General features: G+C 41.1%; 1 long non-coding RNA gene across 2 annotated transcripts; it reads left to right on the top strand.

Annotated features, from left to right (window-relative positions):
* Nucleotides 1-45,421: 45,421 nt before the first annotated feature.
* On the top strand, nt 45,422-244,184 carry LOC129326670 (uncharacterized). 2 transcript variants are annotated; one of them, XR_008596719.1, is made up of 3 exons: nt 45,422-45,527; nt 137,033-137,119; nt 244,125-244,184. It is a non-coding gene; the product is annotated as an uncharacterized LOC129326670 (long non-coding RNA). The 2 variants fall into 2 exon arrangements; XR_008596720.1 differs by lacking the exon at nt 244,125-244,184 and adding an exon at nt 139,926-140,042.
* Nucleotides 244,185-288,358: the final 44,174 nt, after the last annotated feature.

The following is a 288,358-nucleotide window of genomic DNA, read 5'->3' as shown; positions in this document are numbered from 1 at the left end:
GAAATTTATCTAAAGAGGACACTTCAGTCCTCTTGAATCTCTAAACTAAAAACGAGATCATATATTTAAAAATAATTGTGATATGTTACTACAAACACCTGTGGAATAAAGTAATGATTCTAGTCAAATACAAGTTTCAAGATAGCAATTTTAAATTTGTTTTCATTAGAATTATTTGCATGCTACTGATCTGTGTTACTGAATATGTTTTGGGTTGTGATTGCATCGGCTGTCTTTAAAATTCTGAACTTCTTATTGTATGTTTTTGGTTGCTTTAACGACCGGAAAAGTGGAGTATAACAATTTTTAATAAATTACTCAAGACAGAGAAAATTTCTAGTCAAGCACATTTTAACCAAATACTGATTTCATTTTCTATGTACACTAGAAAACCAAAAATTTCAGCCAGCCTTGCAATTGAAAAATAATTTTTGACCTCTTAGCAAATAAAAAATAATTTTTGACATCTCTTATATTGATAAAGTAGAACTCTGAAAGTATGATTGGTTTACAAAGCCAGAATTTAAATATTTATTGTTTATAATGTGCCCACAGAAGAAGCAGTTTCAAATACCCTTAAAAAAAGTAGAAAAATGATTACAGAGTTTGCTTTCACAGTGTTTAAATTCCAAACAGAAAAAAATTACATTTAGACTGTAGCCCTTGAATTATGGACATAGCTTGATTTGGTTTCAGGTCTTGGTTTTAATTTGGACTCCTGTAATCTGAAGGCAGGGGCTTACGAAAGATCTTGGATTTTAAGTTACTAGTTGCCAAGAGCTCAAGTCTACAACAGAATTATGCAATGTATTATGGGAATAATACCTTATGTACACAGTATTATATAATGATGTGTAAGATTTATGTTCCAAAGACTTACAGTCTAGAATAGTATTGAGAAATAAAGTGGACAGTACAGGGGAAGTTAGGAAAGCATGATTGTGGCCATCCAAGTTAGTTGGACAGTTGCCAAGGACTCGGGAGGACATCCTACTATGCATCAGCAGTGAATTATGGCATGCTGTCTTGTTCTCTGTTCGCCCCTTTTAGGAAGCATGCCGCCATCATATGCGAAGACTGGAAAGGCAAGAGGCAGGTAACAGTGGTGACTTACATGTTCTCTCAGTCAAGTGAGGAGTGGTGACTACTAGGGGTGTGTGCTTTGCGTTCCCGGTTCGGAAAAAAAACCCGATTTGTAAAGATTTGGTATTTCCGAATCAGGGCCAGTATGATGGCCCTGATTTGGAAATACCGAATCAAAGCTTCCTGAAGCAATTCGTATTCCTTCAGGAAGCTTTGGGGCCTTTAAAGGGTTCCCCTCCTCCCACCACCACCCCACTTACCTGTCAGCTGAAGCGGCGGTGTAGGCGCTGGCGTTCACTGCCACCTGCCAGATGCTGCAGAAGCTGAAGAAGCGGTGCGGGCAACACAGGCACTAGCGTTCGCTGCTTCCTGCTGGCCACCTCAGGATCCACAGTGGCGGCATGGGCAGCACAGGCACTGGTGTTTACCCGAAGCGGGAAATCCGAATATTTCCCCGCTGCACTCCCCTAGTGACTACTAGGAGCAACAGCCAGCAACTGAAAGGAAGCAAGCAAGTGAATGGCTGCTACTGCTGCGACTGCTGGTTTGCCCTGCCAGATAAGCAAGAAGAAATGCTGATTTGGAGCAGCAGCTATCATTTGCTTGCTCAGCCAGGCTTCTGCAAATGAATGACAAAGCTGGAAACATGCTATCTGTTGCATCAACACAGTGTGCCAGATCTTGATGCTGCATCGGTGGGGGGGGGTTGTGGATGGGGGGGGGGAGAGGGGAATATTACTGTGAGAATCTTCCCTCACCAGTTTGGTTGTCTGCCTTCAGTAAGTGAGCTTGCTACTCTCCCAGTGTGAGACTGCACAGAAGCCAATGGGAGGTGAAAACAGGGTGGCATTTACATGTAACTTATTCATCTAGTGGTCTTCTGTGCAGTCACGCTCCCTCCTGTCCTGCTGTGAACTCTCTGGAACCTTAGTTTCTGAAGGGTCTCTGGTGGCAGCATGGGAATAATGGAGGGAATAGCGCCCCTATGGAAATGTTCTCCATGGCTGGCCTACACATGCACAGTTCTCCTCCCCAATCTTGTGTGTCTGCACAGAAGACCACTTGATGAACAACACATATAAGTGCAACTCTGTTTTCCTTCTGCCCAGGAAGTGACAGCATGGCCCAGTTGCCTCTCCCTTTGCTTCCTCCTCTGCCCTCACAGGAACCTTTCCTGTCTATCCCCGCCCAGACTCCCTGAATGGCCCTTCTCCCAGCCTATCTGATGGGAAGGCTGGGTAGACTCTGCAGTCTCCTGGTTCCTCCAACTACATCTCAGCCCATAGTGGTATATTTGCTTTTCCCTCTACTTGGCTTTCCCTTGCTTCTTCTGAGGCTTCTCTGTCAGCTCCTTCAGCACCCTGGAGCCTGTGATAGCCCTGCCTGAGCTTCCAAAGACCTCCCATAGGCCTGGCTGAGATTGAACCACTTATGCTACTGCCTGGAGGAAGATGAGCCAGCTGTGTGGCTGCGGATTGTTGCCAGGGCTGAGCATGGGTGTCAGCTGCCACTGCTCTGATGAAGGCAGCCTGGTTCTGTGTGGAGGCATCTGTAACCAAGGTGCGAGTGGAGGAGGTGGTTCAGGGCCTCAGATTGCCGCGTGTTGCCACAATGCTGGGGTGGAGACAGAAAGGACAGTGTTGCCAGACAGTTACTCTAGAAGTATATGATTAAATACTAGTAAACAAATTCTGTTAGGATAATGCTCATAGAAAGAAGCGAGGTAAGAAGCACTGTTGTTTGTTGATGGAATTTAGTACACTGAACAGGGGTGTTAATTCACATGGGAGATTATTTCAGAGAATATCTATATAGTCTGGAATGACAATTTTGTTCTTAGCAACCACTTCTTAGAGGAATGTGCTAGATAAGCGAGCCTTTCTCTTCCACACAATGATTCCATTGTTAATATGCTGCACTGTTTTTCCACGCCTCTTTCCTGAATAGGTGCCTCACTTATTTGAAGAAGTTTTATAGGTTAAAGTACTGCACATGTAGCACTGTATGTTGCTGTTAAAATTCCAGTATTAGGTTGGAAGGAAAGCTTATCTAGGAGTTGTACTCCTAGGTGCAGTTTGTAAAGAGAGACAGCAACTCTCACTAAGCATAATTAAATCTAATATTGACTATAAACTGTTACTTACCCTTAACTTCTTTGCACAAAATGTAAGAAAAGCCAACAGACAGACACACTAATTGCAGTCTCCTTTACATTAAAGGTATGATCAGGAAGGTCTGTATTCATAAATAAAACATACTGTGGGATGAGAGGCTGAGAAATATGTAAATATAATGCAGGAAAAAAAGACCAACGGTAAAAAAAAAAAGTAAAGTGGTGCTAGTGGAAGCAAAATGGCACTCTGGCTAATTACCATGAAAAGCATGATAAATCATGGACATGTATCCTTGACTTCTGACTGATAGAACCTGCTGAGTGCAGTCTCTCATGCATAGCTGCCTCTCCACCTAATTTAAACCAGCATCGCTATCATTGGAGAAAATGGAGCAGGGTGGGGGAAAGCACAAAAATATCCTTAGGGGTTTTTTATGTTATACCTCTGTCTTCCAGAAATACATAATGATCAGTATTCTGGCTTGTTTTTCTGTACATTCATAGAGAATAAAGTGTTGGTGCTCTTAAGTAGGCAGCAAGCAAAAGGGCCTGAAGGTATATATTAGTCCTGCCCAAGCTAAAATGGGGGGTGGATTTCGCCAAACAACTTTCAGTGATTTTTCAAACTCTGTTGTGAAAGGTAGAAATTTAGTGGGTGGATGTACAGAAGATATGTACAGTTGTGGTAAGTTCATCTCAGAAAGGACATTTTCCAGAACCAGAGAAGATATTTAACCATTCTCTCCACTTCCCTGAATAGTGAGAAATTTCAGGGGCTTGCCCAGGTTTTCTTTCTCTTAAAGGAAAGAGCACTGGAGACATATAGCATTTTTGTAGTTTTGGCTTCAGTTATAAATATATAAAGAGCACAGTGGGTTGGCAAACAGCCAAGGCTAGCATGATGGACCCCCCCTTCACTCCCCTGCACTGAGGCAGATTTTCCCGCCAAAATCCAAGGTTGCTTGCTATGGCTGAGTGGCCGAAGTAGCATGTCTCTGTTTTTGGCTTTTCATCCGAGCCCAGAAACTACATAGGGGAAATGTAGGAGTCCTCTGCAGAGCTCCTGCTGGACCCCAGCTCTCTCTCTCACACACACACTCATAGAGGAATGGGAAAAAAGCAGAATGAACTCAAAGCTGCTAAGCCTTTGCAGAGTTCCTGCCAGGCCCCTGCACTTTCTCTCACTCACAGAGGAATGGGGGGGGGAAAGCAGAATGAACTCAAGACAGCTAAGCCTTCTCTGCAGAGACCGCAGGGCCGAAGGAGGAAGAAATCACGTGGGCAGATTCTAGAGCTGCCAGAATGGCATTCCGAAGCGTTCCCCCTCAGAAAAAGCCCTGGCCTCGACTAAAGCATATTGATCGGGAGGAGAGGGGAGGGAGCCTGGTTTTTGTTTAAGTTCCCAACTTAAGTAGGGTTCTCCAGACCAAGGGAAAATTTTTCACTCCCCTTTTTCCACAGACTGTTTTGATCCATGTTTCTGGAACTCCTTTTGTAAAGGAGCTCATTTTGATGTTGTTTTTTAGTTTTTTAGTTTGTGGGGGGATGGAGGGGAAATTTTATGGTTAAGGGCAACAGTGCTATAGTCATGATGGAAGTACATGGTACCATAGATGTTGGAAATTATAAAAGGTGGCTTTTTTATCACCAGCTTATCACAAAGGTCCTGTGGTGGATTATGACCACTATGATGGCAAATAGTGGTCTATGAATCATTGATTTTTCATCTAAAAGGATCTGAGGCACTATCCTATACAACTCATACAATGCGGATCTGGACTTTCTGGGTAATAAAGTCAAGATACTGAAGGACGTCCCATTTTTAGTTCGGAAAAGAAGATTTAAGTATAAAAAGCTCGCAGCTCTTCTGAGGGAACGTGGAATAAAGTACAAATGGCTATTTCCGGAAGGTATCTGGTTCAGTTTTAAAGATCAAGCTTACAAGATAACATCAGAAGATCAACTAAGGGATTTTGAGGACAAAAATCAAGAATTTCAGCAAGACACCAAGCAAGAAGAAAAGGCGAAGTCTGAAGGGGGGGAGGGAACGAGCACTGCGGCTGCAGTTGCTCAGAGAGAATTGCGAGAATTTCTTCTTGATATGTCTAACCTGTGTATGTTTGCTGATGGGGAGATTTTGGTTGGAGGGGATCTCAACTACATAGCTGACTTAAATTTAGACAGATCACATCTAAGCAAAAAAACCCAAAGACAAACAAGGTACAGTTCTCGAATTTTTTTACAGCAGTATTAGCTAGTTGCCTACATAAAATCATAACCCTTTATATCCATCCAGACCAAATGGGTTTCATGCCACATAGGAATGTAACTGACAACATGAGGAAAACTCTTAATATAATTAAATACTGCAAATTTAGTCAACTGGAAGTGTTATACTATCATTAGATGCTGAAAAAATGTTTGACAAATTGGAAACAAAATATCTAATTCAATTCTTGTCCTATATGGGGTTTGGACATTCCTTTCTCCAAACTATTCTGCTTCTTTATGCACACCCCAAAGTTCAAATTAAAATTAATGAGGTGAGGTCAGAAGATTTTAAGCTCTTTAGAGGCACTAGGCATGGCTGCCCACTCTCTCCATTGCTATTCACCTTACCTATTGATTCCTTAGCAGAAATTATTAGACAAAATGTGGATATTAAGGGTGTCATCATCAAAGACCATGAATATAACATATCCATTTTTGCAGACGATATGGTCCTGTATGTCACCCAATCTGCAACATCACTTAAAGCCCATCAAAAAGCTATATTGGTCTTCAGTCAAATATCGTCTTAAAATAAGTAAGACAAAATCAATTCTATCCTTTCCAACTATACTCAAATACTTTTAAACGCATAACATCAAATTATGAATATAAATGTGTACACAAACTTTGGAACTACCTAGGTATTAAAATACCTCTTAATATAACCAGTTTGAAAGAATGTAACTGTAATGCTTTACAGCAAAAAACAACTGAAAATATTAGAAATTGGTCTAAGCTCTGTTTGTCTTAGGCAGAAACAATAAACCTAGTGAAATCCATGATCCTTCATCCTTTTTTATTTAATTTTAGGATGTTCCCAATCACTCTTACTGACCAAGAACTACATAATTGGCAAAAATGCATTATTTGGGCCAACAAACGCTCTAGAATATATGACAATGAAACGCTCATCAAAGAAAGGGGTCCTTGCCATTCCAGATCTAAAATACTATGCTTTTTGCTGCAAAAATGTTGTTAGCATCTTCTTGGAAATGAGAAGCTTCCATCCGTACCAACTTGGAATAAAAAATTTTGGGACATTTTCATCATGGATAAAATTTCTGATTGTCTCAATTGAAAATTCACAGTATCAATCGGCCTTTTCTGAGCAAAGGTTATATGTGCAGCACAAAACAATCATACTCTCCTGTTTCTTTTGTTTACAGTATTTTTTAATTAATTTTTTTATAACAAACTATTAAACTATATACAATCATGAATTTGCAGTCATACAAGAAGTTAATACTAAAACCCGTTAATAAATACATACATCAAAATTAATAAACACATAACATGTCATAATAAGTAACAATTGAATGCATATTAAAGCAGTTTAGAGGGTTATATCTGAGCATGTATCTGAACAAATATAAGGAGAAAGTACTTGTAAATTCTAACATATTAAATTGACAGATTACTTATATATTTGCATATGTATGAAAGAGTTTAAGACCAGGTAAGGAACTATTATTTTCAAGGTATTCAAATAAAGGAAACCATTTCTCAATAAAGTTGCTTGCTCTTGGAAAATTTTCTACGTGGTAAATTTTATCATATAACTTTTCTGATATATAATGGTCCCAGATTTTTTTGTGCCAGTTATCAATTGAGGGTGTAGACTTAGATTTCCAAAAGGTAGCTATTGCGCTCTTTGCGGCTACTAGTAGGGTGGCTATTAGGTCTCTTCTTATTGTTGAAATTTGGTCTTGGTATTTGTCCCATTGGTCCAATAGAATAATTTCTGGCATCAGGGGGATTTCATATCCTGTTATTTTCCGAATTTCCTTTAGCACTGCTTTCCAAAATGATTCAGTATGTTTACATTTCCGCCAACAGTAGGCAATGTTCCCTTCCTCCCAACAATTTTTCCAGCAGTTAGGTGGAGATGTGGAAGAAATCTGGGAAAGTTTCTTTGGTGTTATATACCAAATTAATCTGTTAATTAATTTATAAGTTTGTATTTTGGTAACAATAGATTTTGAAGTATTAATGTTGGACAACCATATTCGATTCCATCTATCAGTGGATTTTTCAATTTGGCAATCTTGAAACCATTGGTCCTGATACTTCCACGTTTTAGTTGTTTGCGTAGATAGTATTGTATTATATGTTTTAGATAACATTCCCTTGCTATGATTTGAAGCCGAATCTGTTAGATTCTCAGATTCTGATTTGGGAGTGTCAAGTAATCTGTTCAGGTCAATATGGTCAGTTAGATTCTGTAATTGAAGGTATCTAAACCAGTGAATTTTTTGATTCATTATGCATTCTATTTCTGATTTTTCCAATAAACCTCTACGAGATATCTACTAATCTACGTAGCTCTACTCTACTCCAGAATTCATTGATGGATTTGTCTAGTCTAGTGGAGACCAGCATTGATATGTGAAGGTAGAATACCTTGATACCTTTGGTACTAGATTTTTCCTGTTCTGATCCCATATTTTCAGCAAAGAGGTTAAATAGATGTTATGTCGGATTGTTTTGGGATGGTCTTTTGGTCTATTCCAGATTACATTGCTAATTGTAAATTGTTTTAGGAGTGGTTTGAATATATTTGCCCAAATTGGAGCTTCTGGGTGGTGCAAGAGTTGTAGTAAATTAACTAGTCTTGCTGCGGTATGGTAAAGAAAAAGATCTGGGTAATTAAGACCACCATTCTTATTTTTTTGGCGGAGTATATCAAATGCTATCCTCGGTTTCTTGTTCTCCCAAAGAAATTTGTTTAGTACTCCTTGCCATTGCTGTAGTAACTTATGCGGAATATCAATTGGAATGGTTCTCAGGATATAGAGTACTTTAGGGAAAGCAAATGATTTCACTAGATGGAATCTATCGTACCATGATAGGTGCATACTGGCCCAGTCTTTAAAAATTGATTTAATTTGTTTCATTGTTTTCATATGGTTTAGATTGATAAGTGAAGATGTATTAGGTGTAATATTAACTCCTAAGTATGTAATTTGTCGCTCAGCTATTTGATATTTGTGTTCCTTAGATAATTGCTTGCATGTTTTTTTGTCTCAGTGAATTGGAAGAATATGAGATTTTGAAGTATTAATTTTTCGGCCAGCAATATTTTTGAATTTTGCTACAAGTTGTTGTAAGTGCTCGAGAGACGATTGGGTTAGTGAGATATATTAACATATCATCAGCGAACAGACTGGTCTTATATGAGTTGGATCCGATAGTGATACCATTTATACATTGATGAGCCCTAATTGCAGCTGCTAATGGTTCGATAGCAATAGCAAACAAAGTAGGTGACAAAGGGCATCCTTGCTTGGTACCTCTTTTTATCGCAAAGGCTTCCGATAAACGCCCATTCACTTTAATATTGGCTAAGGAATATGAATAGTTTGATTTAATTGTTGTGAGGAAATTATTTCCAAAACCCATATGTTGAAGTATCAATTGTAAATATGTTGGTTCGAGTGAGTCGAAGGCCTTTTCAACATCCAAGGATAGGAAAGCTGCTTTTATTTTGTTTGAATTGCTGTGAGATATGAGGTTCAATGTTTTAAAGATATTTTCTATTATATCTTGGCCAGGAATAAACCCAGATTGGTCTACATGGATATATTGTGTGATAAAGGTGTTAATTCTTTTAGTTAAGATTGTGGTGAAAATTTTATAATCATGATTCAGTAGGGAGACGGGCCTATACAAAGCAGGGTTCGTTGTGTCTTTACCTTGTTTTGGAATTACTGTAATATTAGCACTAGTCCATGATGGAGGGATGTGGCCTGTCTCCATTATTGCATTGCAGGCATCTCTGAGAGGATTTAACAACAATGTAGTGTATTTTTTGTAGAACTCGGAGGGAAAACCGTCTGGTCCAGAGGCTTTCCTATTTTTCATTTGTTTAATTGCATTCATTATTTCTTGATAAGTTATTTTGCTATCCAATAATATGCAATGTTCATTTTCTAGTTGCCTGCTCTTATTCAGTTCATTCCAAAAGTTGGAAATCTCCTGAGGGTCTGGACTTCAGGAGGTATACAATTTTTTGTAATATTCGAGAAATACTTCTGATGATTTTGAGTGTGTTACTATTTTGGTCTCTTATAAGATTTATATAGTTTGCGGACCTTTTCTTTTTAACTCTGAACGCTAATAGTCTTAATGTTTTAGGTGAGTTGAACCAGTATCTTTGTTTGGTATAGCATGTCCTTTTGAATTTTGTTAATTTTTAAAGATTCCAGCATTTTTTGTTCCACTTTTAATTTTTAATATATCTTTTTACTTCCTGTTTTCTTGTGTTGTTCCTCGAGACATTTAATATTTTTTAGTAATTCTGATTTGGGGGCATTTTTGTCTTTGTTGATTTTAGCTGATGGGTATATAGTGTGCCCACGAGCCACAACCTTTATCGTGTCCCATAAGATATGGGGTCTGACATCATTAGTTAGATTATCAACTATTATTGATTTAAGTGCTTTTTCAATTTCCTTAGAAGCATACTGTGAGGTGAGTAATGCTTTTGGTAAACACCATTGTTTCAATTCCTGCTCTGTTCTTTCCAGACTAAGAGTTATAATAATAGGTGTATGATCTGAGATTGAAAGGACATCAATATTTGACTCTATAACTTTTTCTACCAATTAATCTGAGATTAAAATATAATCTATTCTTGTGTAAACTTTAAAGCGTGGTGAGTAGTATGTGTAATCTCTTTCACTTCTATGCAAGTGTCTCCATATGTCCACAAACTGATTTTTATCAATGAGAGAGGCAAGTCTCGTCGTGTTATTTCCCCCTTTCTTACTTCTTCTCTTGTTTTTCTTATTAGGTTTAGATTTATCTAATTTATAATTTATTATATAGTTTAGGTCACTCCCAATGATCACTTCCTCTTCTTGGAATTGTGAGAGTTCTTCTAGGGTTTCCTCAATAAAACTTAGGTGATTGGAATTTGGTGTGTAAAGCGATACTATCGTGTAAGTTTTGCCCTCAATTATGCCTGTTAAGAAGATGTATCATCCTCTAGGATATTTTTTTACTTTTTTATAATGAAAAGGAATGTTTTTTGAAATTAAAATAGAGACCTCTCTAGACTCTGACGTGCCTATGGCATGAAATTGGGCTTGTATCCAATGAGCTTTCAGTTCAATTTTGTGATGTGGGCTAAAATGAGTTTCCTGTAAAGAAATGATTTGTGATTTAGGTTTGGCTAATTGAGTGAGGATACATTTGCGTTTAATCGGATTACCCAGACCTCTTACATTATAGAAGGTAAATTTGAGTGTCGTACACATATTTACCTGTAGATAAGTTGAGAAATAATTTCCTGCACTTCACCAAGCCTCTAAGAGGTTCTCAAGTTCAAATCTATATAGTAAGCTTTTAATAAGTATAATAAATATGTAATGAGGATGTCTGCCAATTTTTTTTCACTTCTAATGCTCTACTCAAATTTCTCCCCTTCCCCCCTCAAATATGCAACTATGTTGTTCTAGCCCCAACTTGTTTGTAGTTATATTATAAATGTTAGAACATAGCAATAGATCGCCCCTTTCTCCTCCTCTTCTTAATACCCAAGTGAATAAGAGATTTGCACCGCTATCTCTCCCCTTTTACTTTAATAGTACTGAATTATCCCTTTAAAGGTAAATTTATAAACAATTGTTAAACGTATACTATCCTTGCATAGAGATTGTGTTGCAACTTATTCCGTAGGCAGTTTTAAGTAGTCTCTAACCTGTACTTTGCTATACTAAAAAGCAGTATACCTAGGTAAAGTATTAACAGTGCAAAATGAATTTAATTAAACAAAGACCTATTACTTGTATTTATTTCTTTTTTTTTTTGAAAAATTTTTTATTGGGTTAGAACATTTTTATTTTTACATTACAATCAATTTTCCCCTAATTTTTCATTTCTAACCCCCTCCCTTTCCCCCCCTTTTGTTGACTTCCAACAGCTTTCCCACCCTCTGTCCCTTTTCCCTTACTTCTATTAAATTCCTCTGTCTAAAACAGATATACATTCTCCATTATATTAAGCAGTGCATCATTAACTCCTTTAATTATTATACACCCAAACTATACGTCTTTAGATAAACAATTTATCCCATTTTCCAGTTTTGAATAATTCTATATAAACCTATATATCATAAACCATAAAAATTTCCCACATTTAAATCAAACAATTTGATTTATTCTCTATATATTACTCATTTCAACTTTTTATGGTAATTCTATATAACTCCTCAGATACTCAATCAATTTAACTCTTCTATACATTCAGTTTGGTGCATATAAATCTTGTCAAAGAAAGAAAATATTGTTAGTTAGTCAATCCTCATGTTTAAACCTTATCATTAATTATTCTCTATCAGTTGACCTATACATATCTATATATATCTCAATCAATTAATCTAACTGCTTATAAATTCACATTTCTCTTCCTCCCCCGGTAAAGTCACCCCTCTCTTTTATACTTTTATTATATTTCAGTAGTTCTCAAACTGCCACAGTCTTCCTCCCACCTCCCATTTCTTCTCCAGGTATTGTTTCAGCTTCTCCCAGTCTGTGTTGAACTGCCCTGAGTCCAGATCTCTCAGTTTTCTTGTCATCTTGTCCATTTCAGCCATATACAGCAATTTGTAGATCCAATCTTCAATAGTTGGTACTTCTTGTACTTTCCATTTCTGCGCATACAAAAGTCTAGCTGCTGCAGTCATATAAAAAATCAACGTCCTATGATGGGCTGGAATTCCCTCCATTCCCAAATTTAGCAGCAGGAGTTCTGGGTTCTTATTTATTTGAAACTGTAAAATTTCACTCATTTCTCTTATTATTTCCCCCCAGAACTGCCTAGCTACCTCACACGACCACCACATATGATAGAGGGAGCCCTCATGTTTCTTACATTTCCAGCATTTATTAGAAGTATTCAAATTCCCTAGCGCAATCTTCTTTGGTGTCATGTACCAACGATAGATCATTTTGAAAATGTTCTCTTTAATATTGATACATGTCGTTGTCTTCATTGTAGTTTTCCACAAGTATTCCCATGCCTCCATTGTTATTTCTTTATTGAAATTTATAGCCCATTTCACCATCTGTGTTTTAACTATCTCATCCTCAGTATACCATTTCAGCAATACTTGGTATACCTTGGATATTCTTTTCTTGTCTTCTTTAAGAAGGGTCTGCTCTAGTTCCGAGTTCTCTGTTCGTATACCCCCTTTTGCAAAGTCTGAGTTGTATAAGTCTCTAATCTGTCTATACTGAAACCAATCATAGTTAGGTGATAGTTCCTCTTGCGTCTTTATTCTAAGTTTAGATACTTCAATCTTAGTTATTTCTTTGTACGTTAAACATTGTTGTTCATTATCCACAGCTCTCGGATCTATCACCTCATATGGAACCACCCACAGGGGGGTTCCTTCTTGTAGGTAAGTTCTATACTTCTTCCAGATTGTAAATAGACTTCTCCTTACAAAATGATGCAGGAACATCGAGTTGACCTTTACTTTGTCATGCCATAGGTATGCGTGCCATCCAAAAATTTTTTTATATCCCTCTAGGGCTAATAGTTTCTTATTCTTTAATGTCATCCACTCTTTTAGCCAAACTAGGCAGATTGCATCATGGTAAAGTCTCAGATTGGGCAGTTGCATTCCGCCTCTCTCCTTTGCATCTTGTAAAACTTTTACTTTCACTCGAGGCTTCTTGCCTGCCCAAACAAAATCTGATATTTTCCTCTGCCATTTTTCAAATTGTTTAGAGTCTCTGATGATTGGTATTGTCTGTAACAAAAACATTACTCTTGGTAACACATTCATCTTAACTGCTGCAATCCTGCCCAACCATGACAGGTTCAATCTATTCCATTTGATCAAGTCTCTCTCTATCTGAGTCCATAATTTTTCATAATTATTCTTGAACAAATCTATATTTTTTGCAGTCAGCTCAACTCCCAAGTATTTCACCTTACTAGTTACTTCACAATCCGTTGTTTCCATTAACAATTGTTGTTTCTGCTTAGTCATGTTTTTGCATAATATCTTTGACTTCTTTTTGTTAATGAAGAAACCTGCCAAATCTCCAAACTCCTTGATCTTGTCTATCACTTTTGGCATGTTCTCCAGTGGGTCTTCTACAATTAACATTATGTCGTCTGCAAATGCTCTGACCTTATATGAATAGTCCTTTATTTTTATTCCTCGTATTTCCTCATCTTGTCGAATTTGTATCATCAGAATCTCCAATACTAAAATGAACAACAATGGAGATAACGGGCAACCTTGTCTTGTTCCTTTACTAATCGTCAATTTTTTGGTCAATTCATCATTCACTACAATTGCTGCAGTCTGGTCTCTATAGATTTCCTTGATTGCTCTGACGAATCTTTCTCCCAGTTGTAGCTTTTCCATAGTGGCAAACATAAAGTCCCAGTTTAAATTGTCAAACGCTTTTTCAGCGTCTACAAAGAAGAAACCAACCTCTTTGTCACAACGCTTGTCGTAGTATTCAATAGCATTGATCACTGTCCTTAAGTTGTCTCTTATTTGTCTGTCTGGCAAAAAGCCTGCTTGTTCCTCCTCTATGACTTCCGAGAGCCACCCCTTCAATCTCTCCGCCAATATCTTCGCAAAAATTTTATAGTCATTATTGAGTAGTGATATAGGCCTATAATTTTTCACGCTAGTCAGATCTTGGCCCTCTTTTGGGATCAATGATATATTCGCTTCGCTCCAAGTGTCTGGAATTCTTTGATCCCTAAAAACTCCGTTCATCACCTCTTTTAGGAATGGTGCCAGTTCATTGGCCATTGTCTTATAAAATTTAGCCGTAAGTCCATCTGGCCCTGGCGCCTTTCCTAGATTTGCGGATTGTATTGCCATATTTATTTCCTCATCAGTTACTTCACTGTTCAGCTTATTTCTCCAAGCTTCCGAGATCTCTGGAAGTTTGGTTTTCTCCAAATATGATGCTATTGATTCTTTGTTTACTTCTTTTTTATTATACAGCTTAGCGTAAAATTTATAAAAGGCTCTGCTAATGGTAGTCTGCTCCAAATACGTTTTGTTTTCTTCACAAATTTTATTTATTATTTTCTTTTCCCTTTTCTTCTTTAATTGCCATGCCAAATATTTCCCAGGTTTATTAGCACCCTCAAAAGCTTTTTGATTCAGTCTTTTAAGGTTCCACTCCAATTCTTTGTTACTCATTGCTGTTAACTGTTCTTGAAGAATTTTGATTTCCTGATATATTTTCTTTTTCCCTGGTCTCTTTTTTAACTGTACTTCTTTGGCCTTTATTTTCTCCTCAATCTCTTGTCTTTTCTCCTCTTTCTTTTTCCTTGCTCTACCATTTAAGTCCATTAGTATGCCCCTTACAACCGCCTTGTACGCGTCCCAAACTTTACTGGTTGGTACTTCTTTATTCACGTTGTATTGTATAAAAAACTTAGTCTCTCTTCTCAGTGTTTCCATATTCTCACTTTCCTGTAACAGGTCCTCATTTATTCTCCAGGCTTTCCTTTTTCTCCTTTTTCCAAATTTCCACATAATTGGGTTGTGATCTGAGCCTACCATCGGCATTATTTCTACCTCCTTAGTCCATAGCGCTAAGTCCTTTGAGGCCCAGATCATATCAATTCTTGATAATGTAAGATGCCTTGCAGAATAAAAAGTAAACTGTTTGGTTTTAGGATATTCTCTCCTCCATACGTCTTCGAGAGTCTCTTGTTGAATCAACTCAAAAAAAAGCTTTGGCAATAGTCCTCTTTTCTTTTGTGCTTTTGTAGTCTTTTTGTCTAATTCCAAATCTGTCACTCCATTGAAATCTCCAGCAAGAATTATCTGGTCATATACAAGATCGTCTAGGTGCTTCCTTAAGTCCTCAAAGAAGCTTTCCTTTGCACCGTTAGGTGCATAAAGTCCGACTACCAACACTCTCTTTAAGTTCCAATTACATTCCACTGCTACAAATCTAGCTTCCACATCTCTCATAACAAATTTTGGCTGCAGCTCCTCTTTTATATACAACACCACTCCTCTTTTTTTCTTGTTGGAAGCCGCTACAAATTCTTTGCCCAATTTTCCAGATTTTAAATATTTTACATCCTGTTTTCTAATGTGGGTCTCCTGCAAACAAACAATATCACATTTTTGTTTTAGTAGCCAATGAAAAATATTTTTTCTCTTATTCGGTGAGTTTAGTCCATTTACATTCCAAGATAATACTTTACACTCCATATTCATGGTTTTGTTGGTAAGTCTTTTTCATTGTCCTTGATAAATCTCTCCATCTCCCGCTCAGATCTGATGCGTTTTTTTGCCCCTCCAAACTCAAAGGACACTCCTTCCGGTAACTCCCATCTGTATCTGATATTCATGTCCTTCAAAGTCTGAATTAGCACTCTATATTTTTTCCTATCCAATAACACTGATCTGGGCAGTTCCTTCATTATAATAATCGTCTTGCCATCCATCTCCAATGGATCTTGAAATTGTTTGGTCACAATCCTCTCTTTCATATTTCTAGTTGTAAACTGCACAATCACATCCCTTGGTAGTTTCCTCTGGGTTGCAATTCTCGAGTTCACACGATACGCCACATCTAGGATAGCCACAATCTCCTCCTCCTCCTTCCCCAGGTAATCAGCCAACACCTCAGTCATCTGTTCTTGCGCTGACTTCCCTTCCACTTCTGGCAGACCACGAAAACGAAGCTGCTTCTCCATGTGTTTAGTTTCTGCAACTGACATCCTCCCCTTCACCAGCCTCATCTCTGTTTGTTGCGTGTCTATTAAATTCTCCATCGCGTCTTCTACTGTTTTAACTCTCTGCTGCGTTCCTTGTAATTCACTGCTAATCGTTTCCACACCTTTTTTCACTTCTGACAGCTCCGACTTTACTGTCTGTGTAACTTCCTTGACCTCTTTAATAAGCTCCAATTTCGTGTCCTTAAGTTCTTTCATCATGTCTATAAGTTTTTTGTCCAAGTTTTCTATTGCCGATTGCCACTCTTTTTTCGACATCGTGGGGCTTGCTTTAGCTCGCTCCCACGAATCTGCTCTCTTCCTCAGCTCCGTGGCGTATAATTAAACGTTTTCCTTTTTTTTTAAATGTCCCAATCTTTGCCAAAATTAATTTTTTATATCCAAAATGTCGGGCGTCTTTTCTCTATGGTTTCTCTATGTTATTATAATCCAAGATGGCCTACTTCCTCTTCCGCTGAAGCCACGACCGTTCCACTTTCAAAGATGGCGATTCCCCACTTCCTGTCCTTTGGCAAGGGCCGCTTCCCTCCAGCCACTCTATTGTTGTTACGCACTTCCTGTCTCCCGTCTTCCCACAGCAGGTCTCGCGATGGTGTCTTTTTCCCACAGCTCCAAAACCACAGGTATTCAAAACAATAGTCCGATTTTTGTAATAACTTCTTTAAACTTAGTCTCTTTTAAAATACAACTCCTGCCGAGTCTTCACCTCCTTTTCGCTAGTCTGTTGCAGTTTAAAAGTCTACTTTCTTTCCTCTCTGTTTTTGTCAATCTGTCCCGTTTCAAGAGATAGCGATCTTTACCTTCTCTCCAGCTTTCTCGGGTTGTAATCGCTGTTTCGATCTTAAATTCTCCTCTCGACTTCCCTCCCCGATCGAAGCTTGGGTATGTAGGTCTTATGCCAGCCGAATTGGCCCCAAAATTGCCGCAGAGATTATAGCCGACCCGTCGCAAGGTGGGACCTCAAGGATCGGGGGGGAGACTCCTTGTGTAGAGCCCCCCCTCGTCCGAGATCTAACTCACCCTAGGGTCTTGAGCGTTCTTTGCCTGCTCCCCGCCTGAGAGCAGTCGGCCGCGGGTTATTTTCACCCCTCCGGCCGGTTAAAACGGCAATCCGGTCAGCTCCACAAATGGAGCTGCGTTAGACCTCCATGAATCCCAAACCGGAAGTCGCCACTTGTATTTATTTCAATTAACTATATCTGGCTTTATAGATTTGAAAAAGTAATAAAGTATCCCCCTCTTCTCTACTTCTTTATTAGTTAATTAAGAGCCTGTAGCAGTTTAACACCCCTTCTACCTTAGCAGTAATGAGATCCCAATATCTAAATTACCTAAAAATATTTAAAAAACGAATTTACTATGTAAAGTTAGGATTATTATTAACTACTAACTTATTTTACCTTTAAATATATTTGATTAATTAATATTTCCAAAATTACAATATAAATCAAGTCTAATTAGAAATACCTTGTTGCAGTTTTACTACACACAACAATAACGCTAGAAATATTATAGTGCAGATATATGAAAATATCCAAAGATATTCATTGAAATTAATAATTTATCCCCTTCCCTGTCCCTCCCTTATCCCTCAGTTAGATTAAAACTAAGCAGCTCTATTTCACCCCTTGTAATTAATCCTAATAAGTGTTTGAATTTAAAATTTATTATAAACATGTAATTAAGTGGTTGAAGTGAATTACTAAACCTATAAACAATTGTTAAACTCTTTCTTACTCTTAATATGAATGTCGTCAAAATTGTATTTACAAAATGACTATGTATAACGAAGTAAGCTAATAGCACCTGAGTACTACTGTGTTAAAACGCACAGCAGTATTGCCCCCGGCAGTAACTCGGTGTTGCTTCACTAAAACACTAGGAGCACATACAGAAAATCACATCCCCCCTTCCCCCAAACAAATCATATATGATTAGTTGAGAGTAGTGCAGTTCACAACAAAAACCTAAGTAGGGTGCACAGGGATTTTGTTTCCCTTCAAAGGTGATGGTGATAGCGATTGTGAAAGCTTTCTTTTCTGCGACTGCTTCTCAGTTTCCATGTCAGTTTCAATATTGAGGTCTTGTAGCAGTTTCCATCCCGATTTTTCATCTATCGCGGTGAGAGGTTTACCATGGTATATTACTGATATCTTTGTTAAGTTTTGCCATCTATACTTCATATTCGCCCATCGGAGAGTTTCTGTTATTGCTCTTAATGTTTTCCTTTTCTCCGGAATCTCACCCCGTAGGTCTGTATAGATTGAAACTGGTGTGCCGTCATGTTGAAAGAAGCTTTTCTTTCTTGCTTCATCCAGGATTTTTTTTTCTAGTGTGGTATCTCAATTAATATGTTTCTTGGAGAGTCTTTTAAGTTTTGTTTCCTCACCCCAACTTTATAAGCTTTAACTATGTTTGGTGCTATGCCATCTTCTAAGCCAATCTGGGACGCCAGCCATGAGGCAATATAAGCAGTTAAATCTACTTTCTGAGTAAAAACTTCCTCCACTCCTCTCAGTTTGATGTTTCTTTGCTTTGCATTTAATTCCGGTTTTAGAACTCTGTCTTGTAATGATTCGTTTATTAATTGAAGTTTTTTAACTTCATTGTAAACTGAGTTGCTTGCCTCTATTGCTTCTTCTGACTTTAAAGCCACTTTTTGAAGTTCCAGCCGTATGTCAGAAAGCTGTTCAAGAAGTGGTTTGATAGCTAGTGAGAATTGCTGTTGGATGTTGTTTTCTAGTTTTGTCAGTTTCTAGTCTAACTCTTCTGCCATTACAGGCTGTATTTTATCAAGAGACAGGCTGTGCATCTGCCATTTCAGAGGCTGAGGCAACAGAACTCTCCAGTGATTTGTTTTTATTTTGAGAGGGAAATAGCTCTTGTAGGTTTTCAACTGCTTTCAACTGCTTTTTCTTTTTGCCTGAATCAGGTTTCCCCATAATATTTGCTTGTTTTACCAATTTGTAGGACGGTGCTGAGGAGTTTTCGGGGTTGGGGAGGACAGAGACTCTTCAGTTGGTTTCCATCTTCAATGGGTCCGAAGCCATGCCCCTCTTTTGTTTACAGCATTGTTGGCTTAACTTCAAAAGTCACACTATGTATAGTAATAATGCTAGCCTTCAGACTCTGTAATAAGTTACTTCTTTCATGACAAGTTTATCTCCTTTGTATTGTAAATAGTTTAATATTTGTTATTCTGTAATGTTTGGAATAATTACAAAAATAAAAAATAATTTACACTTGAGCTTAATAAGTTTTTCTTTATGTGCATTTCCTCAAATTTGTGTTTTTAATTACACTACTTTAAAATCAAGCGCTTCAAATTTTGTATTTTCAGATGATTAGTTATAATGCTGAAAGTTTCTCCTAGATTTATATAATCTGCAGATTTGCTTAGAACAGTCAGCATTTCTTTTTCTAAGATGTTTACTAATATAGTGTTAGATCTGAGACATCCCTATGGAAGACCACATATTATGTCCAACAAAGATTACTGGCTAACTGTAGGGATGCAGGTATTCAATGATTGGTTAATTAATGATATTTTGAGTTATTATTTTTTTGGTACTATATTCCTCCAATTGTGCCAACAAATAAAGATGTATTATACTCATTTCCTCTTCTCAACCAAAACCAGTGTCTGTGTCAGAAGTGAGAGAGATAAGGAACATTGTACCTAGGAAATACTACTTTTCTTTATTTTGGACATTTGTTTTTAGTTTGTATGTTCATACATACAGCATCATCAATGTGTATGGTACTCTACAGATTACTGATTGTTCAAGAACTATATTGCCACTATTCACCAATATTATAGAAAGCATCCTGAGTGGATGATTTGAGAGAAGTTTATATTATAATCCTGATTCTTACTTTGTTTAATGCTCACTTAGTTTGCAGGTTCTTCATTTACCATGAACAAGACACATCTTGTTCCTCCTGCACATTCACTGAGCCAAAGTTCAGTTCTATTAGCATGTACAGGAAGGACCAGTTATTACCCCAGTTGCTGGATAAACACAGAGGTATAGTTGTCTGTTCTTTACACTTATGTACCAGATTAAAACATGAAATACAAATATATCATTGTTTGGCAATTAGAAGACAAACCACTCCATTTACTACTTATGTATCTAACAGTGAGATCCTAAGCAGAGTTATTCCAGTCTAAGCCCCATTGATTTCAGTAGGCTTAGACTGGTGTAACTGTGCTTAGGATTTCATTGTAAATCATATATCTATGGCTGGGTTTTATCCTGTGATAATTTAATAGAGAATATTTGTTAGTGAGGACTTGCCCAAGTCATCACCAATCAGAAAACTGATAGTGGCATACTTTATCACTTGGTGTGTGTCTGTGCATCTGTTTGTGTTTGGTTATAGCATCAGGTGTATTTGTTTATTCAGTTTTAGAAAAAAGATGCTGCCTTATTACTTTTACCTGAAACATTGTCTAAGATCAAGTATGCATATTAAATGAATAAAAGAACCCCAAATATAAGATGAGAGTTGTTTGACATTGTAGAAAGTTTGTCTAATGTGTTACATGATTTCCTGCATAAGAGGGAGAAGGAATGCTGTCATTAATTATACTGATGAAGACATTGTGTACTTTTCTTTTTAAAAGGAATTATTTAACATTCCCCAACAGGGACATGAACTCAAAACAAGGAAAATTAGTTCAATTACTCTTTAATACTAATAAACAAGTATAGTTTTCTTCTGAGGGTGGTAGCAAAATAAAAATATGTCAAAATATTAATGTTCAATGCATATAATAAATCTTTTGTTTATTATCTAATAGTTCATATGTTTCAGTATGCTGAGAGAAGAATTATTAAGAGAATCCTGCACAATAATAAAGTATGTTATACCCATAATCGTAAAATGTTTCACTTCAGTCTCTTGTGGTAAACTTTTGGTACATTTCTGAATTGTGGTATTTGAGAACAACCAGATTCATAAGAAGTAATATCCTGTGGACTCTCAGTAATATCTTTTGGACTCTATTGACTCTCTGTAGCGACAAAACTACTACAATATATAATTCTTGGCTTATCTGCCCCTTTTTTTTGGCCCTCCTAGGAACAGGGAGAAGGATGCTGAGTTAGTTGGACAATTGCTCTTCTCCAGAAGGGTTCTTGATTTTTATGTAGAGAAGGTCTTTTGAAAAGACCTCCCCACACACACTATCATCTGAAGTGGTTGAATCCAAAGTTCTGTCATCTAAGAGTACTGTCTCATTCCATGCAACAGGTCCAACTAGTTGAAATATAGGATGAGGATCTACTTTTCAGAAGTCACAAATCCCACTAGGAGTACCCAAGTTCTTTGGAACAACTTTTGGAGCCAGATCAGACCAGAAAGTATTTGGTGTGTATAATATGATTTCCAGTTTTACAGACGTTGTCAAATAAGTTTGAGATATAGAACAGCAAAAAAGCAAAGTGAGAGAATGTTACAGCTGGCTTCATATTTTCTGTTTCTCCGAGATCAGTTGTGTTTGGACAGTATTTCTTTTCTAGATTCCCAGTTGACTTCAGTACCCAATCTAGGTTTGTTATTTCCAGCAGAATGTGCTGAGATTAGAGATGGGCACGAACTGGGAAAATTCAAACCGTATGGTTCATGATTCGACATGTTTCATGAACTATGAATTTTCATGAACTTGCCCCAGTTTGTGAACTGGTTCGTTCGTTTCATGGAAACATCATTTCCAGGTCAGCAGAAGGTCTGCAGAGAGCCCACCCCCCTCCCCATTGCCTAGGAAACTGATTGATCTGTGCCAGGCTGTCTGCAGTGATGAACCAAAATTCGAACCAAACAAATTGAGCTAAAATTCATCACAATTCGTGAGAAATGAGCTCCCACAAACTGCCGGTTTGTAAACCACGAACCGGCCTGGTTCATGATGAACTTTGATTCATATTTCAGTTCGTGCCCATCTCTAGCTGAGATTGGTGCCTTAGCTGCAAGTAGAAAAGATAATTTAAGATTTCAGGATTTGAAGATGCTCAGAGTAGGAATGCAACTGTTCGCAAAACTAGGGCACAAATACATTTCTGCTGCAAGTGAGCAAACCAGAATAGGGGAATTTACTTCATTACATGAATTTATGTAATATTCTGAAAGGAGCAGTAATTAAAAACAATCAAATTTGTTTCTCGTTTTGTGTTTATATAAATGGAAAATAAAGAGGAAATTTAAATTGTCCAATATAATATCTTGGTTGGTTACCACATTTAATTAAGAAATATCAAAAATCACAAGTTTTCCTAACACTTGGTGAATTTTCATGCATGTCTTTGTGTTTCACAATGAATCAAATTATTTAAGATGTAATGTACAGGTCATATCTAAATAAAACTGTAGTTGACTGAGTGCATTATTTCAATGGGATTTGTGTCTCTGAGCAAAAAATTAATCAAGGCACCACTAAGTGCTTTAGTGAAATTTAAGTTCTTATTGAAAGTCTGCATAAAATGACATAGCTTATGACATGAATGTTTGTGACTGATTTAAACTGCTTCAGGGCTAGGCTCCTAGAAAATGCAACAAAACTAAATTGGAGAGTAAATTACTGAGAGTTCATCATCATGTCTTCTGGGCAACCCCACATGGGAACTATGCATGTACAGTTCCCAAGTGCTTCTGCACAGAAGACCACTCGATGAACAACAGTCACAGATAGGTGTGATCGTTTTCATCATCGTGTCAAGTAATCTCCAGACAACAGAAATCAGTTCCCCTGGAGAAAAATAACTGCTTTGGTGAATGCATTATGACATTATACCCCACTGATGTGCCTCCCTTCTCCAAACCTTGCCCTCCCCAGGCTCTACTTCCAGATCTCCAGGAATTTCCCAACCTGGAGCTGGCAGTCTCCTAACTATTTTAGTGCTGCAGTCAATGTGATGGGTAAAATATTTTAACTACTGTGAAGTTTGTTAGATCTGACAACCAAATTCTAATTCCAAACATGATTCTTCTCTACAATCTTGTAAATCCTGCTTGGTGTAGACATACTTAACTGCAAGGCCACAGAACTATGCTCTTTGTGGTGTTTTACAGCTGTTGTTTTGGGAAAATGCTACTTTTTAATACTGAAGTATAATTCTCAGTAACTCTGCTTTGCATAAGTATTTCCCTGTATATATATCTCGGTATGTATTAATAAATAAGAACAAACTTTGTAATGCACTCTGTTACCCATGTATTCAAATATGTAGCTAATTTTTAACTTGAAGTTTTTCTGTTACAACCCAGGAACAATAGAAGACTTCTTCTATAGTACATGCTGCTCTCGTAAAATTGTATTAACTGTTACCTAAATGAAGTAATGATTTGCAAAGAATTCTCCTTGTACATTAGCAAGGTTATAGAGTTCAGCTCTTGATAGAAAGAATTTTAATATATAATAGATGCCTCCAGTAAAAGAAATGAATGGTTATTTCAAATCAATATGTGAAATTTAGCCCTACCATCACAATTCCTAACTATGACTTTCAGGTTCTCAGTCCCCCAAACCCTTCTTGCATCAAGCTTGCCAATTCATAATAATACAGTGACAGCAGAATTCACAACTGACAGAAATTCTGTCAGTGTTGTAGAACTGGCAAAATTTTGTCCCTCAGCTTGCATATTCCTTACTTCTTTCTTCCCAAGAGTGCATGGCTTCTCCTGACTGTAGGCTTCTGTGTAGTTTTTCCTAAGCCTACTTTGTCTTTGATTTATCTTCATTTACAGGTTTCTGCCACACATTGTTTCCTACAGGGTCCAACTTTTTTAGCCATCTTGATATGCTAACCTAGCACCTCTCTCTCCTGCATAGTGCATACTTTCTTCCTCTTTGAGTAATGATTTTTCCTCGTTTCCCTTCATCTACTGTCGTTTTCCTCAAGCTATTTTTGTTTTTCAGTCTATTTTCTCATCTACACCTGGTCTTCAGCTTCTTTCCCCTTGTAGGCGGCCTCTCAGCATCCCTTCCTGGTCCTCAGCCACCAATGTGAGGTCTTAATTCCAGTCAAATGCACGGCTTTCCTTGACTTTCCCTCACAGAAACTGAACCATTTTTATATGAACCACTGATTTTGAGCCAGCTCACCTTCTCACCCAGTCATATATATTTAAAAATCTCCTTGGATGCATATTTAGCAAAGGCTACTGCCAAAATGTCGACTTTGCTCCCAATGTAGAATTGAAATCATGGCATGCTAGAAATACTCATATAAGTCCCAGGTTCTAACAATGGGCAGTTGTACAATAATTAATTAGGTGAAAGACCCAGAAACGTCTGTTGGATAAAAAGGTGGCAGCAATGTCCAGGGGCAACTTTCACCAGCTCCACCAGGGTGAGCCACCAGCAGCAGCTCTTCCTGGGTGAGCAATATCTTGCCACTGTGGTGCATGACCTAACGTCTTAATTAGATTTATTGCAATGTGCTCTAGGCAGGGTTACCCTTAAAGACTGCAAGAATGCTGTGGGCAGAGTGTTGACTGGAGTGGATACAGGAACCATATTACTCCAGTCTTGTTCTATCTACCGTTGCTCCCAGTTTGCTTCAGAGCCCAATTCAGTGTGCTGGTATTTGCCTTTAAAGCCCTGTACGGCTTGGGACCAGCATTCCTTAAGGACCACTTTCTCCTATATGAACCTACCTATCCACTCAGTTCATCTTTGGAAGCTTTGCTTTGAGTGCCCCCCACATCTGAGAGATTCATCTGCCTTCCTATGTCATCTACCAGCAGATAAAGACTTTTCTGTTTCATTTAGCTTATCCCTTTTACCCTGTTTGTGTGAGTGTGTGTTTGAATGTCTATATGTTCTTATTATATACATTTTAATTTTATTTTAATGTTTTAAAAGTTTTAATGTCTAATGTTGTCTAATGCTGGAGATCCTACTTGGATATCAAGGCAACACAAAAGTGTTCTAAATAAAATACATTTTAAATAAATAAGTTTTCCTTCTCTTTTTGCCAGTGACGCTGGTGTCAATGTTACATGTCATCTGGAGCCTTTTCAACTCTCTTCTGGCTGGTTTTAAAGGGTCCTCCTATTTGGTTAATTTGAACTATGATGTCTATCTGGAGAGCCCCTGAGTTGGTACACCTCTGCCTTGTCTGTGGTTGTTTCTTTTATGCAATTTTCACCATTTGCATTGAGGTTAGCCAGTTTATTTTATAGTAGGCAAAACATGCTCAATAGTAATTGGAAAAACATAGCAGTAGGTTCATTTTGAAAGCATCCTTCTGAAGAATCTCTATTTCAGCTAGGCATACTCTCGTGCCCCCCTTTATAATTTTTTTTTGTGGTTCTAGGGCCATAGGTGATATTTTATAAATAATAATGATAATAAGTCTGAAGATTAAATTTAAGGAATGCCGGAAGAAGTTTTGACAGGCAATTTAGTCTTTATCAAACTTTACTATGCTCTGCAATCATTAATTTGCATTTGTGACTATTCTTTTAGTATTAGACACTATAATACACTCAGAGATATAGTGACAAGAAGTTGGATGAAACAAAGAATTTTTAAAAAATCCTCTATCATATGTTTCATAAAAATGAAGTGGTATTGTCTGTGATTAAGCCACGTAGGCTCAATCTAGCTTCCATCAATGGAAAATACTTGCATCGACTTCTTGATTTGAAACAGAACAAGAACACTGTTCTTTCTATACTCTGAAACTCCATAATAATATCACACACTATCCTCACATCACACTTAGGAATATAGTAGGCAGAATAATAATTACTTTTGAAGACAATACATATAATGACTTCAGAGATTTCAGTTATAGCCACAGAGAATACAAATTCTATTAAAAGTACAATAACAACATTGTAGTCTTATTTATCTGTAGTTATCCATATCTTAAAATGAATCATATTATCTGGTTCTTTTCAACTATATTAGTTCTATTCAAGATTTTAATACTGTCTCACCCCTGTACTATCTGATTGCTTTAATCAAATAACAAGACTAGTATCCATCATGCGTAGTTCATTTTCTTCTCCTTGTCTCTTCTCTTCCAAGAAAAGGAAAATGTTAGTTTTTAAATGGTTTTTATCCTCTTGCCATATGTGTATTTATTAACAAAGTCAAGGTCCAAAGAAATGTGCTTTGTTTTTGAAGGAAAAAAATGTTGAATTTGAGGTGGCTCTCTCAGAGCCTCTTGTGATTTCATTCCGCAACCTTGTTCCAAGTTGGAAGAGCCCCGCACAACCTGTCAACCATGTGCTTCATCTTGGTGCTTCAAGCATTCAGTAAGATATCTTGGACTCAGACCACTGAATGCCTTGAAGACAGAAAGAGAGAAACAGAGTGTTCTTGAATTGGTGTCAATATCTGTAGTGTAATAAGTGAAGGACCAGTCTGATGTAGTTGCGGGAGTTTGTGTAGCTGAGCAGATGGACTCTTCAGGAAAGTTACAATGCAAGATTCTGGAATAATGAGCTAGCAAAAGGATACAAAAAGAAATAAGTATAAGATTAGGGGGTTGCAACATAATATATACCTGGAGAGCAAGTGTCTGAAAGTGGTTCATGTTTTGTTGCTTTAGTTTTATGGATAATGAGACAAAGATATTTTCACATACAGAGATTCTAATTGGTATTCTGAATCAAGGGGTTAATTCCCTGTACTAGTATGACTAATACCATAATATAAGGAATGGTAGCTCTAAATGCCCATAGCAGGAAATATCTCATTTGGTAATTCAATATATTGCTCCTGTGAGTGAAAACTTATGAACAGGAAGTGACAAGAAAGACCTTAAAAAGCCTCAGTAATTGCCATTCCATGAACATTTACATTAGATTATTGTAGCACTGTAGTGAGTGATTTTAGCTACCTTGTTGATCTTTTCCAAACAAAAGGGTTGGATTCCAACTAATTTTTCTGCTAACAGAAGGGGCACCCAGTTTGCCTCTAATGATATATGAGATACTACCACTGTACATAACACCCTTGTTCCTCTGTTTAGTTTTTCCTTTTCTGTTAAATTTGAGAGCATGGGAATGAGGCAGTAAGATAACAAAGGGAAATTGAGCAGCAGGATGGACCTGATTGTATGCCGTAGCTAGATCACACAGCTACTATTTTGGTGAGCAGTAATTCATGCTACCTATGCATATTGTGGCATGCATATCAAAACATAGTCACCTAGAAATTAGGTAGATGATAGTGAGCCATTACTTTTAAAATAGTTTTCACTTACTGAGACAATATATGATTTTTTTTTTAGTATGGAAGTCTTTCTGTAGTCATAAATGGAATAGAATGAAATTCCACCACATGAAATTAGGAGAGATTTCAAAGTGATATTTGAATTTTATTTGGAAGGCAAGGAAAATATCTCAGGAATTTCAAGGGAAGCCAGAATAATAAGCTTTTCAGAGGGATTATGTATCCAAATTCACATTATCTTTTATGGAAACACAACTAATATAGCTAGCTCCTTTTTGTGTTCATTGTGATTATTTTAACAAGGAATAAAACCAGCCTGAGAGTTAGCAGACACTTGGGAATGTGGAATGGGGACTACAGTGGAAAATGGAAATTGCTGTCCTTGTAAGAGCAGAAGTGCCTTTCCTATCATGTTATGCAGATCTGGGTCAAACTGTGGGTGCAATTAACACACCAATAAACCCTTGTGCAGTATGATCTTGGTTGCCCCTATGGAATTTATTTCTTGGGAAAAAAGGGTTTTTTAAACATCTTTTCAGTTTTAAAATATAAGCAAGTGATGCTTAGATATATTAAATCAAGATTATTTTGAATAAATTAAAATTTCCATATCTTTGGAATAGATCTTTCCAAGAAAGAATATATACTAAGGACTGCCAGCCTCCAAGTGAGGCCTGGAGATATCCCAGAAGTACAATTAATCACGTTACTGAGACGAGTTCCTCTAGAGAAAATGGATGCTTTGGAGGCTAGACTTTATGGCATTATACCCTGCTGAGTAACCTCACCCCAGACAACACTTCCAAAATCTCCAGAAATTTCCCAACCTGAAGTTGGCAATATTGTCAATACTGTGTGATTGAGCTGGGAACTTGGCAGACAGATTTTTGAACGGATGTTGAAAGGAGACAATGCATTCATTTTCTTTTCCTCTTCACATCCTTTTCAGGACTACAACATTTAGCCAGCAATCCTGTGCACAATTATTTGGAGACAAACCCAACTGAACATAGTGAGACTTACTTATGAGTAGGCATACATCAGGTTGTGTTGTTTGCTGACTGTTAGATTAATTGATTTAAAAGCTTTGAATCAATAAAAAGATGCCAACAATCAATTGTGGAGTAGATTAAAAATACTGCATTAAGGTAACAAAGAGGAAAACAATACTTGGACTATAGTTAGTAGTAGTATAGTATAATGTATTGTCGAAGGCTTTCACGGCCGGAGAACGATGGTTGTACAGCCCGGAAAACCCACAACAACCATAGTATAGTATAACTTTCTCCTATGGTTTTGTTCAGCTACAAAGCAAAACAAAACAAAACAAAGCAAAACATCACCATTGCTGCAAGAATGATTCTCCTGAATAAACTACTGTTTTACGTAATGATTTTAATATAGGTCAGTTTAATACATTTACATCGTATATTGTAATTCCTGCCACCATTCTTCTGTTATGGGTAACTGTTAGGTTTTCAGTATTTTGCTCTAAACAGTGTTTTAGTGACTAACAAATTGCCTACAGAAGTTGGATGTTCTTTCTTTATGTTGGTCTTTAAGTATCCCAGAATAATAAGTATGATTATAGGACGTAGGATACAACATCCTTGCTGAAACAAATGGTTGCTGTGGAGAGTGGAATCTATATCATATATAGCTGAGACCCTTCCACATTCTATCCTTCCCATTTTCCACGCCCAAATATCCAGGAATTTCCCAACCTGTAGCTGGTAGCCTTAGATATAGTTGCTGTGATGTGACCTTCAACATGACCAGGAGTGCTCCCACCTAGGAATATTTAAATTTCCGAATCCACTCCTGATCTTATTTTATATTTTACCATGTCTACAGTCCATTGACTCAAGGCCTATAAAATTCTTAAGCAGATGGCCTTTCTGGTCTAAGGGAGAACTCAATCTGGTCCCCCCCCCCAATTTTGTTAAGGATCTACATATGATCAAATTCCATTCTACCTGCTGCTTATAATTTCTAAATTGAAAATATTAGAAAAACAGTAAAACTTTACTGGAAAAGTTTGTCTTAGATTATTGAATGTTATAATGTTAAACATCTTCAATCAAATCTATAAACAATTAGATAAGAAAATTGAAATTTGTTCTTTTAAAATTCTGCACTAAATAAACTTTGGTGAGGAGATGATAGGTGCCAGTTGTATTTATCCCATTTTTAAATTTCATATTTCCTTGCTTCAATATCACCTTTATAATCATATATTTTCTCCTAATGGATATTCAATCAATGTAATAGACAGTTAGGAATATGTACGTTAAATAATATAAATTGCTTATAATTTTCTGAAAATCTGGATATGAATGGGCCCTCCTACCTCCAGTGTCTAATCAGCAGATTGCATGTAAGCTGTAATTTTTTTGCTCATTGTATAAGCTGTAAATTTTTGCTGTGTATTGGCCAGAGCGATACCAGGGAAATTAGGTAAGTCCAGACTAGCATTGCTGTGTGTCATATACCAGGGTTATGTTTTGCATCTATTTTCAAGGCAAATCTGGTATAATAATACAATCAAGGCTTTTGTTACGGATCTAGAGCCTAGTAGATGTTGTGCTGTCTGGATTCCACACCTTGTCTTCCATAAAAAGCGCAATGGGAGATTTTGATTTCTATATCAAAACTACTGTCTCTTCTATAGCCACATTATATATAATTTACTTGAATATATGTTATCTGCCTGTTATATCAACTAGGGCAAGCACCATGTTGTTTTAATTTCCTTTAACTGCAGTTCTGTATTATTTGAGTTTGTTAGGTTTATTAACTTGGTTAAATAAATCAGTGTCCTGATCTTGGAGGGTATTTAGGGTCATTTTACAGTTGACACTGAAAATCCATAATCTCATCCCCAAATACGTATTTTTAACAGGAAAAGCCAGCTGTGGCTATGTAATGTGGCTTTGGTATGCTGGAAGAGGTTTTGTACCTTTCTCCATGTGCCATTTATGGATTGAAAATGCCTATACAGATTGCTTTAAGTGGCAGTAATAAATATAGCTGTTTGTCTTGTGTGCATCTTTTTCTCAGTAATAGAGTTTAAAGCAAGTGGAGTGGATGGATTTTAGATTTGGAGGATGTTATGGAGGAGAGAATTAACCTCTCCCACTTTTCCCAGCAACGTGGACCTAACATATGTTCCCCTGCACTTTTCAGCCAGACTATAGTTGAATTTGGTTGCCAGCATCACATGCAGCTTGGTCCATCTGATCTTATTACACATTTATCATTTCTTGTAAAATTTGGAATAAGGGCAATTTGATGGTTAAAGATGAGAAATGGAAGGAGTTTCATTGTGTACTCTAATTAGGTTTCTCAACCAAAGTATTCCCTCCTATAAAATATCAGACTAATGGTTCATCTTGTCTAACATTTTTTCTCACAAAATGACCAACCAGTTATCCTAGAGATCCAACAAACAAATTATGTTGTTTCTTTGCACTGGTATTCTGATGGACATCAATGATTCCTTTGGTTGTTATGATTAGTACTATTGATGAACCTATTTCTGGTTAAAGAACTACTCTTAGCTGTCTTTTCTTCTAAACTGAAAACTCCCAGACTTTTTATTCTTTCATGGTAGCAAAGGGGTTCCAACTCTTTTGTCAACTTTAGGCTGATTCTGGGGTCTCCATCGTTAGTAACAGTCGGATGTGAATTTCACATTCTCTTCAAATCCCATGCTTGCTGTGCCCCATTGAGACCAGGACCACAACTCATGCCATTACAATATTGTTTTATTTTCAGTCCTTTTCTGAATAATCCCTAGCATAGTCTTTGCCTTTTGAACCACTGCTTCACACCAAGCTGACATTTTCATCAAGCTAGTGCCTACAATCCCAAGATCTCAGTCACCACCACTTCAGACTTGATCAGATATTTAAATTTAGAAATTTTTGTTCTAGCATGCATCACCTTGAACTTAGATAGATGAAACTTCCTTTACCATACCATTAAATTTGGAGAGATCTCCATTGCTCACTAGCCTCCATTGTGACAAGTGTCTGTTTATTCTTGCAGTCTGCTTCCTGTGGTTTAACCAATTTTTTATTCATAAGATTATGGAATCTTTGGTGAGAGATATCATCAAAAGTTTGGCAACTCAAATATATAATGCCTACTGAATCACCATTATCCACATGCTTGTTAATCTCAAATAACTCCAAAATGTTAATAGGGGGACTTCTATTTACATTAGCCATTGCTGATTTCTCCCCAGCTTTGTTCCTCTGTGTATTTAATAACTTTTTAAAAACTCTATTTACCCTGAACAGAGTCTAAACTAACTGGCCTGTAATTTCCTAGACCACCCCTTTTAAAAATTGTTAAATATGATGCTCCCCAGTGCTCCAATAGGGAGGCAGATTTTAGCAACAAGTTACATATTTTAGTCAGAAGATTAACAATTTCACATTTGATTTCTTTAAGAACTTTTGGTATATGACATCAAGGCCCAGAAAGTTGATTAGTTTTAATTAGTCCATTAATCCTACCATGTTGGTTAACTCAGATTTTCAGTCACCCATCCCCCAAACAGTGGCTCCAGCATAGATATCTGCCCCATATTTTCCAAGGAGAAGACAGATATAACAAATGTATTCAGTCTCTCTGGTTCCTTTAGCAATCCTTTAACTAAGTGACTAACCATCTCCCTGGTTGGTTTCCTGCTTCTGATGTTTTTAAAGAAATGTTTATGGTTTGCTTAATATTTGTAGCAATCTCCTCTTTGGTTTCTTTTTGCCCTCAGAACTTTACTCACAAAACCTTGTAATGTTAAATGCAAATTATATGCTTTTACCTTTAGCTGCTTTCTTCTCCCAGCCTACCTGGTTTAAGGAAGCAGGAGCTATAACAAAAAAGTGCTAGGTATGGAGACTACAGAGGCAGAGCTTGGATAAGGAAAGGACTTGCTTTTTTTCACACTCTCACATGCTTTTATTGATAAAGAATCAAGAAGAATATTAAAAATGTAAAAAATTGTCTTCTGCTGGGTTAATAAATTGGTGGCTGCTGGCAAGAGGAAAATAGAGGGAAGAGAAAACTAAGAATGGGTATTACTTTTGGAAAAGAAGGCATTATGTGCTTATCTCTTAGATTTGAAAAAAGTGTGTTCGGAGGCAATTGACTGCTGAATTCTAAAGGTGTGGGGAGACTTACAGCAGCTATTCTGTGCTGAGGGCAAAGCATTCTAGGTACGCTCAGAAGTACAATATAGCACTCAGCTCTGCTACTCAGCTCTGCTACTGAAATAGCCTGCTACTGAAATAGCCTGTTGGTGTGAGGTCTGGCCACAGATTGTCATTATGCAAGGAGAGCATGTCTAAAAGCTGAGAGTTCTGGAAAATACAACTTGTTTTTGTTGAGAGATGGAGGGGATTGGATTTTGGAGTCGAAGGGAACAGACTGTGTGTTCTCTTTTTGTAGCTTGCAAAAGCATTTTCCTTTATCACTTACACAGGAGGGATTGTCTCCTCTAAGCTGGTGCCTGCTGCAACTCCTGCACATGACACCTATAAACAAAGTCCCTTTCTTTGGAACTATTGCTTTATTCATATGTAAATTTATGTAGATTTAATTGATTTATTAAAACAGAAGATCTTTAATTTGGTGACAGTCTTAATCCTCTTGCTTAGTTATGGTAGTTCTCTAGTTACATTCAGGTAAGCAAATGAGTTTACACATTTCCCATCCTAAGAGCAAATGCATTTATATGGATTTTTGTGTTGGCTGTCTTGGAGTATGATTCCTACAAGAATGTAGGTGGAATGTGAGGCTAATCAACAGTAATATACAGTTTCAACAATGAGAGTGCATGGGAAATGGATGATAAAGTGGACTGTACCTAATCTTCATTTTTGTTGAGTGTAATTAACATAATTTATGTATCCTTTTCAGGGACATGATAGATAATATTGTTTAGATACTGTTACCTCAAATGTGGGAAAAGGAACTTTGCCTTGAAAAATTGTGACACATACAGAAATCAGAGGCTTTTAAAAATTAAATGAGTTTGGGCTTTTGCTTGCCTCATTGTTACTAGTCCTTCAGTATTTTTTGCTGTGATTTTAAAAAAAATCCTACGTTTGCGATAATGGAGTTCTGAAATCTGCTGCTGAACAAAAACTGGCTACCTCAAGATCCCGATAAACTGAATAAAAGTGTCCACACATATCCTGTACCATTGCCATTATGGTGTAGTGGTTAGAGTGCTGGGATAGGTTCTGGTAGACCCAGTTTTGAATTGCTGCTCTGCTGTGGAAGTGCACTGGGGCCAATCACTTCCTCTTAACCTAAGCTACCCCAGAGGGCTGTTAGGATAAAATGGGAGTAGGGAAAACAATGTTGTTATTTTGAGTCCCTGTTGGGGAGAAAAGCAGGATATAAATATCTTAATAAACAAAAACATCTTATCCTATCCCTAGTGCAAGAGTTCAGACTCAAACATTCTGCCATCAAAAACTAAGAGAATTGCTTAAGTGTTCCTCTAGAAAGATAGTAGCTTTGATGTAGCATTTTATTATTAATGAGATCCTGTTTCTACTGAGTTATGACTGTTTTCCTAGTAAAAGTGAAAACTTTACACATTTCAGCTCAAGCTATATTCTGCTAAGCCTCCCACATTTATACCCATCTTCCTGGCAGCCTTCCCAAAATATGTTTGGGTTAAGGTATTACACATTACATTTGATGAGGCTTTAGCGTTCCCTCTTGCTCACTTCAATCCTTATTTCTGTTTGCTCTTATAATTTACAGTTAATGAAAGTTCTAAGTTTACCTTTGTTTTCATTGGCTTCTATACAAGAGACCTCCAGACCTTACAGTCTTCTGTTGAAATGGAAAACAGAATTAGTAAGGCAAAACCTAACTGAATGGCTCCAGTTTTAGAATGATGTTCATCAGTTTTAGTGTGGGCTTTTGGTGAAACACTACAATTCTTCGTCTATCTACAGCATAATCTTATCTTTTAGCAGGTTCCCGTGATAAGAATGGTGACTTACATATGCCATCTAGTTGCTCCCACCGTTCAAATGCTGTCTAACCCTGGCTGTAGACTACACAATACTCAAGCACACCAGCTTTCCTGAGTTCTGTGGCACAAATTCTTTCTTCTAGCTGACATGAATGGTTCTGCTGCAGCAGTACTTATTCATGGGTTCTCAACTAGTTTTATAGCTAATATGGTGGACAGAGAATTACTAGCACCATCACAAATTCTCCCTTGCATGGGCAACTTTTCCCCTCAGATAGGCATCTGACCTGCTGGAGAGGAAACTGGATGAAAATTATGGACCTGCTTTGAGTCACCATAAGTAGGATTTTCTAACTCTTGTAGATCCCAATTTGAAGTGCAATTACAGAGTTCGAATAGAATAGAATAAAGGAATCTTCCGTGTTGACTTATTCTTGTCCTGTTGATGCCATTTGCCTCTTTCCTTGTTACTTCCTACTGCATTGGAATTGAATGGTCTAGCTGTTTTACTGCTACAAACTAACACGGCAAACTCCTTTGAAACCTCACACCAAAAGGAGATGTTTACATTTACTAGCAAAGGAATGTTTTGGTTGCATCCTCCCTCTCCCCCCCTAATTGCATCTTTGCTCTCCTCCCCTCCCCCCCTCCTATTCTATATTTGACCAGTTTCTGTACCATTCATCTGACAAAGAGAACTTGATTCTCGAAAGCTTATGCTACAATAAAATTGGTTAGTCTTAAAGGTGCTACTGGACTCTTTTTGTTTAAGCTTACAGTAAGTGTTCTTGATCCATCCTAACCTTTATGGGCCTCCTTTTGTTGCTTTCCCTTTTTACCTGGACAGTAGAAACAAAGCAAAATGATTGCTTTCCTGTTGACTTTTACTTCAGTAGTTCCCTGTTATGGAGATGGCCATGATATTTGAAAATCTCTAAACTTGCTCCTTAGAGTCCAAGGACAAGATTTACAACATATATGGTTTTGTGGCCATTGGAAACAGGCAACCATGTCACCTAGGTAAGGGCAGATATCTGCAGTCTTGTGACTGCCTTTCCAGAGTGAACACATGGTGTTCCAGCACATAGTTCCAACACATGGTGTCTGGCTAAACTGGTTCTAAATTCTTCCAGTGCACCTCTAAATTCCATGGTATGCACCATTTTAAAAGAGTCAGTAAATGTAAGCAATAATCAGACTTCAAGACTTTGTTGCAGCACTCTTGTACAGTCTGACATTAGCCGTCTTTTTTAGCTACTCCTTATTTGCCAGTATGTTTTAGGACATTGAATAAAAAATACCTTATAAGGGGGAAAGAGAGCTCAGAGCCATGATGCAAAATTCTTCTGATGGAAGTTGAGAATTTAATTTATGCATAACTGTATATTGTTTGTTTTCTGGAACAGTCCAGGGAATTTCCCTGATGTATGCAGTTATCCAGTCCCAGCACTCAGGAAGACTAGTAACAGGTGTTCCCCCCTCCCCACTGCTGGATATTCTTTACAGCAAAATATTCTTTACACTTCACTGGAGAACTAATACAGCTTTACAGTTTGGTGCCTATGGTTTTGTGGCATCTGTTCAATGCAACAGCTTCAGTAAAGCACCTTTTTAAAGCGCATTGTATGTCTTAACAGTTTGTTATAAATCAGCAGCACTTTCTTTAAAGAGCACAGCATCTAAACACGCTGCTTTCAAGCATTTAAGATGTTAATGGGTTTTGAGGACTGGAACTGATCTTGTATAGCAGCAGCTTTTAATGCTAGGATGAAATGGACTGTGTATAGCTACTTCTGATGTGTTTTCTCTTGCATGGAGGTGATCAGAAGAAGTCTCCATATTAAAAAGTTTTATAAGGAATCAATAGCTTTGGAAACAGTAGAGCTGTTAGCTAATGGCTGGCAGCAGAGTTTTGTCCCTTAAAGGCACAAGGTAGCCATCCCCCTAGCATCTCCTCTGGTTCCTTCCAGTATTTTATTTTCAGCATCTAGTGGGGCTCAAAGTCTCTTCCTTCCTCTGTCTCTTTCATTGTCCTACTTCATTGAGCATGACAAGCATGCAGAAACATATCACTCTGGTTGCAGAGAAATGGCACACACACTGATAAAATCAGTACTAGAGGGATAATATACCCTAGCATTCCTCTTCCTTTCCTTAGGAACATTTTGGGAACAAGTCTGCAAGAGGCAACTGGGCATTTGGTTGGTGTAGGGTCTATTATATTTTTCCATCTGTATCAGTGCACAGAAGCACGTGGGATCGAACTTCCCCCCACAAAAAATATGATTCCAACATTAGTTGAAGTAAAAGAATTATCAGGCTTGTTTTTTTTATTCTCTTGGTATGTTTGGAGAATGTAAGGTAGATTCTCCCAGCACATTTATTTTTTAAGCATAGCAAAATGTTGAGAGGAAGTCTAGTAGGTGCCTGATTTACAAATAAACAGGGCTTTTTTTCTGGGAAAAGAGGTAGTGGAACTCAGTGGGTTGCCAGCACAGGACCACACAATGACGTCACTTTGGGTCATCTGGAACAAGGGGGGATTGCCCTCTTAGATTGCCCTCTGCGCTGCTCCAGCAGCACGGAGGGCAATCTAAACTCCCCTCTGTCTGGAGATCAGAGGGCGGGGCCACCAGCCATGTGACCATTTTCAAGAGGTGCCGGAACTCCGTTCCACTGCGTTCCAGCTGAAAAAAAGCCCTGCAAATAAATATTTAATCCTGAATTAGTGAGTTATTGGGTAATGTCTTTTTTAGTTTATTTTTTCCCAACTGCGATGGACACTGCATTCTCAGGGTAAGGGAATACATACTTATATAATAGATAAGTTTAATATACTTCAAATCTACTTCGAATGTCATGATGCCTTTATTTCAAGGCCTTTACTTTGTCTTATCTGGACCTATAGATGGTTTCCAGCAAAGAATGTAAAGACTCACTAAAAACAGTTGCTTAATGTACATGGCTTATTTCATCTAGAAATACTATGAAAGAATATTTGGTTCGGTGGCAAAGAATGTGGGCAAACCATGTTACATTTTATCAGCTTTTAGAGCCAGCCTAGGCATGATGTTGAGGATCTGTGATGATGGTGGAGCTGCTTGTTTAGATGTAAGTCTGCCCCAATCATGCATAAAACTAGACATGGCAGTCCTGATTTTAACGATGAATCCTCCTCTCCCTCATTATTACCCCAAACAAAACCACAGGTACCCATGGCTGCTATTAGGCATGATAGAGAAAAAGTTGGGTATCTTATCTTTGCCCTTAACCAATGTTAGCAAACCCCTTTATTTAAACCTGAATCTGTCTCAACCATGGAGGATGTTAAAAGTGAAGGACTTGTGCTGAACCCCCTCTGCTCCTGCAATTTATCTCCCCTCCCAAACATTTTTTTCTGCCACTTGGTCTAGGATCCCAATTGGAGAGAAGTTTGAGTGATAAGATGCGAGAAGGGGAAGATTGAACATCCCATTGCCCATGTGCTCCTTTTCTTCTTAAAAGGAGACATCCTACCACCATCTGTATACCTGATTGAGCAGGATTGGTTTATATAAATGGTTCTGCACTGTCACATATAGTGTAAGCCTCAGTTCACTGCTTGAACGTGTTCCTTTTTCATTGCTGCACTACCTTTATACCAGCAGCTGTCATGGGAGACTTGCCCTGGCTCTCTGGCATCTGATGAGGATTCTAAACAGGATGGTTGCTAAACGTCGACTTAGAGATTAGATGCTGGCCCAGTTTACAGAAAGGATACTGAGCCAATTCATATCCAAAGTGTCTGTTCAGTTTACTACATGCAATACTCTGTTCCCCAGTCTTCAGTTTTTGCCAGCAAGCTGGTGATTTTTTTCTTTTCCAAATCTTGACCTGCCTAGCAAAGAAAGGGAGGGGGGAGGAGACATTTACAGAAATGATTCCATCATTTTCTAAGCAACTTTTGTAACAGTATTGGAAGGTTTTGTAATAGCATATTTTATTTATCAGTATTCATCAAGGATCATGTAGTATGTTACACTTTTCAAGTCTCAGAAAATCATTCCAAGGAAGAAGGCGAGTAATAACAATAATTAAAGGTGAAAGAGAAGGCAGTATGATACTATGATGGAATGCTGCAGTGGTTGATACACTGATCAAATCAATACATAGAATTGACAGGCAATCTTCAGGTTCACTGTCAAACCCTGTTTAAATGAATCAGATGCTCAAGAAGTTGTTATCTTTGTGGCACCAAGTGCCTCTGACTCTCACCCCTTTCATGAGCAATGTTAGTATGCCTGTACAGCATCCTCTTTGGCTGTTGTGCTAATACAACATATGCAGGAGAAATGGCTCCATTTTAACCAGATGTTAGACTTTGGGAGCATTACACTGGCAAGTTCTTTGTACCTGCTCAGCATCACTTTGAAATCGAGCCTCAGTGAATGTCTGTTAGACTTGCATACCACTGTTCTAACACTACGAAGATTTGTATTTTGGGCTGTTCTCCAACTCTCTACACCCATGTTTGTGTCTTCAGGATGCCAGTAACAACAACTAATCTGGTGTGTCACAATAATTCAGTTTGAAGTTAAGACCAGTGTGAGTTGTGTACATCTTACCCTTCAAATTCTCTGCCTTATAAATGAAGAGCTTCTCTCTCCCTTTTCATTTGAAGTTTTAAGGCAGAACTGCTAGTGACCCACTTTTGCTAAGCGTTCTCTTAACTAACCCCTGCATTCAATCATACATTTTTTTCCTTCTTCCACCCACTGTCTGTCTAGCCTGGTTTAAAAATTTTATATATGTACTTTTAAAAAATTGATTAGTTGGAGAGCTGCCCGTTCTTCTGTGCTGTATAATAAGGATTTTAAAAAAAAACAGCACACTGAATTCTGTATAGTATAATTAAAACTGACCCAGATTTGGACCTGAGAACACCAGGACTTAGCCAAACTTGCCATGAGCTGAGTTCTGATGGCAGATGGGAACTAATGAGGACACACTATACTCCAGAATTTCCCAGCTGCTTGGCTCCTTTTTTTGTACAAACAAGGTTTGGAGTGAAGTCCTGATCCCGAGAGTATGTTCAGCAAATGTGCTGCACCCAGCATTTTGGGAAGCAAGGCAACACTGACAGCCTGTTTCAAAGAATTTTTGAGGCCCGAGTTCTAAAGGGCTTTTTTCAATATAATCGAACATTAATGCAGACGCATTACAGATTAGCTTCCTTCCCTTTCCCCCCAACATAATAAAATAGCATCAAGCTCTGCTTTCATTTCATACTTCTCCTGGCTTCCATGCAACAGAGTAGTGCTTTAATAGGGTGGACTAATATCTGGATGTGTGGGCTCCTTAATGTATAGGTTTCTTCATCTGGTTTATCGTCCTGGGACTCTTCAGGCAGATGTAATTGAATTGGGCTGAAGCAGCTGTAGCTGGCATGTGGTCTCTCGGATTGCTAGCACCTGCTTATTTTTTTGTAACTCGCTAGAGCAAAAGAAGTGCCAAAACCAGCATTGGTCTTGGAGCGGATAGAGCACTCCACATCTTATATCCCATTCCCCTTCCAACCCAGCCACGTAATTACTGGTGCTTCTGTTAATAATTCTGGTAGTGAGTAGGGATAGGTTTATGCAGCTTCTTTTCCAAGGTTCTCTTTAACAAGTGCTTTGCCAATACTGGCTCTTCTCTTTGTAAGCAATAAGTGACAGGCTTAATACTGATCAGGTGTTCTGGACTGCTCTGCCTTCTTTTGAAAACCAGGCAAGGCAAGCCTTGTTGTATCCAATGTAAAATTACAGGCACTGAATTTATTTGCTGCTTGAACAATCTTTGCTGGCACTGTGTGTGTATAGGGGGTGTCTTGACATCTAGCAAATAGAATGTATGCTGCTGAAATGTGCTGTAGTCCTGTTTGTTGTGTGAAGGTGATTATGCTTTTACTGTGTTCATCCCACCATCTGAATGTTAATGGGTAACTTTTGAACAGTAGATGAGAACTCTCGTATCACAATGGCTGGGAGTCTAAGGAAGTAATCCTAAGCAGGTCTACTTGGAGATAAGTCCCATTTTATTCAGTGGGGCTTAGTCCAAAGAAAGTGTTTTTAGGATTGCAGCCTAAACTATGAATCTACTAGTCCCTGGTTTTAATCTCATCTGCCATAAGATCACCTAATGAACTTCAGGAAGCCAGTCTCAGGCCTCCATCTGCAATATGGCATAACAATACTCAGGGCTTTTTTTCCAGCTGGAACGCAGTGGAACGGAGTTCCGGAACCTCTTGAAAATGGTCGCATGGCTGGTGGCCCCGCCCCCTGATCTCCAGACAGAGGGGAGTTTAGATTGCCCTCCGCGCCACAGCACGGATCTCTGTCTGGAGATCAGGGGGCGGGGCCACCAGCCATGTGACCATTTTCTCTGAGGGCAACCCACTGAGTTCCACCACCTCTTTTCCCAGAAAAAAAGCCCTGACAATACTCACCTAATTTACAAAATTGTTGTAAGAATTGCAGAGTGTTGTGTGACCTTCTTGAAATACTCTGAAGCTCTTATCTCAGTGCTAACATGTTACCTTTTGTGGAATGTTTTATATAGACAGCCATTTTACCTAAAAGTGTTAGTTGTAGTTAAATTTGATAAATTAAATTCATAGAGGCTTTAGGTCAAATATTTTGGCAAGAATAAAGACAAAAATTCTGTTATTATATACTTATATGTCAAGAGTCTTAATTTGGACTTTATTTTGATGGGGTAGGTATCCTACCAGTCACCTAACAAGTGGAATATACCTTTGCCATAAGAAGCCTTCCACCAATGCAAAGGGCTTCTTCCTTTGGTGGAAGAACTTTTTATGCCAGAAGAAGGCTTCTGTGATAGATGAATGTGCAGTTGTCAATTTAGTAGAACATGATCCATTACTTCTAACGCCACCCTCTCCCCACAGCAGAATTGCTTTTTTGAGTGGCTTAGTAGATTTATCTGGTTTTCTTCACAGATAAGAGCTTTGTCCATATTATTTACCTCCAGTTACCCCTTTATACTACTTTTACACAGCCATAGTACATATGTTTGAATTTTTTTCTTAGACATTTGTTGGAGGCGCAGTAAGAGTGTTTCATTTGCTATGGATTTCAGTGGGACTTTGACTGCAGGAATTTTGTTGAGGCTGGGGGTTACTGAAGTTTTATTTTATTATGAATGGTTTTGATTCAAGATCATAGGCTGTTTTGAGCCACAACTGAAAGATGGGATATACATTTTTTTCATTTCTAATCCTTCCACTTCCTGATATCAAAAACAAACCAAAATAAAATATGCTAAAGTTCAACATGCAACTGAAATAGATATGAAACAAATAATAAAAGTAATCACAGTGCATGCTGCTTTGAACTAGAAAAAAGTTCAGACTTGAATTTTGCCTGACATCTTTGTGGTTGGAATTCTGTAGCTTAGAAACAGTTACAGAATTGGATCAGTGTGACCGTCTCCATTTTACTTTTGGTGCACAAAAAGAAGTGTGAGAGCTGGCATGGCGTCTGGGAGACGCAGGTCTAAATCTCTATTCTGCCATGAAAGCTTGCTGGGTGTCTTTGGGCCAGTCACTCTCTCCTACCTTACAGGGTTATGATGATGGAGATAAAATATGGAAGAGGAGAATGTTGTAAGCTGCTTTGGATCCCCATTGGTAAGAAAAGCAGGGTATAAATAGCTAAATAAATAAATACCAGAGATCACTTGATTCTCTCTCCCCATAGGGTCAAGCTAGGTGTGACACCACAATCATTTTAAAGCCTAATACGGGCAGTTTAAAAATGTTGTGAGGTCTGACCTAGGGATGCCATCATGCTTAGTTTGGCCCTTAGATTCCAGTACAACTATTACTGAGCTTAAGGAGAGAAAGACGTTTTAATGGTTAACATCCTTATAGGATGGAAAGGCTGGACTTAAATTCCAGAACAATAAAATCATCACCCACTTGGAAGTCAATAGAAGGGAACAGTACAACCCCTGATCATTGATATAATGTGGTAGAGGCCATTTTCTGGCAAGAGGATACCAGTTGCATTCTGAAGCCCCACAAAGTCCACACTAAGAACCAACTGAAGTTCCTTGACTGAATCGGCAATCTTGGGAGAAGGCCTCTGCCTCTATGTCCTGTTGTTGGCCCTCCAGCCTAACCGCTTGGCCACTGTTTGAGACAGGATACTGGACTAGATGGACCACTGATCTGATTCATCAGGGTTCTTAGTTTTTTATGAATGGAGGGAGAATTTGTATGGGGATATTGAAGATGTACACAGATCTCTTATTCTCTGGTCCAGTGCTTGTGTGCATATCCCAGGTGGAGTATGTGGACCTGGGAGATGGAGTGTTAACAGTTATAGCCCCAAATGTCTGATAGATTTTAAAAAATCTGAACAACTTATATCAGGATTTGCAACGGCGATAGGAAACTGTGCTGTTGTTTTAGTCAAGTTCATCCAAAATCATTTTTGCATAGCAAAACCTTGCTATCAGATGATGGCATGCACTACACCTTTTAAATGAAGATTATTTTGCATAGAAGCAAGGCTTGAACTAGTCATGTACACTAAATCAATGTTCATTTAGATGGTGCCTCCAAAAATGTCTAAAACACTAAAATGAATTTGGAAAGTTTGAGTTGTCAGGGTCTGAATCTGTGCTTTTGACATATCTAATTTGCGAAGAGCTTCCGCTATTTTCCAGATTTCTTTTCCCACTGCTGACGACATTCTCACACACATGTTCATGCACATATGAGCAATGGGCTGCTGCAGAGAATATAAAAGATACTCAGTAATAGATACAACCAGTAAATAAACACTTGCATGTCAGCCAGATAAGATTTCTTGCCCTGATACAATGATATAATGAAAAAAATCCGATTTCAGAATAAAAGAGCTTTTAGTTCCTTTGTGGAGAAGTATGTTAGATTTTTGTGCTGTTGGCCCTTCCTGTTGCTTCCCAAAAGGGGCAGCCTTGCTAGACAATTTAGTTTATTAGAATTAGGATGATGCTTCCAGGATTCAAGGCTTGGCCTGATAACCAAACAGATGGGGGATAGGGTTTTAAATGACCAGGAGCCTTCACAAGTTATACGAAAATGTGGGATATTCTGTAATCATGCTTAATCAGGAAATGTGTTATATTGAGTTTGTTCTCCCAGGAAACTTATTTAGCCTGTGCACAGAAAGGCAGTGGGTAACCGAATAATCAGGACAGTGATGGCAATGCTGTCGTTTTGGATAATGTCAATGGGTTAAGTGATGTGTAGCCAGATGTTTAATGAGTAAATCTAGGATGTTCAATATAGACCACAATCATTTTTGGAAGCTGACGGCTTTTCTTTAGCTCTCATTTTTATTTGCATGCCCTGATTTTTCCTGATTTATCATGCCTATCATTTGATTTCTCTTGGACATAAAGGGAATACCCACTACTACACTTTCTTGTAAATTATGGGGTTACAGATTTCAATCCCAAACACTGCCATTGTATTCTCTAGATCTGTTTTGTTGCATGTAAAATTTGATGAGGAAGGACTTGTTACCTAGGTGGCTTTCATCTGGTCACCTTAGGCTAGAAGAAGCTAAACCTTATGCACGATTTCTTTCTGCTGCAAGTAGTTGCTATCTGTCTTAAAGCAGTAAATACCAAAGGATGGGTTTGCAGTTCTGTGTGATCAGCTGTCAAGGGCCATTTGCCTTTCGCTTTTCATAAAATGCAAGATTTTTACAATAGTAAAACAATGTTAGGAGGGAGCTTTCCCAAGGTACCATAATAACTGAAGGAACTGCACATGTTAATTATACATCTTGACAGCTGTACATGCCCTTCTCTTAGGTTCTGTTTATTTAGTAAAACTTTTCTATCCTTCCTCCAAGGAGCTCAAGGTGGAGTACATTGTTCTCCCCTCTTCCATTTTACCATCACAAAAACCCTGTGAGGTAGATTAGGCTTAGACAGCATGACCAGCCTCAACAAGCTTCATGGCAGAGTGGGGTTTTGAGCCCATGGCGTCGATCCATCAATAGCATACCATCATGGTGGTGATTTATTGAAGGATTCGGAAATAACAATTTATAATGTATTAACGCCTGTGAATAAATTGTATATGAAACGGGAATGGAGGTTTGAAATTATGATGGCAAAACCCGTTGGCTTGTAGGTGTGTGGTCTTTCTCTGGTGCTCTTTTCTGCCTTTTTGGCTTTTCCACAGATTCTGGTTTTCCTTTGGATTCAGAGCAACTACTACTTAGTTACATATTACCACCACTTTAAAACAAAGACGAAACAATACAGTAAGCCATCCCATGTAAGACTTTGGATATTCACCGGTCTTACCTTGAGGAAGTGGGTTCTCCTTGGTCATATTAAAGGACCACCCACCCGTTGGACGTTAATTCATATTAATATATATTTTTTGTAGTCCTTTGTAAAATATTTTTATAATCGATTTATAGTTATTTATTGTTGAATAGACTATATGATTATTGATTGGTAAGGTTATTAGACTTTATTAATGTTAGTTGTAGTTTAATACATATTGCTATATATTTATTAATCACTGTTGGCACTTTTGCACTTTAAAAAATATATTTAAAATATTTTTAGAAATTTAGGGTGATTTCTCCCTATAACCTCCGGGTGAGTTATAGTTGTGGCTAGGGGTTCTTGCTTTGGCTGGAGGTGCCCTGCTGTTTAACGTGCTCAACAGGCTTCATGGCAGAGTGGGGTTTTGAGCCTTGAGTAGATACTCCATCTGCTATGCCACACTGGCTCTTGTTGTGCCATTGCCCCCTGAGTTGCTTTGAGTGCAAGCTATCAGTGACGTCGCAATAATAAAAGTCTCTGGGCACTCTTGTAACAATTACGCTAGCCTTAAACATTTGGAAGTGGAAACTTTGAACAGATCTGGGTTTTTCTCTTTTGTAGTCTTTCAAGGAAATGTTTTGTCAGTGTGCAGCTCTAAGCATCTTTCTTCCTCATCTTCTAGGGAACTAGAGAGCTTAACATCTCTGCTGCTTCCTGCTTGTACTCTGACAAGAGTTCTTCCTTGTTTTTACAAGTAGAGTTCAGCCTTGCATCCGGTCCCATCCTGTTGATTCCCATGTGGCTACATGGTAAGCTTACATTTGCTGGATGTATTTCTGTAAAGTGAGGTCCTCATAGGCTTTAGCATTCTTGCAATAATAACATTTTGCATTGAAATCAATATACTTCATGCCCATCCAAAATAGTTCAATCATTTCCCAGTTCTCATGGTAGGAAAAGGGTGGGTGTACTGAATTAGCATTGAAGTTGAGCTTCTGCATAAATTTTTATATGAATGAACTAAAATATGTGACAGAATTAAATTCATCAGATCTAATAAAAGAAATAGAGGAAAGCAAAGAAAGCTTGGACCTTAAATCCCATTAACCAGGCCAAAGAAAAAATGTGTTAAAAGGGAGCAGCACTGTATCTTTTTGCATTGTCTGTTGGAATAATCTTTTTCACCCTTTAAGTGGAGTGTTTAAAAATCCTGGTGTTTCTGAAACAAAAAGAATACACAGCCACCGAGCTAGCTGGTTTTTATACCTTCCTTTTCTGAGTATTGTCCTTCAGTACAATACAGAGCCATTTCTTTGTTCTCAGAAGCAAGCAGTTAAATTGTATGTAAATGTATGCAAATTAGATGCTGTCTAATAAAGAGAATCATTAGATGGAAAAAATATTTAGTTTGGCAAAAGAAGAGAAAAAAGGGGAAAAGAAAGCAGGTGTATTTTGGAAGAGATAAATGTACGATTGCTAAAAGTCCTCTTAACTTTGGATGAGGATTTCTAAAAAAGGCTATTTAAATTTCTTGTAGGAGGTTTATTTCTTTGTTCTCTCGTTTTCTCTGTGCATGCATGTAAGTGTATGGAAGATTATACCTACATAGCTGTGATATAAATGTGACGCTTAGGTAAAATTTAGTATAAATCTTCGGAATGCTGCATCCTGTTTTGTGTATGTATGTGTGTCAGCTTCCGCCATGAGCGCTACTATGCTGGGCACTGGCATGCCTGACCTTGATTCTGGGAAGCTGTCAGGGACAGTGCAGGTTCTTGCTCTGTGGAAGGAGTGGGGGGGGGGTATACATCACCCTCACTCCCTCTCAGTCCACTTGCAGGCCTGCTCAACCTGACACTGGCTGCCTCCCCTTTCTGCTCGTTTTTCAAAGCCTATGCCCTCCTCGCCTCCTTTGGGCTTGTTCTTCCTCCTGTTCTTTATCTCTCTCACTACTACTACTTTCAGCTTCTCACTCTCTCCAAACCACCACGTTCCTACACAACTCACCCCGCCCTGTGGGTGGCCTTCCCTTTTATCCCTTCATCTCTTCCCTGCTCCACCTGTCAGCCATGTCCCCCTCCTGCACTCTAGCCGGCCCTGGCCGACTCAGGCAGTTGCACCTGAACTTGCTCTGCTGGCTGATTGGGGCAGGTACACCTGTGCCTCCTCAGCTGGCTGCCAAGCTTTTCCTGCAGATTGCCACAGGCGGCTTCGCCTGGGATTGTTTTGTTCCTGGATTCTCCTGGACCAGGCTACTGCCTTCTAGCTGGCCTGCAGGCTGGGGTGTGGCTCTGTGCTGTTTTGGCTGCCTCTTCTTCCTGTCTGGTAAGGCTGCTGGCTGACAGCCTTTGCTTCCTGCGCCTCCTCCCTCTTATCTACTCCCCTCCTGGGAGTCCTCACTCTCCCTGCCTGGCCCCCTGCCTTCCCACCAGAGAGTGAGGCTAGCTGGCTTCCACCTGCCTCGCCTGACTCTCTGAGGCTTGGGTGCTTCTTTGCCCTCCTGTGGCAGGGATGCCTCCTTCCCCCCTTCTGTTGTTGGTTTGCTCTGATCCTGGGTGCTCGTTGGGGTGGCTGTCCCCCAGCTGCCTCCTGTCCCCTTCTCCTGGTAAGTCCAGGAGCTGAGCCTTAGATCCTGGACAATATGCTTATATACATTAATAATTATCAAATGTATGTGTTTATTATATACATGTTGTACACCCCATATATTAACACAGGTAAATCAGAAATGTTATATTCTTATACATGTAAGTACCACACAAGATTTTGCAACAATTTGGCCCATTATTTCATCTTACTAGGAATGTGAGGCTGGGTTGCTGTTGAAGTGACACAGAGCATAGGGTTGGGCACAGGGTTCCCCATTTGGATCTCCATTTGGTACTGAAATTGGCCTTGCCCCCTGTGTCAAAGTAGCAGCAGCTATGAGGGTGCTTTAGTGTTGAAGAGCAGCCATTAGTTTTCAGCATGCCAGCCAAAGGCCCACAGTTCTAACACTCAGAAATCCTTGCACCTACTAGGAGTTGTTTCAGATTTCCCTTAGCTTTTAGGGAGAGATGAAGTGACGCTCTTCTGCTTTACCCTACGGGTCTTGCACAAGATGCTATGATTACAAGGTAAACTTAAGAGGTATAAGAGAGGAGAAATATCATGTCTAAATAGCCTGCTCCTGGACTATTTTAATGATTAAAAAAATTATTATTGATTTTATGTTTTTGTGATTTTAATGTATTTTTTAATGTTGTTAGCCGCCCTGAGCCCATCTGTGGGGAGGGTGGGGTATAAATCGAATTAAATAAATAAATAAATAAATAAATAAATAAATAGATTTAGCACTTCCCTGACCTGGATAGCCCGGGTGAGCCTGATCTTGTCCAATCCCAGAAGCACGGTCAGCCTTGGTTAGCAATTGGATGGGAGACCTCCAACGAAGACCAGGGTTGCAGAGGCAGGCAGTGACAAACCACCTCTCTTAGTCTCTTGCCCTGAAATTCCGCCACGGGTCTCCATAAGTCAGCTAAGGCTGACTTATGGAGGGCACTGTCCACCACACCACCAGATATAGTACTATGAAACTCTGATCAGCATCAAACTTGCTATTTTATGATCTTTTTTCTTCTGCTGTTCATGGAGGGAACTAAATGGCACTAAATGGCAACCTAGAACTTTTGTCTGTAATACATTACTTAACTATAAAGATGGTTTCTAGAAAAGAAAATACTCAGCGCACTGTTGATTCATGTTGGCTTTATGTTCCTAGAATATTTTAAGTTAACGGTCTTCAAATGTGGGCTAACTTTACATATGTAACCTTTTTTGTTACTTTTTAAAATCTCATCAATATATATAAAGACAAGTGTCCTGACTGAGAGCCAAGCTACAAAAGACGAATTACACGAGGAGGAGCATGTGGAGTTGCAGTGGAAGGCTTTGTCAATTTCCCCTCTCTACAGAGCTAGGGAGATAGCTGCTCAGAAGGTTTGTTAATTTCTTCTTTGCCTCTAGAAGGCTCTGTCAGTTTCATTTCCCCTTCTAAGAGGTGAAGAAATAAACAAACCTGAGCAGAGATCTCCTTGGCTCTGTAGAGAGGGGAAATTGACAAAGCCTTCTGATCTCTTTTAAAACTCAGCTTCCCGGCTAACATTTCAACTCCCTTCATTTGCTCCTCCTTGTGTAATTTGTCTCTTGTAGCTTGGGTCTGACTCATCAACGACAAGCCCAGACCCCTGGACCTAGAAACATGAAGTTTGGGGAGAACATTCCTTTCATGATTTAAACACCCACAAAGAAGGGTTTTTAAGAAATTTGCCCCCTAAGGGGGTAAAAAGAGGTAAAATGTGTTTTCCCAAAGGGTTACAGTATACCTGTATGGCTGGCAGGCTGCTGCTTGCTTGTACCCCTGCCTGCTGCCAGCTTGGCCACTCTTTCCTAATTGGGCCAGCCTTTCAAGGTCATTTGCATATGCAGGCTGATTGGGGCTCACGACATTCCATACCTCAATCCCCTCCCCCGTGACAGAGGTAATTTGCATATGTGGCCTGCTTGGTCCTCACCCCCCCACACACACACATTCTAACAGTATGCAGTTACTATTGGGAATCATTGGATATTTTCTGAGGTAAAATATACCTCCCATTCTTCCCCTAAAAGTTCACTAGGGTTACCAACTCAAAAAAAACAACGACCAAACAAACCAAAAAATGTTACATATATATAACTATTACAATTGGATTTAAAGTAGTTAACTACTGTAGCGAAGCATGGGTATCAAGCTAGTCCTCTCTAAGAATTCTTGACTTCATTTTCCTCTAAGATATTCTAACTCACATGAACACATGGAGGTGCTTTATATTTAATCAAGGTCGTATTGTGTTGTCTACTCGGTCTGGTAGTGGCTCTCTAGGATTCAGGCTGAGATCTTTCATTGCCTACTATCAGATCCTTTTAACTGGAGATGCTGGGGATTGAACCTGGGACTTTCTGCATGCCCCCACCCCCACATACACATACAAAGATTACACACCTGTAATTTGTATGCAATTTAAGAAAACCTTTTGTTGATAACATTCTTGGTGAAAAAAATCTTGTCTTCCTTTCAGGTAAATAGGTATACTTTAGCCTTGCAATCTTATTGCAGAATTACTCAGTTGAAGTCCAGTGCATCAGATTGCACTAATTACTTTAAAACCTCCTCTTCATTAATAACTTCCTCATGAATTACTAAGAATGTGTAAAAATGGATAGAAGAGGGATGCTGTTGGCTGTGTAGTTTGTCTTAATCTCTTTAAAAGTTTATGCAAACTTTGGAATTCTTGGTAATTGTGGGTAATTTTGTACTGGTATAGCTAAATTTCTAAACTCGAAAGGCTTATTCAACTAAAAAATCCACTTTAGTGGTACAACTGAGTTTCATGATACTGACAGACAGTCGTTTCCTCTTGGAATCCCAGAATCCTGAAGGTAAGGATAGTCAGCTTGGCTTTACCTGTAGAGCAGAGCTATGCTGGCCAATGGCCATTATAAATGAGAGTAGGACATGCAACTATTTCATACTTCCTTTTCTTGCATATTGTTGCAATGTATTAAATAGCTCTTTGGTACTTCTGCTAGAAACTCATTCAAGATGTTACAGAGGAAGAAGCAAAAGGGTTCCCCTCCACACACTCGTTTTGGTAATGGAACTGAAAATAAAGCAAAGTCTGCTTTATTTTAAAGTAGGCTGGACTTTCCTATTTTCTCCATTTATTCAGAGTGTGAAACTGGCAACTTGATCATTCACAAGGTTAGTGAAGCTAGAAAATAGCAGGTGCTAAAACGTATGAGATTACTGGTGTATCTATTTGAGTCACTAGTCTGTATTAGTTTGCGTGAAACTATCAGTTTTAGAATTTTCCATTTTTCTGGGTGATCTCCAAATCACTGACAATATTTATAATTAGAGTTTAGATTTTTGAGATGCCTGCCTCCCAAAATAGCTTTAAAGAATAAAATATTGCCCACTAAACTAATCTCAGTACTAGCAAATTGGCTGTCTAACTAGCAGATTTTGATATTACCTAGTTATTGTTGTTGTTTCTCTCATTTCTTTTTAATTATGCAAAGTGCTAATCAGTTTGATTATGCACAGTGCTAATCAGGTTAATTATGCAAAGTGCTAATCAGTTGTTCTCTAAGCACATGGGGAGTGCAGAGGTGCTGATGGTGAATGGTTCTGCTACATGGGGGTAGTCACGGCAGTCGTTTTCTATTAAGAAAGAAGAGCGAGTGAGATGGCACAGAGAAACTTTGCCTCTTAAAATTATAAAACGAGATTAAGGGACAGTGTGGAGAAAGGTGATGTTTTCTGGTTATAACAATGTTTTCCCTCAGATTTTTTGATCATATTGAATTGACTTTGTCAGAGTTCAGTTTGATTTGATAAAAATTTGATTAAGATTAAGAACAGAGAACTCTACAAAGTGTTTCATGATTTGCCCAAAAAGTAATAGTTGTGTTCCAGCACATATTTCATAGTTTATTATTTTCACTGGATTTTAACATGCTTATACCTGTTGTATTGTTGGTTTCTTTGCAGCCAGTACACCTTTTTTTCTTACCATACTGGTGGTTCATATTTCATGGTGGAAACTGAATTCTTTGTGTACCAAAAGGTAAAATGATTTTGCCCTCTGAGTCAACTAGCTGACATTTGTGGATGTACAAGAAAATTGAGATATTGACAGAAACCAACTGACTTTAAATTCAGAAATCTGTCTAATATCACAAATTAAAATGAAGTAAGTAGTTCATATTTTAAATTTAAAATCTGCACCTGAGTTTTCTTGTGTGCTGTACACTGTACTCATGTTCTGCTTAATCATTTAGTTTCTACTTGATCATTTAGAACATTTAGTTCAATATTTTGGGTTCTGAAACAGAAGTTTTCAACCAAAGCTGTCAACATGACCGAGAGTTCTGAGGGAAGAATCTAGAGGAAAAAGCCACTATATATTAGCTTACCTGTAGAAGTGGATCAACTGGGAAGTTTTGAATCAAGCTCCACAGGTGAGCAGATGAGGTGGTAGGAATGACAGAGACATCCAAACACAGCAACAGTCTTGAGTTTTTACCCAATTTTAGTTTTAATTATAGCTTGCTGAGTAAATTGGAGTTTGAAAGTTGACAAAAACAGCAAGTTTTCAATTGCACTATGTACACAAGGGGAGGGAGGAGGGAATGTGTGAGTATAAAAACAAGCTAGGGTCATGCTTGCCATGAACAAAGTTCCATGTTTGAATAGAGCCAAAGAGGATTCTATTGTATACAGAGGCAATCAAATATAACTATTTTGAACTAAATTCAGAACTCTGTCATTGGAAGTCTCCATAACTGAATTGTGCTAACAAATCTATGTTCAGTGGGTATAAAATGAATTAACCAAACATGTTGGGCTGCTGTTGATGTGTGATTGCTGTCATGTGGCATGATACTAACATTTGTCCCAGGAGACATGGTTGTTGCCTTATCTTGAATATGTGCACACACTGTTCAGCACATATGTGAAGAATGTTACGTTTAACGGTAGAAAAGACTAAAAGTAAACATTCTGCCTGTGTTCTATACTTTGGGTTCTCTCTTGGACTTTGTTTCAGCGGGTTGTTCTGCAGTCTGAAAAATAATGAATAGCTTCTGTAATTTTGAATGTGCAGAAAGGCCTGTTTTCCTGGTGTGTTTCTGTTTAAATAAAATTCCTACCAGGGTTATATAACATTAAGTACATCGACATACAGAAAACTGCAAGATCAGACCCATCAGGCATAAATATTAATAATGACATTGATGGCACTTTGCACACACTGTTCTGAAAGATAAAGCATTAAGTCTGACATAGGAATAAGGAATTTGCTTCATTATATGAAGGATTAAATTGCAGCATTTATTCTGTAAGAAATGGTGAACCTTACCTTCTCTCTCTCTCATCTACTTAAAGGACAGAAAACAAAATTCACTCCTAATTTGTAGTGAGTTTCCCCATTGTGATCAGCACTGAGTGCTCTATTGATCACATAGGGCAATTCCTTTCAGAATAGGAATATTCTGACTGGCAATTAACTAACAATTACTAGCTGACTGAACTGAAGATATGAAGAGCCAGAGGCTCTTCAAGGTAAAGTCAAACTGGTGAGGAAACAATAGTCTTAGTTCACTGCTGTCTTTGAACTCCACATTTTGCATGTCAAAGATTCCCTTAGATTTCTGTGCAGCTGAGTTCTTTCTAAGCATTGGGTCATTGATGGATACAAGTTCAAGTTGGCAAAATTATGTCAATGAGAAGGAAAGCTGAAAAAACTGATTTTGTTTGAAACCACTGAAATATATAACCTAGCTTCAGAAGATGAGTTACAGTGCAAGCCTATCCTGAGTTAATCTACTTTCAGGTCCTTAAAATCAGTGAGTCTGTCCTGAAGTAACTCTGCATACAATTGCACTGTTGGATTATCATGAGCATTAATACAACAATACTACCTCAGCATCTCTGAATTGCATTCGTCTGTATCTAGGCTTTGTTACCAACTGGGAGGAGACATTTAGAGAACTAGCATTCACTTGGAACCAACAGCAATTTTTAGTTGCATCGTGAAATGTCCATATTTTAAGAAGCACTATGAAATCAATCTTGGAGCCCTTTCCTAAATGTATTTACTTCCACTCTGAGTCTCTCTACATGATGTCTCTTACACAAGGATGCTCAATTGAAGGGAGATGCAGTGTTAGCTGCTAAGTGTAGTTTAAAAAGACAAAGCCAAAGGCTTTGTCAATTTCACCTCTCTACAGGAAGGTAGTTTAAAAAGACAGAGCCTGCTCCTCTGAGGGTTTGTTAATTTTACCTTTGCCTTCAGGGAGGTGAAGATGAAATTAACAAACTCTGAGGAGCAATCTTTGTGGCTGTCTTTGTAAACTGCCCTCTTGTAGAGAGATGAAATTGACACAGCCTTTGGCTCTGTCTTTTTAAACTACACTTCCCAGCTAACATTGTGTCTCCCTTCACTTGTGCATCCTTGTGTAAAATGTCTCATGTAGAGAAACTCTGAGTTCATATGTTTAAGAGTTCTGCCCAGTTACATTATCAGTATATCTAGAGGAATCTCCAAATTTGCAGAAAAATATCCTTAAAAAGAAAAATTGACAGCTTAAAAAACCCTAAATCAGAAATTTTACCATTGGGCGGGGGGTGCCAAGCCACCCTTTATATATAAATACACAGTGAGACTTGCACCAGGCAGGTGAAGGAGGAGGAATGGGAGCTGCCGCCCCCTCCCAACCCACTGAAGAGAGCAGGTGCATGAGTGGCTGGGCAGAGTGGCTGGGAAGGGGCCAGCTGACATTTTGAGCAGTGAGTGATTTCCTCCTCCCCCTGGGAGGAAGCCTGGGCTTCTGTGGTCCATCTCAGGTCTGGCAGCCCCTCCCCTCATTGAAAATCGATGTAGGGGCAGTTGAATAAAGAGGGAGTTTGTGGCTGCCTGGAAGCCCAAACACTGCTAACATGCAGTGAATTCCTAGCTACTCTCCTCTTTCCAATATCAGCCAATAGTGATTGGGAATTCAGTTTGCAGCAGTAGAAAAATAATAGTTTGCAGTAGAAAAATGCAGACCAAGCTCTCGCATCGCCCTGCTCTTGCCATCCATTTCAAACAAACATGCAGATGTCATGAGTGTTTTATGCATGAAGCCAGTAAATCAGTATTCGATCCGTTCAAAATGGAGTTGGCATGGCTCTCTTGCATTCTTCACCATCAGAAGCAGCTTCGAGTTGGAGTCTGGGTGTAATTTTACACATATCGAATACCTTGTGTGAATGAATCCTTGTAGTGGCATGTTTTCCGGGGGTTTGGTTTTTTTAAATTCGTGATTGTGTAGTTTCGTTGCTATGCTACTTCCGCAGACCCTTCCTCTTGGCCCGCAGCTGTGTACTAGTGGTGGTGGGTGCAGCAGCAAATTTCTCTTGGGGAACTGTGGAAGGGAAGGGGATGGAATATTGACAGAAGAAAGCAAAGGGGAAGGGGAAAGCGGAACCTGATATCTGGGATCCATATGGAATTGGAGGAGTGAATGTAACTTTGCAGAACTGCACAACCACCAATTGCACTGCGCTCTTGAAAAAGAGATTATGAAACAGGAGTTCCACTTGCGCTGTGTTGAGCGCAGGGTGGTCTGTTGTCTTCCCTGAGGGTTGGACGTCTCAGCTGCGGTTTCTCCCGGTGGGGAATTGGTCTCAGGAACGCTTTCGTCATAGACCACTGCAGACAAGAAGAAAGGAATACCTTCTACAACATTTGAAAGTTATTTTGGGGATGTTTACACCCTCTCAGGGGAGGACTTTTGGTTTGTGCATTCTCTATAGTGCTTACTTAACAGCTGTGAACAGCAGCCTGAACTTGGATATATATATAAAGTGTTTGGCTTATTTTGTTACATTTGTGTGACTGCATAATTATTGTATGGGTCTGTAGACCTTATTACTGTGGGTTTGTTTTTTTGTGTGCATTCTGGTTACCACACAGTATTGCCCTTCCTATTTCACATTGTGGTGGATGCAGCAGCAAATTTCTCTTGGGGGACTGTGGAAGAGAAGGGGATGGAATATTGACAGAAGAAAGCAAAGGGGAAAGTGGGAAGAATCTAGAGAAACAGCTGCACTTCAGGGTTTGCCCTTTGAATGAGCTGCTGAATACGCAAATCCTTCTTCCAGGCACAAGCCCCTCTCCCCAGCCCTAACTCGAAGGCGTCCTGGGAGAGAGCAGCAGCAGCCCACCCCAGAATGGCCTTTGGGTGCCCTTGCGTGCAGCAGGCTTGTGCCTGGAAGAAGGATAGCATCTTCAGCAGCTCATTCAAAGCTCACACCCAGAGGCTCAGCTGTTTCTCCAGGGCCTTCTCACTTTCTCCTTTCCCTTCCCCTTTGCTTTCTTCTGTCATTATTCTGTCCCATCCCCCCCAGTCCCCCAAAGAACTTATCACTTTTCCTTCGCTCCTTTCCAGTATGTGTCACCACCCTTTTGTATTCCTGTTGCATAGCCTTGGTTTTTGTGCGGCATTCAAAAGCCGTCCTCCTGTGCCCCCTGACCAACATCTCCCGTGCGATCTTCTCAAAGGTGTAGATGTTCCGGTAACTCACTGCCAGAGCCTCCTGCGCCTTCTCCTCCCCCCATATATCAAGGAGATCAAGTGTCTTCCGCTCTCTCCAAGATACCCCTCTGCCTCCAGGGGCTCTAATAGCAGCCATATCCATGAACCTGTTATGAGGAGAATAACACTAAACAGCACAGTGAGGGGAAAATGCTTTTGGCGCCAAGAGGACAATTTACCTAACAGGATCGAAATCTACTTCGCAGAAATGTTACCTCATTCTTAGATTAAAAAGGCAGGGGTGAAGAGCTGCCATTGCAGAAGGAACACTAAACTTATTCCATGTTAGATGTTTTATGTTTCACGGCATTCTCAGTGCTGTAACTTGAAACACTGACTATCACTTTTCTGAGGAAAATCATGCATTACAAATGTATTACGTTTCACAGCAGCATTACCACAGTACTGCTGACTCCCCCCCACCAAAAAAACTGGGCGAAATTATATATATATCATAGCAGCGTTACTACTTCTTCGCCAAACAAAGAAGAGTGGTCATATTGTAGCAGCGTTACTGTGTTTCCGCTAATAAAAAAAATGGTTCTCATATCACAGCAGTGTTACTGTGGTATCGCTAATTTTTAAAAAATGGCGGAAAAAGTAACGGGAACTGGGGATGATAGACCAATCAGCTCCCGAGGAAAAAAGGGGGAGGGCTCAAAAGCTGGAGTATTTGATTTTGCACTGACAGATCCCAAAATGCTCACGGCATGCCATCGACTTTTTTTAAAAAATCAGGGAATGAGCGCAGGTGGAAAAACCGGTTAAAACCGGTCAGACTCCGTTTCTGCTTCCCATGACCCCCTAACACATGCAGAACTCTGGAGAACATGGGAAGCAGAACTGATTCAGACATGCTATAAAGTGACCATGCATAAAACACTGTGGAAATATGAATTAAAGCACATTATACTGGCTCAGAGTGGTAAGCTGCAGTACTGCAGTCCAAGCTCTGCTCACAACCTGAGTTCAATCTTGGCAGAAGCCGTGTTCAGGTAGCCAGATCAAGGTTGACTCAGCCTTCCATCCTTCTGAGGTCAGTAAAATAAGTACCCAGTTTCTTGAGGGTAAAGTGTAGATGACTGAGGAAGGCAATGGCAAACCAACAGACAAAAAGTCTGCCAAGAACATGTTGTGATGTGATATCCCCCCATGGGTCAGTATTGACTTGGTGCTTGCACCGTTACCTTTTTCTTAGTGATACACATGTATTCTAGTGAACTCTGTATGAACTTTACTGTACTTTTTCTAGCATGTTGTATAACTACACAAGTGCTCCTTCATCTTTGACAGCCAATTAAAAATAGTGCACAGTGTCAGATAAATGTTCTTTAAGTGTTAGAATGGACCAATGATGACCTGCTCGCTTAAGTTTTCCTGTCATCTTTACTAATTTATAGCTCTTATCTTGCAACTGGTCATTGTGTCACGTCTGGCAAGGTAGATTGTCAAACAAAGGCCATAATGGAAAAGGCCTGAGCTAAGGTCAGTGCCAGATGGGACACAACAAGAGATGGGATTGCCAGTGAATGGCTGCCTGAAGACTAGTCGGTGCACAGGGACATATAGAAGGAGATGGCCCTTCAAATATGTGGGTCCCAGGTCATAAACGGCTCTAAATGTCATAACTAGCACCATGAATTGAGCTTCAAAACAAACTGGCAACCAATGTAATCAATTCAAAATGAGCAACATATATTTCCAGCTGCTATCTCTTGACAATAGTCGGGCTGCCACATTCTGGACCAGTTGTAGTTTCTGGGTTGTTTTCAAGAGAGTGTTGCACTAATCCAACTGTGAGTTTACGGAAGAATGGAGCATTGTGGCTAGGTCAGCTAGGTCGGATAGAAGGTGCTCCTGACCACCATGCAAACCTACTTTTCAAAAAGCAAGGCAGGATCCATGAGTACCCCCAAGCTCTTAACCTGCTCTGAGAAAGCCAACTTCAGTCCATGTAGGACACGTGGATTCAATCCCTCTACAATATCAGCCTTTCCAGTCAGCATTACCTCTTCTGCTGCAGATTATACTTTTACATGTGGTTTATACCACTTAAGATAACTTTGTCAGGACACAAAGTGAGTGTTTCTTAGTCCCTCCCAACAGTAGCAATGTGGAGCAGGGGAAATACAGTAATCAGCACATAGATAGAAAGTTTATACAAGAGGTGAAGGGACAACTTGAAGCACAGCTGCCATTTTTGATATCATCCCTTTGTTTTTATTTAATTCTGTTTAACCCTTTTATAAATATGGGTTTAGGCTTGATTGAAAAGGGGAAGGAGGTCATTTTAGATGGAAAGAACAATTCTAGTGCTAGGAAACTGCACTTGTAGTTCTTTGGTGATCCAAGCAAGAATGATCAGCTTGGTTAAAGTTAGCATAAAGTAAGAAAAGTAAGCATACAAAATCTGGGCCTAATTATGGGTTTACAGATAAAAGATTTGTAATGAAATATTTGTAAGTTTCAAGCATGCATTCTGATTAAATTGTATGACTGTAGAGATGGAAAACAGAAACGAATGCTAGGTTACTGGGACTGATCTTTGTCTTCATGCCATGACGGACATTAAAAAAAACCCTCTCTAAACACATACATATCTTACTATGAGACACACATTTGGAAGAAGCCCCACTGGCAAAAACTAACAGAAAGTGATATGTTGTTTAAAAGTTGTTTTGAATGTCTCTTCTCCTGTTGATCATAAGCAACAGGGATAAATAAATACCCAGTATGTGGTATAAGTTGACTGAGCATTCATGTTCCAGCAACTGTTTATACCCTTGGTTGGCTGTGTTGCTCTTTGTTTTCTGTAAACGTCATACCTGTATATGCTTGTCATATATACATTTGCTGTTGTAGTACAGTTTTGGCTATATGACTGTGAGGAGGTTTTTTCTTAGATATAACCAGATGGGTTGTTCCCTCCTCCCCCCACTCCCAGTCTGCCTGCAAGGTTCCAATGCAGTGAATTAGTCTTTGTACTTCTTATGAAGCAGAGGGACTGCTTATTCAAGCAGGACATGCTGTGCCCTGCTTAAATTAATGCAGGTGGATATAGAAGAGGAGACACATAGGATTTGTCTGGTAGGAATCAAGCTAGTTTAGCTTTTTGTCTAATTTAAAAAACAAGTCTATTGGGATCTTGGTTTATTCACTAATGATAGGTACAAAACATGCTTCCCTTCAAGGTGAAATGACTACCGTTGTTATAGTCTTGCAGTGAAGGAGATCCCGCCTGCCACTTCGTTGGCTTTGTTCTCCGGTTTTTAACATTATTTTAACGTTCCAGTCTGTGACTATTCTAACTCCTCTTTCTCAGCTGAGCTTTTTGTCCAGAATGTCCCCATAGTCAGGACTCTGCCTCTCAACACTGTTCAGTTGGTCTGTTTAAAGACAATAAAACTCTTCACACCAGCTTCTGATCTCTCAAGTCAGTATTTATACCAATTTCTCTTTTCCTTGAGTTTCTTATGTCATTTAATTAGATTGTAAACCTTAGGGAAGGGCCTTATTTTTATTTTTTGTTTGTTTTTATTAAATATTTATACTTTCTCTGGAGACTCAAGGCAGCTTACAAATGCAAACACCAGGTTGCAGCAGAACAATCAAATCTGTGCCAATAGTCCCAAAAATGTACAACAGGGCAGACGGTCTCAAATGTGGCTCGTTTTTGTTAAATTTAATGTGTCTAGAAATAGCTAATTGTCATCCCAGGTAAATAGAACTGATATGCTGTGTGATAATTCCTTTTTTAATGCAAGGGGCAGCTTGATGATCAAGAAATAGTTTGGCATAACCTGATAAAGAATTTGCTGCTTGTTGGTCTCTTTAAAGAGTTGGTTCTGATGTTCGTGCATTATGATATTAACAGCATTGTTAGTACAATTTAGTACAGTGTGTTATATAGCTCCAAAGCATGCAGTGTGTCCTGTGAAGGAACATATTGTTTTGGATTATAAATAGATTAAAGATTGAAAGAGCACATGTTCCATCAGTGAATCTGAAGAAAGAAATTAAAAGAAATACCAAAAAGAAATACCAAGTGACCTACTCATGTTATCTTTAAATATGAAATACAGAAAAGCAAGTAAAAGGAGAGGAATTTTCTCTGAGTGTCATACTTGGTAGCGGCTGCTGTCAGGCCCAAGTGGATCTGACCAATGCAATTGTTTGAACAGAATTAATGCTAATGCCTTTAATCAGTTAAATGATATCTAATCTAATACATCCATGGATACTTGCCAATGCCATATCTCAGTGGCAGTTTGCACAAGTGCAGAGGCAATTTTTTTCAGTTGCCTACTCATCAGCACATTAAAAACATATTTTTATTTATTTTACTTACAAAATTTATACCTTGACTTTCTGTCCTCATCAAGGCACATTGAGTAATGCCAGAACACATTCTTGAGTATACCTGAGTTTTTCTAGATTATACCTGGTCATCTTCATTTTATTTCTTTCATTATCATTGGGAAAAGATGGGTTTTCTTGCACCATTTTACCCCGATTACCTTCTCCTGTACATTCAGTAATGGTTGCATTGCCCCCTCCTGTATGGAATTGGCATGTGATTTAACTGTGAAGTCATGTAATGTGGAATGTCAAGATGTTTCATATCAGACCTTTACTGAGTTTGTTCTCTAGCATGCTATGAAATGTCTGAGCTGTTAGTTTAGTTCTGTCAGCCTTTCTCAGAAGTGATCTGTTGCAGTGGCTGCATTTTGATATCATAATAAACTAGAATTGCTTTAGATTGTTTAACAACCTGTAGTTGAGTCTACTCAATCTGTGCAACAAATCTTATTTTGTGTATCCCCCCCCCTGCTTTTTGCCTTTCCTCCACCTTCTAATCAGGACCCTGTATTGTGGTCAAGTGGTTGCAAGGGACAGTACTATTAAAAAAAGTACGACTTTATAAGTCACAACAAACCACAATTATTGTAAGGTCTGGAACTTAACAAACCAGTCACAAAATCTTGGAATCCTGATTTGATGCTAGCCAACAAACACTGGCTTATTGGACTGTCTGCATTCAGAAATCACAATGATCTGGTGTTTGATCAATCCATGATTAATAGCAATATTTAAATGTAGCTGGTTTCTTGAGGTAATATTTTATGGAGGATGAACCACCTTCTTGCTTCTAACTCTGTATGTGTTTTATAAAAGTTCAGAGCAATTCAGACTGCTCCTATTTAGAGCACTCCAGTTCACACGGTGTGTCATTTTGACTTTTTTGCTTCAGATGTTAAAATAACAAAGACAGCACCGAATGCAAAAGTGATAAAGTGTTTTGAGTAGAGATGGGCACAAACCGAAATATGAACCAAAGTTCGTGATGAACTGGGCCGGTTCGTGGTTTGCAAACTGGCGGTTCGTCAGAGCCCATTTCTGATGAACCACCATGAACTTTAGGCTGGTTGATTTGGTTTGTTTTTTGGTTCGTCACTGCAGACAGCTTGACACCGATGAATCAGTTTCCTAGGCAACAGGGGATGGACTTTCTGCAGACCTTCTGCTGACCTGGAAGTGGCCTTCTGCTGGCCTGGAAGTGACAATTAGCTGACCTGGATGTGATGAACTGATTCGCAAACCGGGGCAGGTTGATGAAAGTTCGTGGTTCATGAAATGGGATGAACCACGAACCACACAGTTTGTTTTTTTCCCAGTTCGTGCCCATCTCTAGTTTTGAGTATAATACATTTGTGATCACAAATAAGGGGTCAGATATTGAATCCTTTCCCATCAAAGGGAGCTCAGTTTTCTACATAGTAGCCAGATGCATACAGTGACTTTACATCATGAGCTTAAGCCACAGCAAAAAATGTTGTCACTTTCCAGATTATCTGGCATTCATAGGTAATTTTTGATTTGAGGAATGGTCTGCGATACTATTCACATGTCTCTGTAATCAAACAACAATAGCATTGTAAATTATTTTGAATTCTTCACAAGATGAGGAAGGTTTGGTACCAGCATGAGTTATAAAAATGGGATTGTTAGAAACAAAGAACTGGAATAATTGCAAAGTAACTCAAGGACCAGTTTGAAACTCACAAGAAGATAAATAATATCTGTGCCTGAAAGTAGTACCATAAGTTCTTTGTGCAGTCTGGCATTTCAGACTCTTCTCTTGGGAAAGGATCTTCCTTGTTTGGACATCTTGCAGACTAAACGTATTAGGATATTGTGTTGTCAGTGCTGAATATTCCTAGTAGCGGCTGTGGTGGGAAGAAAATTTCCTAGCCTGTATCTTAACTTCCCTCCCCACCAGTTGTGTCACTGTTTACAGTCATATACAAACAGCTGGTTCAGCTTTTGAATTAGTTGCTCCCACCTTCCTTCTGCTTAGACAGGAGAACGATAAAACATAACTGTACTTCATTACACAAGATTTCTCTGGGGAAAATTACCTTCACTGAGAAGAGACTACAACGTATGGAGCTGGTGCTGCACTCAAGAGTTGCCTGGGAATATTTGGAGAAAATGACTTTCAAAACTACAAAGTTCCAGACTGGGGGTATCCAACAGGTAGCTTGTGAGCTACTGATAGCTTACTAGTTGATGTTGAGTCAGTCATGTGTCTCCTGGAAGGCCCAGGAAAAGATTGAGAAAAGATCTGCTCTTCCTCGTGCATGTTCTGTTTCTAGACCAGAACAAAATTTGGTAATGTGCCAGGTGGGAGGAGGATCTCTGAAGTAGCTCTTATTAAAGAGAGGGTTGGATATCCCTGTCCTAGACAATAATCTTTGAAACCCCATGATACAGCAATCTTGCAGAAGCCAAGCAGGTCTGTATCTGGAGGAAGCAGTCTGCCCAGGAGCCCTATGTAAATTCCCTCAAGTCCTATCAAAGAAAGCATGCTGATAGACTACTTAGGAAAGGAGAAAGTTTGTTTAATTGATTTTATTTAGTTATAAAATTGGTATGCCACTTTTCTTGGGGCTACCTGTTGTTATTCTGTTCAGTTCATGTATGTTTATAAATCTGGATATATATCAGATGGCCCACACTTTTTTTGACAATCAATATGCAAATGCTTATAGCCTAAAATTCTTCTCATTGGTGCTCCCTATCCCTCATGTTGTCTTATCATATAACCTGGAAAGTTTAAAACTGGCAACTTTACAGTAAGAAGCTTTAAATGAATAATGTCTGCATTTTTAAACAAAAAATAGTATAAATTTCATGTGAAATCACAATAGTCCTCTAGTGTAATTAAAGTTGTAGGATTTATGCACTCCAAATGCTACAATCTGCACTTAATAGAATTTTTCAGACAAGTATTTTGGATACCCCCCAAATAATGCCAATGTGGGTTGATGTCTATCATTCTACAGACACCACAAAGTGGCAGAAATTGCAATGCACTCTGCTATAATTTGTCTTAAAAATATGCATGACAACAGTGGTTATCTTTCCTGCATTTTCAAAGGATGAAAGCTATTACTTTGAGTTTCCTAAGTAAATAATCACACAAAATAGTAACTCTGAGTTTAGGAACATAACCCTTTATATTAAGTTTAAGTCCATATAATGTCTGGAGCCAGCTGCTAGATCTAGCTAAAGGTCTGGCCAAAGCACAAATTTGAATGGGCATTTAGATGACTGGCAATACAATCCTATGTATACCTTTCTAAAGCCATTGAAGCCAGTGGGCTTAGATGGTTAAACTCTTGCTTTGGATGGTCCTAGAGGTTTTACTCAGAGCTCATTTGGAGCCGGAATGCACAGGAACGGCGTTCAGGTAGAGCTGAAAAGAGTCATGTGGGTTTTGGCCCCGCCCACGTGATTCTTTTTTCTCTGAGAGCAAGCCGAATGGGGCTGTGCTTCAAAGGAACAGTAAGCTGCTTGGATTCATTCTGCTCTGCTCCTTTACTTTCATTTGTGATGGGGGCGGGGGAGAAAGAGAGAAAATGAGTGAATGAGTGCAAGGCGAGTGGTGCTGAGCTCCAAAGGAACGTAAGCTGCTTAGATTCATTCTGGTCTGCTCCTTTACTTTCATTTGTGACTGGGGAGGGGGGGGAGAGTGAATGAGTGCAAGGCGAGCGGTGCTGAGCTCCAAAGGAACACAAGCTGCTTGGATTCATTCTGCTCTGCTCCTTTACTTTCATTTGTGCCTGGGGGCGGGGAGAGAGAGAGAAAATGAGTGAATGATTGCAAGACGAGTGGTGCTGAGCTCTAAAGGAACACAAGCTGCTTGGATTCATTCTGCTCTTCTCCTTTACTTTCATTTGTGCCTGGGGGCGGGGGGGAGAGAGAAAATGAGTGAATGATTGCAAGACGAGTGGTGCTGAGCTCTAAAGGAACGCAAGCTGCTTGGATTCATTCTGCTCTTCTCCTTTACTTTCATTTGTGCCTGGGGGCGGGGGGGGGAGAGAGAAAATGAGTGAATGAGTGCAAGGTGAGTGGTGCTGAGCTCCAAAGGAACGCAAGCTGCTTGTATTCATTCTGCTCTGCTCCTTTACTTTCATTTGTGACTGGGGTGGGTGGGAGAGAGAGCGAGAGAGAGAAAATGAGTGAATGAGTGCAAGGCGAGCGGTGCTGAACTCCAAAGGAATGTAAGCTGCTTGGAATTCATGCTGCTTTATTTTCATTTGTGACTTGTGAGAGAGAGTGAGTGCATGGGTGCAAGCAGGGCTGGCTCTCCAGAGGAGGGTAAGCTGCTTTGAGTTCATTCTGCTTTAAGGAAATACCTGGAGATTTTTGCAGAAAGGGGCCTGAGGAGTGAATGTTGCCTTCTGACACACTACTGGTGATATCAGGGGGTGCGGCATATGCTAATGAGTTATGCTAATGAGTTCCTGCAATTCTTTTTCTGGGAAATGACCCCTGGTTTTATTTATTATTTAGGTGTGTTAGTTAAGTTCAGCAAGCTGACCAACAGCTATGGCTACTGCAGGAGCCATATCTTGTAGGAAGATTGGAAAGTTGCAAACCTGATGACAATTTCTCATTTTTAAAGCAATTTTATATAGTACTTCACTATTCATAAATTAGAATTAAATTTTTGTTTCCTTTGAGGGCAACTACCTTCTCCATTAAACAACATCCCCTTATACACACTTTCATCCTAAGTAGGCTTTAACCCTTATAACACCATTCAAGTCAGTGGGCTTAGAAAGATGTAACTGTGCTAAGGATAGCATGATAAGGCTGAGTCCAGTGTACAAATCCTTGGAAATTCATTTTGTTGAAGTATTTGGAACTAGTTCTGATTATATATGCTGGGAATTACATTTTAAGTGCCTCAGCACTGGCATGTATATGTTGGCCTTACCTACCAGGATCCCCCCTTTTGCCAAGGCTAGCAAGCATGAGCTGTAAAGTGTGGAAGGAACTGAATGAACATGTTGGGCTGCAGGGAAGCAAGATAACCAGTATTTTATGAGCACTGCTTCTGTAAAATGTTAAATAAGACAGAGCTCAGTAACCTATGCTGTGGCCAAATTCTGCTCTTTAGCTATTAGAAAACGTAAACTTCTTTTAGTGGAAAACACAATACAACTTTTTATTCCCATTACTGTTATTCTGTTTTAACTTTTATCCCTTTTATATCCTTGATCTTTTTGTAATGATAGTATTCATTTATTATTTGGAACTGTATTGCTTCACACTGCTGGCTTTTGCTGTAATAAATAGAATTGTGTGTGCTTCTGTAAAATGAGTTCACCACTCATTGGTGAATCCAACAACACTGATCAATTTTTCACATTGGGCTTGTAATAAGTAGGCTCTCTAGTATGCAAGTACATCAAATTGTGCAAAAATTGCAGTCCCGGTGCTACTGCACTTGAAGGGAAGAGAGCAGAAGTCATGTATACATTTTTTGCAGACTTTTGGCCAGTTTGCCTTCCTCTTTTTATTGAGGATGATTAGACAGATCAAGGTGCTTTTTAGAAGTACCATTTGGTGCGACAAGAGAACTTCAGCTGCCAGAGAATTCTCAAAGAAGCAGGAAGCAGAAGCCAGAAGTCAAAGTAACAGGAAGATTGTGATTCATATAGATATGTGGGGTTTTTTTTACCATCTCCATCTAGTGAGCTGATGAAGTATTCCAGTCTTCCAACCACCATTCATGCTTTAGTGTTTGTTGAGACTATTATATTATTGTAATCACTCTGTGTAGGGCTGCCTGGTAACAGGATCCAGAAGTATGACACACCTCTCGATGATTAGGAATTGCCAAAAGAATGCTATACCAGTGTTCTGTCATCTGTTCTGAATTTAATAATAAGAAGTACAACAACAACAACAACAACAACAACAACATTCAGTTTATATACTGCCCTTCAGGACAATTTAACACCACACTCAGAGCAGTTTACAAAGTGTGTTGTTATCCTCACAACAATCATCCTGTGAGGTGGGTGGGGCTGAGAGAGCTCTGGAAGAGCTGCGACTGACCCAAGGTTCTCCAGCAGGCTTCAAGTGGAGGAGTGGGGAATTAAACCTGGTTCACCAGATTAGAGTCCTGCCGCTTTTAACCACTTCACCAAACTGGCTCTCTTGTATTACCTTCTTGGTAAGTCAAGGTGCTGGTTTGCCTTATAGTCCTAAATGGGTCCAACAGAAGAACATTATCAGCCCAGCAATAGACACATGGATCAGTGAAAGGACAGACTTCTAGAATGAATCAGTGAAAGGACAGACTCTCTTATTCTTCTGAGTAAAGGGGTATATAGATCAGACCATGCTTGAATGTTTTTCAGTGGTGTTTTCTGTAGGGGTTTTAACAGCTTTATAATCCAAACTCTATCACCATTGAAAATAAAAGTCCTTTAAAATGTAAATGGAACATGTGTCTCAGAACAGGGCCCCATTATTTCCTATAGGCAATAGATCTAGCCTCAGCCTAGATCTACTTTCAAAACTTCCCAGCTGTTCTGCACATGGTCCCTTTCAAATTTAATGGGACATTAATTTCAGTAGGTGTACACCAGGCCTCGTGTGGTTGGAGGCCAGGCCTTCCTATAGAACAATAGCCCTTTGAAGTATGAACAGACTGTTTTCTGCAGAACAGCTGAGAGCCTGGCCCAGTTCATCTCTTTCCCTTCTGGAATTACTCCTGGAATTTCAGGAATATTTGTAGACATTTTGGATATCACTGAGTCAACTTGAAACAGCTAATTTCAGGTTTAATTTGAGTTTGGGCGTATCTAAATGCACACTCCTAATTTGTACCACTTGTACCTCCATTTGTTCCATTTCTTCATGGCACTTTCTCCTTATCTAAGATAAGGAGAATGTATAAATGTATTTAGCCTATTCAGTACAAGAGAACAGTCATCCATAGAATTTAATGATCTTTTTTAGAATGAACCTAGTGTATGGGAGCGAAGAGGGAGAAATGGCTGCAGTTCCTGTGTTGGCACGGGACTGCAAGGTTACATGCAAGAGAATATGCTGTGCACAAGAAAGTAATGAGTGCACTGAAATGAAAACAAAGGGATTGGAAATAGACCAGTAATCAATCTAGCCTCCTATCTTAATAAACTAGAAACTTTTTTTTCCATAGCAGATTCAGGGCAATCATCACAGCGGTACCACGACAACAAGCTTCTCCCCCTTCTATTAAATCTACATTTGGAAGGTGGATGGTGCTGACTCATAAATTAAATTGGAGCAATACATACAGTGTATATATATTTCTGTCACTTTGTCTCAAATTAAACATGAACCTTCTCCCCTGACAAGATGATAGAAAAGTTAATTGCTCGCCCTGGCTTTAAATTGGAATTTGAATTTGCAAAATGCTAAAGGTTTATGAGATCTAAATCACGAGGAGCTTAAATTACATTCCTGTGATAAAATATTAATAAATCAATTAAAACATAAGCCGAGTATAATATTACTTTTCGTTGGAACCTTGAACACAATAATTCATTAAAATGTGCAGTAGCAATCATTGTATCGTCTTAATATTAGGTTTTAGTAATTTTTAACTATGGCCAAGACAACATCGGAGGATGACAGACCATGCAGAGGGTGGTTTGGAATTATCCCAGTATAGAACCTAGCATAAAATTCCTGACCATATAGACTGAATAATGGGGTATGTTTTCATACTGTTGAATCCAGGCACTTCCCTTTGTATTGTATTTGCGAAGCAGAATTTTTTCTCCCATTACAGTACAGTCATCAACTAACTCTGGGTGCGATACAATAGGTGAATATTGCTCTCTTTAGGAGATGCCCATTGGCATCAGTGGGAACATTTCCATTGGCTTCAGTGAGCTTTGGATCAAGCTGACAGAATCCAGACATTCCATAATTGCCCACACCACACTGCAGGGAGAACTACAGTGCCCATGATGCCAGAAAGTCAGTTCAGCAGATGTCATAGTATTGGTACAGTATCATAAAGTACTCTCTCCATGGCAGTGGAGAAACTTCAGTGAGCATTATCTTTGTTTTTTAAAAATATGAAGAGTGTATTTAGTGTCTTTTTAAAATACTCTCTTCTAGCATCATTTATGCTATTACCTCTTTCACTTTTCTTTCTCATTACCATTGAAATTAATCTGGTTCTATAATTAATATAAAAACTATCACAAATGTTGTTGGGAACAAGTTCCTATCCCAGCTAAACTTTGTTTCATTGTGAAGATTAATTTCTACATAGTCTGTTGTGTCACTGTATAAAGAATGCTTGAAGGCACAGTGTGAGGCATAGCTATCTCTTGAAGGTAGTGTGCAAGCTCAGCGTGCATTTCTTTATGTGCAAACCTTATTACTCAAAGAATGTTGCTATTCTACATATTTGCACACCTTTGATGCCTGTCAAATTCAGAATGCATGTCAAGTATCAATTAGCTTGTTTGTTACACATGGGTGAAATGCACCAAAATAACAACCGGGGAAACTGGAGGTCCTTCGTTTATTCCTATAATGTGTATGTATGGTAAGGTCAGCAATGAAGTAGTGATTCTGTGAGCCTTACATATATAATAAGCAAAATACTTGTTGTTGATTCTCATCTGTGTGCTGTTTCCCTAGCTATTGACTGAGCTGCTATGTTATCATGGAATTTTTTACAAGAATTTTGTAAAAAAAAAATGCAAAAAAAGAAAAGGAAGAACTTTGAGAAACATGATGGCAGTTGTTTTTTAATGTAGCTTAAAGGCACGTGGATTAATTACCAAGAATCCTCAACTGAGTATCTGATGATCCGATACTGGATCAGGTGAAGCTTCTGTTCTACTCTAGTTAGTATGTTCAGATTAGCATGGTCTTGTCTATTCTCTGCTTTTTCTCAGAAATAATCAGAAGTATAACTGGCCTGGTATAACAGACAGAGAAGGGCTGGTTTTTGGCCACTGGTCCAATTCAGCAGACCTCTTCTTATGTTCTTAAGATTGAGGTACAGGGGAGTGAAAAACATGAATCAGAATAATTTTTTTTTGGTTCACAGCTTCATCCCTCATATTGTTCCACATGGGAATTGTCAAAATTACTATATACAGAAAAACATACAGATGAGCAAGAATTTGAGAAAAATGAGAAATTCCTGTAGAAAATTTAGGGAAGTGGAATCGTAAGAACTCACTAAAACAAAAGAAAATAACTGCCACTGAGATAAGAAAAAGAACCTGGGAAGAGGAATTCAGGTTCATTTTGGACCGAATTACAACCCACCTTTGAATGGTTGAGCTTAATTTAAAAGACTTGTTGGAGCAGCACAACAAGGTTATAGGGATGTCTTCTAACCATGACTCAAAATAAGGGAGTAGGCTGGACTAAGGTCAGATGTATTTGCACTGTGCTCTTATTGCTAATTTTTCTTGCAAACTTGTTTTGAAATGGTTAGTACTGTGTTTTTGATCAGGGTAAATATTCTCAGGGGAAAAAATGATATTTGGAGTTTCTTGGATTAACTTTTAATGCGTGTTCTCCATAGTAAATTAGCCATTTGCAGAATGGTGTTTATGGTGTCTTAATTTCTCCTCATTTTTTGTCCAGAGTTCCTTCATTGCACGCACTGAGCAGTGTTCTTTATGTAGAAAAGAAGCAGAGAGTCTCTGTGTAGCTCAGGCTCTCCTGTTCTTTATTTCCTTTTTTTTTAGTATCTGGTAGAGTTGCCAGGTCCTCTTCCCAGCGGGAGGTGGGGAACTCGGCACCTACCTTCTGCTCTGTTCCTTCACATACACGTGGGCTCCCAGGCCTGGAAGTGCTCCTGCACTCCACAGAGGGGCCAAATTGGGCCAAATTCAGGCCGGATCCGCACTTATTTAGCCCAGATTGGGCCACTGTGCAGCATGGGAACACTCCTTCACTCTTCAGCGGCCTGAATCAGCCTGGATTGGGCTTGAATTGGGCCTAAATAGGCCTAGAACAGGATACTGTGGAACGTGGGAGTGCTTCCTGGCCGAATCAGACCTGCAGGAGCATGCTGCACCACCCAAGAGCACGCCCCTGGGAGGTCCATGCTTCCTCCACTGACCAGGTATTCAGGGGTGGAGGGTGGGAGCAGGGGATCCCCCGCCCCAGAGGGGGACTGGCAACCCTGGTATCTGGTAATAACATGATCAGCTATCCCTTTTCTTTGCTGTTTTGTTCTGTGCAAACTGATGTTAGAGGTAAATTTTAGTGCTATTGATATCTTTTTTGATGTACTGTACTTCACTATTTATGTTCTATAGAGTGGATTAATCTAAAGCAGCAGTCATATAAATAATGGATTGTCCAAATTGCTTTTTTCCCTAAACTAGAGTTTCGGTGGGTATAACTGCAAGATTGTATTACTGTTTTAGTTTGTATTTCTTCTAGTCCATACCTTTGATAATGTTTTAGAAGCTAGACAGTAACTGGCTGCAAGCAGGAACAGAAAACTCAGAACTAATCTCCATGCGTTAATTAAGCTGTTTTCTCTAGAATATGAAGAAGCATTTTTGCTTGGGGCTGGGTGGGCGGGCGTTTGAACACACTAAGCTGCCTTATAATGAATTCCAACCATTGGTCTGTCAGTGTCAGTATTATCTGACCAGACTCTCCAGAGTTTCAGGCTTAGGTCTTTCACATCACCTACAACCAGATCCTTTTAACTGGAGATGCTGCAGATTGAACCAAGAGCCTTCTGATGTTCCAGCACTGAGCCTTGTCTGTGTTTGTCACTTTAGGGGCTTTCGCTGTGGAGTTAAGAATTTTCATTGGTGGACTAAGCAATTTAATACTTGGTCTACCACTGAGCCACAGCCTTTCCCTTACGTGCTTTAGAAGTAGGTAAGAAGAAAGGAGGGCTGAAAACAGCCTCTTCATGTTACTTGGTTGGGTAAGAGGGATCACTGCAGTGGAGGAAAGAGCTTCTTAATTACCCTCCTGCACCTGTATCTCATCCTGATTTCACTGGGAAGTGCGTTCATGTATTACCAGCACTTCAGGAAGTCTCCTTTCCTTTGGACAAGAGCTACTGTAAGAATTTCCCTGTCTGTTGAGGGCACAGAAGTTCTTGCAGACTATGGTAAACAGGATTTGGCTTGTATGATTCCATAATCAGGCTTACTTGCACTGAAACAGAGATTGCTCTATTGCGGTGCCAGGCTTCTAGCAATACCAACTGTTAAATAATAAACAGGCCCTGGCTCTTGGCAGCCTCTCTCTACTCTCCCCCTCCCCAAATCCTAACAATATGGAATGCCCATTTTCTGGGTTTACCTGTCTGTCTGTATTTGCAGCACCAAACTGTCTGTATGGAGGTAGAAGTGGCACAGAGGCATCAGTCTAAGTCTAATCTGCTTAGTTTATTATTCTCTCAGGACCTCGGGTGATATAGCAAACATGCAGTGCCTTGGCAGCACTAACAATGGCTGTGCTGTCATTGTAGATAATATTACAGACTTTTGCCTAATGCCTGGGATAATTGTTTTTCCTCTCCTGATTTTCCCCCTTCTTCTTGTTTGGGAATTTTCATTATGTTTGTTTTTCTTTGTCAGGTTGTTCTTTAATCAGCTCTGGGCGTTTTTTTCCTTCTGTTCTCCCTATGAATTTAAAATAATATTTTTTAAAGAGGTTTAGCTTCCTCGTTGCCTGTTGGTAAAAATTAGTTTTGCTGTCTTGTTGCATTAGAAAGCTTTATTGTGGCTTGATGTGTCATTTCTTCATTGAGGAAGCTAATGTGGTATGAATGGGCTGTGGAGGGGGAGAGGAAAGGGGATGGGGGTGTAATTGTGTTTATTTTCTCCTAGGTTTCCAAGTAGCAGGATGCCATGGAGTTTCTGTGCTTTTAGAACAAAATAAAGTAACTCAGTCTATGTGCACTTTAATTTTTATACTGGTATATTGTTAAACATGTTCAAAAAATTAAAATGCTTCTTTAAAAAAAATGTTTTTGTAACAAAAGACATCTCCAAAATACTGCCCCTATATCTATGACTATAAAGTGTAGATTTCAGTTAAAATAAAGGATTATGGAGATAGAAAAATAATTAAATCAATAAAAATAATTATTTTCATAGAAAATTTCACTGAAAATCCATACTCAAGATGTGGAGTATGTCTGTTTTGTTTTTGTTAGGATCATCCCACTGCATTGGTACCAATTTATACAATCACAACAGCATTTTAATGCTAGATGATTCCTTGAGGGTTGGTTACCAACTTCCTTAAGAAACAGCAGCCTTAACAACAAGAATTTTATAGTAGCTTTTTCTGTGTACTACAATGAGATGGACTCAGTTCATTAAAATTATACATTTTTGGATGGAAGAACTGAAGTTCACCACTTTTAGGAACTTACTATAGTGTATGCCTTATTGTGTATACCTAATCTTTGGGCCAAATATTGTAGCCTTTATAGCTTGAAAAAGGGAATAGGCTGTAGGATAAACTTCCGTTCATTCATTTGTGCCTTCATTTTACATTATTTGTAGTCGTTCATTCATTTTATATTATTTGTAGTCCACCTTTCTCACTGGAACTCAAGGAAGATTACACAGAGTAAGTCAATACAATCAACAGGATTTGTATTATAAAAATCTAGAACTAACCAGAAATCTGAAAACAATAGCAAAGCATATGTTTTAACATGACACATTAAATTACATAAGGATCCTGCTTATAGTAACGGGAAGCATGAGCTATAGGCAGTAATCCACAGTCCCTAAGCTTTCTAAACCGTTCAGTATAGTTGAACCCTATTACTTGTGTAGAAAATCCCTTGAATAATTCAGTTTTACATTAGTTTGTAGAAAGCCAGGAGTGGGAGCTTTCCTGACCTCTTCAGTCAGGCTGTTCTTTAAGGTGGGGGCAGTTGTTGATTTTGCCCATTTGCAGGGTGGCATGTGCAGACGACCCTGCTCAGATGAGCGAAGCTGTCGTGGTGGAGCGTAGGAAAAAGGAATCCCTCAGATAGGATGGACCAAGGCCATGAAAGGCTTTGTATGTGATAGTCAATACCTTAAATTGACTCTGTAACTGATGAGAATCAAATGGAGTGTCTGTAGAATGGGAATAATATGCATGCTCCATCTAGCACCTGATAATAGTCAAGCTGTGGCAATCTGTACTGACTGTAGTCTCTGAGTTTATTTTAATGGGAGACCAACATAAAGTGCATTACAGTCGTCTAGTCTCAATTTGTCCTAAGGGATTTACATAGAGATTGAAAAGCATGGGGATTATACCCTTTGGAGCCCCACAGCATAGGTCACTCACAGATGTTAACATCTTCAGTGCCATCCCCTTGAGTCCAGTCCATGAGGAACTATTTTAACTCTCAAGTCATGCACGCACTCTCCCTTTGATCCTTGAACCCTGGTTACACTGTAAATTAAAGAATTGCACCTGTCCCACTCTGCAGACCCTTTCACAGTACAACATTGGTGCAGGGCATGGTGTTTGCAGTGGATATAACAGTATGTGTGTCTGTGTTGACAATTACGTTGTGAGCTTGCCACCACCATTCACAGAAAGTATAGAGCTGTGTATGTCTTCTATGGCGTGTTTTCACTGCTGGGTTCACTGCCATGACTGTTTCCATAGATTTTCAAAGGAATCAATAGGTGTCCTATCAAAAACAGTTTTAGTATTTTACCTCAAATGCCCATTTTATGGTCTTAACATTTAAAACAAACAGGTTTAATAAGCTATTTCCTGATTTTCTGTTTTCATCTCATTCTGTACATTCCCAGAATTTAGAATTCTCAAGTTCCAGGCATTTGGTTGGTGTCCCATCTTTTCAAAGGCAGTAGAATTTAGCTAACTCACTCCTCGGTTTGTTCTTGATTTGGTGCCAGTAGATAATGCTTAAGAGGTTAGAATAGGGCAACTACAGGTATTTAAGGAGAGGCAGCACTCCCAAGAGATTAATGAAGGGCTTTTGTAGCTTCTGTTGCAGAAAATAAAAAAAACTCATTTCATGAAGCTGAAAAGTGAACTACAGAAACAGAAGACGCCCTCTTCTCTCCACAAACATTTCCTTTCTTAAAATGCATATTTTAATTTAATGGAAAGAGGCTTTTCTAACTGCTGACAAGCTCTCTGATTTGTTTTTTAGAGAGTAGGGAGTCTGTACAGATGAGTGACATTTGCCTACAACTGTAACTACGGTATAGCTTTCCTGACATTAAAAATCTTTTGTACTACTAAACAGTTTATAAAAAGTACAGATGTTATCAGAATCTAATGTTTCGACCCTGAAGACATTCACTTGGAAGTGAGTCCCATTGATTTTACTAGAATGTTCTCTTAGATTTGCTTATGATAACATTGCAAAGACCTATCTTGGCAATGAAAGAAAGCGCTGATTTTATTCTTATAACAATACTAGCTCAGATCCTGTTCCAATTGCACAATATCCTATCCTGACATAATGCATGGGAAAATAGCTTTGCTGGTTTTTGTGTGTGTGTGTGTATTTATGTAGAGTGATGGGATCAATTTTTTTAAATCACAGGAGTACTGTGTTTCATATCTCAAGAGGAATAGAATAAAATCCCAAATGTATTTTTTTTTAAAAAAATAAAAATCTTAAAAAAGGGGGGGGGGAACAAGAGAAAAAAATTAATTCTACCAATTATGAGCAAATTCTCCTCCCCTTCAGTCTCAAATTGTAATTGAGTAGCCAATTTCATTTCAGATGGAGGCTTTTGGAAGTAATGTTTTAGGGATGAAAATCATAGCTCCCCCCATGCCACAGTATGAAACTTCTACCAACTGTATGGTACTTCTACCAACTGTATTCCAAACTGCTGAAAAAGAGCCATATGTAAATTGTATTATTTAATAATTCATTGATGAAATTTATATCTTGCTTTTCAAAGAACATTTTTCAAAGCTTCATACACCCATCATAAATTTTACATAACAAATAATTACAAATACAAAACCATAAAATATGTGGAGAAACAGCAAGACAGGAGAACCAATAAAAATAATCCAGAATGAATTTTCTTGGTAATATACGTATAACCAAGAAAACAAAAGTAAGAACTACCAAAAGCTTGCTGAAACACAAAAGCCCAAACAATCAAACCAAGTTGGTTATTCCAGGGGTTCAAGTTTGCAAACCAAGAAGACACTGTTTCTGGCCTTTCAATGGGTTGATACCTCACTGGGGGCCTTTTCAGTTAACCCTAAAGGCTAATAGGTTTTATCTGCTCTCAGGTATAATTTGAACACCTGTTCTTTATATGTGTCTGTGTGAATATGCCTAACTTCACTGTAGGGTAGCCTAAAGAAAACCTTCCTTTTGCTGCAAAGAGCAACTGGCTTAGTTTAAACCCCTGGATTAAAGGAATGCAGCTACTCTGGGCAATGTTCAACCCAAGCAGCAATCAAGGAATCTTTGACAAAGTGATGAGGCTCCTTGTGTACAAGTTTGGAAGAAGTACTGAAACCTTGAGGTAGGTTTATTGAAGGACATAATTGACTCTAGCAGGCATAATAATACCAGGCATACTACAGTAACAGAATCAAATGTTATAGTAACCAATAGTATCAAACATCAAACAAGCTTCTGTAGCACAGTGGTTAAGTGTCTGGGCTCCAAGCCAGCAGTCCACTGGTTCGACTCCCACTACTGCCATGAGTTCTGCAGGTGGCCTTGGGTAAACAGACCTCTCAGCCCAGCTCTCCAGCTATATTATGTGGATAATAATACTGACTTTGTTAACTGCTCTGAGTGTGGCACTAATCTGTCCAGAAAAGCGGTGTATAAGCACACTATTATTGTATCGAAGTGAGGGCTAGGGCAGAGGAAGGAGGCACAGAGACCAAGTTGGAGGTAAAAAAGGCCACAACTTTATTGGTTATAGCTTATCAGAGCCTTGATGCTTCATGGGGCATGGATCCCTGATCGGTGGGCCTGCCTGCCTGCTGATCACCCCCTCACCCTCTCAGGACACCAGCTGAAAGGGAGCACTGTGGGATAACAGTAAGCGCGGAACACACTTTGGCATATGCCTCTGCGTGGTTCCCCTGTCACCAGGGAGTGAGCATGCCACAACAGCCTCCGAGCTGGGCTTGTTGTTATCCTGCATCGCTCCCCAGATCCCATAAGGGGATCCCCTGCTATAGGAAAACAGAGCACACAGGCCATGTTAACCTCAAATGGATCTGTGCCCCATGCCCAAACTGCCTACCAGTTGTGACAAGAGAAAAATCAAAATGAAAAATTCTCCCAGAGTAACCTTCACGGAAATGGTGGTACACCAAAAACCAGAGCATAGGGAGGGCTGGGTGGGATTGTGCGCACGTAGTGACTGGCAACGGGGCACCCAGGCAGCTGTGCACTGAGAGTATGCAGGGCATGCTTTGCCTACCCGGCCAGCCACTCCTGCTTAGCTGGTCAGGCCCTGCCCTGAGATGGGCTCCTGCCCAGTCCCACATGAGCTGACCGAAGCTTCCTGGTCTGAGCTGCAGTCAGGAGCCTTTGCTGCTTGCCTTCACCCCGTGGCCCTGCAAACTGACCTGCTGGTGAGTCGGCGAGCCATAGCTTATTCTTATTATAATTATAGAATGCCCATGTTAAGATTCCAATATTCTCACCATCAATATACAGCATCACTCAAGAGGGGAAGGCAAGATTTCTAAAAAGCTACAGCAAAAGAGTAGAGTCAGGGCTTACAGCTCCCTGATAGTATACATTACAGGGAGAGATCCAGGTCCACAGGTAGAAGATCCAAGTTTTGGACAGCCAGTAATTCAAAATTTAATTCCAGTGGGAAGAGCTGAAAGCACATAATAGATTGGATCCAAACTTAAATTTTCTGCAAATGGAAAGGAAGGTTTTATTTCCACTAGTTTCCTCTTTCTATTACAAACCCATGATTCTCCCTGTCCCCCAGGCACAGCATTTCGGGGAGATCAGTGGACAATAGTGGGAGATTGGGAGACGGGAAAGTTCTGTTCTGCTTATGGAAGTGCCTTCTATAAGCAGAAAATTTAGTCAGAATCCAGCCCAGTGTGTTCCAGGAATGGGAAAATGCCTGTAGTTGCCGTCATGGGCATAAGTGAAATCAGCAAAACCTCATAGTTTGTGGTAGATTCCTGGCCTCAGTTATAGGATTTGGGATTTGAATTGAAACATTTTCCTGGGCTTGGAAAGATGGGGATTGGGATCCAGGTGCACTATCTAGATTAGCCAATTGTGAAATGCTGGGAATCCCCAGTCCCTAGGGACATTTCCAAATATAGGATGGTGGTTAGGTCTTAAGGCAAAGTGGAGGTTTGAAAGCTGTCTTAGTTACCTCGTTATGCTGGGATTTTCAGAATAGATGCCACCTGGCCATTATTAGGTGTGAATGAAGAATATTTTAATTGAAAATGCTAATGCAAGTATAGATTAGAGTCCTTTGCATTTAAACATCTTCATTTATGGTTTGGGGCTAGGCAAAGGGAGCAGCTTTTTTCTCTCAGGTGGCCTTTGGTTCTAGTGAGCATAATGAGATTATATGGAGTGGTGCCAAGTCCTCTACCTTCTCTGCTCAGGGTAGTTGTTTCAGTGCTGGCAGTGTCATCATGACCCCCTCTGACCTGTCCAAGGAAGAGCCTGAGGAGCCAAGGCCAGGGAACCAGGAAGATCAGGGGGATCGAGAAGGGTTTGTCACTGCAGAGAAACCCGACCATGCTCCAGCAGCAGCAGATGCCACTCTGCCAGAGCCTGAAAGAGAGACCTAACCATCAGCCTCTGAGATAGGCACTAGGCTTCCACCAGGCATAGCCTTTCTTATATATATATATATAATTACTAGCCACAAAAACTACAAAAAAGGGAAAAGGGGAACAGGGGGAAAGGGAAGAAACAACATATAAAAACCACACACTACATCTACAAGTATTGCATTTCCTTCATAATACAATTATTTAAAGTTAAACTTTCTAATATGCTATTAGATTGGTAGATCTTATAAAGTACAAACTACAGTCAGGATCAGGTCTTCTCCCCCCGCCCCCTGCGTCTCGGTCGCAGCTCTCTCTGAACAGCTACAGTAGCTGCGCTCACTCCCTCCTCCCCCTCCTCCCCATCAGATCCTAAATCTTCTCCTTGCTGAAACTCTTGATGATTAAACACAAAGTCCCTCAGCTGTGCTTCCGATATTATCTTGTAGGCTTGGTCTTTATAACTGAACCAGATACCTTCCAGAAATAGCCATTTGTATTTTATTTCACGCTTCCTCAGAACAGCTGCAAATCTTTTATATTTGAATCTTCTTTTCCGAGCTAAAAATGTAACGTCCTTCAATATCTTAACCTTGTTACCCAGAAAGTCCAAGTCCACATTATATGAATTATATAAGATGGTGTCCCGAGTCTTCTTAGATGAAAAGTCAATAATAATCTCGCGAGGCAGCTGATGCTTCATTGCATATTTTGAAGATATCCGACGGACTTCCAGAATATCGCTTTTTAACTCTTCTTTAGTTGCCTTTGCGAATAACGCCAAAAGTTCCAACACCAAGTCCTTTAAGTTTTCACTCTCCTCCTCCTTCACATTCTGAAGACGCAAAACCGTCTGAGCACGATCCACTTGTAACCCTATCAATTGATTCTCCAAAAGCTTTACTTCTTTGTTTGTTGCTTTCATGAGTACTGCGTTTTCCCGAGCAGACTGCTCTGCCCCAGACGCTACGTCTTTAATGGTTTTCACCTCGTTTTCAACTGAACCAACCCTTTGACCGATTTCATTTAGCTTATCAACAAAGGGCTTCATTGCTTCAATGACCGACCGCTTAACCACCTCTTCAAGAGACTCTCCTTTCCCCTGCAAAGCAGCCGAAACAGATTTGCCCAGAGCCGGGCTTTGCTTTTTTGTCGCCATCTTAGGGGGGGAGTCCACCAACTAAGTTCCAAAACTCAATTAAGGGGAAGATATCCGAACCTTCTTAGCTTCAGCTCCCACCAATCCTTTGCATACGCTTAGAATAACAGAAGGGATTCGCTTACTTCCAGGTTTTCACATTAAATCTGCTTGTTGCCGTTCTCCATGGCCCGGCAGCACGCAATGTGCTGCGCAAGTCTGCCGGCCTCCGTAGGAGCAAACGGGCAATTTATCCCCTGCATCGACTTCAGGGGGCTCTTCCCATGGTGCTCCGGACCCTGACCCCCTCACTGGGAGTCCTGGGGGTTAACCCTCGCAGGCCAACCACCCGGTCAGGCTGCTCGGGCGCTTCCTCCCGGACGTGCGGAGAGGAGCATCCGACATGGCCGGGAAAACGAAACCGAATCACCAGGCATAGCCTTTCATGAGCCATTCCCATGCCATAAAATTGGCATTGGCAGAAGGCCATGACAGAAGCAGGAGATAAAGTGCCAAATTGGCAGTGCACTTCCCAGCCTGGATCCAGACCAGAGCTCTGAGCAGTACTTCTTTGCAGGTTCCTAAACAAAGCCCAGCACAAACTCCGGAGCCTCAATACCTGCCAGCAACTACTGAAGGTTTGGAAGGTTGCATTGCTGGATCAGTTGGTCCACTAGACACAAGCCCTATGCTCTAAGCTTCAGTCTGTGCTCCCAAGTCTAGCCAGCCAAGCCTGAGGCCTTAGTTCAGAGGAGCCTAGACCCAGCCTGCCTGCAGAGCACAGGACAGGCATTACGTGACCTTACCAAACTTCTTTCCAGTGCCATAACTGCAGTATTCAATTACTGAGGTAACATAGTATCCAGGTCCCTTTTTTACCTAAGAGAGTGTGAAACTGGCACACCAAATGTAACAGGAAATTAAAAACAAGACAGTTTCCTCCTAAGCATCAAACGGTGCAAGTGTCTCCAACAATTGAAGAAGTCCTTTGAGGAAATGTGAGCCTTCCAACAACTCAGTGTCTTCCAAAATAATCTGGTTTGTTTGGGCTAGTAATTAAAACAAATCAAAAGTCCTATAGGGAAATCACAGTACTTTGAATTCAAATAGGTACTGGATGTTCTGCAGGGCCTACAAGACGGAGATGTTCCACCAGGCCTTTGACTAGGGGCCAGCTTTTTGTCCCCCTTCTGACCATCATACCTTCTTTTTGCAGCCGCCCTTGAGTTACATCGTTGTGGTGCCAGGGTTTATGATGATCTTGCAGTAGCCAATCTGTCAGATGGCACCTAAATTTTAATATGTTAATGTGTTAATAAGGTTTTTATTGTATTTTAACAGTACATTTGTTGGAAGCCGCCCTGAACCCGTTTGTGGGAAGGGTGGGGTATAAGTTGAATAAAGATGGATGGATGGATGTTTAGGTCTGATACATAGAGCATCTCAGCCTAATCTCCATCTTCCCATCACTATTTAGACCTGTGAATACTACCCTAGATTCTACCTTATGTGGCAAGGAAGACTGGAAGGGGGAATGTATTGCAGGGGCAATTGTTTTTGAATGTGGATAGTTTCGACCCTATGCTGCTATTTATGAGTTTTTAACTAAAACAATAATTAGCTTTTCAAAACTTTGTAAGGTGTGTCAGATTGCTTCCACTGAGTTTGACAATAGAATTTAGATTGATTCTATATTATTTTTGTTGCTTGAAAATTAAACCAATTAATTTTGCAATCTGACTTTTTAAAGTTCTGAAATCCACAACACCAAGCAAAAATCAGAATTTGAATTAATTAATTTTATTACAGAGAAAACAGCTTTAAGGATGAAGGTATTTCTGTGTTAGAGAAAGAAATATCACTAATATTTTGACCTTGAATATCCACTAACATTTTATTCCATATTGTTAAAAAAGATAATGCTCAAAGGGTGTACACACAGATCATTTTAAATAGAATTTCTCCCAGTCTAATCTATGGACATTTTTGTGGAATCATCTCAAAATAAAACCGCTATAAACTGTTTCATTTAGTGGTGATTGTTGTGTCTTCAGGCTGTAGCAAACACAGCCATGAACTTCATTAATCATATCTTTGTTGCACGGTTATGCTTACAAAGACAGCTCCGTGCATTTCAGAGATGTTTTCACATCTTTCCCCATACTATGTGGTTGTGGCTTCCTTGGAGTTATTTGGAGATTCCTTACACTGGGGGAAATCCATCCTATAACCAACAAAAATCACTAGCTGATATCATTAACTGAATTAAAGGACATTTGGATTCTTACATATTATGAGGGGGATAGAGCTAAAATACTGAGTTACAACTCTACCAGCTTCCAATCTCTAACCGCCCAATTCCCTCAAAGCATTAACATTCATTTTCTCAGGAACTTGGCTGAGAAGACCAAGGTATTAACATAAAGTGAGAAAAGATTAGTGTGAATACCCCAGATCAGAATGAACGAGTTTACTTAACTAGGAAGTTAAATTTATTAACAAATCCAACGAATTTAGAATTGTAGTCAAAAAATCAAAAGACCAAAATGTTGCTTCTACATAATATAGTTGGCTGGTATTTATTTCTCTTTTGTGGTTGAGGCATACTTAGGTAATTTTAGGCCCTGAAAATAGTGGTTTTATGGAGTCCTCTTTCCATTACAAGATTCAACTGAAGTGAGAGATACTGGCAAAATTCATAGTCTCTTGGCTCAGAGTAGTAAACCCAAGCTTTTCCTCACCTCCTCCTCTTACAATCCCATGTCAATTTCTTTGCCTTACTGACAGGGAAAGATGTGGCATTGAAAGGCAATCAAGAGGAGAGAAAAATTTTGTACTGCCATCCCTCCATCCTTCTTTATTCCTCCACTGCCTCACTTCTCGAGTAGTAGAGAATTGTAGTTCCCAGAATGCTTGATACAAGTTAATGTGATGCAGTTTGGGGAACTACAATTTCCAGAACACACTGGGAAAAAGAAGGGGAAAAAAAGATGGGGATGAGCTGGTGAGGAGATCGCTGTCTCAAGCTACAGCTTGTATTTGGGTGTCCCCTCCCCTTGCTGAGCAAGATTATCTGGGTCCTTGAACTTTTGCTTTGTCTGGCCCTGATGGCTGCAGAAGATACAAAAAGGCAGCAGTTTTAATCTGGAACTGGAAACTGTTCCTTCTTGCCAGAAGGAATTGAGTGAACATAGCTTCTGCTAACTCCAGACTGAAGACCTTTAACTAAAGACTTGGCTGTGTATTTATAACAAGCTTTGTTGTGAAGCTGATGCAACCAGTTTTAGGAATGGCTCCCTGGTTTATCATATGAGGCAAGACAAGTCTGGACTTGCCCTAGGCTCTCTAAATTCAATATATATATGCAGCCTCATCCCTTAGAAATTAAGGTATTAGAATATTCACATAGATATTACAGAGGGTTGTAAGTAATTTCAGTAGCGATACTTTGCCTCCATATCCAAAATTTTTTTTTTAATTATGAGATTGTCAGAATTTTGCAATGCTTTAAGATCCATCAAATGTATCATCATTAGTTGTAAAATAATCTATTTAAATATATAGAATTTTTTTTAAGAATGCAAAAGGGAGTACCAAAATGGACTAAGTGAGATATTTTTTTTTTCAAAATACTCTGCATGATGATACATGAGGTGTACAAAAATAATTCACTACAGAACTTTAATAGATTGATTTTATCACATATCATTATACCACACCCTCTTAATCTAAATCAGTGGTATCTATAATGCTAGCTCACCGGCAATAAGGGCTGCCAGGTCCAGGTTGGGAAATTTCTGGAGATTTTGGGGTTGGATCCTGGAAAGGGTGGGTGTTGGGGAGGGGAAGAGCCTCAGTGTGGTATAATTCCATAGAGTTCACCCTTCAAACAGGGCTGGCGCCACCATTGAGGTGGTGAGGCAGGCACCATGGGCGTCAGGTGCTGGAGGGGGTGCCAGAGGGGCTGCCGGGGGCGGAGGTGTGTGCCATGGAACTGGCATGCCTGGCTCACAGCTGCTGCAGCCAGCCAGCCCCACACCGCTGCTACTGCCGCCGCCGCCACACGCCCCTGGCTGGGCACAGCAGCCGCAGGCCAGGCATGGCAGGCGTCCAGGTCGGCGTGCGGAGCGCAGGCAGCCTCCATGCACCGACCCAGCCTCCCACCAGCTAATGGGCCTGGCTTTGCTGTATGATGACATCATCACACGGTGACATCACACAGTCCGGGTGCGCGTGCGCACTGTGTGCACGTGTGTGGGGGGGCAGCCTCAGGCGCCAGAAACCCTGGTGCCGCCCCTGCCTTCAAAGCAGCCATTTTCTCCAGGGGAACTGATCTCTGTTGCCCGGAGAACAGTTGTAATTCCAGGAGATCTCCAGCTATCACCTGGAGGCTGGCAAGACTACTGGCAATTGATGCTGAATTCTAGGTAAGCCTCGGTGATAAAATATTCTTTTATTAAACTATTTATATCCCACCTGTATATAAAACAGAACTATTTAGGAGAGCATTTTTATAAAAGAATAAAGCTACAGTATAATAGAATGTTTCAGGAAGAGGGAATGGGTTTGTGGACTATACTACTAATATGTATTATCTGTTGCTGTATGTTTTTTTCTATCTCTTTTTTTTGTATATCTCCCTTATATTTCTAGTTATATAATACCATGTTTACCATGTCATGTTTAATATTTATGCCTTGTTTCAGATTTCTGCAATCCTAGTCCTGTTGCATTGTTTATTAGATGTCTCCTTGTCCAATTAATTGCTCTGATTTACATTATGTATCCTCCTTATGTCTCAATAGGAAAGGGGGACAATAAATAAAAAAATATGTTTACAGCAGCCTAAAAAACACAGTTAAAAACATCACAATTTAAAACATACAAAATCAAATTGCAACCCTTCCCTTTAAAGATACCCACATTCTATATCCCTTAAAAGCCATAGAAAATAAAATGACATTGTAACGTCTCCAGAAGGTTTCACTTCACTTTCTGTCTTTTTAGGAAGTCCATTCTACAAAGTGGAAGTGACAGTGGAGAGGCATGGGCTCTAGTTGATGTTGGGTGGGTTTCCTTAAATAGGATAACAGCCAGTAGGTGGCAGACTGAGGACTGTAGTCTGAGGAACATATGGGAGTATATGTGGGTTCCAGACAATAAAGGACTTTAAAAATCATAACCAAGCATCTTGACCTGGACTCAGAAACAACCTGTCAACAAATATAGCTATTTTTAGATAGGCAAAATACGTTCCTATAGGCTAGCACCTCACAATAAGGCTGCCACATTCTATACCAATAGTTTCTGTGTTGTCTTCAAGGGCTGGGCAACATAGAGTACATTACATCTACATCAATCCATATGTCTCTAAAGGACCACTTTCCCCATCCACATGGCTGGGCATTAGGGTCTTCCTCTGAAGCCTTTCTTGGTGCCCTTGTTTATTTAGAAGTACCTGAACTTTGGAATTTTCTTCTCTGGAAGATTTGTTTGGCACTATTATTAATGAGAGACCTTCAGAATGTCCTACCGTTAACAGACTTGCTCAGATTCTGCAAACTGGAGGACGTGGCTTCTTTTATTGAGTCAAGCCAGCTCATTTGGGGTCTTCCTCTTTTCCTACTGCCTTCCACTTTTCCTAGCATTATTGACTTTTCCAGAGAATCTTGTCTTCCCACGATGTGACCAAAGTACGATAGTTTTGTCATTTTAGCTTCTAGGGAGAATTCAGGCTTGATTTGATCTAGTACCCACTTACGTCTTTTTGGCCATCCATGGTATCCGCAAAACTCTCCTCCAGCACCACATTTAAATGAATCACAACACAACAAGAAGTTTATTATTACGGTCTGAGATCAGCATAAGCAGAACATTAAAATCATTTAAAAGTTCAAATGGAATGCAAATGAATCAGTTTTCATCCTGTCAGTTTTCTTCACCATCCAACTTTCACCATCCATACGTAGTAATGAGGAATACCATAGTTTGGATTATCTTGATCTTGGTTCTCAGAGAGACATCTTTATCTTTGAGGATCTTTCAGGTGCCAGACCAGAATCTTGTTTTCCCATACATTTTAGTAATGATGTTTATGAACTGGTAAGTACATTTTCAGTCTGTACCTGATTATTCAGTCTGTACCTGATTATTCTTATTTAAATTAGTTTTAAAATGTTGTAAATTTTTTAGTGTATTGATGTTCACCACCTTGGAGACCCTACTTTGGTGGAATGGTGGCGTACAGATGTTTTAAATAAATGAATGATTTGATGTTATTCTATTGATATTTCTAACCTGCTTTTGAGAATTTTTAAAATGGATAATAAAGCATGTTATTTTTAAAAAAATTGCTAACACGTGGTGCAATGTAAGTTCAACTACAGATTTCTGTGTTTTAAACAAAACAGTGATTTACTCATTGTTCTACCTGTTTCATATGTCAGGTGCATTTACAGGAACAGTAGCTATGAAAATTTATGGGTTTCAAACAATGTTCAGAGTTCATAAGGTTTCGTTAAAGGGGGAAAACTTAGCCTATGTCACAGTGAAAACAGCCTTCTGCAGAAAATATGTAATTAGGGATGCGAGTTGTATGATGGAAAGGGTAGAATAGTACCTGCTCTCCAGCTTCTAACCTACATGCATTCATCAGATACTCTGCATGTGTTTAAGCCATAAACAAAAATCAGAATTTTCTAGAAATGCATGGTGCTGGAACATATGGAGATGATCTACATGTGTAAGCTCTGTTTATTAGAGCTGATAAATGCATATAACTACAATGTGGTATACTACTGTGTTCGAAGGTGGTATACAGTGAAGAATGAAATCCAATTAGGGGCCAAGCTAGATGTGCAGGTTTTTAACAAGTTAAGTCGGAGTTCTCTGGACCCAAGTTCCCTGCAGCCACACAGCACCTTTGGGGAATGGCTGTTAATAAAGGAGAGCCCAAACAGCCTCAGAATGCCTCCACTTGGGGAGAAGGGGCTCCTCCCTCTACCCTCAAGTTGTTTCCCATTGTCAAAATAGCTGGGGAGGGAGGTTTTTTTCCTGTTTTTTTTCATGTGAAGTAATGCATGTGGAGCAGTAAAAACAGGGCAGAAACTTCCCGCATGCTGTTGTGACATGAGAAATGGCTTAAGGGGCGAGGGAGGAGCCCCTCCTCCCCTCCACAGAGTCATTCTGAGGCTGTTTGGGTTCACCTTTATTTTTAACAGCTATTTACTTTTTAACTGATGTATGGCTGTGGAGAATCCTGGCCCAACTCTTTAAAAACCTACATGGGAGGGGGCAGGGCGTCAGCGTGTATGCTAGACGCGTGAGTTTCAGGCTCCTGGATCTTCCCTTCCCCCGACTGAATTATTCGCTCCTTAAAGTGATCCTAACAAGCTACAACTATGGGCAAGACAGGAGCAAATTAAAATAAATCTTCAGAGCCGATTTCACAATCAGTAAAAACCTTTTTTTCGGCGGGAGAGCACAGAAACAGCGCTGCAGCTGAACCCCACTCTACAGCCAAAATGGCCTCTGTCATTGCTGAGGAAATAACTGACACAGAAACCTAGGTACAAGAAACAAACCTAAGTATTAAAATAGATCAACTGGAAGATAAAATTGCCAATAGAATGGAGAGACTTCTGAAACCTATGAAGGATCAATTGACTGCAATATCTGAGTCTCTCCAGCAAGTAACTCGCACTGCAGACTCTGCTTTAGAGCTTAACTTGTCCTTGCAAAAAGAAACACGCACTCTGCAGGCTAGCGAGAGCTGGATGAGAAATAAAATCATGGACCTGGAAAATAAATGGAAATCAAATAATTTAAAATTTCGCGGATTCTCAGAATCAGAAGAAGGCTCAACTGAGTTAATAGTCTTCCTTTCAGGATGGCTGGCTCAGGAACTACAATTGGAAGACGGTGTGGCACCAAATATTGTAGCTGCGTATAGGATGGGCTCCCTCCGCAACTTAAGAAAAAACACTAACAGAGATATTATTGTTACGTTTATGGACTCACGTACTAAAGAGAAAATCCTTCAAGAGGCTAGAAAAAGAGGCTTTTTCCTTTTTCAAGGGCAGAGAATTCAAGTTTTCCAGGACTTGTCAAGCGAAACCCTTTTGCAGAGAAGAGAGCTTAAACCCATAACCACTCAACTAAACAGCGCAAACATCAGATACAAATGGGTGGCCTCCTCTAAACTCCAAGTAGTACATCAGGGAAGAACTCTTCAAGCAACGGATCTGTTATCTGGCACATCTCTTCTTAAGGAACTGAACTTATCCTCACCGGATCTGAACAAAAGCTCTACTGTCGCACAGAAATCCTCCACTATGACGGGATGGGCCACGATACCGATGAAAACAACTGCCTGAGGGAGAAAATGCATGCAAGCAACCATCATTTCTTAGAGTTTTTCTCTAGCGTTTCTGTCTGTCAATATTGTTCTTGCCCCTAACATTTCTTCTTCTTCTCTATCTGTAGCTTCAGACCTTTCTGTATCTGTAGTCCTCATCTCTTTTCTACTTCTTCAGTCGGGGGGGGGAGGGGGGGCTAAACCTGGTACTCATTTTAGTTCCCAGTTGTATAGGATCCTCCAGAAAAGGGGAGAACCTAACCATTCTCCTTATTTGTGTTAACACAGGCAGTTTAGACCTGTGCCTCTGGAGAGATTGCTCCTTCACACGAAGGAGCAGTATTATGTTAACTGGTGTTTTGTTTTTGTTCAAGGGGGTGGGATGGGGTTATTGTATTAATGTTACAGTTCTGTTTGACAACATATATTATGCAATATTGGAGGAACCATACAGAGTAACTGAAAATAGGTTATCAAAGACTCAGAGGATGCCTTATTTCCTCATGCTCACAGAGTTTTATCTGTCCGTTATATCATTCTATTTAACACATAACTAATGACAGATAGAATCAAAATTATTACTCTAAATTGCAGAGGATTAAACAATCCTATAAAACTTAAACGTGTTACTACAGCTTTAGTGAAGCAAGGGGTAGACATACTGTTTTTGCAAGAAACCCATTATAGGAAAGAAATGCCTCAGGTATTAAAGTCTAATCGTTTCAATGTGCACTTTCAAGCCCCAGGCTCATCCAGTGCCAGGGGTGTTGCAATCTTAATCTCAAAGAATGTTAGATTCCAATGTGAAGACTCAAAAATAGATCCTAGGGGACGCTTTATTTTTGTCAAAGGGGTTCTGGAAGAAACAAAAATAACCTTGGCATCTATTTACGCTCCAAATGACAAGCAAATTGAATTTCTTCATGAAACTCTATCTAATTTAAGGTTGTATGCAGATGGTGAAATTTTGGCAGGGGGGGATTTTAACTGCATAGCAGATTCAAACCTGGATCGATCCCAAAACAACAGGGTACGTCAGAGAAACAAAGTAAATCGATCAAACCTCAATTTACTATTTGACAAATTTGAGTTTAAGGATGTGTGGCGCTCACAGCACGGCCTAGAGAAAGACTTTACCTATTTTTCTGCCCGTCATCAAATCCATACTAGAATAGATTACATATTGGCTTCCCCCAAAATTTATCATAATATAATCTCTTCCACCATAGGCAGTAAAATCTGGACGGACCATGCCTGGGTAGACTGTTTTTTGACCTTTCCGGAAAAAATAAAACAAGACACTCACTGGATACTGAACAAATCTCTTTTATTACACCCAACAATTAAAAAAGAAATTGAATTAGAACTGGAAAATTATTTCAAAGAGAATACAGAAGGTGAAGTCTCTCAAGCAATAATTTGGGAAGCCATGAAGGCTGTAGTCAGAGGTAAAATCATATCATTAGCCTCATTCTATAAAAAAGAGAAAGAGAAGACTAGATCAGAAATTATATCCAAAATCCATGCTCTTGAAAACAAACACAAAAAATACTGCAATAAGAAAGACTATAACCAATTGACTTTAGAAAGGAAAAAGCTGGAGGCACTTGAGACATCTTCCATACAAAAGAACCTACTGTTCTTAAAACAGAGGTACTGGCACAAAACCCCTAAAACGTTACACCTCCTAGCTTGGAAAGTTAAAAAGAAATCCTCTTCCAACCAAATTTCTTTAATTAAAAGAAATGGTAAATCTCACACTTCCAATAATAAGGAAATCCTAGATATATTTCGTGACTTTTATTCTACTTTATATAAATCAAAGAATCCAACACCATCTGGTATTGAGGACTTCCTAAGCTCTCTTACAACCTTGAAACAAATTACTCCAGAGCATAAAGCTTCCCTAGATCTACCGATCTCCTCTCAGGAAATCACTGAAGTCATCAAAAATCTCAAACTAAATAAAACTCCCGGCAGAGATGGCTTCCCTGCCGAATTTTATAAAAAGTTTATACACATTCTGACAGAACCCCTTCGCCAAACTTGCAATGCAATCCTTTTAAAAGGCAACTTCCCAAAAACATGGTATGAAGCTACAATTATTGTAATCCCTAAACCAGGGAAGGATGCCACCCTCCCATCTTCTTACCGTCCCATATCATTACTAAATCAGGACGCAAAGATATTTACAGCAGTACTGGCTAATCGTCTGAATAAAATCATAAGTCATTACATACAATCTGATCAAACTGGCTTCATACCAAACAGGAGTATTACAGATAATGTAAGAAAAACTCTAAACATTATCAATCACTGTAAAACCAATCAAATAGAGTCGATCCTGCTCTCATTAGATGCTGAAAAAGCCTTTGACATCTTAGAAACAAATTATTTAATAAGATTGCTCTCTAGGATGGGATTTGGCCATTCTTTTATTCAGATTATCAAACTATTATATGCTTCTCCTAAGGCCCAAATAAAACTCAATGGATTGAAATCAAAAGACTTTGAGCTCACAAGAGGAACCAGACAGGGATGCCCGCTTTCCCCATTATTATTTGCCTTATCCATAGAACCTCTGGCTGAGGCTATACGGCAAAACAACGCCATTAGTGGCATCACTATTGGAAAACGCGTTTATAAAATTTCCCTGTTTGCGGACGACATGGTCCTTTACCTTGCACATCCATGCACCTCATTACCAGCCCTGGAAAAAACCCTGCATGATTTTGGTTACATTTCAGGTCTTAAAATTAATAAAACCAAATCAGAAATTTACCCTATTCACCTAACTCCAATCATTAGGTCAGAGATGGCTTCTAATTTTACATATCAATGGACCCATAAGCAATGGACTTATTTAGGCATTAAGATACCAGTTGATTTACTGGATATAAAAGAAGCTAACTTTAAACCGTTACAAAAAAAGATAAAAGACAAAATTAAAGAGTGGGCGGAAATGAAGTTGTCGTGGGCAGAAAAGATTAATCTGGTAAAATCTATGATTCTCCCACAATTTTTATTTAATTTCCGCATGCTACCAATTAAACTTACAGATCAAGATTTCCAACATTGGCAAACAATTATAAACAGTTTTATATGGGATGGCAAACGCCCTAGGATAAACTATTTAACCATGAAACGGTCTGCTAAGAAAGGTGGATTATCAGTCCCAGACTTAAAACAATACTACATAGCTGCCCAACTAGCAAACATCGTAATACTATTAAATACTGTAGAAGGTTCAGGTTGGCCACAAATTGAATCATCACACATCTACCCACACGACTTACAGGATGTGATATGGGCTGAACCTAAGAATAGACCACCTCAAATTCATACTAACCCCTTTCTAAGAACCACCTTAGACATATGGGACAAGTTAAGGCAACATCTTGCTCCAACCATCTCGCCATTATCATCTTTTATAGATCAGAATTGGTTCCCACCTGGCATGGACTTAAATTCTTTTAAATTATGGAAAGTAATTAAACAAAACAGGATTATTGATATAACCAAACATGGGATTATCCTGAACAAGGCTCAAATAGAAAAGGATACAAATGCTACGATCCCATGGTTTCAATACCTCCAAATCAGACACCTACTAGAAAGTCAGCCACTTGTAACCTCATTAAAGCGTGAACTAACTGACTTTGAATATTTACTTAAATTAACACAATCTCATAGGAAAGGTTTAATAGCTAAAATATATGCTATTTTAAACTCAAGGAATGATCAGCTCACATTGAAATACCAAGCAAACTGGAGCAGAGACTGTAATACAATCTTATCTGATGCTCAGTGGTCTTCCATGTGGTCAGGAAACTGCTTGCAATCTAAAGCAGTGAGCATCAGAATGACATCCTTTAAAATAATGGCGAGGTGGTACCTGTCTCCCACTCTTCTCCACCACATTAATCATGAAACGAATCCACTATGCTGGAAACAGTGTGGACAAAATGGAGACTATATTCATCTATGGTGGTCTTGTCCTAAAATTCAGTTGTTCTGGGATCGAATCTTACAAAAAATTAAAACAATAACAAACTATGCAATTCCCAAGTGCCCTGAAGTAATCCTGCTAGGACTCTGGGAGGATCAGACGGTCCCATCTACTAGGAAAAATCTGATATTTTTATTGATTGCTGCGGCAAAATTGCTTTTAGCCTCAACCTGGAGACAGGAAAAAACTCCAAGTGTATCACAATGGCTCAGAAAACTATGGGACATTTTCATAATGGAAAAAATAGCGGATCACCTTAAAGGCTTAGATAATCCACAATATCAATCGTGCTTTCTTGTACAATGGCTACCATTTTTAACCTATTGTCATAATACCAATCAGTTACCTAACGTAGATTTACATACACTTAGCTTCTTTGCTATAATGTGACTTCTTATACTCAGTGTATTGTTTTCAATGTTAATATTGGCTGTTTGTTAAAACATCAAGGTTTTCATCTCTTCCATGTATTGCCCATTATGCTGTTGTTTAATTTGGTTATTTGTAGTTTTGGAAAAAGTTATATAAAAATGCAAAATAAAAAGTAAAAATAAATAAATAAATAAAAACCTACATGTTTAGAGAGACCCGAGGAAGCATTACTACATGGAGAAGTGGCTAGCTCAGTGCAAAGCCAGCTTAATCTTTTTCATTAGAAATATTGGTAATTATAGATTATTTTCACAAGAGTTATTAACTGCTTTTTGTACCTGTCAGCTTTTTCAATTTTGAATGTAATCTTCTTAAATAAAAGTTTAAAACTCTGGGGTTTTGTATATCTCACTCACCTGCTCCTAGATGCTCTGTCCTCACAAAAGAGTAAGTGAAGGGAAACAAATCAGAGAGGAAGAGTGACCTCTGGCTTTTTCTGGAGTAATAGGTCCCCAGTTCTCTAGAGCAGGGGTGGGCAAATTGCGGCCCACAGGCCACATGCGGCCCACTACAGAGTTTTTTGTGGCCCGCCAAGACAGTCAGAAAAATCCGCCTTGAACCGAGATTTCCTTCCTGTGCTTGCAGCTATAGCTTATATGAAATTAGCACAATAAATAAATTGAATAAAACTACCACTATTTTATTTAATTTATATCTATTGATTTTTATGATACAATTTATACCATTTCTGAAATGCAAAGTTAACTAATGAATGCAATCATTTTAAATGGTGCGGCCCTCCGCTAACCTCCGCTCCCACAAAGTGGCCCCCGAGCCAAAACAATTGCCCGCCCCTGCTCTAGAGTGATAACTTACAGAATAAGCATAGGTTAATATGTGTTTTTGTTTTTTGGATTTTAATTTACAAAATAATTATGTTTTGTTCAAGCCAGGTATAATTCACAAATACTGATCACTGTATGATAAATGTCTGTCTTGAAGTTACTCACCAACAAAATAAATTATTTGAGAAGAGATACAGCATGCTCAGGCTGCAGTCATATGATATAGAGGCAAACACTTTTGTCAGGGGTGGAGGGCCCCACCGCTACACTTACCTACTCTAAATAAGACTGGCAGGAGGCAGCCTTGCTAAAGGACCACTGAAGCAGGCAGTTTTACCATCAGCTATGGAGAAAGAAGCAAGGGCACCCCCAGAGATGCCCCAGCAGCAGTCTCAGAACCTTGCAAGCCCAACTCATACCTCAGAATGAAGGCAGGACTTAGGCAGCAGACTCCACCTGGGAGCAGGCAGGAGGAGGATGCGAGCAGTAGCTGGGGCATCCTGGGCAAGCAGGAGGAGCAACCTCTTAAAACTTCTGAGGAGAGTGGGACAGGAGAAGGGAGGGTCCAATCATGGAAGCCATTGGCCCAGATTTCCTTCACTCACCTTGGGCCACCCTTGAAGAAAGGGCATTAAGGAGAGTCCAGTTCAGCTCCCCTCATCTTTTATTAAGCTATCCTAGGGCAGGTGGAAAGGTCATTACTCCCAAAGTGAGGGTGCTAACCCCCCCCCTTCTACATGTTTTAAAACACATCCACAGCTGGACTAAGAAAAGGGGGTCCTGGAGAATACCACAGCTCCATACTCTGACCTGGTGCAGAGGGAGCCTGACAATCTTCTTAATAATCATGCCTGTACACTTTCTTCCTTTTTATTCCCCACCATATGTGAAGCATGATTGAAGACTTCTTGTTTTTGCATATCTTTAACTCCAACATGACACTCCAGCTTAAAATAACTCTTGTCAGGCTAAAACAGTGTTAAAAATCAACCCCTTAATTAAAAACATGAGTAAACGGAACTGTTTTGGCCTAGTGCCTAAACAAAAGCATCATAGACGCCAAGCAAGCCTCAAGCAGAAGGGCATTCCACAAATGTGGCACCACTACTGAAAAAGCCCTGTCTTTAGTTGCCACCCTCCTCACCTCTGAAAGCAGGGGCACAGAGAGCAGGACTTTTGAGCAGATCTTAGCTGGTAGACTGAACAGTATGGGAGGAGGTGGTCTTTCAAGTCCCAGTTTGCCCAGGTGCCCAAGGTGGCCATTAAGATTAATTAGATTGAAGACTTCCAAATTAATGCAGGAATTAATGCATGAGTGTGTCTATTAACCATGTTTTTCATCTTTGGTCTTCCGGTGCAGTCCCACATGGGCAGGCCTGCCAATTCGGAGTTTTTTTAGGTGAAAATCCACCAGGGGCGCCCTCACCTCCTACTGCGCATATGTGGCCACTTCCCACCGAAAACAGCCCCTTAGGAGGCGGGGCACCCTTTGCTACCCGCAGTTCCAATTTTACTGCTGTTACAAGAGGGTCTAGCTGATCAAGCTACAGATAAGTAGCTACTGTTTCTTGTCTTGTAAGCATATTGGTGTCTAAAAATGTCAGAGAAAGCATTGTTCAACTGTTGCATGAAATGCAATGCTAAAATGACTAAAACCGACGGACATTCTTTTTGTTTGATGTACTTGGGGGAGGCGTTCAACACCCAGTCATGCCAGCATTGCTTGAGTTTTACTACTAAAGTCAGGGCAGAAAGAGCTGGCTGTTTGACGGCATCCTTGTGGTGAGGAGTTCTTGAGGCTGCAGAGGACTTGTCAAAGGCCAAGAAATCAGCCCAGGCCATTGGATCTGAAAGCCCCAACAACTCCAAGACCCCCTTCAACTCCGATAGCCAGTACATCGGGTTCGAAGACTCCTAGGAGCCGAGCACCATCCATCTCATCCAAGGTGTCTAATCTCACAAATGCGACTCGTTTGGACTTGAAGACTCCTTGGAGTCAAGCACCAACTTCACTTGAAGTCTCCAGCCTCCTGAATCTGTCCCGGGTGCATACTCTGACTTGGAACTGAAGTCTCTGGCACAATCGCATCCGATGACTGGGTTCCAGCACCTGAAGTCAAAGGAACCAAGGACGACAACAACTCCGGCAGCACTGCAGTCAGATCCGAGCGTGAGAGAGATGTTGGAGGGAGAACCACCAAGGAAGAAAACAAAAAAAACCCAAAGCATCTGTCTGTACAGGAGCCACGAAGAGTATCCCCGAGGGAAGAGTGGATAGAAGAAGAGGTCCTAATAGTTGACCCACCGCCTACTCTTCGGCACACTCTTAAGTCACCCTCTTCCCATTCCAGGTCATGGTCAGCTCACTCCTCAGAAGAGGAGGGTGAAATTCCTCACAGGAAGCAAAGATCCCTTCCATCTCGAAGAATGGATCATTACTACTCCTGGGATGAGAGGTTATGGTACCAAAGGAAATCATCCTGCTGAAAGATAGACACATCTTTCACAGTTGCGATGTCAAAAGAACCATGACCTGCACCTTTGAGAAGACAATATTCCTTCTCAAGCTCAAGGATGGCTTTTCAGCTGTCAGAGCCAGACGTTGAAGTGGACCCCTATCATAGCAGGGACAATTCTAGTTTACCCTTAGAGACATCCCCTGAGGAAACTGTTGGGGGAGACAGGGGAAAAATTGCCTACTGATGACTTCCATTCATATACAGAACAGTTGTTAAGGATGGCCAGGGCACTCGAGATAGATATCAGCAGAGCCCAAACCGAAAGACAAAATTTTACAGAACCTATACTTGGTATATATTTCCAACATTGCGTTCCCAGTGGTTGAAGGGTTTATAGATATGATGAACACATTGAATCTAAAATCCGCTTCTGCACCTTCCACAATTAATAAGGCGGAGAGCCTCTACAGGAACAAGGATGATGCCTGTCCACACCTGTTGATCCATCCCCCTCCTTCATTGCTAGTGACAGAGGAAATGCAAATGAGGCAGAGACAGGGTGCACATTTGACTCCTTCTGACTAGGAGGGAAGGAAGCCGGATGCTTTGGGGAGGAAAATTTATTCCTCTGCAGCGCTGAACATAAAAGTAATGAACTTTGCTGCAATGGGGGGCTTACCAGCTATTCTTGTGGGGTAAAGCCACGGCTTTTCGTCCCAAACTACCAGAAGATCAAAGACCTTTCATAAATGTCATCCAGGAGGAGGCCACAAGGTTGGTGTGGCATCAGATAAATGCCAGCAGTTGTGTTGAGAAGGCATGCCTGGTTGAGGGCTATTGCAGAACCTATGGAGACTAGGAATAAGGTGGAGGACTTACCTTTCAAAGGGAAGATTGATTGAGGGCATGCTCTTATGGAGTGCTAATCTCTACTCAACAGGGGCAAGGAAGAAGCCACTTCAGGCAATCACAGTATAAGTTTACCAGGGGTACTCATATCCTACACAGAGGCTATGCCAGAATTCACAGGGCACCTTTTTGAAAAGGAAGCCAGTCCACAGAGTGAGAAAAGGGCTGCAGGCTCACCATTCTAAGGAGCAGCTCCCAAATCAAAAGCAGTTCCGACTAGAACAGGGGCCGGACCCTGTTTTTGGAGATAGGCTACATGATTATTATTCTGTTTGGTGTTGCATTACTACTGATATTTGGGTTCTCAAAATTGTTTATAATGGTTATAAAATTGAGCTTGAACTTTCCCCTCATCTGAGTCTCCCTACTTTCTGAGATTCGCAGACATGTGCTGAGTTGGGAGCAGAACTTTAAGCTCTACTAGGTAAGGGTGCAATACAGCAAATACCTGAGGGAGAGTTGCAATTAGTTTCTACTCCAGTTTTTCATGGTAGACAGAAAAGCCTGGAGACACCTACCAATTTTGGATTCACGTAAACTCAATACATTTATTAATACTTGTAAATTTCATATGACCACACTACATACAGTTATGACATTGATTATACCAGACTGTTGGTTCACTGTTCTTGACCTCAAGGATGCGTACTTCCAGATCTCTATTTTTGAAGTGCATAGGATATTCTTAAGGTTCACTTATGACAGGAAGGTGTACCAATATCAGGTCTTGCCTTTTGGGCTTTCCACAGCACCCGTGCCTTCACTAAATGCACGGACGTGGTTTATCACCCATTTGAGAACACAAAATTGCTGTATATAACCATACCTAGATGATTGACTGATTACCAGCCATTCCAAAGAAGACGTGTGCAGACAGGTCCAAATAACTCTGCATACTTGTTTAAGAGCCAGTTTGGTGTAGTGGTTAAGAGCACGGGACTCTAATCTGGAGAGCCGGGTTTGATTCCCCACTCCTCCACAAAGCCAGCTGGGTGACCTTGGGCGAGTCACAGTTCTCTTGAGCTCTCTTAGCCCCACCCACCTCACAGGGTGATTGTTGTGGGGTAATAATAACACTTTGTAAACCGCTCTGAGTGGGCATTAAGTTGTCCTGAAGGGCGGTATATAAATCGAATGTTATTATTATTAAAGTTGAGACTCTTTGTTAATAAAAAAAAATTCAAGTTGACACCAGTGAAGGAGGTCCAGTTTGTAGGAGCAGTCTTTAATAATACTCTGAATAAGGCCTTCCTTCCTGCAGAAAGGGTACAGAAGATAAAAGGACTAGTTAAAATGTTTCAAAAATGTCGTTTTCAGACAGCAAGGAGATTCCAAACCTTGTTGCGGTTCATGGCATGAACCACAGCAATGGTCCCAATTGCTAGGTTGAAAATGTGACTGTGGTTTATTTCTGTTTTCCACAGTGAGAGAGACTCATAGAATAAAAAATTAACATCCCTAGGGAGATCGTGAGGTAACTGCAGTGGTGGTCAGTAGATACACATTTACTAAAAAGGATTCAATTTGGACACAAGGTAACTGAAGTTTTCATTACTACCGACACCAGTGTAGGATGGGGGGCTCATTGTGGTGATTTTTATGCTTACAGGACGTAGGACGACATTGAGAAAGTCTCACATTAATCTCCTTGAATTAAAAGTGATCAATTACACTTTAATCTCATTTGCAGATGTGGTGACAGGAAAATCTGTCCTAATCCTCACAGACAATTCAACTGCTATGTTTTATATCAACAAGCAGGGAGGCACTACCAGTGGGTGCAGTGGTCCCTCAATCAATATTCCTGTAAAAAGCAACAAGATCCACCACCCAGGTAAATAGCTTGTTAATCTCCCATGTGGGATGGCACAGAAAGACAAAGATGAAAAACAGTGTTGCACTTACCTGTAACTGTTGTTCATCGAGGTCTTCCATGCAGGCACACATACTCTACCTCCTTCCCTGCTAAGGCTCTTTACTTACCTGGAGAGTACAGCGACGAAAGAGGACTGAGGGTAGCAAGGAGCGCCCCGCCTCCCAAGGGGCTGTTTTTGGCAGGAAGTGGCCACGCATGCGCAGTGGAAGGCAAGGGCGTCCCCTGGCAGATTTTCAGCTAAAAACCCTCCAAATTGACAGGCCTGCATGTATGCAGTCCCATGTGTGCCTGCACAGAAGACCTCAATGGAAAACAGTTACAGGTAAGTGCAACACTGGTTTTCCTCATCACAAACACAGATTTATTCATGTTGAGTAGAATCTCAGTTGGACGATAACCAGAGTAGGGGTTTCAAGATAACCTGTTTGCAGGCTCAGTAAAATGGAGAAGGAGCCTGTGGTGAATCCTAGGTAATGTGGATGTGTGTGATTTGAATCAGCCCAGGCAGCCCTATCCTGTGATGCAGCTTCATGCTAGTATGCTGGGCAGGTTAGTATAGCTGTGCCTCAGTTGATTTTTATGCTGCTTGAAAGTCTTGAAAGAGGAGGCACAACTTACCTGATTATTCACTGTCCGTCTTCTGTGCAGCCCCACATGGGACTGCGCCTGCGCAGGCCTGCCGACCGGATTTTTCTTTCTAGCAAACGTCCACTAGGGGGCGCATGTCCTTCCCAATGCGCATGCGTGGCCGTTTCCCGCCCGAGCGACATTGGGCGACGTCGCCCCCTTTCCCCTCAGTTTCTTCTTTGCCGCCGACCGGTAAAGACCTAGCTGTCCGCTTTTCTGAGGAAACTTTTTCTGAGGAAACTTTTTGCTAGTGAAGATGTCTGAGAAGTCGCTGTTCAAGCGCTGCTCCAACTGCTCCACTAAGATGACCAGGACGGACGGTCACGCCGTTTGCCTCGAGTGTCTCGGCGAGGGACACATCGTCGGAAAGTGTGAGCACTGTCAACGGTTCACCCCTAAGGCCAGGGCTGAGAGGGCTAATAGGCTGAATGCCCTGCTATGGAGACGGGCGATGCGGGTTTCGGGGGCTCCCGTTACCCCGGAGGGACCGCCACCGGCTGGTGGGACGGGTGACACCCCCCCTGAGAAGGGGTCCCAGAAGACCGCGTCCACTTCGCGTTCCCGCTCCCCGGATCGTCGCCAAGCCCGGCAGTTAACCCCGGATCCGAAGGGGACTGCGAGTTCCGCGTCGGGTCGCAAGCCCTTGGCACCAACGTCGGATCCGACTCGGAAACGTCACCGTTCCAGGTCCCCGTCGAGGTCGGAACCGACCTTCACACCGGCTCCGAAGGTGCCGAGAGCGTCATCGGAACCGAACATCCCGGCTGGGTCGGTTCCCAAACCATCGGATCCGCCATCGGCTCCGACTCCATCGGTTCCGAAGCTTGCTGAGTCGGCGCGCACCAGCCTCGCTCCAAAGACGGGCGCTCGGTCGAATCCGAAGACATCGGATCCGATTGGCAAGGACCGAAGCTCGGATCCGGCTTCGGCTGACAAGGGCGGTAAAAAGTCCAAGAAAAAGTCGAAGCACAGTCAATCGGCTTCGGTCCAAACGGATGAGGTCCTCTGGGAGAGGCCTTTGACTCCGTCGCCGCACCTGTCGCCTCCGCTGCACCACTCGTCTGATGATGATGGTGATCTGCCCGACGCGCCACCTCCGGCCCAGCAGTGGCATGCGGATGATTATGCGGACTGTGTGGACCGGCGTTACCACCTGCCACGGGCTGCATTTGACAGAGAGGGTTCCCTGTATGCCAGCTCTCCATCATTTGGCAGGGAGTATTGGGGTGACACTCGAAGTGAGTTCTCCCACTATGGTTCTCCCAGACACGGTTCACCTTACTATCCTGCTGAACCCTACCAGGGCCCGAGTCCCAGTCCTCCGTCTGACCCATCTCCGGATGACGTCATCATTGGGACCGGTCGTGTGTCACCATCTGAGGACTACCGGCTCTACTCTGAGCAGATGGTCAGGATGGCCCGTTCTCTTGACATCGAGATATCGGCTGTAGATCCTAAGCCAAAGGACAAAATTCTTCAATATGTCCAGTCCGGGAACCCTCCAACTATTGCCTTCCCATTCACTGAAGGCTTGGTAGAGATCATCCACGACATCTGTGAGAAGCCGGCCGCTGTGTACGCGACGTCCCGCAAGCTGGAAGCCCTGTACAAGACACGGGATGATGTTTGTGCATACCTCTTTGCACACCCGCCTCCTTCTTCCCTCATTACGGAAGAAATGCAGACCCGCCAACGCCAGGGGTCCTATGCGGTGCCCATTGACAAGGAGAGCAGGAAGTTGGATTCTTTGGGCAAGAAGCTATACTCTTCTGCTGCCCTCACGCTGAAAATCTCCAACTATTCAGCCATCATGGGGGCGTATCAGATATTCCTTTGGAACCGCATGGCGGCCTTCCTGGAGAAACTCCCAGCAGACCAGAGAGTGTTGGCGAAGGTGATCCTCGATGAGGCCCTGAGGCTTTCCCGGCAACAAATAAATGCGGGCCGTGACACAGTTGACACCTCTGCGAGGGCACTGGCTTCTTCCATCGTCCTGCGCCGACACTCGTGGCTCCGCACAACCGCGTTGCCAGTGGAGACACGCAATAAGGTGGAGAACCTGCCATTTGAGGGGCAATCCCTGTTTTCTACCAAAACGGATGACTACCTGTCGCAGAAGCGCAAGGATCGTATTACAGCCAGATCCTATGGTATTCTCCCGGCCAGACCACCCACCGAGAATCGTGGCCAGTATCGCCCTGCCCAGGGTTATCGTGGACGACAGCACCGGTACCAGCCGTATCCACGCTATGGTTCCTACCGGCCGTTCCAACCGCCAGGCTCTTACCAGCGCCGGAAGCCTACCTACCGCCCTCGTCGCGGCCCTCATGCCTCCGATACCAAAGAGTCAGCTACGCAACCAAAGCAGTTCTGACTAGAGCTCGAACAGTCTGTCGTGTTTGGAAACAGATTGGCTCAGTTTGCCTCTGCATGGTCGGAGATTACGTCCGATAGTTGGGTTCTTAAGATCGTTACAGTTGGATATAAAATTCAGTTTCATGTTTACCCAGTGTTGTCTCTTCCTGACCATTCAATACAATCCTCTTCTCATAACTTACAGGCTGAGGTTGTAGCACTGCTGGAGAAAGGGGCTGTGCGGGAGGTACTCCCTCAGGACCCCCCCTTAGGTTTTTATTCCAGGATGTTCTTGGTAGACAAGAAAGATGGAGGGGTACGACCCATCTTGGACCTACGAGAACTGAATAAGTTTGTTCTCGTCAAGAGGTTCAGGATGCTTACCTTGAACACGGTCCTACAGTTAATGCCCGAGGGCATGTGGTTCGCTGTCCTGGACCTCAAGGATGCATATTTTCATATTGCCATCCATCCTGATCATTGGAAGTACCTTAGGTTTCTAGGTAACAATAAGGCCTACCATTACCAAGTGCTTCCCTTTGGTCTCTCCACAGCCCCACGAGTTTTTTCTAAGTGTATGGCTGTGGTAGTGGCTTATTTGAGGGAACGGGGTTGTACCATCTATCCCTACCTTGACGATTGGCTTCTAGCAGCTCCCTCTGCTGATGCACTCATGGCCCAGATTAGTACAGTGATGCTCACCTGCTCCCGGTTAGGGCTTTTGGTCAATTTGCAAAAGTCTAACCTTACCCCATCCAGAAGAATACTGTTTATCGGTATGGAACTGGACGGTGGCGTAAATAGAGGTTTTCTCCCCAGGGAGCGTGCTTTAAAGATTGGCAGGATGGTGAACCTTTTTTCTAAGTGCAGGTTCCAATCCGTAACAGCGATCCAGAGGCTATTGGGCTACATGGCCTCTTCTACAGCTGTCACCCCTATGGCCCGGTTGCACATGCGACCTCTCCAGCTGTGGTTCCTGTCGGTTCATGATTTTGAGCACGATTCCCAGAATAAACGATATTCCATCCCCAGAGGGATTATCCGGGCCTTACGATGGTGGCTCGATGAGACTAACCTCCTTGGGGGTGTTGCGTTTGGGTCCATCCAAACCGAGATCACAATCTCCACTGATGCCTCCACGGTAGGATGGGGAGCCCAGTGTGGTGCCCTGAGGGCACATGGGGTTTGGTCAGAGCAGGAACGGGACGATCACATTAACCTGCTAGAATTGAGAGCGGTCCGTTATGCCCTTATCGCTTTCGCAGACACGCTGCAGCAGAAAGCAGTTCAGGTGCTCACAGACAATTGCACCACGATGTTCTACCTGAACAAGCAAGGGGGCACTACATCCAGGGCCCTCTGCGACGAGGCCGTTCGGATCTGGAACTGGGCCGTGGACAGAGGCGTGTTCATTCAGGCGGTCCATATTCCTGGCACCACCAATGTCATCGCGGACACGCTGATTCGGATGCGATTCGACAGCTACGAATGGACCGTAGCAGACAGATACCTGAACGCCATCTTTTTGGACTGGGGGTTCCCAGACGTAGACCTCTTTGCGGTGGAGGCCAACAAGAAGGCCCCACAATTCTGCTCCAGGGGAGGGCTAGGTCGCCGCTCCCTGGGGGACGCGTTCCAGATACGCTGGACAGGGCACCTGTTTTATGCCTTCCCTCCGTTCCCACTGCTGTCTCGGGTTGTCAGCAAAATCCAGAGGGATGGGCCGCACTTAATTCTAGTGGCCCCCTTCTGGCCCAGACAAGCATGGTTCCAACATGTCATGCAGCTTTCACAGGGGTCATATTATCGGTTCACTCTGAACCCGGACCTTCTGTCCGACAAGGGGGTTTGGTATCACGACCTACCCAAACTCAACCTCACTGCTTGGCACATTCGGGGACGGAGGGGATGTCTGACAGGGTAGCTGAAATTTTGCTGAATGCCCGTAGGGACACCACTCGCAGGTCGTACGCAGCTAAATGGAAGCGATTTGAGGCCTGGGCTGCGGCCAACGCAGTTAATGTTTGGGATTGCCAGTTGTCTTCTGTGTTTGAGTTCCTCCTGTCCCTAAAGGATGGGGGACTCTCTAATTCCTCTATTAAAGTTTATTTGGCTGCCATTTCAGCCTTTCACCCTAAAATAGATGGGAAGACGGTGTTCTCCCACAATTTGTCAAAGTCTTTTTTGAAAGGGTTGTACAATATGTTTCCACAGGTCAAGGAAATTGTTCCCCAGTGGTCACTTCAAGTAGTATTGGCGGGGCTTATGAAATCGCCTTTTGAACCACTGGCCACCTGTGATTTGAAATGGTTATTCTGTAAGGTGGCCTTTTTGATAGCCATTACGTCTGCCCGTAGGGTTAGCGAGCTGGCTGCACTGAGGTGGGACCCTCCCTTTTTGAAGGTCCATCAGAATAAGGTGGTGCTGAGACCTGACCTTCGTTTTAGACCCAAAGTGTCCACTCAGTTTCACACCTCACAGGACATTGTCCTGCCTATCTTTTTTCCTGACCCTTCTGATAACTCTGAGAGAGCCTTACATTCTTTGGATGTGAGAAGGGCTATCTTATTTTACCTCCAACGTACATCACAGTTTAGGAGTGCCAAACAACTGTTTGTGTGCTATTATGGGCCCAGGAAGGGAAAGGCTGCTACAGCCCAGTCAATTTCCCGTTGGGTCACTCATGCTGTTAGAGCCTGCTACTCGCATGCTCAGTTACCTTGCCCCTTGGAACTAAAAGCTCATTCCACCAGAGCACAGGCTGCTTCGGCAGCCTTCCTTAGGGGCGTGCCCTTGCAAGACATCTGCAGGGCTGCAACGTGGTCGTCTTCTGACACGTTCGCTAAACATTACGCACTAGATGTGTGGGAAAGGAAAGAGGCTGCTGTTGGTAATGCAGTGCTTCAGTCTCTTTTTCGATGAGAACACATGCCCGCCTCCTGGGTAAGTGGCTTGTGAGTCTCCCATGTGGGGCTGCACAGAAGACGGACAGTGAAAACAGAGTTGCGCTTACCGTAACTGCTGTTCATTGACGTCTTCTGTGCAGACACACAACCCTCCCTCCTACCCCGCTGTGTTCTTCCAGATGATGTGAAGGCATTCGGCGGCAAAGGAGAAACTGAGGGGAAAGGGGGCGACGTCGCCCAATGTCGCTCGGGCGGGAAACGGCCGCGCATGCGCATTGGGAAGGACGTGCGCCCCCTAGTGGACGTTTGCTAGAAAGAAAAATCCGGTCGGCAGGCCTGCGCAGGCGCAGTCCCATGTGTGTCTGCACAGAAGACGTCAATGAACAGCAGTTACGGTAAGCGCAACTCTGTTTTCTGTGCAGATAGTGCAATTCTTTCTCCAGTCTCCAGAACGTAGCTGAACTGAACTATGTATGATGGGATGTTGGATCAGCACTACCAATGGTTGCTGGTGCAGCTTCATAGGTGGTAAAGCTGTCCCAGTACTAGGGCCAAGGAAGCAAGTTTCTTTTTTGTATTGGCAGTAGAGATGGACACGAGCCGTAAAAAACCGAACTGTGTGGTTCGTGGTTTGTCACATTTCACGAAGCAGTTTGTGGTGGTTTGTCAGAAATGGGATATGACGAACCACTGGTTCGCGAACCCCAAACTGGCCTGGTTCATGCTGAACTTTGGTTCGTATTTCAGTTTGCGCCCATCTCTAATTGTCAGTACTAGAACCATTTAGGAAGAATCATACACAGTGTGATTCTGTTTACATATATCACTATATATGAGAGGAGGGGAAAATGAGAAGTGCCAGCGAAGGTAACTAAGATAACAGATGTAGTATCCCATATGTGAACTATATTGTGCCTTGAACATTTGTATTTGATAACTAAGTCCTAAGGAAGTGCACATACAGAAATATTCCACACAATAATTTATAACTTCTTACTCACTCTTAGTGATGATTATGCTTAATTGTTATCGGTTTATCTCTTGGTACTGTCATTATAACCCTTTTGCCTTAAAAGTCATTCCAGAACTGACATAGTATTTTTCCCATGTGTCTTAAGCTAGAGAGATTCATTAAATCCCCACCCTTAACTTCTTTCCAAAAATGGCAGTGAATAAAATGTGAGAATAATTATGGCTATACAGTTATAGCGTCCCTGAAAGACAGGGTAATTTTCAGACTCCAGAGGAATTGCTAACAATACCACTAGTGTTTGATAAAAGTATGAGTCGCTGTCAAACCAGAAATTAAAACAAAGAATAAATAAAGAGTTTAATGCTACCCAAGGCCAGTTGAAAAGCAATTACCTGTGTGAACAGCCGAGGAAGATATTTAAATATATTTCAGTGCCATCAAAGGGAGTATCTTGTGTGTTACTGGAAAATTGGTGCTGGGCCCTGTGTGAGCAAAAAGCAGAATGTGCCTTCATCTACTGTAAAATACGTGGGAAAAGGACTGTAGCAACTGTGAAGGGTCAAGTAGGATCTTCTCTGTATAGTAGCACAAATGCCAGATTTATACAAATTATACATATTATACTATGTCTCAGTCAAGTTTATTTGATAGCCTTACTTTAAATAATTCATGGAGAAAACTGATCACTTCATAATGCCACAAACTCACAGCAGGCAAAACTAATTTTACACAATATGAAAACAGATTTTATTTATTTAAGAGTAATATTTAAAAACAACAACTTTTTTGACACCAGCTGCTGGGAAATAAATAGAATATTTTATGACAAAAAATCTAAATGTGTTAAAAGCTGTTCTGAGCAGACTGATAGTTTTCAATTGACAGACATCTTTAAAAAATTGGTCACTGTTAATTTTTTTAACTCTTAAAAAGGAAGATTACCTCTGGGATAATTTTAAAATGACCTTGACTTAAGCAGGTGGAAGTGTTTAAGGGAAATGTGCAGTGTGGGGGTGGGAGGATGGAAGAGGCGGAGGAGTGGTAGACTTTATTTTCCAAATATATTCTCTAATATGTGCACTCAAATGCAACCTTCATTGTGCCCGCTTCCCCCAAATCAGTTATCAACAAGAAATCATTACTAGTTGTATACTTTCACCACTGAATCTCAGTAGTGTCACTGATGTGGTTAATAATATGTTGAAAAATTACACAAATGCTTGTACTCTCTCTGCCCACCTCCCTAAAGCTATCAGATGCCCAAAAACTGTATGTGTGTTGTGTAGAGTGAATTGAGACTTTCAGCATGGTACACATGCAATATGGTTGGATGTGAGTTGTCTCACAAGTATGAGACACCAAGGACTTGGTTTATAGGCAAGAGGGAAGGTTAACAAAAACCTTGTGTTGTGCATTAATGAAAAAGTAATAAACACAAGCGTCATTGGTAAGTGATATTTAATTCTCTTTTCCAATTTTTTTTTCACTTTTTAAAAAACTTCTAGCAGAAGCAGCAAAAATGTTAATCCTTAAAGTCGCTGTTTTTCACTTTCGGAAATTTCATTAGGTTCAAACACAGTGGCTCAACAGAGGTCACACCAAACAATTGTTTCTGCTACATGGTTCAGTATTAGTTCATGTTTTTTAGAGCTTCCTTCAATCTCTAGGCACCAGGGGTCTCTAGAAGTGGAGTAACAGTCAAAATGATAGTTTGCCCAGGTGAGAAATCTCACTAAACCACAGTAAACACAAACCATGATTTGGAAATCCTTTTCATACCAGAAATTCTCATTTTAGTTTGCTGGTTAAACACAAAACATTTTATATCAACTCAGACATCACACAGTCACTTCATTCATGTGCAGTGGCAAACTATGGCTTGCCACTAGGTGAAAATGCCTGAAGGTAATTGGTGTCATATCCTTCATCATCCTCATCCATCTTTCCTAAATTTCTTAATTAAATGTTTGTGTGTAAGAGTAATTAGTTATGTCTAGGTTTGTGGCAGACAACAGTTTGCATTTGAACACAGAATAAACAGAGCCGTGTATTTCATTGGTGAATAAAGAGTCACAGCTTTATTAAATTACTGAAAGAAAAGGTTCTGCAATAGTCAAATAACTATTTAGCCCTTAAATCAATTTCCCCTGAGGGTAAGTCACACATCGGAGATGCGGTAGAGCAAGGCATTCTGCTACTTGGCACCTTTGCACTCTGGGCAACTCCAACAGAGCTTAGAGTCCATGTGCAATTGCACATACCGTTCAGACCCTTGTATCTGTGACCATTATAAATATATTCTGCGGTGCTAGGATGGAGGGGGTATGCAGCGTAAGGGAAAAGATGCCGAAGACATGGTAACCTGTTTTCAGTGGCCAGCATAATGCTTAGTGCCAGCATCAGTGGCTCTGTTCTCTGTGGGTCATGCATAAAGGCTGCTCCCATCTCGACCCTTAAATGGCCGAGGGTGAGGAATAGGACTGTGCTATCTCTGTAAACCAGGAGTCCAAGCTGGGACCAAGTCATCATTTAGAATTTTGGGTTAGAGAACAATTGAGTTTGCTGTTTTAGACATAATGGCAACTATGATATGCTATATACTTTAAAATAAGTAATCATTTTGCCATGTGGAAGGGGAAACATGGTGTATGTGTGTGAGGCGGAGGCTCATTCACACTTTCCTGTTGCATCTGAACCAAGGCCAGGCCTATTATAATTTCAGTAGATGGGCAGTGGGAACGTTATATAGCGTTTGGATTAAGGATATGTGACGGACTCAGCTTCAGATGCTGAGATTGACAGACTGTAAGAGTATGATTGACATGCCCCCCCCAATGTGGCTAGCCTGAAATGGCAGTTGGGGATGGAATGTTGAGGGGCTGACAGTTGGAGGAGACGGATGAGTGGAGTCTGGCTTTTGACAAGAGAGGGTCAGCCAGAGAGTCCTCTATGTGAGGAAGTAATGTTTGTGAAGCACTTTGAGTCCTTGAACTAAAGTGGGAAAAACCAGCACTAACTCCTGCTTAGACTTAAGAGATCTGAGAATTACAGTGAGCCAAGGAAGTGGGTAGAAAGGAGTCTTCCCTTCAGCACCAGGAACAGGGTTATAGCTCATAACTATAACACCTGCCCAGTATCTAGTAAGGGTTTGACTCAGTGGATCACCCTTAAGTCTGGAGAGGAGGGAAAGTAGTTCTCTGTCTATGCTTTAAAATTAGTGCATTTGTAAAGCAGTGTCATTCTCTGAAAGAAGCCAGCAACCTAGTGTTACACCAAGTGTTTTGTGCCTCACACCAGTGAAGTTTCTGTATAAAAACCTTTCTGTTACTTCAGTTCAAACATCTGCCTACCTGCCTTCTGACTTTACCTTTTGTAAATAAACCTACATATTGAACCTCCCCAAGCCTTGTGTGCCAATTTCTGCTAAAGGGAAGCGCAAACCCCTGATTTGTCCCCTACTAAGACTTGGCTGGGTAACCATACTACTTTTATGTTACTAAAAGGTGGGTCAAGAAAGTTGAAGTTCAACATCAACCACACTACCAGAGGCTTCCCAGCCCATTATACAGCTTCATAGGCTTAGAGAGGAGAAGTTTTACCTCAGGGTAGGGGAAGATCAGCCCAAGCCTGAGTTGGATGTGGGTTTGTGACAGATATGATTATAGCAAGAAGCTGGCTGTTGCTTCAGTTTTAGGTGGTATTTTTCTGTAACTTCTTTTACATTGGCCCATGAATTTTGCTAGCTTACAAAATTTTTATATATTGTCATGTTGTTCTAGTAAATACTTCCACCACCACCCTCCCCCCGCTACCCAACTGTCATGTCATCTTGGTACAAGACCTCTACCACTTGAGAACTTGTGGGAGGGGTGTCTACAATAAATGATTTTCTGACTCTTCTCATCTTATTCACAAAGACTACTGGCAGGGGAAGGATACATGGCAGCAGCTGCAAGAAGGAGGAGATATTTTGTATCCCTGGAGATGGTTAATAAGCCTGACCACAGATGTTTATGATGTTTAGTTATACCACTCTTCTTCCTCTGTGCAATTATAGAGGCAAGATGAAAGCAGGCTAGGTAGGATGCTCCAAACTTCCTATGGATGTGTTTTACCCTTGATGCCTCCTGCTTACCTGTTGTCTTGTTCCTATGTAGGCATTGCACACCACCAGATATTTAATAACATCTTGATACATACTTACCAAAACAGACTCTATTTACTCAATGCGTATGCTTCTTTTGAGGGGACACGAAATTAAAGGATAATCCTTTAACACACCTTTTTTATAAAGACAAGTGAATAATGCGATTTACTTTTTTAAAAAAATGAACACTGTGCTTTAAATTACTTTCTAGCAGTGGGTTATGCTGGTTAGGCTGAAAGGTAGAGTTTCCCAAAGAACTTCATTACTTGGTTTGGGACTTGTATCTCATACCCCCCCCCCATATCTTACATGTAGGGCTGTGCTATTCGGGTTTTGCTTCAGCATGCTGGCCGCACTTCGGAATACCAAAGCAAAGCTTTCCGAAGCATTCAGAAATGCTTCGGAAAGCTTCGGGGCTTGTTTAAAGGGCTCCGCTGCTGTTTGCAAGCAGCGGCAGGGCCCTTTAAACATCAGCCTCCCCCCACCTACCTTGCGGTGGCTCTGGGCCAACTCCTCTGCTGCTACCGCACCGCCACCTGAGCCTGTGGGGTGGTGGGGAAGGCCGCCTCCTCTGGCCCTTCTTGCCCCTCAAATGGCCGCATCGTGCCGGCACCGTGGCAGCCATTTGAGGGGCAGGAAGGGCCAGAGGAGGCGGAGAAAGCCCTTCCTGCCCCTCAAATGGCTGCCATGGCACTGGCGCACTGCGGCCATTTGAGGGGCAGGAAGGGCCAGAGGAGGCGGCTCCGGCCTTCCCCACCACCCTGCAGGCTCGGGCGGCGGCGGCAGAGGAGCCAGCTGGCTCCAGGCCACGCTGCCTTGTGCTGCCGACGGCAGTGGCCCACCGTCCAGCTGATGACCCTCCCGCCGCCAGGTAAGTGGGAGGGGGCTGGAGGAGGTCTCCCCAGGGTTGGGTGGGGGTGGAGGGGTCTCCCCAGGGGGTGGGGGGTAGAGAGGTTGCCCCAGGGAGGGTGGGTGGGGGTGGTGGGGAGTCCCCCCCTTGCTTCAGTATGCTCCGAATCTTCATGGAGCATACCGAAGCGATTCCCAAACCCCAAACCCGAAGCAGCTTGCAGCTTCGGATTTGGGGGTATTCCAAATCGGTTTCCCACTGTGGGTAAACCTGAAGCGGGAATACCGAATCTCCCCACCAGTGCACAGCCCTAGTTACATGTATTTGTACTCCCTATGCTATTTTACTTTTTTTACTGAGGTTTTTCATGCATATATCTTCATGAGACTGTTGCAAAGGACTAGCTTGAAATCCTAAGTGTTTGAAAGTACCCTTTAGAGGTAGGAAACTTCAAAAGACCAAAGTCATCTCTTGATACTGAATTATGTATGTGACTGTTTGTTTGTTTATGTCATTTATAATCCGCCTTTCTCACTGAGGTTCAAGGCGGATTACATAGTGTGAGATTAGCACAATCAGTATTAAGGACATTTCCCTGCACTATCAAGGACATTTCCCTATAGCGTCAAGGACATTTCGATAAACAGTGTCATAGGATTTTACAAAGACATAGCATTAGCAAGGATCCAATATAGAGTTGAAAAATTGCTGAAACAGAACTACTCCGTTGTGGAATGTAAGCCTTCCATTTTTGTTTGTTTCACTGGTTTGGGATAGGCTATTGGGATAGGTTTGCCATTTGACATCTCTAAGGTTTTGTTACATTAGGTTCCATTAATTAATTAAAACAATTTCTAGCCAGCTTTGGGGATATAATTCTCTATGTGTAGGGTGATTGTTTCATAACAATAATAATACTTTCCAATCAGTGCATTTCAAGGCCATGTTTCTTGTTACACTATTCTAATTATGTAACTTATGCCCTGATCCCTTCTAAGCCAAAGTTTCAAAACCATTCTGTAATCATTTTGAAGAACGAGCTCTGGCGTGATTTTCTATAGTAAATTAAAACACACAAAGCAACATTTTTATGTAAGGATGCATACATACCTGAATTACCATTTGGCTTCTTTGGCTTCATTGAAAATAATAGCAAAATAAAACTATAATGACAATAACAAACATATTAGCTTCCTTGCAGTCTGTTTTGATTATTAGATAATTTTACCAAATTCCATGCAAATTCATCAGGCATATTTATAACAGTCCAGGTGGGATGTAAAAAGTTGTCAATTGTGAACTATCACAATAGTGAAATAAAAAGCTGGCCAGAAAAATTTTGCTCAGCATTAGCAGTTTTCATGTATGTATATTTGGCAATGAGAGAAACACAAGCAGTGGAGTAGGAGCTTTGAGGAATAAAAGGCATTCATACATGTGAAGATGTTTTCTGGGGTTTTTTTTGCATTATACTCCTTACAGACATAAGGGAATTCTACAACAGTTTGCTCTTTCAGTTGGTACAGTAAGTCCAGGTTGTGTCAGTATTTGAAAACTTGAACCATTGGATTTCTTGGACTATATTAGATCATGCCAATGGAATTTCAGCAGTATTGGATGTAGTCCACTTGTAATTTTCAAGCAATCCTGTGTAAGTACCAATTTTAGGAATCTAGAAACATAGAGCTGGAAAGGACTTCAAGGGTTATGTAGTCCAGCCCCCTGCACAACACAGGAAATTTACAGCTATCCCCCCCCCTCCACTCACCTCCCTCAGTGATCCCTGCTCTGTGTCCAAAACCTCCAGGATCCCTGGGCAATTTGGCCTGGAGGAAAATTTCTTCCTGACCCCTAAATGGCGATTGGCATTACCCTGCACATATAAGAAAGGGCCACAAGAGTCATCTCAGAAACCAATATAGTGCTTCTTGAATAATAATAATAATAATAATAATAATAATAATAATAATAATAATAATAATAATAGATTTATATCTCGCCCTTCAGGGCAACTTAACACCGACTCAGAGCGGTTTACAAAGTAAGTTATTATTATCCCCACAACAAACACCCTGTAAGGTGGGTGGGGCTGAGAGAGTTCCAAGAAGCTGTGACTGACCCAAGGTCACCCAGCTGGCTTCAAGTGGAGGAGTGGAGAATCAAACCCGGTTCTCCAGATTAGAGTCCTGTCGCTCTTAACCACTACACCAAACTAACGTTCTGAATCACTGCCTGTCCAGTGTAGTTTAATGGCTAAGTGGGAAATAATTAAAACTAAATCCAGGAAAGGCAGAGGCTGGGAAAGCAGAGATCTTGAAGGACAGCGCGTTTCCCACCTCTGATGGAGATCAGCTGACACTTACTGACTTTTTCAAGAATATAGGGGTTATACTGGATGCAACAACTGCTAAAGAAACAAGTTAATGCAGTTGCAAAAAAACCCTCCTTTCTACTATGTCTACCCCAAGATGGCCCCTTCTGATTCTATAGTTACCGGCATAAATCAGCCTAAGTTCTCTGCTTAGTGTCACATTTGGCTCACCAGCTGAAGAGCTAATGTAGCATAGTAGTTGGGCTGAGAATTGGCACTCTGCAGGTTCAAATCCAACTACTGTTATGAGCTGAGCAGGTGGCCCTGGGTAAGCCACTCCTCTTGGCTCTGGCTCCCCAGCTGTATTCTGGGGATAATAATAACACTGACTTTGTGCACTGCTCTGAATGGGGCACTAATCTGTCTAGAAGAGCAGCATATAAATACTATTAATCAATCAATTAATCAATTAATTAATAACATTTTATTTATATACCACCCTTCAGAACCACTTAATGCCCACTCAGAGTGGTTTACAAAGTATGCCATTATTATCTCCACAACAAAGCACCCTGTGAAGTGGGTTGGGCTGAGAGAGCTGTGACTGACCCAAGGTCACCCAGCTTGGCTTCAGTGGAGGAGTGGGGGGGAAACTCAGTTCTCCAGATTAGAATCCTGTCACTCTTAACCACTACACCAAACTGTCTATTATCGTTTCATACTAACCAGTTTCTTTTAGGAAGTATTTTTAATATTGCCGAACTGGAGAGATTTTTATATCCTATTGAATAATATAAATGACATTGTTGATAACTTCCTGCTTTTAATTCTTTTGCTCATTAAGCCTACTAACACAGCCCAGCATTCCTCATTCTTGAAATAATAATTTTCTCCACGCCACCCCCATCTCTATCCTCCTATTGTTAAATTATAAACCTGTGGCCAGGGTCTTGTCAGTTTTATTTTGTAGAGTACTTAGCTTTTTAGGTATTTAATAAATAATGGTAATGATATTATTTAATGTTGCTGTTATTTTGATATTTATAATTCATTTTCGCTTGTAAATGTTTATCCTAACTTGCAGCATTTTCAAATAATCTTATATATATATTAAGTATCTGAAAAACTCACCACTTTCTGAGCATTATTTCCCAGGCTTTCCAGAAGAACCTTAAAAAGTTAATGGGTTGTAATTAGACATGCAGTGGAACCACAATTTAAAAAGCCAAACATATCTCAAACATTTAGTTGGTTATATCCAGGCTTTTGGTGTAAGCATATGATCTAGTTACTGTGGACGGGAAGTAATTTTTTTATTGGACCCTGGACTAGTTTTTTTGTTGCTTTAGCTTCAAGAAATCATATACTGATGTTGCTATTTTATCTATTTGGTGGTTATGTTACCACTAGGATTGCCAGATCCCCTTACCCTCCCAGCGGGAGCGGGGGCAGGGCTGGCCCTTACCTGAGGTGGTGGTCTTGTGTGCACGTGAAGCACACATGCAGTACTGGCAGGCACAATGACATCACTTCCAGATGCTGGCTTAAGATGATTTTTGCTTCCTGGGCTTGTTCCCTGGGGCTTTCCCCTCATCAACCAGGTGAATGGCGGCGGGGGTAGAGGCTGGGAGTGTGGGATCCTCCACCGCCACCTCCATCACAGCCCTGCAAACATGTGAACTTGCATCTTCAGACTGATATGGGAAATTAGCTTACTTGTTTGTGCAAGGAGTGTGAACAGGTATACGGGTCTTTACCTAATGAGGTGGCTGTGAATAACTTTGAGGAGCAACAGAAACAGATCTTAATAACAGTGAGGACAACAGAAACAGATCTTAAAGGTTTTAAAAGGAATATGAAGTACATTGGGGGATTGGATGCAATATTTGGTGTGTAGGTATTAAAACAAGGCACAAGCAACTAGCACATTTCCAAACAATACTAAAAAAACTTTAGCCAAAACTATTCCAATTCCAATTGCAGCAGTTGTTACTGCTAAGCTTAAAGTATAAATGTGGGCAGGGGAAGGGGAGGGAAGGGGACAGGACAGAAGAGAAGTGAGTGTCTCGTCTTTCTAACAAGCAGAGAGAAGCGGAATGTAGCTCTCTGTGCAATGTAATGTGAATTGGAAAATAAGGGGAAATAGATTAAAGATGGGGAGAAATGATATATCTTTCCTTGTCTGCCTAGAAATCAGGAGAAGAAGGGAGGAACCAGTTGCAAGAAGTCTGTTGCAGTCTGTGGGAATCCCAGAGGGACTAAGTGATTTCAACCAGGGTGGGGCTAGTGTAGCAAAAGTTTGGGGGCTAAGAGGTGGCTTTTATACAGCTCTTACTGCATCTCTACTGTGATGGGATTGGGTCCAGGTTGGAAATTTTTAATCTGATTGGAAGGTTTGAATTTTAGGGGAGGGGAAGGTAGAGGTTATCTGATTGGAAAGTGGAATTTTAGGGGAGTGGAAGTCATGTCCAAATATAGACTTGACTAGTTTACCTGGCAGGTGGCCAGCTCTAGCCTGTTGAACAAAGACTGCATAGTGGCTTGATTTACTTAACAAAGGCCAAGAGATGGCTGATAACCTAGCCTTCCTTAGGATTAATTAGTTCTGTATTGTAAAGCAGATGCCTTGATGGTCCTAGAAAATTATTCCCCCCAAACTCTGATCTTTAAACATAGCTAGAAATGTGATGACCCTTAGAATCTAAAGGATAGAATTTATTGTCAAAGGGGTGTCCAAGCCCCCAGGGGAGCTTGGCTACCTTCCAGTCTGTGAGTCAGCTTTTCTGTTCCTGCCACCTGATCTTAATGTCTCAGTTGATATCAAACATGGTCCTTCTCTATCTCCTGCAATCTCAGACAGCATATGGCCTGAGAAGTCATGGAAGTGACCAGAAAACATGGCTGCTGCTCAGGTTTGCTTTCAGGGTTACAGTTAAGCATGTATACACTTACTGGGGGCAGGAGCTGTTTTATTCAGGCTAATTAGGATTAGACATGGGCATGAAATGCATTACGAACTTCAAAACCCCAAGAAATTGGCGATCGCGATCCAGCAGATCGTGATTGTCCACAGCCAACAAACCAGCTGTGGTACGTTCGGCCGCAGTTCGGGAAGCCAGACAGTTAGGTGCCATCAATCAATTCCCCTGGAAACGGAGCCGGGGGAATGCCTGAACTCTGTCTGCACTCCTTCTGTCGCCCTGGAAACCCGAATTGAAGCCTAGCTTACCTTGATTGGCAGGTCTTCCTTCCAACCATGGAGCTGCAAAGCGGTTACAACTTGGGAGAAGACACCTGGGGGAGGGAGGGAGGGGGTGTTCTGTAGTCACGGGCGCTCCAATCTCATCCCTGCAAACCCTGATAGGCAGCTCTGATGGCCAAACACAGACCCCCTGTGTTTCTCAATGGGATCTGTGCTTATAAATAGCAGTGGGTTCCCAGGCTGGGTTTCACTTTCAGTGAGCGCGACACTTTCAGTGGAGTGCGACAGAGCTGCTGCTAGCTACCTGCTAACTTTTGGGGGGGAGAGGCAGAGTATAATCAAGCTAGGATTTTGGGGATAGGGATCTATCTCCTCTGGTTCCAGGGCTGCTGCCAGGCCCTGGGGCCAAGCTCACTGGGCACCTCGGGTGAGGGCTCATAGTAGTATTAGTGCCTGATCTGGTGAGGCCTCTGGGAGTGGTGGGCTAGGGCTCTAGTCTCTCCCTCTGGTGCCAGGGCTGCTGCCAGGCCCTGGGGCCAAGCTCAGTGGGCACCTCGGCTGAGGTCTCACCAAATGATTATTATTATTATCACAATCATTATCATTTTCATTATTATTCTTATTATTACTATTATTATTATTATTATTATTAGTCTCTGTGCCTGTTCTGTCCAGGCATCTTGGTGTGCTGGGCTATGGCTGTAGCCTCAGCCTCTGGTTCCAGTGCTGCTGCCTGGCTCTGGGGCCAAGCTCAGTGGGCACCTCAGCTGAGGGCTCACAGTATTATTACCAGTGCCTGATCTGGTGGTCTGGCATCTTGGTGTGCTGGACTAGGGCTCTAGCCTCAGCCTCTGGTTCCAGGGCTGCGGCCAGGCCCTGGGGCCAAGCTCAGTGGGCACCGCTGCAGAGGGCACACAGAATCATCTCTTTTCCTGTCATCCTTAATTCTAGTTTGGCGGCACAATGAGTCTTCCTGTTGTGTTGGCCGCCAAGGGTGGTTGTGGGGTGAAGTGCGATGGCAGTCCTCCTGGTTCAGTTGTCGAAAGCAGTATTGGGTGTGGCTTGGGGCCAGCAGCGTGTCCTCCCTCTCCCCCTAATTCACCTGTGGGGGCTGTGGTGGAGGCCAAAGAGGTCTTTGTGCAGGGGGGAGAGAATCTCTCTCAACATTTTGAGCAGGGGGTGGGCGATGGATCCCTGGAGGAATGGTTTGTGAAATATCCCTCCCGTCCCCATCCCAAACTCTTGGTGATGTCCCTGCCTGCAGTCCACCCCTCATCCCATCGTCCGTGGCCAGTGGTCCACGTTTCAACATTTCTGTATGGAGGCATTTTTGGGCCCTTCCTGATGACCCCCATGCGGTGCCGTGCTGTGCCTGTGATGTCCTGGTGCACAGGGGCAAAACCCTGAAGCACCTATCTTCGACGGCCCTGACTTGGCACGTGAAGAAGCACCACCCAAGCCTGTCTCCCTCCTCACCCAGTGAAACATCCATTGTGGGGAGAAAGGGGGTGACCAGCTCTTCTGAGCGGGTGTCAATGGAAGGATCACTTTGCCCTGAGGGTAACGCTGGTGGGAGCAGAGCGCTCCAGCAGGCCACGCTCACAGAGGTTCTCTCCTTGGGGTCTGGGACAGCGCCACTTAGAACCTCGAGGCTGATGACTCAGGAGGCAGCCCTTCCCGTCTTGTCAGAGACGGTTGCCCTACATGGCTTGCCCCTATCCAGCGTGGAGTGCATGGGCTTCCTCAGGCTACTAAAACATTTTGCTCATTGGTTTTCCATGCCGTCGACGGGCACCCTTGCCCGTCGAGTCCTGTGGGTATCTCGAATGAGGGCTAGCACATTTGGGTCAGGTTTAGCCAGGTCCAGTCCCACTGCTAACAGGCTTCTGAGACCTTGATAGGCCTTCCTGGAACAGCCAGATCATCATTACACTTCCTTTCTGCAAAGGCAGGAAAGTGGGTGATGCTGGAGGCAGCCTCCTTTGGGCACTTGCGCAACAGCTCAGGAACTGTTGCACATGTAGTTAAGCTGCGCGGTGCCCCCATCCATCGCAAATGCTGAGTCCTCTGAGCAGGGGGGAATGGGTCCCTCGACTCATGTCCTTCCCGCAAAGGCAGGAAGGTGGCCGATGTAAGGTGCTGCTGCTGTCCCGTTTCTGTCTCCCTCTCTCAGGAACCACTCTGACCCATCCAAGCAATGTCTCCTGTCCTGCCCCATCCCCTACTTTCCGCGAAGTTAGGATGGTGGGTCATGTCAGCCACTGCTTCACGAGGGGCTATCCTGTTACTGCTCCCTCCTTGGTTACACAGCTTGGTTGTGATCACACAGCCAATTGTACCGTATAGGGATACAGTCAGTTGCACAGCGTGGTGGCTTCCCTGTCAACGGGACTGACAGGACCCCTTTCAGCTGGGTGGGAATGTGTCCCGCAACTCCCTTCCTTTCCATCAAGGCAGGAAGGTGGATGGTGCTGGCTGCCGCCAGAGAAATCCTCAGTGGGACCCTCGGGTGAGGACCCGCCCGCGGTTGCTGGGGGATCTTGCTGCTCTCCCTCCACATGTCGGACAGAACAAGATAGAGAGACAGATAGAAAGATGTGTTGAAAAACAAAAATAAAACCATTGGGAAAAGATGGCCACACGACCATACATATAGATGAAGGTAGAGAAAGGAATGTAGAAAACAATATAGTTATAGAAAGAGGGTGGGAAAGACAGCTAGAGATGGAAAGAAATAATATAGGGCAGATATACGTAGAAAGAGATAGATTCAGATAACTATTGGTGGAATCACATAGGAAGAAACAGAGAGAGATAGAAAGTTGCAAATAGACAGTGAGAGAGAGAGATACAGAGAAACAGAAAGGGGCACACAGATGTCAACTGTTCTAGAACTAGAAACAGAACGCGAATGCATCAAGGAGATATAGAATCGAACAGAACACGCCACATCCATGGAGAAAAGGATTGAAAATCAAAAACAGAGAAAGAGACAAACATTACAGAATGTTTAAGTATAATGAAAAATACACTAGAATGTGTGTACATATATTAGATGTATGTTAACTGTATGTTAACAGTTAGATAATGGTATATGGTTGGAGAACTGTATGTAGAAACAGAGATTGAAATAGAATGAGAGGGGATATCACCGATCCTCCAGCCCTCGCCGGGAATAAAAGTGCACTCCTGTGAGGCCAGGCGTTTGCAGGGGGATCTTCCCACTTACCCCCACATGGCATGTTCTCTCCCTCCCATCCTTTCCAGCAAGGCAGGAAGGTGGGTACTGCCGGCTGCCGCCGCACTGTTCCTCAGTGGGACCCTTGGGTGAGGAGCTGCGGTTGCTGGGGGATCAGGCCTCCATCCGAATGACATGTCCTCTCCCTCCCACGCCGGGAATGCCAGCGTGCTCGTCTTTGGCCTGGCAGGCGGGCACATGGGGGGTGCCTCTGGCGAGTGGCCAGACCCCCCGCCCCCTAAGGGGAGGTGGCTCGTCGCCGCCTCCCTGTGCCCGCCAGGCCCAGTGGCCACCGTCATCACCCTCCTTCTGGCCTGCGCTGAGAATACCAGTGCGGTCCTGCAAGGCCAGGATGTTGCAGGGGAATCTTCCCACTTACCCCACACACAACAGGTACTCTCCCTCCCATCCTTTCCGGCAAGGCAGGAAGGTGGGTACTGTCGGCTGATGCCACACTGTTCCTTAGTGGAACCCTCGGGTGGGGACTCGCGGTTGCTGGGGGATCAGGCCCCCGTCCAAATGACATGTCCTCTACCTCCCATGCTGGGAATACCAGTGCACTCCTCTTTGGCCTGGCGGGCGGGCACATGGGGGTGCCGCTGGTGAGCAGCCAGACCCCCTGCCCCCTAAAGGGGGGTGGCTTGTCACCGCCTCCCTGTGCCCACCAGGCCTGGCAGCTGCTGGCAGTACCCACCACCCGGCTTGCGCTGGGAATACCAGCACACTCCTCTTTGGCCTGGTGGGCGGGCACATAAGGGGTGCCACCGGCGAGTGGCCAGACCCCCTGCCCCCTGAGGGGAGGTGGCTCATCGCCGCCTCCTCATGCCCGCCAGGCCCGGCGGCCACCGTCAACACCCACCTTCTGTACAGTGGGCCAACGTCAACCGGTGGCTCTAATTGTATCGAGTGGGAGTTTCCTGGGGGCCTTGGATTGGAGAGGGTATAACTCCAAGATCCCTTTTGCAATCTTGTCCAAACTTGGGTGATGGCTGTAAACACTCCCTGGGAATATGGGCGCTCTAAGTGCAACGGGGGTGTTCAGAGCCCCGCGAACCGGTTCGGCAACAGAAAATGTTTGTTGCAGTTTGCGACCTCGGGATCATCGTCGGCACTGAACCACGAACTGTGGAATCATTAAATTTTTTGGGTTTGTGCCTATGTCTAATCATGATCTCTTAGCTTCATGGCCATGGAGAGTCATATAGGTAGCCAAAAGGGATAACTTCTAAGTACAATTTGGGATAACCTGGCTTGCAGGGAAATAATTAGAGGGATGGGGTGCTTACTGGTGTGACAGAGAGGTGGCCTTTACTCTTGTTAGAAACAGCAGAGAGAGAGAAGAGAAAGGGGGGGGAGAGAGACAGAAAGAAGTAAGAGCTGAGGATTCCTCCCCAAAGCTGTTTAGGATTCCATAAAACTCATACTAAAACCATTTGTAAAACTAAAATTATCAAACTTTCTGTTAAACTCTTGTTAAACTTATCAAAGAATCATCAAGTGTACCTGCACAACCAATCATAAATGTACAAGTAAATCTGATTAAAAACACACACACTAGAAAATTACACAGAGAAAATATTTTAGCAAAATGTCTGGTTGAGCTAGCAAGTAAAATGAGCCGAAGTTCAGAATAGAAAACTTTCAGAATGCCAGGAGTTAACTTGAAGGTATGACAGTATGTCTTACTTCTGGGAACAATGGGAAGATTTGAATCAGGGATCCCTAGCTGTCACAGAGCACTTAACAGTCAGATTACATTAACGGTCAGTGATTTCATACCATGTGCCAGATAATAAAGTTCGTCTTCCAGACTGGTAAGGGTAGATTTCATTAGTCCTGCTTCACAGTTTCTCCTGCAAAAAGTCTTTTCCTTCAAATGTACATTCAGGCTGGGAGAGGGGTGTGTGCAGGTAACAATGGGGAGGGCTGGCAACAGTGATAATGGAAAAACTAAAACACATGACAACACCTGAGCATTGGCAGTTGTGCAACTGGTGTCACTGTGCACAATTAGATGCTGAATCCTTAGTTTAAGAAGCATCATTAATTTTGTGTTACCTTTAAATTCATTTCTAAAATCTTTCATTTTAGATGAGAAGCCTATGTGCAGAATCTAAGAGGCTTACTCTCTTACATTGAAATAAGCCTGCTAAGCTGCTAAAAAAAATCTCAGCAGCTTAATGTAAATGTTCAAATAAAAAAATTAGTAATTTTAACTGCATAACCTTCAAGTATAATGAACATAATGAATAATGAAAGCCTAAAGCAGAAGCTTAGGGGAAATGCTTTCTTCTCTGAAATCAGAATGAATACAGATTCTTTGTGGGCAGAGGATAGAATTGGGATAGAAGGATATGGACATGTGAGAATGTAGGGATACATCCAGATTTATACAACCAGAGTTCTAGTCACAGAACAATTTCTCCGGGTTTTCTTTTTCATGTATCAGTGTTAATGGTCTGACAAAATAGAGTAGTTTCAAAGTATACCATTGTTATGTCATGATGTGGAGATTATTCCTGTATCTAAGAGCTTGATGCCTCTTTACTTATTAGGAGAACACAGGTGCTGTTCAGGGTCCCCACTCTATGACTCAAGTGTGTTGCTATAAGTTTCACATGATTTGTAAGTTCTCTCTGATGAAGAGAGCTGTGGCTCTCAAAAGCTTATGCTACAATAAAGTTGGTTAGTCTTAAGACTATCCAACTTTATTGAGGCATAAGCTTTCGAGAACCGCAGCTTTCTTCGTCAGATGCATGGAGGGTATGAAGAAACTGGCCAGAGATATATAGGTGGGGAGGGGAGTGGAGAGAGGGTGCAGGGAGTATGGGTCATGTAGATGCAAATCAGTTGCAAAAGTCATGAAAGAGATGGAGTGCACATATGCCACAGTCACAATCCAAATCAGGTACTGCATACATGAGAACTAAGGAAAACGTATTATTCATGTGGGACTGTTGCACAATCTGTTACACAAGACTTAGAATGGGGCCCAGACCCAACTTATGTGAAGAATGGGCCAGGTGTTTCAGAGAAACAGCAAGAGAGAAAGAGCGAGTTTGTTTCATTTTCATCATGCTTGCAAGTTTTATCTGAACCTGTGAGAACATGTATATGTATGTATGCCTGCTGAGGTTTGTTCTCATAATGCTCTTTCCCGAAAATGTGATCAGCTCTCTCTTTTGGACAAAATCTGCTTCTCTGGAATGTGTGAAGTAGCTACAGAAGGGAAACATTTGCTGACGGTGTATTCTCTCATCACTGTTGCACTTCAATAGGAGGAGCTGCACCTGCTTAAATTTTCCCTTATGCGTATATTTTCTTATTTGTATTAAACTAACAAAAATAACCCATTACAATGTCTCATCCATATAGAAGACAGCAAATGAATTTTGAGGTCGCCCTATACAGTTTTGCTGTATCAATCTTAAGGGTACATGATACTGGACCTTGCAACTCATTTTAATTATACATTGAAATATTCTGTCAATTCCAGTCATTATCAGCAACAAAGCTGCAAATTATACCAGGGGATGGCTGTTGTGGGTTTTCCGGGCTGTATTGCGGTGGTCTTGGCATTGTAGTTCCTGACGTTTCGCCAGCAGCTGTGGCTGGCATCTCTCAGAGGTGTAGCACCAAAAGACAGAGATCTCTGTCTTTTGGTGCTACACCTCTGAAGATGCCAGCCACAGCTGCTGGCGAAACGTCAGGAACTACAATGCCAAGACCACGGTAATACAGCCCGGAAAACCCACAACAGCCATCGTTCTCCGGCCGTGAAAGCCTTCGACAATATATACCAGGGGATTTGACTTACTTACATGCATAGTAGATATTTCTGAAATTTGTGGCTAGAATTCTGTTAGATTCTTATTAAGTGTAATCCATGACTAAGAGTGTAATCCTAAAAAGAGTTACTCTAGTCTAAGCCCATTGATTTCAATGGGCTTGGACTGGTGTAACTCTTCTTAGGATTGCACTGAAAACCACGGAAGTTATGAAATTGTGTAAGTGGATTATTTAAAAAGAAAAAACTATATAAAATATACAGCATTCAGTCTTTTAGGTTTCCAGATTCCGTATTAGTTTACTGCTAATAGTTGTGATGCACGTAAGTAACAAACGAGAATTATTATTTTTTTTAAAAAATGCACCTTAAATCATATGTATGACTGGCTTCAGTGCCTTGAAAGCTGAATTGAGATCTCCAGCACTGGGAGCCGGACAAAAAGTCCCTTCTGGACTCTTAAACTGTTGTGCTACTAATAGAAAACACCAGAGTTTTATGTTTCATCTCCTGCATGATATTTGGGAAGTCAGGTTGTATAGACTGTTCTGCAAACAGTTGCAATACAAGAAATTATACATGCACAGGATATCTCATGGTGTTGGCTTGGCTGAGATGTACTAGCTCTTGATGCTTCTATTAGTATTTTAAATGGTAAAAGAGCAAGTTTTTTAATGAACATGACTCACCTTCCTTTTAGATTACTGCACCTCCTATTGGTAACTTGATTGGGGTAGAAATGTTAAATCCTCTCTTACCATCCCTTGGGCCCTAGTTTGATTTGTGGTTGTACATAACCTAGTCTGAATTGTGGAAGTGTTCACTAGCGCAGAGAGCCATAATCTTTGTTGCCCCTACCTTGACATGGGTGATTTAGCCACCTGGATCCATACCATGGTAGCATCAAGACTAGATTACTATAATGCAGACTACTAGAGGCGGGCATGAACCAAAATACATACCAAAGTTCATCATGAACCAGGCCGGGTCATGGGTCGCGAACTGGCAATTCATGGGAGCTCATTTCTCACTAACCGTAATGAATTTTAGACCGGTTCATTTGGTTCGTATTTTGGTTCATCACTGTAGACAGCCTGGTGCCAGTCAATCAGTTTCCTAGGCAACGGGAGGGATAGGCTCTCTGCAGACCTTCTGCTGACCCAGAAGTGACGTTTTCATGAACTGAATGAACTGGTTTGTGAACTGGGGCAAGTTCATGAAGGTTTGTGGTTCATGAAATGCGATGAACCGTGGATTCGGTTTCGTTTTCTCAGCCATGCCGGACGCTCCTCTCGGCTGGTCCGGGAGGAAACGACTGGGCACCCTGACCGGGCGGCTGATCCGCAAGGATTAGCCCCCAGGACTCCCAGGGAGGGAGCCAGGGTCCGGGACGCAGCGGGAAGAACTCCCCGAAATCAATGCGGGGGGGGATTGCCCGTTTGTCCCTATGGAGGCCGGCAGACGTGCGCGGCGCCTCGAGTGCCGCCGGGCAACGAGAAACAGCAAGTAAAAGAAACAGGCGGAAGCCTGTAAACAAGCGAATCCCTTCTGTTCTACAAGCGTTTGTGAAGGAGAGGTTGATCTGAAGAAGACTCGCTCTTCCCCTTCGTTGAGTTCCAGAATTTTGTTGGCGCCCCCCCCCCCCCAAATGGCAGCAAAGAAGCAAAGTCCCGCTCTCGGTAAGTCAATCTCGGCTCCCTTGCAGAAGGGGGAGTCGCTCGAAGAGTTGGTGCGCAGGGCGGTGGTGGAAGCCATAAAACCCTTTGTTGACAAGCTGAACGAAACTGATCAAAGGGTGGGCTTAATTGAAAGCGAGGTGAAAACCATTAAGGCAGCAGCGGGGGGGGGGCAGAGAAGTCTGCTCTGGAAAGTGTGTCACTTGTGAAGGCTACAAAAAAGGAGCTGAAGTTGGTGGAGAACCAGCTTATCGGGCTACAGGTGGAACGAACGCAGACAATTTTGCGTCTCCAAAACGTGAAAGAGGAGGAAAAAGAGGATCTGTGGGAGGTGGTCTCGGAACTATTGGCGATACCCGCGAGGACGACTAAAGAAGAGGTTAAAAGCGCCATTTTGGAGGTCCGTCGGGCTTCTTCAAAATATGCAACAAAGCGACAGTTGCCTCGTGAGATCATTATTGACTTTTCATCTAAAAAGATTCGGGACACCATCCTATATAACTCATACAATGCGGATTTGGACTTTATGGGTTTGAAAGTCAAGATTTTGAAGGACGTTCCATTTCTAGTCCGGAAACGGCGTTTTAAATATAAAAAGTTTGCAGCTCTTCTGAGGGACCATGGAATAAAGTACAAATGGTTATTCCCGGAAGGAATATGGTTCAGATATAAAGATTAGGCCTATAAGATATTATCAGAAGATCAACTAAAGGATTTTGAGAATAAAAACCCAGAACTCTGCTGCACCAAGAACGAAGAAAAGGAGGAGCCGGAGGGGGGGGGAGGAGGAGGAGAGCACCGCAACAGCAGTTGCACAGAGAGAACTGCGTCCGGGACCTAGAAGGGGGAGGAAAGTTTAATCAGAATTTGAAATGTTTATTCTCTGTATGACTAACCACTCCATCATTATCCTATGGAGCTATTTTTGTATTATGACAGTATGAAGGGAAACATTGAAGTGTAGTGTTTAGTGTTTGTAGTTCATTCCCCTCCCTTTTTCTTTTTTTTCTTTTTCCACCCCCCTTTGTCCCTTCCCTCTCCCCTTTCCTTGTGATAGTCTTGTGTAGTGCTGTGTAGTGTTTTGTAGTTATGAAAAATAAAAAAAAATATATATAAAAAAAAAGAAATGCGATGAACCGTGAACTGCACAGTTTGGAATTTTCCCAGTTTGTGCCCATCTCTATTTGGCTCCATCAAATCCCTACCCCCCCCCCACCCCAGGCCTAATACCACATGATCTAACATCCAGTCAGCTTTGCCATTGTAACAACATTGTTCATGGTAAATGTAACCAATTTATTGAACTTTGGCTGATTAGGAGAAGGGAATTCAGCAGCAGAAGGAAAGGGAGTGTAGCTTTCATTGTAATTGCTGTTGTCACCATTCGTTCAGTGTCTGCCTATTAAGGGAGGAATTGTAGTTCAGATGCCCTTGTAGCCACCACAGTCATCAGGCCACCTGTAGCTCCAGTCTTGCATCCTACTTCTGTTGATAGAAGCTTCAGTACTGTTCACAAGCACCTCCAAAAGTGGCCTCCATTTTGTTATCTTTGATCAGGGATGCACAATAGGGAGAGGAGAGGGTTCATTTTAGCTCAGGGATTTTTTTTGTATTCAACATCACAGGATAGGTTGTTGAATTCAGTAAATTGCTGTCTACAGAAACACCCTAAATTCCACATTGGTATTTGTGACCATGCTTCAGGTCTAGAAATTGCCCTTATACCACAGCTATTTAATGACAATGATATATTAGGCATTATATAGGGCAGCAAGTCACAGGTCCCAGTCCACAGAGCTTCCATTGGGTTATCAGCAGCCAGCTTGAAAGTTCAGTAGCAGAGCAGCTTGCCCAATGGTTCAGCGAGCATGCTTTTTTTGATTGCTGTCACTTTAAGAGAAACATTTTTCGCCTATTGCCTTTCTAAAGTACTCAAGTATAAACACTACACTGGAACGTTTCATTAGCATTTGGAGAACAATAAAGAAACAGAGAGTTTAATAGGCTAATATGTTTTAGTGGCCTTAGTAGAACCCTACTTAACACAGTGGGATTTTCTACAGCACACAGAGGTAGGAAACTGTTCTGTATACATTTGCTGTGTGGGACTTCCTCCTTCTGGACTGCATGTGGTTTAGAGCAAAGAGAAATAACTTTCCTCCTGCAGTTCACCAACGAAAGAAGCATTTTTAAATACAGTGTTTTGAGAGTGAGATCTAAATTTGTCCCTGTGAGGGTCAGGGGCAAGCGGCACTGCTGTATTTTGTACAGAGCTCTTACAGTTATCAAGGACAAGAGGTAAGAAAAGTTAGTTTAAAACCTTGCATTGAATGTGATTTTGTCTAGATAGCCCACTAGGACAGTCTGTCAATATTTAAATGTATAAAGGTCTAAGTCCAGAGCTGTACACCTGTGAATGCCCTGTGAATGCCAATTGCTGTGGACAAACAAGAGCTGCCTTCATGCTTTGCTTGCATGCTTGGCAGAGGCATTGGGCTGGTCACTCCTGGAAACAGACTGCTGGACTAGATGGATTCTTTGTCTCATCCAGCAGAAATATCAAGAATTATAATGTAGTATACTGTGAGATAAGTAGAAAATAAAACTCCATGGAACTCAGTAAAGCTTCTGTGTATTCTGGAATAGGGCACTGAAATGTGGCACACAAAGCAAGGTTCATCCTTATTGCTTGGATGTACTTGAATGGGAGTAACAGCAGACTCAACGCAATATAGGGAAGTGGGAAGTAAGAAGCAGGGGGAATGGAAGTGTTTGGTTAAGATACTGCCTATGAACTATCTCCTCTAGATTCCAATTCAGTATCTTCCAAGAAACTCTTTCTTTTTGCAGTTAATTTTCCCATTTGTAAAATGGTGGTTTTTCTTCCCAATAAAAGCAATTCATGAGCTATTAGGTACTGTATAAACATGCATGCATTGTAGAAACTGCATAGAGCACTGGCAGCTTTCCTGCTCTCAACTGAAATTGATGGAGTTTGTAACAGTACAATCCCAATACAGTATAGTTGATTTAAATGGGCTTAGACTGAAGTAACTTTGCATAAGTTCCCACATTTAAACTACTAGTTTTAAAAAGTAGATTCAGTAATACATAGTGCTTTACCAGAATTAAAATGTGTGGTATCATTATCAATCAAAAAAGCTTCCCAGTATCTTAACTGTGTTTACCAAGGCTAGTATGTATATGGCATTTTTTGTTTAAGAACATGGTTAAATCCTTGAGCTTAGAACCTGAACTTCTGTAACAAATGTCACAACAAATGGGCTGAAATGTGTTAAATAAATACAAGGTCATGTATTGTTGGGTTATACTTGTATATAGTTTCTAAGCATATGTTAAATGTTTGGGACACAGTCCAAAGAACTGCTTGCATAACTCAATGTTTTCAGTGAGGCACTACATGGGAAACTTTGGAATTTCAAAAGAAGTATGATGTGTGGCTTTAAAACTGGGTGCGTTGCCATCCTCAGCAGATCCTCTGTCATCAGTTACTTCAGACTACATAAGTAAAATTAAGGGAAGTTAAATTATGAATATGTTGATTTTATAGGTAAATTCTAGAAGATATTTTAATTTAATTAATGCTTTTAGGATGTTGCATGTGGGCCAAATAAAGGCCCAGTGGCAACCAACACTGTGCAACTTGGCCAGACTTTCCCCTGTGAGAGGCAGCTAGGGAAGGAGGGAAAACTGAAAATGGGATGGGAGAGACAAAGATAGGTTGGTGGGTGAGTAGGAAGGAGAGAAGGAGGTAGGAAAATGTGAGAGGCTAATGGGGGCTTTCAGGGAAGGGAAAGGAAATAGTGAGAGGAAAATCAGAAGCCTCCCGCAATTCCCCCCAGACATCATATGTATTCAGAGTGGCTGTTCTCTGGCCCTGTGTAATATCAAAAAGCATCCCTAGCATTCGATTCTAAAGAATGAAATGCTAGATTACTCTGCTGATGTCTTCATTGCAGAATTGTAAAGTTGGAAAAGTATACAAAGTCATTTTATATCTAAATTTTCACTATCATTTGCATGACAAACCTCAGAATTATGTTCCTGAGCTTCTACAACTTATAATATATGATGAACCCTCATGATAAAAGTTCTGAATAATTTGCCTTGATTATGATTGGGCTAGTGCCTTTACAGAAAAAAATGGGGGAAAGTTTGTTTTTTCCTGTAAGAGAAATCTCAAAAAGACCTCAAGAACTTGTAAACAAAACTCAACCTCCTCTGATATGGCCTGCAGGTTCCATAAGACCGGCCCTAGTTGAAGAAAGAGAACTCTGTGACTTGTTCATTTTGGTTTTCCTACTAGCTTCAAATCAGTTGTGACAACGAGACATGGGCACGAACAGCAATACGAACGAAAAACCCCCATGAACAGCCCGTTTGTCTGTTTGCGAACAAGCCGTTTGTGAGTCCCTGTTCCAAACGAACAAGTGGTCGTTGCAAAGCCTCGTTCATTATGTTCGGCAGCCGTTCATCAAGCCAGACAGTCTGGCGCCTTTCAATCAATTCCCCTGGCATCGGCAGGGACTGAACTCTGTCTGAACTCCTTCTGGCTTTCCTTCTGGCTTTAACCCTTCAGCTTTCAGCAGACAGTCCAGTTTTTGCCACTCAGAAGAGAAATAGACAGCAAAGGGGGGGACCCATGGATCATACCTTTCCCGGGGTGCAATCTCTCTGAAACTTGGGGGTTTCAGAGGACAGTGAGGACTATGTCCCCTGCAAATTTGGTGGGTATTGGACATTGGGAAGGTCAGTTTTGAAACCCCTCAAAGTAGCTTCCAACAGGCAGTCCAGTTTTTGCCACTGTGAAGAGAAAATGACAGCAAAGGAGGCAGCGCCGGCTCTCCCAGTGCAAGAGGGATGGAGAGAATCTCTCCGTCCCGCTGGAACCAAGAAGGAGCAGCCCCGCGGCACCGGCTCTGCCTGCTGTCAGAGGGACAGGGGGAGTCAGAGGGACAAGGGGAGTCTCTCCTCGTCAGAGGGACAAAGGGAGTCTCTCCTCGTCCCTCTGACAGCGGGCAGAAGTGGCCCTGTGGCGCTGCCGGTGGCTCTGCCTGCTGTCAGAGGGACAAGGAGATTTTCCTTGTCTCTCTGACAGCGGGCAGTAGGAGCCCCACGGCACCGGCTCTTCCCACTGTCAGAGGGACCAGGGGAGTCTCTCCTCATTCCTCTGACAGCGGGCAGAAGTGGCCCCATGGCAGCGCTGGTTCTGCCTGCTGTCAGAGGGATGAGGGGAGTCTCTCATCCCTCTGATAGTGGGCAGAAGCAGCCCCACGGCAGCACCGGCTTTGCCCGCTGTCAGAGGGATGAGACAAGCCTCCTCATCCCTCTGACAGCAGGCAGAAGTGGCCCCATGGCGCCGTCTGTGCCCACTGTCAGAGGGACGAAGAGAATCTCTCCGTCCCTCTCATACCCAGCAGCAGCAGCCCGGCATTGCTGGGGTGGGGCAGGGGGATGGGGGTGTTTAAACGGCCCTGCCCCTTGCACTTGGCAGGAAAGGGCTCTTTAAACTATCAGCTGACTGACGGCAAGGGGGAATCCCCCCTGTCACATGCCAGCTGATAGTTTAAAGGGATCTTTAAAGGGCCACAAACACAAACACCAAACGTTCGTTAAGGGGACATGTTAGCTTCTGTTGTTCATTGTTCATGGATGGCAATGAACAATGAACAGGGTGTTCACAATTTTTTCCCCATCTGTGCCCATGTCTAGTAGCAACTAGTTTGGGCTGCTCGCTGGGCTTTTATTAGACGTGCAAAGTTATGAGCGCAAAGATTTCTAGGAATTGTAGTTTGTCAGTGTTTTTGGTTCCTGAGGATGGTAGAACATGCTATTATTCCCAGGGATCTTCATAATAGAAACACCTTGCAGGGAATGTTTCATGGCGTAATGAAAGCCCAAGGAGCAGCTGCTGTCATGATGGGGTAGGTCCTGCCCCTGTCTTCCCATCACCCTGAGCAAAGTTCATTGGAGGAAGGGTCACTTGTTGGAGGAATGCTCCTCCTGAGTCTGGAAGAAAGCTCCTTGGTTGGATCCACCTCTTCTCATGTGCAAGCAAATGATCAAAAGAGAGGCTCCGTTGGATGAAAACTAGAGTTTCAGATAGAATAGGTTTAAATTATTGAGATTTTTATTAAGTCCTCGGCATCTGAACCAAAAAGTATGATTTATACTTACTTTCTGAACCAGGATTATAAAGCACAGTTCAAACCTGGTTGGCATGTGAACTAGCCCAATGATAACCTATCAGCCAACTGTGCTTTGTGTTAAATGACTATCAAGGAGGCTATACAAGTATATGCTTTTTTCATCTAGTGTCCAACCGTGATTGATAATTGCATATAAACCATCTCTGCAAAATTTCAGCTTTCTGGTCTTTGGCTTGGTTTTGTAACAGTAGATCAACAGTTTCTACTATGAAAAAAAAGTTCTTCCCTTATATATTTATTGCACTTTTCTGTGATTTCTAATTAGATATGTTCCTAGATTTTCACCTAGCACAATTCATATCCATCCTGTCAGACAAAGTTTGTGTACACTATCTTATTATCTAGACCATAATTTTCTGTGTCCTTCCTTTGTTGGGGGCTGTGTCAAAAGCCTTGCTAAAATCCAAACAATATATGTCCGGCACATTTCCTTCATCCACCCAGTTTCTAACTGCAGTGTAACACCAATCACATCAAAGCATTTGTTTATATATCTCTGTTACATTAGAGCAAATGTGAAGGTGTTGCTGCTGTGATTTTTATGATGGAGCCTCCTTATTAACTGGTGTTGTTGTTATATACATTGGAGGTAATTTGAGTCGTGGGAGACAATATTATCCAGCGGGAGCAGTGAGGTTGTAAAGACGAGTGGCATTATAGATCTTGAAAATAAAATAGGAAAGCCTCATGTGTTGTGTTGATGTGGAAAAAATATAAGCAAAACTTGCAAGCTGTATTCAAGACTCTCAGAATGTCAGCCTCAGATCTGCCTTAGCAAATAAATTATATATTTAGCAAAAGAAATTATTTGGGCAAGTCCTCTCAAAAGCTGCATGCTGTCAACTGTTCCTGTTCTTTGGGAACATAAACAGGATCTAGGGACAGCTTGTGCAAGAAAACAGTTGGAATACAGAATATCATAGTTTTTCTGCAGCCAGCTCGATTATCATTATCGGCCTATGTAGAAGAAGAGTGTCAAGAGGTATTGGGGAGAATGTTCAGTCCTTCTTCATCAGCAGCCTTAAAAATGATCTCCATTGCCAGTCCAGATCTTCTTAAAAACATCAGAACTGTGTTTCAGTGACTAGGCCTCTGCAGGACTTTCCAAAAATCTTAATGTATTGAAAAAATTAAAAGATTTTTTTGTGCACATCTTAATTAATAGCCACACTTCTTGTGAAAGATGCCGTTGCATTTATGTTATGCTCCCTATTTTATTCTGCTTGCATTCTGTTCTGAAATATTAACCAATCGTGCTAATACTTTGCTTGTTTCCTTGCTACTCTCACTTTTTATAAATGCCTGAAATAGAACAATGTATCTGTTCGGGCTCAAAACAAAACCTCTTCAAAATCTGAAAGATGCATTATTTGATGATGACAACTGGTTAACAGAGCAAAATGAGCTTTTGAAGAACACTGTATATGAATTACTGAACATGTTCATCTCAATATGATTTCACCTTTGCTGGTCATGAGTGAAGGCCCTAGTGAATTATGGAAGGAGTTTTAAGATAATATTCATATGCTGAGTTTTATTGAAATGACAGTGCAATTTTAAACATTTACACACTTCTAAGACCATTGATCTCTGTGGACTTAGAAGGGTGTAAGACTGCCTAGGCTGACACTGCACAGCAAGTACTAACTATAGTATTTTCCACACAGGGCTTTTTCCACATGCATGGTTAAAATACCTTGGTTCAGTCTTCAAATTGCTTCCCAGAGTTTATTGAGTTCTGCATGGTGAAGGCTACATCAGCTGCAGAATTGATTTCCCCCCAGGTTTTCAGGTGTCACACAGCTTTGCTCCTCTGTCTTTGGCTGCACTGTGGCTGGTCCCACTACCAACAGCCTCCTCTGCCTCTCCAGCCATGGCTGCCACTGCCTCCACCTCAACAGAGACCATATTTCGGCTGCAAGAAAGAGAAACTCTTGATCCTTGCCAGGATAGTGGGAGGAGGAGGGGCGTTGGTGGCTTGGACAGAGCCCTTGGCGAGAGGGACAGCTCAGGTAGAGAAAATGTTAACCCTCTGCTCAGCAGCCTTGCACCTGGCCTCCACTTTCCCTATGACCAAGTTGCTTGGGAACTCCAATGGCTCCCCCATGGCCTCCAAAGTGATAAGGGACTGAGGAGCTCTACTGAATTAATTATAATATGGGCTTTAAAAAGGCTTCCTACCTATATATTTAATTCTTAGGAATTCCCAATAAACATTAGATAGGCAGTAAAAAAAAGTTGCAATATTTTTTGTCTTACAAAACCCACATTGACCAAACTGCTTCTGTCGTCTTCCCCTAAAAAGCCCACAGCAGAAAGGAGGCATTTTTTACAGTGCCGAAATAAAAAACAGACTCCCTCAAGTGTAGAATTATAGAAGCCAAAAGTGGTTCCGATCCTCATGAGCTGAATATTCAGAAAACCCATTGTAGGTATGTAATGAGGAAAACACCTATATCTTAGCATCTCCCAAGAACAAGTGTAAGAATGAAATTCTAATCTCTGATTAATCATATGACTGTGTCTTCTGAGACAAATTCTAGGGAGAGTTTGTGGGTAACAATCCCACAATCTTTCTTTGGCTTCTGACATTAATATGAGATCCATGAGGTTAATATCTGGTCATAAACTGTCTTAACTATTTAGCTCTAATAATTATGAAATAGAGATTCTGTAGTTAAAGATCCATTTAGATAAAAATATTGCATTAGAAAAGCAGTAAATTTTCAGAAAATGATTTAACTGTATTGCAGTGGGTTTTTTCATATCAGAATTCTACAGTACCATCTCCCTCCCTATGTTCCTCCACGGCAGCTTCGCTCATCTGAACAGGGTCTCCTGCAGGTACCAGGCTGCACACAGGTGAAGTCAGCAGCAGCCCGTACACGGGCTTTCTCTGTGGTGGCCCCTATCCTGTGGAATGACCTGCCTGAGGAAGTCAGAAGAGCCCCCACTCTCCTGGCTTTTTGTAAATGATGCAAAACTGAACTATTCAAAAAGGCTTTTTACTCAAATGGGAGGGCTGCATTGTAGGGATAGTGTCTCAGGTGCTTCACTAACATGTTGGGGATCTTGACTTCATCACCATTTTTGCCTCATATATTATCTGCTGTTTAAATATGTATTCCTATGTACAACCATCACTCCATGCTGTCTAATGTTAGTCCTAGAATTGATTATGTTTTATGTATTGTCGAAGGCTTTCACGGCCGGAGAACGATGGTTGTTGTGGGTTTTCCGGGCTGTATTGCTGTGGTCTTGGCATTGTAGTTCCTGACGTTTCGCCAGCAGCTGTGGCTGGCATCTTCAGAGGACTGTGACACTGAGAGATCTCTGTCTTTTGGTGCTACACCTCTGAAGATGCCAGCCACAGCTGCTGGCGAAACGTCAGGAACTACAATGCCAAGACTACAATACAGCCCGGAAAACCCACAACAACCATGATTATGTTTTGCTTTGGTATCCTTGCTAATGCTATGTCTTTAAACTTGTATATGTTTACCTTACGGTATTGTATTGAAATGTACTTACTTGATACTGATTGTATTAACCTCATACTGTGTAATCCGCCTTGAGTCTCAGTGAGAAAGGCGGACTATAAATGACATAAATAAATAAATAAAGGTATGTATTGGAACAACAAAGTGATTTATATTTCAGCAGTCATGTGGTTTCTTAAACAGTTGTTCACAATCTGCAGCTGCTTAAAATCTGACCACTGGAAACTGTTGCACCAGGATGATGTGGTTCAGGGGACGTAGAACTTTTCATTAGCTTTATAACTCTATATGGCCTTAAAATAGTGTTGCCAGGTTTTAACTGGCAACTCCCTGGAGTTAGCATTATGCCAGCACACTGACATCACTTCCACTGAAAACTGAAAGTGATATCACTAAACACTTTAGAATTTGCAAAGCTATATGGTAAAACAATAGAGTTTTTGCAAATCCTAGAGTGTCCCATAACATCAGTTCTGATTTTTGCTAGAAGTGATGTCATCATGCCAGCATAATGCTGGTGCTTCTGACACCAGCAGGTAACACAGCAGATTGCTGGGAGTTTTCCTGCTATTATGTTATTGGGTGGGATCCAAAGTTATTCTTCCACTGACACAAGGAGTCTATAAATATGAGAAGAGATCCATCTCACAAAAAATTCTTTATAAATGTATAATTGGTCAAATGAACCAATAATTGAATGATTTCACAGAATGAAATTCTCCCCTTTCTTCATTACCTGAATCCTCTGATATCGCTTGAACAGATGTCCATAAAAGTTGGAAGAGTCCTTTGAACAGAGTAGGGTGGAGTGGGGATGAAGGTCATATCAAAGCAAAATTTGCACAATTCTGCCTTCTCCATAAGTACTTTTACAAATGGAGCAACAGCTCAGACAAGGGAGAGGGGTTTCTTAAATTTTGATTTTCTGTGTCTTGCTGCTGCCCCTCATATTTCATCCCACTCTGTTTCAGAGGGTTCTTTAACATTCAAGAGTATCTTTGGGGGAGGAACAAGAGTACAGGAGAACGGCAAAGGTATCAATTCTGTAAAGTCATTCTGTTCCCATTATGGATCCCAACTTTTAAAAAAATATATACCTAAATTTAGAAACTCTTTCTGTTCTTTGTTAGATTCAACTAATTAGATTCAATTAAAACCATTTGTTAAAATGATCTGATTCTCACAGTTTATTTTGACTTTCTGTGTAGCTGTTTGCTTTGTTGCTAATAAAGTTGCCACCGCTTGCTCTTGTTTTGACTTATAGTTAAGCACTAAATATAGGCTATACCATGGCAAGATGAGGATATGTTTAGTCTGACATGTCCAGAATTCTGTTTGTTACAATGGGTAGGAGGATCCAAAGAGCCACACAACAACTTCCAAGTGACCAAGAATACTCTGAGCTTGTGCTTCAAAACAGCAGCTCTGCATGCCACATGGTAAAGTTTTGAAATGGATCAACCTTTTACAAACAGTTCATCAAGTGGTACTGCAGTCTGCTGTTTAAAGTGATTTTTTTTAAAAAAAATTACCCAAATCTTTGATTCGCTTTTGGAATTCGATGTCAGCCAAACAGTGATAAATGCTGTAATTAAAGAATGTATATAGAGCAAATCCTGCCCTGAACATTTAGAATGAAATAGGGTAAGTGGCAAGAATGGTTTCAACATGCTTTTAGTTGTCCCAATGTAGGATGCCTATATGGCAGTAAAAGAGAAATCCAAAATTCTTGGTTTCACAAGTTTCTAATAACTCAGAATAAGACACTAAAAGTTCTCAAGTGCTTTTGGATAGAAAATCATTTTCTGTTTATTTGAAAACTGTGATTTTTCCAACCTTCTATAGGAACAGTAATACATTATGGGTTTGTGATACAGAAGAGTGTGTTACTTCAGTGGTTGCTGGTACATGATGATGAGCCTAAACTGAAAATCAAGACTGTGGATGTTTAAAATCAGAATGCAATCCAATTGCAGACTGCATTCTGCATGACTGTACATTTATTGTAGTCAGTGAGACATTGTGCACATGACTGCATGCAAGACTTTGACTTTAAACTTTTATAAGTCAGGATTCGTGTGGCTTTGCTCCTGATGGTGCACAAGCAGTACACATAAATGATTAAACTTGTACCAGATTTTTGTGCACCTTTTGTAACCTTCTTGAAGCAGCTTTTGTGGTACAGAACATGTATATGCCATGCCCATTCTCAGCTCTCTACTTGGTCATGTGATCTCTGACAGACCAACCTGCATATCCCTACAAAGCTGTGGGTGTGCAAAAGAGGAGGCAATTTTGTGAATAATAAATAAAAATATAGTTTTACATTTATGATGCTGCTGCTGTTGGTTTTGTTGTTGGTAATGCTCAAGATTCAGTTAACATATAGTACATTTTGGAATATATTTTTAGCTTTTTAATTATTAACCCCCTTCTTGTTTTATATGTTTGGTGTGTGTATGTAAAAAAAAAAGCATATGCATTTTAACTATTCTCAAAATATTTAGTTTTTTTATGTTTATAGCACAATAACCTCTGGAATGTTAACTGTATTCTGGTTGTGCATATTTTAAATATTTAACTTGGTACCCTTCCCTGCGGTAAAAACAAAAAAGCTCAAAACAGATTTTACTTTTTTTTTTTAACCTCTTGCAGGTCTGTTCTATAATATTGCACGATAAAGGTCATTTTAAACTCATTCTGAACAAAATTGTAGGTTATCACACCTTACTTACAACAGGTTGAAAGTAAAATGATTCTGTAAAACATATTTTAAAACATTTGGGGGGATTTGGGAATGACTACCATTACCATTGAGGCCAGTGGCAAATCTATAAAGCTTAAAGATTTCTTGCTTGTTGCTTGACACTGTTTTTAAAAGTACAGGTTCTCTTTCATTACAGCTTTGTTCTAAAATGTCCCTATTTTTTTGTGTTCAATATGCCACAGTCAGTGGTATGTAATTTCTTCTGTCTCTTTTAATTGTTATGCCTGATTCTTTTAATAAGTTAGATTGTTGATAGAAAGGTGCAGGAGGGGTTTTTCACCATGGTATTTGGGATCCTTTAATGCAGAGCTGTATTTTTCTATTCTGAATTGCCTCTTTATTTCCATTCTTCATTACAAACTGCTCTGGAAAGAGCTTTTCTAACTAAAAAAAAAGGCTATGCTTGACTGATAATGCATTGCTTTGGATGGTGAAACATTATGAAAGTTTAATTTTTAATTAAATCTGAAATACCAATTATAACTGAAAGAGATTTTAACCTGTTTCTTTTCAGAGTGCCTGAAGTTACATTTTAGATGCTGAAATCACTGCACCTTAAAAACAACACACACACAAAAAGATTGAGCTGCACTGCATTCCTGTAAGTAAAAGTCCCCTTTTAAGTTAACTATTGTCAAATTTTCTCTAATACAAAATTGTTAGCATAGTTACTGGACTTGGGAAAAGGTCAACTTGTCCTTGAATAGAGCTTAGAGATATTTCATATATAAAGTATATACTTTCGTAAATCAAAATTGTGCTGATTTTTAGCATGTTTTAAGACAGATCCGGAACGGCTAAATCTGCCCTGCTGGCAGTTCAAATTTTATTAGTAATGGCAAAGAGCTTGGTCTTCATGAACATATATTTCCTATCACAAACAATTCATACACTTTGTCGCAAAGTAGGAAGTTTCTGATGGCATCAGAAATGGTATTCTTTCCTCTTTCTGATGTCATAAGTGGTCATTGTTACTTGATGTAATGGAAATTTTAAAAAGGAGGAAGGGCCTCTTGTGATATCACCACGTGATGTTGCTGCCTCAAAACAATGGCGGCTGCATAGTTCCTTGGATTATCTGTTTATGCATTGATGCTCATCTGATTTCTATTGTGACAGAGAACAGTCAAAATAAGCATATGTTTCCTCTATTAATGAGACAAGGGACTGTTTGTAAGAGTCCTGTTATCATATGAAGATATAATAATTTACATTTCTGTGACCAAACTTAAATGGTCATTGCTTTTATTCTGCCTCTAGAGCGATGTTTCATAACCTTTTTTCTATGGTGGAATATCTAAATTAATTTTTCAAATCCTGATGAATTCCTATGAAAATGTTTACATGCCAGGAAAAGTTGATGGCAGGGAGCATAATTCAATTACGGCTAAATTATTGTCAAGAAGAGGTTATATGTACGTGTGTGCTGCGCACGCAGAGAGAGGAAGTCAGCTTTCATAACCTTAATAATCATGATAGTTTGAGGGCTATTTGGGATTTCTTACAGCATTTCAAATTTTACTTATTTTTTCCACAATTTTTCACAGAACCTCTGACAGTGCCCTAAGGAGCCCCAGGGTCCTGCAGAACCCTGTTTGGGAAACACTGCTCTATAGTATCAACTCACATGGTGAACATCTTGTGCTTTTTGCCTCCTCCCCATCCTAGCGGACATGTGTTTGTGCTCTGTGCACTGTATCACTTTCAGTCAGTTCGCTCTCAGTTTTTTCTTTCTCTGTATGATTTGCCTCCTGAACACAACCTCTCTGATCCAGAATGCTTGGTTTACATTTTCCCCTTATCTTTCATTGCCCTGCCTGATCTTCGTAGACTTCATTCTTTTTGGTCTTGCCTTTTTTAATGTCATGTCTTTAGTACTTCTAATTTTGTGGCCCTCTTGTATTTTGCTTCTTCAGAGACTTCTTCCTTTCACCGCATCTTCAACCCTTCCAGGACCTCAAGACCAATTATCATTATTTTATCCTTCCTTTCCCTGTCCTTTCCTTGTTTGATCCTGTATGACTTTCCTTTAACAAATTTCTTGCTTTCACTGGGTACATAATCGATATCTGTGCCACAATCAGGAGACTCACTGACAAAAGGATGAGGACGGTTGCCATGGCTACCACTCCCTTCATACACCTGTCTTTGGGTTGGCAACTAAGGGTGAAATCCCATGCATACTTCTAAGGAGCAAGTCCTGTTTAAATCAAGGGGACTTAATTCCGAGTAAACACACTGCAGTATATACTCTGCCTCTAATTCAGTATTGTCTAATCTAACTGGCTTTTTATGGTCTCATGCAGGGAAAGGACTTTCTTGGCATCTTCTGCCTGTAAATTTTAAAGTGGGAGATTAAACCTGGGACCTTTTGTATGTAAAGCATATGTTGTGTATTACTAAGTGATGACTTTTCCTCTGAATGCACAGACTTAAGGTGTAAAATTATGAGTAGCCAGATATAGCTAAGTTTGCCAACCTCCAGGTGGGACCCGGAGATCTCCTGGAATTACCACTGGTTTTTCAGATTACAGAGATTATTGCTCCTTTGGAGGCTGGACTCTGTGGTATTATACCCTGCTACAATCTTTCCCCAAACTCCATGGTCCTCAGGCTCCATCCCCAAATCACAAGGAATTTCCCACCCCAGAGTTGGCAACCCTAGATATAGCCCTGATGACTCCAGTTATTGATTCTGGATAACTCTTAATTCTGTTTTGTTCCTCAGTACTACAGCCTTGGTTTACCACTAATTTTTCCCTTTGGTTGGATGAAAGTTTTTTTAACAGGAGAATGACCACATCCATGCATTAGTCTATTTTTGTTTTGTTTTGTTTTGTTGCAATACATATGTTGGCAAATAGAAATGAAAAATATCTTGACACAACCATTCGCCCACTACGCGGTACCTAGTGGTTTTGTACATCCGTTAGTATTGACCTGTATGTTTGAATGTGCACCATGAGGATCAACTCTAATTTCTGAGCCTGCTTTATTGCAGCTGAAAATCACAGGCAACCTAGCTGAGTAGCCAAAGGAATCCGTTTTCCAAATTTAAGTAATTAAATATAAACAGAGCAGTACTTTATGCATAGATCTTATTACACAATAGAAGCTTATGAAATGCTACAAACCAAAATCTGTTTTTCTAGCTAAAGGTCAAAATGTACAGCTGGGTAATGAAACCCAGATCATCCTAAGTTCTTCCCATGTTGCATCTCTGTTACATATCAAAATGTTATGCTTTAACAGTTACTTCTTTAAAGATCTTTAAGAGGCTAGAGATACAGAATACCACAGCTCCATACTTGTCCCATCCAGCATGGGATGGGGAATATTATACTGTTTTCTGTACAAACTTATGTCACCCAGTACTCCTCCTTATCCCTTGTTGTTCTGACCTTCAGGAGATGAATGGGCTGCTGAAGAAAAATCTGAAAACAAGGTATCAGTTGCTCTTTGAGGACAATCATTTAACGGTGAGCAACAACCATAACTTTGGAAGCCAGGTTCATGGCAGAAGCCTCCACACCAAGCTACACTAATTCATTTCATTTTGGGAGCAGAGCCTGCATGTATGCTTTTTATGTGCACAAGAACCTACCATACATGTGTACATGCATAGACCCTACTTAAATGATGCACACAAGTCAGAAGCACTGGAGCCCACTACTGGAATCCTGCTTCCTATATTACATTGTGTCAAGACCCAAATAGTGGCCTCAAAAGAGCGAATGGATTTTTGTAATTAAAAAAGAAAATGCTAAATGTTAGAGGGAAAGGTCAGAGGTAGGATTCTAGAATATTTGCCATTTTCATTTTACAGAATGATTACCCACCCACTCTATTTTTGCCTTGTCCATATCTCCTTCCCATGTCTCCTTATGGTTTTATTCCCCATCCTCAGCATTTCTTATGAATCCCAACATTTCCTTCTAAATTTCTCTCATGAAAACTTTCATATAATTTTGTATTAAACAAAAAGAAACTATCCAAAACTATGCAAAATGTGAAACACACCCATAGTAAGAAACTACATAGCATGTTTTTATGTGCTTAATTTATGTAAGTGTTGAATTCATTGGGACCTTTCAGTGTCTATTCCTAAACAAATGGGTTTATTAAAAAAAGTAATGATCTCAGTGACTTTTTATTTTAAGAACTATTTTTATAGTATGATTTCTGTAAAAGTCATGTGACTGCAAGTGATCCCATTGAAAGAATTCTGCATGAGTGAGGTAAAAGATCATAAAGCTTGCTTAGGTTCTGTGGATAGGATATTGGTTTGTTTTTTGCTAAAATGAAGGATTCTAAAAGTTAAATGCAAATATATGTTGTATACTAAAACAGAAAATGCTAATTTAATAAATAGAAACAGAATGTGAAAAATATGATTTATAGTTTGGGGCCCAGATAGTATTTTGTTGCTGACCTCTGACTAATTAAACAAACAAACAATTCCGGGAATATGTATATATCTAACAATTTTTTATATTCTTATAGTGCAAAGTGCAAAGTGCAAAATATAGTGCATGATTATATATACAATAATAAATATACAATAAATGCAATAAAATATTAATGTCTCTGTCCCAACATGCAATAAATATAGTAAAAATACAGAATTTGATACTAATGGTTATGAAGTATATTTTTCAAAGGAACAATGTCCATGAATTAATTAAGATGAAAATATAGCAGCATGCAGGTTTCCTCAGATAGAGCTCCAATGTAGACGTGTGGGAGGCATGAGATGGCAAGCTCCAGTCCACACTGCAAATAAGTCCAAAAGTGCCGACGGGATTATGCGTGCATATTTATACAATTCCCGTTTCGTATAATATACTTCTTCATGGGCACAATAAATATGGACAGCCCCCACTTCACCGGTAGCTCCAATATTGCTGCTTATACCATTCTGATTCCATTCAATTTCAAAAAGCATGAATTGACAGGTCTAGTGACCTCTGACTAATTGGCATGTATCTAGCCATCCATGGACTTCACAGAGGGAACTTTCCTGCTTTCCCTTCCCTCTGCAGTCCACTAAGCCTCCTCTTCCAAATTTTGTCCTTGGGGTCAATAGACGCTCAAGAACAGCACTTAGTGCTAAGGAACAGACAGTGAGTGGCTCAGACTCTGCAGTGGGAGAATGAATTAGCGGGCATCATGCCCCCTCTCCAAAGGCTGCATGGTTGGATAGATGCCAGTCTGTTATGTACGGTCAAGTCACTTCTGATGTATGATGACCACTTGAATTACCGACCTCCAGAACATCCTGTCATTGACAGCCTTGCTCTGGTCTTGCAAAGGGAAGGCTGTGGCTTTCTTCATCTAGTCAATCGATCTCATGCTGAGTCTTCTTTTCCTACTGCCATCAACTTTCCTAGCATTATTGTCTTCTCCAGTGAGTGTTGTCTTCTCATGATGTGGCCAAAGTACAGTAGCCTCAGTTTCATCATTTTAGTTTTTAGAAAATTCAGACTTGATTTGATTTAGAACCCATTTATTTATTTATTTTGCAGTCCATGGTATCTGTAAAACGCTCATCCAACACCACTTTTCAAATGGATCAATTTTCTTCCTATCCACGCAGATGTCATTTCTGTAGAGTAATAAGTAGTACTGAAAAGTGGTTTCTGACTAGCATATATTATGTGGAATATAAATTCAGAGATTGCACAAAAACCGTTTCTAGACTTTACATACCCTGCACTGACTGTCATATTGAGTACTACGTTAAAACCTAGGGCTGGAATTGGCAGAACATTACCCAGTTTTAATAATAATCTATAGTGCTTTACAGCCACTATGTTAAGATGCAACTAGATATGAAACTGGTTGATCCATTAGAGCTCTGTGATCAAAATATAAATATCAGCTAAGGGGGTTCCTTGATTCAAATCAGAGCTGCAGCACTGGTGGAAGAAAGTGTAACCTTTTCTCTAGTGCTGTTTTCCCAATGCAGATTCTTCCTTTCCCAATTTGTATACATTACTGGTGCATTTTTTTCTCTCTGGTACAAATATCTTTGGGGATGCTTGAAAATAATGTCAATAGTTCAACCAGAAAGGTTGACTCTTAATAGCCCAGCTCAGCAGACTCACTAGAGAATCCCTGTGGCTGCTCTTTGTTTTTTTTCCCTGTGAGGGATCCAGTTGTGGATCTTCCATTGCCACTGGTAATTTCATTGTAAGTAGGGTGGTACAGTATTGGGGTGAGAGAGAATGGAGTAGTAGGACTGGTGGTACTAGAAATGAATAAGGAGATGCTGCAGTTCTCAGAAGGAAAAGAAAGAAGCAAGTAATCCCAGAAAGGACTATGGGGAAATCCAGGAAGGCGGAGTATGGAGATGTTAAATCAGTATGGAGCCTGCAGGAAGAAAGAAGGAATTAAGTGGGGCAGCATGGAGGTCAAGGAAAGGTCCAGATCAGAATGCAGATCAAGCATTGATAAAGGTCAGCTTAGGCTAGCCCCCACCAGGAGCTGCCATGTTATGAAAATGGAAGAATGCAGTGTAAGTATGTATGAATGTACAGAGCCAGTTATAAAGCTAAAGAAGAGTACATGGAGATATGGTATGGCTCAGTGCCCTTCTACCCTACATCACATCCTGAGCCATGCTGGTAGTGGAGCTAGGAAAATAAGCCCCCCTTTGCCACTGATGTTGTGCAATGCCAGGTCCATAAATATTAAAACCACAACACTGCATGATTTTTTTTGCAGGGATTGATTATGTAGGCCTAGTGTGGGGTGCCGAGGAGAGTCTGGCTATCTGTCTGGTGTACCAACCACCTAGCACACCAGCAGATACCCTGTTGCGCCTGCTGGAGGTGGTGGCGGGATATGTTGGTGTACCCCAGGTTGGTGGTGCTGGGGGACTTCAGTGTCCACATCGATGATGCTGCCTCCACGCAGGCTGTGGACCTGGTGTCTTCCATGGCAGCACTGGGACTCTACCAATTTGTGTAGGCCTCTACACATAAAGCGGGCCAGATGCTAGATTTGATCTTTGAGATGGGGATCGGTGTGGTTCTGGAAGCAGTAGAATCAGTGCCATGGTCAGACCACTTGGTCCTGAAGGCTCGATTAATGTGCTGCCACTCCCACCAAGGGCGGTAAGCTAATTTATGCTAATTTATGCTCGCCTGTGGAGACTTATGGATCCAATCGGTTTTCAGAATGCTCTGTAGGATCCAAAGCTCAGTGGTGGTTCGTTGGATGAGCTGGTGGAGGACTGGCAAGTTCGGCGCTCTGAAGCCATAGATGAAATCATTCCCTGTCGCCCACTTCGCCCTTGTGCCCGACAAACTCCTTGGTATACAGAGGAGCTACGACGGAAGAAGCGGGAGCTAAGATGGCTTGAGCAAGTGTGGCGGCGATCTCATGACGAAGAGGCAAGATCATCTCATAGGATGCTTATGAAATCCTATGAGGTGGCAGCGAAGGCTGTGAAGAAGGATTTCTACACAGCCTCCATCATATCAGCTAGCTCACACCCAGCAAAACTGTTTAATGTGGTTTGCTTGTTGGTCTCTCTGTCAGAGAAAGACTGTCAAAATTTGAATTCGGATATTAGCTGTGAGGCTTTTGAGAGCTTTTTTGCTTATAAAATTTTGTCTCTCTGATGCGATTTGCCAGCCACGATTGATACAGTATATGAATGACAGACCCTTTGGATGTCTACTGGCCAATATTTAATCATTTCAGTCAGCTCTGTGAGGATGGGATTGACAGAACCCTGTGAGCGGAGAGGCCTAACACGTGCCTCCTGGACCTGTGCCCATCGTGGCTGGTAAAGGCTGGTTCCGATGGACGGGGTTCTCTGGAGGCTATTGTTAACTTATCCTTAGACGCCAGGGTTTTCCCTGGGGCACTAAAGGTGGCCATGGTGAGGCTTCTCCTAAAGAAACCACCTTTGGACCCCGCTGACCCAACCAACCACAGCTCAGTTTCATACTTCCCATTCCTGGGTAAGGTGATTGAGTGGGTGATGGTGCAGGGGTTCCTGAATGATACCTCAGCCCTAGATCCCTTCCAGTCCACTTTCTGCTCAGAGCATGAGACAGAAACATTGCTGGTCGCCCTCACAGACAATCTTCACAGGCATCTAGATCGAGGTGGATCAGCGCTGCTGATATTGCTGGACCTTTCAGCAGCATTCAATATGGGCGATTACAATCTTTTGACCCACCACCTCTCCGATGTGGGGATGCAAAGGACTGCCATACAGTGGCTTTTCTCTTTTCTCCACGGTCAGGGACAGAATGTGGCGCTAGAGGAGAATCTGTCATCCCACCACCCTGTGGTGTGCAGTGTCCCACTGGGGGCAAAACTCTCCCCATTACTGTTTAGCATCTATATGTGCCCCCTTGCCCAGTTGGTGTGAAGTTTCAGACTTGGGTGTCATCAGTATGCAGATGACACCCAGTTGTACCTGATAATGGATGGCCCAACTCGGCCCTGGATGTCCTGGAGTATGCTTTTGAAGCTGTGACTGGTTGGCTGAAGCAGAGTCGACTTTAATTAAACCCTACAAAGATGGAGGTTCTGCACTTGAGTCACAGGTGTTTAGGTTCTGGACTCCAGCTTCCAACCATCGATGGGGTGCTGCTTACACCAGTTCTGATGGTTAGGAGCTTGGGGGTGATCCTGGATGCCTCCTTGAAAATGGAGGCGCAGGTCGCAGCAGTTGCCAGGTCCTCTTTCTTCCACCTACGACGGACCAGGCAGCTTGTCCCTTACCTCTTGACCCATGACTTAACTACAGTGATCCAGGCAATGGTCGTCTCTAGGCTAGGTTACTGCAACTCACTCACTCTGCAATTCACTCTAACTGAGGCTTCCCCTAAGTCTGATCCGGAGATGACAACTGATTCAAAATGCATCAGTGCGTGTTCTTATGAAAGTACCAGGTGGAGCACATATAACACCTATACAGCGCTAGATGCATTGGCTGCCAGTGGAGTACCGAATCAGATTCAAGGTTTTGGTATTAACCTATAAAGCCCTATGTGGACTGGGACCAGTGTATCTGCGGGACCACCTCTTCCCATATGTACCCTGGAGGATGCTTTGATCAGGAGAGAAACAATTATTGGTTGTCCCTGGCCCCAGGGAGGCCCGCCTGACCTCAACCAGAGCCAAGGCCTTCTTGGTCCTGGCTCTGACCTAGTGGAACACTCTGACTAATGAGCCCAGAGCCCAGCAGGACTTGCTATAGTTTCGCCAGGCCTGCAAGACAGAGATGTTCTGCCAGGCATATGGTGGAGGCTGGGCTAGGCCTCCACCGGCTGGAAAAAGAGGAAAAAGAGGAGAAGTGAAAGATCTGAACCCTGCCTATTACAGATGTCTGCCATCCTGGTTTTTAATTATTGTATATTGACTGCTGCCATACAGTTATTTTACTGTTGTATGCTGTTCTGTTGTATGTTTTAAATATGTTCTTACTGTTTTATGGAGTATAAATTATATGATGTGTTTTTAATTTGCTGTAATCCACCCTGAGCCTGTGGGGAGGGCGGAGTAAAAGTCTTAAATAAATAAATAAATAAATAAATAAATACCAAAAGATAGGAACGTTCACTTAAGACTTTAATCAATCACAGTTTTAGCTTGAGGCTCCTGGCTTATGCATTATCATATGAGAAGTTTGAAATTTTCTTTGCTAACTGTATGCTAAATGTAAATTTGCAGTGAGATTTTTCGTTTAGAGGATAGGTACTAAATTTTAACAAGATGATTAACTGATTTTGCCTGTGTGTAAGAGCATGAGAAAATAAATATACTAACAAAATACTTACCTTATTTTAGCAAACTGCAAACCTTTGAGTTGACTTTAATCATAATCTGTAACTGGGAAAAATGGCACTGAATTTAATATAGTGATACTCTCTTCTCAGGCTAGTACTGGTGCTAATATCATATATTCAGATATTTAGTATAACGTGCAGTGTTTTGTTTTATCATTGCTTGTTGCTTAAGGAACAGTGCTTCTCCTTTGTAGGACTTCTGAAGCATGTAGTTGTTGAATTTATATTCATTCATTACAAAGCATATCTATTCTGAATTTCTCAGAAATCCTATTATCTCATTGATAATAGTGATGTCCTTTACCCTGACTAGATAATGAAATTGGTGCAATGGGAACAAGGAAATTCATACGCTGGGGAATCCTGGAGATACTCATTTTTTAAAAAAAACTGAATTTCTCCGCAGCTTCCATATAGGGTATTAACCAAAAATTGGGTGATTCCGCAGGAGTGGTTTTCCCTGCTTCAGCTTCTAAATGACCTCGATTTTTTCTTGTGTTTCCACACGTGGGAAGGCAATCCTAGCAGCAGATTTGAAGTCACTGCACGTTTTGTCCGTTTTTTTTCCATCTTGCTTTCCCCCGACTTATTCTCCATTTGCAGCAGATTAGGGATTTTAATCATGCGGAATTCTTTATCTGATGTTCTCCCCACCCTTGCCCTTTTCTCTCGCCCTTCGAATTTGATTGGCCAATCATGTTTTCTAAGCCACACCCACTACCCTTTCCCTTTTCCTCTTTTTTTAAAAAAAAATGTAAAAAAAACGTTGCAACGTTTCTACATGTCTATGCAGAAACATATCCTGTGTCACATGACAACAGCTGACCAATAACCGGTCCATTTTACAATGCGCCAAATTTGTTACTTGTTGCTTGCTGACAGCTGACAGCTTCTGAGGTAGAGTGAAAGTGTGATGGAGGGACTTCAGCGTTCAACTAGTGGTCTAGGCATTTCATGGAGGGAGAAAGAGACGGTCCTCAACACAACACCTATCACTAAACCACACCGCTCACGAAGAAAGCGGGAAAGATAGACGCGGGGTCATTGGTAACAATTTTCCCTCCAAATGTCAATAGCCAATACTCTTCCACAATATCGGTGGGAAGTGCTCTGACCTATCCAATATGTTTATTTGATGCAACGTTTATGTGTAGCAACGTTTTTTTGTGAGAATTTTTTTTCTAATGTGTTGGTTTGATGCAACATTTATGTGTAGCAACGTTTTTTTGTGAGAATTTTTTTTCTAATGTGTTGGTTTGATGCAACGTTTATGTGTAGCAATGTTTTTTTTGGGGGGGGGAATAAAAAAAAAATGAAGATGTGCATCATTCGACACTTCCCCCGGAAAAAGCGATGAGGAATTGATTTTTATCCTGTCAAAAATTCCGCATGATGGACTTTGAGCCGATGAAATGTGCGAAACAAAAGCCTAATGTGGAATCGGGGAGAAGTGGATTCGTAGGACTCCACCGTGGCATGACTGCTCAGAAAGTCCGATCAAAATTGATCATGCAGAATCCTCCATTGTTTAATACGGAAGGACTCTGCACGCAAGTAGCTATCATTCTGGATAGTAAATGAAAAAAGTGTGGCAGCAGGCCTCTAGAGAATTAGGTTTCCTCAGTCATCTTTCCATCCCATAATGTTAACATGAAAATGGTCAATTAAAGAAACCACTCCTTAAATTCTGCACCAAATAAGCAGTAAAAATGCAGTACAGTTTGCATTTACTACCCTGTTATTCTACCAACTCATTTTGTTGAATTTTTGAACCAAGGCCTAATTTTTTTAACTGTTTGTTTGTTTGTTTGTTTGTTTGTTTGTTTGTTTGTTTGTTTGTTTGTTTGTTTGTTTGTTTGTTTGTTTGTAGCCCACCTTTCTCACTGAGACTCAAGGTAGATTATATAATATCAATTTTTTAAAAAGCCAGAAATCTGATACAGAACTAAAACAATGCTGAAACAAAGCATAAGCAAGGAAAAAAATCTGATATAAAACTAAACAATACTGAAACAAAGCATAAGTGATTAAACATGACACATTAATAGTGAAATCCTAAGCAGAGTTACTCCAGCCTAAGTCCATTGAAATCAGTAGGCTTAGACTGGAGTAACTCTGCTTAGGATTTCACCGTAAGTAATGCAGAAATTACCTAATAGGAACAAATTTATAGCAATAGACAGTATACTAGTCTACAGAACCTATCCCGTTACTGAACAACTTTGTTACAGTATAGCCCTCCTACCTATTTTTTAAAAATGCTTCTGAATAATTCAGTTTTGCATAGTTTGTGAAAAGCCAAGACAGCAGGAGGCCTTCTTTACCATATCAGGCAGCCCATTCCTTAAGTGGAAGCACCACAGAGAATGCACATGTATGTGCCATTATTGATTTTACCCATTTGAGGGTGGCACCTGCAGATGGCTCTGTTCGGCTGAACGAAGCTGCTGTGGTGGGGCATAGGGAGAGAGGTGGTCTCGCAGATATGAGGGACCAAGGCCGTGAAAGGAATTGTATGTGATAGCCAAAACTATGAACTGATGTAAACTATTCATCCCCCCCCCTTTGAACCCCCACATTTCATGATTTCATTGTAACACTATTTTTCAGTTGGTGTAGCATTGTGTTCTGCCAATGCAGTGGGGTTTAGGAGAAATTGTATCCTATACAACTGGGTGTTATTCAAAGATAGGATTGTGTTGTATATGTTTTCTTGTATAGCTTAGCGGTATGTTTGCTATAAAAGTTTGTTGTCATCAGTCTATGGACTGATGGATAACGGCCATCTTGACCCTTTTATTTTGACTCTGCATCCTGAGTTACTTGAAAAGCAGTTTATCGTTACATGATGTGACAAATGATTTTTACAATCTGATGAGATGTACATATTTTATTGTTTCTAAGATCACAAGTGTGAAATGAAATATTGCAGGAGGCATAAAAGTGCAGGGATAAGGTAGAATTTGCATTGGCTTCACTTCAACACAGATGGTGAAAAACTTGAAGCTGCTTTTGGGTCCTGAGACCCTGCCCCCTTGGGCTAATAAATAATGGAAGAAACAGTAAAAAAAATCCATTGAGATCTAATGATTCATACTTCTTAAAAACATGAGCCATGGGAAAGCTGTCTGAGTTTCACTCTGCTCTTGTATGCTTTGAGATATTTATTCAATACAGTAGCATTTCTAATCAACAGTTAATCAGTTAATCAGTAGTTAATAAAATACACTCTAAGTGCAGCATAAGCTTCTTGTTTATAGCATGCTGGAATGCAAGAGCCACTGAACTTTTATCATGCTATAATGTCCAGAAAACATCCAAGTCTGAAATATTTCAGTCATAGACATTGCCAGGCAGTACTGAGTGGAGGGCCTGGAGAATGTGTTTTTTAGCTGAAGCTCTGAGAGGTCAGTGACTTATGCTGGAGAAGTAGGGATCTGGGCAGCAGGTACTGGTCTGTTGACCAAACAAAGTCCATGCTCCAGTATTTATACTATGCTTGCCCAACCCGAAGGATTCATACTACCTCCTACGGCTTCAAAAGAGAGCTTCTGAAATCCAAGTTTATGCAGGATGGACCCCAGTTACAGATCCTGGAGTTCCTATTTCAATCATGTTGAAATCAGTAGGCTTATAAGAGTGTAACTCTGCTCAGTTTCGCTATAGAGTTCTTGTCTGATGTATCCAAATTCAGGTAAGGTAAATACACACTTAGTTACATACCCACCAGAGCATGAAAGCCTGCCAAGCTTCCCTGCTGGAATACAAGGAAGTATTAAGTATGTAAGTTGTTCCTGAAGATTTTTGTCTTTAAGAGGAAAACTTAAAGGTAGGCCCTCTGCCACTTGACAGAGATTAAAGTTCCATTTTCTACTGTGTTCACCAAACAAGCTTCAGCTTGGAACACCCAATGACAGATGCATTGAGGCATAAGGGATTTTTAAAAGGGGGAAATTACCCTTTTCTATCAAAATATGCCTCTACCTTCCCTGAATTCTAGGTCTTCCACATTACATGATATGTTCCAAGCGTGTCTAGCCACATTACATGGTATGTTCCAAGCATGTCTGGCCAACAACACTATTTGTTTATCAGGTAAACATCCTTACAGGTACAGGTAGGTGCCTTTTATTTTAGCATTTTGACCAAAAAGGTTGCCTACCCCTGATAAGTTGTAGAAGCCATTACTTCGAATGAGAACATAGACACACACATCAGATAGATGACTAGATAGCATCCATTCTTTCAGAGAGTTTGAAATCAGAACTCTATGGCAAACAGATACTAAAGGCCTTGTTCCCAAAAGTGTAATGCTAAAAAAATTACAAAATTCTGCTGGTGGATTCCATCCTGACATGAGAAGCAACTGAGTCAACATGCCAAATGCATATAGTAACTTTTATAAAGAAACAAAAATGTCATGCAGAAACATACATTTTTCTTGTAATGACTGTATTGGCCATCCTAGACTTCAGAGAACATGAGAAGGCATGTGATGGCATTTTTTGAGTTGCAAATTAATCAACCAAGTATCACACAGAAATAAGATGGACATGTTCACAGATGGACGGGTTGCAAAAACTAAGGAAAGTTTATGCTCTGTCTGATGCATTTAAAACCTATGTATGTTTCTGTTCACATCCATTTAGTATGGTATCTATTTCCCCCTGAACTGAGCTATGACTCACAAAAGCTCATACCCTACCACAAATTTTGTTAGTCTTATAGGTGCTACTGGACTCTTGCTCTTTTCTACTGCTACAGACAGACTAACACGGCTACCCATCTTGAGCTATTTCCCCCCAAAAGAGCTGAAAATGTAAGGGGGGAGGGGGAAACAGTTCTCTTTTCTTTCTCAGGTTTAGGAAATAAGTGGTAGAGGGGAAATAGTTTTTCCAATAAGCTTTTGGAAGGTGGAGGCTACCTGCTGTCAGTCAGGAGGATGTCATAGGATTTGACAAGAAAAGGTACACACAGACACACACAGGTAACCATAAGAGCTGTGGATATTAGGTAAATTAGGGGAAAGCCCATTTCATATGGAGGCACATCAGCTCAGCAGAGCCAATATTTGATAAGAGTAGTGAGAAAGTTCCCTATTTAATTGTATTTATATTTTTATGAATTATTTCATTACTCTATTTTTGCTGGTCCAATCATAGATTCATTTGTATAGTGTACACATATTGTACAGCTTCTGTAGAAAGTATACATCATTTAAATGAATCATATATCCATTATGTATAATGCTGAGTTATTGATGAATAAATAACATGAAAAATCACAAAAATAAAGCTTTTATTCACACAAGGGAGAATTGAAACTGAAATGGGGATTATAGCCTGAAAACAGCAGGGATTGTCTCTAGGGTTAGACAAAATAGTTAACAAAAGAAAAGGGAATAGTACAGGAATAGAAGTTTTCTCTTGTTTGGAGAGTAAGCTACTCACCTCCTAGTTTGTCTGTTGTGAGGATATATATAGGTAAGGCACTTCTAGCTTTCCTGTGTGAGACTGTAAAAATGTGTAACAGATTAAATTATATCTCAGAAGTTGCTTTTCACCATTTGGTAACTCAAATAGTATCTAAATCAGCTGCCTTTGAGAATGAAGAGTGCAATTCTAAGAGCATTTTCCTGGGAATAAGTCCCACTGAATAAATGGGCCTTACTTCTAAGAAGACCTGTTTCTATTACCTGTTTTGTGTGTGTGTGTGTGTGTGTGTGTGTGTGTGTGTATCAGTCCTTTCTATTAATCTGTTAATCCTTTCTGTATTTGGACAGGTGAAGTTTCCCATGTATACACACGCAGACACCTTGGATAGTCAGAAACAAAGTAAAAAACAAGTACCACTTAAAAAATTCTTTTAAAGAATTTGTCACCAAACAGAAAGAAAGAAAGAAAGAAAGTCATACAGGGTTCTTAGCACACAATCTAATTTCATTGAGGATCAGTATGACTTAGGTTTTCCTTGTGCAATTTATGCCTCTAAAAATGCCTTCTTCACAAATCAGTCATCACTGAGGGTTAATAGTGATTGAGTTGGAAATTATTTTTAATCTGGTATGATCATTTCTAAAGATAACTTTTGATAGATTTGCTATGTCTCATAAAATATGCAGAATAATTATTCTTTGGCAAATTGCAAGATTCACTCATACAACGGGCAGCCATCTTTGCCCTTTATGCTGATGTGTTTTCTTTTGTGATTTCTGATACCAGCATTTCCTTGCTGATATCAGAACTTCTTTCCATTCTACCTTACGGGCCTTGATTATCGATCTCCATTGAATGGGGTTCTGCTTTCCATTAAATTTCTCAATATTTTAATTCCATGTTTTCAGTCATACCAGGTGGTTTTTAATTTATAACTTTTTGTAAGGCAATTCATGTGATAGTTTTGTGCTATAAGCATGCTGATTTTCTGTCAAGGCCATTTTTTTCTATAGAAATGTGTACATTTTGACTTTCTTTACTACATCTTGCTGCATTTCATTATTTAAAACAGGGGTGGGGAAATTGTGGCCCATGGGCCACATATGGCCCGCTACAGAGTTTTTTGTGGCCCGCCAAGACAGTAGAAAAGTGTGATAGGGTACATTTGTCTCATTAAACTGATTCTAAAATTAAATGTGATTGCAGCTATAGATGATATGAAATTAGCACAATAAATAAATTGAATAAAACTACCACTATTTTATTTAATTTATATTTATTGATTTTTATGATACAATTTATACCTTTTCTGAAATGCAAAGATGCGGACCTCCGCTCCCACAAAGTGGCCCCCGAGCCAAAACAATTGCCCACCCCTGATTTAAAACATTCTTATGCCACCTTTCCACTCATGTTAGGGTCCCCAAGCTGATCAAAAACATTAAAACAACTTTCATACATAAAAGCCAAAATACATAAACAAGAAGGATGTTCAGTGAGGGAAAACCAAACCAAACATAAAATCTTCACTTGCTGAATGGAGCCCTCCATCCTGTAAGCTGCTTTTTTCCAATTTAAGTGTCTCTTCCGCCAATGGAGACTGATTAGGCTGAAAGATTGGAGGAAGGCTTCAAACTTGAGCCAAAAGGAAAGATGATGTATAAATGTTTATATAAATAAATAAATATTGTTCAGTGGAATGGTAGGATAGGGTAGGTCCACCACAATGATAGAATGGGATAGACTAATCTTCTTGGGGAGGGAATTCCATAATTCCCTCCATAATTCCATAATTCCGGTGGCCCAACCGAAAAGGTCCTTTCTTGGGTAGCCACCCGTTTAGCCTCAGGTGGCACTAACACTTGAAGAGGACCCCTGAAGCTAATCTTAGTGGTCAAGTCGGCTAATATGGGAGTGGTGCCCTTGAGGTATGCTGGTACCAAACTACACAAGGCTTTTATTGTTAATCCCGCAGCACCTTGCCTTAGGCCCAGAAGCAAATTAGCAGCCAGTGGAACAAGACTGGAATGATATGGTCCCTTCCTACTCCAGTCAACGCTCTGGCCACATCATTCTGTATCAGTTGTCATTTCTGAGCACTCTTCCAGGAAAACCCAATGTAGAGCACATTGCAGTAATCTAATCTCAGTGCTACCAGAGCATGAACCACAGGGCATGAAAAATCTTTTTTTGCCCAGGAAAACTCACAGCTTGCTCACCAGGCAAAGCTGAAGAAAGTACCCCTGGCCATCACTACCAACTGCTTGCATAACCAGATGCCTCGTTCTAGCAGTATTTCCAAGCTATGAACCTGGCCCTTAAGCAGAGTGCAACCCCTTACAGAACAGGAGATACTTCAGTTCCTGAGTCAACCCTACTCCTTACCAGTAGCATCTCCATTTTATCATGATTAAGTTTAGCTTATTAGCCCACATCCATCTCAAAATTGTCTCTTGGCACTGGTTCATACCTTCTACAGCATCCCCAGAATCTCCTGGATCCACATATTGCTGGCAATCCAGTCCAGATATGCTGAAGGTGTCTTCTAGTGGATTCATGTAGGTGTTAAAAAGCATGGACAACAAGCTGGAATCCTGTTAAGCCAAGTGGCTTAACAGCAGTCTCTCAACACCATCTTCTGAAACCTACCTTCCAAGTAGGACTGAAGCCACTGCAGACCCGTGTATCCCTTCCTAATCCAAAAAGGTGGTCCAGAAGGGTATCATGACTAATGGTATCAATATTCTTGACAGTTCCAGAAGAATGAGCAGAGTCACATACACACCTATCCGTTTCCCAGCAAAGGTTATCCACCAGGGTGACCAGGGCCAGTTCATTCCCATAGCGAAGGTTGAAATTAGACAGGAAAATATTCAAACACAAATTAGTGTTGTATGAAATGGAGAGACTAACACTAGAATGTTATAATTCAGATAAGAAGAGAAAATACATTATGACTCCTTAGGTTAGTGTATAAAGGCATGAGGTCTCATGGCACAAATAGGCTTAATCCAGATGCAAGAAGTAAATTTACAAAATAACATGTAAATTGAACTCTACAGAATAAAATGTATAAATAATTTTCCAGAAAGAACAAATTAAATATATTAGTCCAGATCCAAAGAGTAGCGCATACCCTTCAGTATGCACCAAGGCTTTTCATGCTCACCGCCCCACTGTAGTTGTCCCTACTGCTGTAGTGAAGCTGTTCTTGACTGGAAGAGGCATGTCCAAAGTGGTATCTGATGCAGTTTAAGAACCTACAGCAGAAAAAGAAAATCCAATACCATGTGAAATAACTCAAAACAGATCTCAATAGACAAGCTGATCAAAACAAGAAGAAAATCAAGGGATTAAAATTAATACCAGGGATTGAAAAACCGAGAATAGTATATAAAGAAATTTGCTAATGAGATATATCTGGTAATAAAAGTAAGGGAGGAAAGAAAGAAGAGGAGATACGTTACTCAAAAATCAGAACAGCTATGCTTTGTTCTGTGTGAGTGTTTTAACAGAGAAAGTGTAATATAAGGATCAGATGGGCTCATGGGAATGAAACAAAAGGTTTTGTAAGATTGAAGCAAAAATAATTATACCTCTAGGTGCAAAATGAGCAGACTCCTGCAATTGACAAAAGAGGCCCCCTCAATTTAGAAGAGGGAGACAAAAATGCAAATATGTGTGTGAATTAACTAGTCAGTAGTGGTTTTGAACATCTCCAAGTAAAACATCCACATATAGTTTTCTTATGGGAACTTAAAGAACTGTCTAAATTTATTTACATAACAACAAAAATAACAAATCATCTTATACTATGAATTAAAGAGACAAGTTAGCTACCAGTAATTTTACACTTCCCCTGAAATAGGTGATGAAGTCATTGTGTGTTCAAAGTAAATAATAAAATTTAAGTTGCAAGATCCAGAAGGCATATAAAAGTTACTTTTAAAGCATATGCTTTCTAATTTCTATTATGTAGTGTTTCAAATTGGTGGATGAAACCTCTAATTTTGGTGTTAAAAGATGCTCAGAATGCAGTAAAATGGGCCCACAGAGCAATCCAGAAATAAGCCCCAATGAGGTTAATTGTATTTATTCCCTGATAAATTTAAATAGGGTTAAACCCATAGATTTTCAGGTTAAAACATAATACACATTCAGCAGAGAAAATCATTAGCCCCTGACAACCCATTTTGAATGTGAAATCCAATGTAATAGTAACAGATCTCTGTTTAATTAGTGTACATGTTGCACATATTGATTACAAGCTATTTATTGCAACAAATATGTTAAAATGGACAACGAGGCCTTTTGCAATTCTTCTGACTCTAATCTGTCTATATTCACTAACAAACCAAAAACATTGCTAAAACATTCACGAATCATATCTGTTAAGGAGAACAAAAAATGGACATTGAATGTTCTTTCCATCACTGGTAAACGTGACGTTTGTATCTTTAAAAATGTTTTACCTATCTACCAGCTATATCAACCTATCTGGAGAACCTAAGTTCAAATAGAGTCAAATAAGACTCTTTCTTCCTTTAATGTTATTTCAAAGAAATTCCCAAAATGAAAAAAAACCTACTCAAATGAATGCAGAGCAATCTGAAGTGCAGTCCTGTATGAAGATCAGAGTGCAGTTTGTTCATTAGAAAGGGTGGTATTGAATGGTGATAATGAGAGGCTAATACTGATTTCCATGTTTTGTTTACACCAATTCTCATAATTAATATAACTAGCATAAAAATGTATTTTATATCCCATTTTGTACATGGGAACTATGGTTTTGCAGTACTGGAAGCATTCAGTTTCACCAGCTGAATCTTACAAGTAGTATGGAAGATTAAGCATTTAGAACTACAAAACAAAATGGTGAGTTAGGCTCTCAAAATTAATGAGATAAGCTTTGAGGCAATGTGATTAATTTGATTAGAAACGTGTTTGCAGAATAAATTTTGTCTTTTTTCTTTAAAAATTTTCTTCATTTAAACTGTAAACTATACACCATAACATAATAAACAATAAACAGAGAATAAGAAAAAAACAATTCTAAACATGACACCCTAACAATACATATATCTATATAATTAAAAGGAAAAGGGAAAAGAAAAGAAGAAGAAAAACCTAGATTACGCTACAGGTTGAGTTCCCGATTTTCTCTGCAACAAGTATGTATCATTTCTAGAGTCACACTTATTCTAGGTTAGTCACAAACCTCCTCTTTTTTCTATTGTTCATGTTTCTTAATCCATAAATGCAAATATCATCAAATCCTTGTTACCATTTCATGCAAAAATCTATTAACAGTTTCCATTCAGTCAAGAAGTTAACTAATGTCCTTTCTCTAATCAATGCAGTAAATTTTTCTATTGACGCAAACTCCAAAACTTTTGTCAACCATTCCTCCACTGTAGGCAATGTTGTAGTTTTCCACTTTTGTGCATAAAGTACTCTTGCCACTGTAATGAAGTATAAAAACAGTGTTCTAAAGCTTTTTCCCAACTGGCTGTCCGTTATTCCCAACAGAAAAGTCTCTGGTTTCAGCTGAAGTTTAATCTTCAAAATCTTCTGAATCGATGATTGTATCTGCAACAAAAAACATTCAGCCCTCTTGTCCACATATTTTCCCATTGCTCCATTAATATATCGTGTCCACAATTTTTCGCCCATTTAATCATACATTTTTTTACTTGCTCTTCTTCCGTCTCAAACCTCAACAAAAGTTTATAACTTTTAGAAATAACATGTTCATCATTTGTACAAAGGGCTATTTCAAAATCAGTTTTAGATTTCTCAAAGTCATAATGACTCTTGTCTAATTTTAATATCTCCAGAATTTGCATATATTGGAAACCATTGACAGGCGTTCCCTTCTGCTGCTAAGTCCTTTCTTGATTTAATTTTAACTTGGTCCTGGGAGAATTCCAATAAATCCTGATAAGTTAACCATTTAGTGGACTAACCATTTTCCTTCTAAAATGAGCTTCTTGTGATGACAGCCAGAGAGGTATTTTCAAACAAAACCCAGGTTTGTATTTATTCCATACTCTCAGGATTGCACGCCTTACATAATGATTATTAAACTCTGCGTTGGCTTTAACTTTGTCATACCATAGATACCCATGCCACCCAGATTTTAGATCATGCCCTTCCAGGTCCAGTAATTGTCTATTTTTTAACAGTATCCAATCCTTCATCCAAACCAAACAGTTAGCCGCAAAATATAATCTCAAATCTGGGATGCCCAAACCTCCTCTTTCTTTTGCATCCTGTAGAACCTTAAATTTAACCCTTGGCTTTTTGCCTTGCCATATAAATCTTGATATATCCTTCTGCCACTGCTTAAATGGTGCCTCTGTCAATACAGGAATTGTCTGAAATGCACGAACGCCCGACTTACTGGGCAGACGATTTGCTGCTGCGGGGTGGGGAGGCAGGGCGAATGCGGCAGCCGCCATGTCGGCTTGCTCGGCATTCCACGGGCAAGTCGGCAGCCACTGGGTTTGAATCACGGCCAGCCAATCAGGGCTGCCGGGAGACATGCTGCAGGCCGGAGCTTGCTGCCGGACCTCAGGGGAGCAGTCTTCCGTCTGGTCCTGCGGTTTAGCATTTAAACAGCTGCCCACCCCGAGCCTCCGCATTCAGGTCCTGGTGGTGAAATCCCACCCTCCACTCCCTTTCTGTTGTTGTTTCCTGCTGTCTTGTCACAACTTTCTGTGGCGGTTGGTCATTGGATCGGATCTCTTTTGGGGGAATCAGGGCCTCCGCCCTGGTTCTCGGTAAGGGGATTCCCATAAGGAATCTTGGGAGTGAGGACGGAGGTGTATGCCCAGCTCGGGGGCTGCCAGGGTGGACTCACTCCCAGGTGGCAGGCGAATCATGGAGGGGTGTACACCCATATGGTTTCCCCCTTTAATGCCACTCCTTGGTTCCCCCCTTCAGCAGGGGTCTGAGGGGGGAGGGGTCATCAGCTGGCAGGCAGGTCAGTCGATGCTGCAGGGGATCTGATCCACATGACTGCCAATGCTCCTTATGTGCTGTTCTCAATAAAGTTGTGGCCATATTTTCTCCAAGAAAGTGTGTGGTCTGAGTTTGTCGCCGTGCCTCCGCCCTCCTCCACGCCATCAGCATTAGGCTGCAAAGGAATAACATTCTAGGTAAGACGTTTATTTAAATTTTAGCTATTCTTCCCAACAGCGATGATTGAATTTTATCCCATCTTAGCATATCCCTTTTAATTTCTTTCCACGTCTTAATATAATTATTTTGGAATAGCATACAGTTCATATTTGACAAAGTAATACCCAAGTATTTTACCTTTTTCTCAACTTTAAACCCTGTTTTGCTCTCAAGTTTCATTTGATCTTGTATTTTCATATTTTTAGTTAAGACTTTGGTTTTCTGCTTATTAACCTTAAAACCGGCCACTACACCAAATTCTTTCAACTTTGTCATTGGAGTTTCAATTCTGTTCAAAGGGTCTTCCAAAATCAACACTAAGTCATCTACAAAGGCTCTCAGTTTGTAGTTCTCCTGTTTCACCTTACACCTCGAATTCTCTCATCTTGTCTTATGTCCCTATTCAAAACGTCAAGCATCAGTATAACTAACAAAGGTGACAATGGGCAACCTTGTCTTAAATAAATTTTGTCTTCTGAATGCTGATTTTTTTTAAAAGTAATTTTTGGCATGATTTTAATATCGTCTTTAAAAAATTAGATACTGATTTTACTGGAACTTCTCTAGTAACTTTCGTTTTGTCCTGTTTTGCTTATGTAATAATTTGTCTCAGAACAAAAAAGGCACAGCCTGTGGGGGGGAAAGAAAACTCTATACACTTGTTACAAAATATTTAGAATTTAAAGTACTCACGTGCTCAAAAGTGTAAGTACTACAAGTAAGAACAATGATACATTCAAGAGCAATAAATACAATCAATCCATCATATGAGATTTGCACAATGTATACACGCAAAAATAAGACAATGGTCAAGAAAACCATTAAACATCACTGGCCTGAATACAGGATGAGCTTCAGTTGTACATAATAGTCCAGTTCATATTTCCTGTAATACATTTGTCTTTTTCTCTTGTACAGATGTTGCAAAATCCTTCAGTTGTTGGGTGTCCACAGGAAGACTGGCAGAATCTCTTCCCTTCCAAAATATAGTGTAAATAAATAAAGCCTTTGTACAAACCAAATGTGGCTGTACTGAGAATTAATATCTTGCCAAGTAGGCGGAGCCTGATGGGTGTGTGCCAGCAATATAATCCTGTTTCATAGTAATTATTTTTTCAAAGGCACCATTAGACCACGACAAACGCTACAAAATATGATAGAACAACATATCAAAAGTATATACATACAACCAACGTATTTTTGATTGGTTGTAAGTATATACTTTTGTTATATTGTGACTCTTGACTGGATTCATGTATTTTTTTTGATGTAATTGTAATTCCCCCAAACTCAACTGTGTAGTCTTTCATTCCTAGCGCTTTTTAATACTTTTCTTCTTTTTCCTTAACTCTGAATAATGTTATTAGTTCTTAAAGTTTCACAACTTGCTATCATTTTTATTTTTCTCCCAGATTTGTTCTTTCTACAATGTCCAAGCAGGCAGTAGAGTGGTAGCACTAGGGATTATTGCATGATACTGATTATTCAGGAACAAAATCCTTCTGGTTACATGTCATGATTTGCAACTGAAATGGGTCTAGCTGCTCTGGTCAGTAATCCACATCTAGGGATCAATAGATGTGACCCAGTTAATACTTCTGAATCTCTCTATAATTTTATGCAATTAAACCATCAACTCTTCTGAAACCATCTAGAATGTCTGGGAGTTAGGGGTTCCATTCTGACCTGATCAGTTGTGCTCAAAGAATTATACTGGAAACTTGCTTTTCCTTTTATGAATTTATCTTTGGGTTAGTTTTCTCATTACCTTTAAATTCTCTATTCTCTTATCTCTGTCTACTTAGTTTGGATTCATCATGATAGTAAGTTAGGATGTGACTGATCCAGATTCCCTCATCATGATCCCATTGTTACTGTCATGTCTGAGCCCCATCCATGCCAATGTTTCATACTGCAACGATGTCCTATTGCTAATATTTCATACTGAACCAATGTTTCATACTGTAACTTGATGTCTTATTGCCAATGTTTCATACTAAACTAATGTTTCATTCTGTAACTTGATGTCTTATTGCCAATGCCATAACAGTTTTCTTCCAGGCTGCTTGCAGGTGCTTATCTAACAACTACAGAAACTCATGACCTCACTTACTCCTGTTCATTGCTATGTCTTGCTTTCTAGTGACTCATCATGATAGTACAAATATGTGAGAGGTTCTCACACAGAGTGCCTGCCAAAATTATGTTTATTATTGGGAGGGGGAAGGAGCAAACTTCGGTGTTAAGAAGAAAGATTTTCAGTAGATTGTCATTCCTGTCAATTTCTTGCTTACTGCTTAGATGTCTACCTTACTTCTGAGTAATTCTATGGACATATATATGGAAATGATTGGATTTCTGAATAAAACCATTACTTAAGAGCCTGGACGTCTTGTTGCAATGGTACAGGGATCTGTGTGCCATATCCTGTCATCCATAGCTTGACATTTTGACAGGAATCCTTCACTTTCCTCTGCACCTGCAACCCTTGGAGAATGGCTACCAATTTTACATTGTCAGAGCTTGACCTGGGGCTGACAGCAACAGAGGATCCCATCAATCAACTGGAACCAGGTGCAACTCTGGAAGGAACTTCCAGAGAGCTGGCACCTGTGACCCACATGAGTTTGAACTACCTAATGGATTATAATATATCTGCAAAGAAGGGACTTAGTGCCAGAGGGATCCTCCTGATGTATCCTGAACTGGAAGCGATCCCCAAAGCCAGGTCCACCTACTACCATTGGAATCTACCGCCCACACACGAGTGGGCCTCTCGCAGATCCATAACTGCAGAGGAAAGAATGCAACACTGGGGGGCAATGTAGTTTCGATGCTCTATCGAGATGGGGGGGTTAAGTTGGCGAGCGATGGCAAGGGGAGCAATCGCTCTACCAGGCCATGCAGTGTGGAGTGTGAGGCCACCGCGGATGGCTGAGACCTCAAGCACTGCTTCTTGCAACACCAAGCGGAGGATTTACAAATATCGGGCAGGCCCTGGATTACCCCCTGGCAACTCCATGGAATATTGTGGAGTTACAGTTGAGACAGGAACCGATCCTTTGGATATCTGTGTGTTGGGAGCTGTTGCCGGGCCAAGCAACCAGGATTGGGGCCAGAGGCCACAGCTACCTGCTCTGCAGGATAAAGCAACTCAATCGGTGTTGGTGGGTTTACACATGCAGGGGGACCAAGGATTAACCCCTGGTAATGAGTGCACTTCGGTGGATTATACCATCGACGATGAGATGGAGTCCATGGAATCAAGCGACTCAATGGCTGCGGCTGGGCAAGCAATCCCTATCGGGCCAGATGCCGCAAACCATGAGAGATGGGATGCATCCAACTCAGGAGGAGATGGGATGGGATGGGAGAGATGGGATGCATCCACCCACGCCTTAAGAATACAACAAGAATGGGAACAAAACCTCCTTAAAGGGCAAGAGAACCTAAGTTCACCGGAGGCACCAGTGAGGACAGTGTCGGGAGCACATGGGAAATCACAGAAAACTCCTATCCTGCCTCAGCTGGGGAGAGCTCCTCAAATTGGCCAAGATTCAATAAACTCTATAAGGATAATGCCGCCAGAAAGGGGAAGAGCACGTTAAATGACTCCCACACAGTTCGTGGACGACCAAGTAGTTCCTTCAATTAAACAGTTTCCAGTAGTAGCAACAGGAACAGAGGGAAGGAGTCCCATCCCACCTTCCCCCCTAGTGACTATATCGAATATACCCACCTGGGGAGTAGGGATGGGTCCGTATAAGAGAGTACAACTATTGACTGTTCCTCCGATCGTAAGTGGTGCAGGGGCATCAATTACTACAACGGGCATGAGCATGTCAAGGAACCTACCAGTTCAAGCTCCCCCAACTGTAATGAAAGTTCCCATGTTACTACCCCAAGGAGGAGGGGGCCTACAACCAGAGGGGACACAGCCAATGAGGGTTCCACCTGCTACAGCAAGTACAGGGGTTTCGGTTGCTGCTGTAGGGATGAGGGTGCCCCAAACTGGCCAACCACAGGGAACCCGTCATTGTTCCAATGGGGGCAGGAGTGCAACCGGGGGGCCCGATAATATACCCCCCTCAGGGTACCCCAAGGGCTCAAGCGCAAGCTTTTCACCCATAATATGGGGGGGTTGCCTCAAGCTGCTCCAAGAACATACGGAGCAAATGGAGCCTATCAAATACCCTTCATGGTGCAGGGACATGTTCAACCACTCCCCTTTGGAGCAGCCCCGATCCACCAGCCAGTGGGGTGCAAGGGAGCAGGAGCTCCCACGGCAGGATTGCTGCAAGGATTGTTCAAATTGGAAGCCACATTCAATGGAAACCCCAGGAACTTGGGATTTTTTATAAAGAAGCCGTGGAGTTTTTCCAAGATTGGGGACATTTGTTTCCCTCGGAACACAGTCGAGTGAACCACTTCGGATCTCAGCTGGAAGAGGTAGCAGCCGAATGGTATGTAACTTTACATGACATGGGAGCACCTGAGCTGTATGACTTAAATGTTTTTGTATATGCATTAAGAACCCAATTTAAAGACCCACTAGAGGGAGAAAGGGCTCACACAAAGCTCAGAACCATAAGACAAGGGTCCAAACCCGCAAGAATATGCTGCTGAATTCAGGCAATTAGCCACCAAATGTCAGGACTATCATGAAGGAGTTAAAAGTGAATTGTTCCTAAATTGATTGAATGCCAACCTGCTAAATAGAGCATTGATGCAGGATGACGCACTGACTTTGTTAGGTTGGATCCAATTGGCATGTGAGGTCAAAAACAGAACCCAAGTGGTGAAGCTCGTAAGAATGCAACAGCAGGCAGGGCCGAGGAGGCCAACCCCCGCAGACAGGGGATGTACCCAACAGGGTCCACGGCCCCTCATACCAAGGACTGGGAGAGAATTATGATGGAGACAAAGTCTATGTCTCAAATGTGGGGGTGTTGGACATTTTGCAGCACAATGCCCCGTAAGACCAGTGCAGGGGGGAAAGAAGCCAAAGTGCACCCAAACCTGCAGTCCCCCCTAAACTGCCGAGTTGGAAACTTGCCCCGAAGCGTGGGAAGCCAGAGACCAGCTTGGATGCTGATAAAAATCCCGGAAATACCGAGGAACCCACACAAAAAGAAACAGAGGAGGATTTTACCCCCCCCCCTGGTCGGGAAACGAGACAGACTTGTCATGAAAAGGCCCCGACGGTAGGTCTCTAGGGAGCCCAAATTGCCAGAGGTGAGAGAAAGAGGGGCCATACTATTTATGCCCGTGATGTTAACAAATCCAAAAAAGGAACTCATGTACTAGTGCAAGCATTAATAGATTCCAGATGTTCCCAGGACTTGATATCACTAGCCCTGGTTACAGGACTTGGATTAGAACTAACAGAACTCAAAGACCCTATAGTATTTGAACAAATGGATGGTCTAGTATGAATCCTGCACCCTACAAAATTAAGCCTACCCCGACGGGGAGATCACTGGGAGAATAGAACATATATACTCAGTGATGGGGCCAAATACCCCTTGTTACTGGGAAGTCGTTGGCTATGGGACTATGACCCATACATCAAATGGTCCACGGGGATGGTAGTTTTTAAAGGAGATCATTGTGCCAAACATACTTGGACTAAAGTATGGGGTCGGAAAGCACCCTCTCTGTTAGAAAAGGCGTTATTAACTGCTGAGGAGGAAAAAGCTATTTCCCCCCCCCCCCCGAATATCAAGATTTGAAACAAGTGTTTGATGAAAAGGAAGCTGATGAGCCTCATAGGGGTACAGATTGTGCTATTGAACTCATTCCAGGGGTAAAGTTGCCAAAAGGGAAATGGTACTCTGAGCCCAGTGGAAAGGAAGGAGCTGAGGGAGTTCATTGATAAAATCCTGTAGCGGGGATTCATCCGCCCCGCTAGCTCCACCCATGTGGCATCTGTATTATTCCGCAAAAAGAAAGATGGGGGACTGAGACTGTGTACTGATTATCATGGAATAAATGCTGTATCCATGTCAAATGCTTACCCCCTCCCCTTGATCATAGACCTACTCAGTGCGGTGACACAAGGAAAAAAATTTTCTAAGCTTCGTCTAAAAGATGCTTACTTCCAGATCAGAATAAGGGAGGGGGATGAATGGAAAACTGCCTTCAATACCCCCTTAGGGCAATTCGAATATCTTGTAATGCCTTTTGGCCTACAGGGGGTGCCAGGGGTGTTCATGAATTTAATCAATGAAGTACTGCATGAATACCTGTACAAAGGTGTGGTTGTTTACCTAGATGATGTGCTGATTTATTCTGCTGATAAAGAATCGCATGTGGAACTGGTCAGAAAGGTACTGACCGCTCTAAAGAAGCACAGGTTGCCAGTAAAATTGTCAAAATGTGAGTTTCACAAGGAGGAACTGGATTTCTTGGGGCACCAGGTCTCATAGCAAGGACTTAAAATGGACCTGGCAAAAATCCAAGCTGTAGTGGGGTGGGAACCAGCCAAAACAAGAAGGCAACTGCAATCATTTCTAGGTTCACTAACTTTTACCGGCCCTTCATAAAAATCTTTGCTCAAATTGCTCTCCCACTCACCAACCCGCTAAAAACCAAGGGGAGGGGAACGCAAGGGAAAAAAACCTAGTGCTAGATTGCTTTGAACTAAAGAATGTCAAGAAGCTTTTGAAAAGTTGAAAAAACTGCTTGTTTCAGAACCAGTGCTACAGCACCCAGATGAGAGCAAAAAATTTGTGGTCCAGGTTGAAGCCAGTGACACCGCCGTGGGGAAGGTCCTCCTACAACCAAATAAAGAGGGGAAGTTGTATCCTTGCGCATATATTTCCAAAAAATTCTCTGAGACTAAACGCAATTGGAATGTGTGGGGAAAAGAATCTTTTGTTGTAAAATTTGCACTCACTACTTGGCAGCTTTGGTTAGAGGGGGCTACAATTCCTTTTGAAGTATGGACTGATCACAAAAACCTAGAAGCGTTACACACTCCCCGTAAACTAAACGCCAAACAGTTAAGATGGGCGGAATTCTTTTCCAAATTCAATTTCATGTTGAAATACCTCCTTGGCCAATCAAATTTCCTAGCAGACGCACTTTTGCACATGCCCCAACATGACAGCAGAAGGAGGAGATAATTGACACAGTTTTCTCACTAGCTCAATTGGGAGGAGCGGTGATGACATGCAGCCAGGCTGCAAAACCACAAAGCAGCACGAAACCTGATCTCTCAGAATAAAAGAGAGAATAAAAGCTGAGACCGAAAGGGAGGGGGAAAAGATGCCCAAAGCCAAACTGAAACAGGAGGAATATTGGGCACTGGTACAGAATGAACAAACTATACATCCCAGCCAGTTTAAGAAAAGAAATTTTACAACAATGTCATGATGCTAAAATAGCTGGACATGTTGGGTATCTTAAAACCCTACACTTAGTACAAACACAGTTTCTGTGGCCAGGCATGAGGAAACATATTTCTCAATATGTATACTCCTGCCTAGTGTGTATAATGGGGAAATCTAGGAGGGGGAAACCTCCTGGACTCTTGCAACCCTTAGAAACCCCTCTTCGACCATTGGCTGTGATTTCAATGGACTTTATCACTTATCTTCCCCCCTCAAAAGGACACACAGTCATTTTAGTAGTGGTGTATCTATTTTCAAAACAGGCTCATTTTATTCCTTGTACCACAATCCCTACAGCCAAGAAACTAGCCAGCCTGTTCCTAAAACACGTGGTCAAACTACACTCCTTTCCTAATAAGGTAATATCCGACCAAGGTCCACAATTCGTTGCCAACTTCTGGCGGGAGCTTCTTAAAATTACTAGAATTGAACAAGGTATTAGCTCCGCCTACCATCCTGAGAGTGACGGACAATCCGAACAGACTAATCAAGTGCTGGAACAGTTCCTACATTAACTACCAGCAGGATGATTGGGTCAATTTTCTTGATTTTGTTGAATATGCATATAACAACTCAGTACACAGCTCTACAGGAGCCGCTCCTTTTAAAATAGTACATGGATATGAACGCAACTCCTTGCCTTTTGCTACAACTCCTGGATGCCAACAACCAGGAGATCTAGAGGAATGGTGGACTAACTTCCCAATCATCCGAAAGACTTTGGATAAAGCAAAAGAGGACTATAAGAAATTTGCTGACAAGAAACATTCTGAACAATGGAAACTGCAACCAGGAGACTTTGTATACATTTCCACCAAGAACATTAAGGGGGAGCAACCTAGTAAAAAACTAGGGTGGAGATTTTTAGGTCCTTTTCCTGTAAAGAAAGTAATCAATGAAGTAACTGTAGAAATTGAACTCCCAAAGAATTTAAAACAAATCCGCCCCATATTCCACTTCAGTCTTCTGAAAAAAGCTCCTCCCCCTGACCAGTGGCATCCAGAACAGGGCCTCCACACCCAGTGCTAGTGGATGGACATATTCATTATAAAGTAGAAGAAATCCTGGATTCTAAAATAAAACACAACAAGCTCTTTTACTTAGTCAGGTGGAAAGACTTTGATGAATCTTATAGGTAGTGGGTAGAACAAGCCCATATGAATGCACCTAGACTTGTATCAAACTTTCATAAGTGTTATCTTGACAAACCTGGTCCTTGAAGGGAGAGGCCGTCTTAAGGGGGGCAGAATGTCACGTCTGAGCCCCATCCATGCCAATGTTTCATACTGTAACTTGATGTCTTATTGCCAATGTTTCATACTGAACCAATGTTTCATACTGTAACTTGATGTCTTATTGCCAATGCCATAACAGTTTTCTTCCAGGCTGCTTGCAGGTGCTTATCTAACGAACTACAGAAACTTATGACCTTGCTTACTCCTGTTCATTGCTATGTCTTGCTTTCTAGTGACTCAACTTAATAGTACAAATATGCGAGAGGTTCTCACATGGAGTGTCCACCAAAATTATGTTTATTATTGGGAGGGGGGAAGGAGCAAACGTCTGTGTTAAGAAGAAAGATTTCCAACAGATTGTCATTCCTGTCAATTTCTTGCTTACTGCTTAGATGCCTACCTTACTTCTGAGTAATTCTATGGACATATATATGGAAATGATTGGATTTCTGAATAAAACCATTACTTAAGAGCCTGGAATTCTTGTTGCAATGGTACAGGGATCTGTCTGCCATATCCTGTCATCCGTAGCTTGACAGTTACGATCACATAGAAGAGGCTTGTGTTGATGTAGAGATTGTAATTTATGATTTGTCATTGGAACTATTACTTTTCAGTTACATTTATATATCATGTTCCTTTCATAATAAAACTCAAACTGGCTTACATTGGATTCTTTAGAGTCTCCTGTCCAGCATTAATTAGACCAGACCTGCTTAACTTCAGCAAAATTGCTGGATTGAGTGCCTTTAAAACTTGGCCATATATATTATATTTTACATGTGCAAAAAGACCTCCTTGGGGAGGTCTCTCTTCCTTATAATCTAAATTTGCTATAAGGGGTAAAGTAAGTGTAAGAAATGTGAGTTCATATAGTTATTCTAGGAGACAAAAGGACATGGAAGGGATCATGACTGACTGGAGGGAGCAAGTGGCAGGATGATGGAACTGGAGAAACAAAGATCGCAGACAGGTATAGGATATAATCGCAGAGATATAAACAGAGAAGGCCATGGAAGTCTTTGAAGGTAAAGACAAGGAGTTTGTGCTGCATGTGGGAGTGTGCAGCTTAAGGAGATACATCTCACATGATCTGAATAGCAGGACAGTGAACAATATAGTACAGTGATGTAGCTTTTCTGGAAAAATTAGAATTGGAGAATTATCCAAATGGATGTTGATCTCATAGAATCATAGAATCATAGAGTTGGAAGGGGCCATACAGACCATCTAGTCCAACCCCCTGCCCAGTGCAGGATCAGCCTAAAGCATCTCTGACAAGTATTCTCCAGCCTCATTTCATCATGGGTATTTTGATATATTTAGTAATCAAATTTTCTAAGTACATTGTGTTAATTTCATGTCCCAAGAGCAACAAGTAGTTGAATTAAAATATTTAAAATCAGACATGATTTTAAATAGTTTCAGGCGGATAGCCAATTTGGTCTGCAGTAGAAGAGCCAGATTCAGGTCCAGTAGAACCTTAAAGACCAACTAGATTTCCAGGGTATGAGCTTTCAAGAGTCAGATGAAGGGAGCTTTGACTCTTGAAGGGTCATACTCCGGAGATCCAGTTGGTCTTTAAGGTGCAATTGCACCTGAATCATGGTATGTTATATTTGAACAAAATGTTACATTTAAACAAATTTTATTGAAAGCTTTATGTGGAAATTATTTTATTATACTAATACGTAAAAATGTAAAGACAATGTAGCATGTAAACCTGTAGGAATGTAAAATATTAACACAATAATTTTAGCACGCCCAAAGAATTACACGATACGTTGTTCATGTGGTTATCTGCTCATCAGTATTAACAGAATTTCACTCTTGGCCATGGGGGTCACTAGGCACCTCATCCTTTTCTTTGCAGGTACGTATTAGATTGGGTATTACCATATTTCCTCTACCATATGAAAGGTGACATATAAATAAGAATTTCATCTTTGGTTTTGAGTTGACCTACACAGACAGCAAGGTAAATTCAAAACTTTAGTATTTGTGGTCTTCATCTCTCCCCACCCTCCCCATGAATGGGCTCAGGGAGGCTCACAACATCCATACAATACAATAAATTAGTCATTAAACTATAAAATCTGTAATAATCTTAAAACAGTCTTTAAAATAGTCCAGGCGCCTTATATATAAGCTACTTAGACAGTTGGGGAGGCTGCATATGGGCCATAACATATGGGCATAACTGATGGTCAAGGGCAGTCACAGAAAAAATTAATTTAGAAATGAATATGACATGCATGTACTGTGTCATACAATTCCCAGGGATCATCACCTGAAAACTACTTAATTACAACTTTGGAAACTACCATGCTTGCCTAATATTGTATTTGCAATGGCATCCATTCATTACTATAAATTTTATTAAACACTGGATCTTTTCAAATGGAAATTTTTCCACTGAAAAATAAAGCGCTGGAAATTTTTCCAAGGGCTCCAAATACCCACAACATCAGCTACCTGTTCCTTTTAAACATGAACTGCAGACCAAATTGGAACCTGTAGCCCTCATGTCTGCTGACCCCACCTTCCCCCGCCATGCAGCTGGCCAATGAGGGTGAGGCTGCAGAAAGCCACCAGGCTAAGAGCCAGTGCTAGGTACAATTGCTCAAAGTCATCCTATCCCCACCCACCCAACTAGACACAAATGGTGCTCTAATTTATGCTGAGACTTTCTAAAGATTCATTGTTTCAAAATGGCAACAAATGGATGTCATTGCTAATATTTTTTGCCCCATATTTCTGATATGGTAGCAGCATGCTGGTTAGAGAGGAGGGGATAACAACAAGCCAAAAAGGAAGAATGGGATGCTATAGACTGGGGGGGGGGGCTTCAACTGTGTGTCAGCTCAAAGGGTCTTCAAAACTGCTGCATGTCAGTGCTGCATCTGGTGCAAAAACATTTGGAAGTCTTTGGGTAGGGGGTCTCTATGTCTGTCTAATGGCCCTTAGGAAGGTCTGTTTTTTAAAAGGTTAAAGAAGGTTGTCTTCTAGCAGAAAGACTATATAGTTAATTAGCTGCTTTGGAATAAAGATTGTATAATATCCTTCCCTACTACCTTTAATATTTCTTTTTCCTTGGGACTTGCTTAAGGTTTTTTTTAATATATATCTAATAAACAAGAGAATTTTGGGCACCCAGAATATGTGAGACTATCCGACTTGGAGGCATTGATATCTTAGGTTTCAGATTCTGCCAGAATGTGGAGGCTGATATCATACTGAAGCTTTGAGCTCCATTTGGTGCCTTTTACTTCTGTCTTGTTTCTTTCTGTGCAGGGGATGTGAAAACTAGATTTGTCCTGTTTCCACAGCAGGGTTTTGGTTTATTTTGTTTTTCATAGCATTTTATTCCATGGCCCATCTCCAGAGGAGAGCGTATTGCAAAGATGGATTTGAATGTCAAATTTAACAAAATGACTTGCGTATGAGGCAACCTTTAATGCTATAAAATTAATAGCTGATTAATTAAGGGTACAGTGCATTATTATTAGTAGTATTGTGTTGGCTAATAATACTGACTAGTTATGTTTACTTAGTTGAGTAATCTCAGGATTAAATACCTAGCCTATTTGTAATCTTGTTTGTAACGCTGCTCTGTTTCTATCATTATCTGCTAGGAGGCAAATATTAATTATTGAGAGATTTCTGCTTTTGAGTTTGACCATACTTTGAAGAATCACCATTTACCATGATAAATAAAATATTCCTGTCCTTTACAGTTTTGTAGAATGACATATTGCTGTTGGTGCTGGATAAATATATTGGCCTGTATACTACTATTTCATTCTGCAAAGTGTGAAGCCCTTTCCCAGTTTTAGGAACCTTCCTTCAATGTAAGTGGCTCTTCCCCTAGAGAATGAGTAGGCATTTTTAGGAGACTGGCTCTCTTAAAACCAGTAGTAAAATTCTGGTCAAGTCTTGATTTAAGGGGTTTTAGGCTGGAGTAATTTAGCATAGGACTGCACTAAGAGTCTCAGTAATTCTAAGAAAAAATAAGGGAAATTCAGACTTTTGTACATCAGTGACCTCCAGTGACACATCTGCCTATGGAACAAAAGATTTTAAAAGGCTCTAAGTTCAAGTATATGCAAGAATTTATTAGACATTGTCTAATAAAGAAAAACTAGGAAAAACTGTGTAACAGAGTGAAATACCTAACAGAGGCAGATAAATACTAAAATAGAAATATGTTACGAACAAAAATTTAGAACATGTTTCTCAGTGGCATGTTTAGTGTTTTCTAAAAGTCAAATTCTACCAACTTTGAATTGTATTGAGATTCTTTTTTAAAAAGAAATCTAGGTTACAAAAATAAAGCTGAAATGTGTAGCTATGAAGAGATGGAACAGCAGTTATGAAACAGTGGCTATTTTACTACAACACATCACTATATCTAATAAAGATGCTTATAAAATTATAACAAATACCAATATGGTGCTTTTCAAATTTCATACCCTGAGTTAGTAATTTTTATAATAGATACTAAGGGCTTGTTGATGGAGCCCTGACATGTTTTTGCCAGCAAGAATGGGCAAGGATCCAGGGCACAAGTGGTGGCCTTCACAAATCTCAGGATCTTGTCAACATCCATCACAGAAACTGGGTCAAAATGGTCCATAAATAGACCAGGCTGTGTATTAGGAATTTCTTCTGGCAGACCTATGTTACAACCGACATCCAGATCAGAGCATATTTTTGACATTTTATCAGCAAAAAAAATTGCAACTGTGTCACAGCTAATTGTCTGTTCCTAGACAATAAAAGGTCAGATTTAGGAGTCAGCAGATGCCAAGCTATCTTGAACTGTTAGGATGGTCATATGAACTAGCTGCTGAAGTAGTAGCAAAAAAGTAACATTTCTTCGTTGCCATCACCACTACTTCTCAGGTCATCCAGAGGGCTCTATAGCACAATCTATCAGATTCAGTACAAGTTCATTGCCAATGTCATTCTAGATGTCTTCAGGTCACCTAACTCCATAGTAACGCAGGGGCTGGATTCTGCCTCCAAGGACAGAGGTAGTCAACAATGGACAACCTTGATAGCTTCCAAGAGCTTCACATTCCACAATCCCACCACAGCTTCAACTGAGTATGTATTTAGAATTCTAAAAAATCCCAGAGCGTTCTGACATCCAAATGGTCTCTGTGAGCAGATCCTTTTAACCAGGGGCCCTTTCTAGTGGGGTATTGGGTTCACTTTCACATTTGCCTTGAGTAGATAGTGATCAGACCATGTTTCAGGTCAAATATCCTACCCTGAAACCAAGCCTTCCCTCAAAGTCTCAGTTAAAAAGATTGAGTCCAGGGTGTGACCTTTTTCATACATTGGGCCCATCATGATTTGAGAGAGACCCAAGGCATTAAAAGAAGCTTATAAAGTCCTGGGCTGGTCCTAGTGATGTAACCTTGGCATGAATGTTGAAATCCCCAAGAACGATCAGTCTGGCAATTTCTGGCAGTACATCTGTTCACTCATAGAGGATGCCCACAGGGGAACTAGGTGGTCTATAGACAGATAGGATCCATCATAAGTCCCTAATGTAAGGAATACATACAGTCAGTGCCAATGATCTTTTGCATTGGAAGTCTATATAAGTTGACAGACTTTTGGAGGATAATAGCCTCACCTTCCTCTCGGCCAGCTGTGCAGAGTGGGTGGAGGACTGCATAAACCAGATGGTGTCAGTTGGGAACTTGGTACTCACCCGCATGGTGTTCTGTGTGCATGCTTTCCCAGCCCCGATGTGATTATGTCACTTCCTGAAGTGACATCGTTGCACTTTGTGTAATGTTTTGCACAGCCGATTCTTTTAGAATCTGCCTGTTTGGGGCCAAAATCAGTCTTCATGGAATATGGGAGCACTCCCACACAAAGCGCAACGACATCACTTCAAGAAGTACGCCCCACTGGGAGCATACCTGCAGAACACTTGCCTAGTTTGCCTGCTGGTAGTAGGCGATTGCTGGGCAGCTTGCAACTTCCACAATGGAACAAACAGCTGGGAGTTTGCCCTCTACAGGTAGGCACCTGGGAACCCTTGTTTTGAGGCCTAGTAAGAAAGGTGGACTATTCTACGTTGGTGGTGGTGGAGAGTACTGTCAAATCATAGCTGACTCAATGGTGACCCCTGGTGGGGTTTTCATGGCAAGAGACTAACTGAGAAGGTTTGCCATTGCCTGCCTCTACAACCCTGGTTTTTGTTAGAGGTCTCCCATCCAATTACTAACAAAGTAATTGGCCGACCTTGCTTAGCTTCCAAGATCTGATGAGATCAGGCTTGCCTGAGCTATCCTGGTCAAGGCAGACTATTCTATACTATGCTTTAATTTTCAATGAAAATGGTCAAGGACTGTTGGTTGAGGAACTGCACCTAAAAATCAAAGCCTATAAATGTAGATGCTTCTGCCTCTGGAAGTACAAAATGACCAGATGGGTTTTTTTTAAATCTCAAGTGTGCCCCAAAATTAGCATGCCATAATTTAAGTTGTTTGGTCTTTTTTTCTTTATTGGAGTAATACATTCTCTAGCTACTTTTCATGCAATGTGATGTTGCTGTCCCTAAAGGGAACAGTGTTGAATAAGCAGATAAACAGTACCAGTCAATTGTGCTACCTACGCTAATGGATATTGATCTATTAACCGCCTCTTAAAATGGGAACCACCACAGCATATGGAAGAGAATTCCGTATGCACAGCTTTCCCCACATAACTGCCTCATTATTGGAAACCATGTGTTGGATTCTGACTAGACACAGAAACCATCTGTGGGATATTTTCTAGACATTTTCCATGTGACAAACACATATGGATGACAAATAGTCCCATCCCACATCTCTCACTGCTTCAGTGAAATTGCTTTCCTGGAGCCTTTGCGTTTTCTTCTGTCCTATGGACTTTCAATGAAATTTACTTCTAATTCCATTGAAAGTCCATAGAATTTGTTCTCAGTCCTAATCTTTTGGCCCATACAACTCATATTATGGATCTAGTGAAATGTATCTAGTGAAAACCTTTTGATATTTCCTGTTTGAGGCTGCTAAAATAAAAAAATGCTTGTATCATTAAGATTGTTACAAACACTGTAACATTGAATACCCAATATATCATAGAACTAACGACATTGAACTAATCTTTGCCCTAAAAAAACAAGGTCTACTCCCTTGATAAGCCTTGGAGTTGGAGAGAAGGAAGGTGGAATGCTTTTCTGCAGTTCAAATAGTGGCTTGTATCCTACTCTGTTCAGCAAAGTTTGAAGCCTAAGGAGCCTTCTTCCAACTTAAGCAGCTCTTCTGTTGGAGTAAGACTGCTGAGCAGAGTGGTAGGCCAGTGCCATATGTACATAGGTGTTTGTTCTTATTATCAAATGTGCCTTTAGCCTTTTTAAAAAATGTAAGGAATTATTTGTATTGACTCATCATTCTGTTTATTTTTTCCTGTGTGAAATTCAAGGTGGCGTACATAAGGTTCTGTTATTTGGGCACTCACCAGACCAATTCCTGTTTACTTCTGCAAGGTTGCTGTGCTACATTCTCTTCTAGGCATATACTGGGATCTGTTCTGCTATTCTTAGAAAAATGTGAACAATAATCAAATGCATCCATTCTTTTTTTAAAAAAAATAAATTGTTGAATACTACAGTTTAGAAGGATAGGAAAAGAAGAAAATATACACTATGTTATACAAAAGAAAACAGAGAGTTGACACAGTAGGTTAAAAAGCAATACTGTACTAAAATTGTAGCAAAATGCTTTTCTGCATCTTACATAGTGATATGGGTCTTTTGAGCCCTTAGAATGTAAAAGTGGCCTTTGCAGTTATTTGAATTATAGATCCCCAAAGTAAATTTTGTAAGACAGCTGTTAAAGATGCAGAAGTTATTCTTGACTTCTAGTCCATCATAGTTCTTCCACCATCTTCCTTCTTCTTTGTCCTAGCTCTCATTTTTGAGGCACTCTTATCTTTGCCAAATGCAAACCCACCTGGATGTGAGCATGAGTTGTACTATCAGAGGTATTCAAGTACTAAGGCATAAATTCAACTGGTTGGTTGAAACAGAGTTGACTGAAATTAAATCCTACGAAGACGGAGGTCCTGTATTTGAGTCGCAGGGGGTTAGGTGCCGGACTCCAACTCCTGACCCTTGATGGGACGTTGCTTACACCAGTGTCGTTGGTTAGGAGTTTGGGGGTGATTCTGGATGCCTCCTTGAAAATGGAGGCTCAGGTCACAGCAGTTGCCAGGTCCTCTTTTTTCCACCTGCGATGGACCAGGCAGCTTGTCCCGTAGCTCTCAGTCAGTGACTTAGCTACAGTGATCCAGGCAACAGTCATCTCTAGGCTGGACTACTGTAACTCAATCTATGTGGGGCTTCCCTTGAGCCTGACCTGGAAACTGCACCTGGTTCAAAATGCAGCAGCGCGTGTTATTGTAGAAGTGCCAACTGGAGTGCATATAACACCTATATTGCGCCAGCTGCATTGGCTGCCAGTGGAGTACCGGATCAGGTTCAAGGTTTTGGTACTAACCTATAAAGCCCTATGTGGACTGGGACTAGCATATCTACGAGACCACCTCTCCCCATATGTGCCACAGAGGATGCTCCGATTGGGAGAGAAACATCTATTGGTGGTCCCTGGCCCCAATGAGGCCCGGCCTGCCTGGCCTCAACCAGAGCCAGGGCATTCTTGGTCCTGGCCCCAGCCTGGTGGAACTCTCTGTCTACTGAGACCAGGGCCCGGCAGGATGTGTTATCATTTCACTGGGCCTATAGGACAGAGATGTTCTGCCAGGCATATGGTTGAGGTCAGGCTTGGTCTCCGCCGGCTGGGAAATGTAGAAAAATGGAGAACAACATCTGAACCCCTCCTTACTAAGGTTGTCCACCATCTTATCATGTCGAGTTGTGTCTGCTGCTATTGATTGCCGCCATCTGAATATATATTTTTATATGTGAGTATATTATATTTTTAAACCATCTATGACAGTTTAAACTGTATAAATTAACTTTAATGTATTTTAATATGCTGTAATCCGCCCTGAGCCCTTTGTGGGGAGGATGGAATAGAAATCCAAATAAATAAATAAATTGTCTTCAGCTGATTCCAAATACAAAATTATTAAAAGGTTGATTTGAAATAAACCTGAATATTATAGAAAAAGGCAGAATCTACTCGTTCTGTATTAATTGCCATTTTGATTTATAAGAAATAATTTGAACACTAATACTGAGTGAATAAATTATGAGTAGGCCCTAGCACAGCCATAAATATTGGGGTTACAGAATGTAGAGGACTCTAAATATGGTTGAGGGTCATATGCTGGAGCATCCTAGACCATGAGCAATCTGCAGTTTGAATTATGGGTACTGGGTTGGACAGGCTAGCCCCAGAAACCTTTGCTGCAGCCTCAGACCATGCTGCAGCCTGAGAGTAGAGATTAGCTTCTTCTGTCTGTTTCTATGGAGTCATCCTGTGGAGAAAGGATGATTTGAATAACCAAAGTTCAACCTCAATAAAGCTCAAGGTACTTGTTGACATATGGCATTCTTCATGATGCTGAGATTCCCAGACATTCTCAGATGCATCCTGTGTCTTGAATCAGGCTATGATCTGAATGGCAGGAATCAGCATCTCCTCTCTGTGTCTTACTTCTCCCATGAGGTAATTTGTGCAGAATAGACTTGAGAGAAAGGGCTGTTTCCTGCTACCTAGATCAAAGCCTGTTTGGAAGTCCAAAAGCTTGGATGCTCCCCGTGATGGAGAGCTTCAGGTTCTGCCCTCCATACATTCAATCCCTGATTTCGTGATGTGTATGCAAATCTCTAGAGTTTCCAACCAATGGGAGGCTATGACTTTGTCTGAGAGAAGGAATGGAGGAAGAAATTGAGTGGAAGAATGGACAATAACAGAAAAACTCCTCAGATGGGCCTCAAACACTGATAGAGCTGGGTAATTAGGGCTCAAGCATCTATAGCGAGGCAAGATTAGGTTTGGTATCCTGTGATAAGTTGATTAGGTTACCTCAGAGAAATAGCATGTTAGTCACTTGTGAGGGGATTGAGGGGAAAATCCTGAGAGACAAGATAACACTATTTAAAGAGTCTGAAATTCCTGGGTTTAGTGAGCCATTCCATTCAATCCATCTCTCTCTCCAACAGAAGCAGGATATCATTTCTGTAATCTTCAGTTTCTGATATTGTAACCCTTCTAAAGCAGAGTATAAAGTTTTGCATGTAAATAAGTGTTTGTATGCTGGCTAATGTGGGGTTTTTAATATTTGTTACTGTGAGTTTAAATGCAGGCCTCTGAGGTGAGGAGGAGGGGGACTGGATGAATGGAATATGCTGTGATGGAGTAGGCTGTACCCTAAAGGGTGGAGTGAATAGCAGTTTTAGTTTGAGAACAGAGGGAAGGGCTTTCAGTCAGTCTTTGTGTATCTCAGAGAGAGGTTATTCTGCATAATTCAGGCAAACTTTGTGGATACCTGAGAAACTAATTCTGTTTAAGTAAGGAAAACTGTGGGAGCCTGAAATCGTATCATTCTGCTCAGTCAGGCAAGTTGTATGGAAATTCCTGAGTGGCTGAGAGGAGAGTTTAATGAATATTTGTGTAGAAAACAAATGTGGATGGGTCTGAGAATATATAACTATTTTTTAAACCACCAAGCTTATGAACTATTCTGAAACCAATACTCTGCAACCATCACACTTATGTTCTTATAAATAAATTCTGTTTCTAGTTAAGCAAAACACCTGATTCATCAGAGTGTCAGTTGTGACCATAGCCTTCCTGAGATAAAAGTTTAACGTAACATAAGGAGGAATTAAAGATCAAAGATAGGTTCATCAACAGTCTTCCTGTGCAGTCCCACATGGGACTGCACACATGCAGGCCTGCCGATTTCGGAGATTTCCATAGCTCAGAACCACCAGGGGTTGCCCTCACCTCCCAACACACGTGCGTGACTGTCTCCCACCAAAACCCATTTCCACTCGTCACTGAGAGCGGAACTACAAGTGACAAAAGGCACAGGTTGGACACTTGTCAGCTTCCCACAAGTTTTGATGGGAAATGTAGGCAGCTTGGCAGAATGTTGGACAAGTGACAGTTGAAAAATCCATTGGACAGCAGTCGGAGAGCCAAGCTGCAAGACTAGGATGCCTACATTTCCCATCAAAACTTGAGGGAAGCTGACAAGTGTCCAACCTGTGCCTTTTGTCACTTGTAGTTCCGCTCTGAGTCATTCGGAACCTAGACCACCACCAGAGTCAGCCACCGCCTCGCTCCTAGGCTCCTCGGAACTGGTTCCTACCCCAGCGGATCCGAGACTCCTGCTTCGAAGACCCCTTGGAGTCAGACACCTTCAACATCGACGGCGGTGTCTACTTCTCCCTGGAAGACTCCAGATCCGAAGACTCCTCGGAGTCAAGCATCTTCAGCACTGACCATCGCCTCTCCTTCTTCAGATCCAACAACTTTGGATCCGACACTGGTTCCAGGATCGACAGGATCCAGCCTGGAGAAAAAGAAGAAGACGCATAAGCATTCTTCTAAACAAGATAAAGCGATTCATCGTCTCTTAGTACTCCCCGCTCCAAGGCTACACAAGATGAATATGTGATCTTGATTGATAAACTCCCCACCCCATCGAGGAGACCTAGATCTACCTCTCGTGGCTCCTGGTCCAGTAGATCATCTCAGGAACGGAGTAGTCGTTCCAGACACAGACGGAGCCCTTACTCTTACAGAAGTTATTCGAGGAACGATCGACGGATTGATGAACCGATCCCTTTTAGTCACCATAGGGAAGGTTCTTGTTATAGCCCCACTATAGGAGGGATTTTGTGGGCTTACTTTTATGCAGGCTCAAGATGGACCCCGCAACCTTCTGAAGCTGAGCTTGCGAGACGCGCCAAACACCTTAGATCTAGCGTCTCGCCACCGTCTGATTTGCCTGAGAGGGAGATTGGTCCTGCTGACGAAGCATCCCCTACAGACGACTTCAGGGCATATAATGAACTGCTCCAGCGCATGGCCAAAGCCCTGGACATTGACGTAACTTCTACAGATCCTAAATTCACGGATAAAATCTTGCAACATTTATTCTGGTTCCACCCCTACTCTCGCCTTTCCTGTGATGGAAGGCTTTGTGGAGTTACTCAAGGGTCTGAACCTGAAACCAGCGTCCACCCTAGCTACTAACAGAAAGGTCAAGAACCTATATAGAATGAAGGATGATCTTTGTCCTTTTCTCTCCATTCACCCTCCCTCATCGTCGTTGGTGACTGAGGTTCACTTCCGGTCCCTTCTGATAAAGAGAGAAGGTTGGATGCGATGGGGCACAAGTTTTACACTTCAGCCACCTTTGGGGTGAAGATTGCAAATTATGCAGCAATGATGGCCGTTTATCAGCTCCTGTTATGGAATAAGGTGGCTACCTTCATTCCGGAATTACCTGAAGATCAGACGATTTTCATGAAAGTCGTCCAGGAGGAAGCGGTCTGATTATCCCGCCACCAGATCGACACTAGCAGAAATATTGCAGATACTTCTGCTAGATCATTGCTTTCAGCTGTGGTGCTCCACCGCAATGCGTGGTTGCGAACAACAGCGTTACCTGCAGACCCCAGAAGCAAGGTGGAGGATCTCCCTTTTGAAGGTCACACCCTCTTTTCTGAAAAGACAGGTGACTATCTGTCGAAGAAGCGAAAAGACCGAATCACTGCTTGCTCATATGGCATCTTTCCACATCACCAGCAGCAGGCCCTGTCTAGATCTCATTACCGATCCTTCCAGAGGGGCTGGCAACAACGTTATCAACCATAGCAGGGGTATGCTTACCAGGCCCAAAGGTCTTACCGGAACCCACAGTCCTCGTTTTCCAGGTGGATGTAAAAAACTATTCAGTTCATAGGCACTGTTCTGGATGACTCTAGGCATGTGGGTTTCTTAACCTCCCCCCCCCCGAAAGGGCCTTAAAGATTAAGTCTCTCATTAGGAAAAATTTAAGTGTTGTTTTCAGTCTGTCCGGTTCCTGCAAACTTTGTTGGGCTGCATGGCATCTACTACTACTGCGGTAGATACTACTGCGGTAGTATCTTTGGCGGGACTACATATGTGCCCGTTACAACTCTGGTTTGGTTCAGTCTTCTCCCTGGAAAGAGACTCCCAATTTAGGAGATTTAACGTACCTAGGAAAATTCTGAGCTCCTTGGATTGGTGGTTGATTGACTCGAACCTCTTTAAGGGAGTTCAGTTTGGCTGCATACAACCGCAGGTGTCTGTTACTATGGATGCATCTCATCTAGGGTCTTATGCTCATGGTGTGTGGGACATCTCTGAGAGTCAGGAACACATTAATTCGTTAGAAATGAGGGCTGTGTTTTATGCATTAATCTTTTCAGATACCATAAGGAACAAGACCGTCCAGATTCTCACTGATAATACAACTACTATGTTTTATATAAACAAGGGGGAATGGCATCTGTGACTCTGGTCAATAAAGCAGTGAGAATCTGGACATGGGCCATAGAGCACTACGTATGGCGGCAGGCAGTGCATATCCTCTGTCATAGGTTGGGCCAGCCCAAGCAGCGTGGTTCAAGTCCAAGCACCAGCACACAAAGCCCAAGGGGAGTTCTAGGGTCGAAAGCCAAGTCCAAACTGTGGTCAGAGCACGAACTAAATGCCAGGAGTGAGTCCAGAGTCCAAGAGCCAGGCCAGGTACAGTCCAAGGTCAGTTGCCAATAGTGTCAGGTCCAAAGGCAGGCATGAGCAAGGTGCACAGCACACAGAGTGGTTGCAGGTAGTTTGACACTTTGCTTCCATGCCTGGCAGCTCCCTCAGCTCAGCTTTTATAGCCAGGCATAGATTACAGCCAGCTGCTGGGGCTCCATCCTACTGCTACTCATCATCGGTCTCCAGCAGCTGGCATTGGTTCGGGAGATGAGCACTGCGCTGTCTCTCTTGCAGCTCCAGCCTCATGTCTGCGGCGTTCTTTAGCATGGGCAAACCTGGGGGGGGGGGGTGGAAGCCCCTGGCTGGGCTTCCCCTGTGGTACTGGCAGGCCCTGACTGAGCTTCCCCTGTGGAAGTCCCTGGCTGAGCGTCCCCTGTGGTGCTGGGGCTGGAGAGTACTGGTGGCTCTGCTTCAGCTGCTGGCTGTAAGCTCCGATTAGCCAGCAGCTGTGGCTCCTGATTACCAGCCTCTGCTGAATCAGGGCCGGCTACATGGAGCTCCTCTTCTCCTGAGGAGTCCTGGCTGGCTACACAAAGCCCCTCTCCTCCTGAGGAATCCTCGCTCTCACTGAGCCCAGACTGGGCCATGATATCCCCAGTGTAGAAAACATGGTAGCAGATCACCTAAGCAGATTACAGGGGGACAATCACAAGTGGTCCCTCCAGGATGTTTATTTACATCCCGTCCCGACATAGACCTCTTCTCCTCAGAGGAGAATCGCAAGGCACTAAACTTTTGCTCCAGAGGTAGTTTAGGCCATGGGTCTCTTGGGGATACGTTTCAACTCAGGTTGTCGGGTCACCTTTTTTATGCATTTCCCCCATTTCCACTTCTAGCCACCGTTCTCAGCAAAATTCAGGCAGACGGGATGTCAGTCATCCTGATAGCACCATTCTGGCCACATCAACCTTGGTTCCATGCCCTCCTGCGATTGCAGATTCGAATGCTCAGTCTCCTGGTGGAACTGGACCTCCTGTCCTGGAGTGGGGTATTCCACTACAAGATAGAGAAACTCAAACTAATCCCTCAGGATACGTTTTCTCCATAGAAGTGACTCGTGTGTCGCCAGTCTTATGCATTCAAATGTGAAAGGTTTACTGTTTGGTGTCAAAGGAAAGGTTCAGATCCTTTCCTCTTCCCCCTGCCCGAAATTCTGGATTTCCTTTGGGAACTCAAGTAAAATGGGTTGTTGAACTCTTCGATAAGTATACTTAGCGGCTATTTTTTCCTTTCACCCTCCGATAGACCATAAAACGTTTTTTTCCCACTGCACGTCTAAATTATTTTTAAGAGGGTTAAACAATTTGTTTCCTCCAGTCTGAGCGATTGTTCCCCAATGGTCTTACCTTTGGTTTTGACCTGACTTATGTCTAAACCTTTTGAACCCTTGGCCACGTGCCCATTACGTTTTCTATTCATGAAGGTGGCCTTCTTAAAGGGTGTCATTTCAGCAAGGAGGGTTGGGGAGTGGGCTGCATTGTCTTGTGACCCTCCTGTCTCAGGAGATACCCCTACCAGTTTTTTTTCGCACTCAGAATTCGGAGGCAGAAAAAGCCCTTCACCCACTTGATGAGCGCAGGGCGCTTCTTTTCTATTTAGGTAAAGTAAAAGCCTTTAGGATAGACTCTCACTTGTTTTTGTGTTTTTCGAGCCAGAAGAAGGGTAGAAAGGCAACCTCTTAGACTTTGGCTCGATGGGTGGTATGCACTATACTATTATGTTATAGGACTGCTAACTTTCCTTGTCTGCTGGAAGTCCATGCCCATTCCACTAGGTCCCAGGCGTCGTCAGCAGCTCTTCTGAAGGGCGTCCCTCTCCAGGACATCTGTAAGGCGGCGACTTGGGCCTCTGCTGACACGTTTGTCAAACACTATGCATTGAACTTCCTAGACAGAAAGGAGACGGCAGTGGGCACAGCGGTCTTGCAGTTGATCTTCATGTGACAACTCGTCATGACCTCTACCCAGGTATTTAAGCTTTATAATCTCCCATGTGGGACTGCACAGGAAGACCGTCGATGAAAAACAGTGTTTCACTTACCTGTAACTATTGTTCATCTAGGTCTTCTGTGCAGGCACACATGCCCTTCCTCCTTCTCCGCTAAGACTCTTGGAACTTACCTTGCAGTATGGCAGCGAAAGAGGACTGAGGGTATGTCGGAGGCATCCCACCTCCTAGAGGCCGTTTTTGGCGGGAGATGGCTGCGCATGCGCGTTGGGAAGCGAGGGTGCCCCCTGGTGGTTCTGAGCTATGGAAATCTCTGAAATTGGCAGGCCTGCGCGTGCGCAGTCCCATGTGTGCCTGCACGGAAGACCTAGATGAACAACAGTTACACGTAAGTGAAACACTGTTTGTTTGTGTGTTTGTGTGTTTGTTTTAAAAACACAGAGCTTTGTCTTCCATTAGCTGTACATTGGTACACATCCAATCACTCTTTATCAGCTCTGATAAAGAAAAAAAACAATGCATTTATTCTTGAGCAGTTGAAAAAAGATGTTGGTGTGAATCATTCCATCAAAGGGGAGGGGGGAGAAGTAGAATACCTCAGATTTTATGCTGCTCCCCCCCCCATGTCTCATCTATAACTGCAGCATGACATCCTGCATGATAATTTTAAAATTTAGCTCTATTTACCACTTGCAGACAAACCAGAACTACTTTGTCACTTCTACTGGAAATGTGACAGTGAGGCAAGCACCTGCCATCACATACCCCAATTATATCATCTGCGTGACCCATGGCTGAGATATCTAAGCTCTTTCCTAACTGTCTTTCATAGATACACTGGTAAGTCCCCATGTTACCTGAAAATTCCCAGATTCCTCAAATCTGGCACTGAAATCCAATAATCTTGCATTTTGGTGCTCCAAGGATCTTTTACTCTTAAAAAGAAGAAAATAAAAGAAACTTTCCGTTATTTTTAAGATATGGTATGCTCAAATATGTGGCAATAAATGTGGTTTACAGTGCGAATGTGTTATGATAAATTATTGTCAGGTATGCTTATACTACAAAGTGTGGTTTTCAAGCTATATTCCCGGGAGCTATGGGCTTCTTGAAAACTTATCAGGTGCTCCTCAGTAAGAAGATCAGTAGTAGTTGACATGTTAAAATAGTAGGTTGTTAATTACAAGTCTTCACTTCCAAGGAAGCCTTTGGAGTTGTAAGCCTGTTCAGTTTAAGACAAGTGGTGCTTAGGACCTCAAGGCCTGCCAGGCCAGCTGGTGCCCCACATAACTAACTTTACACCCTAGAACATGACCTGAATGCTCTGTAAATCATAGGGATTGCACAGGAGGCAGCTGGTTCCTGAGCAGATAAATCAGTGTGGAAAGTGTTCACTTTAGCTTTAAACCCTGCACTAGCATCACTTTATAAGTTCATGGGAAAGGCAAGATTCTAACCAGGGACATACCTGTTTAGATCGGTCTAGTCACTGCACCTCACTGGGTCTGTGATCCACATTTTAATGCATATCTTACTGTATATCAGAATATATTTAAGAGATGTCAAACACAGCAATGCTGGTAAACATTGTGTTCCATTGACACTTCCTCTTGAAGCCATACAGAAAGGAGAGGATTGTTTAGCATTGCTATCATTCCTAAGGAGAAGAGTGTGAGAGAACTAAGTGCTTCAAAGTGTAAGAACCCTGAGAAGTGACAGCATATTTCATTGATGGCAGCTGTGGGAGGTTACCTGAGGACAGTGTCAACTCTACTGCCTGGCTGCTTACAATATTCCAAAAATCATAGATATAGATATATTTTAATTAGGATACCTCCTCAGTGAACAAAAAAAGTTGTCTTTTGTTGTATGTAGTTATTTCTCAAGAACCACGGACTGTGCCCATTCAGCAGTTTAGATATATTAATTCAATTTAGCAATAGTTATTCCTTGGAAATCTACCTACTGCTTCCTGTACCAAGCCAAGTCACTCACTGGGTCGTAGGCAATTGTCTTAACTAGGTGAGGCTTTCTAATTTCCCAGCAGGACTTTAAAGAAATGTATGAATGGGAAGCAATGAGTCCTCATAATCTTTTATACCAAGCCTGTCTCTGCTTTTGGGGTTTAAGTCATTTTTAAGTTCAGAGATTTTTTACTTGGAATGAATATTTTTCATATAACAACACTGGTAGATTACACTTTGCCCCTGTAAGTATCTTGCCACACTTACAGTCATAAAAGAGAATCATTACTTGACCTCGTTAAAGTGATTGCAAAAAAATGAAGAACTAGACAACTCTGAACTGTTGTTTAAAAGTTAGATACCAGTAAATAAAATAAACACAAAAGTGGGATATTTAAAACATTTTAAAACAAAAAATGTATCAGTATTACATGGCTAGTGTGACATGCTTCAGTTTTATTTTCAATCTTTGACTTATGATATCCTAACACATGGCAGCCAAAACAGATACACACAGCTGAGCTGGCATTATAGAATCGTATTTTCCAATCCTGTATATATTGTAGCTTCATCTTTGCTTTCATTTGTAATACATTTACATATTTAGTATCCTTAATAATTTAATAACTAGTTAAAGGCTATGGGGGGAAATAAAGAAACATACATAGGTATCCTAAGGTATTCTAAAATATTCCAGAATGGTATAAGTGACTTAAAACTAGATTTAGAACTTCAGATTTTTACTAAATGTTAGGGGTGTGCAAAGACACACTGTTTCGGGTTTCTCCATTTCGGATACAGCAAAACCCGAAATGGCTAGCCGTTTCGGGTTTAGCAGTTCGGGTATTGTTTCGGGTTGTTTCGGGTTTTTCAATGGGAAAATGCCTCCGTCTTCCCGGATGCCTGGGGGAGGCATTTTCCCACCGAATCAAGCCAAAATTGGTGGGGACCTTCCTCTAACTCCTCTCTAACAACCCCCCAAGTTTCAGACCGATTGGACTTTGGGGGGCCATGTTAGGTCCCCCTATCCTCGCCTAAGAAAGGGGAAAGTGAGCGTCTTTTTAGCTTGCTGCTGCTAATCTTCTTCATTATTTCCTATGGGGAAAAATGAAGAGGCAGGCTTGTCTTGCATGCAAAATGCCCCCCAACCCTCAGGGGCCCTTCTCCCACCTCTACTCCCACCCCCACCAAGGCTCAGCCAGCTCCCACTTGGGGGGGGCATTTCATGGCCTCCTCAAGTAGGTGCTCTCAGCCCCCAAAGTCCACCCCCTACAGCCCCACACAGACCTAATTCCCCCCAGCTGCCACACACAGACCCAAATCCCCACATTAGCCCCTCACAGACCCAAATCCACCCCCAGCAGCCCCACACCCATAACCCCAGGAACAGGCTGGCAAAGGCCAGCCCTCTCCCTTTGTTCCCTATGCTGGGAACTTCTAAACTCTCTTTCCCTGGGCAATTCTGCACAGCCCAGGGGTGCCACAATGGTGGGCACACTTCTGAGTGCCATCTGGTCCCTGTGAAAGAGCACCTGAACCACAGACACCCTCCCTCAAATTCCCCCACCACCTACAGAGGAGGCTGGCCAGCCAGCCCCATTGTTCCCTATGGTGGGAACTAACTGCACAACAAAGAATAAAACACGAACAACAGAAAATAAAGTTTTTAAAAAATTAATTTGTCCCTTTCAAAGTACAAGTAGGCAAAGCATTATAACACATTACACCAGCAGTCCCCCACACAGAAAAATTAACACAACTCACTTAACATCAGAGAATCACAAAAACACAGTTCCTGTCAAAAACACTTTATTTCTTGAACAGCTTTAGGTTACACAGCAGGGGGGCACACCAAAGGGCATGGCAGCAGTATCTTACACAAAAATAACACAACTCACTTCACATTAAAGAATCACCCCAAAAAATTGCTGTCAAAAGCACTTTATTTCTTTAACTGCTTTAGGTTACACAGTAGGAAGGCACAACAGGGCATGAAAGCAGTGTACCACACAAAAATAACACAACTCACTTCACATCAGAGAATCACCCAAACACAATTGCTGTCAAAAACGGTGAAGTGGGTTGTTTTATTTTGTGTAATACATTGCTATCATGCCCTGTTGGCAATGTAAATGTACATTGCATTGAAAAACCCGAAACAACCTGAAACGTTTCAGAAATCGCTGTTTCGGATTACCCGAAACGTTTCGGGTTTTCTGAAATGTTTCGGGAAAACCCGAAACAACCCGAAACAGGTTGTTTCGGGGTTTTTTTGGGTATCATATACCCGAATTGCACACCCCTACTAAATGTTCATTGTAAATATTGTGCTGCACTTCTTATATTGATCTCATTTATAGCCACATAGTTATTCACAAAGTTTCAGGAATGGCCTCCTTCTCATCAAGATGTTCTAGGCCAGTGATCCCCAATGAGGTGTGCATTTTCTTAGTCCCCAAATGACTCTTCCCTAAAACAAAGGGCAAATCTTGGTATTCTGCTAGCTCACTGGAGCAGGAAGTGCTCCAGAAGACCCAAAGAGACATCACTTTTTGGTCTGCAGTGAGAACCCACTTGGAACTATTCTCTTCATAGGAGGATGTTTCTCTAGCTTTGATAACTGCTACCCCAGCACATCCATCCATTCTCCCCCTTCTATGTCAGCCATTTTGTGGAGGCACACATTACCCTTTCTCAAAATTCCAAAATATGCATAGTCTGAACAAGTTTTGGGACTCGTGTCAAGGCTGTACTTATGTCTGTGCTGTACCTCTTTAAACCAGAATTAAGGTTCATATATTGTAAAACTCCATATAAATATTCTCTTGATAATGACAAGAGTTCTAGTCTAGCCCTCTTGCTATCATGTCATGGAAAAAAACTTTTTACAAATAGAGCTAGCACAACAGGGAGAAGGCTCAGCTGACCTTATTCCTGGCATCTAGTTTGCTATGTGTAGGGGCATATTTGTATGTGCAGGAGCATTCAATCATCTAAATCCTCATCTGCAGTCTGAAGTGATACAGAACAGATAAAAGTTTACCACCTTAGTAAAACTGTTTTGAAAGTGCCTGCATGGATTGACAAGGTTTAATAGCTTGTCCTTAAGTAATAGAAACATATCTGCCTTAGGGGTACTTACTAGAGGTCAGCCCTGCTCTAGATTAATGGTTTGGTATAGTGATTCTTCTGTGAGTCAACCAAATATCATAATCCTTTCTTTGCAAGCTCTACCTTTCTTTTATGCATAATTCCTTCTTGACAGCCAGAGACTAAGACACTGTCATTAGTTCATCCCCACAAACTAACTGTGAGAAACGTAGGCAACGCTACGGTCCAAGGCAAATCATCATCAGTATATGCACACCGGCTACCATGTAAGCAGTGCAGACAGCCAGTGTGCACATAAAAGTACTGCCATGGTTTAGGAATCAGGAACAAGTTCTGAATTTTAGTGTAGCCATATCCTTAGCCAATACAAATGAGTATGGTGTAGGGCAAGGAAAGGGGCAGATTCAGAAGAGGCAGAGGAGGAGTGGCTGATCTTGTACCCAACCTTGAGCTCTAAACCATGGTCGTAGGTTATGGATGCCCTAGCCCAGAGATAGTGGTTATGGATGTACTAGCCCAGAGATAGTGTTTGGATTATTAACTTGAATGGTTAATAATTGTATATAAATGTGTTCATTTCTGCTTTTATGGAACTGAGACAGCATGTACATTAGCAGGAGATTTCTCCTGGCTTATGTTCTCCATTCATAAAATGATAAGGAAAAATGAAGAAGCAAGATAAGGCACTTCTGCTAACTGTAGGATCACAAATAAATCTAAACTGGTTTTCCGAATCATTATCTAGATGTGCTTCTCTGCAAAGATCCAGTTGCTTAGCTACCATGTTAATAAACTATTTTTAATTTTTAAAAATGTTTAATTGCAAATTAATACAACACATTCTCTTCCATTGTTAAGGCACCCGAACTAGCAAAGGGCCATATTAGAAACAAAGAAACACATCATAATAAAAGCATTTTAAAACTGAACACCACAGTTTAAAACTGATAGAAGTACTAACGCAACCGAATTATATCATGGACCCAAAGATGTTGTTATAAGTACTAACAGAAGAAAAAACACTCCTGTGTTCATTAGCCAACAAAAAGCTTACAGAGAACTAGAAGGCATGCTTCTGTTGAGAGGGATTCCGAAGTATGGGCACCACCATAGAGAAGGCACAACTCTGATGCCTTCCACTTCTATAAGGATCATGGAACAGTGCCTCTCCTAATAACAATAATAACAATAACATCAACAGCAGCAGCAGCAGCAACAACATTTGATTTATATACCACCCTTAACACTCACTCAGAGCAGTTTACAAAGTATGTTATTATCCTCACAACAATCGTCCTGTGAGGTAGGTGGGACTGAGAGAACTCTGGATGAGCCGTGACTGACCCAAGGACATCCAGCTGGCTTCAAGTGGAGGAGTGGGGATTGGGGAACCCACTGCTCTTAACCACTACACAAAACTGGCTGTCCTGTAGTTTGACAGTATCGGTCAGCTTTGCAGAATTACTACCCCAAGGATAGAGCATTGTTGCCTAAGCATTGTTAATGGTTTATCCCAACTGCTTGGGGTCATTCAATAATCAAAAGCCACTTTTGCTAAATACAATGTTTCTGAAACCAGTATCAATTGAGAAGACTGGTACCTGTCTCTGCAATCTCTCCTTTTGGGGACATACAATTCTTACATTCAGATGTAACGCTAAGCCCACTCTTTCCATTATTCATAATCTAGTTGTCAGTGCAGTCCTAAACACAGAATCTTATTCAATGGGGCTTACTCCCAGGTAGGAGATTTGTGGGTGGAAACTGCGGAAGGCAGAATTTGGGGAGAGGAAACCTCAGTGGCTATAATGCCATAGAGTCCACTCTCTGAAGCAGCCATTTTCTCCAGGACAACTGTTTCTGTAGGCTGGAGATCAGTGGTAATACTAGGAGATCTCCCGACCCCACCTGGAGGTTGGCAGACATACTCCCAGGAAGAAATATTTTAGGATTACACCATCTGTTGCTGCCTCCACGAATTTTGTACCTTCTCCAAAGTGCATACCTTGTTCATTGATTTCTTATTTTTTCAGTTCAGTATCTAAATGTTGGATGTTTTTATAGGATGTATATAACATCGTTGAATATTTCTTCCGCAGAGTTATTACAAAGGCCTTTGCTGCTGCTCTTTAAAAAAAAGATTGAATAAGGATTAAATCAGTCACATACACAAACTTTCTTTATTATTGGAAAAGGTGCTATACACATGCATAAACATCTTTTTAAAGTATAAAATAACGGCACTATAATTTCACACACAAGATTATTTTTGCAGTTTATTGGAACTGGATATAGAAGGAACACAGTATTTTCTTGACTTTGCTAGTACTAGTGAACTATGGAGAACATGTATTGCCCTGTCACCTGATTAAAAGCAGACTCAAAACTGTTATTTATTGGACAGGTCCTTAATGATATGAAGTAGGCAAGCATATAGTAACAGTTTCTGTGCCTCATTGGTAGTTTATTGAAATACAACTTTTTAAATTTTTATATATTTGATTCTTTAATTTTATTAACTGCTTGGTTTTTTGGCTAACCTAGCTCCTTAAATACATGAGAATATACAGTAAAGTGTAACTAAAATAATGTGAGGATTCAGAGCAGCATCTTCTGGCAAGTAGAATTTTCAGATTGAAAAAAGACTATTAAAAGACTTATAGAAATATTGCTACAAATGGTGGGAACATAGGGCATAGAAAGAAATGGTTCAGATTTAAAGCCAAAGCAATTGGTTGATATTAATTAAATGAGCAGAGGCATAGATCTTATAGACTCCACTATGTAAATAATAATTTGATGTTACATCCAAACTTGCAAATTGTGGTATGAAAATTATTTGCAATTCTATATGGGTGAAAGATGCAAGATTGGATGTAATTATGGCAAATTATGGTTTGTCCTAATTTGGAAGTCACTAATTAAATTGCAACAATGCAAGGGGACAGGGGGGAATATTTAATTTAATTTTTTAATTTATTACATTTATACTCCGCCCTACCCACATCAGTGGGCTCAGGGCAGATAACAACACAATTTAAAACATATTCAGCTATCGTAAAAAATTATAAAATTACTACATATTATCATTAAAATTACATCTATCTATCTATCTATCTATCTATCTATCTATCTATCTATCTATCTATCTATCTATCTATCTATCTATCTATCTATCTATCTATCTATCTATCTATCTATCTATCTATCTAGGAGCAAGGCAGCACATAATTTGATTTAGACGTTCCATACAGCGGTTCTTCCTAGAACAAAATATAGTAAGACAACAGCATTACATGGGAGAGCCTATATTTTTTTAAAAAAACCCATGTGCAAGTTTAGTGCTCATTTATGTTTGAACCAACATATTGACAATATGTTTGAACCAACATATTGACTTACTGAATTCATTGCCATAAGATTCAATGTCAGCTTTTACAAATGATTAGCTTTTATGGCTTTGATGAGGTATAAGACACATTCAAAGAACAGAAGGAGACCCACATGGACTTGTGAGGAGGGCATCTCATTTCCCCTCCTCCATTATTTACTTCTTCCCTTCCAGAAATCCCCCATATCTTTTCCTGTTTTACTGCTTCATTCTCTCCTTCCCACTATCCTATTTTTTCTCCCTTCCACCCATCTTCAGCTTTCTTTCCTACTCTCCCTCCTCTTGTTAGCTGGGAAAATTCTGGGCCAGTTATGTAGTGCTGGCTGCCAGGGCTCTGCCCAGTTATGCTGCAGGGTATCCACAAGGACTTGTGAGGAGAGTATCTCACTTTTCCCTGTATCCCACTCCCTATGCTATTTCTTCTCCCCCCGCCCTTTCCTGGCGGTGTCCATAGCCTCTCCTTTTCTGTGCTTCTTTCTACCCACCCACCCACCCACCTTTTAACTGACCCCTATCTTCAGATATATTTATTATTTATTTCATTTATGCCTCACCAGTTTGCACACTGGGGACCCAAAGCAGCTTAAATCATTCTCTTTCATTTGATCCTCACAACATCCCTGTGTGGTAGATTAGGCTGAGAACGTCTGACTGGCCCAAGTTCACCCGATTAGTTTGCATGGCACAGTGGGAATTCAAATCTGGTTTTTCCAAATCTTAGCTGAAAACTCTTAACACTTACTTCACCACACTTGCTTTCATGGAGTGGCTGCTGTTGAACAGTAGCAAGCAGTCAGCCCTGCATGAGTTATATAAGTCATGTGGTAGCAAGTTGCCTGGTGGTTACTGTGCAACCTGGCCCCAATTAGACCTCCTGCGAATGCCAAAACTGCCCTGCCCGCCTGCCTTTTACTGACAGAAACCAAAGTTTGAATGCTGGCAATACTGGTGGGGTTGTCTAGCAGTTGCCACAAAGGGCATTTGTTTCTTAAAGCTGCTTGCAAAGCTTCTATTGTTTTGGGACATTTTAATCCCCATTTTTTGTTTTGTTTTTTAGATTTCAGCTTTTTCTGCAAACCTAGAGGTTTTGTAGAAAGATCTGCCTTGTCTGTCCATAGCCCCAGTCTATGGATTTAAGAATCTACAGAGATATATTGTTTGATCAGTGACTATTATCTATGATAGTTAAAACAACCAGAACCATCAAAGGCAGTATAGAACAGAACTGCCAGATACTGGGGACAAATCACATTGAAGAAAGAATGCTGGAATAGATTGATCTTTTGTCAAATGGTGCATGGCATTGACAACTTTTATTTTCTAAGTTTTTTTTTAGATTTAAAAAAAACCTGGCAAATAATTGCTCTTCTAAGCAATGGCATTCAGCTTAAATTCTTCTCATTCCTCAGAACCAAAAAAAGAAAAAATGGATTGCTACAAACATTACATTTACATTGCCAATGTAATGCAATGCCCTGCTATCATGCCATTGCAAATATATGAAGAATTTTGCAAGTATATGAATGAGCAGTTTCTCATTTTTAAGATTAGGGAGTTGTTTACTACAATTGTATCCCTTTTATCTTTAAATTACTAAGAAAATTGTTGTAAAAATAGATGTAGTAGTAGGAATCATGTTAATCTTTACATATCACCATTGCTGAAATCAGGGCTTTTTTGTGGGAAAAGAGGTGGTGGAACTCAGTGGGCTGCCTTTGGAGAAAATGGTCACATGGCTGGTGGCCCCGCCCCCTGATCTCCAGATAGAGTGACCAGCCATGTGACCATTTTCAAGAGGTTCCAGAACTCCGTTCCACTGCGTTCCAGCTGAAAAAAAGCCCTGGCTAAGATGTATTAAACTAGAGTTAAAAATTAAACCACACATATATGTAGGTTTCTGACTTTTTCTTTTCTCATAGCTCTGTTCCTATGATCTGCCCTTCAGCTATCTACCAAAAATATAAAACCTGACAGGTACTTGCTTACATCTCATGTATTGATATGAATAATAGTTTAATTTTTAATAATTTACTAGTGTTTCATGTATTCATAGGGTTGCCAGCTCCAGGTTGTGAAATTCCTGGAGATTTGGGGGGTGGAGACTGGAGTAGGCAGGGTTTGGGGTGGGGAGGGACCTTAGCAGGGTATAATGCTATAGAGTTCACTCTCTAAAGCAGCCATTTTCTCTAGGGGAACTGATCTTTGTGATCTAGAGATAAGTTGTAATTCCAGGAGATCTCCAGCTGCCACCTGGAGGCTGGCAACCCTATGTATTCATGAAGCTATGGCCCTTTGTTTACCAACTTACTTTGTTGCCCTTCTGAAAGACATCTAAATAAATGTATTACTCATTTCGCCTAGTGAATACATGCATGCATGTATGTTAAAATGTTAGTTCAGTATATGTCTTTATCCATGGGAAGCCAACCTGCACCAATCTTGTAAGTCCAGATAGTTTAGAAAATTGTTGGAATTAATAACTGTAGTACAGAATTGTGACAGTAAGAGATATTTATTTCATAAATCACCTGTTTCATATAGCAGCTTCCTTCTTATTGAGTCCCACTCCCAACGACTTATAGCACACGTGTTCGTCATCCCAGTTATCTCTAAAATTCCTTTGCCCCTGAACACTGTCCAGAAAGATCTAGGTTAGCAAGTTTAGATTAAATAAGAGCTCAGCTTTATTAAGAAATTGCAGCAACAAAGATGCTATCAGGGTAGGAAACTACTATATATTAGGCAGCTATGAGCATGTTACCCTACAGCAAGTAATTGCAGATGATGCTATACCTGGCCAGTGGTTTCCTCCTTCCCCTCAGCTGAATTTTTCCTGTTACTCCTTTGGAATTTGATTTCTGTTAAACTTATATTACATTTTAATGCTATGTTTAAAGAACTATTTCTGAGATATTTATGCCAAAGTAGATTAATTAAAATACACTATTCACTGGGAAAGGTATAATATCATTCTTATCCAGGAGAACTTGTTAATTTTACTTTCTCCGAGTGTGCTTGTAAATTATTTTGGAGACCTCTTAAGCAATTTCTAGTGTGTAGTGAGCCTCGTTTATTTCTCTTGTTATTATTTATAGTACTTTTTAGCAATGTGTGAGTTATTCATATTCAGAGAGGTCAAGAAAAAAAGACATCTTTTTTCAGTGTTCAAAATAAATAAGTAGCAAGTCCGCAAAGAGCCATGAAAATTAAAAGTTTGTGGGAAACTTGCTGTGCCTTGTGGTAAGTGGAAGATACTCTATAAAATGGTGATGCCTGGAACTAGTATGAAGTACAGTTTGTTCTGTGGCTTTTGGACCATCTGCAGATGACTTGTAAGAGACACAAGGATACCAAACAAAAGCATAATTGTGATATAATGGATGTATGAATCACCCATTCGGACACTCTAACTGGAAAAAACAGGCAAAGTCTGGGAGAATTTCTAGAGTGACCTTATAATTCATTATTGACTTGAAAGATTTGAATTTCCAACATTAAGAGCAAAATTCATCATGACACTTAGAATGGCCATGCTGGCAAATTGATCAGTGTCATCTAGGTCTTGGTTGTGGTATATACCGGAGGAAAGGGTTTTTAAGTGTTAGCTTACATGCCATAAATGACATATTTGACAACATCATAATAATATGAGGTTAGAATAGATTTCTGATCCTATCTTAGACAGTGAGAAGAAAGGTTTGGAATGACCACAGGTCAGAATGTGATGAAGAAGGAAACTCAAACAGGAAAGACAGTAGGTTATATTAGGGAGGTGATTTGTACTTTCATACTCTTGTGTTCTTAATTTACTTAAATTTTTTTGTCAGTGTAACTTTCACAAGATGTAGATCTTCCAGTTATTTTTTTTGCGTATAATACATTATTAAGACTTTTCCTTTTCTTGCATAAGCTTTACTCAGTAAGCATAACAAGTAATACTTTTTTTGCATTATATTAATTCATTTTATTGACAGATTGCAATTATATAGATGGGTATGTGTTTGTATATATATAGAGAGAGGATAACATAACTGCAGTACCTATGACAATCTATTTGCTTTTCATATTTTGGCACAGTTGCAACAAATAGAAAAACAGCACATAGCATCCTTTAGAAATCATAGCAGCCACATTAAAGATAAAATATAGGAGATCAGACCATTCTTAACTACGTATCAGAGTAAAATTATTCCACCGAAGCCTTTTCATTTCTTCCAAATATAATCTAAAACTTTTTGGTTGCCCTGGGAATAGTTATTTGTCCAGATTCTGGACCTATAACAGATGACATGTTGCTCACTGATGCTGAATTGTGCTTGGCAGGGTTATTGGAAGGATGTGACTTTTTCCATCATACACCTCACTGTGTTTTGAAAGTTAAAATGAATTCCTCTAAGATTTTTCACAATCTTAATAGCCTTATGAAATTTGCAAGGAAGGGACTATTCAGTCAGAAGGAAACTTGAGAGACAGAATTATTTCACCTCCTTTGAATTAAGAGTCAAATACCACAATATATTTTTTCATCCTCAAAATATGTCTGCCTCTTTATTTCCTTGGTTTCATTTCTTGTTTTTAAGTGATTACGCACTATATGACAACATCCTGTCCTGTATGCAAACATCATGCAGTCCAAAGGTCTGCCAAGTCATTCTCTAGACCTGGAAAAATTAATTCCTCTCTTGGGACACACCACTGCCGTCACTGATATAAAAATTCATTATCCTCAGATGGTAAAATAGTTTTCCTTACTGGGGGGAGGGGGGAATTAGCAAAAAACTAACAGGTTTTGAAATAGTCACATATAGAAAAAATCCTTTAAAAAGAATCAAGATGAGACCCATTGTAAGAGGTTTCTGAACATTGCAGTGCCTTGTGGAGCACTGCCTTGCAGAAGTAGTTTTCAACAGCCTCTTTGAAGTATAATGTGACCATCTGTCATTACCATTAAACAAATTGTGAGTAGAGCATAGTTAAGCCACATTTCTTAAGTCTTTCACTTACTTTCCATGTGCTTTTATGTACTCTTATTGGGTCTAACATCATTCTCCAGTTCAAGCGTTCTGCATACATTCCTCTTTATGATCCACAACTGTGCCCTTTCTGTGCCCTCTAGAGGGATATGGTTTTCCTTTGATAGTCTCTCCCTCTACGCACATTGTCCATACATATAGATGGTGTGCATACTGACATAGGTAGGTAGATGCACCTTGTCTGAGCACATGAATATTCAAACACTGCATACCCTTTCATTTATATGTTGCAGTTGCTCAGGTATCCTTTGAATTATGTATTGTAAGAAAATGATGTTTCTTTTCATGGGTTGAAATTGCCCCACAAGCAAGACCATAGAATGTCCTTGTATCAGTGGAGCAAGCTCTTTCTGTGGAAGCAAAACCTTGGGTCAAATCCATAAACTTTTACTTACCCTATAGCTCTCTGCACTCACAAAACATTATTTTATAGGGTCTTGGTCTCTGTGTACTTCATGGGCTAACCCTGAAAGTGGCTCTATTTTTCTCCTATATTGATATGTATTTTCAATACATTTTGTTTGACAAAAAATAAGTATAAAGAAATCAGTTAGAACACCAGAATTTAAAAAATATTAAGGAATTTAAACAAATATTATTTTTTTAGAATATAATATAACAATTCATTTTATTTAATACATTAATTCAATATAACAATTAAATTCAACCATTTTACGTCTATGTATATATATGGTAAACAACTGTAATTAGTAAATAACAAAATTACAAATATTAACAAAACAATGATGAAAATGAAAGAGTAAAATTATGATAGTAAGACTTTCTCTTACACTACATTGGTTGTGCTACCATTAGAAGCTAAAATTAATAGTATGTATAGCATAGATTTATAAAATGTATTTTCTTTTAGAGCTTTACTATTGTTTCAGCATGACCTGTTCTGTTAATGTTTCCAACATTTTATGTTAGTTAATAAATGGTGGTGGTCTTTTATGTGAATAATGTTTTTTCTCTTATTTAGTTTTTGATTGTCCTGTTGTGATTTTCCTTTTGCATTTTTAAAGTTGTTCTTTTTGCTTTGTTGGCAGTATTTGTGTAATATGTACAGTTCTGAGAGTTTGTTGGCTTGGGAGAATTTTGATACAGATTTTTTTTGTCTGGCAGGGTAGACTAGTCACCCTCAAAATTTAATGCATGCCTTCTCTCCCCCCCTGCTCCCCCCGTGTATTACCTGAAGGTGACTTGTGGGCCTTGTTGACAGCTGTCCTCTCAGCCTGCTGAACCACAGTAAAGACTAGAGTTGCCAAGCTCCAGGTGGGGCCTGGAGCTCTTCTAGAATTACAACAGATCTCCAGATTATAAAAATCAATTCCCCTGGCTGCTTTGGGGGGCATAATACCCCACTGAGATTTCTCCCTTCCCCAAATCCTATTATCCTCAGGCTCCACCCCCAAATCACCCAAGAATTTTCCAACCCAAACTTGGCAACACCACAGGGGTTGCTCATCTTATTATGTACTGGAGAGGCCATTGCAGATACTGGAAGTTTAGGCAGGTGCTGGTGAATTTGAAAGAGGTTGCCTTAGGAGTGGTTTGAAGAGGGCCTCAGCAGAAGAGCCTCTGCTTTGCATACAGAAGGTCCCAGGCACAATCTCTGGCAATCCCAGGTTCCATCCCCCGGCAGTAGGTGATGCCAGCCTGAGTAGACAATACTGACCTTGATGGACCAATGGTCTGATTCAGTATAAGGCAGATTCATGCATGTTGTTCTCGTTGGCAACCTTATAATAAAGAGGCATACGGTATGGATATTTTACGTGGCATCTGTAAACTCTTTAAAACTGAGGCAGGTTTGTGGTTGTTGATGCTGTTTGTCCTAGTGGACTGGGAATCAAAAACAGCTCTGGGAAAGACCTACCCCACCCATCCCTGGAAGGAGGGAGGGACAGAGAAAGAGGTAGCCTGCCTGCTCATTTAAATGTTGCATATTTTTGCCTGTTACAAGTGTCCTCAAGTACCTAATGAGGTGGAGAATGTAGAGTATAAATACGGCTGTTGTTATTTCTGCTTTGGTTTATAGAACATCCAAATCTTTATTAATATAGCATAGCTTATTGCTACTCTTACCATTATTTGCATAAAAACCTGCTAATATCAGAGCATTCCTTTAGGTATACCCACAAACTTGGCAATGCCCATTGGTTTGTTTGGATTTTGATTTTTTCTGTGAATAGTATACCTGACTTCTCTTCCTGCCATTTCACAACTACATTTGAAGTTTCAAATGCAGTTCATAGCTTTGTGGTTGATATTTTGAGATCTTTTGATTGAGATTTTTTGGTGCACAGAGATTTTTTGGGTGCTTGACATTAAATAAGATATTCATAGGTTCTTTCCTAAAAGCCACTTAAGGACATTAAAATCAGTTGTTCTTTCCCCAGTCCTTTTTGCCTCTGCTGTCTCAAGTTAGTTACCTGTATGTTGCGGGGGAGGGGGGCACTTTTCTGGGTGGTTCACTGGAATTTTCTGCATGCACGGGTGTAAAGATTGATTTAATAAAACAAGTTTGTTTTGTTCCACTTGTCTGTATCCGACACTTATTCACTTATTTAAGTGAAACTCTGTTACACTAAATAAACCGAGAGAAATAAACTGTATTGTCGAAGGCTTTCACGGCCGGAGAACGATGGTTGTTGTGGGTTTTCCGGGCTGTATTGCCGTGGTCAAGACCGGGCTGTCTTGCCGGGCTGTCAAGACCACGGCAATACAGCCCGGAAAACCCACAACAACCAACAGAAATAAACTGATTTGTCAAACTGAAAAGAAGATGAGGGTCATGAGGCTATACTCATAAACAGGTAAAAATGAGAGAAGTGAAAGAGACAAATTGGGTAGAAAATGTCTCAAGGTAACTAATATATAAAATATCCCTTACCACTTAAATCCATGGACATTTATGGTATTTAAAGCCGAACATTTACTGGAAGTCCCAGAAACTTCAGTGGGGCTTGCTTCCAAAAAACTGTGCAATTGTAGCGTCAGTGTAGTTAAAGTGTGAAGCGAAGCAGAGTAACTCCCTTGTAAGCCCAGTGGCTTCACCTAGGGTTGCCAGGTCCCCTAGGGGCCAAACTAGATAGTAGTGGGGGTTGGGAGTGGCACACATGCTCCTGCATCATTGGAAAATGATGTCATTTCCAGTGCAATGCAGAAGTGACAGGTCTTGCCAACTGCTGCTTCTCTAAAAACTTTGTGTTTGTGTCTAATTTCTAGAGAAGTGGCTCCCATTCTGTCCAATTGCTTCTGCGTCACATCAGAAATGATGTCATTTTCCAGCACAATGGATAGGCAAATGTGTGCTTTGCACGTATGCTTCAGACCTGCCTCCGACCTTTCCAGGTGCCCTCCCCCCCTCCCTGGCCAAGTGAGCGGTGACATGGGTCAGAGGATGGCAGAGACTGGGGGCTGGACAAGCATGACTTCAGCAAATGGAACCACTTTGCTGTTCTTTCCCAGAAGCGGGAAGCCATTCTAACTAGCTGCCAGATTTTGCTTCATTGTAGGATTCCACTGTGCTTATTAAACAAAGACATAACAAAAAGACAGCTTTCCCCCCAAAACTTTTCTGCAAACAATTGAGAAAATGTTAAGAGTGAATACAGTTTAGCATGTTAAGAACCTGTCTTGAAAGAATTGCTGCTTATTTTTTTCCCAAGAATGAAGGGAATCCATGACAGAAGGATGGAAAACTTTCTTTAGGATTAAGAATTTTCATTCTGTGTGCACACGTGTGTGTGTGTGTGTGTGTGTGTTTTGCTGACACGGTGAATTATCCAGACCTGGATAATGGATAAATGGAATAGGAACATTTACAGTTGAATGTCAATTGGAAGGGGTAATTCTGTAAGAGAAAAGGATTTTGAGAAAGACCTGTGCCTCCGTGCCTTGAGGGAACTGTGTCTCTCTCATCAGGTCCTAGTAGTATCTTCCTAATCATACTCAGTGTTTTGCAAATTATTTCAGAAAGAGTAGAAAATTTAAAAAACCAGGAAAAATAGCTGTAGCGTTGGCATGTCCTAGCCTAGTTTTTCCCCCCCTTAGTTTACTCTCAGGAATTTTCTGAGTCACTAGCAACAATCTAATATTTGGACCCAAAGCTGGTATCCAAGTATTTTAAAGGCAGAAAGTTAAATTATTTGTTTAGCTAACAAATACAAATATTCCAAGTATAATTAATATCTAGCATCTAGCAAAATGGTAATATTGTGGATCTAGGCTCTAACTGTTAATTTTACATTCTACAGATGTTCCATTTTGTACAAACAAGTGTTTTTCCAGTTGGCCAGCATTTTTAAGCCCCATTTATTGGTCAAAAAGTCAGTGCTCCTTTTTTGTAGAGTGCATTATATGAGAACAGATGCTACCCTTTGGATAATAGATATAGGGCAGATTTCCACCATTCTCCCTGTAACTGAGACAACCTTTAATTTGCTCAGCAAGTGAAAAAAATACACTTAGGGCCAAGGTAGGTAGGATATGGAAGAGGTGGGCAGTACTTCCTGTTGTTTTTTCTGTTCACTTAGGTTTCCAACTCATGCTTGGGAAATTCCTGGAGGGAAGGGAGGGGAGTGGGAGGGGAGGGACCTCAGCAGGATATAATATCATAGAGTCCACCCTTCAAAGCAGCCATTTTCTCCAAGGGAACTGATCTCTGCCAGCTGAAGATCAGTTGTAATTTTGGGAGATCTCCAACTCCCACCTGGAGGCTGGCAACCCTACACTTCATTGTGGTGTGGACTTTTATACTGGAATGGAGCCATGTCCCAGGTGTGAGGCAGCACTACAGGGAAGAGTTGCTAATCCCTTTCCCCTGGGTCATTTTTCTGATCAAAATTATCTTCCTATTTCCCCCCCACACCCTTCATAAAAAGATACCAAGCCCATGTAATTTTTCTCTTGTACAGAGGGAGAGAGAGATAGGGAGAAATGGCCTGTAGGGAAGGGTTTAATTACTCTCTCCTGGGCAGCTGATCTGATCAAATTTGCAAGTAAAAACAAAGCCAGTTAGGAAATGCTATCCATATAACTTCTGTATAATGTCTAGTGGACCTCTAGTCTGCTTTAGTTGCAATGCTGGCAAAGAGATCAATTCCCTAGAAATTTAAGATGGAATACATAGCCTAAATTACATTATAAAACATACTGGATGTACAGGAAATTACTTAAATCCCCTTTCATGTGGGCTTTTTAACCTGCTTTGGCTTCTAAAATCAAAGATTTTTTTAAAGGTTTCACACACTTTAATAGTAAAACCTGCTTTTATTTTTTAAAAAACAACAACAGTAAAACCTACTTTGGTTTCTGAAGGCAAATGGATTTTTTAACCATCACACACACCTTAAAGATAAAACACTATTCCTGCAGTTGATGAAAACTTAATCTGGATTTTCTAAAATCTGTTTTGATCGGTGTGGTGGTGGTTGTTTTTGCACATTATCCTTTAGCTGTGTGAATCCTTTTAAAAACTCCATTTGCCTTCAAAAGCCAAAATGAATTTAAAGAGCCCATATGAAAGGGCCCTTAGTCATTATCTATTGTGTCTTTGAACAGATTGAGCCAACAGTTGGCTAGAAACCTCTTTTATACCTTTGACTAAGTTTACTCTGGGGATGGGGGGGGGTGTCACCTAAGTTGGTCACCTAATGCTTCACCAGCATAGCTAAACTATCATGGGATTTTACTTCCAGCTCGAAAGAAAACCTAATTAAAGAACTCCATGCTTTGGGCTTTTACAGTACATACAGTACATTTCTGTTTCTGTATTAGATATGACTTTAACTGTCTTAGATTAATTTTTTTAATATAATGATGATGTGGAAACATACAGTTATAAAGGTGCACCATTTTTAATAACATAGATACAAAGCACCAAATAATAATGATTCATAATATGATCAGAACTGACCCACATAAATTATTGGGGCGGGGGGTTGCTGTTGTTTGCCAAAATGCCTTCTAGTGAATGTTAGAAAGAAATATCAGTATATTTTCTAATGCTTTAGTGAACTAAACTAATGTCAATCAATACAGTTTCACTGAAGTCAGTGGAGCAGGGCCAGTTTATATAAGAAAAAGATCCGAGCTAAGCTCTTTATTATGAATTACTGGGACAGACTGTACTCTGCACTGGGCATTTGTGTGCTGGGAGTTCAAAGTACATAGGAATGCACGACACTTTCCCCCTCATTTTCATTACCAGGATTCAAGAACTAAGAAGTATAGCTTGTGAATTTCAAGCTACCAGGCTTTTTAAGTTAATGCCAATCTCTGATGACGGCTATCATGTTAGATAGCACTGAGGTACTCTTAGCAGTCAGTAGCCTTTAACACACATGGCAGACAGAGGATGAGGTAGTAACCAATAATATTATTTTTCTCACAATTCTTGTACAGCTGGTACACATGTGTGTGCAGGCTGCGTTAGTAGTTTTCCTTTGAGAACACAATAAAGTTTGCTACTCAGATTCTGAACCTGGGCTGACAGCTCCTTGCTCTGTAGAAGCCAGGGAGGAGCAAATTGGAAGCATGACTCATGTTACAGGGAAAACCAACACACACACAATGCTGTGCTAAGTCACTTTTAGTGAAGTCATAAGGAAGTTATAAGATGTCTTTGATCTATATGTTGAAGCCCCCTGAATTTTCTTGTAATATTATGTGGTTTGATTGTGCTTTGTATTAGCCCCGTGCTTCAAAAGATTTTGGGATATTAGTGGTAGTTTTTGTGAGATATAAGAACAGTTGTGCAGTTCATAGTTAAAATGAGTGTTTGGAAATAAAAACAAGTAGCTTACATCCCCATGTCTGACATTGATGCATTGTGTATCTTGGACAAACTTGTTTCCAAGCAAAGTATAATGTAGATGCTCAGTTAATAATATTTTATTCAGTATTTTAAAAATGAGTACTTTACAGAAAATATCAGTGACTCAGTTGTAAGTAATAAAGGTTATGTTTTAACTTACAAAAAAACTAGAATCTTAATCAGTACATCTCAGTCACAGCCCCCACAGTCTCTTTCTGGTTATGGATCCACTTTATTCGTCCAGTGATATGGGCTAAGAATTAAATACTGACAGCTTCTTCTGACTCTCATGAAAATGCACAATTACTTTGTTGAGCATGTGTGGAAATTTCTTTTCGTTGCCTGCCGTGTCTTTGTTCTGATTCCATGGTATACAGTTCTTTTTCATAGTTCTTTGTATCAACTACTACTAAAAGTTTCATGCATTAGGACACAGTGTGCTGACTATACAAAAAGTGGTCCAGTAATATGCTACAGCCCAAGTATACGAATTACTGTTAAATAAATTTGTGTTTATTTTAAAAGAAATTACAAAAATGTCTTCTACATTATTGTGCTGTTTAGCCTACAGTTTGTGTAATAATCTCTGAAACTGGTAGGCAAAAAGGCAAATGAGACCAAGATGTGAGCTCTGCAGTCTGTCAGTGTCTCTTACGTGGAAAGTTTTACAGCTTGGAAAATATTCTTTAACTATACACACTCACATATCCAAGTATAGGAGAAACTATGTGCTATTTATGTTTTTGTGTCCTTGCAATGTTGTTGCATTGTTAGTCACCTTGAACCTGAGGAAATAAGGCAGGATATAAATATTTTTAAAAAAAATTATGGAAGAAGTTTACAGAGGAGAAAAGTTGTTCTTTATACCATTTATATTACATTTATACCTAAATATGTCAAAGCAAGGCCTATAGAGAGGAAGTAAAACACTCGTTCTTTTGTCATAGATCCAGAGGAGTTCGCCGTGTTAGTCTGTAGTAGCAAAACAGAAGAGTCCAGTATCACCTTTAAGACTAACCAACTTTACTGTAGCATAAGCTTTCAAGAACCACAGTTCTCTTCATCAGATGCATGGATGGTTTCTTCTTACCCTCCATGCATCTGACGAAGGCGGGCTGTTCCATAAGGTAGGGGCCACAACACAGAATGGCTGCCAACTCTGTGTTGGGAAATTCCTGAAGATTTGGGGTTAGTGCCTGGGGATGGCAGAGTTTGGGGAGGGGAGCGACCTCACCATAGAGTCTACCCTCTGAAGCAGCCATTTTCTCTAGGTAAGCTGATCTCTGTATTCTGGAGATCAATTGTAATTTTGGGAGAACTCCAGGCCCCACCTGGAGGTTGGGCAAAACTCAGGGAGACAACCCGGTTAGTAGGAACAAACAGAAACAAAGCCAGGAATATAACAATATGTATCTCTATTCTATTAAAGTGCATTTAAGTGCAAATAGCAAAAGTGTTGTAAACAGTGTACAAAAAGCAATAAATATATCAATCACAATCCGTCAATGTCCATATATATATTCCACAATGGGAGATCCCAGGAAGGGGAGGTGGAGTTCCAGTTGGAAACAAATTTCCAGGAAAGTTCATAAATAATTTAAAAGTCATAATCCATTCACGATGAAACCATTATTGCCGACGGTCCGATGTGTGCACTGATGTTTCAAATCCCGTTTCGTGGCAAAAAGGCACTTCTTCATGGGCATATATCTTCTGGAAAGTAATTAACTCCCGGTCCAACACACTCCCGGATCCAATACACAATAAAAAATTAGATGTCCGTCATAATTTTTGATTGTGTATTGGATCCGGGAGTGTGTTGGACCGGGAGTTATTACTTTCCAGAAGATATATGCCCATGAAGAAGTGCCTTTTTGCCACGAAACGGGATTTGAAACATCAGTGCACACATCGGACCGTCGGCAATAATGGTTTCATCGTGCATGGATTATGACTTTTAAATTATTTATGAACTTTCCTGGAAATTTGTTTCCAACTGTAACTCCACCTCCCCTTACTGGGATCTCCCATTGTGGAATATATATATGGACATTGACGGATTGTGATTGATATATTTATTGCTTTTTGTACACTGTTTACAACACTTTTGCTATTTGCACTTAAATGCACTTTAATAGAATAGAGATACATATTGTTATATTCCCGGCTTTGTTTCTGTTTTTTCCCACCTGGAGGTTGGCAACTGTAGTAGGATTTCCAGATCCCCTTATCCTCTTGGCAGGAATGAGGGGACGTGGCACTTAACTTTCTCTTCTTCCAGGCAGCCTCCTCTATGTGAGGTGGGGAGGGCCCGCTGTGCAGGAGTGCTCTTGGGGCAGCACAATGATGTCAGTAATGTCATTGCGCCAGCCCAGGAGGGTGCCTGGGAAGCCTGTTCCCCACCTCCCCCCCCCAGCCAGGTAACCAGTGGCAGGGGGTGAAAGGTGGGAGCAGGGAATCCCTTGCCCCCACCTGGGGAATGGGATCACTAAATCGTAGTGTATGGGCAGATGTTGATTTTTCCCATTTTCAGGGTGGCACCTGCAGAAGACCTTGTTCGGATGGTTGAAGCTGCTGTGGTGGAGTATATGGAGAGAGTCAGTCATGTATATATGAGGGACCAAGGCCATGAAGGGCTTTGTATGTCATAACTAAAACCTTGGTCAAAAGAGAAGCACAATGTCATTCAACATCTATGCCTTCCCAGCCTGCATCACTTCTGTCTTACCTGGGTTCAGTTTCAGTTTGTTCGCTTTCAGCCATTTGACCATAGCAGTCAGGCAGCAATTCAAGAACTTTACAGCATCACCAAGGGATTTGAATAAATATAGAGCTGGGTGTCATCCGCATATTGATGATATCAAATTCCATAGCTACAAATTATTTCTCCTAAGGCTTTTCATAGAGATTGAATAACATGGGGGATAAGATTCTGTCCTGTAGGACCCCACAAGACAATCCTCACTCTGAAGATAGCTGGTCTCCAACAGCAACCCTTTGAGTCCATTCTGTGAGGAACAATTTAAACTAGTTCAAGGCTTGTTCCTTGATACTACTGCCTCCAAACACCTCCGCAAGATGGCATGATCTATTGTATCAAAGGCAGCAGTTAGATCCAGGAAGAGTAACAAAGAAGCATGGCCTTTGGCTACATTCAAAGGGAGGTCATAAACATTTCTGTTCATCCAGGCTTTAATTAAGGGATTGATAATGCTATTAAGTCTGAAAAGTGTAATTTAAAGCTGTCAGTGGTCTGTTTTATGGTCTATGTTTTTATGCTAGGCTGGGTTTTTAAATGCTGAATTTGAATGAATATATTTTTATTTGTTTGTTTTTTCCTTTATTTATTTATTTAGTTTGTAAGCTTCCTCTGGCAGGTTCCTGTATAGGTGGCATAAAATTTTTCTCAATAAATGAAATAAATATCTCAGGAGCTTCATTGCTATGCAGTCTTGAACCAGCACTCTCGCATGTTTTTTTGTTACATAAGTTGCAGCCTGATGGGTTTTCTCCCTCTCTCCTGAGATACTGTAGCACAAACTACTACTTGTCTAATGGTAGATTAAAAAGTGTTTACATGAATATCTCAATGCTATTTGGCCTTTTGTAGTCTTTGTTTTTCTTCTGGTGACATTTGGTTAAGCAGCCATAGGCTAGGTTCATGTGCTCTGAAGATGTTAAAAGACAGCTTTGTATTCAAATTGCATGTACACATTTTGCAATCAAAATGTGTAAAAACGTTGTAATTTTCACACATGCACACATTTCTTGTTACTTCCAATAAGATCTCATGTTGCTCAGTCCTAAAAATCTAGATCTAACGTGGTTGTAGATGCACAGTTTGCCTCTTAGATTACACAGTAACATCCAAGAACCTAGCACATTTACAACAACCATATTCTCTTATTGATAAGAGAGGTTACTAGAATCTATGCATTGGGACATGTAAATGGAATTTTATACCATGAGTTTTTTTATTAACACTGACAGCCATGTGAAAGACACTGCATGTGTAATTCACTTAAAAATAAAGTCAAGGGTGACATGCTCCAAATTCATGTTGATCCGATGTTATTTTTTGCAAGTTGGACAGATGTGCATTTACCCATCAGCTGTTGTTCAAGTTTAGTTATCGAATCAGGACTCTGCAGACTCGCTCTTCAAATCCCAGCACTAATCACGATGATACAGAGCTACTTTTTTTATTAATCCTGCCCTAGACTTCAGCTGAAAGATACTGCAGTTTAATTACTGAGTAAAATCTACTTTGTCTCATCTGCTGGCCGGCTCTGTAATTCATAATATAATCAGTTTTGCCCCTGAATTAAGCAGTTGGACCCGTTTAGCTAGAAAAAATAAAAGTGTTCAAATGGAGACTAGCCACAATGTTGTAATTACCAGAACCATAAGTCCACCTGTCTAGCTATTCATGCAATTAGATTTTATGATACTAAGAAAGAGGAATGCCCTTCTTTATATAAGCACAGGTGATAAATAGGGAGCACTGTGCAATTATGATTAAAACTATAGAATGTCTAGGGCCTTGTTGCTGTTTTTAAATGAGTTAGGCTGCACTAAACCCTGCCTGCCTACTGCACATAGGTTAGTGTGTATTTGTGGTCTCTTGCTCATGCTGCATGTACTCCTTCTACAAAATGAATCAATTGGGAGGGACATGTATTCAGTGCTCTCGAGCAGGTACAAAGCAGCAAGTGATGCATCAGCTCCTTTCTTTCCTCTCAGTGGTACAAGGTAGGTTCTGCCTTAGATGTTCAGCTGTGATTATTTTGTGTATGGGGCTCCCAAGCATTTGTTCATCTTTGTAGCTTCTGTGCAGGCATTCATGGGATCTGCACATGTGTAGGCTAGCCACAGACATTCTAAAGCTCCTAGAAGCACGCTGTCCTATCCTTTTTATGCACTTTTCCCCCTGGCGTGGCTATAAAAGGTGGAGCAAGCGATGTATCAACTCCCTTCTTTCCTCTCATTGGTATGATAATGGCATACTTTGTAAACCGCTCTGAGTGGACATTAAGTTGTCCCGAAGGGCGGTATATAAATTGGTTCTTGTTGTGATGATGATGATGAAGAAGAAGAAGAAGAAGTAGGTTCTGCCTCAGATGTTCAGTCTCAAGATAAGGAATAACTAGATTGACTCTGTCCAAATGCAATTTAAGACAAAACCCATTGCCACTTCAGTGCTATTATGGATAGGTTCCAGTGAATGATACACAGACACCTCTGTATGGTTGGAATGACCACAACTTTATTGATTACAGCAGATTGGAGCATTGGCCAGGCATATGGGCACAGATCTTCTGTTGGTATCGACAGGCCCGCATGCTGTTCAATGCATAAAACTCCAGTCCAATGCTGGTCTCCACTCCAGCCCAATGCTGGTCCCCATGGGATGCACCATACACAAAAGCATCACACAGCAGTGATGCTCAAGCTTAGTTTACCCAGGGAACCCCTAGCAGCCCCCTTCCACCACCAGCCCCTCTTCACTGGCTGAATCCACACTTACTGGCACAGTGCCAAGCAGTGTGCTTAGCAGTGTGGACACAGCAGTGATGCTCAAGGCAGGTTGTGCTGGTCACCTGTGCAGAGACTGGGAAGGAATTTAGCCCCGCGAGGACCAGATCAGCTAGGGCCTCTTGAGGGGGGGGTTCACCTTCCCTTGAGGCATCAATGTCGGGGCCACACGGGGTTATCCTTTGGGTCATCAAAGTTGGGGTAACATTGGGGACGGGGAGTGGCTCCAACTTTGCCAAAGCTGTTGGAGTGGGATGGCAAGCCGTGTTCCGCCACCAGCCATGCTGGTCGGGCCTTGCCTCCCTTTTCCGCAGGGGTGAGCAGCCCAGCTGCTGCACTCACCCTATTGAGGATCCATCCCAATGCCTCAAAATGCCTAAGGAAGCCCGCCTCGCTTCAACCAGGGCCAGGGCCTTTTCGGTCCTGGACCCAGCCTGGTCGAACGCTCTGTCAATGGAGACATTTTATTGTTCCGCCGGGCCTGTAAGACAGGGCTGTTCCGCCAGGCGTTCGGTGGTTGAAGGGGGCGGTGCCATGTCGGCCTCCCACCTTCAGGGGGGGGGGTTCTCCCCACCATTGCATTTGGTTAATTTATTTCATTATTGTTTTTATATTGATTTTAATATTGTTGTTTTCTTGTTTTTATTGATTTTAAACTGTTCGCCACCCAGAGCCCCTGGGGATGGGCGGTATATAAATTGAAATATATTTAAAAAAAAAAACGCCACAGGAGGAAGGCCGAAGGCCAGCCTCCCACCAACACTCCAACAGCTGTGACAAAGTTGGAGCCACTCCCCGTCCCCAATGTTACCCCAACTTTGATGACCCAAAGGATGACCCTGTGTGGCCCCGACATAGATGCCTCAAGGGAAGGTGAACCCCCCTCCTCAAGAGGCCCCAACTGATCTGGTCCTTGCAGGGCTAAATTCCTTCCCAGTCTCTGCAGAGGCGACCAGCACAACCTGCCTTGAGCATCACTGCTGTGTCCACCCAGGGAACCCCTAGCAGCCCCCTTCCACCACCGGCCCCTCTTCATTGGCCGAATCCACACTTACCGGCACAGTGCTAAGCAGGCAGAGTGAGAACATCTTTCTGGCGCAATTTATGACGTCATCAAACCGTGATGCCGCTCTCGTGGCATGATGATGTCATAAAACACGCCAGAAAGACGCTCTCACTCCACCTGCCTAGCTCTGTGCCGGGAAAGTGTGGATTCGGCCATTATCCAGTTCACTGGCTAGCCCATGTTCGGGGGACTGCTGTGCCTGCAACTAAAAGAAATTCATTAGCTCCTTCCTCGCTTGCTAGTTCAGGAGGTACATCGCCGCTGCACCTTGCCTGTGGTCTGGTGCTGCTCTGCCTCTGCAGCTCATGCGACTGCCTCGAACCTGGGCTGGTGGCCCGAGCCCTGCACCTGCAAACTGGTCTTCTCAGCCATGCCCTGTCCCTGGTGGGTGTCATCCACCCTCAAGTTGCATCACACCTCCAAGAGGTGTCCCAGAGTCTGGGACTGCCACCTCTGCCCGGTTGGCCCTGCCTGACCACTGACCTGGGATGCTGGCAATGGCTGCTCCTGTGATCACTTGCTGCCCTGGTCCCTCTGTCTAGCCACCAGCTGCTGCTGGCCAGATCTTCCCATCCCAGGGACCCTGTGAAAGCCGCATGACTGCTGCCCAGCCATGCGATTTCGTGGCTGCCTGCCTGCCCAGGGAGGTTGCCCGACATCCCCTGGCAGCGCGTGCCCTTTTACTGGTTCACCTGGGGTGCTTTGTGGCTGCCCACCTGTCTCAGGCAGGTGCCTGACATCCCTTGGCCATGCGTGCCCCCTTGCTGGGTCACCTGGGGTCTGTGTAGGGTGGCCCCCCCAGCCCCACTGTCACCTGTCTGGCCAGGAAGGTGGACCCTGTGCCCCCTACACTGCACAGGGCATAAGTGGTGGCCTCCTGAGTCCTGCTTTAGACTGGGGAGACTGCCTTCTCATCCGGACAGGCATTCCTACCTTGCTGTCTTCTTGCCACTTGCCCTTTGTGTTGCCATTTGTGTCCCCTTCATGATCCATCTGGGGTGGCACACCACATGCCCTCTGCTGTGGCTCAGGCCATTCCTGCCCCAACGGCTCTCCCTGCGGCCACCATCTTCTTGCAGTAGACTGCTCATGCAGTTGAAGTCCCCCAGAGGTGCCTTCCACCCCACTAATCTGCCTTCCTCCAATCATAGCTCGTCTATGGTGGGGCTCTGCATGTGCTTCCGCTGTGGCTGGGACCAGGCATGTGTTGAAAAGGCTCCACCTGGAATCAGTACCCTGCATGCGAATTTTCTGTGTGGCCCACCAGGGTTCTTTCCCTCCCAAGTGTGCCAGGCTTTCCCCCTGGCCTACTTCTGCTGCACCCCCAAGTCACCTTGCTGCTGGCTGCGCATGCTCTCTGACCAATTCCTTGGGGGTGGGCTGTCCTCGTTGGCATGAGTGCCCCCCAGTTCCCTACTTTGAAATTCGCCAGTTGCTGTATGCTGTGGCTAGGGATCTATTGCCATGCCAGCAGGTGAGGCCATCTCCTGGTGGTGGCTGCTGCCATTCATCCCCATAGGGAGATCCCTGTATGTATCCCTAGCCCTTGGGGTCTGTCAATGAGGCTGCCCTGATCGTCCCAGCACACTGGCCGGCTCGAATGCCATTGGACCCAACCATCTCTGGGAGCACATTGCCCACTGCTCCTTGGATTCTTTGATTGTACCCCCGCACCAGTTCCTCCATCTCGCCAGCGGAGCATGGCTCTCCATGCCCAGTCCAGGCCGGATCACATCTGATGCCCACTCTCTAGGTTGGAGTGGCATTTCGCCTTGCCATATTGTGACGTTCTCCCCTCTGGGTTGGTAGCGCCCCTCGGTTTGGGGTCAGCCACTGCCCCTTTAACTGCAGTCCCTGCCTTCCCAAGGTACTCCTGTCTCTCCACACTCTTCCTCTGACTCCTTACTCTCCACCCCTCCTTGTAGGAGGGACTCCCCTTTTATCCCTTCACCAATCCCAGCCTCCACCTCCTAGCCCCGCCCCTAACAACCTAGCTGCGGCCCGGACTGCCTTAGGCAGCCACATCTGTTGCTGCTCTGCTGCTGGCTCTTCCAGGCTACTCCCTGCCCCTTCTAGCCTGCCTGTTGGTTTGCTCTGCTGCTGCATCTCTCCTGCCAGCCTCTGGGGGGTAGTGTGGCCTAGTGCCTCCTTTACTGCCTTTGGCCTGCTGCTTGAGCTGGTGCTGGCTGGCTGCCTCTGCCCTCTGTCTCTCCTCCTCCTGGCTGGCCTGTTGTTCTTCCCCTGGGCTGAGGGAAAAGGCTGCCCTGGAGCCCTGATGGGGTAACTGGCACTCATTAGAACCCAGGAGGCTTCACCTAGTCTGCCTCCTGTTGTTGAGGCTTTGCCTGAGCTTCTTGCACCTGGGGCTTTGCCTGAACTTTCTGCACCTGGGGCTTCTTTGGCATTGTGGGCCCTTGCTGGTGTCTCTGACGTCTGTCCTCTCCTGGCTGGGTGAGTGTTACGGGTGGTAGGGCTGGGCTGGGGGGCTGCAAGCCTAGTTCCTGGGGTGGGTGTCCCTGGGGTGTTCCCTAAGTCCGGCCCCAGCACCAGACACATATATGTCTGGTGTTCACTTGGGCCCCCGCTGGGAGGAGCCAGGGGCTCACCACATATGGCAGCACTCTGGGGAGGATTCTTGTGTTGTCTCCTCTCGGCTGCCCAGCCCACTGGCACCTGCTCTTCTGTCTCATTACGTGGCTCTGCTCCCAGAACTTCCCACTGTGGCCACCTCGACCTATGGCTCCTCTTCTATGTTAGCCCAGCCCCTTCCATAGGCTGTACTCCAGGACCCTGGAGCCTGCTGGCCTAGGTGAATTGCATAGCCTCCATTGCAAGGGTGATCACGCCTGCCCCGAGGGTCTCTAGGTGTCCACCAGCCTGACTCCTGACAAGGTGTCCAGTGCCTGAGTTACCCCGTGCCACCTTGGCCCACTGAGGGTCGTTTGCCATGCCCCATGACTGCCTCATCCCGGCATGCTGCTCCACTGTTCCCGCCTGGCGGGCACACTAAGGGGAACTGGCCTGCTGATGTCTATGATGCTGCTGGCTGCCATGTTGCCCCATGAGGTCTCAGTGTGCCACTGGCCACCCATGGCCGCTGTGGTGCCTGGCTCATCTGTACACCCCGACTCTCAAGCTGGACCTGTTCTCCCTCTGTCTCCTTCAAGTCTGCATGCAATGCCATTCTCAATGGCATCTCCTGAAATGTCCCATATGGCTCCATGGTGTGTGTGCCCGCCTGTACACCACCCACCACTGCAGCGCCTTGCAGCTTCCATGGATCCTGGGAAGCAGCTGTCCCCCAGGCACTTTCCCCCCTCCCCTGGCTGGGTGCCCCCCTTTTCTGGGGCCCAGCACCTCTCAGCCCAAGGTAGCTGGCTCTGGGCTGGGGCATCCGGAGGTCTCGTGGTGGGGTCTGCGGGAGGTGAAAGTTGGAAAGGGCCATTCCCTCCACATGCCATGCAGGTGTGTGGGGGTCTCCAGGCCTGGCCTGGGGGTTGGCATGAACAGCCCCCCCTCTCTCAGCCCCCTGGAGGTTGGTGAATCTGCTCCTTCCCCTTCCAGAATGAGGGGGGGGTCTCCAGGCCTCTCCTGGTGGTTGCCAAGTCTTGCTCTGCCTGGAGGGTGGCAAGCCCCCTTGCTCTGCATGGGCCTGGTCACCTTGTCTCTCCCAGAGATTGGCAAACATTTGTTCTGCTCTGCCCAGACCTGGTCTCCAGGCCTCTCTTGGACGTTGGCAAGCCCTTTCTACTCTTTGTGGGCCTGGTCTCCAGGCCTCTCCTAGAGGTTGGCAAGCCAATTCCTATTCTGCTTGGGACTGGGCTCCAGGCCTCACGTGGAAGTTGGTAAGCCCATTCCTGCTCTGCACGAGACCGGTCTCCAGGCCTCTCCTAGAGGTTGGGAAGCCAATTCCTGCTCTGCCCAGGGCTGGACTCCAGGCCTAACCATTGGTATGAAGTAGGTTCTGGCTCAGATGTTCAGTCTCAAGATAAGAAATAACTAGATTGACTCTGTCCTAATGCAATTTAAGACAAAACCCATTAACACATCAGCTCATTCTTTTATTTCAAGCCCCCTGGCATGGCTATAAAAGGTGGAGCGAGCAGGTCCCTCCCTCTGTTCTTTTGCAGCTGCTGAAGAAGGATGTCTCTTCCACCCGCTCCTTGGATCCATCATACTTTATGCAAGTTAGGGCCTTTGGTTCCATAGCATCGAAGCCCCTGTTCAAGAAATATGACAGGTTCCCCTGCCCAGCAGCAGTCTGTTCCAGGCCGACTTGGGTGCAATCCAAGTCATTTCAGGCCCATTTTGGCCATTTGGAGCCCGTTTGGGGCCTGAAACAGACAGGATCAGGGCCGAAACGGCCAGGATAGGGGCTGAAGCGGCCATGATTGGGCTCCTGCTGAGCGGGGGAGGGTTCTTCCACTGAACAGTGGCCCATTCCAGGCTGACTGAGCCCCAATCCAGGCTGTTTCAGCCCCATTTTGGCCATTTGGGGCCCATTTCAGGCCGAAATGGCTAGAATCCAGCCCCAAATGGCCAGGATCGGGCCTCTGCCACGTGGGGGCACACTCCTTTGCCCAGTAGCGGCCCAATCCTGGCCATTTTGGGTCCCTTTTGGCCATTTTGGGTCCAGTTCAGGGGAGTGCTCTCACATGTGGCAGCAGTCCATTCCAGGCTGAATTGGGCTGTTTCAGGCCCATTTTGGCCCAATTTGGGCCTGGAACGGCTTGGATCCGGCCGCTGCTGGGTGGGCAAGTGCTCACCTGTGGCACAGCGTCCTGTTCCAGGCCATTTCTGGCCCGATCCGGGCCAAATTTAGTCTTATCTGGGCCTAATCTGGCCCCCCATGGAGCACAGTAGCGCTACTGAGGTAGCCATGACTTGTGTGAGGATGTCAGGCCCAGGAGTGCACATGCACTGTGCATACACGCTTGTAGTGAGAAGTGTGCCACATCCTCCCAGGAGTTGCCCTTGGTGAGAGTTCCCCCACCACTTTCCCCAGAAAGAGATGGAGGTGTTATAAAAAGTCCAAAAAAACATGCCTGTTGCACATAAGAGCATGTTCTACAAGTGCTCAATCCACTTTATAAGCCTTCAGATTGGGCATCCTTCTAGTGGAATTATATAAGGTGGTCACCTGATCTACACCTTCCTCATTGACATAGACTTCAGAAGCGACACAGCTGTTGACAAGGCCGTCATGAAGAGTCTCTTCTATTAAAGACCTCCACGCCCTCCTCCTGGGTAAGCTGCATAGAAGATACGATGATGAAAACAGGGTTGCGCTTACCTGTAACTGTTGTTCATCGAGTGGTCTTCTGTGTAGGCACACATCCCTTCTTCCTTCTCCGTGAACTCTTTTTTCTTACCTTCCTTCTGCACCGGTGGCATAGAAAACTGAAGGAGGGAGCTCCTTGCCCCACCTTTTATAGGCTGCCAGGAGGAAAAGCACACAAAAAGGCTAGGTGAGCGCCTTGCACTTCTAGGAGCTTTAGAACATCCGCATCTGGCCTGCTCATGCATAGATCCCATGTGTACCTGCACAGAAGAGCACTCGAACAGTTACAGGTAAATGCAACCCAGTTTTTCATCCCTCTCCCTGCATACCATTTTCTCAAGCCTATAGAGTCCTTTGGAGCTGCTTTTTTCCCTGTTGAGGTAGCCACACAAGCACTGCATCCAGGACCTACATGTTTGCAGTAGAGCAAATAGCAGCTTCCTGGAACCATTTCACATTTGGAGAAAGGCTTCATCCTCCCATTCCCTTTCTCTGCAGTCCCAGTCCAAATCTGGTTCTCTTACAATAGCAATTTTAAAAGATGAATGGTTGTGAGCTTTATGCAGTGCTTTTTTTCTGGGAAAAGAGGTGGTGGGTGTCTATTATCACATGCACACGCACAAGGTGCACGTGCGTGGCACACACAATTATGTCACTTCCAGGAAGTGACATCACTTCCGGAATTGACCTCTCTTCCCAGAAGTGACGTCATTGCGCAGGCCACAGCCACCCCTTGGACTGCTCCCTCGATTCGAGCCTGCTCGCCTTCCCGGCTCTTATCTGGCTGCAATGTTCCCTCTAAAACTGTGCAGTGTTGTGAGCCAGAAATCTACTTTGTGAGCAGCAAATTGCAAGTTAGGTCACGCCTTTTCCAAAACCAGAATCCAGAATTCAGAATCCATTTGATTAAAAGACTCTTGAATTAGATTGCCTGAGGCATTGGTATGGGTGCCATCAATATTTTGATGACACCCACTTATGCATGTGATTCTCAAAAGCTTATGCCTCAATACAGTTGGTTGGTCTTAAAGGTGCTACTATTTTGCAACTACAGACTAATGCAGGAAAGAAAGAAGGAAGCAAGAAAAGAAAGAGGGAGGGAGGGAAAGGCCAGGGATGAGGCTGGAGAAGCAGACAGCGCAGGAGAAGCTCCACCCAGGGAGATGACTCCCGGGTCTTTGGGCACCGGGGGCGGGGCCACCAGTCACGTGATCTTTTTTCAGAGTTGCCGGATCTCAGATCCTGGGAGATCCCGCTGAAAAAAAAAGCCCTGGCTTTATGGAACTTTGAGCATCATGGGTTTTTTGGTCTTTAGACAGAGTGATATAGTTGTTAGAATGTCAGATTAGTATCTGAGACACACAGGTTCAAATCCCTGCTTTACTATGGATACTTGCTGGCTGACCTTGGGCCAGTCACACTGTCTCAGCCTAACCTACCTCTCAGGGTTGTTGTGAGGATAAAATAGAGGTGAGGAAAATGATTAAAGTGATTTTGGGGTCCCCGCTAGGGAGAAAAGGTGAGGAATAAATAAAGTGAATGAAATAAATAAAATTAAAAGTTTGATGTGGCGGAGGATGCAGAGGGGTGTCAGGGAAGATCTTACTATTCCTCATGCTTAGATTAGTTACTGTTAGATCAGTTAACTGTTCAGTAACTATATTTGAAACAATAAAAGCCATGCCTAGGTTTCTGAACATTTTAAAACATTTCTTGGTAAAATCTACCTTATAAAATACTTTCAGCAGGATCCAGTGTGTGTATGTAAATTGAGATTCGAAGAGAATATGTATAACCAAAGCCCTGAGGACGAATGCTAGAAGCTATAAACTGTGTCTCATTGTGCCACCTTGTTGGTGCACTTGGGAAGAAAAAGCACTGGATTCTTTTAGGCATTTTTGTAGTTTGCTTTATTTTCAAGAGCCAGTTTGGTGTAGTGGTTAAGAGTAACAGGACTCTAATCTGGAGAGCCAGGTTTGATTCCCCACTTCTCCACTTGAAGCCAGGTGGGTGACCTTGGGTCAGTAACAGCTCTTCCAGAGTTCTCTCAGCCCAACCCACCTCACAAGGTGATTGTCATGGGGACAACAATAACACACTTTGTAAACTGCTCCAAGTGTGGCATTGAGTTGTCCTGAAGGGGTGGTATATAAATCGAATGTTGTTGTTGTTATTACAGGTAGAGTACAGGGAAAAGTAAAGGGACACTTATAAACGGCAGAAGAATTGCCACCTCACATCAGATCCCAGAGATATTCTGCATCCTTAAGGTGTTTCAGCTAACTCCAGTAGTGCCTATCTACTTCTGTCTGTTTTCGCAATAATCAAACTTGTGCTTTCATTTTCACACACACCCAATATAACTTTCCTTCATCTAGAAGAAATGGTTATCTCTTCCAAGCTCTGATATGCATTTGAAAAAAATCATTTCCTGATGTTCAAAGCCTGTTGAGAAGATGTCTCCAATCTTTAAATTGCAATTCCATTTGTCGTAGTCTGAACTGAACCACAGTGATTAGAGTGTAAACCCACAATATTATTATTGCACTGTTCTCAAATACAACTCTCAGTGAGAAAAATCCAGAGTATAGTCTGTAAGACTCTATTTCTTTTACTTTTCCCTTTGCTACAGTCTCTTGGATTACTAATAATTTCTCAGAGGTGGGGATCCAGAACGGACATACAGGCAGAGCCAGTTGGAGGGAACAGGAGGGCTATACAGCTGACCCTCAAAATCAAAGAGTGCCTCGAATCTAGGTACTTTTTTTTGGTATTTGATAAATTTTGCAACTTATTTTTATTCATTTATATAATTATTATTTATTATATTACATTTCTAAACTGCCCTCCCCGTCAGACGGGCTCAGGACGGTGTAACAACGATCTACACATACAATTTAAAACAGTAAAAACATTATAAATAAACATTTAAAACAGTTTTCTGTATACAATAAAATTTCTCAGTGGCGGATATAAATAATTAAAATGCAGCATTTCAAATGCAGGGCCTGTGTCTTGCAAAATGCCCTGCATCAGACTTTGTGAGCTCCTGCATGGGAGGTGGACATTCTTCAATGGTATGGTCGGCAAGAGGACAGCTTAGCCCCCATCAAATGCCTGGCGGAACATCTCCATCTTGCAGGCCCAGTGGAAAGATAACAAATCCCACTGGGCCCTAGTCTCCTCAGACAGAGAGTTCCACGAGGTCGGAGCCAGGGCTGAAAAGGCCCTGGCTCTGGTAGAGTCCAGGCGGACCTCCCTGGGGCCAGGGACCATCAGCAGAAGCTTATTAGCTGATCGAAGTGACCTCCGGGGAACATATGGGGAGAGGCGGTCCCGAAGGTATGCTGGGCCCAGTCCGCATAGGGCTTTATCGGTAAACACCAAAACCTTGAACCAGACCTGGTACTCAACTGGTAACCAGTGCAGCTGTCGAAGGATAGGTGTTATATGTGCCATGGTTGGAGCTCTGGCAATCACTCGTGCAACTGCATTCTGAACCAGCTGCAGTTTCCGGATCAGGCCCAAGGGAAGCCCCGCATAGAGTGAGTTACAGTAGTCTAATCTGGAGGTGACCATTGCCTGGATCACTGTTGTAAGGTCATGAGTACTTCACATGTTGACATTTTATGTACTTCACATGTCGACATTTCTCCAGACCTTGAGAGATATGGGGAATTCTCTTCTTGCTTCCCCCTTCCAGTTGATTGTGGCTTCCCCTGTCGTGCTTACACATGTGAGACAGTGTGGTAAGTCACATTGGATCTCTTTGGGGAGAAAAGTGGGGGTATAAATATCTAAATAAATCCTGACTGATCCTTTTTTAAAATGTCTGCACATATGCAGATGTTGCTAGCAAGTTTTTTGGGGACAGGGGCTTTTGATTTCCATTTTTTTTTTACAAAAGATCACCCCCGCCCCCATAAACCTTACAATTTCCCCCAGGGTTGTAGAATCCTCATTTATGGATATAGCTGGCCCCATTGTGTAAGTTTTGCTAGCCTGACAGGCAGCACTTAAAAATTATATTGATTCCTTTGACCAATATATGACAATCATCAATTTCCTTTCCATACCCCTAGTTTCCCTTCCTTCCTTCATATCATTAAGTTGAGCCTGTGGAGAAATGGCTAAAGAAATCAGATGTATACATGCATCAAAATTTAATTTATTTTCTTTTAAATTCTGTAGCTGACAGCATTGTTGTCAACAATGATGGCATGTGAGAATGTTTTGCTGTGGAAATCTGGTTTTGAACACAACATACTAGTTTATGAGTAGCTTGCAGATATTTGAGGCATGTCTATCAAACTTCTATAACTCAGCCCAGGCCAGAGATGGGGTAGTGACGGACTCGGAGTTCTTGGAAGGAGTTGGTATTTAAGATGTATTATACCAAAGGGTAGCACAGAATTCTTGCTGCCTCCTCAACCCCTATTTGAACTCTGAATAAAATGATTACCCAAGTGAATTTAAGTTCCTTTGTAGGAACAGCTACTTAGAATTCATCTGTAGCATACTCTAGATACACATAGAAGCAGCAGGAGAAACTACCTTCTCATAATTTTCAATGTATACCTGACTGACTTCCCTGTATTTATATTTTGCTTGAATTAGATGCCAAGAGATACCTGTATAACAGCCAAAAGATCTACAATACTTTTGAGCTCTACTAAACCTCCTGTAAATGATAAGCCCAACAAGCAATGTGCTTTTTATGTCATTTGGGAGTTGGATTTCACTGTTTAGTTAGTGAATTACCTTTCACATAATCAGGATTTTTATTTCCTGCATTAATAAAGTTACTTAATAACTGATCCATTCATTATAAAGATGACATTTTTTAAAATTTGCCATAACTACATAAATGATACACATTAGTGGGACAGAGTATCCTTCTTCTCCTATTCACAAATTAGAAACTCCTTCATGCTTCATTTTATAAGTGAATTGGCAACTGACATTAAAATTGTTCAGGTATTTCTTAACCATTCAGGGCCAACCCCGTGACTGCCATAAGGCGCTGTTGTGATTTTAAAATGTTACAAGTACCCAATCCTGGTGGGGTCCATGGCGTGGAGCTCTTCTGCCTGTACCTTTCAGGTGCCAAAATAGTTGTGTGGGGGGTGGCACCACCACAGCTGTTTGACGCTTGAAATGGCATGGGTGTGGGAAGGAGCTCCATGCCATGGATCTTTGCAGCGTTTTAAAATTACTTTAAAATGGCAATGATGTCACATTTAGTTTGGCCCTCAGCTATCATATGAAACACATGTTCTTTCTTCACTGAGCTATTAATGTATAGCCTAAGCTATTTTGTGTGTGTGTGTGTGTGTTTGCGCGTGTAGCCAAAGTACTACTGTGCATTTTGAATGAAATATGAGGTATTAATGTAATTATCAAGAGGGGCTGTGGCTCAGTCATATACCACCTGCTTGGAAGGTCCCAGGTCCCATTGCAGGTATGATCAGGTAGCAGATGCTCAGTAACACTATTGTCGTGTAAGACTCTGGAGAGCTGTTATTGGTCAGAATAGACAATATTGATCATATTAACCCATATTGATCATATTAACCCATGGGCTAATATGATATCAGACAGCTTCATATAAACCTAATAAAAATAAACCATGAGATGTCTTATCCACAGCAGCAGTACATGCTTCTTCCACTCAGTAATGCTGCTGAATTAAACTGAAGAGATTGTAGCAGATGTATCTGATGAAGAGAGCTGTGGTTCTTGAAGGCTTATGCTACAATAAAGTTGGTTAGTCTTAAAGGTGCTACTGGACTCTTTACTACTGGACCACTGAAACACATGAGTCAGTATCAGCTTATGGCTGTCTCTGATTTTGCCAAGATTTAATTTTTAAAAAATATAGAAACCTCTCCAATTTGAAATTCCTTTAACTCAGTCCTGGCAGCAACATTTGCCTCCCTGTAAAGCATAAAAGTAACCAAGTCTAGCTGGTATCAGAACAAAATAACTTCAAACAGGTTTAAATGGAACTTTTTTTCTCCAGTGACTGCTTCATTGCTAAATAGAATAGAATTTTTGGTCTTTTAAAATAAGGATATTGTTGTATTTTAATTGACAGTTGCTTATAAATGTATTGATACAAGTTTTAATATTGACATTTTAGTCATGTTTGTTTTATTGTAAGTTTTTAAATGTACTTTTTGCTAGACAATTGGTTAACAAAAAATAAATGCATTGTGGCACCACCTTCTCTTGCCGCAATCGCTTGGAAAATAGGGATTATTCTAATTTCCTTCCCTCACAGTTCCTTCACAATTCACCCCTCAATTTAGCATTACAATCTACAGGGGTACTCTAGATTACCCCAATGGTTAGTTAACCACCATTTTAAAAAATTTGGATGTTCATACTTTTGTGAAGGCCACTGTGCGTGTACAGTTCATTCTTGCCAAAACTTCTCATGTCTTCCATTTGTTGATGTGTTTTTATTTCCAAATTAAGTCATGTGCACAAATAGTCAAGCACTGAAACACCACATAATTTACATTAACGTGCATTTGTGTGCGCAACTTTAATTAAAAGTCTTCTTCTTTATATGGGAAATGTTCTGCACAGAAACAAAAGTGATAAAAAACAGAAAGGGACACACTAACATCTTTCTAAGGACTTTGTAGGTAGAGTGCAAGGCAGCCTCAAAAACCTTGGTGACAGCAAAGAGAATCCAAGAGGAAGCTCCAGCTAGCTTCCATGAGTCTTATTCTGTTAGCTACACACTGCCTTCTGCCCCCTTTCATCCCATGCCTAACAAACATAATGCCACACAGGTGCTTCCAGATAATAACAAAAATCCAGATTTTTTTGTGTTTATGACTAGAGATGGGCACGAACAGCAATACTAACAAAAAAAAGCCACGAACAGCCCAATCTGCTGTTTGCAAACAAGCTGTTTGTGAGGCCCCATTCTAAATGAACAGGTGGTCATTGCAAGACTTGTTCATTGCTGTTCGTTGCTATTCGTCAAGCCAGACAGTCTGGCACCTGCAATCAATTCCCTTAGCAACTTAGGCAGGGATTGTCTGAACTCTGTCGGAACTTCTGCTGTTGCCCTGGAAACCCCAATCTAAGCCCAATTTGTCTTGATAGGCAGGTCTTCCTTTCAAGTGTGGAGCTCCAAATTTGTTACAAGGGAGCAAAGACCGGGCGGGGGGAGGGGGCTCCCAGCTCTGACTTTGCAGACAGTGGAGAGACAGTTGCTGTTGGCATTTTGATAGAGTGCATTGGAGCTTGAATTTTCTTTGTGTGTGGTGGGATAGGGATCTACCCCTTCAAGGTCCAGGGCTGCTGCCAGTCTCTGGGGCCAAGCTATTATTTATTATTGGTACCTTTCCTGCTGCCTGCTCAGGTCAGGTTTCTGGGAGTGGTGCAGTAGGGATCTTGACTTAAGATGGTGGCTGGAGGAGATCTTGCTGGCCCCCACGAACAGCCAACCACGAACATGTTCGTGAACAGGGCCATGTTCGTGGTTGTTCATAAGTCCCTGTTCATGAATGGCAACGAACAACAAACATCATGTTCATTTTTTTTCTGTTTGTGCCCATCTCTATTTATTACTAACGCTAGACTTATGTGTACTCTGTTCATTCCTATTTGTGTGTTATGCAGCATTCACACAAAGAACTTCCATCTGCCCCCACTATTAGTGCTCCTCTAAAGGACAGCCAAGCTCTTTTCTTCTTCCCAAGGAGGGAAAGAGGTACCCCTCAGATGCCTTTAAATGTACCAACCCAGAGAGAGATGTCCAGCCAGCTCAGGTGAATTGGAGATTTGTTTTGTAGGAAAATACAGTGAAGCTGAGTGTGCATTGCAGATGTCTTGTACCTGACTAACGTGACACTGAGCAGGTGGTCTAGATAGTATAGATGGGCAACCTCTGGCTCCCAGAGTCTATTTTATATAATACATAGTGAATGATACTGACTAGTATGTGTGCAGAATAGATAGATATGGTGGTGGAAGAGTTTGTGGAAGTGAAGCCAAAAAATTGGCAGACCCAAATATAATGGACATCCACAGTCATCACATCCCTTTCCCTTTGTATCTCTATGTTTGTGTGTGTAGACGTTTGACAAAATAGGTTCTCTTTAACATAAGCTTATACCACAATACATATGTAAGTCTTTAAGTTGCCTCCGGACTCCTGGTTGTCAAGGATCTAGGAAGGCTTTTTCAGTGTATGCTTGCACAGGTGTCACAATAATTTGAAATACTCCTAACTATTGCCTGTGGAGAAAAATAAGATTTTTGGTTGTTGTTGTTTTTAATTTAAATCCTTTGCAGTCTCCCTCGGTAACTCTGCAACTGAGATACATGTAGTCATGTTTCCTGAGACAGCAGAAGCTTTGGATGTGTGTTTGTCTCTCTAATGGCTGCAGAGAAAGATGTAGCACTGGGGAGTATAAAATTGCACTACATGGACACTGAGTTCCACACAGCGCTTCTAAGAGCTGCTTCCTGGTAGAGAAATATTATCAGGGCATCATTGATAGAGGATAACAACATCTTCTTCAATGCTTGACATTTGGGCTCACTACTTTGGGTTTATTTTCTGACAAATACACTAAATTTAAGAAGAGGATGCAGAACAGAAGAGAACAAGCATTGCTTACAGAGGGCACTGCAGCTGCGAATTATTGTTTCTAAGGCTATTGATTTTTGCAGCAGCTGATATTTCAATCTGGGTGCAGCATGTCTGTGCCTCTACGCACACTGTCAAGAAGAAATATGATAGTGTCTTAAAAGATTAATAATATCACTGGTCCTCAGGAGGCCTGTCTTAATTCACTGGCCTGTTCCTTGACATGTACTGTAATTTATCTAGTCTGATTTGAATAGCAAATGGCAATCGGCTGCCATTAGGGAAATAGGCATCATTCTTATTGATCCAGCATAGGCTGGATTTTATTTAAGAGGAACTGCAAAATGTTATTAACTTAGCATGAGAAGCTAAGAACAGCCTTCCCCACAAGTATATGGGGTAGAGATAGGGTATAGAATATTAAACCAACAATGAAGGAGATAATAGGAAAGGAGGCATGATTCCCCCACCCCCACCCCATGTTCTAGCATAGAGAGAATATTTTGCTGTCTTATTAGCAAGTAGTTATTCTTCAGCATTTTTGTATAATAAAGTATTGAAGACTGAGGAAAGAAGGGAAATGGTTCTGTTTTTAGATGAACATGTAAAATGTATTCACCATATCTTTGGATACATCTATATGTTGCATTTGACTTCCATTTATGAGTAGTTCATCTGCCAATCTGCTAAACTTTAGTAGGAGCCAAGCGAGTAAATCACCAAAGCATCCAGCTTCTGTATTTATTATTGATAAATTATATGCTATTCTGGACAGTGTAATAGGTTGGTGGGAATTTCATATACTTTTTGACTGACTTTTCCTGCAATCTGAGTAATGCTAGCATCAATGAGATCTGAAATGATGTGGGTGATGTGAAGTGGACCACTTTTGGATTGGGGAACTTTTAAACACAGCAATGAAAAACAAAACTAACATGCATAAAATTGCTCCACCTTACATAGAGTTTCTGTGCCCCTGCTGCTAGGAATCTTGGTGGCCATCCATTCATTTAATCTGTGAAGGGGGCTTAGTGCCCAATTATAAGGATGCTACCAATGGACCATACCACTTAAATTTATGTAGTTCTGTCTTTTCCATGTAGAGAGCATGGCTTTAAGCAATGATGGCACCTTTAATGAATTTTATTTCTGTTCTGAACCTGACTATTGCTGAGTGATTTGTGAAATATTACTGGATAGTTAAATAGGAAAGTATATTAATTTGTGAAGAACTGAAGTAAGGGGAAAAAACTGAAATAAGGGATGAAAAACAAAATAAAACCAGGAAAGTGTCCTGATGGGTTAAAATACAAAATATTAATCCACATAGAATTAAATGCCATGAAAATGTCATTGAGAGCTGCAGTTTGCTTTCCTGTAGGATTACCAACCTCAGAGTGGTGGTACCCCACATAAAGAATGATCAGGGTTTGTTTCAGGGGAAAAAAACAAATATTACTAAAGTGTAGAGGGTGTTTTTTATTTTTAAAAAGGTCTAGCTCAAGTGTTCATCTAGTTGATGTGCTCTACTCATCTTTCTGTGTCAATCATAATGCTGAAACCCTTCTCCTGTATCAGAGCTCCAACACATCTGTGAGCAAAGACCCAACTGTCTGCTGCCACATCTCAATTTCATCCTCACATAGTTCCATTAGAGGAAGTAATTTTCTTTGTTTATTGAAACTAGCAGATAATTTGATTGAAGTCCAAGAATTATTATAGGACATCCCACCTCCAAGGTGTGACATGAGGTCTGGAATTTAACCATACAGGCAGGGTATGTTCATTCAAGTTTACCTCCACCACTAAGAAGAAAGAATGCACTCTCAGAGAAAGATAGTTATGTTCTACTTTTTCCCTTTTCTTTATTTCTTCCCTATTGCTCTGATACATCTCCAGGTTAGTATCATGAAGTCTCCCTTTGTTTCTCGCAAAGCCTCTCTCCAGGCTCCCTGGTTCTCTGGCTCCTGCCAACCCCCTGTCCAGTTTTTCTGTGTCTCCAGCATAACTCTTCCTTCTCAGATCCTCAAAATGCCTCCTTTGTCTTTATTCCCCTTTCCCTCTCTCATCTAGCCGTTCTCCCTGTGTTCTGCAGAGACATACACACGTTCACATGACTCTTGGACAAGCCATTAGTGAGAGACAGAATTGGGCATCTTAGTTATTAAAGATTTTAGTAATTGTTAGCTAGGGATTTGCCAAAGTAGATATTCAAGTTATTTTTGCTTGCTAAAGTATTTTGATTGGAAACTGTCTTTGAAATTTACTTTGTGTCTTACTTTTACAGTGCAGTCCTAAGCAGAGTTGCTCCAATCTAAGCCCATTGATTTCAGAGTAACTCTTCTTAGGATTGCATGGCCTGGCTATCCATTTGTTGTAGTGAATAAAAGTTACCCTTTTTAGAACAATGGTCTCATTCTCTTAGGAGGGAAATGCTGTATCAGTACGCAGTCTGTGTATACCAAGACTCAGGTCCCAAACGGGCCAGAGTTGGAGAGGCATGTGTGAATGGCCACACTCATGTAACATACCATTTCTTGGGTAAGGGGGAGCCTGGAGTTCTCCTGAAATTACAACTGATCTTCCAGTCTCCCTGGAAAGCAGACTCTACGGCCTCACATCCCCTGCTGAGCTCAAACTTTGCCCTTTTCTGGCACTTATCCCAAATCTCCAGGAATTTACGAAAGCTGGGGATGCTACCTTCATCTGTCAAAATAAATTGATTCTATTAATATCTATAGTAGAGATTAAATAAAATGGGTTGGGGGAGACATGATACATAAATATGAAAAATGTGATCTTCCTGCTTGATCCCTCTCTTGGGATATTCTGAGTTCAGATCAGAGCAATGGTTTAGAGTCATAAGGGAGATTTAACTCCTTCTCTGCACAGCTCCACAGTATATAAGCTTGGGAAAGAAAAAATCCTTTCTTTCCTTGCCTTACTCTTTTTCAGGCACAACAACAGTGCAAGACAGTTGGTTTAGTTCTGTGAAACTGTAGCAGGAAGGGTTTAAAAAACCACCTCCCTCCCACATGATGCCCCTGATATAAATGGTGTCCTTATCTGACTCCTAATTCCACTTCTAAAACCCACTGTGAATATATCTCCAAATATCACAAGTTAGTTTAGTGCTTTGTTCTACTTGACAGAGGAAGTTTTATGGATGCTTTATGGGCAGTTGTAGATGCGCCATTATAACCATTCACCAGGACTTTGCATTCAGTTAATTTTACTCACAGCATCACTATGTCGAGGTTCCCTGGGGAAATGCACCAAGGGAAATTATCACTGGAGGTCATATCCCTTGTGTTAGTGATGGTTTCTGGAAGTAGTACAGGAAGATTATATCCTTCTGTCTTCATGTGGTAGAGAACAAAATGCCACAGAAGGCACTCTTAGTTAGTATGTTTCTTTTCTTTTGCACAGAAAGCTTTGTTGAATAAGACAATAAAATGCTACAAAAATGCCCAAGTACAAAGCAATAAAATAGATTGAAAATGACTTTGTTATTTTGAGCAGCAGTAATTGCTATACATTGTGATGCTTGCATAAGAAATTAGATAATGTGTAGGAGAATGACATGCTATCCTTTTTATTTGCCTGATGACTTTAATCTCTGAGTGAACGACTTATTAAGGTTAATAAAGAAAAATTTGCTTGTGACTTGCAATAAACCAGAATTTAACCTACCCACCCTTTATGCATCTTTTCCTAAACAATGGAGGGATAAACCGCATATAGGTTCTAGTGCTTGGTGGTCTATGATTTTATTTATTTTCTAATAGGGATGTGAGAACAAACAGTGTGCTCTAAATTGTTTTTCTGCCTTTTGCCTGCCTGCCTAGGCAGGAATGCTATGGCTTTCTTAATTCTCCTGCGTGATTTATCATCCCCAATTCATTGTTTTGCATAACTCTGTTCAAAATGAAGAAATGTCATTATTTTGCAGTGAAAAAGTTGTCATTTGCATAATGCCTGCCATTAATTATTGTGAGACTAATGCAGCTGTTGATATTTTTAGGGCACAGTGGTACAGCCTGCACCTTGTATAATGTCATTCTGAAAACATTGGTAGTTAATAGGTGCCACAACATTGCACAAATGCAAGAAAGGAGAAGAAAAAAGAAGAGGACATAATAGAACAGGCTGTGATCTTTATTTAGCGTTTTCCCCCCCTGAAATACTTGGTGAGAGACAGCTCTAAAAGGAAATCAAGAGAACAGGAAGGTGAAAACAGAAAAGAAAAATAAAGAGGTAAATGCAGGAATGTTTTTATTCCCTTGCATTTTAGGACAACATGGATCTAATAAGTTAAAAACCACTTCTGATTAGGTGCTTAAAATAGGAATAGAGACCCACATTTAACTATGGGGTCTTTGGAGTGGGTTCTGTTAGCCTCACGGCAACACTTTTGGGAACAATGGGCAAACCATTAAGTGGATGTGTTGCATTTTCTGAATCTTTACAATGGGAGAGCTTTGAAATAGGTTTTATTCTAATGCATACTTTTTCTTATTTAATACTTTTTCTTACTGTTTAATATGTCAAGAATGTGCCCTGCTCTCCCGCCTTCCCCCCCACACAACTGGCAGATTAGTTTATTTTGTTCACATGTAGTTTTATGAATGGGGTTTTACGTTTCCTCAGAAATGTGAAAATTAAATGATTGATTTAAAATTTGATCCCAATTAACAGGGCATCCAGTATTTTAAAAATAGATACGAATATTTTTAATTCAAGAACTTACAAAAAATACAGATAACAGGTGCCATTTCCCCTTCTCCCACAGCCATTTCCCCTTCTCACACAGAGGGACTGCCTCTTTTAAGATGGTGCCTACTGTTAAACGTGCATGCATCATGTAAAAATAGGGAGGTTGTGGTTTCCAGAACAACTGCTTTGTTCTATGCAGATATATACAGATTAGTTAAGGTTTCTTAATCAGGTGACGGTCCTATTTCCTCCTTTCTTAGCTTTTTGACATGTAATATGAGCCATATCACAGTTGCTGGAAAAAAATAGCCTTGTAACATAATTGCCTGTGTGCCCCTGCCCACTTTGCCAGCTGTGCTTCATGCTTTTGGGAAAGTGAGCTTTGGTCTACAAAAACAGAGGCAACAATACATTGGTTAATCTTCTAATGTGTACTCTGTGTTATTTTTGATGTGTGTTAATAACTTAGGAAAGGCAGATGATTGTTTTTTCCCCCTCTGCTACAAGCATTTAAACAACAACATAGGAAATTAAACCACAAACCCTGAAATAATCATTGTAAAGGTTTGTTTGAATTCTGCACAGGATGGGAAGTCCAGCTCCAGAGCTGCCAGTCTGTCCTTGGATAATCCAGTCAACTCAGACTTAAATTTCTCTGTTTAATATTGGAAGAATCTAATGGGGATAACTAGCTGGATGACTTATTTCAGATAAAAGTGAAAGAATAGGTATTAAAGTTACTGGTCTGTTAGGTAGTATTGCTGTAAACATTGTTGCAAATGAAAATCTCATGGAAAGCTATATAAAATTAGACTGGGTATATTCAGAAGTATATTCAGAATATACTCAGTATATTCAGAGGTATCCCATGTTGTGTAGCTGTGGGTGCATGCTAGAAATAAAATTAGAATTCATTATTTGTGTTAACATAGTTACTTGAAGCCAGCTGGGTGACCTTGGGTCAGTCACAGCTAGAGATGGGCACGATCCCAAAAAAAATACCGATTAAGCCGTTCGTGGATCTGGGCCACTGCCAAACCCAGGCCACCGATTCTAACCGATCAAGTCCCATTTCCGATCCGGAATCGGGAAGGCCAAAGCGGAAGGGTTCCCCGCTGTTTCCAGCGATATAGGAATGGTAGTTGGTGGCAGCAGCCGCCAGGCCCAGTGGGCAGGGGGAGGCGGCGATGAGCCGCCTCCCTTCAGGGAGGGAGGGGACATTCACACACACACACACACACACACACACACACTTAGAGTGGGGGGGAGTTTTTAACCCAGCAACGAGCCGCCTCCCCTCAGGGAGGGGACATTCCCAGGGCCAGATCTACGGTTGCCAGCGCCCAGGGCAACCATAGTCAGGCTCTTGCACACACGCACGCACGCGCTCCTGGGTCGCCCCACCCACGCAGCAAGCTGTCTGTCCCGGTGCGCTGCGGAGCTGGCGGCAGCACGAGTCGCTCGGCGGCTGCCTGCGCCGTTCACCTGCCCTGCAAGACAAGGGGCGGCTGACTTGCCTGTGCGCCCCTTGTTCTGGGGAAAGGCGAACGGCACAGGCGGCCTCCCAGCCTCCCGTGCTGCCTTTTGCCTTTCCCCAGGACAAGGGGCGGCTGGCTTGCCCACGCGCCCCTTGTCCTGGGGAAAGACGAACGGCGCGGGCGGCCTCCCAGCCTCCTGCGCTGCAGTTTGCCTTTCCTTTGTGCCTATGGCTTCAGAACATCCCCTTCCCCCTCCCTCCCCTGGGTTGCTGCTCCATGGTTGGAAGGAAGCCTGCTAATCAAGGAAATCTGGGCTTCCATTTGTGTTTCGAGGGCGACAGAAGGAGGGCAAACGCAGCTCATTCCCCTGGCTCCGTTGCCCTGGGAATAAATTACTGGCGCAAGAGTGTCTGCAATTCCGAACAGAAACCGGTATATCCGATTAAGTCCCGAACAAGCAAACCCCCGACTGCTGGATCAGTTGCTGTGGACGGAACCGATTCGCTGAGTCACAATGGCGCAAACGCCAAAATCGGGGTTTTTTTGAAATCGTAATTCAGATCCTGCCCATGTCTAGTCACAGCTTCTAGGAGCTCTCTCAGTCCCACCCACCTCACAGGGTGTTTTGTTGTGGGGATAGTAATATACTTTGTAAACTGCTTTGAGAGGGCATTAAGTTGTCCTGAAGGGCGATATGTAATCGAATGTTGTTGTTGTTGTTGTTGTTGTTGTTGTTATAGTTGTCAAGATGGTGTTAACATGCCACTTTCCCAAATACCCTAATATATGGTGAGGACAAAGGTGGTAGTAGGCTTTAGAGAAGTATGCAGTGAATAACGTAATAAAAACTTGTGAGATTCTGACTTGCAGTTCAGACTGCCTGTGTATGAGATGGTATTTATTTAAGGCACAACAACTTTAAAGTTTTCTTACTGTTATTTTGAACCATGCATCTTATTTTACTATGTACAGCATATGCTCTCTAAAAAAACATCTTTGGAAGCACAGGCAATAGTTGAAATCTTGACCATTCTGAAAGTAGACATGAGCACGAACCATGAAAAAACTGAACCATATGGGTCGTGGTGTTTTCACGAACCAGGAACCACAAACTCCCACGAACTAGGGCAAGTTCACGAACCAGTTTGTGGTTTGTAGTTTGTGGGGTTAAATCCCCCTTTCGGGCTGCTTAGCTGATAGCCAGCTGATAGTTTAAAGGAACCTGAAGCTTGCAAGCTGCAGGGCCCTTTAAAGAGCTTGCAAGCAGCAGGCCTATTCTGCTGCTGTGTGGGCCCGCAGGGTGACAGAGAAAGCCAAAAATGCCCTTCAAATCGCCACCGCACCATTGCAGCGGCACAGAAAGGGGCATTACCCTTTAAAACGAACCAAATGAACCACTGGTTCACAAACCATGAACCGGTCTGGTTTGTGGGTTTTTTGGTTCGTATTCAGGTTCATGGCCATCTCTACCTGTAAGTTCCAATAGATGTCACAGAACCTTCAGGAATGCAAGGATGTTCTCTGTATCACAGACTCTTTGCAGACATTTGGTATGGGTCCTCTAAGCATGTATGAGGGGGCACAATCATGGCAGAAGACCCTAAATCCTAAACACAGTGTTGCATGCTTACAGTGCTTTGCACAGACTGTACATGTATAGAGTTTTTACTCTAGTTGCAAAAAGTAATGTTTCTAGTCATAGATACGGAACAAAAGCGCTTACAGTTTGTATGTGTTTAAGGTCTATACAGACAATAAACAGAATGTGCACATAGTTTAGAGACAGGGTCTGTCTCTGTGATATAACTTCCCTATCTTGTGGATAGACATGGGCACGAACAGCATTACGAACAGAAAAAAACCACGAACAGCCTAATCTGCTGTTCTCGAACAAGCTGTTCGTGAGGCTCCATCCTAAATGAACAGGTGGTCGTTAAAAGCCTCGTTCGTTGCCTTCGGCAGCTGTTTGGCAAGCCAAACAGTTTGGCACCTACTGCAATCAATCCCCTTGGCAACCGGAGGCAAGGAGGGACTGAACTCTGTCTGAATTCCTTCTGGCTTTCCTTTTGGCTTTAACCCTTCATGTACTTCCAGCAGAGAGTCCCGTTTTTGCCACTGTGAAGAGAAAATTACAGCCAACGGAGAGACCACTGGATCACGCCTTTCTCGGGGTGCAATCTCTCTGAAACTTGGGGGGTCTTCAGAGGACAGTGAGGACTATGTCCCCTGCAATACCCTGGTGGGTATTGGACATTGGGAAGGTCAGTTTGTGGGGTGTTTAAAGGGCCTTGCCCCTTGCACATGGCAGGAAAGGGCCCTTTAAACTATCAGCTGGCAGGTGGCAGGGGGGAATCCCCTGCCAGGTAAGTGGGTTTGAGGGGAGGGGGGGCTAAGTGGTGTGTGGGGGGGATTCTGGCTCCCATGAACAATGAACAATGAACATGTCCGGGAACAGTTCATGTTCATCCATGGTCGTTGTTTGTTGTTCGTGGATGGCACTGAACGACGAACAGGGTGTTCGGGAGTTTTTTTTCCGTTCATGCCCATGTCTACTTGTGGATATTGAGAAACACTCACACATTAAACACCTACAGTATGCCATAGTGTCACAGTTGTGTCATCTCGCTGTTGCCTTATTCGGGCTTGCATTGCTTAGTTTGTTTTCCTAATGCATAGTTTATAGCTCGTGCGTGTGTCTGTGTGTATTTATGATGGCCCCATCCTGTTTTCTAAGTGTATGGTGGTTCTTTTAAAAATCTGGCCAGGCCATTGAGAGGAATGAATCTGAGAAATTATGAACAGTCATATCTCTCATTAACATTACTGTTAGTTCCAGGCAGCTAGCACTTCTGAGGATGAGAGTGAACCATCACAGCTGCCTCAATCGTATCATTTATTTTATACAATTATAGTGTAGTACATGAATAACTACAGACTGGAAAAAGTTATATTACAGTCTGTGTTTACGAACACTTTTCTCATATGGCCCAGAGCTAACAGAATACATCTTATATTGTAAGCAACTATCCATGCTATTTACATTTTACTCTATCACACACATCCCTAAACTCTCACAGAAAACAGGTCTTATATTTCAGTAGCATTAAAAGTTTCAGAGTCAGGATTTCTGTTGTGGAACAATAATGCTTTTAATTACTACCAAATGTGGGCAATTCAGTAGTAAATCTGGAAGCCTATGTAATGTAGGTATTCTAAACATTCATTGTTTGAATCTTCTTTTACCGATAGAACTAAAGTCTGTGTTTTAGATGAGGTGTATGATTTGTTGTCTGTCAGATGCTGAAACTTGCCCTGTTCTGAAGCTTACCCTACATATCTAAAAATATGTAGATGGGTTTGCTCATTCTGCCATTGCCAGTGCAGGGCCCCCCAACATTTCTAGCCTTTAGCATTCTGCCTCAAGACAGTGAGCACAGCTACAAAATATCTGCTGCAGGAGGCAGACAATCACAGAATATTTGGGACTGAGGTTATGCATAATTCTAATAGTAACTTTTCAACATTTCAAGCAAAAGCTTTGTTTTACAGGATACCTTTTAAAATGAACATACTGTTTTAAAATATTTTCTTGTATATACATACAGCATACCATCAGTCACTCAATAAAGATCCTTGTGCTTTGGTGACAGCTGCTCCTAAAGCAACATTTTTAAAAAATCTGCTCAGCTAATCAGATCTCCAGTAGCCAATCAGAAGCTCATTGGGCAAAAGTGCCATCTGGCCTTGCCCACTTTCTAAAAGACTTGATGGGTGTCAGGAGAGGTATTATTGGGTACCATGGCACACACAAGCACTATGTTGAGGACCCCTGTGCTATTGTAGGCTTTTGACAACAAAGAGATAAATTGATGCATATGGTCCTGTATTGGTACACAAATAATACATTCAAGGAACCTTCTTGTCATTTTTCTTGACCTACTCATGCAATTATGAACAAGAAGGCATCATCTTGAAATGTATAGAAATGTGATGCAGATCCATTTCTGGAAGCTGTGTCAGCCTGTCCCACCTGTTCTCTCTTTCTGCATGCATTTGGGTCTTTTTAAAAAGTTAGATTTATGAAAAACCTAAATATACTATAGTATAGTACACAGTACACTGTGTCAGGGCTTGTCGCTGCCACCGCTGGGCAGGGCGCCGGCTGGGCCGGCCCTGACATCAGAGGGGCACCAGGGATGCTGCAGGACCCTGCTCTGTGGAAGGAGGGGTGGTATACATCACCCTGACTCCCTCTCAATCCACTCGCTGGCATGCTCAACCTGGCCTGCTTACCCCCTGTGTCATCCATCATCTCCTCCTCCCAGAACTGTCCTCCAAGCCTCCATTCTTGCACTACTCTGCTCTCATTCCACACCATCACTCCTTACTCACACCCACCACCTCAGAGCCCTTCCTAGCCACCTTATATAGAGCTTCCTTTCCCCGACCCACCCTCCTTCTAGGCTTGTTCCCTCTCCTGACTTGGCCCAGCTGTTCCTTCCCTCAGGTGTTTCCCTCCTACCACTAATCCTTTCTTGGCTTCCTTGCCTTGCTGGCAGGGGGGGGTTGAATGCGAGCCATCCCCAGCTGAGGTCTCCTTGGCCTTGCTCATGAGGAGCTGCCCCAGTAGGCCTTTGAACTGCTGCGCTTGCCTGGCCTTGCTCATGAGGAACTGCCCCAGCCAGCTTCTGTGCTGCTGAGCATGCCTGGCTTTGCTCGCGAGGAGCTGCCCTAGCCGGCTTCTGCGCTGCTGAGCTTGCCTCGCCTTGCTCGCAAGGAATTGCCCTGGCCAGCTTCTGGGCTGCCTGCTCATTGATGCTGGGCGGGGCTACCCATCTCCTTCCCCAGAATTCCTGTGGCAGCTCCACCTGGAGGGGCTTGGCTCCTAGCAACTCCTGAGCCAGGCTACTGTCCTCTCGCCAGGGCGTGACTCTGGGCTGTAGTGGCTGCTTCTCCTCCTTGGCTGGTAAGGGCTCTGTTTGGGCTGCTGCTGGGTCCCTATTCCCCCTGCCTTGGCCCTTTTCCTCTGTCCTGCTTAGCCCCCTCTCTTCCCCCTGGAGGGTGAGACTGGCTGGTCTCTCCCTGCTCCCTCCAGCCCTCTGAGGCTTTGGCCTTTCGCCCCTTCCCCCTGGAGTGGGCAGGTTTTGGACATGGTTTCTGGCTGGGGTGGTAGGGCCACTGCCTCCCGGTTGCCTCCCACTGCTCCCTCCTGGCAAGTCTGGGGTCTGGGACTCAGACCCCGGACACACTGTATGGTACGCTGTGCTATATGGTGCACTATACCAAAAAGTTGCCTGCCTTAATAAGTTTTCTGGATTTAATGCAAGCAACGGTGTTTGTTTTGTGAAATTTCATGACAACTGTAATGACAATTGTAACACAATAAAAAATAGGACTTCACTTAACATCACAGTCAGGATTTGATTCTGTTCTCATGTACCTTTATGCACATAATTGCATTCCAGAGAGTTAATTTGGGACTTCACAACAGTTGGGATTGTTATGAGTATTTGGAACACTCTCTGACAGATCTCGTCTCTTTGCGTGGTCCACAAAATAGGATATAGCATTCATAAACTTCAGTATTCTTTTACTAACAGACTTTCTTGGTCTGTCCCAAGATGTGATTTAAAGTAGAAAACAAGGTCCCCTCTGGTGGACGAACAACTACTGAAGTAGAATGCAAGTTTCATGGATGAATGAAAGAGCAGTTTTGAATATTTACAAGTGATTGATTTTAAACCTTTATTGAGATGTGCAAATGCCAAACAGCTCTCTGTCCAAGCACTCATATGTGCATGTGACTAATCCTTTGCTCTGTATGTATGTTTTCTTCTCACATGTAGACATGTAATTCTAAACTAACTGTGATGTTAAAAAATTTAAAGGGAGACCTGTTGATACACTGCTTTGGGAAGTGAAATGTAAAGAAATCCAGCAAGGTCATTCCTCTCCCAAATACAGTTGTATGTACGTGCATGTGTGCGCATGCGTGAGAGAGAGAGACCTTAATAAACCCAGGACATAGTATACTTAGCAACTTTTTCCATTCTAAATATTGTGTATTTCCATTCCTCAATAATCAGTGAGGTTAGGAATTATTATAATGTGCCATTTTTCTTGAGCAAGATTTGGGTCCAGTAGCACCTTAAAGACCAACTAGATTTTCATGGTATGAGCTTTCGAGAGTCAAAAGGCCTTTTGTCAGATCAAAAGTTCATACCCTGGAAATCTAGTTGGTCTTTAAGGTGCTAATGTTCCCAAATCCTGCTTTTCTACTACACACCAACATGATTACCCACCTGAAACCCTTTTTCTTGGGAGCTGTCCCGCAGACAGCAGGGTTTGTTGTTTGCCTTCTATTCTGTTGTGGGAACTGAATGAAGCCTATTTCGATGTTTTGTGTGAAACAAGTCTATGAAATGTTGCTATTGTTGACTAATCTTAGGTTCCTGTACAGTAATAAAAATATTACAAACAGCAATAAGCATATTCAGAAGTGGCACAACAAAAAAATCACAGAAAAATTGTATCTCCAAATTAACCCCATGGGTATCTCAGACTTCTGTACTAAATGGGAACCTTTTTTAGAATTCCTTTCTAAAAATGAGCTTTTGTTAACAAAATTGCCCTCTCAAGATATCCTAGATGTGGAAATGTGGGGTTTGTGGTAGTCTTACCCAGATAAAGTTCTATTTAATACTGCTTTTTCTATAACAGCATTTTACTTGTTAATTTAATGTAAGTTAATAGCTCATAATATGGTTACAACGAACTGTTTTAAACATCTGTCGAAGTCTGTTAATGTTATGTTTTGTGAGTTATATGTTGTAAACTAATTCAAAATTAATAATAATTAAAAAAAAAAAAGAAGTGGCACAACAGATCTATACACAGCCAAAAAAGATTCAGATGTTTAATATAGGATCAGCAATGGATGTTTTTTTTGCTGATCCTTACCTCATTATTTTTCAACACCTGTTTCCTGTCCATACATACCAATAGCCGAATTGGTTCATCATATTCCATGACATAATTTTTCTCAGCTGAGTTTCATAACAGCCACATTTTTTCCCACCTTCCCTGTATACATTATCCGTTCCCGAATTAGCACTTCTTGGAAAATTTCCATTGCTAGCCTATAGGACTTCACTTTGTTGCTTGCATTTGATGGTAGTTCTATCTCTTGGTTATTAATTCACAAATTCTTTAATCTGTGTACTTTCCTGTTTTATCCTAGCAATAATTTTAGTAATCTGAAACAAGAAAGAAAGAAAGGAAATAATATCTGAGCACAGAAGTGTTTTTATAGAAAGCCTTAGGTCTGGCTTGAATGATGATTTATAGTGTTTTATAATGGATGTGAACCCCCCCCCCCATATAGAATGTCCCCTATTACAAAAGACAAACTGATCATTCTTTTGATGGTTCAAGTGTAACTACAATCCCTAGAATTTGCCTTCCAAAGTTTTAAGGAGCAAAGATTATCAATGTTGTAATAGAAAGCTTTATATTAAAATGATCTCTAAAGTTATTTTACAGTGTTAATGAGACTTTAGGCTGCCTCTGAAATTCAATGAAGAGATTTCTACTGCTTCAGAAAGGAAATGAGCCTGAAACCCAGGGTGTGAATGCCTTCTTGAAGCAGTGCTAGGGTGGATAAGAGTATCAGGTTTTGGGATTTCCCTCATTTATTTTCCTGCTTCTCTCTTACACAAATAAAAAGTTTGCAGTCATCTGTACAATGGCTATACTAACTGGAGTTTTCAGTAATAGCGAAAAGGTTGCTATCTAGATACAGCTGAATGTAGCCTTGGATGTGTGCCGAGTCTCTCCCATATTCCCTGAACTTTAGTTAGATTCTCACGTTGTCTGATCTTGTCAGAGGACAGAATGTATTTAATAGAAATCAGGTTGGAAGGGGAGAGGAATAAGCTTCTTTCATGACTTGCCATGTAGGGTTGTTATGCATTTCTGCACAATGTAGCCAGTTCCAAACATATCACATTACAAAAACCCAGTTATAGAATCTCCATTTCTGACGATTAATATCTTATTTCTACTTTGGGGATCTCAGTACTCTTTATTCTTGGTATCATTCCAGGCGATATACAATTGTTCCAATTTAGAATTCATAATTTAATTGGATGAGCTCTGTACCCCTCGCTATTTGAACTTCTCATGCTACCACTGAGATGGAAAATTTGACTGTCACTTCCTGGATTATCATCATCTCCAATTCAGTCATATTTACATTAAAACTAAATATAGTTCTGTAGACCTCTAAGTTATTTTAGTCTACCAAATGGCACTTTCCTAAGGAAAGCAAAAGTTTGTGTACAAAATGAACTAGCTTTTTTATTGAATTGCATCATCTCTGAAGCCCTGGAAAAACTTTGAAACTCTGTCCTGTGCACACAGTGCATACTCAGTGCTCTAATTCAAAAAAGAGCAGAAATCTTTGAGTCCTTGTATTTGCCTGCATGTCTTGCTGGAATAGGGTTGCCAGATTCAGGTTGGGAAATACCTGGAGATTTGGGGGGTGGAGCCTGGAGAGGGCAGGGTTTGAGGAGGGGAGAGGCCTCACAATGGTATAATGTCATAGAGTCCACCCTCCAGAGCAGCCATTTTATCCAGGGGAACTGATCTCTGTCACCTGGAGATCAGTTGTAATTCCAGGAGATCTCCAGCCACCACCTGGAGGCTGGCAACCCTATGCTGGAAGCCATTCTAATAAAAGGATGGTATTGGGAGATTTTGCAAGAGATTGGAGACTAATTTGTTTTACTTAAAACTTCTCCCATGGAGTCTTTATCCTCATAAAATACTTTTTCTGCACTGTGTGATACTACAAAAAGACAATGGTTGCTTATTGTATTTTGACAAGTGAGAAAACTGATTTCTCAAATATAGATATAGATTTATCTGGAATTATGCCAAGTTTTTCATTTGTCATAAGAAAATTTATTCCCTCCATCAAGGCTCTCACCAGTATAGTATTACTTCCAGTAATGGTGACTAGTATAAGAATGTTCAGGATTTCAAAGCTCTTGCCTAGGAGCAGGGATAATTTTCCTGCTGAGAATGGTGAGGGAAAAAATTGAAGTATTCAAAGAACAACTAGATCCTGAAAAGATTTGTAGAATTCACTGCAAAAACCCGGGAGATATGCCATTTGGACAGTCCTTTATAGCATTTTGAACTTCATCTGTCGATATTTTCTGTTTCAAAAATAAACTTTTTGTTCTGTAATCTCTGGGATTTTAGGTCCCCTGCAAAGAAAAAAAAATCAAATTAAAACTGTGCGTTTCTGTATAAAAAGAGATTCTTGAGGTGCAAAACTTCTGTTGTTGTTGATGGTGAGAGACATTTCTCTTACTGCTTTCTTATAATGAATTTCTGTTATAGTTGAGGGTGTAATGGTTGGGGCATTAGTGGGATAGCATATTTTTGAAAGCATACAGTTGGCTTTCTTTCCAAATTAAAAAAAAAAAATCATTGGGCACATGAGAGAGCTGCTAGTGCCTAGAGATGTGAAAATGTTGCCAAATTGCACATGAATATCTTCAGCTTAAGGTTTTGTTTCTTAGGAAGTACCAATGATCAGTTGTTGTTGAAGAGATTTTAGCATTTTTTCCAGGATGATCTGCTGAGAAAGGGCGGCTTGGGTTTTCATCATCTAGGTAATGGCCTTCCTCTGATATATGCTTTAAATGACCTTGGGGAACAGTATCCTCTTGTCATTTATTTCAAACCTCTGCTGTATATATTCACTGATAAATTAGGAAGAAGCTTCCTCTTTTTTTTAGCAGCTAAGAGAAGAATCTCCAGATGGTACCCAAATACTGACATCCTGTGCTGTGTACATAGATAATGTTGGATAAGGCTGAATTGTGGAGCATTAGGTGACAATAGTATCACTTTACCTTAGAAATCTTGATATTCTTTTTGCAGATTATCTCAGTGCTACTACTTATCCAGTATTATGACAAATGAAAAGGAAAGTCTTTATCACTTTTGTTTATTGAAGTGTGTGTGTTCACTCTTAACAGAAAAATATAACAGAATTTTTTAGATATGACTTACTGATTCGTGCTTATTAATGTTTGTTTTCTTACATGTGCATCTTAGTGCTGAGCATTTTACTCTAATGTAAGTTTTGTTGAATTCAGTGGGTCTTGTTCTGAAGTATGCAGGCAGAGGATTGCAGCTTTGAATTTTTTTTTAAAAAAAAAATTATGGGCGCAAAGGGCAGTGAAAACACCAAAACGTTAAGAGACTTACATTTTTTGGATATCCTAAAAATAGTCTGCCAGTAATGTGTAAAAAAGCAAAGGGTATTTGTGCATTTAAGCAATAAAATTCTTGAAGTGCTGCAAGTTTCTTTTGGTTCATCATCCCTGCCAATTATTTATTTAGTATTATTTGTATATGGATTTGTGTTTGCTTCCTAAGTGTGGGTAATAGTCACCATCTTTTCTGAAATAGACAAAGGGATTCTGTCTATGTGTTATCAAGTTTTATATCACATTTTACATACTGACTATTAAAATAATGCATATTGCTTTAAGTGCATATATTCAGAAATACGTTTTGTGTTCTCCTGCATATAATATTTTTTGCTGTTTTTCACTAAAAGTATTTGTAATTACAGTCATTTATTAGAAATACTATGTTACTTTTGGATGACAATGATATAATTAGTATAGTAATGCAACAGCATTTCATATCCTCAGTTTAAAGGATGAGTTTTCTAAACAATATACCTTTTGCTTGCAGTGTTCAATAGTAGCCCATGTCCAAACCAAGGAAATGTCTCTTAGACCTCTTTAAATGTATATTTGATTTATGTCTTACTTGTTGCCCTCTACATACAGTGGACCTAATCCAACTAAAGTTATTTGTGAGCCAGTGTGATTGTGACATTTTAGTTGTCACTTCAGGTTATTTAGTTGGTTTCAAAGGAATTTAACAACCTATAAATGGAATGGCTCAAAATTTTTGAGAGCATATGGAATGACCATTGGTCCATCTCATGCATTTTATTCATAAGTAAGACTGTCTGAGATAAATGCAACTTACTCCCAAGAATATACTAATCAAAAACACTACAGGCCCTAAAATGTATCATGAGAGTTTTAAATACATTCTGTCATAACATAAGTCAAAAGAAATTATTTTTTTTCTTGGAATATATATCTAACAGTCAGTACAGTAGTCCAAAAAAAGAAATCTGGAAAAAATAAATGTTTTAAACTAAATAAGCAATGTCCAAGTTATTATTGGAGATTTTTTAACAATTATTGTTAATGGAAAGTAAATACTCTATAATTGAAAAAAGTCTGTACAAATATAATTTATATATCCTTTGACAAATCTTGATATATAAACATGGAAAACGTGAAAGTTGAAAAACATAATTGCTTGTTTCCAATTTTTTAGTACTTTTTTGAATTCGATTCCAGATATTTCCATATAACAATAAACTGCTAATCTGAAAGCTGCTAATCTGTTTTTAATAAAAGTTTAGATTCTATATGATTTAATAAGAATATTAAAATAGTGTTTTGAAGACAACAAGAAGCCTGCAAACTGTATGATCCAGTCATGATTGTACAGAAACTATTCTTATAATACTTTGCCCATTTTTTTAATTCGTATTTTCATGTTATGTTTTGCCTCTAATATAGAGGCCACTTGTACAGGTGGAGATTGCATTTGTGAATGCTATCATAATAAAACTTTGAAAAATGGAACCACCACTTGCAAAGTGATTGTAGGAAACATCCCTCAATGTTGTTGCTGCTGCTGTGCTAATGCTACAGTATGGAAGCAACAGAACAGGCAGACAGCCAGCGTTTCCAGCATTGTGTGAATGAGATTAATTCCTAGTAACCCTACAACATGGCTGTAAAAGAACTAACAGCTGCTGCCGGGCACCAGTGCATAATTGAAAAAGAGTGTAAATTTAAGATAAGAACAATTGGCCTATAGCTCAGTAATGAACAACACTGCCAAATCACACCTTAAATGATGGCTAATTTACCATCTTGTTGCTCAGCTTGATATAGTTTGTGTGTACATGTGCATGTTCATGTATGTATGTATGTATGTCTTTCTGTCTGTCAGCACACATATACCATCATGTAGTGATACGCAGATTTCTCATTTTTATTGAGCTCATGTTGCCACTCTTGGAAGTACGACATGATACACATCCATACAAATTCTTAAGCGCAGTGGAATTTCTGTTGATATATATATATGTATGTTTGTGTGTGTGTGTGTATATATATTGTCTTTGTGTATGAGAAACAGATGCACTGTAGGCAGATAAAGTAGATAAATATAGATTCAAATAGAAGCATAAGTGTATAAATATAGACACTATATGGAGAGAAGGCTGGCAGATCAGCACAGTTTCATTATTACTTGTATTCTGTATAATAAAAGAGTAGCTGACATTAAAATGACTGACTGAATGACACTGTCAGATTGCAGAAGACGTAGTGTAAGGTAAGAAAATAACCTTTCTAGCAGTTTGAAGAGCAATTAAGCAGGAAGATTTTGGTGCCTTTCATTATTTGCTTAACACGCTTTTGCGAGATTTTATTTTTACAGCTGAAGAGTAAAACAAAGTATGAATTCTATTCTAATATAAGTGACTAAATAAACAAAAAACGACAACAACAACCCTGGTTTTGTAACATGGCAGAGTGTAGTTGTATATATGTTTCACAGACTTAGTATGAGTTTGCCAGTGCTGTGCCTCAATCTTCATATCTAATTTCATAAGAAGAGCTCTTTTCTTTGGTACAGTTAGGCCTCAAATATAAATGTGCTGAGCGTTTGTATATATAACATGATATTGAACCCAGTCAGTGTACTTCTCAACCAGCCTTTGTTACATGGGTAGTTTACATAGCAAAATATAATTTCATTTTACCCTTTACATTGCTTGTTAGTTTGTTCCTTTTCTTTCCATGAATGTAATGAAAGACTCAGTCCAAATACTGCCATCGCTTCTCCAAATAGAAGCAGCTTGCTTCTATTGTTCGGTCTTGTGTATTTAAAAACTAATTGTGTTACTTAGAACAATTTTTGTTTAACATACAACATAACTCATGTAAGCAACAAACATAGACCTGAATGTAAAATGTCTTGCTTCAGCAATGGTCCTAAGTATTTTTAATGTAGTTTTTACAAATATCTTTGTGCCATTCATCTATGTTGGAATTGGGAGTCATGCATAGCTAAAGTAGTACATCAAATGAGTAGTTTCATTTGAAAACTCTTATTTGAGTTGTGAAATTTGCTTTACATAAAGTCCTAAATAATTGTCTGTGCTCTGATGCATGCATGGATTTCGTATATTTGCAGGTTCCCCATTAATTTAATTTCCCTATTAAACTAATACAGAAGCTATTCTGGGTTAAGGAGCTCTCATACGTAACATAAGTCACAGTACAAGTAAGGTGTGTGTTTTTTTTAACTTTATTTGTAATTTCTTTTGATTTTACCATTGATATCACACTGGAACACTATGAAGAAAATAATGCATGTGGGTGTACCTCATCATGAAATATATTACTGTTTCTTCTAAATAGCTTCCCCCCCCACCCTTTACAAAAATGATTTAATTTTGTTAATTGTTATACCCCAGGGTGAACAAACATAATATTTGTAGCCATCTCAAGATTTATTCGAGTTTCCAGAGACCTTCTTTCCAACATTGTTCTAAGCACAAGCATATTTTAAAATTTACAATCATTTTGTATGTAATGCAATATACTATGGAGCTCCACTCTAACCCAGTGTTTGTTTATTAATAGCTTCCATTGTGTTTAACCTATTCCTAAATGATGGCGCTTACGAAATTCATGTGATGAAAAGAAAAGATACAGCAAAGGTAAGGTGCCAAACAGAGCTGCTCTGTTTCTCTTCCTTGTCTCTTTTTTGCAATTTATTTCTTCAAATATGGCCTTTCCTTCACCTCACATTATTGTCTGATGTAGTTACAGTCTGGAAGTCATATAGGGTTGTCACTGTCAGTTCCATCGTGGGAAATTCCTGGAGATTTGGGGTGTAAAGCCAAATCCTAGGGAGGGTGGAGATTGGGGAGGAGAGAGACCTCAGGGGGGATAATGCCATAGAGTCTACCTCACAAAACAGCCATTTTCTCCAGGGAATCTAATCTCTGTGGCCTGGAGGTCAGTTGTAAATTTCAGGAGATCTCAAGCAACCACTTGGAGGTTGGCAACCCTAACGACATAAAGACATACGATATGATGATGCCATGTTGTATTTTTTGTAATAAACAAGAAAGAATGTAATGAAAAAAGTTACTATTTCTCTGCATACGGCTTTAGCTACTTGATATCTTACAGAAACAAACTACCTATTCCCTTCTTCATTTTCTTTACCGCCTGGCTAATTTTGTCACTATATTACAGGAAATTCCAGAATGCAAACAACCGCAACTTTTTCCTTTATACATAAGTATTATGAAACTCTTTGTTTAACACATCAAAGGATTTTCCCCTTGCAAATACAAAATAATATGTTTTCCTTGAGCATTACATCTACATGAGTAGATGTTTTTCTTGTTACTTTAAGTCTATTTAAGGTAAACTAAAGGAAAAGAAACTAGAATATGAATCGACTGTCATTTTATAGAGTTGTTCAGACAAGCTGTTGTTGATCGGACAAATAGGCAGCCATCACCTGCAACCTGAAGTGGTACTATCCAGGAAAAGCTTGGCCACTTGATTCTGGTGGCTGTTTGGGTTATTCCTCTGACTATTTACTCCTGAGACTCCTTTGCATCTGCTAAAGGTTCAAGGAATGGCTCGTAGAAATCTGCTCTGTTCACCACTTATTTGGTTTAACTTGATCTGTTTCATGAAATTCCTGGTTCTCTTCCCTTTGATATCAATAGAAAATGACCCTGTTAAATCCAGGAAATACTTAACCTGGGTACATTTGAAAATCACACTTAAAATTTTCAATCTTTGAGAGTCTTTCTTCTCTGGTATCACTTAAGATTTGTCAGTGGGTTATACAGTGCCCAGTGAATAAAACAAGGCTTCTACTAGGTTTAATCTTTCTGCTCTCCCTGACCCAGTTAAATTTGTGTTTCAGCCTTTTAAAGGAAATGGTGTAAATAAGTATTTTATAATGTATTTTATCAATCTCATTGTATTCAGGTCTAAATTAATGATTTTTTTTGGTTCACGTTTACCCAAACATTGCTAATTAGAACTAGGCATAGAGAATTTTTCTTTCATAGTTAAAATGCTTTTCAATATCAGAATAAGCATCGGACAAATGGTCCTGATAATGAATATCTCTTAATCTCTGAGAAAGGGGATGGAATGGAGTGAAATTCAGTTTCTATATGTAATCATTAATAGCATATCTTGATGCTGTACAGCCAGAATAACAGAGTTGGTCCAAAGACAGAAAGGTATCTAGGTTTTTGGATCATTCACATGGCTAGAGCTTGTTTCTTTCAGCAAACATGGAACTTGTATCAGCCACAGCAAAATCTTCAGAATGAGATAATGTGAGCTAAAACTGTATTTCATCACAGTTGTTGATTTGCAGCCGCTACCATGATTGTGTATCTTTTGTGCGCTTAGAAATTTAGTACTCCATGTGTGTTATGTGCTGTCAAGTCACTTCCGACTTATGACGACCCTATCAATGAAAGACCTCCAAAATATCCTATCATTAATAGTCTCCTTTTTGGTTTTTAGTACTCCATACAGGCAGAAAAAATCCAGATTCACTTATCACAAATCTTAGGTGGAATAAATGGTATGAATCATGGAAACTAGCTTTCATTTTAAACGTACAAAAATGTTTGCTAATTTAAGTGTGATTTTTCAAAAAGCCAGGTGAAAGGGAAAGAGACAGAAAGAGGTATGGCAGTGAGGGGAGAGACTCTGTTCTCATTGGCACATTCTGGTCAGCTTCCTGTCCAGCTGCTTTCCTTCCAGGCAGTGCTTAATTAAAAGATGCCATGGTCTGAGCCTATCTGGATGTAATGCTTACTGACTTGCCGTTCCTCCTTCTAACAAATGCAGTGGCAGAGGAAAATTACTCGTATATTCACCTGCAGCTGTCTTATTAGAAATACAGCATATCTTTGAGAGCCAAATCTGCACATTCAAAGATGTTCTGAAGAAGGGATAAATGAAAAGAGGTATAATAACACTGAAGAAACTAAGAAAAGAGGGAGGAAAGCAACGTGGCAGTTCCCAGAATCACAAGAAATATGGAAGAAAGGAAAATTTGCTCCTTGACAACTTAGATTTGGAATTTTTTTCCCCGGATGTATCTCTGACCTATTTTCAGATAGACCCCGCTCTATTTTCATATAGGCCATTTCCACACACGTTGAATAATGCACTTTCAATGCACTTTCATAATCCTTTAGAAGTGGATTTTTTGTTCCACACATGTTAAATCAGTTTCAAATCTTCACTAAAGAGTATTGAAAGTGGATTATCCAACGTGTGTGGAAGTAGCCATAGACTAATGAGTCTGTTATGGTAAGTAGGGGCCCCACTTGCCTATAATCCTGCTGGTATAAATAATATACTCTGTGTTGATTAGACCTTTTTCACCCTCCATTTATCAGTATTTAAAGCAAACTAGCTGGTTTGAGTAAGGTTTGAGTAAGACCATGGCATCTTTTAATTAAGCACTGCCTGGAAGGAGAGCAGCTGGACAGGAAGCTGACCAGAATGTGCCAATGAGAACAGAGTCTCTCCCCTCACTGCCATACCTCTTTCTGTCTCTTTCTCTTTCACCTGGCTTTTTGAAAAATCACACTTAAATTAGCAAATGTTTTTGTACGTTTAAAATGAAAGCTAGTTTCCATGATTCCTATTTCATATCCAGCAGTAATGACGGATATCACCCTTCCTGTAGAAAGCATATACCAGTGCGTTATGAGGAATTCTTGCCCTTTGCATATACTAGGTGGGGTCCTATTGGTACTAGTAATAATTATGGTGAAGGTTTTAATGGAATTCCAGTGTAGTTTGCAGTGTTAACATTTGATATATTATTAATAAGATTATTATAGTTATGTGTCTGTATTGTCTGGGGTTAGATTACCTCAGTGAGGCACAAGGTTGGCAACCTCCAGTGGGGCCTGGGGTCTTCTGGAATTACAACTGATTTCCAGATGACAGAAATCAGTTCTCTTGGAGAAAATGGCAACTTTGGAATGTGGAGTCTATGGCATTATGCCCGTTGGGGTATCTCCCCTCCTCAAGCCTCCCCTCCCTAGGCTCCACATTCAAAATCTCCGGGAATTTCCTAACCCAGAGCTGGCAATCCTAGTGACTCATGCCAAGTTTATTATAATAAATTACAGTACAGTGCTTGTGTGTTGAATAATTACAAAAAAGAGTTTATGGAACAAGATCTTTCAAAACAAGATCAGCCATTACTATCCTTATTAAGCATTGATATCCTGCCTTTCTCCAGAGTACGGCTAATAGTAAAGTTTATTAAATGTTAAGATTCAAAGATCATAGACTATCAGGGTAAGCTTTTTTGTTCTTTTCCACAGTTTGAAAAAGTCTGTCTGTCTGTCTGTCTGTGGGTTTTGTCTGTTATTTGGCTTTTGTAACTTTATTTGGCTATATATTACCAGAATTATTCCTCCTGGCAAGCACATTCAAACCTAAAAAGCATGAAAGAGAAGAGTGCCCACAATACCGCCTTTTAATTCCTAGTCCTTTTTTAAAAGCTTCAGACCGGAAGACAATGAATCTATTTAAGATCCTTTTTTGGCTCTGGAATTCTCATACAGCTCTTTTCCTGTCACTGTATTCCCAGGAACATCAGTGTCTTCTGTAAAGTACATCTTCTTCTTAGTGCTCTCTCTTTCCCCCCCTCCCTCCCCCTCCCCAGGCACAAAAATGGGAATGAAAAGCACCTTCTAGCCCCATAATTAGTTACTTTACACATAACATATACAGAATATGTTAAAGTTTTTTTCCCCTTGGGTTAATAAATTTTATTTCTGTTAAATTACTAATGCTTATAAAATAGGGAAATATTATTTTAATTGAATTTTGCTTTGTTTTATAAAAGCAATACAAAATGTTTGAATCTGTATATTGATATTCTTATTAGGAAAACTTCAGAGCCATAAATTGGGGAGGACACATGGTAGGGTGGAAAAAGAGATACGTAAAATCTATTTTTTTAACAATCCCATTTTTAAAAGGGAAAATATTTCAAACTCCACTAACAGTGCAATCCTAAGAACACTTTCTTGAGAGTAAGCTCCCTTGAATCAACTTGAGTAGGATTCCAAGTAGAACTGCTTAGGATTGCTTTCTAAGTTTAGCAAGAATTGAATTCTTTGTTCTTAGAAGTCTTTAGTTTGCATTCATTTTTAAAGGAGGCTCTTCTGAATGCAAATATTCAATCAAGTGCATTATTTGTGTCATGTTTTTGATCTAATTTGTATCATGTTTCTGTAATATGTTTCTGATCTTATTACCCTGGTCTGGAAAGCCCAAGCTAGCCCGCTCTCATCAGATCTTGGAAACTAAGCAGGTTCAGCTCAGGTTAGTACTTGCATAAGAGGCAACCAAAGAAACCCAGGATCACTACACCAAGGCAGGCAATGGCAAACTACTTCTGGTCATCTCTTGCCTTGAAAACCCTCTAGGGTTGTCATAAGACAGCAGCGACTTGTTGGCATTTTACATTTTCTGATCTCATTGCTGTTATATTATGGATAAGAGCAACTCCCTCATACACAAATGGAAGACATGTTGAGAAAATGAAATATATGTTCAATTGATGATGGCATTTTGAGGTGTGCTAGAGAGTGCTTTTGACAAAGCACTCTCCGTAAGTATAAATATTTATCAATTCACCCATCATTTAATTGGTCTACCTTTTACATACTCAAGAAATAAAGGGCTAAGCAAGTTACTGAGATAGAAAAAATTGTTGCCTGCCACAGGAAGGTGACCCGAAAGAGTGAGAATTCTTTTTGTGTGACTGATATTCCTAGAAATTTCATTTCAAATACTGGAATTAGAAATGAGAATTTCTACTTTATTTAGAGAATAGTTTCCAGTAGAGAGAATTGATTTCTTTTGTAATTGGTAAAGATACAATATTTTATTCATGTAATTTTACAGATCTTTGTCTTTTTTATTTATTTATTTTTTAAATGCTCTTAGAATAATTCATGGTATTTGGCATTTATCCAGAGGAGTTAGCCGTGTTAGTCTGTAGTAGCAAAATCAAAAAGAGTCCAGTAGCACCTTTAAGACTAACTAACTTTACTGTAGCATAAGCTTTCGAGAATCACAGTTCTCTTCGTCAGATGTGCATCTGACGAAGAGAACTGTGATTCTTGAAAGCTTATGCTACAGTAAAGTTGGTTAGTCTTAAGGTGCTACTGGACTCTTTTCTATTTGGCATTTAGATATATTAGTTAAGGTAATTTTATTGCTTATATTATGATTTTTTTCTGTAAGGTGTTTTGATTCATTTTAAAAGTAGGATAAAATAAATTTTGCATGTTCTAGAATTTGTTACTAGTTTATGGCTTTTTTCTGGAGTTCTGTCAGGTAACAGGCCAAATCCACATTACTTCTTTTTTTCCGCGTTTTCCCCGCATTCTCCCCGCAATCTTGAGTGCCGGTCACATTACCTCATTAAACAGACGCATTTCATTCGCATTTCTCCCGAATATGTGGTCACAGTTTTTCAACGGGAGTTTCACGGTGGCCGTGAACAGTCCAATGAGCAATTTACGCGGTTTTTTTAAAAACCACCCCCCCTTCCTGTCTCTCCAGCCGTTCCGAGAGTTCCTATTGGCTGATTCAACTTGCAAGTGCTCCGTAGTCTGCAAAAGACTGTTTTTGACTTCATAGCATTGGATTTATTGATTATGCTGTTTCTGAATCAAATCTGGTAGTTTGAAAAATCATTTTGGGGTGAATCCATCATCAGAACGGACTCGCAAAACTTCCTTTTTAACTGTTTTTTATTTTTTTATTTTATATTACTGTAATATCGAAATTACAGTGAATCAATCATTCAAAATAAAGAAAACAGTCGCTGCTGAGGGCCGCCCCAGCGGCGGGGCTGGAGGCGCTGGGAAGCCGGCGGGCTCATCGCTCGCCTCCTCTCCCGCCGGGGTCAAGAAGGTGCCCGGCAGACCGAGTTGAAGCCCGGGCGCAGCTGGAGGCTCCCAGCTCAGAGCGGAGAAGGGACTGGCCGAGGCATCCCCGGCTGAGCCGAACGGCAGGGCTTGTGGGGGCTGCCGGGACAGCAAAGGTGGCTTGGCCCGTGGGCTGGCACATCTGCGGAGGGGGGCTGAAGACGAACAGGGATTTTAAAAACTGCTGCCGAGAGAAGCGGGCGGCGGCGGGCCGGGGATGCCAGCCGAGGAGACAGCCGCGTCCCTCCAAGCCTCTCTCTGCAGTGAGCCAGTGCTGCGCTGCCGGGGGGCGAGGATGCGCTGCGCTGCGAGGCGCCCTCTCCACTGTGGGCACTCCGGCTCAGGCGCTCGCCACACAGAGGTCCAGCTCGCGGGGCGCCTGCCCCTGCGAGGTCGCCCATCAGCGCGGCGGTCCGCGGGAGGGGAGGGGGCGCAGCCTTCTCCCCTTGGGGTAAACGGCCCTCTGGCCACCAAGCCGGCTTGACCCCGCAGGCGCTGCCGCTCCAGTCTTGGAGAGGGGGGAAGGGGGAGCGGACGGCTGGGTGGCGTCTCGGCACGCTCCACTCGCACAGACATGCAACCCGCACCTTTCAAACCAGCCTTTCAAACTGCACCTTTCAAACCACCTTTCAAACCAGCCTCTTCATCCAAAGTGACTGACCGGCCTGAACCCGCCCAAAGCTTGGCTTTGTGAAACTTCAGTAAAATTCGAGCACTGAACTGTCCTGCATAGGAAATGCCCACGAAAGCTTCCCGCATGCTTCAAAATTTCCAAAAAAGAAACGGAAGAGCCATCAGTGCTGTCAGTGGGGGAAAGAGAGGCATCATTATCTTCAATGATGTTTCTTTATAACACAAGATCGAAATAACGGAAAAGTGAGCTCAAAAAATTTTTTAAAAAATGGGCGGGGAAAAAAGGTCCCGCCCAAAAAAGCAGTTTTCGAGCGGCCGTGTGACCGGAGGGACGCGCGAGAAAGGCGAATTGGAAGCAGGGATGTGAACGAAGAGGAAAAAATCACGGATTGGAGGCAAACGGAAGATATCCGATAAACATGCGGGTAATGGGTGAATGTGGATTCGACCAAAGTTTTATCAACTTATTCCCATAGTATAAGAAATGCTTTCTCTTATAAAAAAACATGTTCTGCTGTTTTGGTACTGTAAGATCCATATATTGTCTTCAGCTCTCCACCATATTTTATACCTAGAATTTCAGCTACTGTACAGGTAGAAGTAGGTTGGCTTAACTGGTTCCCACTAATGATGGACAATTTCCTGTAACCTTTTTCTGCCAATCACTGGTGATTGGTGGGAGAAGTCAGGCTGCTAGAAGATTGCCTACTATTATCAGAAACCTGGCAAGGAGACTGAGGAAGTGGGTGTAAAGGTACCGACATTCCCAGTTGATTCTATCACTTCCGGTGCAACCCAGATTTGACAGTGTCACACTGGGGCTTGTTGGTTGGAACTCAGCCCCAAACATGTTTTTAATGTGTGAGAAGGTAAGTAACCAGCACCCCCTTTCTTTCCCCCTGCCAGTGGTTGCCAGGGGATACCTGGCAACCTTAGTGGTATATGTTTACATTGAAGTAGCATGCATTTTCTATAACCCCCATATTTTGGGGGGGGAGAGAATCTATTTCTCCTTTGCAGTAGTATCTCATAGTGTCCTAGCTATAGTCAAAAGCTTTAAGTGTGAGGCAGGGGTCCCCAACCTTTTCGATCCTGCAGGCATCATTAAAATGCTGACAAAGGGTGGTGGATGCAATCATAAAATGGCTGCTGCAGGAGGTGGAGCCAACCACAAAATGTCAGGGAATAAGGTTAACAAAACTAACCCAAAGCACTCCTGGTCCAAAGCCACAAATAAGGGTGGAAACCCACAGCTAGGAGAAAAATACTAATCACGATATCATTAACAATCAAAACCACTTTATGGGAGTAAGGTTATGTATGACGTTAATAGTAAATTTTCAACATCATCAGGCAGTATCCCTGTTTAACAGGATGCTTGTTAAAATGTCTATATTGGTATATTCTTGCTTATACACCGCTTACCTTCAGTCATATTTTGAAATATGTGGACAGGCAATCAAACCTCCAGTGTCCAATTGAAAGTTCTGCTGAGCAAAAGCCTCATCTGGCCTCACTGTCTAAAAATACTTGGCAGGTACCAGGAAAGGTGTCAGCAGGCACTATGGTACCCATGGGCACCATGTTGGGGACTCCTGGCCTGAGGGATTGTTTAGTTCTGTGCAAAACTTCTCTGTAATTGCAAAATAAAGCTGTGTGACTCCCTCACCTGGGAGTAAACCTCATCAATTTCCTGCTCAGTATAGAGCTGCTCACCAACAACTGTTGATCTGTCTGAGCCTCTCAAGAAATTTTCTCACAGTTCTGCCTGTGGAGCCTAGCAGTCAAATAAGGACAATTTTACCATTCTCTCCTGCTGTTCTTTTTTTTTCTTTTTGCAGTGCCAGTACATGTATTTGTTATTCTTTATAACTCCCTTTGAAGTTGGGAATCCAAGGGGAATCTAAAACCAACCAGATGTTTCTGCTGCTGGAGACTAGAAGAAGGCAAGAATTTTCAGTTTAGTTGAAACTTGGTGCCGTCTCTAATGCTGCTGCTGCTGGAGACTAGAAGAAGGCAAGAATTGCTTGTGTGGATTTCCCTCGCACGATTTTAGTTCTACAACACAGCTTGTTTCCCACCCATACTGCCTTGTGTTACATTTCTAGTTAGGGAGAATAACTTCTCTGCTAGATTTAGTTTGAATATGCTGATCGGTCCAGTTCATGCAAAGCAAAAGCAAAACATATGTATATGTGTGCATGTGCTCAAGCCGTCATTCAACTATGGGTTAGATCCAGAAAGCTGCTTTCTTGAGTGTCCAAGGCTTTAGGCATGATCAGTTGTATTATACTTGAACATCCAACCCCACTGCCATGATACAAATTGGTTTTGAAAATCCCCTTAGTTTCAAAATAGACTAAGCCCTGTATGTGTGTAAAAGATACAAACACACCTCTATGGAACTAACTGTGTTGTGTTTTGGATGCAGTTTTTAAATTTTAGGATGATGAAAATTGTGAAAGATAAAAAAAAGTTAAAATCCTCCAGCTGCCCCTGCCTTGATATTATGAGACCACAAATATTGCAGGACCCTCTTCCTGTGTATTCTGAAATGGAAGATCTTTAGCTCTGCCTGAACGGGATAAAAAATAAAAATGTAAGAGCTCCCAAGAGTTATATACCATGGAAAGCATACATAAAATTTAAGGTTTTCTTTGCTAGATTCATATAACATCCAAACCACAGAATTCTGATCCTAATCCAGACCACAATGTTTTTCAACCTTTGCAGGAGTTTATTCCAGAGATTTTATAATTTAATAAAATCTCTTTGGTTGATAGATGTGTTTGTTGTTGCTGCTTCAAAGCACCCTACCCCACCTCTCAAATTCAACTCAGCTATTGACATGTGGGGAAAAAACTTACCGGTGTTTTCTCTTATAGTTTCCATTTGTTTCCTTGCTCAAAAGTTAAAACCACTACCCTGAGGTCTTTGTCGTTTTCATCATTCTCATCAGAATGAGTTCTGGATTAAACCTCTGAGAAATTCAGTGTTTTGTTTTACTTTATATCTTCTGAAAATATTGTGTTGCCCCAATAGTTTGCTTGGTGAGTATCTTTCCGCCTCCCATTCTGGTCCTGGACTCACCTGGCAACCAATAGGCTGAGCAGGAGGAAATATAACAAAAACAAAGTGAGTGTGGACAAAAATGCAGTTCTGTAAAGCTGCAGAGTGACTTCTTGACGTGCCATTGACCAGTTGGGTAGATGGCATTGGGAAGGGCCCTTTAACTTGTGGCTACATTTTGAAGAGCTAAGAACACAGGCCAAGAGGAAAGGGGACAGCAACTGGGATGAGCTGGGAAAGTCTTCTACATAAGTCTCAACCTACGTGACTTCCTCCTCCTACAGTAAATCAGGGCTTGCCCCAGGTCCTGCATAACTTGTTGCTAGGACTTCAAAAAGGGCTAGGACAATGGCTAAGGAGTAGGGAGGTCTTTCTTCCCAAACTGTGGGGGAGAAGATGAAGAAAAAGGTGGAAGCAGCCCCCTCTTGTCTCCATTATGAGGACTAGCAGGCCCTAAAATGGACAATAGACAGGACAACAAGTACTGGAAAATAGGCAAATGCTACCTCCCCCCTTGGAATGTAAGCACAGACTGAAGTATTATCCTCCCCAACTATGTTTTCCAGTGCTGGGTATGAAAAAATATTGTGCTGAACAATTATATGGAGGCATTGAAAGGAAGGATCCGGTGTTAGCAGAATAGAATGACAGGATCTAACCTTATGCATGTATGCATATAACCTGCATATAAAATGCACATACTCTTACAAATATCTCAGCTGTCAATATTACTTCAGGAAGCCTTATCACTTATCAATATATGACTGCTCAGATCCTGGAATGCTTTCTTGGCTTTATTCTAGAAAGATATATATATATATTTTTTTAATGAAATGTCCTGCCATGTGATGCTGAAATCCCTACATCTTAACTATAAGGGAAGGGGGGGGGGGAAGAGTGAACCTGAGTGTAGTCTCAAACATTTGTTCTTATCTTTTTAATTTGGTTGGGTTATTTCTTTTTTGTCACACAGTATGCAAATCATTTATTTTCCTTTTGCTGTAGCATAGTCCAATAATCCATGGTTTGGAACTTGGGGCTTCAATAAAGAAAATAGTCTTCTCTCCATTCAGCATGCTGTCAGAAGTTTTTCTTAATTGACATCATCAGCAATTAGTATCCTGCCAAGCGAGAAGTTTTCTTGACCCTGTTACCAGAAAACTACACAAAGTAGGACCCACCCCAGGGTTGAATAATGTAATTGCTTTTAAAGTTTTTCCTAAAATTCCTAAACGAATGTAGTCTACTTCAAACTTTTCTTGTTTTATATTAGCATTAGAGATAAAGGTTTTTATACATTTTGTGTCCCGTAACAAAAACAAATTCTGAAGGCATTTTACAATAAAATAAAATTATAAACAATGAAAAATGGATATTACAGTCCATAAAATCTGTACCAGTATTAAATATTCCCACCCCCTGCAAAAAACAAAACAAAACAATAAAAGTAACAGATAAGCAGTGCTGCTACACACAGACACACACACACAGACACACACAAAACAGCAACTCAAGAGGAATGGAGGAGACTTTGACTGGGAAACAAACTCAAAATAGTAGCCACCAAACAGAAGCAGAGTAGTTCTACCAGTGGGACACCACAGCAGAAAGGCCCTGTCTATATAGTAGCCACCTGTCACACGGAGGAAGAGTTGGGGAGTGCACAGAACAGGATTTCTGGTAAAAATTTTAATAGCCCAGTAAGTTCACATGGGAGCAGGCAGACCGTGAGGTATCTTGGCCCTAGACCATTTAAAGCTGTAAAAGTACACCAGCTTTGAGTCCGGAAACTAGCTGGAAGCTCATGAAGATCTTTCAAAACTTGAAGAGGTGTGTTCCTAGCGACTTGTTTCAGTTAGCAATAGCTATAGATAGAATTCTGAACCAATTACAGCTTCTGAATAATCTTCAACAGCTGCTACATTTAAAGTGCACTGTAGTAATTTAATCTGGATGTGATCACATAAGGTGACCAGCTTTTGTTTTTCCAGGATAAAATCTTGCTTGCCCAAGTTTTTACTCTTGTTAGAAAAAATATCCCAAAACTAAAGTTGCTATGTGCTACAGATGAGACCCACTCCTTCATTTGCAGGCATAGGTCTAATAGCCTCCTTCTTCAGATTGAGCAGAGAGGTAAAGGTAAAAGGTAAAGGTAGTCCTCTGTGCAAGCACCAAGTCATTACTGACCCACGGGGGGACGTCGCATCACGACATTTTCTTGGCAGACTTTTGTTACAGGGTGGTTTGCCATTGCCTTCCCCAGTAATCTACACTTTAACCCAGGAAACTGGGTACTCATTTTACTGACCTCCGAAGGATGGAAGGCTGAGTCACCCTTGAGCTGGCTGTGTGAACCCAGCTTCAGCCAAGATCAAACTCAGGTCGTGAGAAGAGCTTGGGCTGCCCCAAGGGGCTCCTAGTTGAGAAGATACTTCAATTATTTGTTAGCTATGTTGTTGACCAGCAGTACCGCAGTCTTATGTGGAATACATTTCAAGGGTTTTGCCTTCATCCAGCCCATTATCTTTTCTAAAAACATATTTAGAATATCTTGAATCTCATGAAAAGAACATAGAGAGCTGGTGACACCCTGGGGGATCTTTTGAAATGGATTCATATAGAATTAACATAGAAAGGAAATGGAACCTTGACAAGGGGGCTCCAATGCATGAACAGCTCCAGTGCCCCACCAGATGTAAAGGGCTTACCAATAGCATGAAGTTGCCTGACTAAAACAACAAAGGATGATAGGCAATGTAATAAACCAGTAGCATGAATTTGTCTGACGAAAACAACAAAGACCATGTAATGTGCAGTAGTATAAACAGAAGCCCTGTGCTGCAGCATAGTAATGGCCGATCTGGCTCAGAATGATTTCCTCAGACATGTCTTCAGAGGCTCAAGCCTTGCTATCTGAAACCCCTTTCAGTTTGATGTGGGGAAAGTGAGGAAATTGAATTAAAATTAATATCTTAGTTCACATTATATTCTAGCTGAAGGTGCCATATTTTCTCAAATACAATATGATTTTTTAAAACTTTTCAAATTCAGATACAGAGGAAGGCAAGAGAGTGTGCAGCTTGGTCACGCAGGCTGGAAGTGCTGTTGGTACATTAATGCTTTGTGGCTCAGCCAGATAGTGTAAAGAGAGAGAAAGGCCAGCCTTCATCGGCTGGAGAGGGAGGTGGAAGCTGCCCATGTGAGTGACTGAGTTGCAGAAGTCGCTTTTGCTCAGCCAGAAAGAGTCAGTTCCAGAGAAGGCTGGAAGCCTTTCATGGGTTTCAGGATGCACTTTTGCTTGACCAGAAAGTGTGGAGAAGAAAAAAGGCCAGCTTCTCTGTCCACTGGAAGGGCTGGAAGCAGCCTGTGTGACCAAGTTGCAGGGGGTATACTATCTTCCTTCATGCTTTCTGACTGGGCTAGTAGAGAGGCACATAGGCCATTCCAGAGGCTGTTGTTGCTGTGACATCAGAGCCCTCAATAGCTTGCAATATCAGGTGGGAGACTGGGAAGATAGAGGCTGGTTGGAGGACACTTTTGGCTGGCTGGCTTGCCTCTTCTTTGGGTTTGTATGTGTGTCTTAAATTCAAGGTCATCCGTTTTTATGTTTTGCCTTCTCTTTTTTAAGGAGAGGAATCTTATATTTAGTGTTGTCTTCCTTTTGAGTAAATATGGCACTACTTTGTGTTTGTCCACACATTTCATCTAGAAGTTTTTGACTACAGTTTGTGTTTAGGTCATTAGTATATTATTGGTCTTATTCTATTGAATGCCCAAGAAGAGAGTTAAAGCTTTCATTCCTCTCATTAAGAACAAGAATTTCTCAGTTTTTGGCGTTTATATTGACCTGTTTTTATGCATTAAATCTGAAGTAAGTAGATGTTTAAGTCTTTCCCATAGCAAGCAGATCCTGAACTTTAGTCAACCAGTGATATATATGCCATTTTCAGCTACCTGCAGGCATTAGTAATCATCATTTAACTGTTCAAGACAGGATTAGCATTTTGGTCAGAGGCTCCCAGCCTCAAAAGAGGCTTGAGTCAAAGCCCACATACTAAACTTCTCTGCTCTCCATGAATTAGATTCCCTGTGAATTAGATCCAATTATTTCAGCTGTTTCTTTTCAAACATAAAGCATTTCCAAATGCACATAGTTTTTAACAAAATTGGCTTTGGACCTTATGGCTAACTTTAATAGCTATTCTTTTCCCCCTCTAAATTTCTTGAACTTGGATCACAGTACTAAGTGACAATATTCAAGGGCCTTGGGGAAAAGTAAAGCAAGTTTAAGTTGGTGATTTCTACACTGCAACTATGTGCTCTCTGTGTGTCTGTGTCTGTATCAATATATATAATTCTCAGCATGACCAAATCTGTGGATTCTTATGTCCAAAGACTGGAACCATAAGCAGACGAAAGAGATCTTTCTACAAACCTGAAACAGCCCCAGGTCTGCAGAAAAATATGAAATCTAAAATAAAATAAAAGGGAGGAGTGTTTAAACCCCCTCGAAATAATAAAAGCAGCATCCTTCAAGCCTTGGTTTCTGTCAAATATTGTTTGACCTTTGAGGAAGAGCTTATGGGGCCAGGCCCATCAGCAACCGCAGAGTGACTTGCTACCACACAACTTGAATAACTTGCCCAGCAACAGCTTCTTGCTGCATGAAAACCAGTGTGGTGGGAAGACCCAGGTTTGAATCCCCACTCTGACATGAAAACTCACTGGGTTATTTTGAGCCAGTCACACAACGTCTCAGCCTAAGCTACCAGAGAATAGACAGGGATATACAAACTCAAACCCTTGTCTGCTTGGCTGCTCAAAAAGAAATCAGCAGATAAAATTAACAGAGTGTCTGCTGTGAATATGTGTTTGTAAAAATGAGATGGAATGGCCAGAGGAGGGACCTTGCAATTCTTCTAGGGTCTGTGTGCATCAGGTTATTTTCACTTCACATAGAAATCGTTGAAAGCAAACACATCACTTCCTGGCCCTTTGACTAAGATTAAATATAGTATAAGCAAATGGAGACACACAGAATGAGCATATCAAATGCCTACTACAAATTACCTCAGTTACACACAAGAAGGTCTCAAGGGCATTTTAAAATGCATTAAGTGTATGGACTTGTAACAGTTGACTACATTGCCATTCATTGATTTGTTGGAAGCATTTAAGTGAATCCATGAACTCTCCAACAGTCATACTTTAAGCAAAAGGCACCTACTAATACCTAATTTTTTAAAGGCACCTACATATGGACTTGGTTTTTCCCCTCTTTTAGTACATTGAGGAAAGTATGCTTTCTGTCATCTCTGCCATCAAATGTCCATCATTCTTGTTTCACTTATATCTGTATAACCATTCCAGAGGCAGACCTCTGGCTTGTGGGTCTTAGAACATATTTATCCTATGTAGTGTACTATATTATACTACTGTTCCACTGATATAAGAATGGAGGAATGATCTCGTCCAGTTTCCTAACTTGGTGCAGCCATCTCAACTGCATTACTTTTGTCTAGAGATACTAAATCTCCCAGCAATGCCTTGTTGGAGGCTTTTTTGAAAGGTGGTGGTGCTGGATCTGCTTCTATCAGTGGAATAGGGTAGGGTAAATCTAATATATTAAGCAAATCTACACATGTAACTTAGTTTCATTTTAGTTTCAGACATACAAAGCCAATATAAAAAGTTGCACAGTATCCTTCATTTGTATTTCTATATGTGTGTGTTTATATTTTAAATGCTAGTACTTGTTTTGTTTTTCTTAAGCAATGTAAGAAAGACATAGCAGGTTTATTATTATTGTTATGTCTTAGGGTCCATTTGAATTATTAATTAGACGGATGGGGTGGGGGATTGTCATTCATGCCTGAAAAGGAGTGTTGTGTAGTTCAGGTGAAAGACCGTTGTATCCAAGGTGATGTCTCTTCTGTTGGGTTTATATTGTGTCTGTTGTATTCTACAAAACAAGTGAGAAACATTATTACAAATAACAGAAATCTTAGAATTTAAGGATTGCACAAAGTCTTAAAATATAAAAAAGAAAGTTGAAAAGGAATATGGCTCAGTGGCAAAGCAAATGCCTTTTCGGTCCTGGCTCCAACCTGATGGAACACTTTGTCTAAAGAGATCAGGGCCCAGCTGGATTTACTATCCTTCCGCTGGGCCTGTAAGACAGAGCTGTTCCACCAGGCATATGGTTGATGCTCTGGGCCTCCCTGCTGGCCACCTAGAGAAAGCTGTGCCCCTACAAAGGGTATCTACCACCTCACCTTTGCCATATATTTCTGTAGGTGGTTGGGTGGTGGTTGCTGGTGAAATCTGCTGCCATATGTTTTTCAAAACCTACTGCTGTATTGCTTGTTGTGTGTGTTCTTTTTTAAATATTTAAGATGTTTTATTGGTTTTAAAGATACTGTATTTTATATTATTGTATTAATTGGAATCCGCCCTGAGCCTGCTGGTGCAGGGAGGGCGGAATACAAATCGAATAAAATAAATAAATAAGTATACTTGACATTCCATGTTCAAATCAGAACATGGAGAAACTGGAGATGAACTAATGTTGCATTTGATGCACATGTTCATTTTTGTGTCCCTCTGGATGCTAGTAAAATGAATTGAGAAGGCTGCTATAATTCTTCAAGGTGTACCATGTAAAAGAAAAAAAGAACAGAATCAAGATGACTAGTCCTTTAACAATAGAGATGTGTACATCTGGTTATTATGATTACTGTGCATGAAACTTGGACAGTACACACAGTGAGCAACATATTTCCCCATGTCTCCATTTAGTCATTCTACAGACTTATATAGAACTAGGAGAAAACATTAGAAATCAGAATCAGGAAAGCAGTGGAAAGATGCTTTAACTTCTCACCCACAATCACTTTAAACAGTTAAACGTACAATTATATGAAGCTGTTTTACACTAAGTGAGATTAGGGACCAGCGTTAATCCAAGGGGAGACACCGTCAGTAACAATGTAACATCACTCCTGAGAAAAGCTCACAAGTGATGAATCTCTAAGAATCACTGTAAACTATGGTAAAACCTAGAAATGATGCCAGTCTTCTCTTGGAATTGTTTTTGCCACGGAGTTCCTGACAAATCCTAGAGAGGGCTGACATCACTTCCAGTTTTTTTCTGAAAATGTCATGCTGTCATCAACAGTGATTTTTATTTCTCTCACTGGCGCTGCTGGAGAGCCAGCAGGCAGTGGCTGCTGGGGACAGGATATCTTCCCTAATGGGTATATGGCAAGCCTAAGTGAGACCCATTGGCTTATGTAGCTCAGTTTTGTCTACCCTGGTGAGCAGCCGCTCTCTAAAGATCTTGGGCAGAGAAAGAACATTCTCAACACGTCTGCCTGACATTCTTTAACTGGAAATGCAAAGGACTGTATCTGGTACCCTCTGTGTGCAAAGCCATGTGCTCTGCTATTGACCCATTGCTTTCCCCCTGTTTATCAAACTACCTTTGTTTGGTCATGCCTCAAGGAAGTCACTCTGGCCACTTCTGCAAGGATTTTTATATATTTAAAACCCAGGGTTGGTGATGTATATGTATTATTTATAATAAGGGTAGAGCCAAATGTGGATTTGTTTGTTTGTTTATTAACATACTCATTTTCCACCATTTGCGCTGTTCACAAACTTGTGTCAGCTTACAAAATAGTGCTTAATAGCTTTGTACAATTAAAGCCTAATCTTAAAAATTAAAACACAAACAGTGTTTACTTGGTTCTTCTGCTAGGACTGAGCTGGAAGGGTGCCTTTTCAGGGGGTTAGTCCGTATGCTCTCAGGAGATCCCTGAGTGGTGGCAGCTTGATAACCAGGGTGCTTTAGCACAATAACAAAATAACAGGCTTTTAAGATTTGGAGGATGAGATGACTTTCCTTCCTGGGAACTCTCTTAGACTAAGGTCTCCCTGGAAAGCACTATGGTAAACAGCTGCCACCACTCAGAATCCTCTTGAGAACATCTAGACTGATGCAATGAGAAGGTGCCCTTCCAGCTCAGTCCTGGCACAGTAACAAAGTAACAGAGTAAAAAAGCAATTCAGTTGGTATAACTCAACTAGTACACCTTACCTAGTTTGTAAGGTAAGGTGTACCTGCTACCTAGTTTGTAGCAGGTTCCTCAGATCATGTACAATGTTCCTTGTAGTCCTAAGATAGTGGAGGAGTCCTTAACTCTTGGCCCACTGGTCTTGGGGTGAGTCTGACCTAAGATAACCTCCTTGGTAGGATTGATTAGCAGATCTAAGCAATCCCAAGTAAAGCTCCATCTCTGATGTCAGAGACCATTAATACCAATCAGAGAACTATTATAGGATGGTCCCACCATATTATTGTCTCTACCATTACAAAAAAGGAATCTGGCCCAAGCCACTTGTCCTTTGTTTATTTTTAAAAGGATTAAGTTGGCCAGGTAGAGCTGAGGTACGATGGAGGAGCCAGTGTGGTGTAGTGGATAGAGTGACGGACAAGGATCTGGGCGACCCAGGTTGGATTCCTTGCTCTGCTCTGCTCTGCTCTGCTCTGCTCTGCTCTGCTATGGAAGCTTGCTAGGTGACCTTGGGCCAGTCCATGTTGCTGCTAGGAATAAAAAAGGAGATCTGAAACAGGAAGAAAAACAATCAGACCAACCATAGCCATAAGGTGAAACCACTTCTGGATTGTTGGGGAGAAACTGATCTTCTCCACCCAGCCACTTATTGTGAACAGCTAAGTAGGACAAGCAAACCCAGCAAAGCAAACTGAGTTCCAGAAGAGACTAAGGCAAATGGAAAAACCCCTTTTATCTCACACTGATGGCATGAGTGGTATAGTGGGGCAATGCAGATATATACAATATGAGTTACATGAATTTTTACATCTGTAGGCATGTGCACAATGAGTGTATCTTCTGCCTCAGTTAATGGTTTAAGTATGTTGCTTTATTCTTTAAACTGTAGAACATGATAACATTTTTAAGTGCTGATACAAATATCAAAATATTGAGCCTTACATGTGTTTGTAAGTAATCATGTATGCTCATGGCTGTAGTTATTGTTCCTTCTTCTCAGTCCTTATGTAGTAAAAATATTAATAACTAAAACAATTATGAATTTTAAAACAGATGCTCAAAATTTTCAAACTAAGCCCCTCCATTGTGATAAGTTACGTCCAGTTCAATAAGGGAAAATGAATCCCATCTGTGATTCGATCTTTAGGAATATGGAAAGGTGCAGTATCTTTGTCAGTGGAAAGAGTATGATAATATTAATTGAAAGAGAAATTACAAGGAGCAATTACTTCCTGCTGTGCCTTTCATGCATTGCTGTCAGTTTTTCTACTTTGATAAGAAAAGCTGGGCATGTGGTGCCATTAGCAAGCATTCCCAGTGGTTGGAAGACTGGTAGATTGGGTTCGGGTCTGTCTTTGAGTACACGCAGCCAGGATTTTTTGTTAAGTAAGAAAGGAAGAAAAGAAAGAGGAGACATGTTCCAAAAGTAGCATTGTAAGTCTGTTGCAGAAAAAGATAAGGAGTATTATAGCCCCTTACACAGTGCTGTTCATTACAGAAGAACATTTATAGGGAAGAGTATTTTTCATTACATGTGAAAATGTTCCCTATCAGTTTGGTTATTACAGAGGCACTAAGGCACAGAGTGTTGAGAAAGAGATTGCAATATAAGATATGGTATAGTAGTTAAAATATTGGACTAGAACCTAGGAGAACTCAGTGAGTGAATTTGGGTTAGTCAGTCTCTTAGCCTGACATAAGGGATAAAACAGAAGAAAGTGCCAGGTATACCACCCTAAGATCCTTGGGAAAAGGGCAGGATCAAAATATGTATTGATACATAATGGAACATATTCTGGGTGAGGGGGTGGGCGAGAAATGCCATACTATATTCAGTCCCCTGGATTCAACCCAGCCAGAAGCGTAGATGGTCATAGACTCAAGTACACTTGGCCCTTTGCAGGTTATTAAATCTGCATATTGTTTGCAGTGACCTAGCCAATCCCAGACTTGATCAATATGAAAAGATACTGGAGTGGTTCAAATATAAAAGTTCAGGTATGTCTGTTTTTAAAAGATCCTCAGTTGTTATGTTTGCGGACATTTTTTATGGTGCCTTGATGTCATTACTTTTGTTGGAATATTGATTCCTAGAAATATTAAATATACACTGATGCTGAATTTCAACAAATTGATTGCTGATGTATTGTTGGATCTGGGAAGATGGGCAATTTTAAACCTGTCATTATGGGGTGCCCTGACCTGGATAGCCCAGGTGAACCTGATCTCATCAGACCTCAGAAGCTGAGCATGGTTGACCTTGGTTAGAATTTGGATTGGGAGACCTCCACCGAAGACCAGGGTTGCAGAGGCAGGCAATGATAAACCACCTCTGTTAGTCTCATGCCATGAAAACCCCGTTAGGGGTTGCCATAAATTATGCTATGACTTGAGGGCTCTCTCCACTTGAGAGCTATGACGTGAGGGCTCTCTCCACCATCACCATTATTGGGTAAGGTAAATACAGTCAAAATGAATATTATACCTAGAATTATATATGTTTTGTATGCAATTCTTTTTTAGATATCTTGCAGATATATTCATAAAATTAATACTTTATTTCAGAAGTTTATGTAGGGCTCAGATTTCTCTAAAGAGGATGCAACTTTTATTTAATGAAGGAGAATTTGATTTTCTGAATCTCAGTTTATATCATAAGGCATACTTGTTTACTTACCCACTTTGGGCCCTTTTGGAGGGAGTTAGATGTCATGACAATATCAATTTGATGCATTTTCACATGCTAAATTAACATTATTGGCCAATCCAGATCTAAAAATTGAGAGGAAAACTTTTCTATGAGAGACTTGGACAGATGGGGGATTTTTACTTCGGATCAATTAGTAGGCTATGATGATGAGTTTTTGTCATTTTCTCAGCTGAGCTCTAGATACAATTTGTCATCTTTTGCTGAATGATAATATTTACATAAAACTCCGACATTTGTGGGTATCCAAATATGGCCTTGCAGCATTGAGTGTTTCAGAGTCTCCCCACTTTTAGAAACTCCTTGAATCAATGCAGAAAACAAAACCACAATATTTGTTCATAAATAGTTGATGTTGGTTAATAGATATGATATGCAGAAACTTTGGAACAAATGGAGTAAGGAGATAGATTGCCCAGTCTTGCCAAAGATCTTAAATGTTATATAAGACCTTAAATGTTATATCTGTTGCTTCTATGGATCTTAAGCTGCGAATTATTCAGCAAAAAATTATGTTTAGGATAAACTGTAAATTGTACACCATAGCACCTTTTTAGTAAAGGAGTAAGTACAGTGTCTGATCGTTGGCATTGTACCTTAAAGGACACATCTCTTAAGCATATGCTTCGCGCATGTCCAGTTATTCTTTTGGGGAGGAAGTTATTAGTCATATTAATTTAGAATATCCATTAATTTTTGAGGATGTGTATGTACATTTAAACTTCCTGCCTGACCTAATCGATGGTCAATGAAAATGGACTCTCCATGCCTTTACTGTAGATAAAAAAGACTTAAATTACAGCACTGGAAAAACAAATGCTTACTTCCTGTGATTCAGTGGGTTAAGGATCTTACGACTTTATCAGTATTTGAACATATGGCATATAGTCTACAGCTGTGGATGGACTTATTTTTAGATATATGGAAACCTTTTATGGATGCTTATATGTAGATCTCTTACTATCATTGTTGTATTTTTATTTCTGTTCTGTATGAGGCTTGTTTTATTTTTATTTTTCCCCAATAAAATATTTTTAAATGTTTGCACTCACCTATTCTTTGGCCATATGCTGCATTTGGGATGGTGGTTAATCATGGCAGAGAAATTCACAACAGGGCACATGATCAGAAACTCTGAAACAAATTCTGCCCTGCAGAGAATCTTCACCTCTAGAATGAAGAACTTTCAGGCTAGTAAGGAACTGAGAACATAATCAGATATTAAATATAAATGCTTGTAATAGAATTGTAAGACATTCCTGGAAGCAGCTGGACATGATCCTTGATGAAAGTCACAATGTGAATTTGAAATTTACCAGGTTACCCCAAGATAAGGGCAGAAAGGTGGGGTATAAATTTTGTAAATTAGTAAGTTGATGCTGTACTCCTGCAAGAGGCACTAGTAATGACTGCAATACTACAATATCTACATTAGGTTCCATGTCATCTTCATTCAACTCCTCCTTATCTAATGGAGCCAGTACATCACTGTCTACTTCCTTACATATCTCTTTTCATCGAGCTGGAGTTAGTGCATTACCAGCTGCTTCTAACCCAGGCCCCCTTGACCCTTTCTAAATGTCATAGAGAAGCCAGAGTCTTAGACCAAGTAGAAGAAGCATTTCCATTTGGACTGGTTATGAGTAGAGGTAGTAGAGGTCCTTTTCAAACAATGCAATCCTATGCAGAGTTACTCCAGTCTAAACCAATTGAAGTCAATGGCCTTAGACTGGAGTAACAATCTATAGGATTGCACTGTTAATTTGGGAGCAGCTTTTTAAGAAAATCGATCTGCATTCTTTTGCAAACGTCACATATAACCTAGTAGTTGGGTCCTAATAAATGGTATATCCAAGATTAACAGGAAATGTGAAACTCTAGAATGCTGTACTTCTCTTTAGCCCTTCCTTTATTCTATCAAAACAAGTTTAATGGTTTGGGTTTTGTTCAAACTATATTTTGGCATAGAGTACCTATTTGGCTGTAAAGTAAATGAAATTGAATCTGAGTCCCAAATACAAATATGTTAGGGATGACCTTCTGAGATTATTCTTTCCAGACTACAGCAGTAAACAGGCATTGGGGGCGGGGTGGGGGAGTCCTCCAGAAGCATGTGTTTATGGTTGGCATTGGAATTATGTTTCCTGGTTTCTGTCCCTTTGTTCACATGACTATTTTCAGTTGATACTTCAGATGTTCTATACAGATTCATTAAAACATTCAGTCATGATTTTATGATTTTTCTCTTGGAGACTATTGTTCACTTTACATTTTGGGGACACTTAAAATTGGTTACAATATCATTTTGGGTTACATCAACACGTTTCCAAAAGGGATACCTGCTGACCAGTTCATTGAATTACTTTGGCTTTAATATGCTCCTTATCCTTAATAAACAGAATAAAGCATCTCTATTCTTATCTCAGGTTTTCAAGACAGCCCTTCAAATACTTGGCTTTTAATGTTTTATGGTTTCTCCCTCGATGGCTGCAAGGTTCTGAGTAAATCACTAATCAGTTAAATAGTTCACATAATGGACCCCCCAAAATGTAGGTTGTTAATTATTTTTTCAGTACAATGGCAATTTAATGTACCTCTACAGAGCATCATGGTAATACCTGAAATAGCTTTGGACCTACTTTAGAACTCTAACAATTATTTTTGCTTACATAGCACCAGGCTTTTGAGGATATTGATGCACTTCGAAGTCACTAATGGTGAGAACTTTATGTACATCCTGGGGAGGTACTTAAGTAGTATTAGTATCACTTGCAGGTAAGGAAACTGGTGCATGGAGAGGACAAGTGACTTTTCCAACATCTTACAATGTATTAGTAGTACTGCTGGGAAATCAAATCTTAATAGGGTGGGTAAGAGAATGAAACAAAATCTGAGACATGTGCCTGGTTCTCACAAATAAGGTAGTAAACCTCTTTCTCAGCTGTACCACTGCAGAAAGCAGTGAAGGTTCATATGATGGAATGGTGTCCATACAGTGTTCCCTGTAGGTAGAAAACTAGCATGTCAGGAGGGAAAGACTAGGTTGTGTGAAGTATTTTTGTTTGGTTTTGCGTGAAAGAACATTTATTTGTTTGTTTGTTTATAGATCACCTTTCTTATTGGCAGATTACACAATGCAGATTACACAATGTAATCAATCAATAAAATAAGACATCTGATAAGTGAAGCAGTAGGACTAGGATTACAGAAATCTGAAAACAAAGCAAAATATTAGACATGATACGTTAACAATGACAAAATGTGGAATTACATGAAATTATTGAGCAGTCGGGTTAGAACAGATAGAAGAAAATACTACTTTACACAAAGGGTGATAAACACATGGAATTCGTTGCCACAGGAGGTGGTGGCAGCTACAAGCATTGCCAGCTTCAAGAGGGGACTGGACAAATATATGGAGCAGAGGTCCATCAGTGGCTATTAGCCACAGGAGATAGATGGTATTCTCTTTGTGGGGAGGTGGTGCTCTGTTGTCTTGGTGCTGGAAGGAAGGCAGTGGGAGGGCTTCTGGTGTCCTGGCCTCACTGACAGTCCTTTAGATGGCACTGGATTTCTAGCCACTGTGTGTGACAGAATGTTGGACTGGATGGGCCACTGGCCTGATCCAACATGGCTTTGCTTATGTTCTTATGTTCTTATGTTCTTACATAGATGGAAAACAATACATTGAAAGCAAGGTAATGTACATGACAAAATATACTGTACACAGTAGCCTTGCTGGTTCTTAAACAATTGTATTATAATATAGCCCTACTGCCTTTATAAAGATGACCTGAACAATTCTGTTTTGCATAGTTTTCAGAATAGCAGAAGTAGGGGGGCATTCCTGACCTTATCAGGTATGCCATTCCACAAGGTGTGGAGAGCCACAATACAGCATTTGTACGGTGATCTTGCCCATTTGCAGTTTATGAAGTGGCACAGTCCACATGTTTACCACTGCTTTTGCTGTTTAGAAAACTATGTCTGGCACAATCCGGGGTGAGTTGGGCTCATTAATCAGCATGTCTTTGTCATATTAATTCTCTTTCTTTAGCACAGGGCTATGCTGAGCTTTTTTCCCAGTAGCATCTACAAGAACTTTTCTGACAATATTCCATTGAGTATTGTCATACACAACATGAAATGCAAAGATGTCTGTATTCAGGACATATTATTGAATAGGGGTCATGGAGCTTTTCTGTGTAAACAAAGGTTTAAAACCTGTGCTCTTTTGCTTACAAATAAAATACTGAGCTGGTATTCGACTGTAGTTTATAGAATTTTGAACAGTGTAGAGAAAATTAATGGGGACAAAACATTCCAACCCTCAGAACATTTAAGCTGATTGGCAGTGAGTTCAGGGCAAACTAAACTTTATGCAACAATACACAAAAAGTGGTAAGAGTTCATTTCTATGTGCTATTGTGATGCCTAGTAATATTGAAGTAGACAAACTGACAGGCATAGGTCTGTGGTAGGTAAGACTGGAAACTTTGTGTACAGAGGCAGTATATTCTGATTACTTTAAACTTTTTGTTTACCAAAACGAATTACAGAATAGACAATAACTTTCCCATTTTTAATGCACTGCCCTCCCATACCATACCCCAATTTACTGTTGTTAGACAGCACACACACTCACACGTACTTATATTGTTGGTTTTTAAAAACTCTTCATTTTAAAGGAAAGAGGTGGCTCTTACAAATGTGCTCATTCTCCAAAGCACATGAAATTATATTAAGGCTCTCACCCTAACATGGACATCAGAGCCAGAGTGGCATAGTGGTTAGAGTGCTGGACTAGGATCTGAGAGAATCAGGTTCAGATCTCAACTCTGCCTTGGAAACTAGCTGGGTGACCTTGAGCCAGTCACACACGCTCAGCCTAAGCTTCCTCATAGGATTGTTGTGTGGATAAAATGAATGAGCGGAGAATCATGTAAGTCACTGTGGGTCCCTAGTGGGGCATAAATAAAGTAAAAGCCGAGTATAAATAAAGTAATTTTTAAAAAAAATCTCTAAAGACATGTGTCCCATAGGCTTCCTGTACTCAAGCTTTGTCTTGGTCTTTCAGAACCAATCCTATTTCTCTGCAGGCTGGGCTAAGGACTGATACTAAGGACACCATGAAGACAGCAAACAACTGGATGTACTGTGGTTCCCTGCTTTTCTTATATGCTTTCATTTGGTTTTGGAGATGACAATGTCAGCTTGATAGGCACAGTGAGGGAGATGCAACTGAGGCAACTTTGGATTAGGGCAGGTATTTACATTATTTTGGAACATCCCTGTGTTAGGGAACTTTTTTAGTGAATAAATCTCGAGACAACACTGTAGTGGTATGGAAAATTTATTTTTGGGGACAATATCACATATTCCTACCTCTTAACTGGTCATACAGGCACAGACAAAAATTAAAGCTGAAAATAAGAGAGTATCCACAAAACTAGATAGCATGTACCCCTTTCTGACAGTTCCCACCATGCATGCATAGCGTATTATAAACATCAGGTTGCATCCTACACCTGTGCTCAGCAGAGTTATAGACCTTCCTCTAGTGCAAGGAACCTTCTTCCAGTTAAAAAGTTTCTTCCTGCACTTAGGTGAGTGGAGAGGTAGGATACAATCTACTTATCTCTTCTTTCAGCCTGAGATTTAAAAGTTATATATTAAAGCCTTACTATAGATTATCAAACGGTACACGTTAGTGACCTGCTTGAATGTTCTAAAACACCTGCATTTGCAGAAATGCCATGAAGCACATTGATTCCCTTATCACAAACAAAGGTGGAAAACCCAGATGATGTATTTCTGCATCCAGGTCTTAGTTCCCAACATACTAGTTTTTTAAAATTAAATTTCCTGAAATTTGGAATAGAATTTTATGGTTTGGCTGAGAATGTGACATACTTTAATTATTAGACCAATCTATTTATTTAGAGTTTTATATGCCTTGTTTCAAAATTTAAAGGTCCCAGAGACGGCTTACTAATATAAAATACAGAATTATATACAATAAAATTTAACTAAAAGTCATAATTAAGTTAAAATAGTCAATATAGAAAGCATCAAACGATGCATCATAGCCAACAGGTGCTGTCGCATAATTAATTAAATTTCCTCCAGAAAGCATTTTTGTTACCTCACAAGAGAGGGAAGTCCAGAGTAACTTTTGTTCAGATAAGGTTGATTCCCACAGAAAAGCACCAGTCTTAAGATTTCAGAGATCAAGCAGTTTGGTATAGGTGGAGATGGTCCTTAAGATAGGGGTGGGTGGGACTGTGCGTGTGTGTGTGTGTGTGTGTTGCTTTCATTCTTTTGTTGACTGAAGATGTCATTGTTATAGTTCCCACACTTTTGAATGCAGATTGGTTCTGTGTTAGTTAAATATATCAGTTACGGTTATTTGTATTAGTTAAAATATTAGTTATGGTTATTCCAGTTTTATGCTAGGAATGGATCGCTGTGTCCAAGTCACAGAAGAATTTCATCAATATATTCATCATGTCTTAATAGCTGTAACTCAACTGGTTCTCCCCACCCTCAGTTGATTAGCATCACTGAAATTGCAGTGGACATATGGGTGTTAAGGAATATTGTTTATCTTGGACACTGGAATATTCATGAGCATTTCACAATGTCACAACAGCTTAGCCATTGGTAAGGTAGAGTTGGCAGGCAACAAAAAAAGCCATTTAAACAAAGTATAAATCTAATGCAGCTAAATTTGAGTATGTTCTTTTGAATTGCTCCAGTAAAGCAAAACCCTCCCTGAAAATTTGAAAATTCAATATTTATTAGATTTGGAATTTTAGACTGGAACTTTGAGAAAGAATTTTGGAATTTTTTTTCTACGCTAGCAGAGGGAATCTGTTAGAATTTAGATTTGTGGGATGGGTTTTGGATTTTTAGAGGCTCCTTCCTTCTTGCATATTTTAAAATATGATTCCAAAGAAATGAAATGTTTGGGAAAGGGAATGGAAGATTTCACTTTTTGTAGAGGATACAGAAAGGGGAAAAACCCCTTTCTCATAATAGTGTAATTTCCCAAGCTTACTAACATTTATCTCGTTGTAATGCATTGTGCTGGATTCTGGGAAGTGACGTCACTTCCAGGAACTGATGGCACTTTCGGGAAGCAGCATCACTTCTGGGAAGCCGCGTCACTTCTGGGAGTGGCATCATCACGCATTTGCGTGATCACGCATGGGAGTGCGCTTTGTGCGCGCACATGTGGTAATAGAGAGTTCCACCACCTCTTTTCCCAGAAAAAAGCCCTGCCTCCACCCATTACAAAAAATACAGACTTCTGCTAGCTTTCAGCACAAGAAAGATAGGTATCAGGCAAGTCACTCAAATTAAATGAGATATTAGATGCATCATATACTCTTCTTTTAAACATTCCCACAATGTCCCTGTATAACACTAATACTTACAGAACAAAATATTTTCTGATAAAATAAGAGTCTTCCAGGAAACTGTTTTAATTAGGTTCCTTTTTGTGTGAATTTGTCCATTTTGTGGAGTAGCATTTTAGTATTAGATGTACAATTTCTTCATTTTAAGAGAAGAGAGAAAATGTCTAAAGGTAAACTGCCATCAGCATTTTAATTTTTCTTGAAAGTAATATTGGCTTTGCGGCTAATGTGGTGTAGTCTTAATGGATTAGCTCCTAAGAGCTCCAGACAATATGTGGTGTGTTTAGCATATGCAGACAAAGGACGAAGGGATCAATATTTATTCAGTTGCATTGAAATCCAGAAACAAGAAGCATCCATAGAAGTAGGCCATAGTGCACAAACTATTTCCTCAGCAGTTCTGTGTTACTAACTGTAAATGTTATGACCAGTTTGTGAACTCTTGCTGAATGTGGCAGATATGTCTATAGTCTCAAAAGACTCATGTCAGAAAGAAATTCCACAAAGAAAATTAATTACACCTTGCTTTTCAGCAGATGAGTCTATAAGCTGCTACTAAAAATAATCAAGGCTAAATTGTGAATAGCCCAGAGTGGGTGTTCAGTGAAGGAGGAAGGCCAAGAAAAAAATGTTTCTGCTTTTTCACCCTCTCCTGACTTTACTGGCATGCATGATTTAAATCATTTATTTATTTATTTATTTTACACATTTACTATTTTCTTTTCAAGAACAAAAACTGCTTTCAAGGTGAGCTGCAGAATGGAAGAATGTATAAACATTAGTTAACAACACTACTTTTTAACACTCTGGTGGTGGAATGATTTTACATTAGTTACATATCCAGGGATGCCCTGCCCTCCAGGCTTCTCAGGTGTAATTCAGAGAACCTCTGAATTCTCTTTGGAAGCTCCAAGTGTATACTTCACCAGTTGACAAATCATGGTTGCTTCTCACGTAAGAATGTTTAGGGAGCAGCATTTTGGCTGCAGCAAAGTATGTAAAAGCCTGTTTCTGCCATGTTGTCTGGCAATCTTGGGAATCAAAGAACATCCAGATGATCTATTGTCGAAGGCTTTCATGGCCGGAGAATGTTAGTTGCTGTAGATTTTCCGGGCTGTATGGCCGTGGTCTTGGCATTGTAGTTCCTGACCTTTCGCCAGAAGCTGTGACTGGCATCTTCAGAGGTGCAGCACTGAGAGACAGATTTCTCTACACCTCTGAAGATGCCATTCACAGCTGCTGGCGAAACGTCAGGAACTACAATGCCAAGACCATGGCCATACAGCCCGGAAAATCTACAATAACTATACTTATGATCTAATGGCATAGAAAGATTAGGAAGAGGCAAGTAACAGGCAAGAATAAATATAGGTGAGTCACAGATGATTTATTGGCCCAAAATGACTTTGCGTTCAGAAGGCTTTTAAAGACCATATATTGGATCAGCCCATGCCATGGTGGGCCTGTGAAAAGAATGAGTAACACAGAATCCAGGGTTAAGCAGGTTTGAACTGCATAGCAAAAATATCTGCCAGGTGAACATACCTTGTTAGACCACTGCAATAACTCATGAGTTGAGTTGAGCCTCAGGTGAACTTGTCTCACATTTGATGTTCCGTTTGATGGCAAGTACCATGCCAGGCAACTTGGCAGCTGCAGGAGTGGTAGATCAGTTCTCGTTCATTCTATACTACAGCTGTTTTTTCAATGTGTACTATGTGTTATGGGAAATCATTCCCCCCCACCTCAGTGTCAAAGATGGGTTAGGTAGTTAAAGAGCCCAAAGCACACTCTTTGCCCCCATTTTGCACTTGCACAGTAGGAAGTGTCATTTATCTTCATGTCCTCTGTGCAATTCCAAATAGGACTGCTCAGGCTAGCTGCAGAAGTTCAATCTGACAAGATTTTCTAGAGCTTTCATAAGCATGTGGAGTGTTTCCCCCTCCACTCAGCACAAGCTGGTCTTTCCAGCCCAGATTGACACACGACTGGGGGCTGCACTCCTCCCACTGTCTCTCCTTTGCCGCAGGTTAGACATGTTTGCTTTTTGCTCCAGAAAAATCACCTCAGGATGGTTTTTCTGGGCGCATCCTTGTCTCTGTGAAGAAAAACTTTGATCAAGGTTATTCATTTTGAAGGGGTCAAATTAGTGAAGCAGCAACTCAGTGCAGCAAAACATTCCATGTACTGGATCAATCAATCTATGGCATCCACTGTCGTGCACAGAAAGCACTCTTGGTTACAATCCGCAGCCCTCCCACATGAGTCAAGGGCCAAGCTGGAAGACCTCTCCTTTGAAGGAAGGGAATAGTTTTGCTTCAAAACTGATGAGTCCTTGGATAGGATGAGACAAGATAAATGCAAAATCGATTGGTTGCACTGCTGCCCACCCCCTGCTCCTTTCAACCCCAGGTATTTTTCAAGGCTTTCCTATTAAACACAGGTCTTATAGATATCATTCTCTAAGATTCTATAAGATACCTATAAGACCAGAGGTCTTATAGATATCATTCTCAACCTCCAAATTCCAGGCCTCCTTTCTCTGCTCACCAGCGCTCTGCACAGTCAGGTGGAAGAAAGAGAATCAAGCAGGCTGTACAGCAACCAAATGACCATCCTCAGAAGGGGAAGAGTCTGCAATGACTAGACGATACCCCTTCTTTTGGTAACAGGCTGGACCCTTATCTTCGAGCATGGCATAAAATCACACTGGATTATTGGGTCCTTTCTATTATAGAAAAAGGGTACTGCTTAGAGTTTCCATTCTTCCCTTTGGGATTGTTTTCTGCTGTTCATTCTGTTCAAAACTTCCCTGTTCTTGACAAGGAAGTTTCTCAACTCCTTTAGAAGAGTTTACTCTAGATATTTTCTTGTAGATAAGAAAAATGGTGGGAAAAGACCTATCTTAGACACCTGAACACGTTTTTAAAGGTTTTTTAGTTTCGTATGTTGTCTATTATTGATGTTGTTTCCATGGTTCACTGTTCTGGATTTGAGACATGCTTACTTCCACATCTCCATATATGCTGATTGTTGAAAATTACTCTGGTTCCAGTTTGTGGAACCAGAGGAATTCCAGAATACAGTTTCCAATATACAGTCTTACCCTTTGGGCTTGCCAGAGTACCCAGGCTATTTTCTAAGAGCATTTCAGTAGTGGTGGAGCATCTCTCCCTGAAAGACTGTAATATTTCCCATTATCTAGATGACTGGGTGCTCAAAGCCTCTTCCAAAGAGTCATTGTGTTCCCAGTTAGATATAGTGTTCCAACTTGGGTCTGTTGGTTAACTGGAAAAAGTCTCAGCAGGTACCAGTTCAATCAAATCAGTTTATTGGTGCTATTTATATTCCACACAGGGCAGGACATTCTTCCCTGCCCAAAGAGCTCAAGCTACACAATATCAACAATATACTCTATGTAGATCACAGACAGCCCATAGTATCTAAAAGCTCCTTGGTCTAATGGCCTCCACTGTGGCATAGTGCCCTTTGTGAGGCTATATTTGAGGTCCCTTCAAAATTGGTTTATATGTACATTCAAATTCCAATCTGATTCTCCTTGGAAGTAACTGTCTGTTCCCAGACCTATAGTTACCTCATTATCCTGGTGTTTGCAAGACTCAAACCTATTTACAAGAACCTCTCTGGGGCCCTTATCCCACAACATTCAGATTTTTACAGATGCTTCCTTGTATGGATGGGGAGCCCACTGTCAGGGGCTACATGCCAGTGGCTTGTGGTCTAATGCAGAAAGAAAGCTTCACATAAATCTCTTAGAACTAAGGACAGTCACATTTGCATTGATTTCTTTTGTAGTTCTCCTGGAAGGAAAGACAGTGCTGGTGGCTACAGACAATACCACAATGAAATTTTATATCAACAAACAAGGGGTCACTCGATCCTTACCTCTTCACAGTGAAGCAGTTTGAATATGGCAATGGGTGATAGATCACACAACATCTCCCTGATCGCCATTCACATTGCAGGCAAATCCAACACAGCTGTGGATGTTCTCAATAGAATACATATGTCCATCCATGAATGGGCCCTAGGGGTCCATTATTTACTTCCTATTTTCCAGTTATGGGGGTGTCCAGTAGCGGACTTGTTTGCTTGCTGCCACAGTTCCAAATGCCAGTTTTTCTGTTCCCTGGCAGTAATGGACTCTTGTTTCCTGAAGGATGCATTCCAAATAACTTGGCAGGGGACCTTTTTTATGCTCCCCCACCATTCCCATGTTGACCAAGGTCATTGCCAAAACTAAAAGCAGACTGTTCTTCCTGTATTCTAATTACCCCTTTTTGGCCAAGGAGGGTATATATTCAAGGGGGTTCACATCCTTCTCCCAGAAGTAGAGGATCTCAATCACATAGCCTCTCTACACCACAGCATAGCCTCCCTATACCTGACTGCTTGGTTAATAATTCCTTAGAGAATATGACTTCTAGGGTAGCAGAGGTTCTACTTTCTGCCTGTAAACCATCCACCAGAAGGTTTTATGCTGCAAAAAGGGCCAAATTTACAAATTGGGCTAACACACACAGTTCTGACCCATTCTCTTTTGACTTGCATACTATTTTTTACTATTTGCTTCTCCTCAAGGTTTTGGGGTTGCCTCCTCAAGGTGCACTTAGTGACTGTCTCCATATTCCATGACAGTGTTAAAGGTTTTTCTGTATTTTCCATGCCTTTGTCAAAAAAGTTTCTCAAGGGGTTGTTTAATTTATTCCCACCCACTGCTCTTCCTGTACCACAATGTAGTTTTTCTTTGGTACTGACATCTTTGATATATAAGCCATTTGAACCTATGCAAACCTGTAACCTTTCTTTTCTTTCTTTCAAAACTTCCTTGGTTGCTATCACATCTACCAGACAGGTGAATGAGTTATGGGCCTTGCTTTGTGACACTCATTTCCTGAAGCCACATTGGGACACGGTGATTCTCAGACCCAGTACAGCTTTCCTTCCCAAGGTGATTTCACTGTTCCACCTTTCTCAAGTTATAATACTGCCAGTTGTCTTTCCCGACACCGCATCTCATCAAGAACGCATCCTACACATGGTGGATGGTAGGAGATCTCTTACTTTATTTGGACAGGGTTAAAGAGTTTCACAAAGATAAAACCCTCTTTGTATTTTTTGTAGGCCCCAACAAGGGGCATGCAGCCTCCTCGGAGACAATTTTCAGATGGGTTGTCCCTGCAATTAGACTTGCCTATGAGAAGTCTGAAGTTCCATGTTCTTTTCTGATTAAAGCTCAGTCCACCAGATCTCAGGCTTCCTCCACAGCACTACAAGGAAGGGTCCACATTTTGGACATCTAAAAGCAGCAACATGGCCTTCAACTACCAACTTCTTGAAACATTACTCTATTGATATAGAATCCAGGAACGAGGCATCTGTGGGAAAAGTGGAGCTTCAATCATTGTTCCACTAACAGCCCACACCCTCCTCCTGCAGGTAGGTGAGCTTGTTGTTCTCCCATGTGGGACTGTACAGAGGACATGGAGATGAAAACAAGGTTGCATTTACCTGTAACTGTTGTTCACCAACTGTCTTCTGTACAGGCATACATCCCTTCCCCCTTCCTTGCTGTGGGCTGTTGCGATAGCCTGTTTTCTCCATGACGGCAAAGGGGAGACTGATGGAGGAGCACCCCACCCCGGTCGCAAGTCAGTTTGAGTGGGAAAGACCAGCTTGTACCAAGGGGGAGCGCTCTGGGTGCTTAGGAGGGCTCTAGAAAATCTTGTCATACTGAACCTCCATGGCTGTCCTGTGCCTGTGCAGTCCAGTGTGTGCCTGCACAGAAGACACTTGATGAACAACAGTTAGAGGTAAATGCAATCCAGTTTTTCAGTGACCAGCACCGAGTAAATTGCCTGCCTGCCATTAGTGTCATCTATCTTGATCACAAGATGTTATTACGTGGGGTCATGAATGGGCAGGACACCGACTTTTGTAGGAAGAAGGTACCTAAGCAGCAGCCAAACAATCAGATTGAAAGAAAATCAACCAGTAAGTTTACAACTCTCTGCATTATTGCAACATCCAACATAGTAGCAAGAATGTTGAAAGAAAAAAGAACCTTTTTTGCTGCCCTAATTTTGTAGGGGTATAGTGGGAGTTGGCTGGTGAGAACATTTTAAAATTCTACACATTCTTTAATGAAGCTTAATTCGGTTTGGAGTGTTAAAGTTAAGAAGGTCTACTTTGAAGAAAAGGTTATAGTTTTAAAATACTGTAAATTTACAGTTGAATTATTGAGAGCCGCAGTGGTATAGTGGTTAGAATATTGGATCTGGGAGGCTCAACTTCAAATCCCCACTTGGCCATGGAAAGTTGCTGGGTGGCCGTGGGATAGTCACACTCTCTCAGCCTAACCTGCCTTACAGTGTTGTTGGGAGAAAAAAATGGAGGAGAAGAAAATTATGTAAGTTGCTTTGCTTTCCTACTGAGGAGAAAGGCAGGGTAGAAATGAAGTAAATAAACAAATTATGATATCTAAATGTCCTGCTCAAGGCTAAGGTCTAAGGCAAGAGCCAAGAACATCACATAGATGTCGTTCCATAAAAGGTTGTAGGAGAACTGATGCCTTCAATTCCAGTGCAAGTAGGTGAAGACAGAGACCTCCCTCCTCCAGGAACAGACTAATAGTACTTAAAGGTGCTGTGCCTTTAAGTACTGTGCTGCAAGTACTGAGGTGATTCAGAGCCAGAGTCTGAAGGCAGGACTGTTTCCTAGGTGAGCAGATTGATTTGGACTCTTGGGGTTCCTCATGCACCTCAAAGGGGGCTCCTAGGTTGCCCCAAGTGCCTTATTCTGCAGTGGAGTTCCATGACCAGCTCCCTTCACCTCTGAGTCTTCGGCCTCTTCAGCCTCTTCATCCGAGGCTTTTTCAAGGATCCTTTCATATGTTTTGTTCTGTTTACATGCACCGCCAACAAGCTTGATGTTTTGGAGCCGTATCTTCCCTCACAGGAGTGGAGAATCTGTATTAATTCATTATGCTGGTTCATGACACCATATGTATGCTGGTTCATGACACCAAATTAACATTACAGCAATCTAAAATCTCAAATGAAATGTGGCTGGTATGAGCTTTAAAATTCCTACCCACATTTGAACAAAGCATTATGACGTGAGCTAAGGGTCACTGCGCAAAACAGAACTGGACTAAATGAAGCTCTAGTCTGATCTGATCTGCTAACCTGGAGTGATCATGGCAGAAGCAAGAGTTCTGCCGAACCTATATAAATGGGAAATTGTGGGTTGAAAGCAGAATGGATGAAGGTGAAACCAGACTTTCCACACTTGTGCTTTGTGCCCCCAAACCACTGCAGTTTCTTTTCTGGTAAGGGTTATTTCTGTTTTTGCAACTTCAGGGGAGTATTTATTTATTTACTTCATTTATACCCCACTTTTGTCCCCAAAAGAGACTTACAACATTCTCTTCTTCTCAATGTTAGCCTCAAAACAACCCTGTGAGGTAGTTTAGGCTGAGTGTATGTGACTGGTGACGATCATCCAGCAAACTTCCATTGTAAAGTGGGAATTCAAACCTGGGTCTCCCAAATCCTGGTCCAACACTCTGACCATGTTGGGAGGTTCAGCTGTTGTGGGGCAAGAGTGTGGATAGGAAGAACAACTCTCCTGTCCTATCTACTTTAAATCCTTCTCCTCTGCTGCACACTCGGTTCTTCTGCTGTCATATTAAGTAAAGCCCCTAAGAGGAACTGGCTTTCTCAAGGATCCTTTCATATGTTTTGTTCTGTTTACATGCACCGCCAACAAACTTGATGTTTTGAAGCCGTATCTTCCCTCACAGGAGTGGAGAATCTGTATTAATTTATTATCTATTCAAAACATTACATTTAAAAAATGTATATGCCCCCTTTCCACCCAAACAGATAATGAAGTTTTATTGTGTCTGGACTGCTTCTTGTGCCTCTTTTGTTCTGACACAGAGAACAATCCCTGGAACAGGAATCTATAACAGCTGTGTAGCAGGACCTTTCAGCCCTTGGATCTGGTATCACCATCTTAAGAGTGTGTGAACTTGCCTGTAGTGGATTGTCCAGGATCTTTATGCATATTGGTATGCACATCTCCACTTCTCTTTCAAGAACACAAATATTCCTTCCTTTATCCCTGTGCCATTTTCTTAGAAATACAGAAATGGCACATGTGCTTTCACTAGACATTTGTTGAATCTTTGCTTATCGCTATAGGTTTGATTACTCTTGCCTTATGTTACCAGGTATAACAATCTTAGGGTCACAGAGAATGTTTCTAAATATTTGTCTAACTCGTGAGAAAACACATGCTTGCTTCTTCTAGTAATCAAACTACAAATGTCTCCAGTTACATGTTTACTATTGTTTTTAGGGTTGACATATGGAATAATTTGGAGTTAAGCATTGGCACTATATGCTTTGCCATCTTCTCAGATGAGCTAGAGTGATGTAATACATACACATACATAGAGAGAGAGAGAGGTTTGTCTTATTTTTTCTTACGTGTGTAATTGAATGCACGTAATAAATATCACTGTGCAATATTGTAACAGGATTATTTTAGGATGATAGTCAACTTGCAATTTCTGCTTTTTATGTTAAAAGAAATAAGGGCGGTGGATAGAAATTGTGTTCAGGCTAATCTTTTTACCAAAACAGGTTACAGTGGAGTGAGTATCTTCACTATGTGCTAAGGCTATTCATGAGATAAGTAAATCAGACCTCAGAGAATATGTTAAATTCTTTTGTAAACTGATTCTGATAGTTTTGGATATTTTTTTCAGTCAGTGCTATGAAAATGTTATTGCTTGAGCTTTACTTCTAAATTATTCACTGTTAAGTCCCTTCTTCAACTTTTGCTCCCCTCTATTTTGTTTGATAGTGAAGAGCTTTGTCTTTCAGCATACCAGCAAAGCCCCCTGATATCCACACCAAAGCTTATAAATTAGGGGTGGGCATGAACTGCAAAAAAAAAATGAACCGTGCGGTTCCTGGTTTGTGCGTTTTCACAAACCATGAACTTCAGTTCGCGATCCAGTTCGTGGTTCATACATGGGGTTTAAATGCCCCTTTCCATGCCACTTAGCAGCGGCACGGAAACAGGTATTTAAAGCTGTGGATCAGCTGCTTGTCAGGGAAATCCCCAAAAAGCAGCTGATCATTTAAACAGCAGGGCTTGCCAGCTGGAACTGCCAGCCAGCCAGCCAAGCCCTGCTGTTTAAATGGCTCTGAGCTGTGGGGAAATGGCCATTTAAACTGTGGGTGGGGCTTGGCCGGCCGGCCAGGAACTCCTGTGCAGGGGCACGGAAAGGGGCATTGCTTTTTAAAATGAACAAAACGAACCAGCGTACCAATTTGGAAGTTCATGGAAAGGAGCTTCCACGAACTGCTGGTTCGAGAACCACGAACCGGGACGGTTCATGGTTCTTTTTGGTTCATTTTCCGTTTTGTGCCCATCTCTACTATAAATGCTTACATATGTGCCTGTTCACTTGTTTCCATTTCGAAGGGGGTTGTGGTTCTGTTTTATTTGACATACAGCAGGATAATACTTTCATCTCAGACCTTCTCCTCCTCCTTCTTTTTCTTCTTCTTCATCATCATCATCATCTGCCATGGGCCGTCTCGTTGGTGCTCATTCCACAGCTTACAGAGAGCAACATTCGCAATTACCATCAACTAAATGTGCAACATGCCCTTTTTATTACGTATTTGAACACACACAAAACCATAGAGTCTCTGGTGATTCCTATAGAGGTGTGACGTCACTTATGGGTTTTTCCCAGAAGTAATGTCACACAGTCACTGACAGCTGCTCCCCCAACCAACCCCCAGTCTTCCAGTGGTTGCCATGCTAGGCCTGGTAACTCTACATTGATCCCTTAAATGTTTTACCTGCTTTGAAAATTGTTCAGCAAAATAGGCAAACGGTAATTTATTGAGCATCTTCTGGTTCATAGTGAGCTCTGAGTCATGTTACTATGGCCTAGTTCTTAAGGATGAAACCGCACTGCAGCTGAGTACCTGCATGGCCGAGTGCTCCTCCAAACAAAATAAATTGCATTCACACAGAAAAGTAGCATGTCAGGAAGAAGACTGGATTAGAACCCTTTATTCTGACATCAGTTTTCTATGAGTATATGGAGGAGCATTCACTGATGTGAGCTCGCAACCACAATCTGAATTGGTACAGCCTAGATACACAACCTCAGTGAGAATTGAAGTCTATGTCTATATTACTTTTTAGGCTATCAGTATTCACATAGAAATACCTATATATTTTTTCTGTTCTGTGGATGTTCCCTTCTCCCACCCAAACAGTATGATTGATTAGATTCCTTCTTATTGGTTCCCATGTGTACATTGTCAGCATCAATTGTGTTCTCATTTTGAGGACTTCAAGCGTTTATAACATCATCCCTTAGGAGAAAGTCATTCTGATGAGGAAACCTCTCATCACCTGTCAGCTTTTCCCCAGGTATTAGTCTATAAGTCGCTTTATTGTTTAATTTTAAATACCAGCAGTTTGGTCCCATCAGGGTTCACTTAGAGCTCATCTTTTCAATACAGATTACACTTGACAAAAAATATTCCCTCCCTCCCCCCATATCTAACTAACATAATGAATGCTTGACAAATTTCCTTTGAAGTCCACAGAAAAACTTTTACACCAAAATATTTTTTCTTCTTCAGAGCTGTATTTGGATTTCAGTGTGAAAATTTTAGTATGTCACTGTACTTCAGAGCCACGGTTTGTGCACCCAAGTTCTAGCGAACACATGTCCCAAGCATTTTTTGGTAGTAGCTATCATTTGTATTTCTTATTATTTTTATTATTTATTTACTTTATTCATAGTCCACCTTTTTCACTGAGATTTTAAGTCAATACAGTCAAATAGCATGAGGCATCTAATAAACTATTTCAATAGGAATCTGGTTACAAAAATTAGAAACAATGCAAAAAAGTATTCGACATGATATGTTGAACAGTGCAGAAAATGGTATTATCTGATGTATGAAACTGGACAGAATAGAGGTCAGACCAACAATTATATTTATATTCTTGGAACATGAGATGGGAGAATAGATTCCATGACTCAGACCTTTTTTTGTTTCTGCAAAAAATTGAAATTTGGTGCATGTAGGAAACCTGGTTCCAGGAATCTCGCCCCCCCCCCTCACTTCTTCAGGGGCATTGCATGTTTGTTGTGCCTGTTATACAAGTGGGAGCCTAGTAATTGTTTCTGTTGAACTCAAATCTGACATCTAGCTCTTGAACAGTAATACCACATATCCAAGAGCTGGAGAGTCAAAGCAAACTCATCGGATCTCTCTATGAAATATTCCACCTAACATTGCCACGTCCCAGCACAAGAATAATTCTGGGCTGATCTATCCTTCACCCAATATGCTTTTGGCTCCCAATTTCCCAACTTCCACTTTTTTTAAAATGGAGATGAGAGAATTGGTTCTGGTTCTTCCAGTGACTCGATGCTTGTAAACAATCATGTCACTGTATGTATGTGGTCTGGTTAGGACATTGCAGGATAAGTTTTTAATTAAGTCTGGCGCAAAGTTCCTAGAAATAATTTCCTCTCATCGCCTACATTGCTTTCCTGGTCCCATGTATGACCCCATAGCACCTATACATATATGTTTATCAGGGCACTAGCACAATAGACTACATCTCAGCCTCGTTATTACAACACATCCACCATTTTGAGGTAGGAAACGGCTAAGAGTGATCACTGCCCCTTAAATGTGCTGCTTGGCTTTTCAGATGCATTTTTTTCTTAATAAATTGCAGGAATCTTCCAGAAGGGGTCTAACAGGGAGCATGAAGAATCTAATGGCCCATTTACCCACAACCAAATATTGCACAAATCCTGGAGGATGGTATCTTTCACCGTTTACACCAAGAAACATTGAGGGATGGTTTGGATACTCTGAAGTCTTTAAGGAACTTGTCTGCCATCTCAGACCCTTACTTTCTAGTGATAGACCTTTAAAATCCAAATTACATCCTTCTGCAGACTGGTTTGACCAAGAATGTAGAAAACCTAGGAAGGAGCCTGTTCACTGCAAGTAACAAGTATGTTTCCATGAAACCAGAGCTCCTCTCACTGCTCTCATATCTCTGCAGTCAGCTACAAGAAACTCTTAAAGCAAAAGAAGTATTTTTATTTTATTTTATTTATTCAATTTTCATACCACTTCTATTCAGCTAAGGTATTGAAGCAGTTCACAACAGTTACAACAGGTAATGACAGAACAAAATATAATATTCAGTAAAATCACAAAAAACAGCTTAATACAAATAATTAAATAAACACAATAAAACAGCTTAATAGAAATAATTAAATAAACATTCCAGTTTATAAAGCCATGAGAATAACATAACAATTGCAGGTAGCTAAAAATGCACAGCAATTTGCTCTGTGTCACAAAAGAAATATTAGATAGCAAAGACCCGCTGCCAGAATAGTTCTGCCTTACAGACTTTCTGAAACATCAACAGGTCCTGCTAAGCATGAGTGCTTTCTGACAGTGCATTCCAAAGGGAGGGTGCCTCAGTCATAAAGGAAGAAAATCATGCCACCCTGGGGCCGGGAACCACCAGCAAGCCCTGCAAAGGTGAACAAAGCAGATGAGCAGGCCACTACTCAAATAGTCTAATAGATTAGTAGCTCAATGCTATGCAGAGTTACTCCAGTCTAAGCCCACCAACTTCAGTGAACTTAGACCAGATTAACTCCACATAGCACTGCACATCTTGCATTTCAGTTTATTATTTGGTTCCAGATGTAAACTGTTTCTTAATACAGTAAAACCTGTGTTAAGCAGTGACCCAGCCACTATAGCCTGCTTTCTAGGGAGAACAGACGGTCAGCAGAATGGGCTCCAAGTTTCATCTGAGTTGGTGATGCCCATGGCCAGGATTTAACCACTCCCCTCTTGCACCCTGCCCGATGCTGCCAGTCAGCTGTAAAGGGCTAGGCCACACGGTGTTCCGGCATTTTACATGCTGCACAGGTGATCTGTGGTATGTGGGCTGGAGACATGTTCTGGCAATAGTCGTCATCTATTTGCTGTGCTAGAAGAGCAGACATGAATCCTGGCCATGGTTTGGTGAAGCAGCATTTTGATTAATTGGCAACCCTGGTTCTCCAATAATAGCAATTAACAAAGGCTTCACTGTGCGAACGTGGGGCATAGTCCGTGTGGGCAAAGTGTCCTATGGTAGAGGGCTCACCAGAAGGCGCAATAGAATCCTGTGTCCTCTCACTCTGCTTGTTCATACATGCCACAAGGGGAGGGAATAGAATAGGATTCTGGTGTTATTTTTCCCACATGAGTCCTTCTTCCACAATGAATTGTGTCTGAGTATTTTGCATTTATTTGCTAGGTATGAAAGGAATAAAATTTCATCGCATGGTGAAACATAAATCTTGAACAAACTTTTAAAAACATAGAAGGCTTCAAAAATCTCAGCATTCAAAGCACAAAATTGTGTTTTGTGGTCTGAAATTATGTGCAGTAAAATCAAGAACCCAGTTCTGGTGTATGGGAAACTGCAACAGAACTGATTATGAACAGAAATGGAAACTGACAAACCTATTTTCATTTCCCTAGATGCTTTAAAAAAGCCAATTGCCTAAATACATAAAGTAGTAAATTAGATTTTAAAAATTGTTTCTGCTTAATAACCCAAAGTGTTATTAGTAATACAGGTAAGGAAATTACTTAATAAAAAAAATCTATGGTTTTTAACCTGGCAGTGTCCCTTTTAATTAAGTCATAAGAAGTCCTCAGATGAAAGATATTATAAAAGTGCAGTATGTAACTTCTATTATTTATAACAGTATGCGAAAGGTCTACCTGAAACCGATTAAACCAAGCAGTAGCAGCAGCACCAGAGGCACACACATATTCTCTTACTGCTTAGCTTCCTATCACAGTGATGTTCACAGTGGCTATTTAGCCCCTTTTTTAAAGTTGCCACTTTCTTTTTCATTTAGGACTTCCAGATCTTTCACATACTTTACTTATATTTCAAATGCAATTAAATACATGTCAGATTCACTCAGGTTTTCAAAGCCAAGTGATACAATAGTGTTGGCAAGCCAAGGATACTAAAAAGTGTGTGTTTGAAGGGGGGGGGGCGTAAATTTGCAAAACTTCTTTTAATAACCTTGTCGCGATGACAGTGTATTTGATTGGAGCCTAGGATGGTTTTACACAGACATAGAGTCCGGAATGGGAAGATAATTTTCTGCCTAGATGCGACTACGTGAACTTTTGGCTGGCCTCTGATGAGCTTCATGGCTGGGTGAGGATTTGAAAGGAGGTCTTGCCAGTTCCAGTGTGACACTAAGCATTTGACTGCACTAGCTCACCAAATCTGAGACTTGCAGTTTCTCTTTAATGTCTAGTCTCAGCGTTATGAGCATAACATAATGTCAGTGTCTGAAAAGATGTGGAGAGTGATTTGCAGGCCAGTGCTGAATGGGGAGGAGGCTTTATTGTCTTTATTATGTTTCCCCTAAACTCAGTAATGATAACCTACCTCACAGGGTTCTCGTGAGGATAAAATGAATGAGAGGATAACGATGTCAGCTGCTTTGGGTCTCATTGGGGAGAAAGATGGTATAAATGAAGTAAAATAGAATAAATGTAGTTATAGCATCTACTGTATTCATAGTTTTGCCTTTGTGAGCTATCTATTTCCGAAGTCAATCCCTAGTGTGGACTGACAGTAGAAACGGTTTCGGGGGTAAGAAAGGATTTCTATCATTATAGAATCATAGAATCATAGGGTTGGAAGGGACCTCTAGGGTCATCTAGTCCAACCCCCAATTATTAGAAATTCCCTATCCCTGCATAAGAATAAGAGTGCTGCTGCCCCCTAAACCAGGCAAGCAAGGTTCTGCGGATGTATGCCCATCAGCAGAGAACAGCAGGCAGGCATTTGACCTTGCTTACTAGAGCAGGGAAGTAATCACAAGGGAAATGAGGATTAAGCCCCAAGGATGTTCATCCTTAGTGGGTGTAATGTAGTGACTAGAGCCTTGGATGAGGCCTAAGAGCAAATCTCTGCTCAGCCATGAATCTTGAAGACTGACCGTGGGCCTGATTCTCTCTCTCAGCCTATCCCTAGCCTACATTGTAAAGTTGTTGTTAGAATAAGTTGGAGAAGGAGCGAACTGTATGTATCACCCTAAGCTCGTCAGAAAAATGCAGGGTAAAAATTAGAAAGATAATTGTATTGACACACACACCCTAAAATTCTTTATGCTGAAAAGGAAATATGTCTGTTCACCAACAAAAGAATTATACGGATGGGAATGAACTGGACTCTCTCATTAATTTTCATGGGTTTCCATATGTTTATTAATTATATATAACCCAAATATATAATTTACCATGATCCAAAGGACAAAAGCTATATTTAGAGTCCATAATCCTGCACACCCTAATCCACTGCAGAAGGCATTAACTTTAACAGCAGCTGCAATAGCACAATAGTTCCTTAAGCTGTGACAGGTGAACATGGCACAATTTTGTGCAGCTGTTCATTGTTTTTCTACCGATAGAACCTGAAATGATAACAATGATAATAACAACATCAGCCCAAAAAATGCTTCAAGAAGCAAACCTTTGGAACAGCTGTATGTAACGTGAACAGCTGTATCATTGCTTGTCCTATATTTGGTCTTTGAAAATATTTGTTTGCCTGCCTTTAATTTCTAAAAAATAAATCAGCCAATATATAGTGTTTACTAATGCCATCAAAACACACTATTTCCTACCACATTAATTTTTTTTGAATAAAAATAATATCTTAATATGCATCCCTTAAGCTAATTTTATATATGGGTCTTCAGCTCCCAGAACAGATAAAATATAATAATGTGTTATGGTTGTCAGTGATGAAA

The sequence above is a fragment of the Eublepharis macularius genome, chromosome 3 (assembly GCF_028583425.1).
Source record: "Eublepharis macularius isolate TG4126 chromosome 3, MPM_Emac_v1.0, whole genome shotgun sequence".
Classification (NCBI taxonomy): Eukaryota; Metazoa; Chordata; class Lepidosauria; order Squamata; family Eublepharidae; genus Eublepharis; species Eublepharis macularius.
Note: the sequence above shows the minus strand (reverse complement) of the source record. Positions and strands in the feature narration are given on the sequence as shown.